This window comes from Aristolochia californica, unplaced genomic scaffold (assembly GCF_029961685.1).
Source record: "Aristolochia californica isolate CCGP_79_NKW_82.1479 unplaced genomic scaffold, dmAriCali1.0.hap1 SCAF_13, whole genome shotgun sequence".
Classification (NCBI taxonomy): Eukaryota; Viridiplantae; Streptophyta; class Magnoliopsida; order Piperales; family Aristolochiaceae; genus Aristolochia; species Aristolochia californica.
In genome coordinates this window covers 9,110,606-9,398,963 of record NW_027181804.1, presented here as the reverse complement: position 1 = coordinate 9,398,963, position 288,358 = coordinate 9,110,606, and the positions used below count along the sequence as shown (strand labels likewise).

Here is a 288,358-nt window from a genome sequence, read left to right as displayed (position 1 = left end):
TGTTTTCTTTAATAAAATACGAATGAATATATAGTTCTATACATGCATGAGCTTATATAACCATGGCTTAGTGCTGGACTGCAGCGGAGAAAGAACAAAAAAATCATTGTAGAATGATGGGTTTTTGTACTTTTTTTTTGTTATTTCTGTAAAAAGGAGAAAAATGGTCTGCTTCTTCAGAGACTGTCAAACAAAATAAAAAATAAAAAATCGGGTTGCAGGAAACTAATTGGCAGCGATTCAGAAACGAGGCAAACTCAGCCTTGACTCGCTTAGTCTCTGGGTTCATAAAATGTCTGATCTGATCTTCTTTCTGTTTCCAGTTTCTTCTGTTAGTAGGTTTTTCTGCTTCTGAATAAAAAGCTGAAGATTAACTTGCTTAACCTTCAGACGTGTGGAAAAGAGAAAGAAGGAAAAAATTAGAGACTAATGGATGGGAGACGAAGACCCTTTGGGAGCGATGGAATTTTCAGTGTCGTGACAATTTTTCCTGTAATGTGGACCTGAAAACGCCAATGCACTTACACCAAGAAGAAACTATAGCTTGTTAGAGAAGCAGCAAACTGACAATACTCAAAAAAGGAAATGAAGATACAGAAGGATTTGAAGTTTGAACATCTAGCTTTTTTTTTTTCTGAACGAATTATTCTGATTAAATAGAAATCTTGTTTCTCTGGAAGAAAAAAATGGGTATTCTGTTAGAAATTTTTTCCGTAAGATGTTTCACCTGCAGATGAGATTTCACATGCGCCAAGGTGAGATCTTTGACATCCATGAGCTCAAGAACTGACTTAGGTGTAGCCCCTGAAATCGTTTAACACAGCAGAAACATAACCCCTCAGTACCATTCAGCTACCATTAAGCTGAAGTTGAGAAGGTAAGAAAATTGATCAGAAAGAAATCAAGCTAGAGAGCATACTTTCATGGCCACCCAGCAGCTCAACAGCATGAACAAAGCGCGCATGGAGGGTCGTAGTCCATCGCATTCGCGGAGCTCGCATGCTTCTCTTCGGAGGGAACCTCGACAAGAACCTTGATCTCATCATTGCCTGAGACGGGAAAGAAGTGGAAGAAGTAGTTGTGGTGGAAGAAGAAGAGGAATCGCATGTCTGCCGTTGCACAAACGGAAAGGACGGAGGGTTGTGATACACGGGGATTCCTCTGATAGGTCTCAGGTAACCCAGCTCGTGATGATGGCCCCCCCCGTACTGCTGCTGCTGGGGATGATACAGCTGATGCCCATGAAAATGAGGACGGTGGCTCAGATTCTGTTGCAGATGATGATGGAGGCTGCCGGGGTTGCCGATGGATTCAGAGAGCCTCGGATTCGCCAATGATAGCTCGAATCTCGCATCGGGTTTCCCTGCTGACGGGATCGCACTATTGGTGTCCAGAGCTCTTCTCCAAAACCCTAAATCCATCTCCTCGTCCGCCTTCCTCCACCCCGACGAGGGTTTACTGTTCGGAGGACTGATTTGAAGAGATAAATCCATTCACCAGACGAACAGTAATAGCAATCTGTAAAAACCCTTCCTTCTTCTTGTGTACTACTCTTTCTCCCTTCCGACTATTTCCTCCTTGCTGCAGTCACTGATGATGATATCTTGGAGCTACCTTTTCCAAACAGGCTGTCCAACTAACAGTTTTAGGCAAGAGGAAACTGAGATTTCAGGTAAGCCATCCGAGTTTTCTCTTTCCTATCTCCAACCAGTTTGGCTGAATTTGAGGGAGTTGGACAGAACAGCAAGAGAGAGGAAGAAGAAGACTTGGGAGATGAGTGGAGGTAATGACAAAGGGCGATGTCTTCCCTCTTTGCTTGTTTGTGTGAAGTATGTGCTCGAAAATGACACTTACAGAGGCTTACAGCAGCAGCAAAAGCAAAAAAAAGAGAAGAAAGAAAAGGCCTCCAGGGCTTCTTGCCTTTTGTGGACGTGGGAAAAAGAAAGGAAAAATCAACTCACACGATTGACGATTTTTTCCTTCACGGGAAAAAGGAAAAAAGGAATTTTTTTTCTCTCTCTCTTTTTCTCTTTATTTCTCCTGGAAATTTGAAAGAAAAAGTTTCTGAGTGTGCTTTTTCCTACTCACCCCGGACTTTAACTTGATTAAGCCGTAAATATCCGTTTTAGGCGTCATTAGAGGAATGAAATCGCGATCAGTAAACCCTAATTTTTCTTTTGTGTTTTTGTCGTCTGGAATGTGAAGAAAATGGACCTTGGAGTGCCCATCTGGGATTGGTGTCCACAGTTCATTTTGTGTCCTGACATTGACAAATGTCCGTCACCTATTTGGGGCCCATTGGTTTTGTGGGCCCGTTTCATGGTTGAGTTGATAAATCATCTTCCACTTAATTCAATATAAAATAAAATATTTTACTTGAATAAAAAGTTGAGTTTATTATATTAAATTAATGCCTCGCAGCACTTAAAATGGAGATGAAACGTGGCGAACAGCGACTGGTGGGAGATTTGATCTTAAGAGCCGGTAAACCTGCTGGAAGCCTCCCAACGTTTTCTCCTACATCTCACGGAACAAAATACCACCGAATCCCACGAATAACCCGCAATATCTCGTATCGCGTTTTTCCCGATATCTCATTTTTTTTTCTTTTACCACGGGGGGCTGGTAAAAGAGTGAAAACGAAGAGGGGGAAATGTGTTTAATGAGGAAAAAAATAATTTGAGTAATAATAAATAAAAATAAAAATAAAGGGTTTGAGCAGTTGTGCTTTCAATGCTGCCTTTTGCGTCCTCCTAGTAATATCAAATTCAATGAATTGAACATATTATGGGGTTAATTCAATATCGGCCAAAATAAATTTTTTTATACTCAATAATTAATTTGGTATGAATACCTTTTTTTAGATTGATATTAAGAATAACAATTCATTTTCACAAATGGGTTTAATATAATAAATTGGTAAGCAATTTTATATTCCGGCCTTGTCGATTGATTCGTGTCAACATTCGACCTACTTCATAATGAACTTGGTATGAAATACCCATTATATATATATATGGGTATTAGTGTGTAATTTAGTAAATAAAATAAAATAAGAATTTGACCATCCCAAAAATAATTAGTGTAAATGAGATAATAATTAAAAAAATTAACTAATTATTTTTGAAATAAAATGGTCAAATTCAGATCATAAGATGAGATATGGTTGTATGGTGAGTGAGACAAAGAGTGACCCACATATGATAAAGCAAATTATTTTTGGCATTATCTTATTAATGGAGAGTGAGAGAGAGTCCAAATGTCCCCCAATTCTTAAGATGAAGATGCTCCTTCTTTACAAATCTTAAGAGCATCAAAAATTGGTCGAAGGGAAGAGGAGGGAGGGGATCCCAACGAAGAAAAGACACTAGAGGGTGCTGCCTGGAAGAATCAAATATTGAATACTCTCATTTTGGCCCTCACAGGATCTCTGACAATCTTGGAATCCATGCCTTGGGTGACTAGTGTGTTCACCAGTTTTTTCTTTATTTTTTGTCCTAAATCTGTTCATGGCACAAGACACAATAGAGATATAACAGCTGACATGTTGTTTTCTATGGAAATATTTATAGCTGTTGAGAGTTTGGGGGATTAACATCATGAATGTCAACTCCTCCTTGGGAGTGGAGGCTGGGGTTTTGGTAAAATGCCTGTTTGGGTGGGGGGCTTAGAAGCATCTCATGCCATGAGCCACAGACCCTCTAAAAAGAATCTGATTTTGCATTCACGGCTGACAAAATCTGGGCAGAATATTAGGGTTTTCTCTTGACTTCGAGTGGGGGATGGGGATGAAGCACATGATTTAGTTAATTATGCGAGGAAGGAATGTGATGAACTGGAAGTTTGATCCAGGAACATTTTCATCAAATCATTAATCATTTTTTTTTTCGGTCTTGGGTCAAGAGGAATCTGGTTTGGGATGTTCAATTCTGCATGTAAATGGAATAAAATAATAAATAATAAAAGACACCACAATTGAATATTGAGACTTCCGCTTAGAAAAATGGCATAAATACTTTGTGTCGGAAGATATGATGTAATTAGAGTGTCATTGATGTAATTACTATATGATTTTTGTCTCTTCTTCACTCATATTAAGGTGAATATAATAATTATAATATTATATTTTTTTTATCTATAAATATAACTTAAGGGGGAGAGTTTAGACCAAGTTCATAAGCCTATTCTTCCTCACGTGATCTCTTCTTTCATTCACTCTTATTTCTTCTTCTTCTTTCTCTTTTTTACCCAAGATAGTAATCCATAAAATCTTGAAAATCAATGTTCAATACATCACCAATATTATTTCATATAGACTTACATAAGTAATAAGGATATATGCACCCGGTAACACTCGTAGTGTGTCCCACGTCAGGTTAATTTGGTCTGAGGTCATGTCAATAAGCAAATAGAAAAAGAAATTTCTAGAACATTTTTGGTTGCATTAAAAATGGAGAGATTGATGAGATATCTGTTGGCAGTCCCCTCAGAGAACATCCAACCAAAGAATTTGGTACCTGATGTGACAAAAAAAAATTTTAATTTCACCAGATTCTAACCCAGCTTTCTCTCATTACTCTGCCAATGGTAATGGAATTTTGTTACCTGGAATGTGCTCATGAATTGTATAAGATACAACCCCTAATGGGTTTTCAAACAGGAATATGACCCCTAATAGATAAAAGGGGAAGGGGTTTCCAAATGGAAAAAAGTGGGCTTGACTCTTATGAATTTATATAGCTTTTTTAGGTGGAGGGAATTTTAAATCCTTGGTGCATGAATAATAAACAAAGTCCAAACTTGCTTTCTTCTCTGCATTACTTAACTGGAGTAACAAGTCTCATTATACCGCTGCTGCTCGCCCATTTCCTGCCAACCAAACGACATTCAGGCCCATGTTCTCAACCCGAGCTAAGAAGAAGTCTCCTTTGATTCACCAAAACCTAGACCAACTCCTCCAACAGCAAGATCCAATACGAGACATACAGATCGCCACATAAGCAGTTAAAAAGGAAAGCAAAAGGAAGGTCCACACTAAAGGAGAAAAGACAGAGAGAGCAATTTGCTTTGCCTTTTATTAAAGAGCTGTCCACGGTACAAGGCCAAGTGTTGTAAAAGAATAAAGAAATTAGTAGGGACGCAGCAGACACTGACCTTTGAGAGGATGCACAGAAAAAATACCCGTTACCTCCTGCCAGTCAAAAAGAATTGCAATAAAACAAACCATTTACATCTGAAACTAACACAACTCCTGTCTAACTGCCTGCATATCGGTCCCCGCCAAAGATGAAAAAAAAAACCTTGGCTGAGAACCAAAGAAATCCAATCAATCAGTAGTAGAGCCCCAATTTGAGGCTTCCACAAAGAATCCAAGTCTTCCCTCTTCTAGTAAACGCACCCTGTTAATTGCTGCCCCCACAGTCAGTTTCTTGTTTTTTTACCTGTTGTTAGAGCTGCTTTCAGAAAAATTTCCCTGTTAGAAGAGAGATGAGTCGGTCACAAGTTCACCACCACCTGCCTGCTCATGATTACTAGTGTGAAACGAAGGACCTATAACTTTCAAGCGCTTTGGCCCAATCTCAATTGAAGGAGCTTCCCTCACTGTTCTTCCCAAATCAACCTGAGAATTATCCTTACTCATGTGTTCTCTTAATTTTAGCTTTGCTTGGTCCTCTTTAGCCGACTTCGTTTCTGTTTGTGTCAATCTGCATTTGGAAAAGATTGGATTGGTTCCTCCAACCATCCTACTTCTAGGAGCTGAACATGTTGACTCCCTAAAGTGAACCATAGAGCATGAATGCACGTCAGGCTTGTCACCGATGGATTCCAATTGTGATACCTGATCATGCTTCTCATCTGGGTGGAGCTTCTTCAACCGTTTAGGTGCCTGTGTCAAACAAAAGGAATAATATAAGCAGCAGGTGGAATATGGATGACAAGACAAATAAAAATAAAAACACACCAGCCTAGAAAAACAACAAAAATAAATCATTAGGAGCATACTAAAATTATACCTTCTGTTCAGGAATCTTAGATTTCATACTGCCGTTCACAGCTCTTTTCTCTGATTTTAGCATGGATCTACGCTTAACACGGAACATTTCAGAATCAGAATCATCACTGTACTGAACTCCAACAGTAGGCAAGACTGAAGTCCCGTCCGTGTTGCCCTGGTTGGTGATAGAAGATATAATTGGAGATGGAGAAGGGTGTGATGTAGATTCATATGAAGCAACAGATACTTCACACATCTTTCCACTGTTAGAGTTTGCCCAAACCTGCATACAACCATTTTCAACATTCAGATCCAGAAAGTAGTATGCAGGAAAAAAAATATATCGGGCTCATATTTACTTCGCAACAAAAATCTTACGTAATCATCCACAGAATTTCCAGACATCTCCAAAAAAGAACACAGTGTCGATGCAGCTGTAGAGAGAGCAGATTCTGGTAAGTCAGATGTGAAAGACGCTCTTCCCATATTCAGGCGGCAATGAGAAGCACTTTCTGGACCTTGAGATTGGGCCGGATTAGCTCCTTCAACTGGGTCAAATCTAATATCACAATAAGGTACATATCCATCTTCAGTGCCAGACAAAAGAGTCTGCTGCAGGAACAGGTCATCACCTTGTTGGACCTGCTGCAAGACCTCCTTCAAAACCCCTTCATTCTCAAATTTCTGGGATGCAGCTTCCATTTCAAGAAGATCCTTCCTAACATTAAGAACATAACCATCACCACATGTGCAACTCGTGGCCTCAATTTCTGATTCACAAAAATGAGCAACAAAACCCATAAGAAACACTTTAATAGAACAAAGTGCAGATGCTCACTGCAATGTGTAATAGATGAACTTATAATAGTGCTCAAATATAGCTGAAAAGGGCTTGACCCATCAGTGACAAGCCAAATTGACAAAACATCTTAAAGTAAAAGACAAATGGCTCTCTTATTATGTTCTCCATTGGAAGTTTCTCTTGACGAAATCTTTTTTTCTCGTTACTAAAAAAAAGTGAAAAATGACTTATTGCTCATACCATGTCGCAAGCATATAGGCTGCATGCAGCTGCTGCAACTAATGTGTGTAACGTAACAATCACGTTTGCAGAGACTGCAGAGAACAGTTCCCTCAGCATTAGGAGCAAGAATTATGCATGGCCTTGATTTCATGAGTCTCCAGCGGGCCCGATGAAGAAAACGCATTAGGGACACAAAAGATATTTTTAGATAGCGTTGTGAAAGCAAATCTGCTGATGAAAAAACCAACTCTTTGCTTTCTGGAAGAGAAGACCTCCTAAATAGAAGCATTGCTTCTCTACAAAGGAGTTCTTCATGAGGGAGAAGGGGACTCCTGTTGAGAAGTGCATAACGTCGGCTGGCCACTGAACCCATTGGAAACCAATCACCAACTGCAAAGTTCACTGCCTCCCCACAATTAAAGCCTAAAGAGTTGAGAACAGAAAGTTGAAGGATTAGCAAGGATAAAACCGGATAGAGAAATCAAACAGAGAAATATTAAAAAAAAAAAAAAAAAAAAAAAAAACTCCCCAACTTCACCTGACAAATAGTATGAGCCTACTATTTGTCATGCAGGTCTATAAGATCCTAGAAACAACAAAACCTTTTGAGGGAAAACAAAACTAATAAAAAAGAGAAAATCTTACCATGACTGAATCCTGCATGGTATGCATGAGGAAACGTGATGATAAACTCCCCAGGCTTTTGTGTAGCTTTGAATACAGGGACACCTTTCTCTAACAATATACTTGGTGGAAACACGGTTGTCTTTCCAAGTAGAACATCAAATGCAGCATCAACTCCATCATTGGATAAAATATCATGAGTATACACGCAATCCTGAACAGCCTTCTCGAATTCAGGAGAAGCATGACCTGGAATGCCATACCAGGTCTTTGATGCTCCACAGTGATGGTAATTAATGCTGTGCATGTAACCAGACTTTTAGGTTTAAATTCTCAACAATAAATTAAATATGACGGAACACCAAAATTAAAATGGTGATCGATTTAGTACCTGTACAGGTAGTGATCTTCCACATGCCAAGCAAACATGCTGAATAGCATTCCAATGTAAAGCATGGGATCAGTTACACCCTGAAATGATCCACAGAGGAAGTTGAGAATCATCTAAGACCAGAAATTCATGCTAAAGATTTGTAAGCAATATAACTACAGGAAAAAATCTCCTACCGGAATTCCAGTTTTCAATAAACGCAGCACAGATTTAGGCAGCTGAGAAAGTGTCTGAAACACAAGATTATCTAATTTGAATCAATAATTTGTCAAACAGTACCCATTTATCAACCACTTAAGCAAGAACATAAATTAAGAGAAAATGACTTAGATACTCCAAAGCTAATTCCTTTTCAGTAAAATGAATCTAAAATTACAACACAAATAATTAATTCTGCAACTATGTGCTGGATAACACAGATGTATGTTGCAAAATAGTCACAGATCCATTAAAAAAAAAAAGAACTGCATGGGATAAAGAACAATTGATGCACATCAGTAACATGTTTAGGCTATGTATGTATGCAGAGGCAGGGGAAAGAAGTAGATAAAAGAAGCAAAAATTGTGCAAAGGGTTTCAGATGGAAACATAGTAGAAAGACAGAAACAATTAAAAAAATTGCAAATCGAGCACCTTAGCATGTTAAAGAGAAATAATAAACAGAAAATAGAAAAGTAGCATGCAAATGCAAAAGGAGATCACACCTTTAAGTTCCATTTGCTTTGACCAAGTTGATCCTTCGGAGAAGATGAAAAGGCACTGCCTTCAATGTCACATGCATACTCAACACTTTCTGTTTTGCCACAGGCTATTTCATGCCAAAATTCCTCTTCCACGTACTTGGCTGGAAGATCTCCAGCACTAGAGTATCTTCGAGCGAACACCTTGTTTGCCATTTTCTCAAAATCCCGGAATGAATAATTCCTGAGAAATCATTACCATATTCATCAATTTAAAAACTTCAAAAATATAAAAAAAAAAAAATTTCTAGGTTTTTGAGCTTTAAATTTTATACCTTCCACTCATAAAAAAGGTAACCATGTCATCTGTATCCCATTCAGCAAGACGGAGAGGCTGCACTCTAGTAGTAAACTTGAAACCAGCTTTCTCTTTCATTAATACAACACCTGCTGGTACAGATGCACTCAAGGGAGAAATAATTTTGCATATACCTGAAAAGTTGATATAAGGCAAATTAAAACAAGATGTTTCTCATTAAGTAAAAAGGAAAGATAACGATACAATTTTTAGTTGTCCCTTCTTTTGTCTTTTTTTTTACATTATGGTGGGAATCCCTAATTTTTTTATAATTCTAATGTTGGACACCAACTACGGTATCATTGAACATAAGATCAAAGAGTTAAATGGATGGCAACATCTAGTCGTTTTCAAAATATGGAACAACCAATTGTATAAAAGTAGTAGTGTGGCCACAAAAACCAAAGTTGATTAAACCATGTAATTCTGTGTGCTACCCTTCATTTCCCTATATAAATTTTGAGCTATCACCATAATGTAACACTAGATATTGATTTAAAAGATTTCAAACCCATTGCTCAGAGCATACTTTTTGGTAATCTTCTCAGGGGATGGACATACTGAGCATCAAGTTCGAAGGAATACTAACTCCCATTCAGATCATATAAATACCCAGACAGTAAATTTTCTAATTAAATGACAAGTTCTGAAGTAATCTGTGTTACTCAGAATATGCAGGATCATTTGGGATCAACAGAGAGTACCAGAACAAATATTTAATGAACAAAGAGAACTACAAAAACAAAGGATTTACCAAATTTAGAAGCTACTGGTGCAATCTGTTGCAAATAAACAAAAGGGTCCTCAAATTCCTCCTTAGTAGGACTGAATACAGGACATTCTGGAATCCTATCTAACCATTCTAAATCAGTTGTCTCAAATTTAGCCACATTGTGCTTTGACAAAGCATCCTTCGAATTAGATGAACCATTATGCCGAGGAATTGCATTAGCATTTCCACGAACTTTCATTCCACATGATGTTGAAGCCTTTAAAGCATCCCCACCACTTCTAGTCATCATAGTAGTGACATCGGTTCCTTCAGGCACAACGCCTAAATTCATCCGCTGGAACCTTTTACGCTTCAGAATCTCTAGACCATTTTTAGCCTTTCTAGACAGACAAACCCTTCCTTCCACCTGTCAGAAGAAAGATCATGTAATAATACAATTTAAGAAAGCTAACCATTCACTAAATTTTCCCCATATCAAAGCCTACACTCTAATACTTTCTAAACAATTGCTGCTTCAACTAATTAGAATGGTCTTAGCAATGAAATGACAAAATAAATGAGTTTTAGCTCAAGCAAGAAGTTAAGGAGGACTAATAACAAGATTAGTCCTAACACCGAGAAAATAGACTGGCAAAAAGAATGCACATGAAATTAATCCAGAGAATTTAGATAATATATAATAAGAGCATCCAGTTATCAGCTTCACTTTATTTAAATCACAGATGTAAACATATCTATATGTAACCAATAGTAAAAATCAGCTATATACTGCAGAAAGTGTTGCTTGCTTCAATCCAGTGGTACACAACCATGATTAGCCTGTACGTTCCCTTATAAATTAAGAGATTAAAATTTTTCACAAGATTTGTCACTGTTAAATTACACTGTGGAACTCAGAACTCCCACAACAAACAGAAAACTGCGCTGAAGCCAATACAAGGACAACCAGAGCCAAATACCGACAATTAAAACTTTTGCATTTCTTTTAAAATGTCCCACTCAGCTTCGTCGCTCGCAAACGAAGAGGCAGTAAAACATATATGGTTAAAAAACGTGCGGTCTTACTCTGAAGGCATAATATTCGCAAATTTTAAAATTTCTAATGAATCAAACCAATCCGCTCGGGAAGCTCTTAACGAAATACAAGAACTAGCATAGCCATTCGAAAAAACAACTGGCACAAGTATTAGTTCATTGAATTCAAATAAGAGTAAGACGAGAAAATATGTCATCGTATTAGTGCAAATTCCCATAATATGCAGCAAAAAAAAAAAAAAAACTCGGGCGTAAGAACTCCATCTACATCGTCATGTCGCAAATTCTCATAATACGCAAAAAAAATCGGGCATAAAAACTCCCTCTACATCTTCATATTGCAAATTCCCACAATATACAAATAAATAAAAAAAACCCGGTCATACCTCTACCACGATAATCCCAATTTCAACCAACGGGACTGTGAAAACAATTACGCCAACAAGGACATTGTAGAAGCATTATGCAATATCGAAATCCAAAACCACTCCTCAAATTTAAAAAAAAAAAAAAAAACAGAGAGATAACGAAAAACAAGTAAACTCACGTCAAACAAAACCAAAAACCTCAATAGAGCAAAAAAAAAAAAATCTAAAAAGGAAACAAAAACGCCGGGCGAGATCACATATACAGAACGACATACCATCTCATACCGGCCGCTTCCCTTCAAGCCCTCCGTCTTCCGTCACAAACGACCACCAAAAACGCCAAAATTCTACAAAAACAGTCACACTAACAACGGATCACCCCCATTGCCGTCCTCAAAATACCGCCTTTTTTCAAAGAGAAATCCACATTATCCCCACGAACCGAGATCTACAGTTTCCACCGCGGGAACCAAAAGCCGTATGCGAATTCGATGCTTAGTTGCAAGAAAAGAGGGAAGAGAGGGTAAGGGAGGAGAATTTCCGGCGAGAAAGGGAGGTTATCCGGCGAGTAAAAAAGCGAAACGGAGGCAGAGGAAGGAATAGTACGAAATCCGGAACGGGGCTTAGAAAACCGGAAAGAGGGAAAGAGACGAGAATTTATACAAAAAGTAACTAAAAAATAGAAATAACGAGGGAAAGGAAAGCGGTAGTTGTAAGGTGGTACAACCAAACGGCGGCCGACGGAAACGCGTCTCTCGGCCCCGTTCCCGTGACCCTTCTTTCCCCTCGCCGAAGTAACTTCCACGAAATTAACGAAACACGACTCTCCCAGTGAACAAAACACCCCCGTCTAACTTCTCAATTACATCTCACTCCCTTCCCTCTTGAACGGCGGATTACAAACCCTGACCCCGAATCTAACCCGCTAATATACCTACCCCACACAATCCACGTTCTAGATTTCCCGGCAAAGTGAAAGATTCGGATGATTTTAATCGATCTATTTTAGGGATGCTTCAGTAATTTAATCATTAAAATATAAAGACATTTTAACTCAAATAGACCGTTACGGCATTCGGTCCATTGAACGAGGGCAGTTCAGTCCATCCAAGGTTACGCGATCGAAAAAGCGCACATGTTAGTTACGCAACTTCCCTCTAAAACCCACCGTCTCATTATTACCAATCAACCACAGGGAATAGGCCAATGACCTAAAAGAAGGGCTCCATTTCAACTCGGCTTAATCGCGATCTTTTCTTTCAGTTTTCAATCTTTCTCCCCTCTACTAGTAAACTTTCCAAATACACTTCTACGGCTTCTTAAAAGCGACAAGTTTCCATTTTCCCGCGAAAAAAATACGGCAGCCAATTAGAGAATCCGCCGAACATTTTCGAGTAGTTGATACGGAACCGAAACGTGATGAAGCGACTCGAAAGTACGTCGCCCAGACTTCAATCCGACGGCAGACACGTGGCAGAGTTGGGTATGCGTTTTTTTTGCTTTTCCCGGTTGCCCCTTTTTTAAAATTTATATATTGTTTATTTTATAATTTTATTTTTATAGTAATAAATAAATTTTAAAAAACGCACCTTAACACGTGGCGACCGGAGTAGATAATACCGTAGTCCGAAGCCAGTTGGGCGGGTGCCAGAACGGACTAGCTGGCGGTTACGCCAGGGATCCAGCCGTATCTGGAGGCAAGCGCTGGTGACGGGCCGGAGAGCCCGAAACCGTCGTGGTTTATTGAAAGCAGTTAAGCGAAGCGCTTTTTGTAGCGCGGAGGTTGGTCTAATCATTAGCGCTTATTGAATTTCCTCTCCGACTCATCGGTCAGCGAAAACGAGTGTTATACAATGGCTCGTGAAGCGCCGACGCGGGTGGCTTCGAGTCGATTTGACTCGGTCTGAAGATAAGGACGGGAATCTTCTTTGTCGTTTTCTATTTTTAACGAAAACTGACAAAAAAAGCCTTTTGGATGTGGGGGAATTACATATGGGGTCCCTCGTCGGGTGAGGTAGTCGTGATGGTGATCACGATTAGGTTTAATTATGCACTCTATGGAATTATTATGGTACTGAACGGCCAGGATTGACATGTTGGCCTGTGATTCATTCATTTTATTTTAATATAAAATTAAGATAAACAAAAAAGAAAATCTGATATTGTCTAGTTGAAAAGTAAAAAGTCACCAGGCTCCAGACTCCAAAGGGAATATTTCCATGTTGGATGATATTAAAAAAAAAAAAAAAAAAAAAAAACTGTTATGAGTTCATGGTTTTGTTGCTTGATGAGAGTGATGACACGTCTCAGCAAAAAAAAACAAAAGAAACCTGCAAGTGGATCAACATTTTAATGGCTGCAGGACGTGTCAGGAACCCACGTGAGCCCCGCTTCAAAATGAATGGTAACGGGAAATAGAGTGAGTAGGCAGAGGGAGGTGACTTGGTGGGGGGCCCGCCCACGGGAATTATATATTAGTGAGAGGAAGAAAATGTATATAAAAAAAAAAATACCAAGAAAAGACAAAACAAAAGAGAATTTGATTATTATTATTTTTAAAAATAATTAGTAACCACTACAATCATTTGGGCTTGATCGGAGTCGTGTCACCTACTATAATCGACAGGTGTTAGGGTATTTAATACGGAGCAACCACTACACCACTAAGGTGAAAGGAATAATAGTACGGATAATAATCTCTAGGTGTAAGAATATTAATTTTTTATATGATTCAATAATATAATATTAAATAATAATAACAACAACGAAAAACAATGATAATAAAAATAATAAAAATAATAATATTCATGAAAGTTGGTATGATGTAGCCGGTAGGAGAGGGCAGGTCTGATTTAGTGTGAGTTGGTTTGATAAAAACAACTGTTGTCGCATCCCTCTCTCGCCGAGGAGACAACAAGCAGCAGAGGCAGGGACGCATTTGAGACTCAAAAAAATGCGAAGATGCTCAGCATCTGTTGCTTTTAACACCTCTAAACATTTTGTCTGGTTACGTATTTTCGTTTTACTGGTACGACCTCTGCGTCTGTAATAGGGACTGGAGATTGAAAGATAAAAAAATGGAGAGCAGAATGCGAGGAAGATAATGTTCCCAGAAAACAGGGAATGAATTCATTTGGTCTGTTTAAGGAAAGGACACCGGCGACAGCGACTGATTCACTGAACCCCACCATGAAATTGACTGAATTCGTAAAGGTGGATGAAAGACCCATTTTTCTACAGAGAATAAGGTTTCTGGGACTGTTTGAAGTTTGAACCTTTTTGTCTTCTCGGCGGCCAGTCGGCGAAAGCCGCGCCAAGATGATGTCAAATGGAGATTGAAGACGGCGACCATGACCGAGTCCAGTCCTTGGGTCTTCGGCTTTGTATAGGTTAGTCTCAGATACTCCAAATGCTTCACGGATTTTGCTGAAAGTAAGGCTTTTTTTGTCAGGAAAGTCTCCACATCATCTTCCCAAATGTGGGCGCCGACCCACCTTTCCATTTCCTTCTTTCATGTTCACTCTTGTTTTCTGCTTTTATTTTAGTTTTTTACACAGCGAAGCAACGCATTTAAAAACTCAGATCTTTCACGCCTGTAAACTTGTTTACACCTTTTCACACTATCAAGAAAACCCCATTTCCAAAAGATATTCGCTACTTTTGGTTCACATCTCCTACTTATTTGGATTCGTTTTTGAGTTTAATTGCTGCCTTGCTTGGACTTTTTAGGTGGATGGTGATGGATGATAGCCTTCTCCTTGAGTTAAATTTGGAATGGACATATTCCTACTGGATGAGATTTCATTGGACACCTTTTAACTTGGTGAAAGTGATGTCACCCGTGTGCTCTTTAGTTCTAATTTTATAAAGAGCACTCAATTGGGTTCACAATTCTATTCTGTTCCGTTCAATCTCATTGACATATGTTGCAGAGCTTTTCATTAAATACCTCCAGAGCAGTAACTGAGCAGGAAGGCATTTGGGTCATTCCCTTTTTCAGTAGCTTCTTTATTTAACGATCTGTTCCAAATAACTCCTTATTCATTACCCATAAAAATTTACATTTCTTCAATCCATGATCGCAAAAAGTAAGTTGTTTGGAAACTCAGATAAATACTGCATTAACTGCAGGACTCTGGTGTATCTGCAACTCCATCGCAGAGGAGTAGAGATGGGCAAGCCGGGTGGACTCTCATGCATATCCGAAGAATCCATTGGCCACTGAATTGCCCTTCACCTGAAATATGGTATGTCTGTCGTGGAGTGCACGTACTCAATGACCGGATGCTATCCTTTGTTTCTTCTGGTTGGTTTTCAGGAAGCTGTTTTGTGTCTTCTGGACGGTGATCAAGAAGCTGTTAGACAGTATGCCTACTTGCTGTTTGTTAAATTGTTTCAGTGAAGTAGTCGGCCAGCACAGCCAAAGAAATTATCTCCTGACCCATTGTAAAGAATGTTCTCAGCGTTTTTTAGAAATCATTTTATGCTAATACCTGCTACTACTTTTTATGAATTGTCTTTCCTTTTACGCAAGTAAAATCATAGTTCCATCTTTCATCACCATTAATGAACCGTAAAGAAAGGAAAAATGGTAAATTTTTTGCTTTCAAGGGAGAAAAGTGGCTCTATGAAAAATAGAAAAGAACCATAAGAATCCATCAAACATGCATTAATGAGTACCCTTTTTGGGAATGCCACGAGCCAACCGAACTTCCACACATATTAGTTGATAAATGAGGACAGCTTGGAACACACATTAGAAAGCTCACAGAGTTTGGTTCACTACACCAAGGGAACTGGGCTAATTTTAATAGTATTTGGTGAGCAGTACTTTTGGTTGGTTCTTAGTAGTCCACCTACTTTCCTCTTTTAAGTCCTTTTTCTATGATCTACCAAAACTGCCCATAATGCCTCCCGCAAGTATTATGTCGAAGAATAAATATGAAAGAGTTTTACATGATTCTCATAATAAAAAGTCTTACAAAGCCAAAATTAGACTCTACTACTTTTCTCTATTATAAATAGGGATTCATGTACTCTAATTATAAAAGGTTATGTGAGTTGACTCAATCAACCCACAAAGTTAATGTGATTATTTTCTGATCTATGATCTCTACCCGTTTAATTTTTTATTTATTTCTAAATCACATACTGAGAGGGTTCTTCGCTGGGCTTTCCGTTACATCCCGAGCTTACTGTTGTTAATATTTCTATTCTGAGTTGATTTGCCAGACGTCTTCGTCTGGTTTGGCATCTTATTATTCCGCAACTATATCTTGAGCATTACTCTGCATCTGGTATTATGAAAAACAGAATCGATGTGCGTATTTTCGGGTTGCTGGAGGATGACGACTCTGTTGTTTTTGCCGAGTTAATTTGACAGATCTTTCTATTTCTAGAATTTGTTGATGATCAAGCCTAACTCGAAGTATTAAACTTGGATTTACTATTGTTAAATTCCATAATAGACTTCGCTATTAATCAGAGTCATATAACTATTACTTGTTGGAAGTTTTTCGACTAAAAAAATAACTACTGATCTTGAATTTAATCTGTCGGAGAAGATGACTCTGATGAGTCCCTTTTTTGTTTTGGCTCGCTGGATTACTTCCTTTGCCGAGAAATGTGTTTTCGCTGAGTTATTTGCTCTTATCGACTTTCGACATCTTACGAAGCGCTCTCTGGTTCTACTGGTTCTTCCGCTGTTATTTCGCTGCTAGCATCTTTTCGATTCTTGTTGTTGCTCGGAGTCAATCTCGATGTCATTCATGCTGTTGCGTAGTTATCCATTCCGAGTTTACGAAGATTGCAGATTGAGCTGGTTCTTCGCTCTGCTCGAACATTGTTGCTGCTATTTTTTTTTTTTGGAAGTCACTAAGTAATCTCTGTCATGGTTGTCGTTTCTGGAAGCTGATCTCCCGCTTCGTTTGGTGTTGGGGAAGAAGACGACTACCGATGCTGTTGTCGGAGAAGACGACATTATTTCGGTGTTTTGAACCTCTTTCGAGGCATCGATGGTAGGAGTTTGATCTTGCTAGTTCTTCGCCGCGCTGTTTAGAAACTAAAACTCCGCGGGGAAGAAGACACGTTGTTGCTGGATTTTTTGTTGTTCTTGTTCCCGCTCTGTCACTGCTAGTTACTTCAAAAATATTTTGGCTCCTCGGATTGATTTTCCAGTCTCTCCTCCATCTTGTGTCGTTTCTTGACGTCGTTACTGTCAAGAGCTCTGTTCCGCGCCGCGGGGAAGAAGAACACTGTAGCAAAATTAAATGTTTTCAAGGTTAGGAAACTAGTTTTAATTGAACGCTAGCCCAACCTAGACCAGATCTTGCCGGGTCAACCCAGCAGACCGGGTTGCTCGTGTAGCTGCTGTCGAGCAACACAGGTATACCAAGCCGCACCAGTTATGTCGAGTTAACTCGGACCAAGTCAACCCGGACTAGGTCAACCCGACTTGGCCCACATATTTTTCTGCCTCGGTTATACGGGTCTGGGTCACAAGGTTTATACCTATTTTTCAAGCGATTCGACTATGTTGGTTTGATATCTTAATCGGTTTGACTTGATTCTGACTAGATTATTATCTTGGATTTTTACTCGGTTCCAACATATTATTTGGTACAATTTCCTTATTTACTGATGGACTCGAATGTGTCCTTATTACCTTTTAGGACTTCTATTATTTACTGGTTATTCGCCGCTATACAACTGCACGTGTGGTGCATGTTATTTGGGTATTGGCCCATTTCTACTACTGCTATTGCGTCTCTTTCGTTGAGACATTATTCTTGAAGAAGAACTCCTCGGTTGGTTGCATTGGGTTCATTATTTGTTGATTGTTGTCGACATTGGCTCGTCTGATGCGGAATTTGAATTTCTTAGAAAAATAAAGCACATAGTGGCTTCAACATCATTTCTTCCTCTTTACCCATTACCCTTTGGCAGTCTTTCTCCTACCATCTTTTATTTGATTCTCACTTACCCCTTTGGGCTAACCCTCTTGTGTGTTGCTTCGGTAGGTTTACCTTATATATATATATATGGGTGTTTTATGTCCATTGAGACTTTTTATATGTACCGACGGGTATTTTATCATCGCCTTGTGAATGACAGACATTACCCACTTTAGTGATTATTATCACTATATTTGTTCAAAATCCTTTGAGTTTGATTTCGACTTATGTTTTATCACCCATTTCTACCCTTTGAGAGTTTGTACTTGGTGTCGTAATTATACTTGGGACACCGTGATGGAGGAGCTTATTACTACATCTATGTTATTTGGTTCAAGCTGAGATCACTGCCATTACCTCCTAGTTTGAGAGGGGAGGGATGTAGTAGAAGTACAAGAAAAAAATATTTTATTCCAGGTATTGTGGTAAGTTTTATGTGAGCAAAATATTCAAGAAAGGGGGAGCACAAAAGACGAAGTTTTTACATCTATAAAGAAATTGTATTTGTCAAGATTTTTTTTCAGCAAAAAAAAATTGAAGACCAAAAATACTTTTTATTGCAAGCTGAAGTTATAAACTCCACCTTGAGGGGGAGTGTTAAAGAGCAAATATGGAAAAGTCTTATATGACTCTCATAATAAGAAGTCTTACAAAGCCAAAATTATTATGGAAGGAAGTCTCACAAAAGAGTTTCAGTTTAAAAGGTATTTTAGTTATGTTAGTCTTCTATTTATGTTGAATTATTTAATTATGTTATGACTTATCTTTATGTATTAGATTTTGGATGTAATTGGAACAAAAATAGTTTAATTGTAATTGGACTCTACTGCTTTCCTCTATTATAAATAGGGGTTCACGTTCTTTGATTATAAAAAGTCAATGAAGTTTTTTTCTTTTCCACAAATTCAACACATTATATAACTAGGAGCTGCCCATAGGCAATGATCCAATTGTTAGTTGTATCACCATTAAAAACAGGTGTAGTAGCTAGGATGACTCTCCATTAGTGAAACATGGGTAAGTTGAGACACTATATCAACCTTCTTAAAATCTGATATGTTTAACATTTCGACCTGTCTTGAGTATCTTCTTTATTTTAAATTGTATAAATATCACTTTTATTCGATTATAAAGGTGTGGTTCAATTTAACATATAATAGTATTAGTGGTAAGCTTCGATGCCAAAACAGAACTTGCTAGTCCATTTGAGGGGTCTCAACAAGTCCTCTTGTTGAATTGACTAAAAGATTTTAGTTGAAGAGCTCGCAAGCTGTTGATGACACTGAACAGTCAATACAGGGTTGATCCCATAACTGGAATTATCTTCCATATTGTGCAAATCTGGGTCCATTTGCTTCATTTCTGTCTGGGTATTTGTGGAATCAAGCGGGGGGAATACTCAAGACAGGTGAGATTCTCTGGGAGGATTGCTCAGCCTGTAAGTAAAGAAGAAAGCAAGGACAGAGACGTAAGCCACTTACATTCCTCCAAACTCCTGGTTGTGAGCCGTAACTGGGAAGAAAAGCATTTTGCATGGGGAAGGAATATATGGGAATTATATTCCAAAAGAAAGAAGACAGGGTGGGCAGGACGGCTGCCGGGGAATGCTGGCTTGTGCGCCACAGCATGAATTGCCGACCAAGTTGAGATTTAAGATTGAATAGAAAGGAAAGACTTATTCCTCAGCAAGCAGCGTGGACCTTGAAGTGTTCTTCACCAATCCAATACCCAGTACGATTTCAGAGATAATTCGTTTGCAAGGAAGATGTCTAATACAGGTAGTTTCTTTTTTTCAGTTGTTGGATTGAATTCTGTTTTTTAATGTCTAAAAAGAATTAGCCGCTGAAAAAAAGAAATGCGATGCACACCATCTGTTTGTCTAAATGCGCCCAAAAGTATGCAGCTGATGCTTTCCTTAGCTTTAACTAGGCAAAAAAGCTTTCTGCAAAGACGATAGCTTTCGATGCACAGACCCCACAGAGGAATTTAATGAAACAATAAGAAGATCATGGGTAGAACTTGGAAGGATCCTCCTTTTTATCTGCAAGCAAAAGGTTTACTAGGGCCATTTGTAAGTTTGAAGAGAGTATCAAACTGGAATTGAAGACTGAGACGTCAAACAGGAATTGAAAACTGAGACGAGACCTCTTTTTGGTTGAACTAGTTTCAGCGGATCCATTTTGTCGTTACCTTAGTGTTTATTTTAGTCAGGCTGAGAGCTCGAATACTATGGGCACGTTTTGTTGAAAGAAAGAGGTATGGTGAGAAAGCCTCTACACCATCTTCCTCGTTTGGAATAAAAAAAAAAAGGTGGCGTCAACCCACTTTTTGTTGTCCTTTTTTCTCATCTGTGTTCACTCTTGTTTCTGCATTTTCAACAATGACAAAGACCTCTTTACTGAATCCAGCGTTGTGAGGATAAAGCTTATTTAAACTTTTCCAGACCTGTAAAGATGTCGTCAATGTTATCAAACACGGTAGAATCGTGTTGAATTGTTGTGTACTGAAACTTGGAGGATTGGTAAAAACTGGATGACCTGGTCGATTTTAGTGTTTCAACGGATAAACTGCAGAAAACCAGCTTGGATTACAGATTGCCCCTCCCTTTTTTACTAAAGCAAACGGGCAATCCATCTATGTTTGCAGTTTATAGGAACATTTTTTAACTTCTGAAAGCAAAAGATTTCCATTACTTCTACCTCTTTATTAATTGATGCAGAAAGCTGATGAGCTGATGACAAGAAAACAACATTTTTTACTGTTTAAAAAGTGGATAAATATTTTCCGAAATAGAGAAAAATTCTTTGAAAGATCAATTTAAAGAAGTTCCTCTTTGCTCTGTTTTTGATTGAAGGAAAAAAAATGAATAAAACAGTAACTGCTTCCTTTTCTTATTCTAATTGCAGCCTAACTTTGACTGCAATGGGAATGTTGATGGGTGATGGGTGATGGGTTTTTGAATTGATAAGACAGAAGCTCCTGTGGATTGGGTTCCATTGGAACACCTTTTAACCAGGTGAAAGTGATAACACCCATGCGCTCTTTGTGTCCCCTTTTTTAATTCACTATTCTATTATGTTCCTTTCTATTCAATTCTTCTATTATGTTCCTTTCTATTCAATTCTTCTATTATGTTCCTTTCTATTCAATTCTATTCAATTCTAACTCGTCCACATCCGGGGGTGGCACGGGGTGGCATGGAGCTAAGCCCAGCCCCAATTTGCCTATGTTCGAGCTGAGTTTGATTTAAATATTTTGAGCCGAATGTAATTTAAATATTTCGAGTCGAGTTTCAAGCCGAGCCTCGTCTCGAGCCTAAAATTGTTATCGAGTTCGAGCCGAGTTTCGTGCCGATCTCGAGTTTCAACATACATTTAAAACTTTTTAAAAAATATATATAAAATAAATTGTATATAAAATTATGCATATATTTTACATAAAATTGGGCATAACCTATATATATAATACATGTATAAGATCAGGCATGACCTCTACTTTAAATTGAGCATAATCTATGTATATAATACCTATATAAAATTTGGCATGACCTCTACTTAAAATTGGGTATAATCTATATACATAATACCTGTATAAACACTGCATAAACACTCCATAAAACATTTCATAAAATTATCTATACATTCCATAAACACTCCATGAAATTGTTTATACACTCCATACACTCCATAAAATAGTTTAAACACTCCATACACTGTATAACATTATGAATAAACTCCATACAATAATCAAACACACCAAAATTAAATGAAATATCACTATCAATTTACAATCACCCAAATAAAAACTATAAATCCTTTAAATAAAATCCTATTATTATTAGAGACTTACTAGAAAATTACAAGAAATATTTTAAATTTTTCTTAGGAAAGTTAAATGGACCTCTTATTGCCTCTTCTAAGAAAATAAATAAAAAATAATAATTAATCTAATATATTACTATACTTATCGATAAATTTTTAATCAAATAAAATATCAAACACAAGATTGCTATGAAAATTGCCTCATGCTAAAAGTATTATATCATCAACTGTCAAATACTTATTCAAATTTTTTTCTCTACGATTTTCTAGCCCATCTTGGCAAGAAAAATCTTACTTAGAAAATTATATGATTTTTTAACAAGAATTTATAATTAGAAAAATATTTAAAAAAAAACATGAGGCACTAATGGTCTCTATATTTCTACTAAAAATGTATTTTCAATATCTATTGAAAAAACCACTAATAGTTTCTAGATACGTATTTCTACTAAAATATCTTTTCAATTTCTTTAAAAGCCATAAGGGGACAAATTTTTTTTTCTTCTTTGTTTATGATATCGCACGTGTGAAATTCACATGTGCGAAAATGACTTGGGGGGGGGATCTCAAGCTCGAGAGATACCGAATCGAACCAAGCCAGCTCGGTTCAAAGCCACCCCTATGCACATCTATTGCTCCTTTTATTTTCCAAATCAAATAACGTTAATGCAGGCAGGGGAAGAGCAAATGTTTTCTTACTGGATAAGAAGGTATTGGACCTATTTGCCATCCATGTGCTCCAGCTTCTTTGTTTCTCTGGTGAGTATCCTATGGCTATATTCAGCACTTCGATTAAACAACTTTAGAATGGCTGAGACTGGTAATCCGAGTGGGTCCTACTCGGGTGCCTTTACACCTGTTGGTAATCCGAGTGGTCCTACTCAGTCAACCAATGCCGGTACCTCTGGTTTACAAACGATACATCCCATAAAAAAAACACTGGGTTGATTCAAATTTTGGCAAGAGTGGCTAAGTTAAAAGGGTTGGATTTACCTTTTCTATTTTTCAGCTGAGTCCAAAAATTAGGCTGATCTAATTCAAACAATTCAACTCGGATTTAAGTGAAAAACCAAGCCTAGTCAACCTTAGGAGCCTCTACCAAGTAACGTTTTGCCCTAAGAACTTCACTACCAAATTGGAATGGACCCTTTATATAGGTAAGAGGAGAAGCCACGAATGGCTAGATATTTACAAATACAGATCTAATGCCTATAGGTTCTTTATAAATTCCTCTATTACTTCTCTAGAGTAAGATGGTTCTATGTTATACTAGTGGCAAATTGATACGTGGGCACGTGGACCGGGGTGGTCCATGCACGTGAGCCTATCCAGATAACAGACTAATGGGTTCATGCGTGCGAGCCTATCCAAATGACAGAGTAATGGGTCAAAACTCAAAATTTGAAGTTGAGAGCCTATCCAGATGGATTTAGGATTTTTAGCATGTGAGATTGTGCCTTATTTGAATTTGAATAAATTTGAGATTTGCCTTGCTTAGGTAGCAATTTCTCATTGGTTAGAGTTTGAATAAGGGATAAGGGGTTTACCCCTCTTGGACCTATAAATAGGATTTTGTAAATCACTTGTAAACATCTTCAAATTAGTGCTCAAAATTTCCCATTTTTGTGAAAGGCTCATTTCTTTTCATTTTGGCTTAGTTTCTTCTTAAAAGAGAGGTTGATTAGCTTAATTTTTACCCGAAGTTAGTTAAGCCATACGTTGAGGGACTAGAAGCTCTTTCTTGCTCAATCTAGTGGCGTGACAGTTGGTATAGAAATGGGCGAAAAAAATTCGAAGGACTCAAAAAAATTGAAAAATTGGATCTAAAGAGCAGAGACGTTCCATCTACGACTTCCTTGGAATCGATGTTGAAGGTTTAACTGAACAAAGGTAAAAAGAAAGTTTATCAAACTGAATCTCGTTTAACTTCTTTTGAATCTAGGCTCAAGAAGGTGGAGTGTCAATGCTCGAGTTGGGAGGGAAAGATTCAAGAAGTGGCAGACGTTTGAGAACATAGCCTTGAAGCGGTTCAAGGGCTAGAGGACGATGTGCATGCCACCATTGTAGTTCTAAAGGTTGACACTCACAACGACCTAGACGGGATGTGAACAGAGTTAGAAGAAATGCGGATGAGAATGACAATTCTCGAGCGAGCCATTTTGAATGGGGAAATGGTTCATACACACATGAAGATCAAGGTTCCAGAGCCATTCTTTAATGTTAAGCATTTCTAACGTGACCAATGAAGATCAATTGTTTTCTTTTCTTACAGGACGTCGTCCTTGGGCTGAACAAGAGTGGAGTCATCGGGAGGTGAAAATGCTTGCAACCGCTTCAGCTATCGCGTAGAAGTTGACAAATTTTGAGAAGAAATCCGATGATAATGATGCCACTTTCACGATAGAGACAAAAATAATGAGAACCAAAAGAAGAAGTCTTATGGAAGACAAACTTTCGAGAAAGATGAAGGGAGCCATAAAAATGGAGAAAAGAAAAAGAACTATACAGAAAAATATAATCCTAAAAATTGAAAGATTATTGGTTTTCTTTGTGAAAGAGATCACTTGGTGAAGGATTGTCCAAGTAAAATGAAGCTACTAAATGCTATTAAAGTGGACGATGGAGTCTGGCAATCAGATGCCGATCAACATGTTGAAGAACGTCAGCTTGGTTCATTGATTTATGCATTGCTAAATGATGGTAAGGTGAAAACTCTTGTTGATTTGGGAGCAACCTGCAATTTCACCTCAGAGAAGGAAACAAGCAAAATTAGGCTTGAGGTAGGAAGTGGCAAAAAGTTGAATAAAGGTGGTCAATTCCAAAGCCATATCCGTGTTTGGGGTGCCCAAGCATGTTTGTGTCACCGTTGGGAAGTGGGTTGGCTTTTTGAATTTTATTTTAGCTCCTTTCGAAGATTTTAATGTAATCTTTGGGGTAGATTTCTGTTGTGGTCCTGGGGTTAAGTACCTATGCCTTCCGCTCCTAACAGGTCGGTCTTTTGGGATGTATTGGCTAGGTGTTTAACATTTGGTATCAGAGCATGCGTTACATCCCGACTTCGAGTCCCCGCGTGCGCAGGTGGACCGCACGCACCTAGCGGGGCGTCGTAAGGGAGTATGGGCTCCTGACCTGGTCCCCGTTGTTGTGTTAAGGCCGTCGTGGTTGTCGGCTCGGGAGGGCGGGGTGTACTGTTATGGTCATGGGGTTAAGTACCTATGCCTTCTGCTCCTAACAGGCCAGTCTTTTGGGATGTATTGGCTAGGTGCTTAACAATTTCCTTTGTAAAACCAATGCCTTTGAAAAACGCGAACAACAATGATTTGAAGCAAGGCCTTTGTAAAAGCAATGAATTTTAGAAAAAAAATAATGATTTGTAGAAAGAAGCAGTTGTTTGAGAACCATTGCTTTTCAAGAAAAAAAAGATTGATTTGAAGCAAGAATTCATGATCCATATTTTTGCTCGGATTGCAATAATTCTCTGAAAAAAACAGTGATTTGCAGGAAAAATCAGTGATTCTCAAGAAAAAACAATGATTTGAGAAACATTGCTTTTCAAGAAAGAACACTAATTTGAAGCAAGAAGTGTTAAAATACTGGAGAAGAAAATGATTCATTAACTCGATTATGACTAAGCACAATGAGTCTCTATTTATAATAGAACAATTGAACTTATATAGAAGACTAACACTACTAAAACACATTTAAATTGAGACACATCTATGAGACTTTCTTCTCATGAGACTTCTCATAGACTCCACCATATTAATTTAGGCTCAATGAGACTTGTTGCTATTAGAGTACTCTTCCATACCTACTCATCAACATTCCCCCTTAAGTTGGAGTTTACAACTTCTACTTGCAAAGAAAAAGATTCTTGGTCTTAAAGAAGAATTTTTTTATTTTGTACTCCCTCTGACTTGGATATCTTGGTCACATAAAATTTTGATTACTACACATGTAGAATTCTTCATTGTAGATTGTATTTCTTCTTTTCAAGTGATAACAACACACACACTTCAATTTCAGAAGGAAGTGCAACCTCTATAGCACTCAACTTCCAAATGAAAGTCTTACACATAAAGAAAATAAATCAGCAGAAGGCACAACCATTGCAACACTCAACTTCTAAATCAAATTCCTACACATATAGGAAGAAGACGTACATCAAATCAAATAGAGTAATGAAAGTGGTAGAGTACTTCATACTTCTCCTTCAATTATCTCCCTCAAGATGAGAGGTTAGGGTAGTGATCCCAGACATTACTTAATTGGATGAAGACTCTCAAAAATAAAAAAAATATGGGTGATAAAAAAGTGTCGAAATCAACCTCATAAGATTTCAACAAAATAGTAATAATAATCACTAAAAGGGGTAATATCTGTCACTTGGAACTTCAACCGTACCTAACAATCCACCCAATAGGTTTGCTGCTAATGGTAAACCCTTGCTCTTTCTGATAACTTCCACCTTTTTCTTTTCCAAGTTAGGATGTTCATCAGCCTTATAACCCAACCAAACATCTTTTCTTTAACTATAGTCGAACAATCATCATTTGATAAAACCTTTTGTACCCATGTTCCTTGAGGCATCTTCACTTTGCATTGTTGAAATAATTTTACTTCCTTTTTAGACAAATCTTAAAGGGGCCAAAAGAGTCTCCCAATCATCAGAGTTCTTTGTCCACACATCATCTAGCACCAGTAGGAACTTTTTTATCTTTTGCCAACTCTTGGAGGTGGCGTTGCATTCGGTCCAAAGCTCTTTAACTCGTATTTAACATTTGTTATAGCTTCAATCATATTTCTGGTCACTCTTACGAAATCAATTTTATGAGACACATGAACCCAGACGTTTAGATCGAATTGGGCAAAATCATTGTACACCAATTTTGTAATGGTTGTTTTATCGATTCCTCCCATACCAACAATCATAGTTGAATTACTTCTAGAGAAGATTCTTTTGATTTCAGTAAAGATTTTATATTCTCCTTATCACCCTCTCGTCCAAAGATGTCATTTGCATTTACAAAAGAAGTAGTTTATCTTCTCTTTCCAATATCTTGTACGTCCACCAACACTATCAAATTAAGGACATTACCATATTCAACAATTTCTTCCCATTTCTCCAACACCTCATTTATATTGGATGCAATTTGATAATTAAAAGAACAATTTCCTACTGCACCGAATACTTTGTCTAGTTTCAGTGAAGAGAATAAGGTTTGTACCTGTTCTCTATCGGATTTATTTCTTCTCTCCTGTTGCATTCGAAGAAGCTTCTTTTGGCTGGATCATTTGTTCAAGTTCCTCAAAATGGCGTTCACTTTAAAACCTGCACCTTCGTCGAAGAAAATGATTGTTTGCTTTGTGCTTATCCATATTGCTTAGGGAGCTAAAAAGCAAGTATCCACCAATGCTTGGACGACGTAGTTTCCCATTCTATAGGTGAACAGTCTCGATCAGAATAGCTTTGACGAGTTCCAAAGCGAGCCATTACTCGATCAAATATCTGTAGATGACGAACTGGATGCCATTCCAGCAAAGATTGACAACGAGCGATCCGTCTTCGAGTCTTACAATTTATAAATGAAAAACTGAGTAAACAGTGAAGGTTAATGGAATATTTGATATTATCTCTTCTTTTATAATTTAAATAATAAAAGGATAAAAAAGTTGAACCGGAGAAAGTGCTTCTCCTTGGATTTGCAAATAGGAAGGGGCATCCTCTTCCTTTCCCACCCCAGTGCCCTTTTATTTTTATTTTATGGCAAATGAATCCCTTGCTCTCCTCGGCATCCCATGATGGTTTACACTTTGAACGCTCTTACCAGGATCGCCACCATCTACACAATTCTGGTTTACTACAATTAATGGATCCTAATTTCTTCCACCTATTGACCTAGTTAATAGTTTGGTACTTCTCTTCGTCTAGATTCTAACACCAAAATTAAAAATGGAAGAGAGGCCAAGATATGGAATTGTGAATTCGAAAGGGCGGAGAAGGTTGTAGGGTTAGCGCTACTGTTATGGTAGAGACCCTCCCGACGGTGTTTTAAATGGACGTAATTCTACACAAATTGAGAGACCATTTTGTTGGGTTAAACAGTGGGAGATGGGATTGGTTCAGCTATGTCAAATATTGTTTTTCGTTATTAATTATGAAAATATTAAATAATAAAAAGTTAATTATTCCTATATTTTTTCGATAATTGATTTTCATATTTGTTGTAAGTTAGCAGGATTACTTTGAGAAGTTGGGATTAGTTTTTTTTTATTATTTTTTCACCAGTCTCAAATGTTAAAAATTTGATAAAATCGAATTCACATTTTCAACCTGGAATTTTTAAAAGAAATTTTATTGAAAAATAATTTTCTCTTATCAGTCTAATTCCATGAAGCTACAGCGTCCAAATTTCTATATAAACCCACCTTGTCTCGGACTCTCACAAATCGCCTTTCCCGCTTCTGTTTCTGTTCTTGTTAAGTCGTGTCCTCGTCAGCCATCGGCGGTCCGGCGGTGTCTTCTTTGCGCCAAGGCACGTGAAGGCAATGTAGAAGAAAAGACGGCAGGGACGGTTTGAGTTTCTCAAGCGCGCGTCGGACCGGTGGAGACAAATACGGTCGCAGTGGGCTTTCTTTGTCGGAGCTCGTTGTCATCCGCAACGACGGTGGTCTGCGGATTGAAACAACAAATATGAGAGTTCTTTCCTTCTAATCTTAACCTTGTTTCTCTGTTTGCCTTCTTCGGCTTCTTTGATTTCTTACCGAATGGTTCCGGGATTGCTTATTCATTAGGAAATTTTAATGGTTTTAATTCTCTTTTCGATACTTTGTGGCGGTAACACCAATTCTTTCTCTTCTCATCCTTCTTTGACGGTATCCTTGAACGCCATTTTATATTGCAGCTGCGATAATCCGTTTTATTTCATCTTTTTTTTGTTAATCTTTGGACATCTTTGTGATTTTATTTTTATTTTTCATTTTCTTTGTCTGTTCGTGTTTATCGGAAAATGGTTCCAGGATTGCACATTCATTTGGATATTTTTATGGTTTTAATTCCCTTTTCGGTTCATTGTGGCAGTAACTTAAAAGAAATCCATAACGACGGAAGCTACAGCGTCCACGGGGCCCTTGCAAATCAGGCTGGTGAGCAACATTTCCAATATAAACCTTGTCTCGGACTCTCACAAGTCTCACATCATCTTCCCTCAAAATCGCCTTTCCCGCTTCTGGTTCTGTTCTTGTCAAGTCGTGTCCTCGTCAGCCATCGGCGGTCCGGCGGTGTCTTCTTTGCGCCAAGGCACGTGAAAGCGACGTAGAGGAAGAGACGTCAGGGATGGTTTGAGTTTCTAAGTCTTCAAGCGCGCGTCGGACCGGTGGAGACAAATACGGTCGCAGTGGGCTCTCTTCGTCGGAGCTCGTTGTCATCCGGAACGACGGTGGTCTGCGGATTGAAACAACAAATATGTTAGTTCTTTCCTTCTAATCTTAGCCTTGTTTCTCTGTTTGCCTTCTTCGGCTTCTTTGATTTCTTACCGAATGGTTCCGGGATTGCTTATTCATTAGGAAATTTTAATGGTTGTAATTCTCTTTTCGATTCTTTGTGGCGGTAACACAAATTCTTTCTCTTCTCATCCTTCTTTGACGGTATCCCTGACCGCCATTTTTTTTTTTTTTATTGCAGCCGAGATAATCCGTTATATTTCATTTTCTTTGTCTGTTTGTGTTTATCAGAAAATGGTTCCAGGATTGCATATTCATTAGGATATTTTTATGGTTTTAATTCTCTTTTCGGTTCATTGTGGCAGTAACAGAAATTCTTTCTCTTCTCATTATTCTTCGACGGTATCCCTGAGTCATACCCTGGCCGTCATATTTCATTTTCTGTTAATCTTTGGACGTCTTTGTGATTTTATTTTTATTTTTCATTTTCTTCGTCTGTTTGTATCAGAAAATTGCGTACCGTGTCTTTAATTTATATATATTGTTTTCTCTTGAATATGCTGCGGTTTTTCTTGGAAACTTTGTCTGCCCGGTAAATGAATGGGAAACAGATTACTCTATTCAGATACCCTTCTATGCGTTCTGTTGTTTATACCTAATATTTCATCTGGATTTTGTTTCCTATCAATGGCGTGGCTCTGTTTTTTTCTCGCCTAGTACAGTTTCTGATTCCAGTTTTTTGTTGTCTAGTTTTTGCAGTTCCACGTCCCCTGTATCTCTTCCATCAGAAGCACTCCATCAACTTCATCCTCCTCGGCCTCCTTACAGTTTCCTTCAGCATGGCGACGATCGACACCATTAGTGCATTCAGAAGATTTAAAGATCCTATCCTCTGTTTCCATCTTATATGATAGAATGACGCATAAAAATCTTATCAAGGGAAATACTAGCTGTTACTGATTGTATATTGCACTCCCCTGCTCTCTGCCATGACATTAACTCGCCTTCTTCTGTTGAATGTTTTGCAAAACCAGAAAGATAATTCTGCAGTGGTTGTAAGTCTCACGGTGCACACATTCTGGGCTGCAAGCAGAGGCAAGGATTCCGGCTTTCTATGGACATTCCTGTTCAGTTCTATTGTCAGCTTTGCACTTCCAAATTGGTTTGTTTCTGGGTGTAAAGATATCATGACAAGGAGAATGGGAGGAGGTGATTCATGGGTCTTATGAATGAGTAAGCAGTAAGGGGTTCTCACCGTGACTGTGAATTAAATGGTGATGACAAGTCAGATTAGAGGTATGTATGGTGTAAATTGTTAAGGAGTGATTTGGGGGCATCTAGAGTGTAAATTGTAATAGAGTATGTATGGTGTAAATTGTTAAGGAGTGTAAATTGTAATAGAGTTTAGGACGGCTGTGCCTTAGTGGGTGCGCTCGCGGGCCGGTCAAACAAATATCAATAAAACTGGTTTTTCCTTTTTGGGGGAGAGGAGATGGGAGTAGAGAAGGCTATTCTTTTTGTTTTTGTGCCTGCTCTAGCCCTTCCCTCCCTTGGGCAGTTTTAAGGCCCGTTGTGTGTGTCTGTTTCTCTCTCTCTTCCTCTCTTGCTCTTTTGCATTGCAACCTCTCATTCTCCATTTTATTACTACAGCAATCACCCCTAATTTGAACACGTTTGAAGCAAGTTCGGTCTTTTTCATAAACCAGTTGTAAGTTTCTAAGTTAATGGAACCTGTTTTGCCAATTGCACGAGTTTTCTTATCTTTATCCAGAATGTGATTAATGCCAACTCTCATTGTTATGGCCATCGCAACTCATCACTTTTGGTATTTACAGGTTTAAATTTCTGTCAGCGATTCCAAGCAATCCAACATGTGCCATCGTACTCCAGCAATCACCCAAACAGTAACCATTCTTTAAATAGGTTGAATGTGTAATTCATAAATGGCAGTAAAAGAAGGGTAATGTAATGTATCATAAATTATGTATATCAAATTATATAACGAGATTGAAATTTGAACAGTGTATAGAAAAGAATAGTTTGTTTATTCGCTTTTTGAACCTATGGTGGATAAGTTTGTTCACTATAGTTTTTTTTTTTTCTTCTTTTTAATGTATTTGTTGGACATCACACATGTCTACTCCAGTAACAATTGTCAGATCTAAGCAAAGCAACATGAAGTTTCAATTTGACAGTGATCTAACGCATGACCTTAACTTCCCATTATATAAAGAAGCAACAAGCAAGCAATGATGCAAACTCATAACTCTATTATTGAACCACTAATAACTTATTTCCCCTCATTAAATCTTTTTTTTTTTTTTCATTTTTTTTTATCAAATTCACAACGTTCCACTTAACAATTATTTAGTCCTAAAAACTAAGAAAAATAAAACATAATTCACTTGTTCTCCCTTTACTCCCTTTCCACAAACCAAGAAATTTCGTGGCCGTCTTACTTTATTAGTACATTCTCATCAGGTTTGGTATTTACAGGTTTACAGCTCTTTCAGCATCCGGTGATTCCAAGCAACCCAGTAATTCTGGCGAAGATCATGCTGGTAACAGGGGTTGTGCATTCAAAAGTGTGTAATTGATAGATGAGATATCTTCTGTAAATAGATGCATAGTCTATCATGAAATGAGATGTACTATGTGATCAGAATTTATAATGAGAAATAAAGGTTGATTTATAAGAATTGAGTGAGTTTTTCCTTTTTCATTTTAACCTTTCTGAGCTCATCCAGGATAAATCATTTCTCTGTTGAAGACGAGAGAAGTTCGTAGTTCTCCAGCATAACCAGAGTACGGAGCAGAGTCTTATTGATATCATCTTGTTTCTCTGCAATTAACTGCAGGGCCGATTGTTCAATATTATTCATATATTTTGTTGCTTATAAATGATCATCAACAAAAACAATCAAAACTATTGATCAGTGGCATTACAGGATGAAACTTTCTCCTAAACATATTACATATTTGATACACTGACATCAAGGGAGCTCTTTTACAAGATAGTAACAGGTGTGACTAACTACTTGCAAGAGAGACTTTGTTCCCTGTCGCCCGAAGGACATCTATTGTACTGTGATTATAAAAAATGATACCAACTATTTGAAAAAATTAAAATGTGCCCAAAACGATCCAAGTCAATTGGAGCAGTAAGAGAATCTTAATCTAATCGTTTCTTCTTCGAGTGATCAAGATTCTCATCTAACATGGCCACATCATCATCATCATCATCAATTTTTTCCATCCGATTTGCTAATGTATGCACAGAAGAAAAAGTTGAAATGACATCCTTATCAACTGCATTGGATAACTCAGATAGTTTTCTCTTACTTCCGACCAGAGAGACTTCTGAGGTTGGAACTAATTCTATCTCATCCAAATCCTTTGTCTTCAACACTCTAGCAGCATCTGATGTGCCCTCTTCTCCATTATTTATGGTTTTGTCATCTTTCTCAGTTGGAGGCTGGCTCAAGCCAACAAAAATCATTTCATCTGGTTCGTTCTCATCGAATTCTTCCCTGAAAGATTTCAAGGCAACAAAAGATACCAAATTTTATTTGTACCTTAAATAATTCATCATTCATAGTATGCTATTTTACAATCTCATAATCAAAACAATGCTTCAAACATACCGATGTATGCTGATTTGTACAAGAGAGATTCTACTAGAACATGAGACTAAAACAACACTACTTTTTTCAGTTGGGGAAGGTAAACTCCATAACATGAAGATTTCTTAAAACAAGTTAATGTTTTACTCAATTACAGAAACAAGTTTAAACGACAAGACCCAAATTGGTACTGTGCAATCATGCTTGATTCAGTTAGCTACAAAGAGTAAGAAATAGACTTGAAAATGGAATAGTGAAAAACCAGAAAATCTTAATTAAAACCTACAAAACCTCTATTTTTTTTTTTAACTCCCTAGCATTTATCAATGAGATTTTTTAACTGGCAGTCCAAAGAAAGAACAAATGTAGTGGACATTGCACAACTAAGAGCAGACGAGGTGGAAAAGAAAACAAAGGTTTCAAGTTGATGTTTGTGCTTTAAATTAGTTTCCCTTGCTTCTTCCACACTTTCTACATTCTCAAGGTTGGTTATGCGAACTTGGTGAAGGTTCTCCAAGACGTTTAACTGCTCTATTCTACGTTCTTTTGTGATAGAGTAAATTTTCAGTTATTCAATACGAGTAAACCTTTCAATACTTGGTAGCAACGAAACCTTTAGGAGCCCTTTGTTCATGTAAAAAATTTGTAGATTGATTAGATTGTTCATCTCTTTTGGTAGTTCTGATAATTTACCACAATCTGAAAGATCTAGTGATTGAAGATTGCACAAACTTCAAATGGAATTTGGTAGCTTTTGTATGTCTGTTTTGCATAGTTTAATCCTACAGAGACTATTTAGGCTGCCAACGCTTATTGGTAACTCAACAAATTCCTTGGAACTTGAAAGGTCTATCTCTTGTAACTTCTCCAATTTACATAAAGAATCTGGAAGCATATGTAATCCGGTTGTGGACAATAAGAGATATCATAGATTAACGAGGCTTCCAAGGCCACCTGGTAACTCAACAAAATAGCAGCAACAATTTAAACTTAGTGTTTGCAAATTATAGAGGTTGCAAATGGAATAGGGTAGGCTTTCTATATCAGAGGATTGGACATCAAAATATCGTAGATGTTTCAAATTTCCAATTGACTTTGGTAGAATTAGAACACGCATGAATTCAAAACTGTGAAGTATTTCAATACCTCATTATTGCGCTCATTTGCTATTGATAGTGTGTGTAAGTTCTTGGCTTTAACCAATTTGTTCAATAGTATTTGGTTCACAACTTTACATGTTAGCGACATATGTCTAGTCTCTTATGTTGACCATTTCGTCCCAATCTCCCCTTGAATCTTGAAAAAAATATTTCCCAAGACCTCAGTAGGGTCAGAAATAAGGTCATGCATCATATAGTAACTGTCCTTATAAGGTTTATCGTCAAGAATTTGAGAAAAAATATTTGGCAACCGAATTATCAAAATAATCATTTGCAATGTCTTCCATCTGGTTACTTTTATTAGCCTCAATAAAGCCCTATGCCATCTATAAACAGATGATTTCCTTCTTTTGAAATGTGTAACTTTTGAAACAGGTGGTAGTATACGTGAAGCAACATTTTAGAACTGGATTTAAACAGAGATAGCAAAGCATCATTGCAGGGAGTAGATGATCCTTGGTTTTTGGTAAGTCCAAAATTTGACTTTCTAATAATCTCTCTCATTTATCAACTTCAACCGTACCTAACAATCCACCCAATAGGTTTGCTGCTAATGGTAAACCCTTGCTCTTTCTGATAACTTCCACCTTTTTCTTTTCCAAGTTAGGATGTTCATCAGCCTTATAACCGCAACCAAACATCTTTTCTTTAACTATAGTCGAACAATCATCATTTGATAAAACCTTTTGTACCCATGTTCCTTGAGGCATCTTCACTTTGCATTGTTGAAATAATTTTACTTCCTTTTTAGACAAATCTTAAAGGGGCCAAAAGAGTCTCCCAATCATCAGAGTTCTTTGTCCACACATCATCTAGCACCAGTAGGAACTTTTTTATCTTTTGCCAACTCTTGGAGGTGGCGTTGCATTCGGTCCAAAGCTCTTTAACTCGTATTTAGCATTTGTTATAGCTTCAATCATATTTCTGGTCACTCTTACGAAATCAATTTTATGAGACACATGAACCCAGACGTTTAGATCGAATTGGGCAAAGTCATTGTACACCAATTTTGTAATGGTTGTTTTATCGATTCCTCCCATACCAACAATCATAGTTGAATTACTTCTAGAGAAGATTCTTTTGATTTCAGTAAAGATTTTATATTCTCCTTATCACCCTCTCGTCCAAAGATGTCATTTGCATTTACAAAAGAAGTAGTTTATCTTCTCTTTCCAATATCTTGTACGTCCACCAACACTATCAAATTAAGGGCATTACCATATTCAGCAATTTCTTCCCATTTCTCCAACACCTCATTTATATTGGATGCAATTTGATAATTAAAAGAACAATTTCCTACTGCACCGAATACTTTGTCTAGTTTCAGTGAAGAGAATAAGGTTTGTACCTGTTCTCTATCGGATTTATTTCTTCTCTCCTGTTGCATTCGAAGAAGCTTCTTTTGGCTGGATCATTTGTTCAAGTTCCTCAAAATGGCGTTCACTTTAAAACCTGCACCTTCGTCGAAGAAAATGATTGTTTGCTTTGTGCTTATCCATATTGCTTAGGGAGCTAAAAAGCAAGTATCCACCAATGCTTGGACGACGTAGTTTCCCATTCTATAGGTGAACAGTCTCGATCAGAATAGCTTTGACGAGTTCCAAAGCGAGCCATTACTCGATCAAATATCTGTAGATGACGAACTGGATGCCATTCCAGCAAAGATTGACAACGAGCGATCCGTCTTCGAGTCTTACAATTTATAAATGAAAAACTGAGTAAACAGTGAAGGTTAATGGAATATTTGATATTATCTCTTCTTTTATAATTTAAATAATAAAAGGATAAAAAAGTTGAACCGGAGAAAGTGCTTCTCCTTGGATTTGCAAATAGGAAGGGGCATCCTCTTCCTTTCCCACCCCAGTGCCCTTTTATTTTTATTTTATGGCAAATGAATCCCTTGCTCTCCTCGGCATCCCATGATGGTTTACACTTTGAACGCTCTTACCAGGATCGCCACCATCTACACAATTCTGGTTTACTACAATTAATGGATCCTAATTTCTTCCACCTATTGACCTAGTTAATAGTTTGGTACTTCTCTTCGTCTAGATTCTAACACCAAAATTAAAAATGGAAGAGAGGCCAAGATATGGAATTGTGAATTCGAAAGGGCGGAGAAGGTTGTAGGGTTAGCGCTACTGTTATGGTAGAGACCCTCCCGACGGTGTTTTAAATGGACGTAATTCTACACAAATTGAGAGACCATTTTGTTGGGTTAAACAGTGGGAGATGGGATTGGTTCAGCTATGTCAAATATTGTTTTTCGTTATTAATTATGAAAATATTAAATAATAAAAAGTTAATTATTCCTATATTTTTTCGATAATTGATTTTCATATTTGTTGTAAGTTAGCAGGATTACTTTGAGAAGTTGGGATTAGTTTTTTTTTATTATTTTTTCACCAGTCTCAAATGTTAAAAATTTGATAAAATCGAATTCACATTTTCAACCTGGAATTTTTAAAAGAAATTTTATTGAAAAATAATTTTCTCTTATCAGTCTAATTCCATGAAGCTACAGCGTCCAAATTTCTATATAAACCCACCTTGTCTCGGACTCTCACAAATCGCCTTTCCCGCTTCTGTTTCTGTTCTTGTTAAGTCGTGTCCTCGTCAGCCATCGGCGGTCCGGCGGTGTCTTCTTTGCGCCAAGGCACGTGAAGGCAATGTAGAAGAAAAGACGGCAGGGACGGTTTGAGTTTCTCAAGCGCGCGTCGGACCGGTGGAGACAAATACGGTCGCAGTGGGCTTTCTTTGTCGGAGCTCGTTGTCATCCGCAACGACGGTGGTCTGCGGATTGAAACAACAAATATGAGAGTTCTTTCCTTCTAATCTTAACCTTGTTTCTCTGTTTGCCTTCTTCGGCTTCTTTGATTTCTTACCGAATGGTTCCGGGATTGCTTATTCATTAGGAAATTTTAATGGTTTTAATTCTCTTTTCGATTCTTTGTGGCGGTAACACCAATTCTTTCTCTTCTCATCCTTCTTTGACGGTATCCTTGAACGCCATTTTATATTGCAGCTGCGATAATCCGTTTTATTTCATCTTTTTTTTGTTAATCTTTGGACATCTTTGTGATTTTATTTTTATTTTTCATTTTCTTTGTCTGTTCGTGTTTATCGGAAAATGGTTCCAGGATTGCACATTCATTTGGATATTTTTATGGTTTTAATTCCCTTTTCGGTTCATTGTGGCAGTAACTTAAAAGAAATCCATAACGACGGAAGCTACAGCGTCCACGGGGCCCTTGCAAATCAGGCTGGTGAGCAACATTTCCAATATAAACCTTGTCTCGGACTCTCACAAGTCTCACATCATCTTCCCTCAAAATCGCCTTTCCCGCTTCTGGTTCTGTTCTTGTCAAGTCGTGTCCTCGTCAGCCATCGGCGGTCCGGCGGTGTCTTCTTTGCGCCAAGGCACGTGAAAGCGACGTAGAAGAAGAGACGTCAGGGATGGTTTGAGTTTCTAAGTCTTCAAGCGCGCGTCGGACCGGTGGAGACAAATACGGTCGCAGTGGGCTCTCTTCGTCGGAGCTCGTTGTCATCCGGAACGACGGTGGTCTGCGGATTGAAACAACAAATATGTTAGTTCTTTCCTTCTAATCTTAGCCTTGTTTCTCTGTTTGCCTTCTTCGGCTTCTTTGATTTCTTACCGAATGGTTCCGGGATTGCTTATTCATTAGGAAATTTTAATGGTTGTAATTCTCTTTTCGATTCTTTGTGGCGGTAACACAAATTCTTTCTCTTCTCATCCTTCTTTGACGGTATCCCTGACCGCCATTTTTTTTTTTTTTATTGCAGCCGAGATAATCCGTTATATTTCATTTTCTTTGTCTGTTTGTGTTTATCAGAAAATGGTTCCAGGATTGCATATTCATTAGGATATTTTTATGGTTTTAATTCTCTTTTCGGTTCATTGTGGCAGTAACAGAAATTCTTTCTCTTCTCATTATTCTTCGACGGTATCCCTGAGTCATACCCTGGCCGTCATATTTCATTTTCTGTTAATCTTTGGACGTCTTTGTGATTTTATTTTTATTTTTCATTTTCTTCGTCTGTTTGTATCAGAAAATTGCGTACCGTGTCTTTAATTTATATATATTGTTTTCTCTTGAATATGCTGCGGTTTTTCTTGGAAACTTTGTCTGCCCGGTAAATGAATGGGAAACAGATTACTCTATTCAGATACCCTTCTATGCGTTCTGTTGTTTATACCTAATATTTCATCTGGATTTTGTTTCCTATCAATGGCGTGGCTCTGTTTTTTTCTCGCCTAGTACAGTTTCTGATTCCAGTTTTTTGTTGTCTAGTTTTTGCAGTTCCACGTCCCCTGTATCTCTTCCATCAGAAGCACTCCATCAACTTCATCCTCCTCGGCCTCCTTACAGTTTCCTTCAGCATGGCGACGATCGACACCATTAGTGCATTCAGAAGATTTAAAGATCCTATCCTCTGTTTCCATCTTATATGATAGAATGACGCATAAAAATCTTATCAAGGGAAATACTAGCTGTTACTGATTGTATATTGCACTCCCCTGCTCTCTGCCATGACATTAACTCGCCTTCTTCTGTTGAATGTTTTGCAAAACCAGAAAGATAATTCTGCAGTGGTTGTAAGTCTCACGGTGCACACATTCTGGGCTGCAAGCAGAGGCAAGGATTCCGGCTTTCTATGGACATTCCTGTTCAGTTCTATTGTCAGCTTTGCACTTCCAAATTGGTTTGTTTCTGGGTGTAAAGATATCATGACAAGGAGAATGGGAGGAGGTGATTCATGGGTCTTATGAATGAGTAAGCAGTAAGGGGTTCTCACCGTGACTGTGAATTAAATGGTGATGACAAGTCAGATTAGAGGTATGTATGGTGTAAATTGTTAAGGAGTGATTTGGGGGCATCTAGAGTGTAAATTGTAATAGAGTATGTATGGTGTAAATTGTTAAGGAGTGTAAATTGTAATAGAGTTTAGGACGGCTGTGCCTTAGTGGGTGCGCTCGCGGGCCGGTCAAACAAATATCAATAAAACTGGTTTTTCCTTTTTGGGGGAGAGGAGATGGGAGTAGAGAAGGCTATTCTTTTTGTTTTTGTGCCTGCTCTAGCCCTTCCCTCCCTTGGGCAGTTTTAAGGCCCGTTGTGTGTGTCTGTTTCTCTCTCTCTTCCTCTCTTGCTCTTTTGCATTGCAACCTCTCATTCTCCATTTTATTACTACAGCAATCACCCCTAATTTGAACACGTTTGAAGCAAGTTCGGTCTTTTTCATAAACCAGTTGTAAGTTTCTAAGTTAATGGAACCTGTTTTGCCAATTGCACGAGTTTTCTTATCTTTATCCAGAATGTGATTAATGCCAACTCTCATTGTTATGGCCATCGCAACTCATCACTTTTGGTATTTACAGGTTTAAATTTCTGTCAGCGATTCCAAGCAATCCAACATGTGCCATCGTACTCCAGCAATCACCCAAACAGTAACCATTCTTTAAATAGGTTGAATGTGTAATTCATAAATGGCAGTAAAAGAAGGGTAATGTAATGTATCATAAATTATGTATATCAAATTATATAACGAGATTGAAATTTGAACAGTGTATAGAAAAGAATAGTTTGTTTATTCGCTTTTTGAACCTATGGTGGATAAGTTTGTTCACTATAGTTTTTTTTTTTTCTTCTTTTTAATGTATTTGTTGGACATCACACATGTCTACTCCAGTAACAATTGTCAGATCTAAGCAAAGCAACATGAAGTTTCAATTTGACAGTGATCTAACGCATGACCTTAACTTCCCATTATATAAAGAAGCAACAAGCAAGCAATGATGCAAACTCATAACTCTATTATTGAACCACTAATAACTTATTTCCCCTCATTAAATCTTTTTTTTTTTTTTCATTTTTTTTTATCAAATTCACAACGTTCCACTTAACAATTATTTAGTCCTAAAAACTAAGAAAAATAAAACATAATTCACTTGTTCTCCCTTTACTCCCTTTCCACAAACCAAGAAATTTCGTGGCCGTCTTACTTTATTAGTACATTCTCATCAGGTTTGGTATTTACAGGTTTACAGCTCTTTCAGCATCCGGTGATTCCAAGCAACCCAGTAATTCTGGCGAAGATCATGCTGGTAACAGGGGTTGTGCATTCAAAAGTGTGTAATTGATAGATGAGATATCTTCTGTAAATAGATGCATAGTCTATCATGAAATGAGATGTACTATGTGATCAGAATTTATAATGAGAAATAAAGGTTGATTTATAAGAATTGAGTGAGTTTTTCCTTTTTCATTTTAACCTTTCTGAGCTCATCCAGGATAAATCATTTCTCTGTTGAAGACGAGAGAAGTTCGTAGTTCTCCAGCATAACCAGAGTACGGAGCAGAGTCTTATTGATATCATCTTGTTTCTCTGCAATTAACTGCAGGGCCGATTGTTCAATATTATTCATATATTTTGTTGCTTATAAATGATCATCAACAAAAACAATCAAAACTATTGATCAGTGGCATTACAGGATGAAACTTTCTCCTAAACATATTACATATTTGATACACTGACATCAAGGGAGCTCTTTTACAAGATAGTAACAGGTGTGACTAACTACTTGCAAGAGAGACTTTGTTCCCTGTCGCCCGAAGGACATCTATTGTACTGTGATTATAAAAAATGATACCAACTATTTGAAAAAATTAAAATGTGCCCAAAACGATCCAAGTCAATTGGAGCAGTAAGAGAATCTTAATCTAATCGTTTCTTCTTCGAGTGATCAAGATTCTCATCTAACATGGCCACATCATCATCATCATCATCAATTTTTTCCATCCGATTTGCTAATGTATGCACAGAAGAAAAAGTTGAAATGACATCCTTATCAACTGCATTGGATAACTCAGATAGTTTTCTCTTACTTCTGACCAGAGAGACTTCTGAGGTTGGAACTAATTCTATCTCATCCAAATCCTTTGTCTTCAACACTCTAGCAGCATCTGATGTGCCCTCTTCTCCATTATTTACGGTTTTGTCATCTTTCTCAGTTGGAGGCTGGCTCAAGCCAACAAAAATCATTTCATCTGGTTCGTTCTCATCGAATTCTTCAGATTTCAAGGCAACAAAAGATACCAAATTTTATTTGTACCTTAAATAATTCATCATTCATAGTATGCTATTTTACAATCTCATAATCAAAACAATGCTTCAAACATACTGATGTATGCTGATTTGTACAAGAGAGATTCTACTAGAACATGAGACTAAAACAACACTACTTTTTTCAGTTGGGGAAGGTAAACTCCATAACATGAAGATTTCTTAAAACAAGTTAATGTTTTACTCAATTACAGAAACAAGTTTAAACGACAAGACCCAAATTGGTACTGTGCAATCATGCTTGATTCAGTTAGCTACAAAGAGTAAGAAATAGACTTGAAAATGGAATAGTGAAAAACCAGAAAATCTTAATTAAAACCTACAAAACCTCTATTTTTTTTTTTAACTCCCTAGCATTTATCAATGAGATTTTTTAACTGGCAGTCCAAAGAAAGAACAAATGTAGTGGACATTGCACAACTAAGAGCAGACGAGGTGGAAAAGAAAACAAAGGTTTCAAGTTGATGTTTGTGCTTTAAATTAGTTTCCCTTGCTTCTTCCACACTTTCTACATTCTCAAGGTTGGTTATGCGAACTTGGTGAAGGTTCTCCAAGACGTTTAACTGCTCTATTCTACGTTCTTTTGTGATAGAGTAAATTTTCAGTTATTCAATACGAGTAAACCTTTCAATACTTGGTAGCAACGAAACCTTTAGGAGCCCTTTGTTCATGTAAAAAATTTGTAGATTGATTAGATTGTTCATCTCTTTTGGTAGTTCTGATAATTTACCACAATCTGAAAGATCTAGTGATTGAAGATTGCACAAACTTCAAATGGAATTTGGTAGCTTTTGTATGTCTGTTTTGCATAGTTTAATCCTACAGAGACTATTTAGGCTGCCAACGCTTATTGGTAACTCAACAAATTCCTTGGAACTTGAAAGGTCTATCTCTTGTAACTTCTCCAATTTACATAAAGAATCTGGAAGCATATGTAATCCGGTTGTGGACAATAAGAGATATCATAGATTAACGAGGCTTCCAAGGCCACCTGGTAACTCAACAAAATAGCAGCAACAATTTAAACTTAGTGTTTGCAAATTATAGAGGTTGCAAATGGAATAGGGTAGGCTTTCTATATCAGAGGATTGGACATCAAAATATCGTAGATGTTTCAAATTTCCAATTGACTTTGGTAGAATTAGAACACGCATGAATTCAAAACTGTGAAGTATTTCAATACCTCATTATTGCGCTCATTTGCTATTGATAGTGTGTGTAAGTTCTTGGCTTTAACCAATTTGTTCAATAGTATTTGGTTCACAACTTTACATGTTAGCGACATATGTCTAGTCTCTTATGTTGACCATTTCGTCCCAATCTCCCCTTGAATCTTGAAAAAAATATTTCCCAAGACCTCAGTAGGGTCAGAAATAAGGTCATGCATCATATAGTAACTGTCCTTATAAGGTTTATCGTCAAGAATTTGAGAAAAAATATTTGGCAACCGAATTATCAAAATAATCATTTGCAATGTCTTCCATCTGGTTACTTTTATTAGCCTCAATAAAGCCCTATGCCATCTATAAACAGATGATTTCCTTCTTTTGAAATGTGTAACTTTTGAAACAGGTGGTAGTATACGTGAAGCAACATTTTAGAACTGGATTTAAACAGAGATAGCAAAGCATCATTGCAGGGAGTAGATGATCCTTGGTTTTTGGTAAGTCCAAAATTTGACTTTCTAATAATCTCTCTCATTTATCAACTTCAACCGTACCTAACAATCCACCCAATAGGTTTGCTGCTAATGGTAAACCCTTGCTCTTTCTGATAACTTCCACCTTTTTCTTTTCCAAGTTAGGATGTTCATCAGCCTTATAACCGCAACCAAACATCTTTTCTTTAACTATAGTCGAACAATCATCATTTGATAAAACCTTTTGTACCCATGTTCCTTGAGGCATCTTCACTTTGCATTGTTGAAATAATTTTACTTCCTTTTTAGACAAATCTTAAAGGGGCCAAAAGAGTCTCCCAATCATCAGAGTTCTTTGTCCACACATCATCTAGCACCAGTAGGAACTTTTTTATCTTTTGCCAACTCTTGGAGGTGGCGTTGCATTCGGTCCAAAGCTCTTTAACTCGTATTTAGCATTTGTTATAGCTTCAATCATATTTCTGGTCACTCTTACGAAATCAATTTTATGAGACACATGAACCCAGACGTTTAGATCGAATTGGGCAAAGTCATTGTACACCAATTTTGTAATGGTTGTTTTATCGATTCCTCCCATACCAACAATCATAGTTGAATTACTTCTAGAGAAGATTCTTTTGATTTCAGTAAAGATTTTATATTCTCCTTATCACCCTCTCGTCCAAAGATGTCATTTGCATTTACAAAAGAAGTAGTTTATCTTCTCTTTCCAATATCTTGTACGTCCACCAACACTATCAAATTAAGGGCATTACCATATTCAGCAATTTCTTCCCATTTCTCCAACACCTCATTTATATTGGATGCAATTTGATAATTAAAAGAACAATTTCCTACTGCACCGAATACTTTGTCTAGTTTCAGTGAAGAGAATAAGGTTTGTACCTGTTCTCTATCGGATTTATTTCTTCTCTCCTGTTGCATTCGAAGAAGCTTCTTTTGGCTGGATCATTTGTTCAAGTTCCTCAAAATGGCGTTCACTTTAAAACCTGCACCTTCGTCGAAGAAAATGATTGTTTGCTTTGTGCTTATCCATATTGCTTAGGGAGCTAAAAAGCAAGTATCCACCAATGCTTGGACGACGTAGTTTCCCATTCTATAGGTGAACAGTCTCGATCAGAATAGCTTTGACGAGTTCCAAAGCGAGCCATTACTCGATCAAATATCTGTAGATGACGAACTGGATGCCATTCCAGCAAAGATTGACAACGAGCGATCCGTCTTCGAGTCTTACAATTTATAAATGAAAAACTGAGTAAACAGTGAAGGTTAATGGAATATTTGATATTATCTCTTCTTTTATAATTTAAATAATAAAAGGATAAAAAAGTTGAACCGGAGAAAGTGCTTCTCCTTGGATTTGCAAATAGGAAGGGGCATCCTCTTCCTTTCCCACCCCAGTGCCCTTTTATTTTTATTTTATGGCAAATGAATCCCTTGCTCTCCTCGGCATCCCATGATGGTTTACACTTTGAACGCTCTTACCAGGATCGCCACCATCTACACAATTCTGGTTTACTACAATTAATGGATCCTAATTTCTTCCACCTATTGACCTAGTTAATAGTTTGGTACTTCTCTTCGTCTAGATTCTAACACCAAAATTAAAAATGGAAGAGAGGCCAAGATATGGAATTGTGAATTCGAAAGGGCGGAGAAGGTTGTAGGGTTAGCGCTACTGTTATGGTAGAGACCCTCCCGACGGTGTTTTAAATGGACGTAATTCTACACAAATTGAGAGACCATTTTGTTGGGTTAAACAGTGGGAGATGGGATTGGTTCAGCTATGTCAAATATTGTTTTTCGTTATTAATTATGAAAATATTAAATAATAAAAAGTTAATTATTCCTATATTTTTTCGATAATTGATTTTCATATTTGTTGTAAGTTAGCAGGATTACTTTGAGAAGTTGGGATTAGTTTTTTTTTATTATTTTTTCACCAGTCTCAAATGTTAAAAATTTGATAAAATCGAATTCACATTTTCAACCTGGAATTTTTAAAAGAAATTTTATTGAAAAATAATTTTCTCTTATCAGTCTAATTCCATGAAGCTACAGCGTCCAAATTTCTATATAAACCCACCTTGTCTCGGACTCTCACAAATCGCCTTTCCCGCTTCTGTTTCTGTTCTTGTTAAGTCGTGTCCTCGTCAGCCATCGGCGGTCCGGCGGTGTCTTCTTTGCGCCAAGGCACGTGAAGGCAATGTAGAAGAAAAGACGGCAGGGACGGTTTGAGTTTCTCAAGCGCGCGTCGGACCGGTGGAGACAAATACGGTCGCAGTGGGCTTTCTTTGTCGGAGCTCGTTGTCATCCGCAACGACGGTGGTCTGCGGATTGAAACAACAAATATGAGAGTTCTTTCCTTCTAATCTTAACCTTGTTTCTCTGTTTGCCTTCTTCGGCTTCTTTGATTTCTTACCGAATGGTTCCGGGATTGCTTATTCATTAGGAAATTTTAATGGTTTTAATTCTCTTTTCGATTCTTTGTGGCGGTAACACCAATTCTTTCTCTTCTCATCCTTCTTTGACGGTATCCTTGAACGCCATTTTATATTGCAGCTGCGATAATCCGTTTTATTTCATCTTTTTTTTGTTAATCTTTGGACATCTTTGTGATTTTATTTTTATTTTTCATTTTCTTTGTCTGTTCGTGTTTATCGGAAAATGGTTCCAGGATTGCACATTCATTTGGATATTTTTATGGTTTTAATTCCCTTTTCGGTTCATTGTGGCAGTAACTTAAAAGAAATCCATAACGACGGAAGCTACAGCGTCCACGGGGCCCTTGCAAATCAGGCTGGTGAGCAACATTTCCAATATAAACCTTGTCTCGGACTCTCACAAGTCTCACATCATCTTCCCTCAAAATCGCCTTTCCCGCTTCTGGTTCTGTTCTTGTCAAGTCGTGTCCTCGTCAGCCATCGGCGGTCCGGCGGTGTCTTCTTTGCGCCAAGGCACGTGAAAGCGACGTAGAGGAAGAGACGTCAGGGATGGTTTGAGTTTCTAAGTCTTCAAGCGCGCGTCGGACCGGTGGAGACAAATACGGTCGCAGTGGGCTCTCTTCGTCGGAGCTCGTTGTCATCCGGAACGACGGTGGTCTGCGGATTGAAACAACAAATATGTTAGTTCTTTCCTTCTAATCTTAGCCTTGTTTCTCTGTTTGCCTTCTTCGGCTTCTTTGATTTCTTACCGAATGGTTCCGGGATTGCTTATTCATTAGGAAATTTTAATGGTTGTAATTCTCTTTTCGATTCTTTGTGGCGGTAACACAAATTCTTTCTCTTCTCATCCTTCTTTGACGGTATCCCTGACCGCCATTTTTTTTTTTTTTATTGCAGCCGAGATAATCCGTTATATTTCATTTTCTTTGTCTGTTTGTGTTTATCAGAAAATGGTTCCAGGATTGCATATTCATTAGGATATTTTTATGGTTTTAATTCTCTTTTCGGTTCATTGTGGCAGTAACAGAAATTCTTTCTCTTCTCATTATTCTTCGACGGTATCCCTGAGTCATACCCTGGCCGTCATATTTCATTTTCTGTTAATCTTTGGACGTCTTTGTGATTTTATTTTTATTTTTCATTTTCTTCGTCTGTTTGTATCAGAAAATTGCGTACCGTGTCTTTAATTTATATATATTGTTTTCTCTTGAATATGCTGCGGTTTTTCTTGGAAACTTTGTCTGCCCGGTAAATGAATGGGAAACAGATTACTCTATTCAGATACCCTTCTATGCGTTCTGTTGTTTATACCTAATATTTCATCTGGATTTTGTTTCCTATCAATGGCGTGGCTCTGTTTTTTTCTCGCCTAGTACAGTTTCTGATTCCAGTTTTTTGTTGTCTAGTTTTTGCAGTTCCACGTCCCCTGTATCTCTTCCATCAGAAGCACTCCATCAACTTCATCCTCCTCGGCCTCCTTACAGTTTCCTTCAGCATGGCGACGATCGACACCATTAGTGCATTCAGAAGATTTAAAGATCCTATCCTCTGTTTCCATCTTATATGATAGAATGACGCATAAAAATCTTATCAAGGGAAATACTAGCTGTTACTGATTGTATATTGCACTCCCCTGCTCTCTGCCATGACATTAACTCGCCTTCTTCTGTTGAATGTTTTGCAAAACCAGAAAGATAATTCTGCAGTGGTTGTAAGTCTCACGGTGCACACATTCTGGGCTGCAAGCAGAGGCAAGGATTCCGGCTTTCTATGGACATTCCTGTTCAGTTCTATTGTCAGCTTTGCACTTCCAAATTGGTTTGTTTCTGGGTGTAAAGATATCATGACAAGGAGAATGGGAGGAGGTGATTCATGGGTCTTATGAATGAGTAAGCAGTAAGGGGTTCTCACCGTGACTGTGAATTAAATGGTGATGACAAGTCAGATTAGAGGTATGTATGGTGTAAATTGTTAAGGAGTGATTTGGGGGCATCTAGAGTGTAAATTGTAATAGAGTATGTATGGTGTAAATTGTTAAGGAGTGTAAATTGTAATAGAGTTTAGGACGGCTGTGCCTTAGTGGGTGCGCTCGCGGGCCGGTCAAACAAATATCAATAAAACTGGTTTTTCCTTTTTGGGGGAGAGGAGATGGGAGTAGAGAAGGCTATTCTTTTTGTTTTTGTGCCTGCTCTAGCCCTTCCCTCCCTTGGGCAGTTTTAAGGCCCGTTGTGTGTGTCTGTTTCTCTCTCTCTTCCTCTCTTGCTCTTTTGCATTGCAACCTCTCATTCTCCATTTTATTACTACAGCAATCACCCCTAATTTGAACACGTTTGAAGCAAGTTCGGTCTTTTTCATAAACCAGTTGTAAGTTTCTAAGTTAATGGAACCTGTTTTGCCAATTGCACGAGTTTTCTTATCTTTATCCAGAATGTGATTAATGCCAACTCTCATTGTTATGGCCATCGCAACTCATCACTTTTGGTATTTACAGGTTTAAATTTCTGTCAGCGATTCCAAGCAATCCAACATGTGCCATCGTACTCCAGCAATCACCCAAACAGTAACCATTCTTTAAATAGGTTGAATGTGTAATTCATAAATGGCAGTAAAAGAAGGGTAATGTAATGTATCATAAATTATGTATATCAAATTATATAACGAGATTGAAATTTGAACAGTGTATAGAAAAGAATAGTTTGTTTATTCGCTTTTTGAACCTATGGTGGATAAGTTTGTTCACTATAGTTTTTTTTTTTTCTTCTTTTTAATGTATTTGTTGGACATCACACATGTCTACTCCAGTAACAATTGTCAGATCTAAGCAAAGCAACATGAAGTTTCAATTTGACAGTGATCTAACGCATGACCTTAACTTCCCATTATATAAAGAAGCAACAAGCAAGCAATGATGCAAACTCATAACTCTATTATTGAACCACTAATAACTTATTTCCCCTCATTAAATCTTTTTTTTTTTTTTCATTTTTTTTTATCAAATTCACAACGTTCCACTTAACAATTATTTAGTCCTAAAAACTAAGAAAAATAAAACATAATTCACTTGTTCTCCCTTTACTCCCTTTCCACAAACCAAGAAATTTCGTGGCCGTCTTACTTTATTAGTACATTCTCATCAGGTTTGGTATTTACAGGTTTACAGCTCTTTCAGCATCCGGTGATTCCAAGCAACCCAGTAATTCTGGCGAAGATCATGCTGGTAACAGGGGTTGTGCATTCAAAAGTGTGTAATTGATAGATGAGATATCTTCTGTAAATAGATGCATAGTCTATCATGAAATGAGATGTACTATGTGATCAGAATTTATAATGAGAAATAAAGGTTGATTTATAAGAATTGAGTGAGTTTTTCCTTTTTCATTTTAACCTTTCTGAGCTCATCCAGGATAAATCATTTCTCTGTTGAAGACGAGAGAAGTTCGTAGTTCTCCAGCATAACCAGAGTACGGAGCAGAGTCTTATTGATATCATCTTGTTTCTCTGCAATTAACTGCAGGGCCGATTGTTCAATATTATTCATATATTTTGTTGCTTATAAATGATCATCAACAAAAACAATCAAAACTATTGATCAGTGGCATTACAGGATGAAACTTTCTCCTAAACATATTACATATTTGATACACTGACATCAAGGGAGCTCTTTTACAAGATAGTAACAGGTGTGACTAACTACTTGCAAGAGAGACTTTGTTCCCTGTCGCCCGAAGGACATCTATTGTACTGTGATTATAAAAAATGATACCAACTATTTGAAAAAATTAAAATGTGCCCAAAACGATCCAAGTCAATTGGAGCAGTAAGAGAATCTTAATCTAATCGTTTCTTCTTCGAGTGATCAAGATTCTCATCTAACATGGCCACATCATCATCATCATCATCAATTTTTTCCATCCGATTTGCTAATGTATGCACAGAAGAAAAAGTTGAAATGACATCCTTATCAACTGCATTGGATAACTCAGATAGTTTTCTCTTACTTCCGACCAGAGAGACTTCTGAGGTTGGAACTAATTCTATCTCATCCAAATCCTTTGTCTTCAACACTCTAGCAGCATCTGATGTGCCCTCTTCTCCATTATTTATGGTTTTGTCATCTTTCTCAGTTGTTGGAGGCTGGCTCAAGCCAACAAAATCATTTCATCTGGTTCGTTCTCATCGAATTCTTCCCTGAAAGATTTCAAGGCAACAAAAGATACCAAATTTTATTTGTACCTTAAATAATTCATCATTCATAGTATGCTATTTACAATCTCATAATCAAAACAATGCTTCAAACATACTGATGTATGCTGATTTGTACAAGAGAGATTCTACTAGAACATGAGACTAAAACAACACTACTTTTTTCAGTTGGGGAAGGTAAACTCCATAACATGAAGATTTCTTAAAACAAGTTAATGTTTTACTCAATTACAGAAACAAGTTTAAACGACAAGACCCAAATGGTACTGTGCAATCATGCTTGATTCAGTTAGCTACAAAGAGTAAGAAATAGACTTGAAAATGGAATAGTGAAAAACCAGAAAATCTTAATTAAAACCTACAAAACCTCTATTTTTTTTTTTAACTCCCTAGCATTTATCAATGAGATTTTTTAACTGGCAGTCCAAAGAAAGAACAAATGTAGTGGACATTGCACAACTAAGAGCAGACGAGGTGGAAAAGAAAACAAAGGTTTCAAGTTGATGTTTGTGCTTTAAATTAGTTTCCCTTGCTTCTTCCACACTTTCTACATTCTCAAGGTTGGTTATGCGAACTTGGTGAAGGTTCTCCAAGACGTTTAACTGCTCTATTCTACGTTCTTTTGTGATAGAGTAAATTTTCAGTTATTCAATACGAGTAAACCTTTCAATACTTGGTAGCAACGAAACCTTTAGGAGCCCTTTGTTCATGTAAAAAATTTGTAGATTGATTAGATTGTTCATCTCTTTTGGTAGTTCTGATAATTTACCACAATCTGAAAGATCTAGTGATTGAAGATTGCACAAACTTCAAATGGAATTTGGTAGCTTTTGTATGTCTGTTTTGCATAGTTTAATCCTACAGAGACTATTTAGGCTGCCAACGCTTATTGGTAACTCAACAAATTCCTTGGAACTTGAAAGGTCTATCTCTTGTAACTTCTCCAATTTACATAAAGAATCTGGAAGCATATGTAATCCGGTTGTGGACAATAAGAGATATCATAGATTAACGAGGCTTCCAAGGCCACCTGGTAACTCAACAAAATAGCAGCAACAATTTAAACTTAGTGTTTGCAAATTATAGAGGTTGCAAATGGAATAGGGTAGGCTTTCTATATCAGAGGATTGGACATCAAAATATCGTAGATGTTTCAAATTTCCAATTGACTTTGGTAGAATTAGAACACGCATGAATTCAAAACTGTGAAGTATTTCAATACCTCATTATTGCGCTCATTTGCTATTGATAGTGTGTGTAAGTTCTTGGCTTTAACCAATTTGTTCAATAGTATTTGGTTCACAACTTTACATGTTAGCGACATATGTCTAGTCTCTTATGTTGACCATTTCGTCCCAATCTCCCCTTGAATCTTGAAAAAAATATTTCCCAAGACCTCAGTAGGGTCAGAAATAAGGTCATGCATCATATAGTAACTGTCCTTATAAGGTTTATCGTCAAGAATTTGAGAAAAAATATTTGGCAACCGAATTATCAAAATAATCATTTGCAATGTCTTCCATCTGGTTACTTTTATTAGCCTCAATAAAGCCCTATGCCATCTATAAACAGATGATTTCCTTCTTTTGAAATGTGTAACTTTTGAAACAGGTGGTAGTATACGTGAAGCAACATTTTAGAACTGGATTTAAACAGAGATAGCAAAGCATCATTGCAGGGAGTAGATGATCCTTGGTTTTTGGTAAGTCCAAAATTTGACTTTCTAATAATCTCTCTCATTTATCAACTTCAACCGTACCTAACAATCCACCCAATAGGTTTGCTGCTAATGGTAAACCCTTGCTCTTTCTGATGACTTCCACCTTTTTCTTTTCCAAGTTAGGATGTTCATCAGCCTTATAACCGCAACCAAACATCTTTTCTTTAACTATAGTCGAACAATCATCATTTGATAAAACCTTTTGTACCCATGTTCCTTGAGGCATCTTCACTTTGCATTGTTGAAATAATTTTACTTCCTTTTTAGACAAATCTTAAAGGGGCCAAAAGAGTCTCCCAATCATCAGAGTTCTTTGTCCACACATCATCTAGCACCAGTAGGAACTTTTTTATCTTTTGCCAACTCTTGGAGGTGGCGTTGCATTCGGTCCAAAGCTCTTTAACTCGTATTTAGCATTTGTTATAGCTTCAATCATATTTCTGGTCACTCTTACGAAATCAATTTTATGAGACACATGAACCCAGACGTTTAGATCGAATTGGGCAAAGTCATTGTACACCAATTTTGTAATGGTTGTTTTATCGATTCCTCCCATACCAACAATCATAGTTGAATTACTTCTAGAGAAGATTCTTTTGATTTCAGTAAAGATTTTATATTCTCCTTATCACCCTCTCGTCCAAAGATGTCATTTGCATTTACAAAAGAAGTAGTTTATCTTCTCTTTCCAATATCTTGTACGTCCACCAACACTATCAAATTAAGGGCATTACCATATTCAGCAATTTCTTCCCATTTCTCCAACACCTCATTTATATTGGATGCAATTTGATAATTAAAAGAACAATTTCCTACTGCACCGAATACTTTGTCTAGTTTCAGTGAAGAGAATAAGGTTTGTACCTGTTCTCTATCGGATTTATTTCTTCTCTCCTGTTGCATTCGAAGAAGCTTCTTTTGGCTGGATCATTTGTTCAAGTTCCTCAAAATGGCGTTCACTTTAAAACCTGCACCTTCGTCGAAGAAAATGATTGTTTGCTTTGTGCTTATCCATATTGCTTAGGGAGCTAAAAAGCAAGTATCCACCAATGCTTGGACGACGTAGTTTCCCATTCTATAGGTGAACAGTCTCGATCAGAATAGCTTTGACGAGTTCCAAAGCGAGCCATTACTCGATCAAATATCTGTAGATGACGAACTGGATGCCATTCCAGCAAAGATTGACAACGAGCGATCCGTCTTCGAGTCTTACAATTTATAAATGAAAAACTGAGTAAACAGTGAAGGTTAATGGAATATTTGATATTATCTCTTCTTTTATAATTTAAATAATAAAAGGATAAAAAAGTTGAACCGGAGAAAGTGCTTCTCCTTGGATTTGCAAATAGGAAGGGGCATCCTCTTCCTTTCCCACCCCAGTGCCCTTTTATTTTTATTTTATGGCAAATGAATCCCTTGCTCTCCTCGGCATCCCATGATGGTTTACACTTTGAACGCTCTTACCAGGATCGCCACCATCTACACAATTCTGGTTTACTACAATTAATGGATCCTAATTTCTTCCACCTATTGACCTAGTTAATAGTTTGGTACTTCTCTTCGTCTAGATTCTAACACCAAAATTAAAAATGGAAGAGAGGCCAAGATATGGAATTGTGAATTCGAAAGGGCGGAGAAGGTTGTAGGGTTAGCGCTACTGTTATGGTAGAGACCCTCCCGACGGTGTTTTAAATGGACGTAATTCTACACAAATTGAGAGACCATTTTGTTGGGTTAAACAGTGGGAGATGGGATTGGTTCAGCTATGTCAAATATTGTTTTTCGTTATTAATTATGAAAATATTAAATAATAAAAAGTTAATTATTCCTATATTTTTTCGATAATTGATTTTCATATTTGTTGTAAGTTAGCAGGATTACTTTGAGAAGTTGGGATTAGTTTTTTTTTATTATTTTTTCACCAGTCTCAAATGTTAAAAATTTGATAAAATCGAATTCACATTTTCAACCTGGAATTTTTAAAAGAAATTTTATTGAAAAATAATTTTCTCTTATCAGTCTAATTCCATGAAGCTACAGCGTCCAAATTTCTATATAAACCCACCTTGTCTCGGACTCTCACAAATCGCCTTTCCCGCTTCTGTTTCTGTTCTTGTTAAGTCGTGTCCTCGTCAGCCATCGGCGGTCCGGCGGTGTCTTCTTTGCGCCAAGGCACGTGAAGGCAATGTAGAAGAAAAGACGGCAGGGACGGTTTGAGTTTCTCAAGCGCGCGTCGGACCGGTGGAGACAAATACGGTCGCAGTGGGCTTTCTTTGTCGGAGCTCGTTGTCATCCGCAACGACGGTGGTCTGCGGATTGAAACAACAAATATGAGAGTTCTTTCCTTCTAATCTTAACCTTGTTTCTCTGTTTGCCTTCTTCGGCTTCTTTGATTTCTTACCGAATGGTTCCGGGATTGCTTATTCATTAGGAAATTTTAATGGTTTTAATTCTCTTTTCGATTCTTTGTGGCGGTAACACCAATTCTTTCTCTTCTCATCCTTCTTTGACGGTATCCTTGAACGCCATTTTATATTGCAGCTGCGATAATCCGTTTTATTTCATCTTTTTTTTGTTAATCTTTGGACATCTTTGTGATTTTATTTTTATTTTTCATTTTCTTTGTCTGTTCGTGTTTATCGGAAAATGGTTCCAGGATTGCACATTCATTTGGATATTTTTATGGTTTTAATTCCCTTTTCGGTTCATTGTGGCAGTAACTTAAAAGAAATCCATAACGACGGAAGCTACAGCGTCCACGGGGCCCTTGCAAGTCAGGCTGGTGAGCAACATTTCCAATATAAACCTTGTCTCGGACTCTCACAAGTCTCACATCATCTTCCCTCAAAATCGCCTTTCCCGCTTCTGGTTCTGTTCTTGTCAAGTCGTGTCCTCGTCAGCCATCGGCGGTCCGGCGGTGTCTTCTTTGCGCCAAGGCACGTGAAAGCGACGTAGAGGAAGAGACGTCAGGGATGGTTTGAGTTTCTAAGTCTTCAAGCGCGCGTCGGACCGGTGGAGACAAATACGGTCGCAGTGGGCTCTCTTCGTCGGAGCTCGTTGTCATCCGGAACGACGGTGGTCTGCGGATTGAAACAACAAATATGTTAGTTCTTTCCTTCTAATCTTAGCCTTGTTTCTCTGTTTGCCTTCTTCGGCTTCTTTGATTTCTTACCGAATGGTTCCGGGATTGCTTATTCATTAGGAAATTTTAATGGTTGTAATTCTCTTTTCGATTCTTTGTGGCGGTAACACAAATTCTTTCTCTTCTCATCCTTCTTTGACGGTATCCCTGACCGCCATTTTTTTTTTTTTTATTGCAGCCGAGATAATCCGTTATATTTCATTTTCTTTGTCTGTTTGTGTTTATCAGAAAATGGTTCCAGGATTGCATATTCATTAGGATATTTTTATGGTTTTAATTCTCTTTTCGGTTCATTGTGGCAGTAACAGAAATTCTTTCTCTTCTCATTATTCTTCGACGGTATCCCTGAGTCATACCCTGGCCGTCATATTTCATTTTCTGTTAATCTTTGGACGTCTTTGTGATTTTATTTTTATTTTTCATTTTCTTCGTCTGTTTGTATCAGAAAATTGCGTACCGTGTCTTTAATTTATATATATTGTTTTCTCTTGAATATGCTGCGGTTTTTCTTGGAAACTTTGTCTGCCCGGTAAATGAATGGGAAACAGATTACTCTATTCAGATACCCTTCTATGCGTTCTGTTGTTTATACCTAATATTTCATCTGGATTTTGTTTCCTATCAATGGCGTGGCTCTGTTTTTTTCTCGCCTAGTACAGTTTCTGATTCCAGTTTTTTGTTGTCTAGTTTTTGCAGTTCCACGTCCCCTGTATCTCTTCCATCAGAAGCACTCCATCAACTTCATCCTCCTCGGCCTCCTTACAGTTTCCTTCAGCATGGCGACGATCGACACCATTAGTGCATTCAGAAGATTTAAAGATCCTATCCTCTGTTTCCATCTTATATGATAGAATGACGCATAAAAATCTTATCAAGGGAAATACTAGCTGTTACTGATTGTATATTGCACTCCCCTGCTCTCTGCCATGACATTAACTCGCCTTCTTCTGTTGAATGTTTTGCAAAACCAGAAAGATAATTCTGCAGTGGTTGTAAGTCTCACGGTGCACACATTCTGGGCTGCAAGCAGAGGCAAGGATTCCGGCTTTCTATGGACATTCCTGTTCAGTTCTATTGTCAGCTTTGCACTTCCAAATTGGTTTGTTTCTGGGTGTAAAGATATCATGACAAGGAGAATGGGAGGAGGTGATTCATGGGTCTTATGAATGAGTAAGCAGTAAGGGGTTCTCACCGTGACTGTGAATTAAATGGTGATGACAAGTCAGATTAGAGGTATGTATGGTGTAAATTGTTAAGGAGTGATTTGGGGGCATCTAGAGTGTAAATTGTAATAGAGTATGTATGGTGTAAATTGTTAAGGAGTGTAAATTGTAATAGAGTTTAGGACGGCTGTGCCTTAGTGGGTGCGCTCGCGGGCCGGTCAAACAAATATCAATAAAACTGGTTTTTCCTTTTTGGGGGAGAGGAGATGGGAGTAGAGAAGGCTATTCTTTTTGTTTTTGTGCCTGCTCTAGCCCTTCCCTCCCTTGGGCAGTTTTAAGGCCCGTTGTGTGTGTCTGTTTCTCTCTCTCTTCCTCTCTTGCTCTTTTGCATTGCAACCTCTCATTCTCCATTTTATTACTACAGCAATCACCCCTAATTTGAACACGTTTGAAGCAAGTTCGGTCTTTTTCATAAACCAGTTGTAAGTTTCTAAGTTAATGGAACCTGTTTTGCCAATTGCACGAGTTTTCTTATCTTTATCCAGAATGTGATTAATGCCAACTCTCATTGTTATGGCCATCGCAACTCATCACTTTTGGTATTTACAGGTTTAAATTTCTGTCAGCGATTCCAAGCAATCCAACATGTGCCATCGTACTCCAGCAATCACCCAAACAGTAACCATTCTTTAAATAGGTTGAATGTGTAATTCATAAATGGCAGTAAAAGAAGGGTAATGTAATGTATCATAAATTATGTATATCAAATTATATAACGAGATTGAAATTTGAACAGTGTATAGAAAAGAATAGTTTGTTTATTCGCTTTTTGAACCTATGGTGGATAAGTTTGTTCACTATAGTTTTTTTTTTTTCTTCTTTTTAATGTATTTGTTGGACATCACACATGTCTACTCCAGTAACAATTGTCAGATCTAAGCAAAGCAACATGAAGTTTCAATTTGACAGTGATCTAACGCATGACCTTAACTTCCCATTATATAAAGAAGCAACAAGCAAGCAATGATGCAAACTCATAACTCTATTATTGAACCACTAATAACTTATTTCCCCTCATTAAATCTTTTTTTTTTTTTTCATTTTTTTTTATCAAATTCACAACGTTCCACTTAACAATTATTTAGTCCTAAAAACTAAGAAAAATAAAACATAATTCACTTGTTCTCCCTTTACTCCCTTTCCACAAACCAAGAAATTTCGTGGCCGTCTTACTTTATTAGTACATTCTCATCAGGTTTGGTATTTACAGGTTTACAGCTCTTTCAGCATCCGGTGATTCCAAGCAACCCAGTAATTCTGGCGAAGATCATGCTGGTAACAGGGGTTGTGCATTCAAAAGTGTGTAATTGATAGATGAGATATCTTCTGTAAATAGATGCATAGTCTATCATGAAATGAGATGTACTATGTGATCAGAATTTATAATGAGAAATAAAGGTTGATTTATAAGAATTGAGTGAGTTTTTCCTTTTTCATTTTAACCTTTCTGAGCTCATCCAGGATAAATCATTTCTCTGTTGAAGACGAGAGAAGTTCGTAGTTCTCCAGCATAACCAGAGTACGGAGCAGAGTCTTATTGATATCATCTTGTTTCTCTGCAATTAACTGCAGGGCCGATTGTTCAATATTATTCATATATTTTGTTGCTTATAAATGATCATCAACAAAAACAATCAAAACTATTGATCAGTGGCATTACAGGATGAAACTTTCTCCTAAACATATTACATATTTGATACACTGACATCAAGGGAGCTCTTTTACAAGATAGTAACAGGTGTGACTAACTACTTGCAAGAGAGACTTTGTTCCCTGTCGCCCGAAGGACATCTATTGTACTGTGATTATAAAAAATGATACCAACTATTTGAAAAAATTAAAATGTGCCCAAAACGATCCAAGTCAATTGGAGCAGTAAGAGAATCTTAATCTAATCGTTTCTTCTTCGAGTGATCAAGATTCTCATCTAACATGGCCACATCATCATCATCATCATCAATTTTTTCCATCCGATTTGCTAATGTATGCACAGAAGAAAAAGTTGAAATGACATCCTTATCAACTGCATTGGATAACTCAGATAGTTTTCTCTTACTTCCGACCAGAGAGACTTCTGAGGTTGGAACTAATTCTATCTCATCCAAATCCTTTGTCTTCAACACTCTAGCAGCATCTGATGTGCCCTCTTCTCCATTATTTATGGTTTTGTCATCTTTCTCAGTTGGAGGCTGGCTCAAGCCAACAAAAATCATTTCATCTGGTTCGTTCTCATCGAATTCTTCCCTGAAAGATTTCAAGGCAACAAAAGATACCAAATTTTATTTGTACCTTAAATAATTCATCATTCATAGTATGCTATTTTACAATCTCATAATCAAAACAATGCTTCAAACATACTGATGTATGCTGATTTGTACAAGAGAGATTCTACTAGAACATGAGACTAAAACAACACTACTTTTTTCAGTTGGGGAAGGTAAACTCCATAACATGAAGATTTCTTAAAACAAGTTAATGTTTTACTCAATTACAGAAACAAGTTTAAACGACAAGACCCAAATTGGTACTGTGCAATCATGCTTGATTCAGTTAGCTACAAAGAGTAAGAAATAGACTTGAAAATGGAATAGTGAAAAACCAGAAAATCTTAATTAAAACCTACAAAACCTCTATTTTTTTTTTTAACTCCCTAGCATTTATCAATGAGATTTTTTAACTGGCAGTCCAAAGAAAGAACAAATGTAGTGGACATTGCACAACTAAGAGCAGACGAGGTGGAAAAGAAAACAAAGGTTTCAAGTTGATGTTTGTGCTTTAAATTAGTTTCCCTTGCTTCTTCCACACTTTCTACATTCTCAAGGTTGGTTATGCGAACTTGGTGAAGGTTCTCCAAGACGTTTAACTGCTCTATTCTACGTTCTTTTGTGATAGAGTAAATTTTCAGTTATTCAATACGAGTAAACCTTTCAATACTTGGTAGCAACGAAACCTTTAGGAGCCCTTTGTTCATGTAAAAAATTTGTAGATTGATTAGATTGTTCATCTCTTTTGGTAGTTCTGATAATTTACCACAATCTGAAAGATCTAGTGATTGAAGATTGCACAAACTTCAAATGGAATTTGGTAGCTTTTGTATGTCTGTTTTGCATAGTTTAATCCTACAGAGACTATTTAGGCTGCCAACGCTTATTGGTAACTCAACAAATTCCTTGGAACTTGAAAGGTCTATCTCTTGTAACTTCTCCAATTTACATAAAGAATCTGGAAGCATATGTAATCCGGTTGTGGACAATAAGAGATATCATAGATTAACGAGGCTTCCAAGGCCACCTGGTAACTCAACAAAATAGCAGCAACAATTTAAACTTAGTGTTTGCAAATTATAGAGGTTGCAAATGGAATAGGGTAGGCTTTCTATATCAGAGGATTGGACATCAAAATATCGTAGATGTTTCAAATTTCCAATTGACTTTGGTAGAATTAGAACACGCATGAATTCAAAACTGTGAAGTATTTCAATACCTCATTATTGCGCTCATTTGCTATTGATAGTGTGTGTAAGTTCTTGGCTTTAACCAATTTGTTCAATAGTATTTGGTTCACAACTTTACATGTTAGCGACATATGTCTAGTCTCTTATGTTGACCATTTCGTCCCAATCTCCCCTTGAATCTTGAAAAAAATATTTCCCAAGACCTCAGTAGGGTCAGAAATAAGGTCATGCATCATATAGTAACTGTCCTTATAAGGTTTATCGTCAAGAATTTGAGAAAAAATATTTGGCAACCGAATTATCAAAATAATCATTTGCAATGTCTTCCATCTGGTTACTTTTATTAGCCTCAATAAAGCCCTATGCCATCTATAAACAGATGATTTCCTTCTTTTGAAATGTGTAACTTTTGAAACAGGTGGTAGTATACGTGAAGCAACATTTTAGAACTGGATTTAAACAGAGATAGCAAAGCATCATTGCAGGGAGTAGATGATCCTTGGTTTTTGGTAAGTCCAAAATTTGACTTTCTAATAATCTCTCTCATTTATCAACTTCAACCGTACCTAACAATCCACCCAATAGGTTTGCTGCTAATGGTAAACCCTTGCTCTTTCTGATGACTTCCACCTTTTTCTTTTCCAAGTTAGGATGTTCATCAGCCTTATAACCGCAACCAAACATCTTTTCTTTAACTATAGTCGAACAATCATCATTTGATAAAACCTTTTGTACCCATGTTCCTTGAGGCATCTTCACTTTGCATTGTTGAAATAATTTTACTTCCTTTTTAGACAAATCTTAAAGGGGCCAAAAGAGTCTCCCAATCATCAGAGTTCTTTGTCCACACATCATCTAGCACCAGTAGGAACTTTTTTATCTTTTGCCAACTCTTGGAGGTGGCGTTGCATTCGGTCCAAAGCTCTTTAACTCGTATTTAGCATTTGTTATAGCTTCAATCATATTTCTGGTCACTCTTACGAAATCAATTTTATGAGACACATGAACCCAGACGTTTAGATCGAATTGGGCAAAGTCATTGTACACCAATTTTGTAATGGTTGTTTTATCGATTCCTCCCATACCAACAATCATAGTTGAATTACTTCTAGAGAAGATTCTTTTGATTTCAGTAAAGATTTTATATTCTCCTTATCACCCTCTCGTCCAAAGATGTCATTTGCATTTACAAAAGAAGTAGTTTATCTTCTCTTTCCAATATCTTGTACGTCCACCAACACTATCAAATTAAGGGCATTACCATATTCAGCAATTTCTTCCCATTTCTCCAACACCTCATTTATATTGGATGCAATTTGATAATTAAAAGAACAATTTCCTACTGCACCGAATACTTTGTCTAGTTTCAGTGAAGAGAATAAGGTTTGTACCTGTTCTCTATCGGATTTATTTCTTCTCTCCTGTTGCATTCGAAGAAGCTTCTTTTGGCTGGATCATTTGTTCAAGTTCCTCAAAATGGCGTTCACTTTAAAACCTGCACCTTCGTCGAAGAAAATGATTGTTTGCTTTGTGCTTATCCATATTGCTTAGGGAGCTAAAAAGCAAGTATCCACCAATGCTTGGACGACGTAGTTTCCCATTCTATAGGTGAACAGTCTCGATCAGAATAGCTTTGACGAGTTCCAAAGCGAGCCATTACTCGATCAAATATCTGTAGATGACGAACTGGATGCCATTCCAGCAAAGATTGACAACGAGCGATCCGTCTTCGAGTCTTACAATTTATAAATGAAAAACTGAGTAAACAGTGAAGGTTAATGGAATATTTGATATTATCTCTTCTTTTATAATTTAAATAATAAAAGGATAAAAAAGTTGAACCGGAGAAAGTGCTTCTCCTTGGATTTGCAAATAGGAAGGGGCATCCTCTTCCTTTCCCACCCCAGTGCCCTTTTATTTTTATTTTATGGCAAATGAATCCCTTGCTCTCCTCGGCATCCCATGATGGTTTACACTTTGAACGCTCTTACCAGGATCGCCACCATCTACACAATTCTGGTTTACTACAATTAATGGATCCTAATTTCTTCCACCTATTGACCTAGTTAATAGTTTGGTACTTCTCTTCGTCTAGATTCTAACACCAAAATTAAAAATGGAAGAGAGGCCAAGATATGGAATTGTGAATTCGAAAGGGCGGAGAAGGTTGTAGGGTTAGCGCTACTGTTATGGTAGAGACCCTCCCGACGGTGTTTTAAATGGACGTAATTCTACACAAATTGAGAGACCATTTTGTTGGGTTAAACAGTGGGAGATGGGATTGGTTCAGCTATGTCAAATATTGTTTTTCGTTATTAATTATGAAAATATTAAATAATAAAAAGTTAATTATTCCTATATTTTTTCGATAATTGATTTTCATATTTGTTGTAAGTTAGCAGGATTACTTTGAGAAGTTGGGATTAGTTTTTTTTTATTATTTTTTCACCAGTCTCAAATGTTAAAAATTTGATAAAATCGAATTCACATTTTCAACCTGGAATTTTTAAAAGAAATTTTATTGAAAAATAATTTTCTCTTATCAGTCTAATTCCATGAAGCTACAGCGTCCAAATTTCTATATAAACCCACCTTGTCTCGGACTCTCACAAATCGCCTTTCCCGCTTCTGTTTCTGTTCTTGTTAAGTCGTGTCCTCGTCAGCCATCGGCGGTCCGGCGGTGTCTTCTTTGCGCCAAGGCACGTGAAGGCAATGTAGAAGAAAAGACGGCAGGGACGGTTTGAGTTTCTCAAGCGCGCGTCGGACCGGTGGAGACAAATACGGTCGCAGTGGGCTTTCTTTGTCGGAGCTCGTTGTCATCCGCAACGACGGTGGTCTGCGGATTGAAACAACAAATATGAGAGTTCTTTCCTTCTAATCTTAACCTTGTTTCTCTGTTTGCCTTCTTCGGCTTCTTTGATTTCTTACCGAATGGTTCCGGGATTGCTTATTCATTAGGAAATTTTAATGGTTTTAATTCTCTTTTCGATTCTTTGTGGCGGTAACACCAATTCTTTCTCTTCTCATCCTTCTTTGACGGTATCCTTGAACGCCATTTTATATTGCAGCTGCGATAATCCGTTTTATTTCATCTTTTTTTTGTTAATCTTTGGACATCTTTGTGATTTTATTTTTATTTTTCATTTTCTTTGTCTGTTCGTGTTTATCGGAAAATGGTTCCAGGATTGCACATTCATTTGGATATTTTTATGGTTTTAATTCCCTTTTCGGTTCATTGTGGCAGTAACTTAAAAGAAATCCATAACGACGGAAGCTACAGCGTCCACGGGGCCCTTGCAAATCAGGCTGGTGAGCAACATTTCCAATATAAACCTTGTCTCGGACTCTCACAAGTCTCACATCATCTTCCCTCAAAATCGCCTTTCCCGCTTCTGGTTCTGTTCTTGTCAAGTCGTGTCCTCGTCAGCCATCGGCGGTCCGGCGGTGTCTTCTTTGCGCCAAGGCACGTGAAAGCGACGTAGAGGAAGAGACGTCAGGGATGGTTTGAGTTTCTAAGTCTTCAAGCGCGCGTCGGACCGGTGGAGACAAATACGGTCGCAGTGGGCTCTCTTCGTCGGAGCTCGTTGTCATCCGGAACGACGGTGGTCTGCGGATTGAAACAACAAATATGTTAGTTCTTTCCTTCTAATCTTAGCCTTGTTTCTCTGTTTGCCTTCTTCGGCTTCTTTGATTTCTTACCGAATGGTTCCGGGATTGCTTATTCATTAGGAAATTTTAATGGTTGTAATTCTCTTTTCGATTCTTTGTGGCGGTAACACAAATTCTTTCTCTTCTCATCCTTCTTTGACGGTATCCCTGACCGCCATTTTTTTTTTTTTTATTGCAGCCGAGATAATCCGTTATATTTCATTTTCTTTGTCTGTTTGTGTTTATCAGAAAATGGTTCCAGGATTGCATATTCATTAGGATATTTTTATGGTTTTAATTCTCTTTTCGGTTCATTGTGGCAGTAACAGAAATTCTTTCTCTTCTCATTATTCTTCGACGGTATCCCTGAGTCATACCCTGGCCGTCATATTTCATTTTCTGTTAATCTTTGGACGTCTTTGTGATTTTATTTTTATTTTTCATTTTCTTCGTCTGTTTGTATCAGAAAATTGCGTACCGTGTCTTTAATTTATATATATTGTTTTCTCTTGAATATGCTGCGGTTTTTCTTGGAAACTTTGTCTGCCCGGTAAATGAATGGGAAACAGATTACTCTATTCAGATACCCTTCTATGCGTTCTGTTGTTTATACCTAATATTTCATCTGGATTTTGTTTCCTATCAATGGCGTGGCTCTGTTTTTTTCTCGCCTAGTACAGTTTCTGATTCCAGTTTTTTGTTGTCTAGTTTTTGCAGTTCCACGTCCCCTGTATCTCTTCCATCAGAAGCACTCCATCAACTTCATCCTCCTCGGCCTCCTTACAGTTTCCTTCAGCATGGCGACGATCGACACCATTAGTGCATTCAGAAGATTTAAAGATCCTATCCTCTGTTTCCATCTTATATGATAGAATGACGCATAAAAATCTTATCAAGGGAAATACTAGCTGTTACTGATTGTATATTGCACTCCCCTGCTCTCTGCCATGACATTAACTCGCCTTCTTCTGTTGAATGTTTTGCAAAACCAGAAAGATAATTCTGCAGTGGTTGTAAGTCTCACGGTGCACACATTCTGGGCTGCAAGCAGAGGCAAGGATTCCGGCTTTCTATGGACATTCCTGTTCAGTTCTATTGTCAGCTTTGCACTTCCAAATTGGTTTGTTTCTGGGTGTAAAGATATCATGACAAGGAGAATGGGAGGAGGTGATTCATGGGTCTTATGAATGAGTAAGCAGTAAGGGGTTCTCACCGTGACTGTGAATTAAATGGTGATGACAAGTCAGATTAGAGGTATGTATGGTGTAAATTGTTAAGGAGTGATTTGGGGGCATCTAGAGTGTAAATTGTAATAGAGTATGTATGGTGTAAATTGTTAAGGAGTGTAAATTGTAATAGAGTTTAGGACGGCTGTGCCTTAGTGGGTGCGCTCGCGGGCCGGTCAAACAAATATCAATAAAACTGGTTTTTCCTTTTTGGGGGAGAGGAGATGGGAGTAGAGAAGGCTATTCTTTTTGTTTTTGTGCCTGCTCTAGCCCTTCCCTCCCTTGGGCAGTTTTAAGGCCCGTTGTGTGTGTCTGTTTCTCTCTCTCTTCCTCTCTTGCTCTTTTGCATTGCAACCTCTCATTCTCCATTTTATTACTACAGCAATCACCCCTAATTTGAACACGTTTGAAGCAAGTTCGGTCTTTTTCATAAACCAGTTGTAAGTTTCTAAGTTAATGGAACCTGTTTTGCCAATTGCACGAGTTTTCTTATCTTTATCCAGAATGTGATTAATGCCAACTCTCATTGTTATGGCCATCGCAACTCATCACTTTTGGTATTTACAGGTTTAAATTTCTGTCAGCGATTCCAAGCAATCCAACATGTGCCATCGTACTCCAGCAATCACCCAAACAGTAACCATTCTTTAAATAGGTTGAATGTGTAATTCATAAATGGCAGTAAAAGAAGGGTAATGTAATGTATCATAAATTATGTATATCAAATTATATAACGAGATTGAAATTTGAACAGTGTATAGAAAAGAATAGTTTGTTTATTCGCTTTTTGAACCTATGGTGGATAAGTTTGTTCACTATAGTTTTTTTTTTTTCTTCTTTTTAATGTATTTGTTGGACATCACACATGTCTACTCCAGTAACAATTGTCAGATCTAAGCAAAGCAACATGAAGTTTCAATTTGACAGTGATCTAACGCATGACCTTAACTTCCCATTATATAAAGAAGCAACAAGCAAGCAATGATGCAAACTCATAACTCTATTATTGAACCACTAATAACTTATTTCCCCTCATTAAATCTTTTTTTTTTTTTTCATTTTTTTTTATCAAATTCACAACGTTCCACTTAACAATTATTTAGTCCTAAAAACTAAGAAAAATAAAACATAATTCACTTGTTCTCCCTTTACTCCCTTTCCACAAACCAAGAAATTTCGTGGCCGTCTTACTTTATTAGTACATTCTCATCAGGTTTGGTATTTACAGGTTTACAGCTCTTTCAGCATCCGGTGATTCCAAGCAACCCAGTAATTCTGGCGAAGATCATGCTGGTAACAGGGGTTGTGCATTCAAAAGTGTGTAATTGATAGATGAGATATCTTCTGTAAATAGATGCATAGTCTATCATGAAATGAGATGTACTATGTGATCAGAATTTATAATGAGAAATAAAGGTTGATTTATAAGAATTGAGTGAGTTTTTCCTTTTTCATTTTAACCTTTCTGAGCTCATCCAGGATAAATCATTTCTCTGTTGAAGACGAGAGAAGTTCGTAGTTCTCCAGCATAACCAGAGTACGGAGCAGAGTCTTATTGATATCATCTTGTTTCTCTGCAATTAACTGCAGGGCCGATTGTTCAATATTATTCATATATTTTGTTGCTTATAAATGATCATCAACAAAAACAATCAAAACTATTGATCAGTGGCATTACAGGATGAAACTTTCTCCTAAACATATTACATATTTGATACACTGACATCAAGGGAGCTCTTTTACAAGATAGTAACAGGTGTGACTAACTACTTGCAAGAGAGACTTTGTTCCCTGTCGCCCGAAGGACATCTATTGTACTGTGATTATAAAAAATGATACCAACTATTTGAAAAAATTAAAATGTGCCCAAAACGATCCAAGTCAATTGGAGCAGTAAGAGAATCTTAATCTAATCGTTTCTTCTTCGAGTGATCAAGATTCTCATCTAACATGGCCACATCATCATCATCATCATCAATTTTTTCCATCCGATTTGCTAATGTATGCACAGAAGAAAAAGTTGAAATGACATCCTTATCAACTGCATTGGATAACTCAGATAGTTTTCTCTTACTTCCGACCAGAGAGACTTCTGAGGTTGGAACTAATTCTATCTCATCCAAATCCTTTGTCTTCAACACTCTAGCAGCATCTGATGTGCCCTCTTCTCCATTATTTATGGTTTTGTCATCTTTCTCAGTTGGAGGCTGGCTCAAGCCAACAAAAATCATTTCATCTGGTTCGTTCTCATCGAATTCTTCCCTGAAAGATTTCAAGGCAACAAAAGATACCAAATTTTATTTGTACCTTAAATAATTCATCATTCATAGTATGCTATTTTACAATCTCATAATCAAAACAATGCTTCAAACATACCGATGTATGCTGATTTGTACAAGAGAGATTCTACTAGAACATGAGACTAAAACAACACTACTTTTTTCAGTTGGGGAAGGTAAACTCCATAACATGAAGATTTCTTAAAACAAGTTAATGTTTTACTCAATTACAGAAACAAGTTTAAACGACAAGACCCAAATTGGTACTGTGCAATCATGCTTGATTCAGTTAGCTACAAAGAGTAAGAAATAGACTTGAAAATGGAATAGTGAAAAACCAGAAAATCTTAATTAAAACCTACAAAACCTCTATTTTTTTTTTTAACTCCCTAGCATTTATCAATGAGATTTTTTAACTGGCAGTCCAAAGAAAGAACAAATGTAGTGGACATTGCACAACTAAGAGCAGACGAGGTGGAAAAGAAAACAAAGGTTTCAAGTTGATGTTTGTGCTTTAAATTAGTTTCCCTTGCTTCTTCCACACTTTCTACATTCTCAAGGTTGGTTATGCGAACTTGGTGAAGGTTCTCCAAGACGTTTAACTGCTCTATTCTACGTTCTTTTGTGATAGAGTAAATTTTCAGTTATTCAATACGAGTAAACCTTTCAATACTTGGTAGCAACGAAACCTTTAGGAGCCCTTTGTTCATGTAAAAAATTTGTAGATTGATTAGATTGTTCATCTCTTTTGGTAGTTCTGATAATTTACCACAATCTGAAAGATCTAGTGATTGAAGATTGCACAAACTTCAAATGGAATTTGGTAGCTTTTGTATGTCTGTTTTGCATAGTTTAATCCTACAGAGACTATTTAGGCTGCCAACGCTTATTGGTAACTCAACAAATTCCTTGGAACTTGAAAGGTCTATCTCTTGTAACTTCTCCAATTTACATAAAGAATCTGGAAGCATATGTAATCCGGTTGTGGACAATAAGAGATATCATAGATTAACGAGGCTTCCAAGGCCACCTGGTAACTCAACAAAATAGCAGCAACAATTTAAACTTAGTGTTTGCAAATTATAGAGGTTGCAAATGGAATAGGGTAGGCTTTCTATATCAGAGGATTGGACATCAAAATATCGTAGATGTTTCAAATTTCCAATTGACTTTGGTAGAATTAGAACACGCATGAATTCAAAACTGTGAAGTATTTCAATACCTCATTATTGCGCTCATTTGCTATTGATAGTGTGTGTAAGTTCTTGGCTTTAACCAATTTGTTCAATAGTATTTGGTTCACAACTTTACATGTTAGCGACATATGTCTAGTCTCTTATGTTGACCATTTCGTCCCAATCTCCCCTTGAATCTTGAAAAAAATATTTCCCAAGACCTCAGTAGGGTCAGAAATAAGGTCATGCATCATATAGTAACTGTCCTTATAAGGTTTATCGTCAAGAATTTGAGAAAAAATATTTGGCAACCGAATTATCAAAATAATCATTTGCAATGTCTTCCATCTGGTTACTTTTATTAGCCTCAATAAAGCCCTATGCCATCTATAAACAGATGATTTCCTTCTTTTGAAATGTGTAACTTTTGAAACAGGTGGTAGTATACGTGAAGCAACATTTTAGAACTGGATTTAAACAGAGATAGCAAAGCATCATTGCAGGGAGTAGATGATCCTTGGTTTTTGGTAAGTCCAAAATTTGACTTTCTAATAATCTCTCTCATTTATCAACTTCAACCGTACCTAACAATCCACCCAATAGGTTTGCTGCTAATGGTAAACCCTTGCTCTTTCTGATAACTTCCACCTTTTTCTTTTCCAAGTTAGGATGTTCATCAGCCTTATAACCGCAACCAAACATCTTTTCTTTAACTATAGTCGAACAATCATCATTTGATAAAACCTTTTGTACCCATGTTCCTTGAGGCATCTTCACTTTGCATTGTTGAAATAATTTTACTTCCTTTTTAGACAAATCTTAAAGGGGCCAAAAGAGTCTCCCAATCATCAGAGTTCTTTGTCCACACATCATCTAGCACCAGTAGGAACTTTTTTATCTTTTGCCAACTCTTGGAGGTGGCGTTGCATTCGGTCCAAAGCTCTTTAACTCGTATTTAGCATTTGTTATAGCTTCAATCATATTTCTGGTCACTCTTACGAAATCAATTTTATGAGACACATGAACCCAGACGTTTAGATCGAATTGGGCAAAGTCATTGTACACCAATTTTGTAATGGTTGTTTTATCGATTCCTCCCATACCAACAATCATAGTTGAATTACTTCTAGAGAAGATTCTTTTGATTTCAGTAAAGATTTTATATTCTCCTTATCACCCTCTCGTCCAAAGATGTCATTTGCATTTACAAAAGAAGTAGTTTATCTTCTCTTTCCAATATCTTGTACGTCCACCAACACTATCAAATTAAGGGCATTACCATATTCAGCAATTTCTTCCCATTTCTCCAACACCTCATTTATATTGGATGCAATTTGATAATTAAAAGAACAATTTCCTACTGCACCGAATACTTTGTCTAGTTTCAGTGAAGAGAATAAGGTTTGTACCTGTTCTCTATCGGATTTATTTCTTCTCTCCTGTTGCATTCGAAGAAGCTTCTTTTGGCTGGATCATTTGTTCAAGTTCCTCAAAATGGCGTTCACTTTAAAACCTGCACCTTCGTCGAAGAAAATGATTGTTTGCTTTGTGCTTATCCATATTGCTTAGGGAGCTAAAAAGCAAGTATCCACCAATGCTTGGACGACGTAGTTTCCCATTCTATAGGTGAACAGTCTCGATCAGAATAGCTTTGACGAGTTCCAAAGCGAGCCATTACTCGATCAAATATCTGTAGATGACGAACTGGATGCCATTCCAGCAAAGATTGACAACGAGCGATCCGTCTTCGAGTCTTACAATTTATAAATGAAAAACTGAGTAAACAGTGAAGGTTAATGGAATATTTGATATTATCTCTTCTTTTATAATTTAAATAATAAAAGGATAAAAAAGTTGAACCGGAGAAAGTGCTTCTCCTTGGATTTGCAAATAGGAAGGGGCATCCTCTTCCTTTCCCACCCCAGTGCCCTTTTATTTTTATTTTATGGCAAATGAATCCCTTGCTCTCCTCGGCATCCCATGATGGTTTACACTTTGAACGCTCTTACCAGGATCGCCACCATCTACACAATTCTGGTTTACTACAATTAATGGATCCTAATTTCTTCCACCTATTGACCTAGTTAATAGTTTGGTACTTCTCTTCGTCTAGATTCTAACACCAAAATTAAAAATGGAAGAGAGGCCAAGATATGGAATTGTGAATTCGAAAGGGCGGAGAAGGTTGTAGGGTTAGCGCTACTGTTATGGTAGAGACCCTCCCGACGGTGTTTTAAATGGACGTAATTCTACACAAATTGAGAGACCATTTTGTTGGGTTAAACAGTGGGAGATGGGATTGGTTCAGCTATGTCAAATATTGTTTTTCGTTATTAATTATGAAAATATTAAATAATAAAAAGTTAATTATTCCTATATTTTTTCGATAATTGATTTTCATATTTGTTGTAAGTTAGCAGGATTACTTTGAGAAGTTGGGATTAGTTTTTTTTTATTATTTTTTCACCAGTCTCAAATGTTAAAAATTTGATAAAATCGAATTCACATTTTCAACCTGGAATTTTTAAAAGAAATTTTATTGAAAAATAATTTTCTCTTATCAGTCTAATTCCATGAAGCTACAGCGTCCAAATTTCTATATAAACCCACCTTGTCTCGGACTCTCACAAATCGCCTTTCCCGCTTCTGTTTCTGTTCTTGTTAAGTCGTGTCCTCGTCAGCCATCGGCGGTCCGGCGGTGTCTTCTTTGCGCCAAGGCACGTGAAGGCAATGTAGAAGAAAAGACGGCAGGGACGGTTTGAGTTTCTCAAGCGCGCGTCGGACCGGTGGAGACAAATACGGTCGCAGTGGGCTTTCTTTGTCGGAGCTCGTTGTCATCCGCAACGACGGTGGTCTGCGGATTGAAACAACAAATATGAGAGTTCTTTCCTTCTAATCTTAACCTTGTTTCTCTGTTTGCCTTCTTCGGCTTCTTTGATTTCTTACCGAATGGTTCCGGGATTGCTTATTCATTAGGAAATTTTAATGGTTTTAATTCTCTTTTCGATACTTTGTGGCGGTAACACCAATTCTTTCTCTTCTCATCCTTCTTTGACGGTATCCTTGAACGCCATTTTATATTGCAGCTGCGATAATCCGTTTTATTTCATCTTTTTTTTGTTAATCTTTGGACATCTTTGTGATTTTATTTTTATTTTTCATTTTCTTTGTCTGTTCGTGTTTATCGGAAAATGGTTCCAGGATTGCACATTCATTTGGATATTTTTATGGTTTTAATTCCCTTTTCGGTTCATTGTGGCAGTAACTTAAAAGAAATCCATAACGACGGAAGCTACAGCGTCCACGGGGCCCTTGCAAATCAGGCTGGTGAGCAACATTTCCAATATAAACCTTGTCTCGGACTCTCACAAGTCTCACATCATCTTCCCTCAAAATCGCCTTTCCCGCTTCTGGTTCTGTTCTTGTCAAGTCGTGTCCTCGTCAGCCATCGGCGGTCCGGCGGTGTCTTCTTTGCGCCAAGGCACGTGAAAGCGACGTAGAGGAAGAGACGTCAGGGATGGTTTGAGTTTCTAAGTCTTCAAGCGCGCGTCGGACCGGTGGAGACAAATACGGTCGCAGTGGGCTCTCTTCGTCGGAGCTCGTTGTCATCCGGAACGACGGTGGTCTGCGGATTGAAACAACAAATATGTTAGTTCTTTCCTTCTAATCTTAGCCTTGTTTCTCTGTTTGCCTTCTTCGGCTTCTTTGATTTCTTACCGAATGGTTCCGGGATTGCTTATTCATTAGGAAATTTTAATGGTTGTAATTCTCTTTTCGATTCTTTGTGGCGGTAACACAAATTCTTTCTCTTCTCATCCTTCTTTGACGGTATCCCTGACCGCCATTTTTTTTTTTTTTATTGCAGCCGAGATAATCCGTTATATTTCATTTTCTTTGTCTGTTTGTGTTTATCAGAAAATGGTTCCAGGATTGCATATTCATTAGGATATTTTTATGGTTTTAATTCTCTTTTCGGTTCATTGTGGCAGTAACAGAAATTCTTTCTCTTCTCATTATTCTTCGACGGTATCCCTGAGTCATACCCTGGCCGTCATATTTCATTTTCTGTTAATCTTTGGACGTCTTTGTGATTTTATTTTTATTTTTCATTTTCTTCGTCTGTTTGTATCAGAAAATTGCGTACCGTGTCTTTAATTTATATATATTGTTTTCTCTTGAATATGCTGCGGTTTTTCTTGGAAACTTTGTCTGCCCGGTAAATGAATGGGAAACAGATTACTCTATTCAGATACCCTTCTATGCGTTCTGTTGTTTATACCTAATATTTCATCTGGATTTTGTTTCCTATCAATGGCGTGGCTCTGTTTTTTTCTCGCCTAGTACAGTTTCTGATTCCAGTTTTTTGTTGTCTAGTTTTTGCAGTTCCACGTCCCCTGTATCTCTTCCATCAGAAGCACTCCATCAACTTCATCCTCCTCGGCCTCCTTACAGTTTCCTTCAGCATGGCGACGATCGACACCATTAGTGCATTCAGAAGATTTAAAGATCCTATCCTCTGTTTCCATCTTATATGATAGAATGACGCATAAAAATCTTATCAAGGGAAATACTAGCTGTTACTGATTGTATATTGCACTCCCCTGCTCTCTGCCATGACATTAACTCGCCTTCTTCTGTTGAATGTTTTGCAAAACCAGAAAGATAATTCTGCAGTGGTTGTAAGTCTCACGGTGCACACATTCTGGGCTGCAAGCAGAGGCAAGGATTCCGGCTTTCTATGGACATTCCTGTTCAGTTCTATTGTCAGCTTTGCACTTCCAAATTGGTTTGTTTCTGGGTGTAAAGATATCATGACAAGGAGAATGGGAGGAGGTGATTCATGGGTCTTATGAATGAGTAAGCAGTAAGGGGTTCTCACCGTGACTGTGAATTAAATGGTGATGACAAGTCAGATTAGAGGTATGTATGGTGTAAATTGTTAAGGAGTGATTTGGGGGCATCTAGAGTGTAAATTGTAATAGAGTATGTATGGTGTAAATTGTTAAGGAGTGTAAATTGTAATAGAGTTTAGGACGGCTGTGCCTTAGTGGGTGCGCTCGCGGGCCGGTCAAACAAATATCAATAAAACTGGTTTTTCCTTTTTGGGGGAGAGGAGATGGGAGTAGAGAAGGCTATTCTTTTTGTTTTTGTGCCTGCTCTAGCCCTTCCCTCCCTTGGGCAGTTTTAAGGCCCGTTGTGTGTGTCTGTTTCTCTCTCTCTTCCTCTCTTGCTCTTTTGCATTGCAACCTCTCATTCTCCATTTTATTACTACAGCAATCACCCCTAATTTGAACACGTTTGAAGCAAGTTCGGTCTTTTTCATAAACCAGTTGTAAGTTTCTAAGTTAATGGAACCTGTTTTGCCAATTGCACGAGTTTTCTTATCTTTATCCAGAATGTGATTAATGCCAACTCTCATTGTTATGGCCATCGCAACTCATCACTTTTGGTATTTACAGGTTTAAATTTCTGTCAGCGATTCCAAGCAATCCAACATGTGCCATCGTACTCCAGCAATCACCCAAACAGTAACCATTCTTTAAATAGGTTGAATGTGTAATTCATAAATGGCAGTAAAAGAAGGGTAATGTAATGTATCATAAATTATGTATATCAAATTATATAACGAGATTGAAATTTGAACAGTGTATAGAAAAGAATAGTTTGTTTATTCGCTTTTTGAACCTATGGTGGATAAGTTTGTTCACTATAGTTTTTTTTTTTTCTTCTTTTTAATGTATTTGTTGGACATCACACATGTCTACTCCAGTAACAATTGTCAGATCTAAGCAAAGCAACATGAAGTTTCAATTTGACAGTGATCTAACGCATGACCTTAACTTCCCATTATATAAAGAAGCAACAAGCAAGCAATGATGCAAACTCATAACTCTATTATTGAACCACTAATAACTTATTTCCCCTCATTAAATCTTTTTTTTTTTTTTCATTTTTTTTTATCAAATTCACAACGTTCCACTTAACAATTATTTAGTCCTAAAAACTAAGAAAAATAAAACATAATTCACTTGTTCTCCCTTTACTCCCTTTCCACAAACCAAGAAATTTCGTGGCCGTCTTACTTTATTAGTACATTCTCATCAGGTTTGGTATTTACAGGTTTACAGCTCTTTCAGCATCCGGTGATTCCAAGCAACCCAGTAATTCTGGCGAAGATCATGCTGGTAACAGGGGTTGTGCATTCAAAAGTGTGTAATTGATAGATGAGATATCTTCTGTAAATAGATGCATAGTCTATCATGAAATGAGATGTACTATGTGATCAGAATTTATAATGAGAAATAAAGGTTGATTTATAAGAATTGAGTGAGTTTTTCCTTTTTCATTTTAACCTTTCTGAGCTCATCCAGGATAAATCATTTCTCTGTTGAAGACGAGAGAAGTTCGTAGTTCTCCAGCATAACCAGAGTACGGAGCAGAGTCTTATTGATATCATCTTGTTTCTCTGCAATTAACTGCAGGGCCGATTGTTCAATATTATTCATATATTTTGTTGCTTATAAATGATCATCAACAAAAACAATCAAAACTATTGATCAGTGGCATTACAGGATGAAACTTTCTCCTAAACATATTACATATTTGATACACTGACATCAAGGGAGCTCTTTTACAAGATAGTAACAGGTGTGACTAACTACTTGCAAGAGAGACTTTGTTCCCTGTCGCCCGAAGGACATCTATTGTACTGTGATTATAAAAAATGATACCAACTATTTGAAAAAATTAAAATGTGCCCAAAACGATCCAAGTCAATTGGAGCAGTAAGAGAATCTTAATCTAATCGTTTCTTCTTCGAGTGATCAAGATTCTCATCTAACATGGCCACATCATCATCATCATCATCAATTTTTTCCATCCGATTTGCTAATGTATGCACAGAAGAAAAAGTTGAAATGACATCCTTATCAACTGCATTGGATAACTCAGATAGTTTTCTCTTACTTCCGACCAGAGAGACTTCTGAGGTTGGAACTAATTCTATCTCATCCAAATCCTTTGTCTTCAACACTCTAGCAGCATCTGATGTGCCCTCTTCTCCATTATTTATGGTTTTGTCATCTTTCTCAGTTGGAGGCTGGCTCAAGCCAACAAAAATCATTTCATCTGGTTCGTTCTCATCGAATTCTTCCCTGAAAGATTTCAAGGCAACAAAAGATACCAAATTTTATTTGTACCTTAAATAATTCATCATTCATAGTATGCTATTTTACAATCTCATAATCAAAACAATGCTTCAAACATACTGATGTATGCTGATTTGTACAAGAGAGATTCTACTAGAACATGAGACTAAAACAACACTACTTTTTTCAGTTGGGGAAGGTAAACTCCATAACATGAAGATTTCTTAAAACAAGTTAATGTTTTACTCAATTACAGAAACAAGTTTAAATGACAAGACCCAAATTGGTACTGTGCAATCATGCTTGATTCAGTTAGCTACAAAGAGTAAGAAATAGACTTGAAAATGGAATAGTGAAAAACCAGAAAATCTTAATTAAAACCTACAAAACCTCTATTTTTTTTTTTAACTCCCTAGCATTTATCAATGAGATTTTTTAACTGGCAGTCCAAAGAAAGAACAAATGTAGTGGACATTGCACAACTAAGAGCAGACGAGGTGGAAAAGAAAACAAAGGTTTCAAGTTGATGTTTGTGCTTTAAATTAGTTTCCCTTGCTTCTTCCACACTTTCTACATTCTCAAGGTTGGTTATGCGAACTTGGTGAAGGTTCTCCAAGACGTTTAACTGCTCTATTCTACGTTCTTTTGTGATAGAGTAAATTTTCAGTTATTCAATACGAGTAAACCTTTCAATACTTGGTAGCAACGAAACCTTTAGGAGCCCTTTGTTCATGTAAAAAATTTGTAGATTGATTAGATTGTTCATCTCTTTTGGTAGTTCTGATAATTTACCACAATCTGAAAGATCTAGTGATTGAAGATTGCACAAACTTCAAATGGAATTTGGTAGCTTTTGTATGTCTGTTTTGCATAGTTTAATCCTACAGAGACTATTTAGGCTGCCAACGCTTATTGGTAACTCAACAAATTCCTTGGAACTTGAAAGGTCTATCTCTTGTAACTTCTCCAATTTACATAAAGAATCTGGAAGCATATGTAATCCGGTTGTGGACAATAAGAGATATCATAGATTAACGAGGCTTCCAAGGCCACCTGGTAACTCAACAAAATAGCAGCAACAATTTAAACTTAGTGTTTGCAAATTATAGAGGTTGCAAATGGAATAGGGTAGGCTTTCTATATCAGAGGATTGGACATCAAAATATCGTAGATGTTTCAAATTTCCAATTGACTTTGGTAGAATTAGAACACGCATGAATTCAAAACTGTGAAGTATTTCAATACCTCATTATTGCGCTCATTTGCTATTGATAGTGTGTGTAAGTTCTTGGCTTTAACCAATTTGTTCAATAGTATTTGGTTCACAACTTTACATGTTAGCGACATATGTCTAGTCTCTTATGTTGACCATTTCGTCCCAATCTCCCCTTGAATCTTGAAAAAAATATTTCCCAAGACCTCAGTAGGGTCAGAAATAAGGTCATGCATCATATAGTAACTGTCCTTATAAGGTTTATCGTCAAGAATTTGAGAAAAAATATTTGGCAACCGAATTATCAAAATAATCATTTGCAATGTCTTCCATCTGGTTACTTTTATTAGCCTCAATAAAGCCCTATGCCATCTATAAATAGATGATTTCCTTCTTTTGAAATGTGTAACTTTTGAAACAGGTGGTAGTATACGTGAAGCAACATTTTAGAACTGGATTTAAACAGAGATAGCAAAGCATCATTGCAGGGAGTAGATGATCCTTGGTTTTTGGTAAGTCCAAAATTTGACTTTCTAATAATCTCTCTCATTTATCAACTTCAACCGTACCTAACAATCCACCCAATAGGTTTGCTGCTAATGGTAAACCCTTGCTCTTTCTGATAACTTCCACCTTTTTCTTTTCCAAGTTAGGATGTTCATCAGCCTTATAACCGCAACCAAACATCTTTTCTTTAACTATAGTCGAACAATCATCATTTGATAAAACCTTTTGTACCCATGTTCCTTGAGGCATCTTCACTTTGCATTGTTGAAATAATTTTACTTCCTTTTTAGACAAATCTTAAAGGGGCCAAAAGAGTCTCCCAATCATCAGAGTTCTTTGTCCACACATCATCTAGCACCAGTAGGAACTTTTTTATCTTTTGCCAACTCTTGGAGGTGGCGTTGCATTCGGTCCAAAGCTCTTTAACTCGTATTTAGCATTTGTTATAGCTTCAATCATATTTCTGGTCACTCTTACGAAATCAATTTTATGAGACACATGAACCCAGACGTTTAGATCGAATTGGGCAAAGTCATTGTACACCAATTTTGTAATGGTTGTTTTATCGATTCCTCCCATACCAACAATCATAGTTGAATTACTTCTAGAGAAGATTCTTTTGATTTCAGTAAAGATTTTATATTCTCCTTATCACCCTCTCGTCCAAAGATGTCATTTGCATTTACAAAAGAAGTAGTTTATCTTCTCTTTCCAATATCTTGTACGTCCACCAACACTATCAAATTAAGGGCATTACCATATTCAGCAATTTCTTCCCATTTCTCCAACACCTCATTTATATTGGATGCAATTTGATAATTAAAAGAACAATTTCCTACTGCACCGAATACTTTGTCTAGTTTCAGTGAAGAGAATAAGGTTTGTACCTGTTCTCTATCGGATTTATTTCTTCTCTCCTGTTGCATTCGAAGAAGCTTCTTTTGGCTGGATCATTTGTTCAAGTTCCTCAAAATGGCGTTCACTTTAAAACCTGCACCTTCGTCGAAGAAAATGATTGTTTGCTTTGTGCTTATCCATATTGCTTAGGGAGCTAAAAAGCAAGTATCCACCAATGCTTGGACGACGTAGTTTCCCATTCTATAGGTGAACAGTCTCGATCAGAATAGCTTTGACGAGTTCCAAAGCGAGCCATTACTCGATCAAATATCTGTAGATGACGAACTGGATGCCATTCCAGCAAAGATTGACAACGAGCGATCCGTCTTCGAGTCTTACAATTTATAAATGAAAAACTGAGTAAACAGTGAAGGTTAATGGAATATTTGATATTATCTCTTCTTTTATAATTTAAATAATAAAAGGATAAAAAAGTTGAACCGGAGAAAGTGCTTCTCCTTGGATTTGCAAATAGGAAGGGGCATCCTCTTCCTTTCCCACCCCAGTGCCCTTTTATTTTTATTTTATGGCAAATGAATCCCTTGCTCTCCTCGGCATCCCATGATGGTTTACACTTTGAACGCTCTTACCAGGATCGCCACCATCTACACAATTCTGGTTTACTACAATTAATGGATCCTAATTTCTTCCACCTATTGACCTAGTTAATAGTTTGGTACTTCTCTTCGTCTAGATTCTAACACCAAAATTAAAAATGGAAGAGAGGCCAAGATATGGAATTGTGAATTCGAAAGGGCGGAGAAGGTTGTAGGGTTAGCGCTACTGTTATGGTAGAGACCCTCCCGACGGTGTTTTAAATGGACGTAATTCTACACAAATTGAGAGACCATTTTGTTGGGTTAAACAGTGGGAGATGGGATTGGTTCAGCTATGTCAAATATTGTTTTTCGTTATTAATTATGAAAATATTAAATAATAAAAAGTTAATTATTCCTATATTTTTTCGATAATTGATTTTCATATTTGTTGTAAGTTAGCAGGATTACTTTGAGAAGTTGGGATTAGTTTTTTTTTATTATTTTTTCACCAGTCTCAAATGTTAAAAATTTGATAAAATCGAATTCACATTTTCAACCTGGAATTTTTAAAAGAAATTTTATTGAAAAATAATTTTCTCTTATCAGTCTAATTCCATGAAGCTACAGCGTCCAAATTTCTATATAAACCCACCTTGTCTCGGACTCTCACAAATCGCCTTTCCCGCTTCTGTTTCTGTTCTTGTTAAGTCGTGTCCTCGTCAGCCATCGGCGGTCCGGCGGTGTCTTCTTTGCGCCAAGGCACGTGAAGGCAATGTAGAAGAAAAGACGGCAGGGACGGTTTGAGTTTCTCAAGCGCGCGTCGGACCGGTGGAGACAAATACGGTCGCAGTGGGCTTTCTTTGTCGGAGCTCGTTGTCATCCGCAACGACGGTGGTCTGCGGATTGAAACAACAAATATGAGAGTTCTTTCCTTCTAATCTTAACCTTGTTTCTCTGTTTGCCTTCTTCGGCTTCTTTGATTTCTTACCGAATGGTTCCGGGATTGCTTATTCATTAGGAAATTTTAATGGTTTTAATTCTCTTTTCGATTCTTTGTGGCGGTAACACCAATTCTTTCTCTTCTCATCCTTCTTTGACGGTATCCTTGAACGCCATTTTATATTGCAGCTGCGATAATCCGTTTTATTTCATCTTTTTTTTGTTAATCTTTGGACATCTTTGTGATTTTATTTTTATTTTTCATTTTCTTTGTCTGTTCGTGTTTATCGGAAAATGGTTCCAGGATTGCACATTCATTTGGATATTTTTATGGTTTTAATTCCCTTTTCGGTTCATTGTGGCAGTAACTTAAAAGAAATCCATAACGACGGAAGCTACAGCGTCCACGGGGCCCTTGCAAATCAGGCTGGTGAGCAACATTTCCAATATAAACCTTGTCTCGGACTCTCACAAGTCTCACATCATCTTCCCTCAAAATCGCCTTTCCCGCTTCTGGTTCTGTTCTTGTCAAGTCGTGTCCTCGTCAGCCATCGGCGGTCCGGCGGTGTCTTCTTTGCGCCAAGGCACGTGAAAGCGACGTAGAGGAAGAGACGTCAGGGATGGTTTGAGTTTCTAAGTCTTCAAGCGCGCGTCGGACCGGTGGAGACAAATACGGTCGCAGTGGGCTCTCTTCGTCGGAGCTCGTTGTCATCCGGAACGACGGTGGTCTGCGGATTGAAACAACAAATATGTTAGTTCTTTCCTTCTAATCTTAGCCTTGTTTCTCTGTTTGCCTTCTTCGGCTTCTTTGATTTCTTACCGAATGGTTCCGGGATTGCTTATTCATTAGGAAATTTTAATGGTTGTAATTCTCTTTTCGATTCTTTGTGGCGGTAACACAAATTCTTTCTCTTCTCATCCTTCTTTGACGGTATCCCTGACCGCCATTTTTTTTTTTTTTATTGCAGCCGAGATAATCCGTTATATTTCATTTTCTTTGTCTGTTTGTGTTTATCAGAAAATGGTTCCAGGATTGCATATTCATTAGGATATTTTTATGGTTTTAATTCTCTTTTCGGTTCATTGTGGCAGTAACAGAAATTCTTTCTCTTCTCATTATTCTTCGACGGTATCCCTGAGTCATACCCTGGCCGTCATATTTCATTTTCTGTTAATCTTTGGACGTCTTTGTGATTTTATTTTTATTTTTCATTTTCTTCGTCTGTTTGTATCAGAAAATTGCGTACCGTGTCTTTAATTTATATATATTGTTTTCTCTTGAATATGCTGCGGTTTTTCTTGGAAACTTTGTCTGCCCGGTAAATGAATGGGAAACAGATTACTCTATTCAGATACCCTTCTATGCGTTCTGTTGTTTATACCTAATATTTCATCTGGATTTTGTTTCCTATCAATGGCGTGGCTCTGTTTTTTTCTCGCCTAGTACAGTTTCTGATTCCAGTTTTTTGTTGTCTAGTTTTTGCAGTTCCACGTCCCCTGTATCTCTTCCATCAGAAGCACTCCATCAACTTCATCCTCCTCGGCCTCCTTACAGTTTCCTTCAGCATGGCGACGATCGACACCATTAGTGCATTCAGAAGATTTAAAGATCCTATCCTCTGTTTCCATCTTATATGATAGAATGACGCATAAAAATCTTATCAAGGGAAATACTAGCTGTTACTGATTGTATATTGCACTCCCCTGCTCTCTGCCATGACATTAACTCGCCTTCTTCTGTTGAATGTTTTGCAAAACCAGAAAGATAATTCTGCAGTGGTTGTAAGTCTCACGGTGCACACATTCTGGGCTGCAAGCAGAGGCAAGGATTCCGGCTTTCTATGGACATTCCTGTTCAGTTCTATTGTCAGCTTTGCACTTCCAAATTGGTTTGTTTCTGGGTGTAAAGATATCATGACAAGGAGAATGGGAGGAGGTGATTCATGGGTCTTATGAATGAGTAAGCAGTAAGGGGTTCTCACCGTGACTGTGAATTAAATGGTGATGACAAGTCAGATTAGAGGTATGTATGGTGTAAATTGTTAAGGAGTGATTTGGGGGCATCTAGAGTGTAAATTGTAATAGAGTATGTATGGTGTAAATTGTTAAGGAGTGTAAATTGTAATAGAGTTTAGGACGGCTGTGCCTTAGTGGGTGCGCTCGCGGGCCGGTCAAACAAATATCAATAAAACTGGTTTTTCCTTTTTGGGGGAGAGGAGATGGGAGTAGAGAAGGCTATTCTTTTTGTTTTTGTGCCTGCTCTAGCCCTTCCCTCCCTTGGGCAGTTTTAAGGCCCGTTGTGTGTGTCTGTTTCTCTCTCTCTTCCTCTCTTGCTCTTTTGCATTGCAACCTCTCATTCTCCATTTTATTACTACAGCAATCACCCCTAATTTGAACACGTTTGAAGCAAGTTCGGTCTTTTTCATAAACCAGTTGTAAGTTTCTAAGTTAATGGAACCTGTTTTGCCAATTGCACGAGTTTTCTTATCTTTATCCAGAATGTGATTAATGCCAACTCTCATTGTTATGGCCATCGCAACTCATCACTTTTGGTATTTACAGGTTTAAATTTCTGTCAGCGATTCCAAGCAATCCAACATGTGCCATCGTACTCCAGCAATCACCCAAACAGTAACCATTCTTTAAATAGGTTGAATGTGTAATTCATAAATGGCAGTAAAAGAAGGGTAATGTAATGTATCATAAATTATGTATATCAAATTATATAACGAGATTGAAATTTGAACAGTGTATAGAAAAGAATAGTTTGTTTATTCGCTTTTTGAACCTATGGTGGATAAGTTTGTTCACTATAGTTTTTTTTTTTTCTTCTTTTTAATGTATTTGTTGGACATCACACATGTCTACTCCAGTAACAATTGTCAGATCTAAGCAAAGCAACATGAAGTTTCAATTTGACAGTGATCTAACGCATGACCTTAACTTCCCATTATATAAAGAAGCAACAAGCAAGCAATGATGCAAACTCATAACTCTATTATTGAACCACTAATAACTTATTTCCCCTCATTAAATCTTTTTTTTTTTTTTCATTTTTTTTTATCAAATTCACAACGTTCCACTTAACAATTATTTAGTCCTAAAAACTAAGAAAAATAAAACATAATTCACTTGTTCTCCCTTTACTCCCTTTCCACAAACCAAGAAATTTCGTGGCCGTCTTACTTTATTAGTACATTCTCATCAGGTTTGGTATTTACAGGTTTACAGCTCTTTCAGCATCCGGTGATTCCAAGCAACCCAGTAATTCTGGCGAAGATCATGCTGGTAACAGGGGTTGTGCATTCAAAAGTGTGTAATTGATAGATGAGATATCTTCTGTAAATAGATGCATAGTCTATCATGAAATGAGATGTACTATGTGATCAGAATTTATAATGAGAAATAAAGGTTGATTTATAAGAATTGAGTGAGTTTTTCCTTTTTCATTTTAACCTTTCTGAGCTCATCCAGGATAAATCATTTCTCTGTTGAAGACGAGAGAAGTTCGTAGTTCTCCAGCATAACCAGAGTACGGAGCAGAGTCTTATTGATATCATCTTGTTTCTCTGCAATTAACTGCAGGGCCGATTGTTCAATATTATTCATATATTTTGTTGCTTATAAATGATCATCAACAAAAACAATCAAAACTATTGATCAGTGGCATTACAGGATGAAACTTTCTCCTAAACATATTACATATTTGATACACTGACATCAAGGGAGCTCTTTTACAAGATAGTAACAGGTGTGACTAACTACTTGCAAGAGAGACTTTGTTCCCTGTCGCCCGAAGGACATCTATTGTACTGTGATTATAAAAAATGATACCAACTATTTGAAAAAATTAAAATGTGCCCAAAACGATCCAAGTCAATTGGAGCAGTAAGAGAATCTTAATCTAATCGTTTCTTCTTCGAGTGATCAAGATTCTCATCTAACATGGCCACATCATCATCATCATCATCAATTTTTTCCATCCGATTTGCTAATGTATGCACAGAAGAAAAAGTTGAAATGACATCCTTATCAACTGCATTGGATAACTCAGATAGTTTTCTCTTACTTCCGACCAGAGAGACTTCTGAGGTTGGAACTAATTCTATCTCATCCAAATCCTTTGTCTTCAACACTCTAGCAGCATCTGATGTGCCCTCTTCTCCATTATTTATGGTTTTGTCATCTTTCTCAGTTGGAGGCTGGCTCAAGCCAACAAAAATCATTTCATCTGGTTCGTTCTCATCGAATTCTTCCCTGAAAGATTTCAAGGCAACAAAAGATACCAAATTTTATTTGTACCTTAAATAATTCATCATTCATAGTATGCTATTTTACAATCTCATAATCAAAACAATGCTTCAAACATACTGATGTATGCTGATTTGTACAAGAGAGATTCTACTAGAACATGAGACTAAAACAACACTACTTTTTTCAGTTGGGGAAGGTAAACTCCATAACATGAAGATTTCTTAAAACAAGTTAATGTTTTACTTATTTAATACTTTTTATTATCGATTTAAAATATTTATTAATTAAAAAAATATTTTAGAGCTTAAAAATCAAATTTATCATTACACATTCTATTACCTTATATTTACTATAATCTGCGAGGATGGATGTAAAAGGAAGTCATATATTAATAAATGATTTTACATCAAAATGTCAAAGAATATAAAACATGTTTTGTGCCTCTTCCTTCTTTCCGACAAAGACTTTGTAGTCGAATAACTATAATTACTGGTCTGGCTTCTAGTTTCTGTATCATGACTTGAATTGGTCCTCTCTCGCTGCTTAGGTCTAACATCTTCATGAATTACTCAACGCCCATCAGAATCCATCTCCAGATCATTATCCACATCCAGTTTTCGCTTGAGCTACTCTGATGACCCAAGGGCTGCTCTTGTCTTTTGTCGGTCTAGGAGGTCAAGTGAGTCATTTTCCAATTGATCAGAAAAATCTTCCACCAAACTCTTACCTGTTGGACAGATTCTACAAACGAATTTGGAGGACCCATTTGAGATTTTGATTGATCATTTCTAGATGAGGAGATCATATCTTGAACCTACTTGAAAGGAAGAAAAACAAACCTTAATGCAGTCAACTAAGTACTTTATATGTTAAAATGAAAAAAAAATACAACGGAAACGATATTGACAAAGAGACAGATATAATTGATCAAACCTGTTCGTTGTAGAGATCAAATGCAGTGATATAAAATACAGTCGCAAAGTGGAAGTGCTATCTGAGTTTGACAAATCAAATAACACCTCAAAACTCCGTACATATAATCCTCGGTCAAAGCTAGAGCCTCCTTAAGAAAGAAAATAAAACTATAGCAAGTTGAGAGACAAAGCAATAGATATCTGGCTTAGCTACAAAGCTTTCATATATTGTAAGAAAAACTACTTTCAACCCAAAACCACGAAAAGAAATGTGATCCATGTAATGTACAAAAAGTACTAGGCAGTAAGAGAGAGACTATGGTGTGTCTTTCTAGAATGTGATTGTCCATATGCAAATACAAAAACATTATATCCATCCAATTCTAATTGTACAAAAGGTTGAACATTGTTGAAAAGCTCCCCTGCAATATAGAAAATCCAGATGTGGAAAACTTACTCTAAGAAAATGATAAATATATGGCAATAGTATGCCTATACTCTGCCAACATTCATAAGGAACAAAAACTTAAATTTTCTTAGAAATCCAACCAGAGCATGATGAAGGCACCACAATCACCTTGTCCAACACGAGGCCCGTAGACTCGATCAAACTCAAAATCTTTCTTTTGAAGAGTAATAGAATCATCACCAGTCTTTACACGAATGGTGAATCCATCAGGAAACTCAACCACTGATGTGCCCTCATCTTCAAACAAGGGCTTTGCACGACAAAAAACCTTAATATTGCCTGAAAAGTTCCATCAAAATTTCAAGCGTGACATCCAACAATCTGCCATATAGGGTCAAAAGATGCATATAAAAAATGAATAAACAAAATAATAAGCGAAACGGTTTTAAGAAAAAGTTTACCCTTGGCCATTAACAAGTCATTAAAAAACCTTTTCTTCTCAATGTTACTAACCATTGCGCCGAAGGATCGACCTATTAGCGAAGGTGCAACTTGCATATTAAAGACAGACCCATTCCAACACTCCCCCGCACGGGGAACACCTGTGTAAAAATGCAAATGCACAATCCCACCTATACGGGGACGGCCAAAGACAAAGTCCCACCTATGCGGGGACGGAACAAATGGGGGGAGCGGGACTCAAACTCGAGACCAACCTGCTCTGATACCATGTTACTAACCATTGCGCCAAAAGATTGACCTATTAGCGAAATCACAACTTGCATATTAAAGACAGACCCATTCCAACACTCAATGATAAGCGGGAAATTTTTTGCCTCAATTTCAAAAGTAGCCTGATCTGAGACACATAAAATTACAAAACAAAAGTTCTTTAAGGAAACATATCCAATCATAGTATAATAAACTCTTCCACATTATATTAAGTATACCATAATCTTTCTTTTATCACTAATAACAGAAAAAATGGGTTGGACGTAAAAGGCATAGGGGACAAAGGTGGGATCAAGGGTTCCACAAGTGTACATGGTTCAACAATCAAAGAATAATAATAATAGCAATTCAACATCATTTAAAAAAAATGTAAAAATAATAATAACAATATTTTAATATTAATTAATAAAAAATTACTTAATAACCCTAAACCTTAAACATAATAATAAAAATAATAGTTAGAAATGTACTATGCACATAACTGATTTCAAAATCCCTAGAAGTGCTGCAAGCATTTAGTTGAAAATAGAAACCAAATAAAGAATATAAGAACAAAAGTTCTGATTATTTCTAATATGAGATGAAGCAAAATCACTATATAACCATGCATTGCCCAACTTCCTGGCCCTATCTGCAAGAACAACATAATAACACAACATAGACGAAATATATAACTGGAATCCAGTTAGCTTTACCAAATGGGCACTAACCATAACTTCCACTTAGAACGGCTAAAAAATATAAAATTTTAAAATTACTAATTAATACATATAGAATACCAAAAAATAAAAGACAATTATCAATAGTAATACTTAAATTTCACAAGTAATACAAAGGTTCACCTCAGATTGCTACTTCCTGGAGCGTTTATTGGGGCGTTAATTGGCGGACTTCGACATTTTCTAGAGTTATGCCCCGATTGTTTACATCTACCACAGACATAGGTACCACGTTCTCCTTTATCCATTTTTTACGTATATGAACTGAACGTGGACGACCTGGTTGCTTCCTTGCAATAGGTGGAACAACTCGTACACCCGTATTAGGCCAATAAAGTTTATCTTTGGGAGGATAAAATCCAATTGCATATGTTTGTCTATATGCCTCTCTTGTATACCAAGGACCGCACAATTTATTGAAATCATAATTGATTTTTCCACATACTGCAATGGCATGGGTACAATGATTTTTTCCATTTGAAAGTGGGTGCATGTACATGTCATATTCTCCAAATCAACCTGATACTATCTTTCATCATCCACAAGGATTTCATACACATTTTTGAATTTAGGATCCCTTTTCCATAATTCCGAACAAGAGAAAGAAGAAAGAAAAAGAAGAAAAGGAAGAAGAGCTCACGGGTAGAGAGAAGAAAAAATAAAAGAGAAAAGAGAGGTTGCCCCAAGCAAAGAGAGAGAGAGAGAGAGAGAAAGATAGAGTAACTCGAGAATGAGATGTGTAGCTTGATGAATTCTGAATTACAACACCTCTATTTATAGTAGAGGAGGAGGTAGAGTCCTTATACAATTAGCCTTTCAATCCTAATTACATTCCAACTCTAACTCTCTAAGATAAGTCTATTCAAACTTATCTACTAGAAGACTAATATGAGTTGAACTAGAACTCTTTCTTCATTCACGTGAATATAAGGGAGGACGCCAGCTTGTGGCCTTATCCTTGTGGGTCCTTCATGATCTTCCACCTCATCTTGATAAGGTTGACAGCTCGTGAGACATTTGTGGGTCCCACTTGATCTTCAAGTCTTCTAACTCATTTCAGCTTGTGGTTCTTAATTCCTTAATTCGTGCTTGCTTGGGTGAGGACTCTTCTTGATGTCCCACATCCTCATGGTGGGTCCCACCAGCTTGAGCAACATGGTGGGTCCCACATTGTAACATTCCCCCTCAAGCTTGGGGTGAGAAGACATCATAAATGCCCAGCTTGCTGCATATGGTAGACATAATCTTGTGAGTGACCGACTTGGTGAGAATATCTACAACTTGACTTTGTGATGATATATGCTTTAGAGATAAGAAACCAGCTTGGAACTTTTCTCGTATAAAATGGCAATCCACTGCAATATGCTTTGTTCTTTCATGGAAGACTGGATTTGATGTAATGTGTAGTGCTGCTTTATTGTCACAGTATAGATCTATTGGAGCTTCTTTATAGAATCCCAATTCAGTGAGAAGAGATATTATCCATATGAGTTCACTAACAGTGTGTGCCATGGCCCTGTATTATGCTTCTGCACTAGACCATGTAACTACATTTTGCTTCTTGCTTTTCCATGTAACCAAATTCCCTCCAACCATCGTACAAAATTTTGAAGTAGATTTTCTGTCATCCGGGGATCCGACCCAGTCTACATCTGAGAATCCTTCGATGTTGAAGTGACCATGGTTTTTATAGAGAAGCCCCCTTCCTGGAGCTCCTTTTAGATATCGTAGTATTCTTTCAAGTGCTTGCTAATGACTAAGTTGTGGCTTGTGCATGTACTGACTTACCACACTTACTGCATATGAAATATCCAACCTTGTTACACACAGGTAGATAAGTCATCCCACTAGTCTTTGATATTTCCCGATATCTACATCTTCTCTAGTGCCTCCACATAATTTTGTATTTGCATCCATAGGAGTGTCTACTAGTTTGCATCCCATCATTCATATCTCCTTAGTAGATCAAGGGCATACTTCCTTTGGGATAGCACAATCCCATGTCTGGATTGTAATACTTCAATACCCAAAAAATATTTGAGTAGTCCAAGATCCTTCGTCTTGAATTCAGCACGTATTTTCTCCTTTGTTTTATGAATGCCCTCGGAATCACTCCCAGTTAAAATAATATCATCAACATATACAACCAGAATCACCTTACGTCTCGGTGTGTTTTCAATAAATACAGAGTGATCTCCAGAGCATCTGTGAAAGCCAACCCGTATGATGGCTTCAGTAAATTTCTCAAACCATGCCCGAGGGAACTACTTTAGACCATATAGAGATTTTTTTAGGTGGCATACTGACTCCCCCTCAACCACATACCCAGGTGGTTGTTGCATGTAAATTTCTTCTTTAATATCACCATTAAGAAATGCATTTTTCACATCAAGTTGAAAAATCGGCTATGATGAATTTTCCATCAGAGATAATAATATACGTAGCGAGTTCATTTTTGCCACTGGAGAGAAGGTTTTTTCATAACCAATTCCATAGCACTGAGTATAACCTTTGGCAACCAGTCGAGCCTTCAGTCGTGCAATTGACCCATCCAGATTATGTTTGATAGTATAAACCCACTTGCAACCAACGGGTTTTGTACCTGTGGGAAGAGGAACTAGTGACCATGTATGATTGTCATTAAGGGCCTTCACTTCTTCATCCATTGCTGCCTTCCACCCTGGATGTTGTAGAGCCTCCTGATTGGACTGTGGAACAGATATGGAGGAAATAGAAGAAATAAACTGACAACATAAAGGTGAAAGGCGATGATGAGACACAAAATTTGAAATAATATGAGAAGTAGAAGGTCTAGTGAATCATCGAGTTTCTTTCCTTATAGCAATAGGATGAGTATCATATTGAGGGCCAAAAATAACTGGTGATGAAGGACATACCTCTATTGGATCTGTTAACTCGGCAGGTGTGGTGTCGGCCACTTGCTCTAGGGGTTGAATATTCTCTGTATCACAAGGCACAACCGGTCGAGGGGAATCTGGTACCGAGGATAGACCAGGAGGAGTGCTATCAGAATAAAATGAGGAGTCTTAAAAAATTGTTACAACCCTGGACACAAATAAACGTTGAAGAGTAGGACTATCACAAACATAACCCTTTTGTGTGCGAGAGTATCCCAAAAAGATACACTTGATAGATTTAGGATCAAGTTTGCTGTGTCTAGGTAATGAATTATGAACAAAAGATTGACATCCAAAGATTTTCAAAGGTAATGAAAACGGATCCTCATTTGGTAATAATCTAGAGTATGGAGATTTATTACCAAGAATGGTGGATGGTAGACGATTTATAAGAAAGCAAGCCATAAGGACTGCATGAGGTCAATAAAAGTATGAAACTTTCATGGCATATAATAAACTTCGAGCTACCTCAAGAATATGACGATTTTTCCGTTCGGCTACACCGTTTTGTTGAGGAGTGTAGGCGCATGATGTTTGATGGATAATGCCATTTTCTTGAAAAAAAGAGTCAAGGTCTTTGGAAACATATTATTTGGCATTATCAGACCATTGAATTTTTATTTTTTGACCAAATTGTGTGAGTACCATAGCATGAAATGACTTAAAAATGAATGCTATCTCAGAACGCTCCTTAAATATAAACAACCAAGTTGTGTGAGTGAAATAATCAATAAATTTAATAAAATATTTTTCTTGAGAAATATTGGAGACACTCAAGTGCCCCCAAACATCAATATGAATTAACGAAAATAGAGTAACACTTTTGACTTCTGGATGAGGAGAGTATGTACTCCTTTGATGTTTACTCAATTCACAAACCTCACAATGAAATTCTGACCTTACTTTAAGAGAAGGAAACATATGTTGAAGAGACTGTGTGGATGGATGTCCCAACCGATTGTGCCATAACCGTGTCTCATTTCAGTAGTAGATACCATATTTATTTTTGGCACGTCCAAGTAGTAAAGCCCCCCTTGTTCATGGCCTCCACCAATCACCTGCTTCGTTATAAGATCCTGAAAGACACATGAAGTGGGTGAGACGGTAACAGAGCAATTAAAACATTTTGTCAACTAACTAAAAGATAATAGATTCAAAGGGAAAGTAGGAAAAAAAAGAATATCAGGGAGTGGAAGTGATGGGGTGACAGAAGTGGAACCTTTCCCTTGGCTTTGGTTTGAAATCCGTCAACTATGGTAACAAACTTGTGTGAAAGACTCGGAGATAGAGAATGTAATAAATTTTGTTACCTGTAAGATGCTCGGAGGCTCCTTAGTCAATTATCCAAGATGAAGATGAGGCAAATAGCATACCTGAAGTGGTAGTGGCAATAGTAGTTGCGAAGGAACTAGGAGAAAAACCAAGCATTGTCTTCATTTTCTGAAATAGCTCATACTCTTCATCAGTAAAAATTTTCTATGTTGCTGATTTTGTGGGTTCTTCTTCTTTTGTATCACTTATAAAGGCTTGATTAACCCTTGTCAATTCTGACTGTCCATTGGCTTTATAGCATATTTCTTTATAATGGCCATATTGTCCACAGTAACTGCATGCCCTGTAATAGCAATGATCTATAATGTGGCCAATGTTTTTACAATGAGTACATTCTTTCCCATCTGTTCTGCCAGCACTAGTCCTTCCACCTCTTCCTCTGCCTCCTCTATAACCTCTACCTCGGCCTCGGCCGCGGTTAGATGATGATCCTCTGTGATCGAAATACATAGTGGATGATAAGTTAATAGTGGAGGAAGAAGTGTCTGGAATACGAAGTAGTGTTGTACATACATCATCAAACTTGGGGACAATAGAAGCACTCAAAAGTTAACTCTTGGCAATCTCAAGATGGGGTTTAACATTTGCAAGACAAATAGCAGTAATTAAGGCTTCCTTCTGTTTGTCTTGGATAGAAATATCTGTGGTTGAAAGCTGAACTAACTTCCACTCTTGAAGAAAGCCTCTAAAGCGGGCCAAGTACTCATGGATATTTTCTCCTTGTTTAGTATTCAACATTCTCTGGAGAATATCATATGGTCCATGTAGAGTATCCGGGCATGAGTACAGTTTAGCACATGTGTCCCAAATTTTTTTACCAGTGTCAAGATGAATAACATTGTCGGAGACATATTCTTCCATGCTATTGATTAGCCAACTAATCACCAAAGTATCATTTTTTAACCATTTGTTATAAATTATATCATCTTTATCAATAGGAGGTCCACGGGTGGTGAGGTGACCAAGTAGGTATTTTGTTATAAGGAACCTCCGAACCAATGTGGACCAACTCATAAAAATTGATACCCCATGTAAAGGTATGGTGGTGATTTTCAGTATATTACCTTTGATATTCATATTCTCTTCAGCCATGATAGGCTTCTCTTCAAAAATTCTAATAATAACACCAAGTAGTACTTCTTCAATCAACTCGATGTATGGGGAATTTTGGCATTGATGCTAAATTATTATTCTGATTTTTTTCTCTAATACCACTCATAAGAGACTCAATAAAAATCTTCTATATCAGGGAATTCTTATCCCACAAAAAAAATTCTAACAATCTGATAATGGACTAGTCTCGGTAAACAGAAGTTCCAAACCAACAAAACTGTTTTGATAGCTCCTTCTAGATAGAGAGGCACACATCTCCATAATATAATAAGATGAAAACATTCACATACTCATCCTTAAATCATCTTCTAAATTCGAAAACCAGTAACATGAAAAGAAAAAAAAATTGAACACTTATCTCTCGGCTTGTGTTCTTCCTTCATAAAAGAGTCTTCTTTGTGTGGTGTTGATCATCATTTCTTTAGAGCATTCCTTTGACGAGGGATCCTAAATATAACATTCTTATACCATGTTGAATTTAGGATCCCTTTTCCATAATTTTGAACAAGAGAAAGAAGAAAGAAAAAGAAGAAAGAAAAAGAAGAAAAGGGAAGAAGAGCTCTCAGGTAGAGAGAAGAAAAAATAAAAGAGAAAAGAGAAGTTGAGCCAAACAAAGAGAGAGAGAGAGAGAGAGAGTAACTCGAGAATGAGATGTGTAACTTGATGAATTCCGAATTACAACACCTCTATTTATTGTAGAGGAGGAGGTAGAGTCCTTATACAATTAGCCTTTCAATCCTAATTACATTCGAACTCTAACTCTCTAAGATAATTCTATTCAAACTAATCTATTAGAAGACTAATATGAGTTGACCTAGAACTCTTTCTTCATTCACGTGAATATAAGGGAGGAGGCCAGCTCATGGCCTTATCCTTTTGGGTCCCTCATGATCTTCCAACTCATCTTGATAAGGTTGACAGCTCGTGAGATATTTGTGGGTCCCACTTGATCTTCAAGTCTTCTAACTCATTTCAGTTTGTGGTTCTTAATTCCTTAACTCGTGCTTGCTTGGGTGAGGACTCTTTTTGATGTCCCACGTCCTCATGGTGGGTCCCACCAGCTCGAGCACCATGGTGGGTCCCACATTGTAAGACACATTATTCTGATACCGATGTACATGACATGCTCTTGATGTATCCATCTTATTTTTTAGAGAAGCGTCAACAGATTAGTATTGAACGATGTCATCTTTCTCGCAAATTCATGTCTTTTCACAAAAAAATTATTCAATCTATAAAACGTTGATGCTACCAATGAGTGAATTGGAAAACTTCTAGCACCTCTCAAAATACTATTAAAACTCTCAGACATATTGGTGGTCAACACACCAAAGTGAACATTGCCATCTTGCGCCAATGACCAAAACTCAAGAGTCAATTCTCTTTTTGTCAATAATTCTTTCACTCTCTCACTTTGTTGCTCAATCAACTCTATTGTATGTGGGTCTTCCTTGGTCGTGTGGATTTGGGCCCATCTTCCAACACTCCCCCTCAAGCTGGGGGTGAGAGAACATCATGAACTCCCAATTTGCTGCAAATGATGTATATGATCTTCTCATATAAAATGACAGTCCTCCATATCTTCCAACACTCCCCCTCACGCAGGTGCTCTCTTCCATGAGGCCCAGCTGGCATAAGATAAGTGAGAGTAAAATCACTCCAAGCCATATGATATCATTCCATACTCTAGTCATAACCCATGCAGGATGTAGGGCACACTCCTATCATTCGCAGGTAGTGGCACTCATATCTTTTTGTAGGTAGTGGGTCTATACGCAATGCTCAGTAGTGTAATAAAACTCCTCCATCATCGTGTTCCTCCATAGGATAACGACTCTCAAGTGGTAGGATATGTAGTAATAAAATGGGGGGGGGGGGGGGGGGGGGGGGGGGGGTAACAGATATGTAGTAATAAGCTCCTCCATCACGATATCCCAACTCGGGCACCGACTCTCAAACGTGATAAGTGGGCAATGCCTGTCATTCACTAGACGATGATAAAAACCCACGGGTAAATATAAAAAAAGTCTCAATGGACTTAAAACACCCTTATGTATATGTATGGACTTAAACTCCCAACTAAAGCAAGACGCAAAAGGTTGGCCCAAAAATGCATGTGAGAGTCAACTAAAGGATGGTAGGACTAAGGTCGTCAAATAACCAATAGGTAATGGGTAAACAGGAAGGTAGGATACTGAGGCCACCACTTCTTCAATAATAATGTCTCATCCAAAGAGACACAATAGTTGCAACTGAAATGGGCCTGGGCTCATATAACACGAACCAAAATAATGAAAAACTTTATAAAAGTACCCATGAAATAATTCGATGCAAGTATCTGCACCAAATAATTTTTTGACCAATGAATATGTTGTGAATACCTCAAAATAATAATCCAGCCTGAGAAATAGAATAGAGCCGAATCGAGTCAGGTATCACCAATAATTACCACAATTATTATTGCGAGTTAGGATTCTTGGTCTTCAATTTTCTTTTCTGCAAGAATTTCTTCTTAGATGCAAAAGCGTCATCTTTGTGCTCCCCCTTCTCTTGAATATTTTTTTCACATTAAAATTACCAACATATAAAGTACCTCTTTCTTGTACTTCTTCTTCTTCTTCTACTTCTCCCCCTCAAGCTGGGAGGTAATGGCAGTGATCCCAGCTTGAACCAAATAACATAGATGTAGTAATAAAAATAAAAATAATATGTTAATGGAAATCAAAGGAAGATAGGATGATGGGGCCACAATGGTCTTTATTCAAAGCTTCATCAGGATAACCAATGTTGACAAGAGATAGCAATCGATGAGTCCTTTCGTAATAATATCTCAGGCAAAGAGACACAATAGTAGCAACGGAAACGGACCAATGCCAAAATAACATGTACCAAATTTGCAGTAGTATAGCAGTAGATAACCGGTAAATAATGAAATTACTTAAGAGTAATAAGGACACAAGAAATAATTCGGGCTTAAATTTGGATTTTTCAAAGCAATAGAATACCAATGCAAATATATCCTTAAATATAGATCAGATTGATATGAAACTTTCTCCTTCTTAAAATAGACTTAAGTACCTTCCATCCAAGTATAAATTCACTTCATAAAATATACTTCTATTGAGATATATAATCTGATAGATTTTGGTCTCTATAATCTGGCCAAACGAAGTACTCATTCTCCTTTTGCCAACATGACCATTGACTCTTCCAAGATCAATATCTCCATATAAAAAACTTAGATCGAGAATTGGTTGAATAGGTAAGAAAATAGACTTACATATATTTCTTGTAATATATAATTCTCCATATAAAGTCTTGTTCTTTATAGCATAAAATAGCTCGGAAGTTGAAGCTTTCTCCTACTGCTCGAACCACTTTTGCAATTTGACCTTTGCTGCTTAAAATATCGATTTATTTTTTTGAGATAAATCCAATTGGAAAAATCATTTTTCCTTGGAAAGTAGACTTGAAATATTTTTTTCAATATATAATTTTTAATATGAAAAGCCTAGTATAGAGGTGAAAATATAAAGCAAATAACGGGTATAGGGACTGAAAAAAGATAAATACGAACCTAAACTGCTAGAGATAATAAAAAAAAATCACATTACCTCTGTGGATTGACCAAGTCAACTCATAGAACCTGCTTTGATACCATGTTGAATTTATGGAAAAGATAAATACTTCATTGACCTTTTTTTGTAATCAGAGAACATGAACCTCTATTTATAATGGAGGAGGATAGTAGAGTCCAATTACAATTAAACTACCTTTGTCCCAATTACACCCAAACTCTAACACTTAAAGATAAGTCCTAGAATAATTAAATAACCCAATATAAATAGAAGACTAACATGACTAAAATACCTTTAAACTAAAACTCTTCTATGAGACCTCCTTCCATAATAATTGTGGCTATTTAAGACTTCTTATTGTGTAAGACTTCTCATGCCACCTCACGTGATCATGGTGGGTTCATATATTATGATTTTGGGCCCATCTTTCAACACAGTTAGATATGTGGGCCTTCCTTGGTCGTGTGGGCTTGGGCCCATCTTCCAACAAGCATTTTAAATATTTTTCCTTCAAGAAACACAGAAATCAATGTCTTTGTGCAAGAACTAGCAAATGCATCTCAAGACCTCAAGCTCAATTAATGTGTCAAGTCATCTTGAAGAAGTACCCACAAGTGAAGAAATAAAGATTTGAAGATTAGCATCAAGTTATATAGAAAAGTCTCAAGAACTCAAATTTAAGAGGGTAACACCAAAACTTCAAATTTGAGTACAAATGAGTTTTTAGATCTGTATGACATATCTCATTCAAAACATGTTTCTCTGACGCATATCAATGTTTTAAACTTGCTAGAAACCCTTAGGATCATTTTTATCATGCTTAGAAGCCTAATTTATAAAATCAACTATTGCCTGATCGATCATTATTTGGTAATAATTGGGGTTGATTGATCGATCAACTTAAGTTCTCTAAAAGGCCTTACAATGCATTGATCGATCAACTAATTGATCAATTAGCCTAAGGACTGAAAAATATATAGCCGTTAAACGCGATTGATCAATCATTGAGTTGTTAGTTTTTTTGCAAGCGGCTACATAACAATTAGTTTGGCTTGGGGAAGTTATAAATACCCCATCAAACTTGTCTTAAAGCATTCATTGAGCGTTTATTTGAAAACTTACTACATTCAAATCAATCTTCACTGAAAATTTACTCCAACCCCACTTTTGAGAGAAGAGAAATAAAAAATTGCAAATTCCATCATCTCTCAAAGATTTTCTCCTTGCATCACATTAGTTCAAGCTCAACGATCATTCTCAATTGTGGTTCAAAAGTTTGATGCTTAGGTATCTCAAAGGAGAAGGTTGTATTTCCATCAAATTCAAGGGTGTAAGCTTTTCTTTCTTTGTATTTTCACTTTCACACTTGATAGGTTGATCTAGGACCTTAATTCTCGATGGATGGGCTTGCTAGAGCTAGAATCTACACAATTAATCCCATGGGAATTTTTATAAGCCGTGTATTTAAACATACATGTGGTTTAAAATAGAGTTGGAATCTCTTTTATGTAAATTCAATTAATAGAGCTAATTAGTTGAATTTCCCAAGCAAGGGTTCTTGGGTAGTGAATGCCAATAAGCGAACTTCGATAACAAAACATCCTTGTGTTAAATTGTGGTGTGTGCATATTTTTGCTTTACATTTGATTTGATTTTAATTTCACACACTATGTTTAATTTGAAATATCTCAATTCACCCCCCTCTTGAGAAGCCACCAGGGCAACAGTTGGTATCAAGGCAGACCTATAGACCTTTGAAATAAAAAATCCTACTTGACTTTATTATCTTGATTTCATGTCATCTCAAGATAAATTTTTCCTTCACGAGGACAATCAGCCAATCATCCATCATTATTCATTGGAATCAACTATGGATATTGGAAGGTAAGAGTGGAGTTCTTCCTCGAATCCATGGATTGGGATATTTGGCATGTAACCAACAATAGGTCATTTGAGATACAAAAATTAGAAGATGGTCCCTTGATTACAAAAGAATTCAATGAGTTCACTAGGGAAGATAAAGAGCAACGCAAGACAAAATCTAAGGCAATTAACATCTTATAATATGCCATAGACCAAAGGAGTTCAATAGAGTCTTAACATGTAAAACAACCAAAGAAATTTGGGATAAACTAGAAGTGACCCATGGAGGAACCACTCAAGTCAAGGTCTCTAGAATCAGTATTTTGAATGCCCAATACGATGAAATTAAAATGAAACTAGGTAAATTAATTGCTGAAATAAACTCTAGGTTCACTCATATCATCAATGAGTCAAACATCATAGGAGAGGAGATCTCATTGTATAGACAAAATTACAAGTTTCTCAAAGCTCTTCTAAAGTTATGGGACATGAGGAAGACTACCATTTGTGATGTAAACTTTAGAACAATGAACTTGGAAAAGCTATTTGAAATTCTCCACACATATGAGATGGAACCCAAAGAAAAAGAGGAAGACTCTTGCTCTACAGGCCAAATCTAGTGTGAATGATGATACTAGTGAAGATAGCTCCAATGAACTGGACTTCATCAATAGGCATCTTCAAAAGATGTATAGGAAGAAGAATTTTTTTACAAGAGGCTAATATAAGAACCAAAATAAAAAATCTTTTAATAGGACTGATCTTTGTTATGAGTGTAGAAAAACATGGCATAGAAAAAACAAATGCCCAAGTTTAGAACGTAAAATCTCATTCACAAGAAAACATCCCAAGAACAAAAAGAAGGAAGTTTTGATCTTAGCTTGGGATGAAATGGAAGAAGAGTCCAGCCACTCTGAGGAAGAAGCGAGTGATGTGGGTCTTATGGCAATTGAGGATGAAGACTCCACTACTTCAGAAGCGGTAAGTGACTTTGACTATAAAAATGAATTAGAACTTTTATTAGAAAAATATATTGATAGTCTAAACAAATATAAAGAAAAATGCAATGTTCAAAGACATGAGATAGCTAAGCTCAAGAGTGAGTTTGTTTCCTTGTAAGAAGCTAATGAAAGTCATGTGGCTAATGCTTCAAAGCAAAGAGGTGTTATTGACAAACTCTCTTGTGATAGATTGGCATTTGAAAGGAAGAGTATTGAATTAGAACAACAACTCAAAACCCTATCACAAAATAACACACCTAGAAGGAAAATTGGGAAGAACAAGAAAAGGCAAAACCAAAAGTTCACTCTCATTCTTCACATTTGATGCTACTATTGCAATGAGTTGGCCCATTATACGACATTTTCCAAATCAAGAATTCCAATGGCATCAAATAGAGTTGGGTAACCAAAACAACCAATAAGGTTGTGTTAACCCACAAATCCCTGGGAAAACAAGCTTGGATGCCCAAATCAATTAGTGGATTGTTAAACGAGCATGAGTGCATTCTATGTAATTAAGTGTAGTATAGAGTTTAATTATGTTAAAGTTTGAGTTATTTTTATCATCACACATATTAGGGCTTCAATCCACTTATCTATACATAACAAATTAAGGGAGAGAGCCAAGGACGTGCTCTTTTTTCACCCCTTGAGAAACCCTAAATCTGGCCTAAGTCATGCCCACTCTTTTCTCTCTTGTCCTTCTTCTCTCCTCTTCTCTTCTTCTCCTAAACCCTAGACCTTCTAATGATTGAATCCTAGACTCATACATGGTATTAGAGCATGAATTTCTAGGGTTTTTAAAGCAAAACTGCTCAAAGGTGTTAAAGTATACAAAGGAGACAAAATTTCAGCAATCAGAGGAAGTAAAAGTGCTATTTTTTCCAAAATTCAGCAAAGCTCTACATCAATTAAGTGTGTTATATTCCTTGTTCTTTGTCTAAACTTATTCATTGTCATGAATCGAGTTTCCTGGTCTCCTAGAGTCCTAGTTTTTTACCCAGATTTCTCTTCTAATTAGAGATTTTATGTCAGACTTAATCACTTCATGATGTGCTCATTCAAGTTATGCAATATGCTACTTCGATGTTATTTTCAAGTTTTGCGTTTTTGTTGCTTGCTTGTATATTTTCCGCATCGTCAACTCCGAAAAATTATGGTCACACCAAAAAAACTATACCTTGTCAAATTTACTCACTTCTACCATTATAGTCTCCCTAGCTTTTCAAAAAAAAACAAAAGACACATTCTAGATTCGTTTGGAAGTATGAGTGTTGCATAGTCACCTCCTTTCGATTAAAGTTTTTTTCCTAGTAATTTTTTAGTCTATCATCTTGTGTTTTCATCACTTCAAAGCAATATCTAGACCCACTACCTATAGGAGTGTGCCCATCATCTAACTTGAATCAAGTCTTTTATTCTTCACCCAAGAGCTGATTTATGTTTAAGTTACCCTTAAAAAGTGAGTAGTCTCTTTGTTGTGCCCTAAAGTTGAGTTATTTTTCCGCCTTTAAGATCAAGCAGAGTGTGTTTTAGACTATGACCATTTTGATTGGTGTATGGATCTTTGTCGTATGGCTAGGAGTGATTTTCTTCTCCCATATTGTATTTTGTCCAAGCAAGGTCTCTATGTCCTTTTTATCCCCAGATTGAGGAGGAAAAAAAGAAGAAAAAGGTATTTTGTTCCACATGTTGTGGTAATTTTTATCTGATAAAAATATTAAAGAAAGATGAGAACAAAAGATGAAGATTTTATATCTATGAAAAAAATGGTCAATGAAGAGTGAAGACAAAGATTAATGAATAATAATCCTTTTATTAAAAGTTGAATTATAAACTACAATTTGAGGGGGATAGTTAGGAGTAGGTTTGGAAGAGTCTTACATGACTCTCATAGTAAGAGTCTCATAGAGCTAGAATAGTAAGGAGTCTCACAGGAGGAGGCCTCACAAAAGAGTCTCAGTTAAAGGTATTTTAGTTATATTAGTATTTTATTTATGTTCAATCGTTCAATTATTCTTGGACTTATCTTTTAGTGTTTAAATTTAGGTGTAACTAGGACAAAGGTAGTTTAATTGTAATTGGATTCTACTACTTTCCTCTATTATAAATAGAGACTCATTGTATTAAAATTACAACAAGTTAGTGAAGTATTGCTCTTTTTCAAAAATTCAACAACATCCAAATAGGATTGTAGATTGGCAAGGCATATGGCTGACACAAAGTCTTCTCTTTGTTCTGCTCATGTGGCAATATTTGTTGAGCATGGTTGAGCAACAATCTATTCTTGAAGCAAGCCTCAAAATCTAGCAAAGTATTCATGAAGATTGCCCTCATGCTTTGTTTTACGCATCTCCTAAAATATGTCATAAACCTTTTAATGGCAGTCAAGAGTAGAATATAGTTGAAAAGAAGTATCCCAAACATCCTTGGTTGTGTTTAGATTAATAAAGTTATGTACAACAACTTTTGCCATACTATTGATCAACCAACGTATTATTTAGGTATCTTCTTTTATCTAGTTGTGATAAGAGGCCCATCTTCATGCATAGGCAGCTGCTTTAAATGGCCAGCAACATCCCTAGTGACTAAGAATCATTTAACCAATTGTGACCATGACACATAGTTGCTTAAATATTTGAAAGGAATTGTAATGATTCTCAAGGGATCATGTTTGCTAAAATTAGTATATGACGAAGAGGAGGAGTTACTTGAGAACTTAGACATTCTCAGACCAGATTCAATACTTAAATTTAAGATTACACACAATGCTAATGACTCAAATAATAACTCTTAGAGAACTGATAAAAAAAACATGCACAAACAATGGCTGAAACTATGAGGACAAATAATACAACTTAAGGCTATGACGAGGAATAGATCACACCACTCTAACTCAATTTTTTTAAACCAAATATTCCGAGAGTAAGACATATATGTTTCTCGAATAGAGAGGATTATCAAGTATGAAAGTACTCCAAATCAATGCTTCAAACAATATCTAAACATAAGAGCATAACATGCATAATCTCCAACACATGCAAGTGTAGAACCAAGGAGTTGAAGCAGCCCACAAACATGAATTAAAAAACCATCAATTTCAGAAATTAAAACACAATTTATGCAAGAAAATAAGAAATTAGTCCATGATAACACTTCAGTCTAGAGTTTAGATTGACAAATACACATGAGATAAGAATTTTCCAAGCATAGCCTTCAAAACCTAACTTAGGGTTTTAATGAGATGAAGGGCCAACATAATTCTCATCAAGGGGAGATTTCTCGAAGGGGCTTCAAGGGCTTTTCAAAATCATAAGTATGAATTTTTTCATGAATTTTATGGCCAAATACAACAGCAACATTCTACTTCATGAAAAACTAAAAAAGAGACATGCTTGATCCATGAAGAGCTATATTTTTTCAAGGGAGACAATAGGGATTTCAAAATGAATCTTAGATAAAATAAAGATGAATTTAGATGGACTAAAACATGAATTGAAGGATATAACACACTTATCAAGGATATAATGCACATTCTTGGAATTTAAAAAATAACACCTTTCGTCCTTCAAAAAACAGCACTTTACCTCCTTTACTTGTTGGAAATTTGTCTCCTTTGTATAGCAATCACTTTTGAGCAGATTTGATTGACAACCCTAGGAACTTTGCTTTGATACCATGTTAGATTCTAGGGTTGCATGCTTAGAAGATTTAGGTTTTGAGAGAAGAGAGTTAAAGAAGAAGAAGAGAAGAGAGAAAGATAGCAAGAGAGAAGGGAGTACTCATGTGAGACAAAGAGAGGTGAGAAAAGAGAGAATTAGGGCACATCCCTTTGATTCTTCCCTCTTACTTATTATTTATAGAAGTGAGGGTTGGTAACCCTAATACATGAGTAAAAATAATAATATCAACTTATATACAACTACATCTCAAGCCACTCACTTACTCAATTGCGTATTACTATTTCCTTAACAAGATACTTTGCCGCAACTTCGTTATCCCTTCTAACACCTCAGATATGAAGTTAGCCTAAATCTTTGTTGCATGTCTACAGTAGAGGTAGTAACAAGAAATTATCTTTGCTACTGTCTTGCCACCAACTTGGGAGCCGTTGTTGAATATGAGGCCATATTTCCTCGTCAAGTACCAAGTTGAAACTATTCATAAAATTAAAGCTAGTCAACCAAGGGAAGTTGTTGTTGTTCCAAACTTAAATCAAGTTTATGCAAGGAGATCGAACCCAATGACTTAAAATCAAGCTAGTCAACCAAGGGAACCTCACATCACTTGAAACTTTTGTACGTCAATGAGTTCTAGCATCACACCAAACTTCTTGCTTGTTCTTTAGAGACTTTTTGACATGTTACTAATAGCTATCTTCCATATCATTTTTTACTTGGAGGTGGTTTCCTAATCAATCTCTTGGGGCTAACTTGTGTGACTATAGCAGCGTTTTAGGATGGTTTAGTGATTAGAACAAACCAAATTTTACAAAGTATAAATTTGTTTTCTTTGTCAAGGTATCCTTTTGGCTTGGCATCACTTTAACATGGAAATTTTTCCATTGTTTTTGTTATAAAACAAGGTTTGAGGCGAATGGATCTTCTTCAACATCAATGATGATGCACCCTTAGGTTGCCAGTTCCAAGATCTTGTCCTTCAAGACAATATTTTCAGTAGAATAACATATTATTCTATAAAATTTGCAATAATTGGGGTCCCTTGTCTTCACAACTTTTTCTAGTCATTTAGGATATTGGAGCTTGATCATTTGTTTATCAAACAGTTCATCTAACAATTCGAGTATGTCGACATCTAGAAAATGATTGGTCTTTGCTTGTTATTCTTTCAACATAGGCTTCTAAATGTCCTTCCCTTCTTGTCTCTTGTGGTATCATCTTTCTTTGCCTAACCTATAATTTTGATAGGCAGAACAACATTAGAAGTTCTTTTTTTATTTTTTCACATCTTTTCTTTGCTTTACCTGTAATTTTGGTCGGTAGGACAACACTAGTAGTGTGAGTTTCTTTCAATGATCCTTTTATCGAAACAACCTTGAAGTTATTTTTTATCTCATTTACCTTTTTACTTGGATCATTCATATAGGCTTTTCCCTGACCCTTCTACTCAATGAGAATCTCCATATTATGTGCTTTTGTGTCAATCTTAGTTTTAGTGGGTAAGTTTGTCCTTTGTTTGCAATTCAAGCTTAGATTCCTCCATCTATTGATGTAGTTAATCACCTTTTCTCCATTTTTTTATGATTCATGCTGGTAAGTTCACTCAAGCTAACTACATGACAAGTATTGTAGAAACGACTCATGAATTCAGGTTCCAACTACTTTCAACTACCAATCGACTCAGAGGGGAATTCAATAAACCGTTTGAACGTATTTCCCTTCAAGGAGCACTCAAAGTATTTCACTAAGAGGTCATTGCTTGTGTTGGCATTGCTACAAGTCTCACAAATTGGGGAATGATATGTTGCTTCATATTGCCATCACGACTGAACTGTTGAAACTTTAGTGGAGGATACCCAAGTGACATTCTTTGTGCTTGGAGCATCAACTATAGGGTTTAGCATAAGCTTGAGATTCTTACTCCAAAAAGCTAGTTTGAACTACATTAGTGATAATCTCCTTGAGAGTTTTCATAGTGAGCATGTCCCCTTCTTCAAATTGGAACATTTTGGATGTTGTTTGAAGATTTGGGCTGGGATTGGTGGAAGTGCTAGGGGATGTTTGATGTTTTTCGGTAGCATGAGATACTTCCCCTATATTGGTTATAGGATCTCCGATTTGTTCATGAGTTGGGTAATTTAGGCATCTCTGACAAAAATTTGTTCATCTTGCTCCTTCATTGCTAATTGGAGTAAAAAAACGATTCTTCAAGCATCTTGCCATTACTTTAATAAAAGGTGACATGAATTTTGGTGAAAATAAAAGGCTTGAGGCAGAAGTAGGTAAATGGACTTAGCAAGACCTTTTAAAACAATTGATCATTGCCAATACAAAAGCAAATATAAGGAGTTGGGATTGTACTCTTGGCAAGGTAGTGTTTTGGCTATGTTGGTTGTGACATAAACGTGATTGTGTAGCATTGTGTCTTATGAGTCTTTTTTTAGGCCACTTCAAAACTTTTTCTTCATGTCTCCCAAAAATGGGTTGATTGGCAAAAAGACTTCTTGTCATAAGGTAAGTGACGGTGCCAACAAAAATCGAGGCGAAAAAATGAATAGATGTCATCTTCTTCACAGAAGTCACTTGCTTCTTTATGCTAAGGTATGTAACAATTAGATTGAAGGGCCTCATTTTGGCAAGTAGAAGTTGAGCCAATGGCTTTAACTTCCTTTCCATTTATCATTTCCAAAGGATTTAATTGGTTGAGAATGTAAAAATTGAAGAAAGAGATAAGAGGTAAAGAAGGTCCCATTGTGTAATGAAAAACTCGACCGTCTATCATAGTAGAGCTCCCTTGTTCACGGCCTCCACCAATCACTTGCTTCATTATAAGATCCCGAAACACACAAGAAGTGGGTGAGAAAGTGATAAAGCAATTAAAATATTTGGTGAGCTGACTAACAGGTAAAATATTCAAGGGAAAAGTAGGAACAAAAAGGATATTTGTGAGCTGAAGTGAAGGTGTAATAGAAGTAGATCATTTCCCTAGATTTTTAGTTTGAGAACCATCAGCTATGGTAACAAATTTATGATAAAGACACAGAGAAACTGATTGTAATTGAGTTTTTTTACCTGTGAGATGGTCAAAGGCTCCTGAGTCAATTATCTAGGATGAAGAAGAGGCAGATAACATACCTACAGTGGTGGTGGCAGTGGTAGTTGAGGAGGAACTTGGAGAAGAACCCATCATTGTTTTCATTTTATGGAACAAGTCATACTCATCATCGGTAAGTGTTTCCTTTTCTATTGATGTAGTTGACCGGTCCTCCTTTGTATCACTTACCACGGCTTGATTAGCCTTCGTCCAGTCTGGTTTGCCATTAGCTTAGCCTTCGTCCAGTCTGGTTTGCCATTAGCTTTATAACATGTTTCTATAGAGTGGACATATCTTCCACAATAGGTGCACTCCACCCTGTAATATCACGTATCTATAGTGTGGCCATATCTCCCACACTGAGTGTATTCCTTGCCATTTGTTCTGACATAACCATTCCTTCCACCTCCTCCCCTACAATTTCTGCCACGGCCTCGGCCGTGGTCGGATGATGTTCCCCTATGTTCGGAGTACATAGCGGATGATATATCAGTAGTAGAGGAAGAAGTGTCTGAAATACGGAGTAATGTGGCACATACATCATCAAAGGTGGGAACAGCAAAGGCGCTAAGAAGTTGACTGTTAGCAACTTCGAGATATCGTTTAATATTTGCAAGGCAAATGGCAGTGACTAATGTTTCTTTCTGCTTATCTTGGACAAAGACATTCGTGGTGGTAGGTTAAGCTAATTTCCACAATTGAAGAAGGCTTCCAAAGCGGGACAAATATTCATGGATATTTTCTCCTTGTTTAGAGTTCAACATTCTTTGGAGAATATCATATGGCCTATGTAAGTTGTTGTGGCTAGAATAAAGCTTTGAACATGTCTACCAAATTTGTTTAGCGGTATCAAGATAAATAACATTATTGGAGACATGTTCTTCCATGTTGTTGATTAGCCAACTAATCACAAAAGTATCATTTTTTAGCCACTTGTTATAAAAAATATCATCTTCATCAACAAGTGGTCCATGGTTGGTGAGGTGACCAAGTAGGTCCTTTGTTATAAGAAACCTTCTAACTGATATAGACCAGCTCATGAAATTTAATACCCCTCGCAAGGGTATAGTAGTAATTCTGAGTATATTACTTTTGTTACTCATGTTTTCTTCAACCATAATAGGCAAATCAATTTAAACAATTCTCCAACAAATAATAAAAAAAAGTATAATTCTTCAATCAACTCGGCTAATGGAGAGGCTTAGCATAGAAGGTAAGTAATCATATTTCTGAAATTTAATGAATAAATAACCATTCATGATATGCTCAATATCAATCTTCTTTATCAAGGAATCATGTTCCCACAGACTTATAACTTTTTATGTATCAATCTCAGTATAAACTGATCTCAGTCAAAAAAAATTCCAAACCGATAAAACTGCCTTGGTAACTTCTTCTAATCCGATATGCATATATCTTCACAAACTCATAAGATGAAGACAACCATAAAATCATCTCTAAATCATCTTCTAAACTCGGAAACCAGTAGCATGAATTAATAATAAGCATAATAAAGAAACTTATCTCAAGAGCATCAATCTTCCTTCACAAAGAGTCTTCTTTGAGTGGCTTTGATCATGTCTTCTTTGAGTGGCTTTGATCATGTCTTCTTAGAGCATTCATTTTTACGCAGGGATCCTAAATTTGATGCTTTGATACCATATTGAATTCAGGATCCCTTTACTAAGATCTTGAGCAAGGTGAGAGAGGGAGAAAAAGAAAAAAGAAAGCTCTCGGGTAGAGAGAAGTGGATAACTACGTCACTTTGATGATTTAATTCCGTGCACAAGCTCCTCTATTTATAGTAAAGAAAAGTGGTAGAGTCCATATACAATTAAACTTCATTCTCCTAATTACATTCCAACTCTAACTCTTAAAGATAAGCCTATCATAGTAAGATAACTCAACATAATTGGAAGTCTAACATAACTCAAACTCTAACTCTTCTATAAGGACGTGACCATAGGCTGAAGATGTCAGCTCATGTTTTATCTTTGCAGGTCCCACTTGATCTTCCAGTTCATGTGATAAGGATCCAGCTCATGGTATCTTTGTGGGTTTCACTTGATCTTCAAATCTTCCAACTCATTCCAGCTCGTGCTTCTTATCTTCCAACTCATGCTAGCTTGTGTGATGATTCCTCTTGGCTCCTCACGTCCTCATGGTGGATCCCATATTGTAACAGAGCATATAAAAGTCATCAGTCCGTGAGTAGGGGTGACCTTAGCATAATCAATAAAAAAGAAAAAAAATCAGGTGATACAAGGCTCTATCTCTCGTTAGGCCTCGGATTAGATCTCTACTAACAAGTTTGGAATGCTTTTGTAGATAAAGTAACGAATTAATGTAGAATACCTTATTTGGTTTCCACTTTTACATTTTGGTGAGTGGATTTTTTATCTTCTATTTATGTGCAATGGATTTGAAGTGTGGTAGAGTGACTTCAAGAATGATTTGTTTGTTATAACTCTTAAGACAAAACTTCAACCATTCTCTCCCTCAATCTCTCTTTGCCAAATTCGCATCTCATAAGACCATGACGCATAGAAAAGCCAACACTTTTTCTCATATAATCACAACATATAGAAAAGTCAAATCTTCTTCTCATATGATCATGACATGTGTCAAGGTCAAGCCTTCTTCTCATGAGATCGCGACATGTGGTGAAGCCAAGTCTTCTTTACATGAAGTTACAGCATATGGTGAGACTAAGTCTTGTTGACACGGAATCATGATATACGTCGAAACCAAGTTTTCTTCTTATGAGATCATGACATGTGGCAAAACCAAATTCCTCTCTTGGTTATGCAACATGTCAAAATGATACTCTTGTTAGCACCATGTGTCATTTCTTAAGTATGATCTATGTGCCACCTTACAAACCACCAATCTTTAATCGAAAGTGCTTTAACAAATGATCTATGTGTTTGATTTAATATCAATAATAGTACCAACATCTTTTAACTTTAGGTTGATCTTTAGTTGTCTATGTTGGCTAGTGTTAATCCTTTTGTTGACTTCTACAATTGTTGACGGTCAACATCATTGAGTTGACCTACAATAAATTGTAGGTCAACTTCAAATTAATTTGATTCGGATTCAAGCAATTGCTCAAAATCTTTGACTTTGACCAATTGTTGTTGTTGGTGAAGTTATATGTTTAACTTTAACCATTAGTAGACTTCATGATTTTAACCGTTGTTTAGTGCTTATAATTTGGATTATTGATCGTGACTCTAAATTTGATGCCAAATTTTTATGCCTACACTTATCAGGGAATTCCATCTTTGGCCAAGCTGAGAGAGAACCTATCGGGCTTTCATCTCCCCCAAATTGGAACTCATGAAGAATAAGAACAAAAACTTCTACCATATCGAGCTGCATCAACTGCGCATCTAAGCCATCACCAACCACTGCTTCCGCCATCACTCTCTCGCCTGCACATTCCGTCTACGCCCCAACCAGGACGGACGATAAAACCGGAGGAGCAGCCATGTAAAAGGAAATCAGATCAACCCCATCGACCCAGAAGCGGTTACCAGCAATTAATAACAGAATAGTTCTTCACTACGGAACAATTGCAGAATAGAGAGCCCATTAATAAGCAGAAGAAAGTCAATACCCGAACCACCACCCTTGCTGCCTGGCGAAGCCACCTTCATTGCGCTTGTTGGCCTTGCCAGGAAGCAAGGAGTGTACCTGGTGCGCTCTTGACTTCCTCCACACTCCCCCTTACATTTCCTTCTTCTTCTACTACTATTTTCATGATAATACATAAAAGGAAAAAGATGCCTAACCTACAACAGATTCAACTATTTCCTACAGGACTAATCGCGGCACTTCTTTCTGCTGCTGCTGCTTGTAGGCTGTGGATTTCCCACAACATTCATTCCTGTCATTGCTAGCTGGAATGATAAAAACACCCTTGAAGCAAGACTAATTTCTTTCTCGTTCTCTCATTGTGATGACAATTCTTTTTGTCTTGCTTCATTGGTGTTTTAGTCACTTGGGGCTGATTAATGTCGGATGTTGGTTGTTGGGTTGAAAATTGGAGAAGACATGAGGTAATAGTGGATGCAGGAATGGAAGTTTGAAGGGGTAATCCAGCCATTGCCGCTACTTTGCTGTTCAGTGACCGAGCTCTCTGGCCAGCTCGGAAGCACCGCTACCGTTGCTGCTGCCGCTTAGAGCTGCAGTGATTTGGCGAACTGTGTTGCATACGTGGTTGTTCATGGCGTTGACACTGGACAGATTGAGTTTTGCAGATGGAACTGCACTCGCCAGGACCTGGAGGCCAACAGTCAAAAGACATCCAGAGGAGGATCCATTTCCCTCTTCTGAGGTTGTGTTACAGTCGTTGTTTTGCCCTGCGGGGAGGATCACAAAGCCATGAGGAAGCAGCGGAATGTAGGAAGGATCCTCGCCGCTCATCGCAACCTGGACTGCATCAACATCAACAGTTGCATAAACTACTAGACTGCCGGAAAGGTCAGTGCAGCTCTCCTGTAGCATCAGCTCTACATTCTGGGAAGAGTTGCTTGCAGCCTGCGCGCCATAGATTTCACAAATTAAAGCTGTTAAATGATGTACACAACAGGAAGCACAAATGTAAGACTGTAAACATTCTGAATCTTAAAACTCAGCATCGCGTCGCTGAGATCAAATGAAATTGGAAAGAATGAAGGTTTTAATGAACATTTACATTTACGCGAAGAAGCGAGATACTGTTCCCTGGATGAGATCCATTTGCAACATGAGCCACCTCGTGTAGTGAATTCCCATTTGATAGAACGTCCAGCTGCAGACCAAAACCATGAATTAGAATATAAGCTAATGACAGTGGATAAAACTAAACAGATTGAACAAACCAGATCAATTACCTGAGATCTCCTCCGCTCATCCCTCAATAGATCAAACACTTGATTCGGATGATACGGCAGCCAAGTTGTGGAGACTGCGGTAAGAATAACCCCATGGGGTTGGCCGGGTTCTACATTTTTCCTGGTAGTGATTCTCAAGGTCTCATTAGCTGAATCAGAGAGAGCTGTCCATGACTGCCCATCCGACGAGCTGATGTTGACACAAAAAGTCCTGATCATCCTCTGGGCTAGTTTCATCATATTCCTTCTTGCTTCTGGAGAGGGGATAACTGGAAGTTCAACAGTAAAAAATTGAGGTTACGCTGCTGCGAATGCATATCTGGAAGCGTCAACGCGTTAAAAATAAACTGTAAGTACCTCCAAGGTCGGATATGTTTCTGGCCATAAGGCTAGCAAGCCTTTCACACTGGCGTTGCAGGACTGCCAGCCATCGTTGAGCCCCAAATGCCACTCCATTGCTAAGAAAGTGATCAAACACCTGATGAGCAGGTTTATCCTCTACCTCTGCGTGATCCAGCCATGTCACCTGTACACGATCAAAGCCACTGGAATCAGATTAAATTTATATAGCAAAGACCAGAAACCATCGCCATTGTAACAATTGACCTTACCCTTGAATACCCATTGGGCATATCTTGTATCATGCAGCCAGATGGCCGCCTTCGATATCTAGGGAAAGAACTTTGAAGTCCCTCATGGAAGCTATCAACAGGAAAATCAACGATGGCCCAGGTGCCCTCTTCAACATTTTGCTGGCAGTACCGGAGGAAGTAAGCCTCGCGGGTGGGCACCAATGGTGAAAGAACCTGCAACTCTGCATGCATCTGCTCGCGAGTAGAAATTAGTTACAATTCAAAAATAATATAACATACTAAACATCCTCAATCAAATGACATCAAGGTGAGATTGTTACCAGTTGCAGGGAACCATTTCCATGCCCAGAGACACCATGAGTTATGATCTGAATGGTTTTTGCTCTTGAGATAATTGAAGGGAACATCTCCATCCACTTGTTCTGTCAAAACAGCAGATTTTTAGATTGTCAGCGATTTCAGAAAGAAAAAAATCTTTAGATTTGATCAAAATACTTACAGCATCCAAGAAGGCGTCAACCAAGGTAATACTGTTCATTATAACAACTGCACTGTCCCGACTGGCTTCAGTCTTGAAATCCATTTGCTGCTTCAGATTCATGGGCCAATGAAACATCCTCTTGTATTCTTCAACATCAAGCATCTCCTTATTCCCACTCCCACGTCTGACCCAAAGAGCCTCATTCGCCCTACACATCCTCACTAGCTCATCCACAGCCGCCATTGCCAGGTCCAGCGCCAGAGGCTTCTCATGCTCTAAAAGCCCTCCAGAAAAATGAGGATTATCAGACATAGAGGATGTCCGGATAATATCCGTGCAAGTAGGCAGCGGCTCGTGGAAGTTCCTGTTGTAGATATTCATGTCAAGATCCAAAGAGGGTAGAATCATCGGAGGCGCCGGACTGATTACAGACAGCGACCGACTGGTGTAACGCGCTGACATGCAGGAGAGACGATCGAGCTGCACACACATAATTTATACATGACATAAGTTTTACCCAGAAACTACTTTTCTTCCATGGCGAAGCTTCCACAAGGAGCTTCCATGGAAGCCATGTGCATGCACGTAGTGAAGCTAGAACAAACCCAGGCACTTGCACCATTAGCACATTAGCACCATTGTTCTACAAGTACAAAACAAGCAAAAATAGAGATAACGGAAGGAGGTCCAGCTCCTACAAAGGGGTTACTCTTTAGAAATAAATACAGGCGCAGAAAAAGGAGGTTCTATACTGTCCGTCATTTCCAAAAGCTTCTATCAGAGAGGTAAATGTCAACAGCTGGAATCAGCTGTCGCCCCCAAGCCTCTCTTAATTGTCATCGTCTTCGATCCAACTCCCACATGTGGGTAAGCTAGTACACGTGCGAGCTTTGACTGCTCGAAATTGGCTGAAAAGGGTTTTCCCTCTCTACGTAGACAAAGACGCGTAAAGCAATTAAAGCGACCCGCTACCTCTTCTTTCAGGCGAGCGTTCTCGAGGCGGAGGTGCTGCTCGTCGAACGACATCTCGCCAAGCATCGTCGGACCACCGCAGCTGGGGCAGATTAAGTTCCGTATCGCCGTCTGCAGCCGGAAGTTCTCCGTCTTCAAGCTGTCGTTCTCCGCCCTCAGCATCACATTGTCCGCCCGGTCTTGTTGCGCCTTCGGTTACCAAAACCCAGAAAAAAAAAATCAGTTCAAGAGCCAGCTAAGCTCTGAAAATCAATCGATAAGAGGAAGGTTCGGACGGGAAAGACTGCAATCGTCTGCATGGAGTGAAGGACCGTAGGGCAGGCAAATGGTACTAAAATACGCGTGTGCGTAGGATACGCATTTACTGAATGACGTTTTGGGTACTTGCACAAAACGTCAGGCAGAGCAGGAAATCATGGTCCTAAAAAATAGCGCCTGTGCTGCATGAAGGGGAGATATTATGATCGCCAACAAACTCACGCGCATTTTAGCCCAGTGCCCCCCATCTTCAACGTCGGAGAAAAGAGGGGAAGTGGTGCACCACCTTCATCTGGGTCCGGCGATTCTGAAACCAGAACTTCACTTGCCGGGGCTTCAGACCGAGTTCTTGACTCAGTTTAAGCCGCTGCTTGTCGTCTGGATGCGGACATCCTTTAAACAACCTGAACACAAAAATCTCTGCCAGATTAACAACGAGGAATCGATTGAGTTTAACAGAGGGAAACGACATGGAATAACAGCAGAAAGAAAGAGAAGAAGAAAGCTTACGCTTCCATTTCTTGAATCTGCCGCGCTGTGTGCCTGTGATACCGCTTCTTCTTGGTCTGCTGCTCGTTTTCCTGCTCGTCTGCCGACACGCCTTCAGTCTGCCCGCCGCTGCCGGACCGGCTCTCGATTTCCTCTTCTTTCCCTTTGTGTAATCCGACATCTTCTTTGTTCGAAGACAGATAAGTACTGTTACTCAACCGTGACATAGTGATGATTTTTCAAAGTGAAAAGGTTAGATGTAATGAACTCACCGGAGTGATGAAATTGCATGTTGGCCATGAAATTAAGGTTTGAGGGACTTCTGATTGGTGAAGAAAAGAGATGATCGGAGGAGACTATGTTTCCTACTCCCATAGACGACAAAACTTGGCAATCTCCATACATTCTTGCTGCCGCCGGAGAAATTACCATAAGGAGGAGAAGATAAAACAGAACGAGCTTGTACTCTTCTGCTATACTTCACTCGTCCACCAAGCCCAACCTGCCCAAATTTTCCAAAAACTAAAAATAAAGGGAAAAACGAAAAAGAATCAGCAGAAGTCAGTGAATGCAACTCTTACAAGCTGCAGATGGTAACACAAGCGAAACTGAAAAAAGGAAAAAAAAAAACGAAAAAGAATATGCGAATGTTAACTCTCATTAGCCGCAGACAAAAAACGAAACAGAAGTACCCACAGGAGAAGAGCAGAAACTTCGAATTAAGCATGCAATGAAATTTGCTAAAACCTCGCCGTGAATCCAAAACCCAGATCGAAATTGCAACAAGGTAAAACAAAAATCGAAGTGCAAAGAAAAAAAAAAGCACTTCCCTTACCCAGTAAACTGAAAAACCGACGAGAGGAAGGGAGGAGGAAGAAGAGTGAGAGCAGAACTGAGAGAAACTACCCAGGTAAAAGAATCGGGGGAGGGGATTAAATAGGAGCGGCAAGGGAAGAAGAGGTAAGCGAAGGGTGAAAGAGGAATATTGAAAAACCTCAACAGTGGGGTGGATTCGTTTCAGAGATCCGACCGACCTTTGTTATCTCCCCCTCTGTGATTTCTCTGAGTGTAACATCTCCCATCTCCACATCTCTCGCCTCGCCTTTACTCGTACCGGACGGGGGTAAATGAGGACTTTTAACTCCCTACGAGTTAATTCCGTAGTCCGTCGCGAACAGCCACGTGTTCTTCTCTAACTCCCTGGGTGAAGAGAAGTCAACTCGTCCTCTGCTCCCTCGACACCGAGAGGGGCACTAGCATTTCTGATTTTCACTATTACGCAAGAGGGGCATTAGATATTTAGGTGGTCCGCGATGTTACGTGCTAGCTAGCTGGACTATAACCGGTTAGCGATCGTCAGTTTACTGGTTTTACGCTGACTTGACGCCGAGCCCAGCGTCGTCTCTTCTGAAGAAACAGATATTTGTCATTAGAGCAAACTTCAGGGGTGTATTTGTCATTTAACGATACCAGATAAAAGAGCTCGCTTTGATGTCGCAGATATCGCCTCGTACGGTTCAGATCTAACTCTGTGCTGGGCACGGCGATTGATTTCAATCCAGGACCCTCCGATGACGACAAAATTAAAGGAATGTTATATTTTTGTTTTTATTAGCCATATCTCTCTCATAAAAAAATCCAATATTTATTAATTGATCGGGCAATACATATAACTCCTAAAGTGGTAATTTCAATTCTGACCCAAACCATGACTCACTAAATCTAAATCAACCCAGTGAATCAGGATACTAAGTGGTAATTTCCATCAGAGACCAGAGTTTTTATGATGAATTATGATGATCAAGCACTTAGGTTTCAGGATAAAACATTTTTGTGTCATTGCATTGATTTCATTTAAGAGAAAGTGCTACGTGATCATGAAAACACATGAAATGAAATGAATGCAGTCAAGTTGCTGTGTGTTGTATCAATTAGTGTTTAACCCATAGATGAAAAAAATATAAAACTAATAAATGAACTAAGTTTAATGCAAAAAAAGAAAGGAAAACATCTTCACATATTTAAAAAATGATCAGTTGTGTTCCTATGGGTACACAGAAGTCAGAAGAGATTAGGATAGTAATCACTGAGATTTACATTTTTCTAGCAATACTAATGATTGGACACAGGACTAACCCCTGGTTTGAGGTAAAACCAAATAATCAATCAATTCAGTACACAGAGGTAGCAACCTCTGGTCGGACAAACCTGATTTTCAGAACATTAGACCTTACAAGCCATTAATAGATAAGGAACAAGCATTTCCAGTCAATTCTCTTTCACTTTAGCGTTCCTGGATTTTGGGAACATGAACGCAGACAGGATCAACAGAAAGGTTGACGAGTGCCTTCTTTTTAAAAGATGAATCGTTTCATTCGCAACAAATTTTACCCAGCGGGACAGCTATCTGGCAAAGAGAAAACAGAGATGGTCTCTCAGCATCTTTGAACGCGTCATCTACCAATTCAAATCCTGGCCACTTACCTCATTAACATTTCCTGTTTAAATCAGCTTGGACCAGAAACTGCAAGGCTGAGGTTCGACCATTTCAGTACCTCTCCCTGTAGCTGATACCTGTTTGGAGGTCAATAATCTCAGGGGTCTGTGCTGTGCACTGTCAACCGCTGTGAATTATGGGGAGGATCATGAATTTGCATGAGACTGGCATCCCTGGATAACCAGAAACTCAATAAAGGCTTCAGGTTAATGGGTCAAGATTCAAACTCCGATATGACACAAGAATGGAGGCTTTCGAAGGCCTCGAGTTACTTCCGTCATCTACTCCCTCAGACTGCACTATCTCAAACCATAGAAAGCTGGCATATTTGGCATTGCAAGAGTTACTCACGTGCAGTGGGGAATTTAAACAAACATCTTGTCCGTGGACCACTCCGTGAGCTGGCTCAAAGTGTTCATCTTCCACAACAAATGGGACATCAAAGTGTTTGACTAAGATCGACCAAACAGTCTTAAACCCCGGGACCTCGGCTTTGATACCCCTTACTCATGTCGCAGAGTTCCCGCTGAGAGAGTAGGAGAAAACTGGCCAGATGCCCAAGTCCAGGAAGTTCATGAGAAGTGAAAATTTGATTAAAACGCGTTATTCGAAGTACAGGGATAAATGCCACACGCGGGTTGAATAACTGTAACCATGAATCATTCGTGGGGATTGACATTTGACAATTGCTAGCAACGGAAACTACTCCCTTCTGCATCACCCATCCACGACAGTTGAAAATTATCTCTCGTTTAAGGCTCTCTGTAAGGTAGGCCCTGCTGATATCTGGGTCTGCAACCTCTGGGTAGGGCCGGAAGACTGAATTGAGTTTTCTCTTTCTGGGCGACCTAAAGCAGCAACCCCCCTCATCTACCCCTTTATACCACGTTGCAGATGGATCGTAAAGTCGAAACGAATGCAGTTGCATCAAAAGGGACCTGAGTTCAAAATGAATAAATGTGGGGAGACTGAGAAAGTGAAGTGGCTCCGCATGGGGGATGCATTCTCTGCTCGTCATCTACAGTCATGCTCAAGCTGTTGGATGAGATAGGATGGAAATATTAACAGAGCTTAGGGCTTAGGCGTCATTAGTGCACATGAAAAGTTCAAGTGAGACATTTGTTTTATTAAGTGAAGAAAATGGGATAGAAATATAGGAAAATACTTCACTTCACTTAGATTTCTATTTTAATTTAACTATACCAAGATATGTTTTTATTTAGAAAACTTTCATCTTGTAAAAATCTAATTTTTATATTTTATTTTTAAATATTAAAAATTAAAGTTATTTCTTTTATTGAAATCACATCTTAGTTTTTAATTATTTATTTAATTTTATTAATATAAATAATTTATTTTTTATTTAATACATTAACTAAAATTTTATATTTATATTAAGAATATATTTAAGACAATTGTATATTTAGGTCGGACCAATTTATAAAAAAACTAATTTTTGGTATTTAATAATTTTAAATTAATCAAAAGTTTCATTCTTTAGTTCTATTCAGTAAATAAATTATCTATAAAATTAATTTTTAATTATGTTAAAATATATTGTTATATATCTAATTCAAATACTACTTTATAAATTTAAATGATTTCTTAATTAACTTAAATAATAGTTACTTTATCATAAACATATTTTACACTTTTCATAAGGTTACACTAACACACAAAAAAGTACATTTTATTGCACTTTCTATAAGGCACACTCACACAAAAAAATGAGTACATTCTCCAAGGAACACAAATAAATTATATGGGGCCTACCACTATATAAATGTACCTATAAATGGGTCTCACATAATTTTTCAAGCTCATAGTAAGTAGACTACATGTGTACTATGAGCTCATATTTTAACAATTCATACATGTGTATATAAGAAAGATAAAATATAATGTCATTATTGTGAAGATATTATTATTAGTATTATTATGTTTTATTCATAGTAGATGATATTTTATTGACTACCGAGGAATATTTGATGAGACAATGCGTCACATGTGAGGATGCATCAATGTCAAATTGAATTATTAGTGACTATTGAATAGTTGATTTTAAATTTTCATTTTGATCAAAAGTAGTCGAACTTAATGTTATGTTCAGTTCTCACATAGTTGTAACATCACAATGTGACATCATCATAAAAAAATTGTATTTTAATATAGTTTACATTTAATAACACTTAATTCATTCTAACTAGGTATGGATGGCACTATGACAAATCTTCCAAAATAAAAATCAAAATTTGATCATGTTTGTGCACGCAATAGATACTAAACTCTAGAGCTGACCTAAATATGAACCAACCTGAGATCTTAATCAAGGCTCAAGTTAACTAAACCAACCCGAGATATCAATCAATTATGTATTAAGTAAGGAAAATTTATGTTAGCCAAGATCAAATAGGCAACACATATCTTTCTTAATCAATAAGGAGTAATGTTCCAAAGAAACTTTGTGAGTTCAATTTTGAATATCAACTTATCATCTTCAACTAATCACGTTCGCATGGCTTCTTAAAATCATATGCTCATGAAACCAGATAAATGAGCTTAGCTTTGATACCATATTGGATATAGGATCCCATAATCATGAAACAAAAAAAAAAATGATATTAACTTTCAAAGGTTTCTACATCCTCCTATTTTAGCAAGTCGAGGATGAGGAGCATTAATCATGTATAACAACTATATATTTTAGGTTTTCTAAGCTTATTTATCGATTAGGGCATTAATTAACGAATTTTTAACTTTTTAGAGAACTCATTAATAGATCAACCCAATTCAATTGATTGATCATGCTTTAAAGAATTGGCTTTACAAAATTCTGAATTATCAATCATGCAATAGGAGATGATCAATCATGCTTTATAGCATCTTCTTGGTAGCAATTTGTATGATCAATCATGCTAAGTCCATGATCCATCAGGATTTGTAAGTTATAAAAGATTGTATTCTAGATGATCAATCATGTCACGGGTAATAATCAATCATACTATATGGCAGTAAACTATTTTGATATATAAGCATGATATAGGCAGTTATAAGGGATTTACCATTTTAAAATATTTATATACATTTGAAAAACATGATTTGGAAATTGTTTCATGCCGTAAAGCTCCATAACATAAATATACTTAAGAATCAAAGTTTGGTAGGCAGTTATTCTTCTCATCAACAATCTTCAATTGTAGTTTTGCTTCGAGTCTTGACTTGGCAACTTGATTGATCATATTTTTTCTTGAGTTTTTGCCATAAACCTCATAATGTTCGTGATAGAAAGCTTATGTCTAAAATACATTTATTGCATTGTTAGTAGCACACTTTCAAGCTACCCATTTGGTCTAACAACCCTTCTCCAAGTGAAATCCAAACTTCCAAATCTTTAAGCATGTGAGACAAATTACTTGGAGCTTGATGGAACAATGTATGTCAATATATATGAGAGAAGATGAGGGATTTGAGAAATTGTAGCATTTTTCTCTCAAAAAGTGTAAAATAGAATTTTGGAGTATAAAATATTTTTCTAGAGGTTTGATGTGTCAATATAAGCTCAATGGTCAATCTCTAACTCATTTAAGACCTTATTTATAAGGTTTTTAGCCAAACTTGTCATTTTTTGCCTATTACCAAAAAGCTAACAAACATTATGATCAATCAATTATTGTGAAACCACTATATCTTGTTATTCCTTAGGCTTTTTGATTGATCATAACATCGAACAATAGGTTATCATGCCTTTAAGATAAAAATGATTAATCGATCAATCCTACTCAATTGCTCGATCATGCTTTATAGCTTTGGCAGTGCAAAGTTAGTATGATTATAAATGGGCATGATTGATCACTTTTTATGTCCCTTTTTGGCATACTTCTATTCAATCAATCATGTTTTATAGTTCATTATTCCCTAGACTTAGTATGATAAATCAATCTAGTCTAGGTGATTGATCATGCTTTATAGCTCATTCAGGCAAGATATTGTATGATCGATCAAGCCAGTCAAGTTGATTGATCATGTTTTATATTGCTTCCCAAACTATACTTTGAATGATCAATCTTGATAGATAGTATAATCAATCATGCCAATTGCAAGTACCATGAAATGACTTTTAAGTATGATAAAGTTATCCTAAGGTGTTCTAGTAAGTTTTAAACATTAATACGAATTTTGAAATAATTTATGCCCTAAAGATCCATAACATAGATGTGCTTAAACTATTGAAATTTGGTTGGTTATCTACTTACATGGCTAGAGTTATCGAGTTTTTCTATTTGATTTTGACTCTAATCTTCAAGTCTTTTGTCTCTTTTTTGTAAGTTTTTCTTGTCAATAACAATCTTTAATATATTCTTAGTTCGGGTCTAACTTGATAACTTGATTGATCATCCTTTGGTCTTGAGTTTTTGCCATATACCTCATAAAACTTGTGTTGAAAGCATGTGTCTAAAATACATTGATAACACTGTTAGTAGCACATTTTCAAGTTATTTATTTTGTTATCATCAAAACAATGGAGATCAACATGATTGTATAATTTCTCTAACAACAACAAATCCACTTTGACAATAAGATGGTATTGTAAGAGAAAATAGTTTTGAGATAGGTTACGTGATTTTTTTTTTACTCTCCTTATCTAGTTGTTTATATTATCTTATGTTATGAATGCAAGGAACTTGCGAAAACAATAAAGAGATGAACGTTTTCCAATGTATAAATAAATAATTGTTCATTAAATATGAAAAAGTATAATAGGGATTTTAGAGTGCATTGGATTAGAACGTAAACTCTCAAATAGTCTTTATATAGTTTAAAGTACATTGGTCTACCCTACTGTTCACTAAGCTTTGTGAAACAAGAATCATCTTTGGATTACTTTGTTCATTGATTAATAATAATAAAAAATATTAGATTAATAGTGACAAGCACTAAATACATCTCTACATATTGAGAATATCTTCTCATTAGTGAGACCACAAATAATATTAAGTTGAATTAACTTAATATTAACTAAGAGAGAGTGATTTTCATCATTTTGTGATAGAAAATTTATTAACTAAGAGAGAGTGATTTTCTCTCTTATTTTCTTTTCTCTCAAAGATTCTTTGCTTCCAAACAACAGAAAATACTTTTTTCTCCTATTTTTTTTCTTTTCTTTTTTGTGGGTTCCAAATAGGCTCTAATTCACTACCCTTTTTATCTCTTTAAATGGGAAGGAGTTAATAAAATAAAAAAACTAACCGACAAGACAATGATTTCACTTCCATTCCTTATTGGAGCTTATCTTATGCTTTCAACAAGAGGGAAGGAAGATCTCCTCCCTCCCTTTATTTCTTTCAATAAAAATTCATGGGTAAAAGAAAAAAAGAAGGAATGATTCTCTCTCTCTCTCTCTATCTATCTATAAGAGAGAGAGAGAGAGTGTATATGTGTGTGTTTGTAGGTGTTTATGTTATTATGTTTCCTTATCGAAAGGAAGAAGAAGTCGTATTTGTTTTCATTGGGAACCAGGGAATAGATTGGTCCCTATTTTTTGTGGTTTTTACAATATAGGGAGTCTTTTTAAATAAAATTAAAAAAATAGATATGAAATACAATGTCATTTTTTAATATGGTAACAAAAACAATGAACTATCTTTGTTTAAAATTAGAAGAAAACAATAGCATTTTAAAATTTATTAAAATTTTATTTCAAATAAAAGGAACCCACTTCTCTTTAGTGACTCTATTCTTCTCCCTAGGGAAGGGGGAGCTTGCCTCCCTTCTTCTCCTTTATTTATCACATGTCAATGGGAGAAAGAGAGAGACTCTCCTCTCCTATCACCAATGGGAGGGGTGATTGGTCCCTTTTGAAGCAAAAAAACCCTAGGACGCGTAGCTATTCTCCCCAATTGTGTGCCCTATTTAGCTAATTATGCATAACATTATATCAAAGTAGAGGTATTTTGAGCTATTTTTAGTAATTTATATTTATTTAAAAATATATTTTTGGTCGAATCTCCTTGTACAAGGTTATACAACCGAGTTGGTTAGAGGATCGGGCTAATTGGGGGTTAGGATTATTGGACCCCAAATCGGAAGTTAGAATTGTTGGACGCCAAGTCGGGTACCGATTCCAATTTCAAACACCATGATTCTTACACTATTAAGACTTTATATTATGTTTCTTTTCTCTTACTAATAACTTTATGTCCTGAAAACCATTATGAGATTTAACTTATTATATATTACATATTCTATATCATAATAACAATATTTTTATCTATTTTTGGTTATTTATTTATATTTTTGAATTATATTTCTGATTCCCAAAAGCTTGTTCTATGCTATCTTATTATACTTCACTTCCAATAATAATTTACTCAAAGATTAATATTTAGTTATAACTTTAATATTAGTCTAAATCAAAATAAATAATGATCAAATGAATTTAATAAATCTATCTATATGATATTTTTCATGATGAGAATTTAAAAAAAAAAGATAAAGTATGATCCATTTCCACATAATGATATATCCTAAGGATTCCTTTAAAACAAATTGCCATGAGTAGTGGCAATGACACACATAAATGTCTCCATTGGTGAAAGATTTTGTAGTTTTACACTTGTTGTTTTGGTAATGAATTACTTATTCCAAAAGAAAGAAACAAAAAAAATTTCTTTTTGGTTATCTAAAAATTGATATAAAGTTATGAAGGTTTCAAACTATTTTATATAGATAATGTCATTTTATATTTTTGAATTTATACTATTTTAAGCTATGATCAAGCATTTCATTTTATAAATTTTAATTATTTTTTTGTTTAGTCCAATTACTTGTATTACTATTTTTTGTTTTATTTATCCATTTATCAATTAGGTATTAATAAAAATACTTAAAATTTTAAAAATAAAAATAAAAATATAATGAAATACTTCTTATTTATTTTTGTTCCTTTTAATAAATGATACAGGGTAAATTGGTACTTACCAAAGTTCACAAAAGGGTAAAAAAAAATATTTTGTACCAAAAGCAGTAAAAGGGGTAAATAGGTAAAATTGATATTTGTATATGTGAGAATTCAATTTCGTAGTTGGCATGTCCATACTTACTATCTGGTACTTCAAAAAGTGGACAAAAAAGAAAATGAAGGAAAAAGAAAGAGAAAGAGAAAATAAAATAAAAGAGGTTTATTTTCTCTTGTTTAGATGCTCATTAAAATTGAGAGAGAAATATAGTTTCTCTTAATTGGATACACATGAAAAATGAAAAAAAAATAGTAATATTTTAAATTTTTTATGATTAAATTTTTTTTCTCAATTTTCTATTTATTTTATTTTCTCCTTAAATTCCATCATTTTTGTGAGAGAAAACTTTATTAACTTCTCTTTTATTTTTTTTCTTCTCAATGATTCTCTGGTCCCTAGTAAAAATTAACTATCTCCCATTTTTTCTTTTTCTTTTTCTTTTTTCGGTTCCAAACAAGCCTTTAGTGCGAAGTGGGTAAATCATTTGAACTAGAAATGGAAGTCTTACTAATGTTTCATAAAAAAACCTACATATCTCATAAAAAATCGACAAACTTGACAAGTCACCTTTGCGCATGGTAAAATCAAATTGTTTTTTATATTCTTTTTATATTTTACTATATATGTGATAAATTAAATAAGTCACTCACCAAAAGTGTTGTGTGGCCTTTATATTCTATTAAATTATTAAATTTTTAATTGAGGTTAGAAATTAGGAATATTTTTTGAACCATTAAAATTTTGATAAGATTGTAGACTTATTTCTTAGAAATGTGTTAGTTTTATTATTTGATGCAACAAGAAGGATCTATAGACTCCCTCTCTCTCTCTCTCCGGTTCTCAGAGATGCCGCGAGGCTCGCGTTCCAGCCACGAGCACCCCGCTCTTATTGAAATTATCGATGTTGTTTTATGATTTTTTTTTTTTTCTGATATCCAAGGAAGAAGAGCAGTCGATTTTCAGTAACAGTCTCTGACGATCTAAGAGTGATACTCCAAGAAGCGTTTCTTCTCCACTTCTGTGTTCAACAAATGGCTACCTTACATCTCTCTCCACTACCTTCTCTCCTCCTCCGAAGCCCTAAAACCCTCCGTCTACTTTCAGCTCCAAGTTCCTTGCTCTCCTTCGCTTCCATTACCTCAAATTTCAAAACTCGATTGCCTACTCTCAAAATAAAAAACGCTGTCTCCGACGATGCTCCCTCGAAAGATCCAACTATCGGCGGCAACGTTTCCGGAAATGAGTCTGAAGACACAGTCGACGAGAATTCTGCGGCTTTTATCCGAATCACAGACGAATGGGGGGAAGAAACGGAGATTGGCGAAGAAATCGAAAATTCCAGTCCGAAGCTTGCGGCGGCGGATCCACCCAAGGATGAAGACGAATGGGGAGAAGAGAAGGGAAGTGGGGATTATTTGTCGGGGAACGGGAATGCTGGAATGCACCAACAGGCGGAAGGGTCGGGCGATAAGAATGGGGACTTGAAGCGCTGTCTCGTGGATTCGTTTTACGGGACGGAGTTGGGTTTGCGGGCGTCAAATGAAACGCGGGCTGAGATTGTGGAACTCATTAATCAGTTGGAGGCTGTCAATCCCACACCTGCGCCCACTCAGGCTGCTGGGCTTCTTGGTGGAACTTGGATTCTTGTGTAAGTATCTTTTTTGTGTGGAGAGCTTCCTTTTCAAGTGATCAAATCTGTGTTTTTTTGCTTGTGCCGTTATGTTGGTTCGCATAATTAATTCTCAGAATGCAAAAGACGCTATCTTTCTGAACATTCAACTTGTTTAAGTGTACTGGTCGTTTGTCTGATCACCTTAACAAACTCAATGGCTTTATGTAGTGAACCTCAACCAAATGATTGTAGTATTTCATGTTATCTGGAAAACTGACATGTTGGGAATTATTGGAATCTATATTTGATAGCAGGAAAGTTTCGTGTTGGATTCTGTTGTACGGCCAGAAACTACTAGTGCTGGGTCCTAACGTATTCCAATTCTTCTCTGTTGAGTTTGCTTAAACTTCTTCCTTGTAAACTTTGCTCCCTTTTTCATTTTAAGTGACAGATGTTGTTGTCTTCACTTATGAAATATGCATCTAACGCCTGGAGACATCTGGATAAATAAATTTTGGAAGAGAAAAATAGAAATATATGATGTGAGGCTTTTTTAGAGAATCGAGGATACTGCAGAAACAAAGAACTAAGACTAATAATTTTGGATAAGGCAAATTATTTCATCATTGATTTCTCCCTGTTTTTTTTCTACTCCAGTGCTTCTGAGATTCACTAGCACCTTGGAGGCTTCATGGAGACTGCTAAAATTAGTTCGAACAGTGGCCTCCAAGTGAGTCTGCCATTAGAATCTAATAACACCGGACATGAGGCAAAAAAAATTCCTGTGAGTGAAAGTGTTATTCGATTTCCCTCAATCTGTATGTCAAGAGTCGGACATCCATGATCCATAACCATTATATTTTGTGTGCAACCTCTGTTTTTAGGAATTGAATCATTTAAAATTCAAGTCCTATCAAGGTCTTCTCTGCATTTGACTGTGATTAGCATTTTCGATTATCATTAATGTGGAGGAGATAGCTGTGTTATATAATTCTCTTTGGAAGGTACTTTGGAGCAGAGATTCCCTTTGACTTTGACTTTAGGGAATATCTGCCATGACTGGAAACAAACAGGCGTTTTTGGTGTAATGGAGGTACTGAAATCACTTTCTAGTGGCTATAGCACATGTAACTCTGCAGTTGCTAGAGATTCCTATTGATTTTATAACATACTCTGATTCTCTAATGCTGTGAAGATCTTAAAACCTACATGTAGATCCTGTTATGTACATTTGCAAACCTGTTACTCATTCCAAATTTTATAAAGCTGGTTATCTTGTGCCTCTTCACCTTTCAGATCAGGTGATACTTGAAGTTGAGTGCTAGCAAGTTAGTCATGCCTTTTCCATTGTTACATTTTTAGGAAGAAATCTTTAAAGACAATGGTGAAATATTTCATTGGGAATAAATGCTTTTAGTTGCCCAACATAACTTCTGCCATTGCTTCAAATATTAAGTTGAGCACCTGAAGTAGTTGCTCTGGTGGAGAGTAGGTGTCACCCACTGACAGATTACCTGCAAAACAAGGTTATATCCTGTCCGTACTGATCTTCTGAATGAAAAGTAGCTCAATGAAGGAGGTTAAGTTAAGTTAGTTTAAAGAATGGTCTTCCCACATCACCACAGCAGCTCAACCATATCAACTTCAAGTTTTTGGTTCTGATTTCCAGAATTTTTGTCTTGAGAAGAAGTTCCGATATGGTTAAGAGTCCAGCTCATGTAGAGGAGGTCTTGTCTTGGGAAGATTGCATTCTTTACAGTTAGAATTTTATCAACTGATAGTTATCCCAAAAAATGTGTCAAGTGATTCAGTTATTCAGACCTCCATGGGTCAAATTTTGTCTTTCATTCCCAGTAGCTTTCTTAATGGAGAAGTGGTTTTAAACAACCTAGAAGTGGTGTTAAACAACCTGCCTTGCCTTTCCTTCCTTTTAACAAATAGAAAGTAATGAGATATCGATGGGATTATCAATACGCCCATAAATCTTCTGTCCTCAGGGAGCCCGCTTCAACTTTTCCATGTCAAGTTGAAGGAAAATTTAGAAGTTGGGGGGGGGGGGGGGGGGGGAGGATTTTCCAGTTAATTTGATTTCTTCGATAGTTCGGATTTGAGGCAACAAAAGGGTTCCTTGATGAAATGAACATGTTTACCGTCCACAACAATAGTAATACCATTAGTCATTCAGTTATTTACAAATGATGGTAATTCTTGTCAATGTTTACAGCTAGATAATTTCTTCTCATTTTCTAACTCTATATTTAAATTATCTAAAGAGCTAACATTGTTGTTGTAGTTTGTTCTAAGCTATCATCTTGAAATATATCAGGTACACTGCATTCTCTGAGCTGTTGCCGCTGTTATCTGCTGGGACATTGCCATTGGTAAAACTTCAAAAGATCACTCAGGAGATTGACACATCAAGCTCCACCATAAAGAACTCTACTACTTTTACCAGCCCTTTTGCCACTATCTCCTTCAGCGCATCTGCTTCCTTTGAAGTTCGAAGCCCTTCAAGAGTACAGGTAGTTCTCATTCTCATGAAAGCAGGTTTCCTTGATCACTTAGCCATATGGACTTACTGTCGTATTTTCATTAAATAGTTGAGGTTATTATTTGCACCAAATAACTTGGTCAAATGGACACAGGTCCAATTCAAGGAAGGAATTTTTCAGCCTCCAGAGATATCATCAAGTCTTGAACTACCAGAAAGTGTTGATATTTTTGGTCAGAAAATTGAGTTATCGGTTGTGAAGAGTTTGCTCGACCCTTTTCAGGGAGTTGTCGCAAACATCTCCCGTTCAATTTCCGGGCAGCCACCTCTTAGGGTTCCAATTCCCGGTGAAAGGAACCAGTCATGGCTCATTACTACTTACCTAGACGAAGATCTTCGGATCTCTAGGGGAGATGGGGGGTTGTTTGTGCTTGTCAAGGAAGGGAGCCTTCTAGCAGATCAACAGAACTTTTGAATATTGAAAATCCTCAACTCACTGTATCTTTATATCTTTATCATAAAACTGTTTGAACCACCTTCATTCTTACATGTATAGAGTCTTTGGAAGTGCATATTACTAGGACCCTGGTATCTTATATCCTTTCTGAACCAGAGCCAGGGAGCTGTAATTGGTCTTTCCGACTGAGAGCACGTTAAAATTCAATACTGAGTTCTGAAAAGAGTAATAGAAACACCCAACTAAGAAAGCAACAGTCAGCCTTGTAATCGCTCCTTTATTTCCTGTTTTCTCAATCCAACTCCTAAAGCAGAACCCTAAAGCCTAATAAGAACATATCATGGCTCGATAATAATTTATGTTTAAACAATTGTTAAGAACCAGTTTTATACTAGACTTGTTGTAAACTCAATTTGAATCAGCTTCAATCGGTTAAAAACAGCTTGACTCAAGTTAAGACTCAGACATGAGCAAGTCTAATTCGGTGTTTACACTTCTTTTTGTCTAAAGATGACTTCGACGGCAGAGATGGAACGAAAATGTGTAAATGTACAGGAATGAGTAAAGACAAATAGTCTTCAGTGCCAGATAGTCCCACATAGAGCGATGCAAGGAAGTCTCAACCTCTTACTTATTTATATTAAGCAAAATCAACGAGAAGTTTTTCACGGAGTTGCGTGGTGAACACAGAGCGAACTATTCTTTCGCCTTTTACTAAAGAATACCGTGTGTTCGCCACAAATAAGCAGCATACGCTTATTTTTGGAGAGGGTTTTTTCCTGACGGGAGATGCCCTTTAACATTTCTAGTACAAGGTTTGAACTATTTCGAGAGAAGAGAAACACAGATTCGAGAGGCAAATCAAGAGAGTTGAGTCTTGACTCAATTCGATGATTATCGTGAACTGATATTTTCTGACCCTCCCTCTCAGAGTTGCAGATCTAGCCACGAGAAATCTTCATTTGGAGAGAGGACAGGAGGTAATTAGTATTTATGTATTTGCCTGTGATTAGTTGATTCATTACAAATTTTAGCTATTTGTCACTCATCTCCCCTTAGCAGTCGTTTCAAATTTAAATTTGCTGCTGATCTGCATTTAGGTATTCCTTGTTTTTTTCCCCATGAAACAAAGACCCACTAGGGGCTTTCAGAGTATTAGCATTGTGTCGTTACTTTTTTGAAGGCGTGGCATGGTTGGTGAGTAGCTCGAGCTCAACTCGGTTCTAGCTCGTTCGGTTTGAGTTATCTTGATCTCGAATTGAATTCAATATCAGACTTGGGCTCGTTTAAGTAAACGAGCTGAGCTCGAGCGAACCATGGTTCGGTTCAGAAGTTCGCGAGTTGGCTCGTTACTTTACGAGGCTTTGGAGTTCTGAGTTTGGCATTCGGCAACCTTCAGGTTTCAGGGAATTAGTGAACCGAGGATTCGGGACTCGGGAAAATCAAAAGAAAATTGGGTGTTGGCGATGAGAAGTTCCTTCTGCCATGATTCTTCGATCTTCGTCGCTCAATCAATTTATGTAACCAAGCGTTGTCGACGGAAGTGACATAATAGAGTTAAGCTAATATGCCCCCTCTGCCCTTTCTTTCTCTCGGCTTTTGTTCTATGATTGATTGCCAGCCTGTTTTTTAGTTTTAATGGTGGTTTTAGAGTTCTCTTTGTACATTAATTTGGTGTAAATACTGCTAATAACATATTTTTAAAATTACATAATATGTCATATGTAATTGATTAACGTTGAGAGGAAATGAACTTTTGGGCATGTTTATGAGTTTATTTTCCTCCTGTTTCTGTAAGATTGACCCTGGAACGAGAAACATTTCTCGCAGTGGAGTGTGTTTCATCTGCATGGCCATGAAAATATGAAATCATACTTATAAATTGCATATTAGAACCAAGTAAAATATAAATGGCCTCAATAAAAGGGTGCACATCTTTGTTTTCGAAGATGAGTTGGTGTGACGGTGTCTATCAGGAAGGGAGAAGATGCAAGAAAACAGAAAGAAAAAAAATGAGATCTCTATTCTTCCTCGCTCCCTTGTACACCGCCTCTCCGCATTGGAAGTGTTTTTGTTTTATTTATCAATTTTTTTAATCAAACGAGTCTATATGATTAGTAATACTCTATATGATTGTTATTATTTTTAATAAATTTATTGTTTATATAGTCATTTCTTAATTAGGCTTTTAGATATTAACTAGTTGTCAATGAGTATTTTCTATAAGTAAAACCATGTCATTCCTAAAATTACTTGTTAATATGCAACTTAAACCGCATCTTTGGAATGGTAAACCGTTTTTGTGCCTTTAACGCGGTGCTTTGAGTTGATTTGAGAGCCACTTAGAACTTACTTAGTAGTGCATTAAATCCGAGTTCAAAATGTTTGGCATTATTTTATGTAAATTAATGTTATGTAAGGAGAATGGGTATGTATATCTACCGTATTAAAAGCTCTCACCCGAGGAAGAATTTCTCTCTTTTCTGAGCTTTAACCAAGACTCAAACCAAACCTCGAGGAGAGAGTCGTGAAAAAGCTTCTCTGAGAGGCATGGTTCAAAAGCCCTCTTTTCTTTCTTGGTCGGACCAACCTCTTAAGAATGCCCTAGTCCTATGAATCCCATTATGAACCCCTTACATAATAGAAATTGTTTCTATCTCCTCTCTCATCTATGTCTACATTTATTTGTTAAATTTATCTTTGTTGTTTGGATGACTTTTTTAGTTTTTAATTTGTAATTTTTTTAGTAGAGGTAAGAATGTCAGTACCTCCTACTCAATTGACATCAGTAATTAATACTAGTTTTAATATTGTCATAGATAATTACTCAACTTCACTAGAGTCCTTAGACCTACTAGTGTAACAAAAGTGAGCCTAGATGAAGGTGATTCTACCCAAAATGAGGAAAAAGGTGACTATATCCAGAGTTCAAAAAGACAAAAAAAATCTCATGTGTAGTTGAATTCAAAGAAGTTTCTCTTATAGATAGTACAGAAAAGGCTAAATGTGTTCATTGTAAAACCAATTTGAGTATTATTAGTAGTAGAGTGACCACACATATGAGTCGACATTTGAAACGTTGTCTTAGTATAAAAGTAGCAATGAGAAAAAAAAAGCATAAACTTTCAACAAGCGGGCGGGGTCTAATGTTGACCAGAGTCCATCTGGCCTTCCTTTTAAGGATTTTGGAGGCAAATATGATCAAGCAATAATGACAATACTTATTGTTCATTGGATTCTTATGCATGAGGATCCATTCATGATGGTAGAAGAGGAGGGGTTTAATTTTTTAATGAAAATGACAAATGTGAATTATGAAAAAATATCCGTAAGACCATTAATAAGGAGTGTATGTATACGAGGCAGAGAAAAAAAAGTTAAATTTTTTTATTAAAAGAGATTAACAAGATTAGTTTTACCATGGATCTTTACAAGTCCCAAAATCAAAATATTGAATATATGGTTATTATTGGACATTTTATTGATAGTAATTGAAAGCTATAAAAACGAGTTTTTAGTTTTTTGCATGTTCATCCTCATCCTGGTGTTGACATAGCATATGCTATTTACAAGTGTTTGAAAATTTGAGAAAAAATAAAATATTTCATATCTCATTTAATAATGCTGCATATAATGATGTTTGCCTGAGAATTTTGAAAGATGAATTTTCAAAAAATAAGAAATTGATTTGTGGTAGGAAGTTATCTCATGTGCGTTGTTGTGCTCATATTTTGAACTTATTAATCCAAGATGCTGTTCAAATTAAGGATATCATTGAGAATGTGCATAAGAGTGTCAAATTCATAAATCTACATGAGGCTAGACTTTGAATTTTTCTAAAATTGTGCAGCAACTACAACTAGGTAAAAAAAGGTTGGTTATTGATTGTCCAACTCGTTTGAACTCCACTTATGACATATTGTCTTTTGCATTAAAATTCAAAAATGCATACCCTAGATTTCAAGATAGATAACTAACTTATGATTGTTTACTAAGTCTTGACGAATGGAAAAATGTTGAAAAATGTAGTCACTAATATAATTTATCAGAGTGACTACGATACTTTTATTTTGTACCTTATTGAAGTATAGAGGGTAAAAGAAGTTTTGAATTTTTATTCTATAAATAAAATATTTTCATTAGGACAATGGTTAGTAGAATGAAAGAGAAATTTGAGAAGTACGGGGTAAATGCAATTTGTTAATAGTTGTTGCTTCTGTTTTGGATCCAATGGTCAAATTAAGATTGATAGAAATGTGTTTTTTGTCGATATATTCTAAGGAGGAAACTACAATGAATATAAATTTAGTTTGATGGACCTTATGTGAGATTTATGATGAATATGTATCCATATATAATGTGGAGATTAGTAATGAAGGGATTGCTTCAAGTATTAGCTCTACGAATGTTTCCACATGTCAAAGTCAGATTCTTCATCAAGTCCAAGTTGGTCAAAGTTAATGATTTATGTGAAACAAGTGGAAATAGTGAATTCACTAAAGTCAGAATTGGAAAATTATCTTAAAGAAAGTGTGTGTATTTGTGAGGCAACTTCACAATAAGATTTTGATGTTTTAGAATGGTAGAAATTGAATAATTTAAAATTTTAGGTATTATCTAAGATGACAATAAACATCCTTATAATTCCCATATCTACAGTAGCTCCAGAGTCTACCTGTAGTGTTGGTGGTAGAGTAATAAACCCATATCGTTCTTTCTTGGCACTAAATATAGTTCGAGCTTTGATTGGGTTAGGGCTCTTCACTGTGTAAAGAAAAATCAAAAGGTGAACTACTTTTAAATAATTATTTATTATGATGTTTTTGAGTAAATATTTTAGTTTTATTTAATAATAACAACCTAAGAAGAAGACTGGAGATAATACTACCAATTACTTGATTTTTCATCTTTTTTCTCTTCTTGATAATTTTAATATTTTTCACTACATTAAGTAGTAGTGGAAGAATATTTTTTTTATCAGACAAACAATAATAAGTTTTATTATTTTATTTTTGTCATAGGTGGAGATTTTGCTCATTTGAACGATCTAGTATATTGTTTTATAGCACGAAAAGCAAGATCTAGAGTTTATAAATTTATATTATATTTGTATTTTTTATTTGGGTAATTGTAAATTAATATTAATATTTTATTTAAATTTTTGTGTTTGATTATTGAATAAAACTTATGCATAAGATTATGTAGTGTTTATGAACAATTTTATGCAAAGTGTATTAAAAAATATTGTGTTGCAAAATTATTAATAGAAAACAAAGTTCTTAAAAGGTCTTTGTTTAAAACAATATTAGCTCAAATAAAAATTATTGAGTTACTCGTATATAATATTTTATAAATTAAAAAATAATAGATGAGGAGATATTTTATTCTATGTGTTTATTTAAATATATATATATATATATATACGTATATATAAATTTAGATAAAAAGATAAAATTTACAACTCTGTTCTCGGCTCTGGAGTATTGCCTCGGCTAGGAGCTTTTTAGGGGTCCTCACGTGCTGGAAATCTGCTCCTCGGTACCTCAACGAAACAGCGCACTGACGGTTGGATCACGGGACGACTCCGGTTTAGTTTAAAACCTCCACAGTTCCACTGACCCGTCCAAACCGGTCTTGCTGCCTTTTCCCCTCCCGCCTCCCGCGCAAACTTCATGGCGCTTTCACCTTCTCCCCCGTGTCCCATCCGCAGCCTCCCGGCGCAAGTTAGCCCCCGCTTCGATCAGTTGAGAATTTGACGAAGTCTCCTCTACCATCCAACACCGTTGCAGTCCTCCTCCGCCTATACGAACAAGGAAGACGTGATTTCCACTCCATCCGCCTCTCCTGCCGATCATTCCGTCGTCTTCCGTAATATTTTATTTCTTTCTTTTTTTTAAAGATTTTTATCGAAATAACGCGCGAGCGTTACTGCTTCGATCCCGGCTGCTGACATATGCTCGTCATCGACAACAGGAAAAGCAAAGAAACTAAAAAAGAACAAATCCGTGTCTACGCGTGTTCCCCCGATTCTCCAGCCAGAGCCTCATTCTTCGTCTTCTTCCGATCAAGCAGCAGGCAACTCGGCAGATCCGAGAAAGCTGGGTCTCCAGATCCGCCAATACGGTGGGAGCAACATCGGGATCTGAACCAGAAGTCAGAGAGAGAGATCGAGAGAATTAAGGCAGCGCAGCGATCGTCTGAGACAAAACAGCGTCTAATTGGATTTTGTATTGGTTTGGATAGGAAAAGAGAGAGGGTGATCTATTGACTGATTGGTTACAAGAGAAGAATATTGGTCTGTCTGACTCGCGGTTGGTGATTCATCGTTTGTTTTTCATGAAGAAGAAAGCATGATTTAGATCGCGACCGTGAGACGATCGTATTGTCTTAGTTCAATTTTCTTTCTTCTTTCTTTTTTTATTAAAGCGCGGCGAAGATTTGTTTGATTTGAAGACGATCGATCTGAGAAGACTGGAGGATCGGGTGAGATATCGGCGGGAAGTGTTTCTGTCGGAGGAAGGGAAAATGAGCGGCAAAGGTAAAGCTGAACCGGTAAAACTGGACGACGAGCAGATCGCAGAATTACGGGAGATCTTCCGGTCGTTCGACCGAAACAACGATGGAAGCCTCACGCAGCTGGAGCTCGGGTCCCTCCTTCGGTCGCTTGGTCTCAAACCGAGCCCGACGCAGCTCGACGCGTTGATACAGAAGGTCGACACTAACAGCAACGGCCTGATCGAGTTTTCGGAGTTCGTCAGTCTTGTGGCCCCTGATCTCCTCCCCGTCAAATCTCCATACACGGAAGAGCAGCTCCGGCAGCTTTTCCGGCTGTTTGACCGCGACGGAAACGGGTACATCACAGCCGCGGAGTTGGCGCATTCCATGGCTAAACTTGGCCACGCCTTGACGGTGGAGGAACTCACAGGGATGATCAAAGAGGCCGATACAGACGGTGACGGCCGGATCAGCTTCTCGGAATTCGCGCAAGCGCTCACCTCGGCCGCTTTCGACAATTCTTGGTCCTAAAATTGCTTACTTTTCTGGTGCACTCTTAGCTCTTTAGCTCTTCTCAATATTTTTTCGTTTTGGTTTCTTCGGCTGTGCGGGCGTTGAGATTGTTTTGAATGGAGAAAAATCTTGGCCAAACATGACCGTGACTGCACCTGGTATGCTGGAGCTTGTTGGATTTTAGGTTTCTGTATATACTTGTAGAGAAGCAACTTCCCCTTTGAAGGCAGAAACAAGAGAAGTAGACGTTTCAGTTTCATTTTAGATAGAGCAAAGATCTTCATCTAGCTCCTTGTCCTTGCTTTTACTCTGACGAATTTTGCTCTAAATAAGTAGCAGAATTGAGAAACCAAATGTTGGATTTTTATCTGATTTCGAAACAAATTCTGAATCTGAAACATAGGAGAATTCATCGTTTTTTTCTGCGTTATGCCTGCAATTTGTACATGACAAGAAATGGAAGAAACAGAAAAAGGGAAGGGTGACAAAAGAAAGAAAAAACATTTACACTTTGCCCTGAGATGATCAACAATTTTGGAAAGGACGGTGAACTTGAACTCGATGAAAGGAAGTAATAATGCTTCAGCAAGCCAGAGCAGAGTAGCAGAAGAGCGAAATTTTGTTCTTAAGATCCAATAGAAGAAGTTCCACTCTTAATCAATCGACAACTTTACAACTAAAAAACCCAAGACGCCATCACTTGAAAATTGTTAGATCATATCTTGATGTTCCACTCTTAATTCTAGTTTTTAACTAGTAGCGCAATAAGAAGAAAACAAAAGGAAAGTAAAAAACCAAGAAAAAATGAAAAATAAAGAATAAAAATGAAAGAGAGCTAGAATTACCTGTGAACGAATTGACGAGCCCTAGGGTATTTGGTACTGATGAGACGATGTTGGATTTTGAGAGCGAGTTTGTACATCCACTTCAACCCCAAAAAATAAGCGGTCCCGACAGCACCATAAACATGGATTAGATATGTAAGAATTAGGATAAGGATAATATCAATTAAAATTTTCACTTAAATAAATAAATAATTGGTCAGTTTTAGGATTTCATGGATAACAACTGTTGAATTTATGGAAAAAGAGAAAAACATCACTAGATGTAATTTAAGTACATGAGCTTCTATTTATAATAGAGGATACAAGTAGAATCCAATTACAATTAAACTACTTTGTCCCAATTTATGGAAAAGAGAAAAACATCACTAGGTGTTTGATTTAGCATTTTGGGGACCACAACCCTGATATTCTATTTATATTGTTTAATTAGGGTTCTCATAATTCTCTAATTAAGACAATATGAGTATCTACTCAGTTGGCCCATATTCATTCTTTATCTGTTTATGGGCTTACTAAAATTAGACCACTTAATTTTTAACCCATATTAAATATAATTGAATAAAATATGTTGTCCAACTTAGAAAACGTGAGTTTCCTAACAATCTCCTACTTGGGTTACATATCATTCCTGAAACAATTATATCACAAATTCTTTAGGCGCACATCTGTATACTATGGAACCACCACGACTATCATCACAGTACAGTCGTGACTAAACCACGATGATCACTATACTAATACATTCAATGACATAGCTCAAATATGGATGAGTAGCATGTAAATTACATGCAATATGATCTCGGACATGCCTATTTCCAACTGGTCCTTCTTTAGTCTTTAGTGAGATCTTTCCAAAGTCCTTAATGTAATGCGAACATTGCTCATAAAAAAAAACACAAGCAAGTTCAAAAATAGAATAATAAGTAATCAATTTTATTACGTAAAAAATCGAATAACTCAATGTCTAAACCAAACATATAGTACAGAAATGACTCCCACTAAATCAAGGTATCCTCAGAAATAACGCCCATATGAACAATGTGCTCATAAAAGACCTTAGGTGTTAAGCCCTTGGTTAATAGATCTACTAGCATAGAGTTTGTCCCTATATGTTCTATAGAAATCCGCTTATCCTGAACTCTCTCCTTAACAACTAGAAACTTGATGTCGATAAACTTCGACTTCGTTGAACTCCTGTTGTTGTTGGAATGAAGTATTGTCGAGTTATTGTCACAATAAATCTTTAATGGCCTATCAATGCCATCTACCATTCGCAGCCCAGTGACAAAGTTTCGCAACCATATTTCGTGGTTGGACGCCTCAAAACAAACAATGAGCTCTGCAACCATAGTTGAAGAAGCTATGAGAGTCTGCTTAGCAGACTTCCATGAGATATCTCCTTCCCCCAACATAAAGATGTAGCCTGATGTGAAGTGTCTGCTATATTGGCATCCAGCAAAGTCGGAGTCAGAGAACCCAATGATCTCTCTAAATTGTCTGATATCCGATAAGTGAGCATGTAGTCTTTTGTTCTCCTCAAATAACGCATCAAGCGTTTGGCTGCCTTCCAATGTTGTATACCCGGATTGCTCAAATATCTGCCCAGAACTCCTATTATAAATGCAATGTCGGGACGAGTACAAACTTGAGCATACATTAAACTCCCTACTACTGATGCATAGAGAATTTTTTGCATCTATTTTCTTTCAAGATCATTATTAGGGCACTATTTGAGACTAAACTTGTCTCCTTTAGCGACGGGTGTGTCTCCTGGTTTACTATCTTTCATGTCGAATCTGCTCAAAACCTTATCGATATAGCTCTTTTGTGACAACCTAAGGATACCTTGAGAACGATCTCTAAGTATCTGTATACCTAATACAAAAGAGGCATCACCAAAATTTTTCATCTCGAATTTCTTCGTCAGAAATTTCTTGGTTTCGTGCAGTAAGCCTATATCGCTATTAGCGAGCAGAATATCATTCGACATATAATATCAGGAAGATGTATTTACTCCTACGAAACTTATGATATACACAGTCATCAACAACATTCGCCTCAAAATCGTACGAGGTTATGACTTGATGGAACTTGTGATACCATTGACGAGAAGCCTGTTTGAGACCATGGATGGATTTCTTCAATTTACAGACCATAGACTTTGAACCACGGATACAAAGTTTTCACATCTATTTGATGTAGCTCTAGATCTAAATGAGCCACTAGTGCCATTATTATTTTAAAAGAGTCTTTCGAAGATACTGGAGAGAAAGTCTCTTTATAATCTATGCCTTCCCTTTAAGTAAAGTCTTTAGCGACTAGATGAGCCTTATATCTCTCGACATTGCCCTTTGAATCCCTCTTGGATTTAAATATCCGTTTACAACCAATGGACTTCGCACCTATAGGCAACTCGATGAGATCCCAAACGTCATTGTCATTCATAGACTTCATCTTATCCTTCATGGCATCAATCCACTTTTGAGAGTTAGAGCTGCCTAAGGCTTGACAGAAGTTAATGGCATCATCTTCTGTCAATCCGACGCCATCCTCATGTTCTTGGAGAAATATGATATAATCATCTGGAATCGCATTTCTCCTCTCCCTAATGGATCTCCTTAATGACACTTCTTGAGATTGTTGAGTTTGTACTAAAGGTGGTGCAAGAGGAAGAATCTCTTTGTTGTCTTGATTTGGAACAATGTCAGGAATAGGAGCCTGAACATTGTCCTTTAGTGCTTGAACTGTGTCTTGAACAGCAATAGGTATGGAGACCTGATCACTGTCAATAACAGATTCTTCTTCAAAGACAACATTATTTAGGTTTTCTTCCCCTCCAAACTCAACATCCTTAAGGAATCTAGCATTTCCCGTTTCAAAGAAGGATCTTAATGTGGGATTGTAAAACTTATAGACCCGAGAGCGTTTAGCGTAACCAACGAAATAATAGTTAACCGTCCTTGAGAGTCCAATTTTCTTTCATGTAGCCTATAAGGTCGTGCCTCAGTTGGACAACCCCAAATGTGCAAGTGCCTAATGTTAGGCTTTTTATCTGTCCAAAACTCATAGGGGGTTTTGGCAACTGCTTTGCTCGGTACCCTATTAAGGATGTATACTGTGGTCTTTAAAACTTCTCCCCAAAGTGACTCTTGCAAAGAGGAATGATTGATCATAATTCTTACCATATCCTTAAGAGTTCGGTTTCATTGCTCTGCAACACCATTCATGCTGGGTTTGCCCAACACGGTGTATTACTGAATAATTCCACACTCTTTGAGGAAAATTGCGAAGGGTCCTAGACGTTGTTCTCCTGATCCATCATACCTTCCGTAGCATTCACCACCATGGTCGAATTTGACAGTTATTATTCTTATCCTGAGAAGATCCTTCTGTAGCATCCTTACCTCTCTTCTTCTTGTTGTTTTGAGAGATCGAGGCCAAATGTGCACTTTCAGTCTTATCTTTCTGCTGCTCTCTTCCTCTTGCACACAGTGAGATATAAGCTCATTTATGGACCATTTGTCCTTCTGAGTGTTATAACTCACTTTGAATTGTCTAAAGTGTGCAGGAAGAGATATCAAAACCAAGTGTACGAGCAAGTCCTCAAATACCTCCAACTTTAAGTGACTTGGATCTTGACGCAAGATGAGACATCTCCATGATGTACTCCTTTATGTTCCATTTGCCTTTATACTTCATTGAAACGAGTTTAGCCAAAAGACTACTCGCCTTCGGAACTTCTTGGCGCTCTTGCTCTTAGTCATAGAGCCCTGAAATGCCTCCGGAATGGAGTGTTTCATGATCATCAAGCACATCCAGTTGGAGTGCTCCCAATTCTCAATTTTCACCTCACTGAGGTTTTCCGGAGTAGAAGTGGGTTGTTCCACCCGAAGTGCAAGATCCAAATCCATACAACCGAGGATAATTTCCACGGTAGCTTTCCATGCCTTAAAGTTCGTCACGCTCAGCATTGGAATGTTGCTTATTTGAGCAATAACATTCGTAGCATTGGCAAAAAAAATTGTATATAAAACAAAATAAACAAGCATACTCACTTTAACTAGCGTGTCATATAAAGAAAAACAAGACATGTACAAACAAACCAAATTGGGGACCCATTTCAAGATACCTAGTACAACATTAATTTTTAGGCTTTGGACAGATAACTGTAAGTGGTACTCTCAATGCAATGATCAAATACTGACAATAAGTTTTGTCAAACAATAGCCTTTCTTTAGACCAACTATTGTTCACATGAAAAATCTTTATAATTGTCACACATTTATCATCATAGGCACGTTGTTGATTTGGCCAAACTATGTCTTCCTTTGGGCCGAGCACAATTTGCATAAATAACTCCGCATAAACATCTATGTATTTTTAGTCAAATTAATCTCCACTATAGAGGTTACTTTGGCAACATGTAGCTTCAATAAATTTGATTAAAATACTAGACCAATTGCATAAAAATAATAAAAAATTTCACAATTAAAAAATCAACTTAAATATGCACATTAAACAACTATATGTGCATGCATAAATATTCACATGAATAAAATTTGCATAAAAACGGATTCTATAATTTCTGAAATTTAATATATATAATATTTTTATCCAATAATAACACACGGATGTGAGTTGGTATACTGGTTATATGCGTTAAACGCAAACACTTGCGGCGGGTTCAATTTTTAGTACCAAGTCAGCTCAGTTCTCTCTCGGGGTGAGCCAGCTCAGCCCATCTGAGTCGACTTGAACCGCCTGATTCGATCCTTGATATCCGTGTCACGCCAACCCGTCCAACTCATTTCAACCCCCCGATGAATCATCCCAATCAGTCTGAGTTGACTCAGCCGAGTCGACTCGTAATTTAAATCAAATGTAACCTAAGTTCCAATTTTTTCTTTCTTTCTTCCCTGAGCGTGCGCTGGAGGTCGACTTCAATCTCCAGCCATGTGCAGAGGAGGGCTTCGGTTTTCACCGGTGGCCCTCTGTCGAACGTCAGACTCCCGTCTGACGTCATCCGTCGGCATTCGTCGATGACGCTAGCCGACGCACAACACTGAGCCAAGTTCCGTGGAGAGTGACGCACATAACGGCGGGGCTGTACATAACCATCTTTTTTCTCCATGAAGCTCTTCCATTCCAATCCCAATAATCTAACAGTAAACCTGGCTCTGAATCCACTTGTTATAAAATCGTAATCTTAAATCATAATCCAAAATTTTCATCACGCTAGAATATTAGGATTCGGGATACATACCTGGATCCATTCTGAATTTTTGTTTTTCTGATGTGGAATTACTATGACGAACAGATGAATGGTTTTATGATCTTCTTCAACTAAATCAGCTTTATTCCACTATGGGACCGTCGTCACTCTTCCGGATGGGGAGAAGAGAAATCGTGTTTGATTTAGCATTTTGGGGACCACAACCCTGATATTCTATTTATATGGTTTAATTAGGTTTCTCATAATTCCCTAATTAAGACAATATGGGTATCTACTCAATTAGCCCGTATTCATTCTTTAGCATTCTATGGGCTTACCAAAATTAAACTAGTTAATTTTAGCCCATATTAAATATAATTGAATAAAATATGTTGCCCAACTTAGGAAATGTGAGTTTCCTAACAGTAAGATGTCTTCATTTCTTGTATCTTTTCTCTCTTCTTAGGGAAAGGGCATAAATGTAATATTTGATAATTTCAATATTATAAATAGATGTTAAAGGGGAGGATTAAGATCATCAGTCAATCCTCCTTCCCTCTTTCTCAAACTCTCTCAAGTCGTCCCTCTCTCTTGCTCTCTTTTTCTCTTCTTCTCTTCTACCTTGTCTTCTTCCTTCTCTTTGGTTCCTTCTCTCCTTTGACTGATTAATTCATGTTATTTGTCATGGGGTCCTAAATCCAACATGGTATCAGAGTTATGGGCTTAGGATCAGTTGAATTTATAAATAAAGAGAAATATTTCATTGACTTATTATAATCAAGAGTACATGAACCTCTATTTATAGAGGAAGGTAGTAGAGTCTAATTACAATAAAACTACCTTTGTCCCAATTACATCCAAACTCTAATACTTAAAAATAAGTCCTAGCATAATTAAATAACTCAATATCAATAGAAGACAACATAACTCAAACTAAAACTCTTCTATGAGGACGTGACCATAAGATAAAGCTATCTTTGTGGGTCCCACTTGATCTTCTAACCAACTCGTGGTTATCTTTGTGAGTCCTTCTTGATCTTCCAACTACCTTGTGGTTATCTTTGTGAGTCCCACTTGATCTTCCAACTTATGTGATAAGGATGCCTGCTTATGGTAATCATGGTGGGTCCTACTTCTTATGGGCTTGGGCCCATCTTACAATACTCTTAGATATGTGGGTCTTCCTTGGTTGTGTGACCTATCTTACAATACTCTTAGATATGTTGGTCTTCTTTGGTCGTGTGGCCCATCTTACAATACTCTTAGATATGTGGGTCATCCTTGGTCGTGTGACCCATCTTATAATACTCTTAGATATATGGATCTTCCTTGGTCGTGCGACCCCTCTTACAATACTCTTATATATGTGGGCCTTCCTTGGTCGTGTGGCCCATCTTACAATAGGATCCCGAACTTAAGTTGCTGATTATTCAAGTTTATTCATCAAGCTTCTCGGTGGAGTCTTGTTGTTGAACAAGGATCGAAGTTGAGCCTCTCGTGCTCATGAAAAAGATAAGTTTTCTTTATTTCTTTCTTTGAGGTGATTATGGTTTTATGTCTCAAAAAGGACTGTAATTGAGGATTATTTTTTCGAGACCAAATGAAAATTAAGTGCTAATTCTAGTAGCATATGACTACTTGTTTCAGTTTCTTCATGTATATGCAAACTTCGATAAAAGAAGTAGTTTTATGTTTAATGTTTAATGTTGTTATAAAGCCTTGGGAAATCAGCTTATGGATCAAGATTTTGTTTATACTTGTTGTAACCGTGGTATTTTATGATCATAACCATGCCTTCATGCATTCAAATTCCTCGAGGATTGAAGTTTATTTCTGGTTTATTAGTTCTTTCTCTTTGAACTCATGTTGATTTCTTGATTTGCCGCAAAGGAAATAATTGATTTTGAGAAAAGGAAGTTGCTTTATTTTGTCACGTTGAAGGCTCCCTAATTTAATTTATACTTTGGGATTTATAATCTGGATTATCATTATCAAAATCAAGATTATCATGTTTGAGATCATTGAAGATTGTTGCATGTTGCTATTTGTTTGATTTGCTCTCTATAGAGCTCGTTGAAGATTTGTTCTAGAGGAGAATTTTCCTTTGGAAAGAAGTTGCTAGATTTAGCAACAATTTAGACTTCCATATTGAGTTATTCTATATATTTTCTTACCATAGATATTCAAGGTGAAAAAGGAAGTCGAAGGTTGTGATCTTAATGCTAGTTGGTGCAAGTATTCTAGAAGGCAAGTTTCTTTCTTTAGAGGATATTCTGATTTGTCCAAGATCCCTTGAGATTTGATTTTCTTATAAGATTCTTTCTTGATTAAGAAAGATATGAAATCTATCCTATGTGATATGGGCCAGCATGTGGAGTAAGTATCTCCTTGATTAAGTGCATGATTAATGTTGGTTACTAGTTAGGCTCGAGATGGTTTATTTTGCCTCGGGTTGGTTTGACTTCCTTCTCTCCCCTTTGGTTGATATTGTGCATATAAGTGTTGATTACTTATTAGTTGATGACCGAGGATTATATAGCGGGTAAAAGTGACTTACTTAATATCACAATTATACACTTAATGGGGTTATTAAACTACTTGAGCTGGTCTCAATCAGTTAAGAGGTTCCTTATTACTCAAGACCTCTTCGGACACTTAACCAAACCAACTCCACCCTTTGATGAGTAATATAGCTCCTACAATAAATGGCTCAAAGATGACACTCTTGTTATCAGTTGGCTTATCAATAGTATGAAGGAGCATGTGGCAAATGATGTTGTCTATTTTGAAACAGCAAAGTAAATATGGGACACATATGCCAAATTATACTCCAGTACCTGGAACTTGCAAAAGTTGTATGATGACTTCTAGATTATGTTCAATACGAAACAAGGGGAGAATTTGCAAGAATATTTAGTCCAGTTTAGAGGGCTTATTCAAGAGTGGAAAAATGCTTAGCCCTATTCAACTAATATTTTAGTTTAAGGTAAGCAGTGGGAAGCTTTAGAAGTTGTTAATTGTCTAGCTAATATTAAGCCATAATTAGAGGTGGCTAAATCCCAACTTCTTAGCTCTACAACACTTCCATCCTTTGATGATATAAGTGTTACATTACTTCGGATTTTGGATCCCTCTTCCTTTCCTCAGGATGTGTTATCTTCAGTTATGTACCTGTAACGGTGGTACAAGTTCAGCCAACAGAGGGCATGGTAGAAATTCTAGAGGAGGTAGAGGAAGAGGTGGTACAACTGGGTCAAGCACCTCGAGGACTGACAACAATGTGCACACTCATTGTGGAGGATTGAATCATCTGGTTGATTCCTAGTGGAAACTTCATGGCAAACCAGATTGAGCTAATGCCAATCAAGCCTCTGTTAATAATAGTGGAAAAAATGAAGAGAAAACCGTGTCACAGAAAGGAAAGAAGACAATCTCAGATGATGACTTTGAACTATTGCAAAGATTGAAAACCTTAATGGTACCTACATTCACATCTTCCTCCACTACTATTGCAGCTACTACTATCTCAAGTATGATTTTTACTACTTCCTCTTCTTCTTCTTGGATAATCAAGTTTGGGGCTTCCAAGCATCTTACAGGTAATAAAAGTCTTTTAAATTTTTTGTCTCCATGTTTATCAGATAAATTTGTTACCATACCAGATGGATCTCTAGCCAAAGTCCTTGGAATGGGATCCTCCTCTGCTACTCCCACACTTTTGTTTAATGATGTCTTGTTTGTCCCTCATTTTTGGTTAAATTTATTGTCTATAAGTTAGTTGACCAAGAAATTTAATTGTTCTATTACTTTTTTCCCTTCTTGTATTTTTTAGGATCTGGCGACGAAGTAGGTGATTGGTGGAGGCAATGAAAAAAGGTTCTCTATTATTTAGATTTGCCTCAAGTGACTGCAGCTTCTACTTCTCAGATAGAGGCACAAAAAATTAGGGCATCCGTCAGTGTCATCACTTCAGCACTTGTTTCCTTCTTTAAAATCTTTTTCATGTTCGAACTGTGAGGTGTGTCAATTGAGCAAACACCATAGATATACTTACTCTCCTTGAGCTAACCTTAAAGGTGTTGCTCCTTTTACCTTGGTTCATTCTGATGTATGAGGACCTTTGATTATTTCAAATATTTCTCAAGCTAAGTACTTCATTACGTTTGTCGATGACTTTACTAGAATTACATGACTATTTTTATTCAAGGATAGGTATGGAATCCTTTCTATTTTTAAATCATTTTATGCCATAGTGTCAACTCAATTCAGTCATAAGTTAAAAGTACCTCACTTCGATAATACCAAAGAATATATGTCAAGAGAGTTTTAGACCTTTTTTAAGGATGAAGGCATCATCCATCAAACTTCATGTACTTACACCCCTCAACATAATGGTGTAGCTGAAAAGGAAGAATCAACATCTTCTTGAGGTGGTGTGTGGGCTTCTTTATTCCATGAATGTGCCCTACTATTATTGGCCACATGCAATTCTCACAACCTGTTTTCTCATTAATAGATTACCATCCTCTATACTTAATAATAAGTCTCTATATTCCTTATTATTTTTGGATGAGGATCCATTTTTCCTTCCCTTGAAGGTATTTGGTTGCACTTGTTTCGTTCATGCCACATCTCCTCAAAAAAGTAAGTTAGATTTGAGGACTATTAAGTGTATCTTTTTGGGTTACATTCACACCCAAAAAGGATACACTTACTATAAAGATATAGAACTTGTGTGGGTGATAGAGAGACCAGGGCAATTGCCAATCATAACATCATCAAAGTCAGTATAGGGTGTATGAAGAGATAAGTTACTCAAGTCTTTTGTGACATGGTATGATGCTCCACTGTCAAGTAACCAAGCCGGATTTTTGGAGGTAATGTTAGCAGCATGATGATCTCGTGGTTGCTATGGTGTTGCCAAAGTATGAGAAGGTGGAAATCTTGTGTTAGTGAGCTGGATTGGTCCGAGTTGAAATGATGGACATCACTTAGCCGAGTGCCCTTGGATGCTACAAATCTAACAAATCCCAGGCTATGGACGAGGTCGAGGACAACTAGTGTAAGTTGGAGCACCTGAGTTGGTAGACATGGTTGTTAGGCCACGGGTGCCAACTTGCATGACCAGATATAGTGATTGATCTGGCTGAGTCAACGTGCATAAAATAGGCAATGAGGTGGAACTGAGAAGTAGTGAGAAGGTAGATCTCTCTCTCTCTCTCTCTCTCTCTCTCTCTCTCTCTCTCTCTCTCTCTCTCTCTCTCTCTCTCTCGCACATGTGAAAGTCACATGTGTGGCTCACTTAAGCTCTTTATCTTCAACCTCAAGCATGCGTCGTCTTTGAGCTCGCACTGATAGAGTCGGGAGCAAAGGTGTAGCTGGGCGGCTATTGCAGAACGTCAGAAGTCCTTTCTGGTGGCTTAGTTGGGGTTGTCGGAGGTGCACTGTTTCTCGACTGGTACACTGAAGAACATCGTGTTGCATAGAGGGTGTTGCAGAGAGGGTTTTTGTGGGACGTCAATGACAAATCAAGGATCTGATGGAAACTAACGATCCAACGAAACTCACGGGACTGACATAACAGTCCAAACCCCAATAGGAGAGAGCGTTGAGCTCTAAGACGAAGCGGACGAACGACGAATAAAAATGTTTCTGTTAGGGATTTTCCGCCTTTCATTAGGTATTTAAGCTTTAGGTTTTCCTGTTACAAAATGGCCCATGGGCCCAATACAATACCACCCATCCCATTAAACCTAATCAAATAACCTTATGTACATAACCCAAATTATACAACAATTATGAATATAAATTACATTTAATATATATTTTAACATATCGTAACATCCCCCCTCAAATTGATGATGGTGAGTCAATCAGCAATAATTTGTCAACCAAAAAATTATGTCGGGATTGAGACAATGCTTTGGTGAAGACATCGGCTACTTGAAGATCCGAAGAAATGTACGGAAGAGATATTACCCGGCGCTCCAAAGTGTCGTGGATGGAGAGACAGTCAACCTCAATATGCTTGGTACACTCATGAAAAACCGGATTGGCTGCAATCTATATAACACTTGTATTATTTGCATGAAGTGGTGTAGATGAGGGTTGAGGAAACTGGAGCTCAGCAAGAAGACCCCGGAGCCGAATAACTTCAGAACACGCAGTAGACATAGCACGATACTCGGTCTCGGTAGATGACTTGGACACCTAGTCTTGTTTCTTACATTTCCAAGAAATCAATGCATCGCCTAAAAACATACACTAGCCAGTAGTAGAGCGACGGGTATCAGGGCACCCTGCCCAATCAGCATCACTGTAGGCAACTAGATGTAGCGCGGAGCCAGTAGGAAAGAATAAGTCACGAGCAGGGGAGCCGCGCAGATAGAAGATGATGTGTTGAACTGCCGCATGATGAAGGTGTCGAGGAGATGTCATAAACTGGCTGACCTTATGAACAACATAGAAAATGTCTGGGCGAGTAGTAGTCAAGTATATGGGACTCCCGACCAGTCATCGATAGATAGTTGGATCATCAAGGAGAGTCCCTTCAGCTTTCCGATATTTGACATTGACCTCCATAGGGGTAGCCACCGAAGATGTGTCCTCCAACCCAGTGAGTGTGATAAGATCTTGAATATACCTATGTTGGTTTAAGAAAATACCTTTGGGTGTGTGATGTACCTCCAACCCTAAGAAGTATGTGAGGCGTCCAAGATCCTTCATATGAAAAGTGGCATGCAACACCTTTTGAAGCTTGGTAATCAGTCCAGAGTCAGTGCTAGTAATGATGATGTCATCCACATAAACCAAGAGAATGACGATGCCCGCAACAGACTTATGATAAAAGAGAGATGAATCATACTGACTCTGGGTAAACCGGTGGAGGATAAATGTGCTGCGAAATTTCTCAAACCAAGCCCGTGGGGCTTGTTTAAGCTCATACAAAGGACGTCGTAGCTTGCAGACATGATCAGGAGAGGATGTAGACATACCCGAGGGAAGCTTCATATAGACGTCTTCCTGCAAATCACCGTGGAGAAAGGCATTCTTCACATCCATCTGATGCAATGGCCAAGATTTAGAGGGTGCAATGGCTAAGATAGTACGGATTGTGATCATCTTGGCAACTAGGGCAAAAGTTTCTTCATAATCAATCCCATATTTCTTCCTGTTCCCCAGGGCCACAAGGCAGGATACCGATCCAATGATCCATCTGAACGCAGCTTGACAGAGAAGACCTACTTTCTTCCAAGAGGCCGAATAGTAGGAGGGCAAGCCACAATGTCCCAGGTGTGATTCTCCTCTAGCGCTTGTAGTTCAGTTTGCATTGCCTTTTGCCAACACGCATGTGCCATAGCCTGTTTATAGCCAGAAAGAATAGAAATAGAAGACAAAGTAGCTACCAAAGATACAGGGGAGGGAAAACCATACCGGTCAGAAGGGTGAGAACTATGTGTGGATCTGCAAAGATTGAGGGGAACAGGAGCAGAGGAAGGATCAAGAGCAAGTGCTAGGTCAGGATGAGGAGAGGGCAGCGAGGCAGTGGGTTGAGGTTCATCAAAGCTCGACAAACTAGACAAAGAGGTAGACGGTAGTGTAACTTGAGATGGAAAGAAATATTAGTTTTCAAAGAAGACCACATTCCGAGAAACAGGGACTCGACATGCCTGAGGATCATAGAAAACATGGCCATTTTGAGAACCGACATACCCAAGAATGCACACATAACGGATTGAGCTGTAAGTTTATGTCGTTCATGATCAGGTAAATGCACGAAACAAAAACAATCGAACGTCCAAAGATCTGTGTAGGACGGAGAATAACCGAATAATTTAACAAAGGGAGAGACATGATGCAAGACAGGCGAGGGCAGGCGATTGATTAAATGGACGGAGGTAGAGAGAGCTTCACACCAAAACCTAGGAGGAACGGATGATTTAATGAGAAGGGTGCAGACCATATCAAGAAGGTGACAATTTTCGCGCTCAGCAACACCATTTTGTTGGGGTGTCGAGGGACAAGAACGTTGAGAGATAATGGCTTTGCTTTGAAGAAATTCCTGGAATTCTATCGACATGTACTGCCCTCCAAAGTCAGAGCGGAGTACTTTAAGGTGAGCGGAGAACTGTGTTTCAATGAGTGCAAGAAACCTCTTAAAAATGACAAAAACTTCAGACTTAGCCCGTAAGAAGTAGACCCAGGTAAATCAACTAAAGTCATCGATAAAGGTGACAAAGTAGTTAATTTGTGCATGCGAGACAACAAGAGCAATTCCCCAAACATCACTATGAATAAGGTCAAATCAGTGGGAGGCATGCGAGGCATGATGCGGAAATGATAGAGTTTTACTTTTGCCAAGTTTACATGATGAACAGTCAAAATACGTATCACGAGAAGTACAATCTTGATTGCCTAATAAACCCAATTTAAATAATGTACGAAGTACAACCGAGTTTGGGTGGCCTAGATGTCTATGCCACAGCTTAGTGCCAAATCCAACAACATTATAAGCAAAAGAAATTACAGGAGAACGTGGAATAACAATGGATAGAAAGACTTTAAGTGGAAATAGCCTGCCACTTTAGGCCCCTTCGCGATCACCTTCCCCGACACTTGATCCTGCACAACACAACCAAAGTGAGAAAACTAAACGTTACAGTTTTTATCAACCAATTGACCAACAGACAAAAGGTTTGTCGTCAGGTCAGGAGACACAAAGACATTAGCTAAAGATGGAGAGAGATCACCAACAACACTGATAGGCAGAGTGCTGCCATCAGCAGTGTTGATGTGCAGGTTGCCATCATACTTTCTGATATTCGAAAGAGATACCACATTGTTGGTCATGTGGTTAGAGGCACCAGAATCAAAATACCATGGTTGAGTAGAAAAGTTTTGTTTATCTGAGATACCAAAAGTAGAAAAGGCAGAAATGATCATCTGTTGTACCATTTCAGAAGTGAGGGTGGTTGAACTGGCAAGTGATAGTGGAGCAGGAATGAGATGGACTGAAACAGCAGGCGGCAATGCGACAGAACTAGAAGTACCGGTGGATGCATGATAAGCAGTAGGCTTCCTCCTTTCAGGTCGAGTAGGGCAAACGACGATGTGATGCCCCGACTTCTTATAGTAGCTAAAAAACAGAACCGACCTCTTGGGGTTGTCCCGAACAAAGTGACCATAAGCCTTGCAGTGGAAGCACTGGACAAAACTGGTGTCCCAACCCTTATGTCTTCCTTGTGCTACATAAGCTACAGGAGCCGAGAGATCAGCCTGAACGCGAGGTTCCATGCCAGCCTGAGTAGTAAAGCACTACTCCTCCAGGAGAAGTTCACTCAAACAGGCATCCAGGGACGGCACTGGATGACGATTCATCAAATTTGATCAAGCAATCTCAAATTCAGGACGAAGCTTCATCAAGAATTGATCCCGTTTACTGGTTTCATGTACAGCTTGCACAGCAGAGAGAGCAGCAGCAGGGACATCCTCGTAAACAATGTCAGTGTAGTCAACCCATAGATTTTGGAAGCCCGAGAAATATTCTTCAATCGAACGACTACCTTGGGTGAAATTTGCAAGTTCATATTCAACTTGAAATTGACGGGTCGTGCTGGTTTGACGATAAACCTTGTGGAGGTAATTCCACATATCTGCTGCAGTTTTGTAGGGCCTCAGATTTGGGACTAGGTGAGGCTCAAGAGATCCAAGTATCCAAGTCATGACTCTAGCATCCATGATGATCCATTTTGACAATGCGTCAGCATCGCCAGGTGTCGGATCACTCCCATCAATATGACCCCATAAACCTCTTCCCTGAACAAATAATCGGAACTGAAATTTCCAAGTACCGTAGTTCTTGCCCGTGAACCGAATAGGAGTAAAATCTGACTTGTCTACTGACATGATAAGATCAAATCTAACAAAATTCCTGATGCACCCCCGAAGATAAGAAATTCCAAATATACCCCCGCTTTTCAAAAATTTCAAATAGACCCCCTTTCAGAAATCAAAGATTTTTCCCCAAGTTAATAGAAATTCGAATTATACCCCCACACTTTTAGAAATTCGAAAAACACCATCTCACCTTTAGAAATTCCAAATTTGCCCTCCAAACCTTCAGAAATTGCAAAACGACCTTATGCCAAATAATTAATCGAACGCGCGGCTTAAAAAAAAAAACTCGTACCTTCGTTACCCCTTTCGGCGAGTTTCCCGATGAGAACCACCTTCCCGTTGTAGCTTCTCCGGCAACGAAATCGCCGGTGGAGCTTTTCCGACAATGGAACCGCCGGTGGAGCGTTTCAGACAACTTTCCCAAGCTCAGACAATATTTTCCGACAACCCCCGAAAAACACCCCTTTCGTTTCCCCTTTCGGCGAGAACTCTTTGCTGGCGAGAACCCTCTTCCTGGCAATGGAACCCCCGTAGCTTTTTCGGCAACGGAACCGCCTGACAAAATTTTCCACAACCCCCAAAAATCAATGCCGAAAATAGACTCGTCGGACAGCGCAAGTAGTCGGACGAAGATGCTTCGGACGGTTAATCTTTGAACGAATCTAGCTCTGATACCATGACAAATCAAGGATCTGACGGGAACTAACGATTCAACGAAACTCAAGGGACTGATGGAACAGTCCAAACACCAACAGGAGAGCGTTGAGCTCTCTGGTTTCACGGCGAAGACGAAGCAGACAAACGACGAATAAAAATGTTTCCGTTAGGGATTTTCCCCCTTTCATTAGGTATTTAAGCTTTAGGTTTTCCTGTTACAAAATGGCCCATGGGCCCAATACAATACCACCCATCCCATTATGCCTAATCAAATAATACATAACCCAAATTATACAATAATTATGAACATAAATTATATTTAATATACTTTTTAACATATCGGAACAGTCAAAACTCCATTCTAGTGGCACATGGAAGCTCAGTTGGTATGCTGAAGAACAACGTGTTGTAGAGAGGGCGTTACGAGTGGAGAGGCAGAGGTGCTAGGAATTAGACACCTTGTTGTCAGAGTACATGAACCTCTATTTATAATAGAGAAAGGTACTAGAGTCTAATTATAATTAAACTACATTTGTCCCAATTACACCCAAACTTTAACACTTAAAGATAAGTCCTAACATAATTAAATAACCCAATATAAATAGAAGATTAACATGACTAAAACACCTTTAAACTGAAACTCCTCTATGAGACCTGCTTCCATAATAATTGTGGCTTTGTTAGACTTCTTATTATATTAGACTTCTTATTTCACCTCACGTGATCATGGTGAGACCCATCCCATCTTCCAATACTCTTGGATATGTGAACCTTCTTTGGTCTTATGGCCTTGGGCCCATCTTTTAACACACTTGGATATGTGAGACTTCCTTGGCCATGTGGGCTTGGGCCCATCTTCCAACACTCACCCTCAAGCTGGGGGTGAGAGAACATCATAAACTCCCAGCTTGCTACAAATGATGCATATGATTTTCTCATATAAAATGGCAGTCCACCATATCTTTTAACACTCCCTCTCACGTTGTTGCTCTCTTCCATGTGGCCCAACTAGCATAAGAAAAGTGAGAGTAAAATCACTCTAAACCGTATGACATCGCTCCATACTCCAGTCATAACCCATCCTGGATGTAGGGCACACTCCTATCATTCTCAGGTAGTGTCACTCCTATCTTTCGCAGGCAGTGGGTCTATACGTAGTGCTCAGAAGTGTAGTAAAAACTCCTCCATCACAGTGTCCCAACCCAGGTACCGACTTTCACAGGTAGAAATGGGTGATAAATGCCTATCATTCACAAGACGGCGATAAAAGACATGATAAGTGATAAATGTCAGTCATTCACAAGATAGCAATAAAAGACATGATAAGTGGGTAATGCCTGTCATTCACAAGACGACGATAAAAGACCCATGGGTATATATATATCAATGGACTTAAAACACCCAGCCATGATGGACTTAAACTCGCAACCAAAGCAACATGCAAGAGGTTGGCCCAAAGAGGTATGTGAGAGTGAAATAAAGGATGGTAGGAGAAAGGCTGCCAAATAACAAATGGGTAATGGGTAAAAAGGAAGATAAGATGTTGAGGCCACCACTTCTTCAATAATAATGTCTCATCCAAAGAGACACAATAGTAACAACTGAAATGGACCTGAGCCCATATAACATGAACCAAAATAATAAAATCCTTGTAAAAGGACCCATAAAATAATTTGATGCGAGTATCTGCACCAAATAATATGTTGACCAAGGAATATATTGAGAATACCACAAAATAATAATCCTGCTGGAGAAATAGAATCGAATCAAGCTGAGTGAGGTATATTACCAATAATTATTACTGCAAGTCAGGATTCTTGATCTTCAATTTTTTTTATTGCAAAAAATTCTTCTGAGATGCAAAAGCTTCATCTTTTTTGGTTCCCCTTTCTTAAATATTTTGTTCACATAAAACTTACCACAACATATGGAATAAAATACATCTTTCTTGTACTTCTTCTACTTCTCCCCCTCAAGCTGGGAGGTAATGGTAATGTTCCAAGCTTAAACCGAATAACATAGATGTAGTAACAGAAAAAGGGGTAAGTGAGATATTTTCCTGATATAGTTGATCTATAGCAGCAACTAAAAAAATGACACAAAACAATCGACTTAAATTCAGATTTTTCAATGCAACAGGATACCAGTATGACCTTTGATTCTTCCAATGCAAATGTATCCTTAAATATATATCAGATTGACAAAAAAAATTCTCCTTATGAAATTAGACTTAAATAAATTTCATCCAAGTATAATATATCTTCATAAAATATACTTCTATTAAGATATATAATGTGATAGATTTTGGTCTCTGCCAAACTAAGAACTCTTTTCTCTTATTTCAGCATGACCATTGACATTTCTAAGATCAATATCTCCATATAAAAAACTCATATCGGAAATTGGTTGAATAAGTAAAAAATAGATTTGCATATCTTTCTTTTGATATATAACTCTTCATATAAAATCTCATTCTTGATAGAATAAAATAGCTCGGAAGTTGAAGTTTTCTGCTGCTGCTCGAACTTCTTTTGCAATCTGACTTTGCTGCTTCAAGCATTGATTTCTCTTTGTAGATAACTCCGATTGAAAAAAATCATTTTTCCTTGGAAAGTAGTCTCGAATATCTTTCATTAAATATATAATATAAATTATGAAAAACTAAGTATATAGGTAAAAACGTAAATCAAATAACTGGAATGGGGACTGAAAAAAGAGAAATACGAACTTAAATTGCAAGAGATAATAAATTAGAAAAGATCACATTATCTCTATGGGTTGATCGAGTTAACTCACAGAACCTGCTCTGATACCATGTTGAATTTATGGAAAAGAGAAATACTTCATTGTCTTATTGTAATCTGAATACATAAACATCTATTTATAATAGAGGAAGGCGGTTGAACTACATTACAATTAAACTACATTTGTCCCAATTACACCCAAACTCTAACACTTAAAGATAAGTCTTAGCATAATTAAATAGCCCAATATAAATAGAAGATTAACATGACTAAAACACCTTTAAACTGAAATTTCTCTATGAGACCTACTTCCATAATAATTGTGGCTCTGTTAGACTTCTTATTATGTATGACTTTTTATGCCATCTCACGTGATCATGGTGGGTTCTATATCTTATGGGCTTGGGCCCATCTTCCAACACTCTTGGATATGTAGGCCTTCCTTGGTCTTATGGGTTTGGGCCCATCTTCCAACACACTGGGATATGTGTGCCTTCTTTAGTCGTGTGGGCTTGGGTCCATCTTCCAACACTAACGAAAGCAAAAATAATAATCACGGAAAAAAGGAAAAGCAACTACAAAAAAAACAACAAGATATATACAGGTTCGCCTCAAGGTGAGACTATGTCCTGTCTTCCGCCATTGCAGTAATCCACTATAAAGATGAAATAGTTTACAAGTGAAATCGCACACACTTATAGGTGTTTTCTCGAAACTCTCTCTAGCTACAACTCCAGCTCCTTCTCGGTGATGATAAAACTCTAATAGTCACGCCCCTCAATTCTAAAGAGAAAATTAGGGTAACTACAATACAAGAGTAAAATTCTCAAATTTTCTTTAATGATACAATAGTTAATATATCGTGGATCGGACGGAGAGGAGGGCTTCCCACCCCTCCATCCAACCCCCATGGCGACTTTACTATGAAGGTCGATCCGCGTACCGACTCAGCGTGGGCATTGATTAGGCTCCACAACTTAACAAGAGGAAGTGAATTAAAAAATAAATTGGAAGAAGGCAAATCCAGAGGATTAATCGATATGCTTTTATACCATATGATAAGTTGAACTGAACCACGTCTTTGCATTGATTAAGTGTGGTATTTATATACAATTTCCAATGATAAGCTTGTCTCTTACACTGAAGAGATAATTATAACAGAAAGATAAATACAATAGAAAGCTTATCTCCTAAACCGAAGGTAAGATAAGATAATCTCTTTACAATATACCCTTGCTTCTTGAATGGCTTGGCATGGAATTGCATGTAATCCCCAAATTCAACGGTATCAATTTTTTTAGATTTGTGCCAGAGAAGGGACTTGATATGAACCTTCTAGGGCGTAGGGCGTGGTAATGAGGTTTCACAGGTATATTGAGGGAGGCATGAAGCAAAACATTTGGGAAAGGAAAATTGACCAGGCTGGGAGAGATGGAAAAAGATTGAAATCAAAGAAAAAGAAAATAGATGACTCCCAATTGTTAAACCCTAAACCAAATCCTCAATAATAATACTAAAATTCGTCAAAATGGTGAAGTAAAAATATGAGGAAGTAAAAGATAATGGAAGCAAATTTAAAAGGTACTTACCAGTATGCATATAAAAGGTAAATTATTTTTATCATATGTGTGGCACTCCCGTGAGCAGGAAGGCATCTAGGGGGTGGAATTTATTTACCTAAACTTAGATCTGGCGATCATGTTCTACGAAACGGTGAAATGTAGCTTCAGTGCCGGCAAGAGGTTGTGTTCAGTGTCATTGAGACACAACGGCGACGGCCATTGGCACGACACAGATGTGTAGCATCGGGCGACAAGAGAGAAGTCAGACCAAATATGAGGGTGGGAGAGGGCGAGACGAACAAAATCAAAGAGAGTTCATCGTCCAACGAAAAGATGTGTTTCAAGGATTCTTGGAAGCAAAAGGAAGGCATAGAGTGTTAGCGGCGCAATCAAAGAAGCGAAAGCTCTGGTCATCTGTGCGGAGGGGATCAAGAGTTGTAGTTGCAGAGGCAGGAAGCAACAATGGCCGCTACACTCAATGAAGTGCAACAAGGGTCAGAGAGCTTCTGGCTATGGATGAAGTGAGAGAGTGCAACAAAAAACTCGAGGAAATGAACGCTTGATAGGGAGGAAAAGAAGTGACGAGCATCTTTCGACAACAAAAGTGTTAAGAATTAGTCACCCTAATTCAATACTAACGAGAGCAATATCGCAGAAAAAAAAAGAACCAAACACAAACATCCAATATTTATACAGGTTCGCCTCAAGGTAAGACTATGTCATGTCCTTCCACCCTTACAATCATTCACTATGATGAAGAAGAAGTTTACAAGAGAAAATCTCACACACCATTCTTTTTGCATTTTTCTCTAACCTCTTTCACACCAACTCATGATCGTGAATAACCCTAATAACGACGCCCCCAAATGCTAGGAGAAAACTAGGGCAATCGAAGGACAAGTGTGAAATCCCCAAATTACTATTAATGAAACAACAATCAATATATTGTGGATATTTGTGCTGACTATGCGTAAAACGTTAATTAGACTCCACAACTTAACATGAAGGAAAGAAAATGGGAGGAATACGAGCGAGTACAAACTAATGGTGGACGTCAGTATTGTGAGGGGTTTGCATAAACAGCTTAGAGAGGGAGGAAGGCGATGGGCCAATGGCTGCCGATGTCGCAATTGATGGAAGGGAGGTGAATGATGGAAGGGTGATGAGAGAAGCAATCCATCACTACTGGTGTTTTACTGGAAGACGGTAGATGCAAAGGAATTACGGGTGGAGAGGCAAAGGAAGAGAAAAAAAAATTCAAAGGATGGCAGTTGCAGTAGATCGATCTACTCAAATATCATTTGAGATGTTGAATTGAACTACCAGATATACAAGATTGCTAAATGAAAACATAATTAACAAAATGAAAATAACAAGACCCAGCAGGCATGCTCGGTTGTCTTCTCACCCAAACAGTCTGGGCGGGGCGTTCATCTTCCCGACAAGCCGCTCTAGTTAAATATTTAATTTTAATTAAATTAATTCACGTATTTAGTTTTTTTTTTTTAAAAACGAAGAAGGAAATTGTTGTCTTCGAGTAACATTGGATGCCGGCGTTCAGATTCGAGACTTTTGAGGGGCAGAGGGGGTAAATATGAGTGACCGATGAGTACGGCCTCTGCAGGTCCTGACTCGAGCAGTCTAGTTCGGTCATCGGTGTCTTCGCACTTTGACTCTCATTTCCTCGTAATGCTGACAGCCTCAATTCTCACTCGCACTCTGACTGCCCCCATCTACTGGGCCCAATACGCGAGTCTCCACTTTCCAACCGTCCTCGCCGTACTCGCAGTCTCACAGGAAAGTAGGATCGATCTGATTGTTTCCAACTTCAGTACGACAGGTCAGTAATTAGCTTCTTCTGGCCCTTTTGACCAATTTTTCTTCCCTTCCCACCACACACCATTCGCATTTCTTGATTTCGTATCTTCTCTGAGAATTCGTTTCCGTTTGCTTTTTTTTTTTTTTTTTTGTTAAATCTGAGAATTTCAGGTCGAGAACTTTGCCATCTTGAAGCATTTTGAATGAGGAACACGACGGCCGAGGCGGTTCAGCCTTATCCGGGGTCTCCGTCCGCCGGACGGTACTCCTCGTCGTCTCTGTGCGACGCTGCTATCGTAGAAGCAGCCAATAACATTAACACGAAGAGATGCACGAGAGTCAAGAAGCTGGCGACCCAGAAAAGGAAAGCTTATCCCCTCTGCTTCAGTCGTTTCAAGAAAAGGTTACAGAGACGGAGAGCTCAGCTTCAACCCAGAAAAAAATAAAAATAAAAAAGTCGCAATGCAAAGTTTTCTAATGTGTTGTAGCTGAATTCATTGCAGAAGGGTGGCAGCCGCTGCCGTGAACAGAACCCACCTGGGAAATCTCATTCTGCGTCGGGTGCTGCTGCTGGAGGCGCGGAAGAGGTTTCTGGCTCACCGGCTGAAGCATATGGCCGCCACCGTCGACACAGTGAGAAGCGAGCTGCAACCCGTCAAGGAAGAAACTAAACGGTAAGAATCAATATCATCTCATAAACTACTGGTTTTCGAAAAAAAATTAACAATTTAATCGAATGTCGGACAGGGCATTGGATCAGCTGCTTTCGATTAAACGCAAGAATGACAACGGCAACACCTGCAGCATCATTAACGGGTCGTTGGAGGTAGAAATCTTGAAGAATCCCGTCGTTCTTTCTGTGATTACCTGCTCGTTTAGATGAACTGACCTGAGCGGGGGAATTGTTTGTTGGCTGTGAAATATGAATGAAGTAGCTTTACATTCTTGAAAACAGGAAAAACTCAAGAGCTTATTAGAGAGATGCGCCGGGAAAGAAGAAGAAGTGTTGAACACAACTAAAGCTATCCAGGTAAGAAGAAGTCTTTCATTGCTTTTCCACTCTGATTGATCGATCTTCTGGTGGGATTTCTTTTATCAAGAAATTGGTTTTCTGATATAGTAATTGTTGGTGGGTTATAAAGGAAAAGATGCAAGAAATCTGGCCATGATTGGAAAGTAGCTGAGACTCTGAGCAGGATTTGCACTGGTAAAGTTATTAGAGGGATGTACAGACGCAGGAGAAGGAGCATTCTTTTCTTTTCTTTTCTTTTCTTTTCTTTTCTTTTCTTTTAATGTTTCGTTTTTCAGTTGAGACGATTGGAACAATTCTTGCTGTTTATGAGTTCTTCCGAACCTATGTATGAATGAGCCGAGGGCTTCACCCTCTTCTTATGTAATGTGTTAGGATTTACTAGCCTTTAAGGTTAGTCCATTCCATTCACTTCTCCATGTTATTAGAGTGGATCAACCCCAATGCTAATTCATATACTAATCAACCCCAATGCTAATTCATATACTAATCAAATCCAAATGCCTTCTTATGAAAACAAAAATCCATGAGCAATAGTTATAATTTTTCCATTAGAATTTAGTACCCCTTACAAACTACACTCACTCACTTACATGAGATTTATTAAGAACTCCATCTTCCACTACTAAACCCATTTATACATGAATTCGAACAACTTATTTTCTCTACCATCTCAATTGGTTCCTCCTCTACAGATTTCTACACTCGATACGGGTTCACAATCGGAAGATTTTGATGCTCTGCTTGTGATTAACATATGTCACTAATATGCCCTATAAGTTTAATTGCCCCTAATTTTCATTTTTATCATCAAAATTAAATTAAATGATTTAAACATATATATTTTTTATTTATTATTTATTTGTTATTCTATGCATTTGTGTTCGTGTTATTTTAAGTTTTTTATTATATCAATTTTTTATGATAAAATGGAGATAATGGCATTGTTATAAATTCTTGTAATATAATAACTTTTCTAAAGAATAAAAATTTGGGAACAACCAACATTGAGTGAATTTGAGTCCAACCTCCTTATAATGTGGAGGAAAAAAGATAATACATATAAACATGGCTTTAATTGCTTAAAATTTCTTATAATATGGAAAATTAGACTGCTAAGAATACCTGGCTTATACCCCCCCCACAAGCCCTATAATGGCTTGGCCTTATATATTTACATATAGATTCATTTTTCATATATTTCTACTTTAGTATTTTAAATTATGTATTTGCCTTTTTCAAAAGCTCCTTAATTGTTATTATCACATACTTGTGTTACCTACATAGTGGATAAATGCCTCAACATTTGAAATAAAACGATTTTTATGTACCCATTGTCTTTATAATATGATTTTTGTACTACGATTAATTATAGCGGTAATGATATAATTATTTGGGTAAATTAAGGTTTATGTTGAATTTATGAAAAAGAAAAAAACTTCATTGATTTGATGTAATCTGAGCACATAAACCCTTATTTATAATAGAGAAAAGTAGTAGAGTCCAATTACAATTAAGAACCTTCATATCTTATCTTCAACAGTTTATAAATACATAAACCAGTTTATATTATGAGTTTACTAGCGTTGATTCTAGTTTTAAAATTAATTACGAAATATTGATAAACGATTCAAGTGACCAACCCGGGTTTCATTTAGGCTGAGTCGGGTTACGAGTCCAGACACATTTTATCTCTCCCCTTAAAATTTCCTGCCCCGCTTATCCAGCTCGGTGGCTGTGCAAGATCAAACTCTACACGCGCGAATTCCACTTTCATCCGGACCCATCTTCACCAGAGACAAGATCACGACCGTTGATTTGAGACTTCTAGCGAACTCCAACTGTTGACTTTTATCAATCTCCCTAGTCGTTGAGGCTAATCATTAACCTCAAAAACGTACATAGACGCGCGTGTGGCATCTGCGTCCGAGAAAGAAAAGGTCGCTTGTTCACAGGCGCAACAGCGAGGTAATTAACGGAGGCTGTAAATACAAGCCAGGCTGGACGAGGAGAGGAGACTCTATTTTTGCCTTTCCCTTTAAAGAGTCTCTCTCGCTCTCTCTCTCTCTCCCTCGACGTTTCACTCTCTTTCGATTCTTCTCACAAGATGCAGAGACAGTCCCTCGGATCTCCGGCAACGAAGCTCCACGTCCATGGCTTTAAGGAGGAGGACCTGGATAGCGACGATAAGCGTAGAGACGTAGAAGAGAGAGACAGTGATAAGAAGGCGGAGAAGGTTCACCGATCGTCTCATGGGAGGGATTCTATGATACATTTTATTCCTTTCATCGTCTTGGTTTGTTTCCTCATTCTTGTCTTGGTTTCTCACTCTCCGTCGGATGAAGGTAAGGAATCCTAAGACTTTCATCGTCTTTTCCTTTTTCCTTTCGTTCTTCGGTTTCTTTTTTCTTTCTTTAATTCTCATCGTTCTTTTTTACTTTTTGCTCAGAGTTATTTAAACTTGGAGGTTTGAAACGGTTTTCTGCTCCGCAAGGTACAATGCGGGACAAAAAACTCAGAAGCTCGGTTTCGTTTCTTTGAAAACCGTATTTAGCTTCTTCTTTTTCTGATTATTTTGTGTGTTGTGCAGTTGATTCCGATTTCGAGCGACTGTTGGAGATTAAGAAAGGCAATGTTCTAGCTGTTGTAAGCCATCGAAGCTTGCAGGAGGTCGCCGGAAGAGTTCGCAAGTCTCAGCCGCGGTATTTATCAAGAAAACTGGGGAACTTTTAGTCCGCCGGATCGGAATTCCGTCTATTTTACGCACGCGACGGCTTCACGTGCGGCCCCTCCCTCTCTCAGCGGAAACCCTGAATACGACGATCGGCACGTGACAGAAGACAACGAAGCGGCTGTTGGAGTTTCCCGGTGCGGAATAGCGCTTTTGTCATAAATACGAATTCAGGTTTTCCTCATTTCTGCTTATTTCTTTGTTAATTTCGAGAGTGATGGGAGAGCGGTGGTCGGTGTGTGTCCGCACGGACATCTTCTTCCTCTCTCCTCTGCCTGGAGTGTTTGCTTCTATTATGCGCGGGTGGAGCGTATAATCAGTACCCTGCGCTCATGCTCATCGCCAGCTGGATCTGACGGCTACTGTTCCCCGCCTGATTAAGGTGGCAGCTGGCGCGCAATTCCACAGCGCTTTGAGCTCCGATTGCCAAGGACGGATTTGTACGTATCTCCGTTGGTTTCATTGTAAATCTGTGCTTGTAGAAGTTCCCTTTTGTGGTGTGCAGATGCAGTTCAGGATATGTGATCTAGTACTCTTAGGGGGGGATTAACGTTGTCAGTCTATTGAATAAATTAATAAACCAATGCCCATGATCTTGAGCCATATTAAGCTTTCAAGTTTTTAGCGTGGTTCCTTGATGATAATACTCAGTGCCGATTCCATTCGATTCATCTGACTGCTTGCACAATTGCTACCCTTCTGGCACACTCCAGTTTCTGAAATTTGAAAAACGAATTTGACGAGTAATTTCACTCCCAAGTATGCGAGCTGGTTTAGGGTTTTAAGTCGTACTCGAATTCCAGAAGAATTGCTCTACCTAGCTCCATGAGCTAACCAGAGTGTGACAGGTTTATGAGAGATGAAGTTCATGTCCAAGTAAAAAATGCAGTGCAATTTAAGTACGTGGCGATGTTTTAGCTCATCCAATGTCAATATTCTAACAGGCTGCTATTGTCCTAGTAGAAAAAAACAGGCGTTGTTGTCATGCCCGTGGAACGATTGTGACATTTTTTATGGTCCTCCTCCTCACTTTGTGATTCTTTTATGTGAATGTAGTGTCGGCAGGATAATAAAGAATCTTTTGTTGTGGTGGATTATTATTTGCCGCCACATCATGGCGGCTGGAGTCCTGGAACGGTTCTTCTGTTAGATTTACTAGTTTAACCTATGTTTCCCTCTTGTTGGTAAGAAATGAAGTAGTTGGGGGCAGAAAAGCCATCAGCAAAGGGGTCGCCCACTTTTAATCATGCAAAGCTTTTCACTTTTGTGGCTTTCTCTACTATAATGCACAAAGGTTTAGCCGTGGGTTTATAATGGTTCCTCTAACACTACCTCTGATAACATGTAGCAGCATAACTAACATTACATGCCATAACGCCGTAATAAACTTTACTTAAAATTTCAACCTCTTTTATCTTTCTGCCTTTTCCCTATTCTATATACTTCACAACCCTCGGCAACCGTGGAAGCCAGAAACCGGAGACGAAGCCTCCAAAGAAATTTCAGAGGTATCACATGTATGACACGAAAATCATGGCCTACATCACAAAATAGAATAACTTACATTCTATAGCACGAAATGAAACTTGAATCTTACCCTTCTCAAATGAGGGCCTAAAATTTTTAAACACCAACATGTGCAGGAGGCCTGTTCTACATTTTTTTGCTAAAGAATGTGTAAATCCACAAACCTACCTACCTATAGTTATTTACAGACATGATAATAGAGTCAAGGAAACAAGCCCTGGGTAGGTTGAGATTTGGGAGAATGCTCACCTGATTCATCGGTAGCTTTCGGAGAGTCAGAAAGATGAACCTGAGCATACTCAGCCACCATGCCTTTCTTCTGCTGTTCCTCAGCTATGACCACCTTCTCTTGTGTCTTGGACCCTACGTCACCTGCAGCCTTGGCAACCCTATTGAAGGCACCGGTCACCCATGATGCCCCCTGGAAGACATAACGGTTTTTCATGATCGCAGTCCCTGCACTACTCACTTTCTGTTCTGCAGCTGTAAAGGCAGATTTAGTCTTCTCAGAGACTTGGAACTTCTGATCCATTTCCTTGACTTTGTCATTCACAACCGAAGTTCCAATGCTTATCTTCTCAGTGAGACCAATTTTCTTATCCAGTGAGGAAACCTTAGCAGTGGCAGTGGATGTAAGTTGATGCTTCTCATCTAAAGCTTTTGCTTTGTTCACGGCATCTTTCCCCAAGATGAAGCCTTTTGCAAGCATGCTGGTGACGACATCTTCCGCCTTTTGGACAGCTGATTCGGTACCACCAGGTTGATTTTGTCCCCTCAGCTGAGAAAATTGAGTAAGTACGATAATGGGGTGAGGCTTTGGAACTCAGCAAAAGAAAAGCTTAAGAAACAAAGATTATGTAGTGGACATTTACAGCAGCTGGAGCTGGAGCTGTGACTGGTGGCTGGTAATCTGGAGCTGGCGTTACGATTACAGATGAATCAACTATTGTTGCTCCCTGCATCCAAAATAGCGTGACTAAGGTCTGATATAAATAAAAAGGCCAAAAAGGGGAATGACCAAAATAAGGGCAGATAAAAAAGAACATGGAAAACGAACACAATATACACAGACATGCCCCTGGACACACAAAAAAAGAGAGGTTGACAAAAGTAAAGACAAACATCAGCAACCATAACATTAACTGTATCTGAAAAATGTAAGACTTGGAGAAGAAAATAGAAAGAAAAAGGAGGAAGAAGAGCTTTTGAAGAACAGCTGCCTTGGAGTGCGTGCTGGAAAGAGCACGTCTACATCCATTGTTTGAATCAGGGTTTTAAGTGATATTTTTAAAAAAGGACAAAAATACCCCTTGCCACACAAAATTACATACCTCCTAAAATACATGTCTAAATTAAATGAAAATTGAACCATAGACATACTAAGACATTGTCTATCTGACAGACATAAAATACATGCCTTGGAATGTGTGCTGGAAAGAGCACGTCTCCTTTCTTTCAATCAGGTTTTAAGTGATATTTGACTAAAGGACAAAAATGCCCCTCAACACACAAAATTACATATCTCCAAAAATACATGTCTAAATTGAATGAAAATTGAACCATATACATACTAAGACACATTGTCTATCTAACAAACATAATATAAGAGAAAAATGTAACATAATGAATGACTAAAATACCCCTGAACTGGTGTTTTAACAGTATCAATGTATGTACAAAATAAACGAGGAAGCCCATAATTGCAGAAAGTATTTCAAAGATGATGAAAAGTGTGGTCAACTTGTAAAAGATATACTAAAGCAATGATATAAAAACACAGAACTTTTACTCCAGGGCTTCTTCTAATTTTGTTTTTCCCAGGTGCACGCAGATCATCACTAAGAAATTTGTGGATCTCACAATTGCCGCAGCCTAAAAAAGTAGAGTAGAATGGTGGCAAACACATATGCATGCAATTGGCATGTCTAAAGGCAGAATTCGAATGCATTTTACTTCAAGTCTTTCGCATGTATAATAAACTAAATAGTCAAGATTACCTAGAGAATAACTATGCTAATAAAATGTTCAAAATATAATAAAGCCAATAACGGGTTTCAAGAGCCTTTGCTATACTTTTCAAACAAAAACATGACTGGTACAAAATTGTGCAATTATAATCAAATAAGAAATTAAGGGGACAACTTTTCAAAAAAAAAAAAAAGGGGGGGCAACATAGAGAAGAGGGCTGACCGATAGAAGCAATGCAGTGTCTGCTCCCTGTGGATCCTTGAAAGTAACATATGCAATCTGAGATCGTTCATTGTCACTGCCACAGACATGATAGAACTTCTCTTGGTAAAAAATGAAATTTAAAATAAATAAATAAATAGTAGTTACAGATGAGATATTCTGCTTGTATCCAATTGGACTAACCTTTTCATCTCAACATGTTCAATATCACCTGAAAAGGAAAAAAACTCCTTGACGTCCATCTCTGATGCTCCTAAGGAGACATTGCTGACTTTAACTGTTCTAACCTATAAAGACAAAAAAAAAAAAAAGAAAAAAGCAGCAAGAGTCAAGAAGAATACCTACTAAATTGAGAAAATAAAGAACTCTTCTTCCTCTTTGAGACGATAAAGAAAAGTTACATGAAACAAAAAATTAAATAGAACCCGATAAATCACTCGAAAATGTAAGTCAGATGCTATTGACTGAAAATCTTTGATCTAGTCAACGGGTATGGAACATGTTTATGTCTATATTCTACTTCGGGAAACAACAATTTAATACAAATCCAGTCAAGAAGAACTCATGATCACACAAATGCAGATAAATGAGTAGCAAACAAGATGCTGCACTAAATACCAGTAGGCCACGAACATACTAATTAAAAATGTAATAAGATACACCTCCTACAAGCCAGGAAGTCACATTTTATCAGAACTGATACTGCTCAAAGACCCAAGTCCACATGCTAAAAAATCTATCTTGTCATACAGCTAATATTATTGAAGTTCAAGAGTTTGAAAACAACAAACTTAAGTTTTGTGATGAATCCTACAACGAATATGAGTCTACTGCCATTCAAAAAAGGGAAGGCTATCCAAACGGGAAGGCCAGCATCACTGCATACTGACCACATTTTGAAGAGCAAATCATCATATGACAATGTTCAGATTATAACTATAATGAGGGCAGTTGCTGCATGTTGCTCACTTTAGAGACAAAATATTCTCAACTTTAGAGATACATAATTAATTGGGAAACATATATTTGGAAGGTACATGCAAAGACACCAGAAAAAAACAAAAATCAAACCATGTTAATAAAGATTTAGATAGGATTCTAGGATTTGTAATTACAATTAAAAACACAACTATCATGCAGCAAAAGATTCACGATATTGCCGAAAAGAAACTAATCCACGTTGAGTAAAGTATTGCATAATCAGCACAAGAGCAACATTCAGAATAGAGCACACAATCAATAGGAATACTGCATTCAGCAAACCAAAGAATAATGTCATAGGTCCAAAACATCAAGGCACAACACACATTTTAAAGGATGCCAGGGGGATGGGAGTGTGAAGAACAGGAGATATCAGCTTCATTTTGCTGCAGTTCTTTTGAGATCCAGCATGCTCTTAGAGAAGAACTTTGAAGGTGGTTTTGCATTGAAAGGAAAAGAAAAAACCAACAAGTTCTATTATGCAACTAGTGATGACAACATCAGAGGGCTAAAGAACTTCAAGAAAAAAACCAAAACCATAAACAGAGATATGGATTGACAAACTAAGAATAAACACAAGAAATAGATAAATAGAAAATAGACAGAATACTGCAAACTAATAATTAAACCAGGCGAAATTCCTCATTTGAAGCTTCTTTCTATGAGACTCGTATAAGACTCCGCCACATTCATTCTTTCTTTGTGAGACTCCTTTGCATGAGAGCCATGTAAGACTTGCATATTTGCTCTTCAAAGTCCATTTTGTGTCTCTCTTCTGGTAGTTTGCTGTCTTTTTTGTTTTTCTTGCTTTCGTGTTTATAATCTAAGCTTTACGGGAGCTAGTGGTTTAATAAAAACTTTGTCTTAATGAGTTCTTGATACCGAAGCTAGAGTTGTGTCTTCTCCATTTAGTTCCAGTCTATTTTGTTGCCTGCATGTACCTCTCTGGACTTACGATTTTTGTTGATCACTCTCCTGCCCTTTGTTTAATGAGTCACTGTAGTTTGCCTGATCCATCATATGCTTTAAACCTATTCTACTTCATTCTATCTGATCGTCATTCTTAATAATTCCTCCCTTAAATTTTTTTCGACTCTATAACTTTCTCCTACCATCTCTTTTTACTTTGGACCCTCTCTTACCTTTTAAGACCAATCCCTTGTTAGGTTTCTTCAATCAGTTCTTTTTTTGTTTTTGTTATATATGGGCAATTTTTAATCCATTGTGACTTTTCTGCTACTACTACAACTATTGCTACGTCCTTTGATTGATAGGCACTACCCTGCTTAGTGATTATTATCATTATTTTGTGTTAAAAGCCCATTGTGTCGATTTCAACTCCTATTTATCACCCATATTTCTACTAGTTACCCTTTTTTAAGAGTCCATGTCCTCTTTAGTACTCATTCTTGGAACACGTAGAGATGATAGAGGAGGTGATTGTAACAAATATTTTTTGTTCAAGTTGGGACCATTGTCGTTACCTCCCAATTTAAGGGGGAGAATAGAAGGATAACTATGAAGAATGAAGTAGGACACAAAACCTTCCATGAAGGATTACACAATTTGTGATAAAAAATATCCAAGTAAGAGGAGGAATTGAATATTGAAAACCTAGAGAAATTTGCTATTTTTCTAAGAGTTTTGTTTTGCAAGCTGAAGTTACAAACTCCAACTTGAGGGGGAGTGTTAAAGAGAACATATGAAAGAGTCTTACATGACTGTCATGAAAAGCAATCTCACAGAGAAAGAATGAATGTGGAGTCTTATAAAGGTTTGACTTGGTCACTAGACTATTTCTACCTATTAACTTGATCCAAGGCGCCTCACATTTAAATTTGAAAGCCAAACTTAAAACCGTTCGAGTCAATACTCGAACCCATACCTCTAAACCTTACTAAACTATATGCCATGCTTGGTCTTGTGCTACATATTACACCAAATATACATCCACTAAAACTAATATATTATTGATTATGATGAGGTACTAGTGCAACAAGTGATTGACAATTACACATCAACCAAGCTACCTGATTCATGTCTTGTTTTGTTTTTATAGTATTGGTTGATGCTCTATTAGAAGCGCCAATGATCCATAAAGAGTACAATACATTTGACAATTTTGCACAAAAACAAGTGTCAACATCCACACAGAGCTCCATATCATTTCCTTCCACCTCATCCTCCTCATCAACATCATCATATGCATCATTGTCATCATTATCATACGAAGAATAATAGCTTGTCCAAATCATGTTGGATTCATCCGCAAGAATCTTTTTCATCTTTCTAACACATCATATGCTAAGTCCACAATTTAGTTTGCCTTTCTCAAGTCTTCTTCACAACTTCCACCTTGTTATGTTGGATTTCCCTATACTTCTCATTGGTACACTAAATGGTTTACCTTAAACATTTCCAACCTTCTTCTTCTTTTAAAAATAAAATAAAAGGGAATTTCACATCCAAATAATCTCAATCTAATGACAGTGCATCTTTCCAAGATCATTTATGCATATCATATGAAATCGATGTGTTTGCTGAAGTAATTGTTGCCTGTAGGAACAAATACAATAATATGGTTGTTTGCCACCTAAGAAGCATCATGTCCCAGTCCAAACCATTCCTTTTATAAGGAATAGGTTCTCCTCTCTATACATGAATTTGTTACAATTGTGCTCCATATAAGGCATACCAATATATATTACAGTGAAAAATATTGTGATGCATAGATAAAAGTTAAAGAACCGGTTTGTCTTATGTATAGGTGTGATGCTGCATAGGTAAAGAAAATCATGCTACTCTGATGCTTAAAAATTTTCAATCATCATTTAAGTGGGGGGGGGGGGGGGCGCTTAGTGCACTTTGTAAGTGTTGTGGAAAGTAAAAGTGAATGACTTGTTTGTGTTAGTGTGCGCAATGGAAAGTGCAATATAAAGTACTTGTTTGTGTTAATGTGCACTATGTAAAGTACAATGTAAAGTACTTGTTTGTGTTAGTGTGCACAATGGAAAGTGCAGTATAAAGTGCAGAGATATTATTTATTAGTAAAATATTTTGATAGATCTGACTTTTAAAATTTAAATTAATATTAGTTAATTAATAATATATATTAAATATAATAATTAAACAAATGCTTACTTTTATAATATTAAAATTTTAATCAAATTATAATTTTTTAATATCTAAATATGAAATAGTTATATAAAAAGGATATTTTATTATATAAAGTTAGTCTATCAACTCTTATGATAATTGTACTTAATTTTTTATTAATAAACTAAGATAGATTTTAACTTGCAAAAAAATAATAACATAATATTTTATTAATTAATGATATAAAAAGTAAAATAATTACACAAATACTTACTTTTATAATATCAAAATAGTTAATGAAATTATTACTTTAAAAGTGTTTAAATTCTCACTCTTAAAAGTATTCATTATCCAACGTACTACGTAAACAATGTAATAATAAAAATAAAAAATAACACAAATATAACTCAATCTAATATTTAATATAAAAAACCTACAATTGTATATACAAAATACAACCAAAAAATATTTAATTTCATTAAAACATAATAATCAATAATTTTACCACATCTGAATTGCTAATACATCTCGAAAAAAAGATGCTCTTGTAGATTGTATTGCAGACTCCCTCTGAGTACTTCTTTGCATATCCATGTCATACTCAAAATCATCACCACAATCACTATCTTCATCTTCATTTGCGTTGTTATCTTCACAATGTTCTCCACAAGAATTATCACTTGAATCATATTCTTCATCTTCAAATAAATCCATGTAATCCTCCAGGCGTATATAATTATGCAATATATAGCAAACAATCACAATTTTTACCAGGACATCAAAATCAAAAGGAGGAGCATCTTTTAATATCTTGAAACGAACTTTTAAAGCCCCAAATTATTCAGACTCAGAATCCCTAGGTAACATGCTGCCAAGTCCCAAATTGCCAGAAACTACAATAGATGTCAAGTACCAAATTGCCAGAAACTGCAATAGATACCAAATTACCAAATTGCCAGAAACTGCAATAGATACCAAATTACCAAATTGCCTGAAACTGCAATAGATGCCACTGAAGAAAAAAAAGAAAAGAATGAGAGATTATAATTGATCTAGAGGCAGAGCTGAAAGCCCAGAAGTTCAAATTTCCATCATAGCTACAAATGCAATTTTCTGGAGCAGCTTCAGTGGATTGACTTTCTGCCTTACATTGCATTGCACCAACCTTATCTTGACAAAGCTATTTTCTATTGTAAAAGTCCAGCTCCATACCCATCCTTTTTAATTCTTTTTCTTCGAAGCATCACCGATTCCACGTTCCAACTTCTAACTTCAGTTCAAATGCATTAACCCGTTCAACACTAATGAGCTGAATATCTATTGCATTCAGCTGTGTGGATTGCTTCACTAATGAGCTATTTTATCCATTACCTACCAAATCCTTCTGTCATTTATTGAAGATAATTAAACTTGTCGACTGTGGAGTTAACTAATTCAGATATTCAGCATACAATATTTTTAGAATAAATTCTGGAAGTAGTAGTAATCATGGAGTGAAGTCAGTTTCTTCAGGTGAATTAGGCATACAATATATATAGAATAAATTTTGATAATAGTAGCAATCAGATGAAGTAGAATCATGCTTCCCAGATGTGCTTTATATGTTTGGTAAGAGTCTGGCTGTTAGTCACCGCAGGTTAAAATCTGTAGGATCCAGTCAGTCCAGGTTGCTCTTGGTGCACACAGAAGGAAGATGAAATCTCAAATAATATTGTCCAAGGATTCAATCCGTTGGAACTTGGAAGTATTGAAATGCATTTCAGCATTTGTAGTTGAGACTCTACACTCCACACCTAAATCGTAGCAGTTTGTAATTACTGATCTCTGGAATGGGAAGGATATAAGAAGCCAGAGATTAGAAAAGATGAAAAAAGAAAGCACGAATGTACTGCCCTTACTGGGGCTGCTCTCTTTCAACCTTTTGAATTGGCTTTTTGGCAAAAGGGAAAGCAAATTGGAACCGCAGTGTCTCTGGGAACTTTCGTCGAACAGTTGATGGGCATGACATTAATAGACGGATTCGGAAAAGAGGTCGCATGGGTGAGTTACCAGATCACCTATGCTTAGGAAAAGAATATTCAACTCAATAGAAAAGCAACACATCCAGAAGCAAGGTACAGAAATAGCGAACAAAAGCGAAGATTTACAGGAACCAGAAAAAGGGAAACAAATTCCTGAACCAAAAAGCATGGCATTTCGAATAGCAAGCACTGATTTCTACGAAAATGGAAACGAAAAATAAAATGAGAGGCAAAGGAAACTAATTCCGAACCAAGAAGAACGATTTCAGCCTCATATCTTCGATTTCCAGGAAGAAAGGTTTACCTTAATATCTGCCGAATCGAGCAGGAGTAGGAAACAGTACTGCTCGCAGAAGGTCGTTTGTGTCAAGAAGCGCTGGGGATGGCGAGAGAAAGAGAGGAGCAGCGAGAGAAATCGCTGGGGAGAGGTTGCAGAGGAGGGAGTTGCAGGGTTGCAGAGGGGCGTCTCACAAAAATTTCTACATCCTCCATTCAAGTGACAATGTAATTGAACAAGTGAAAGTTAATTCACTCATCAAATGGAGTGAATTCACTTTCAATTGGGTTATGACTAAAATGAGTGAAAGTGAATTACAAATAACTTACATAGTGCACTAATGGGTTTTTTTGCACTTTTACCTAGTGAAAGTGAAATACATCTCACTAAAGGAAGCTGTCTAGTTTAATAAAACACAGTCGTCATAAGCTACTCTAAGCCACAGAGAGGAGTTTCTATCACTAGTGTACAGCTAGATAAATTTCCGGCTATACTACCTTCTTAAGGATCAATATGCAAACTAAATCTGCCTAAAAACATTTCAAACGCCTTTTAGCATACACAGGCTAGATAGAACCAGCAAATTGGAAAAAGAAAGATTTTCTGCGGATGAACACTAACTTGTTTACTGATTTTCAAAAGTTGAAACACACGAGGTTAGTTTCACCACGTTGCTATCAAATGGTATGGTAAAAAAAACGTGGAATAAAAAGCGGATCCTCTATTCATGCTCCTAAATTATTACTAGATTTCCATTTGTACTAGAAACCGTCAATAACATTTGTGGTACCAATTTTTCTAAGCACATCCAAATTTCACAAAATGAACACTTCACCAATTACTAGACCTCAATTCAACGCCAGTCTCTCATAATCCAACTGGACATCAGGTAAAATTCCCACAAAAAAAGGCACACAACCATAAACATCAAACTAATTTAAAAAGAGCAAACATGTATATCCAAGACTTTTTCATTCGAAAAAACAGAACAGAAATCAAATCATATCACACTGAGAGATGCAGAGATCTGAAAGAAGAAAACAGTTACTAACCGACATCTAGAGAGGTCGAACAACCGATCGAAGATCAAATCGAGAAGAGTCACAGTAAACGAAAAGCTCGACGCAGGCAAATAGATGGAAAAACCCTAATAATGGAGAAGTTTGCCTCAAGATGGGACGACGCTCCTTCCACGAAATGGAAAAAAAAAAATTGTTAGGGGAGGGGTTTTCTAGTCAGCGCGAAGATGTGGCGGTGGAGGCGTCTGAAGTACCTTTTTTAATTGTCCGATATCTGATTCCTCTGCCGGTATTCGATAATCAGACGTAATACGGTGGCAGGGGGTGGCACATACCCGAGCTGAGTTGAGCCGAGCCGAGCTGATCCACATGCCTATATTCGAGCCGAGCTTAAATATTGTTATCGAGCTTGAACCCACAAAATTTAACTTAGTTCAAGCTGAGCTCGAGCTTCAACATATATTTAAAAATTTTCAAAAAATATATATAAAATAAATTATATATAAAATTATGCATATATTTTACATAAAATTGGGCATGACTTCTACATAAAATTGGGCATAACCTATATATAATACATGTATAAGATTGGGCATGACCTCTACTTAAAATTGGGCATAATCTATGTATATAATACCTGTATAAAATTCGGCATGACCTCTACTTAAAATTAGGCATAATCTATATACATAATACCTGCATAAACACTCTATAAAATTGTTTATACATTCCATAAACACTCCATGAAATTGTTTATACACTCCATACATTCCATAAATAGTTTAAACACTCTATACACTGCATAATATTATGAATAAACTCCATACAATAATCAAACACAACAAAATTAAATGAAATATGACTATCAATTCACAATCACCCAAATAAAATCTATAAATCCATTATAAATTTACAAATTATAGTTGTTTCTCTTCATGCTAGAAAATAATATACGTCCCTGCATGAGCAAAATCTCCACTTATGACAAAAACAAAAAAATAAAATGTTATTATCAGATTAAAAAATATTTTTCTACTACTAGTTACTTAATATCGTTAAAAATATTAAAATTACTTCATCGTCATATAGCGAACCGAGCCGAATTCGAGCAACTCACGAGCCGGCTTGGTTCGAAGCGACCCCTAACTGTTGTTAACTACTTTTAATTGGGAGTACTTTTAATGGCGGCCGGTAATAGTAATTTTACTAAGATAAAGGAGTTAGTAATAATTGTTACGAAAACCTCTCCTCTCTTGGAAAATGGGCTTGATGTCATAACGTTCAAAGAGGAATTATTAGGTGGTTTTTATTTAAATATAATATTTTAAATACAAACTTAAAAACACAATTTTAATTTATATACAGATAACACAATAGTGGTTTTTTTTTAACAAAATACTAAATTTTAAAATATTATTTATGAAGCCCATCCTCTTTTAAATCTTTATAGAACAAAAGAGTTCCACATTTTCCCTTCTTCCCACACGGGCACTATCTCATTGTGTAAAAACAATGAAGAGCGGCCCATATTCCTTCTTTTGAGTGACCCAATTTAATATTTAATTTTTAAATTTTAATATATATTATTTATTTTTTCTTCATTTCTTTAAAATTTAGTGACTATTTTATCCTTAAATTTAAAGGATTTGAAGGTTGTATTTAAAATTTGTCATGTTTGAAAATAAAACATGTGGCTAACTTCCAAATAATCAAGGTGAGTATTTCAGGGATATATTATGTCCAACCTTTGATGTCTATCTCAAATCTTGAATAGGTTGAAATGGTACATGAATATGATACATATTGTATTGCTAATTTTTTCAATAGTATTTTTAGATTAAAAAAATGGTTGGTATTGTTTAATACATGCATTATCTCAAATGATACATATCAAATATCAAGGTTTCAATATAATATAAATATTTACCATAAAAAATATTGATTTTCAGGACTCCATGGATTTAGCTCATATAGAAAAAAATAAAAACACCCATTGGGAGAAAACAGGAGGAAAAAGAGGTTATGGACTTATGTCCTAACCCTCCTCCTAAGCTCAATTTATAGATTGATAAAAATATAATATTATAATAATACCCCTAGAATATAAACTAATTACATAAATACCATATCTATGAGATGACTTTTTATTTACCATCATATTATCACTGTATGGCCCTATGGGCCTTCTCCTTGGTATGTGGGGCCTTGGGCCCATTTCCACATCTCTTGGATGTGTGGGTCTTTCTTAGTCTTATGAGCTTGAACCCATTTTCTAACACACTTGTATGTGTCGGCCTTCCTTGGTCGTGTGGGCTTGGGCCCATCTTCTAACATTCTCTCTCAAGTTGGGGGTGAAAGAACATCATGAACAACCAACTTGTTGCAAGTGGTGTATAGGATATTCTCGTATAAAATGACAGTAATCTATATCTCCCAACACTCCTCCTCAAGTTGGGGGTGAGAGAATATCATGAATGTCCAACTTGCTGCAAATGGTGAATAAGGTATTCATGTATAAAATGACAATCCTCCATATCTTCCAACACTGCCCTTCAAGCTGGTAGTGTCTTCCAAAAGGCCCAACTGGCATAATATAAGTGAGAGTAAAATCATTCCTAGCCATAAGACATCGATCTATACTCCAGTCAAATAACTCATGTTGGATGTTGGGCACACTTCTATCTTTTGTATGTAGTGGGTTTATAGGCATTGCTCGAAAGTATAATAAAACTCTTCCATCATCGTGTTCCTCCACAGGACACCAACTCTCAAATGGTAAGAATAATAAATGCCAATTAAGGGGGTAACGGGTGATCACCTGGAAGATAATATTTTGGGGCCACCATATGCTTTCTACTTCATCAAAATAACCAATACAGACAACAATCAGCAACTGAGAAGTTCTTATTTAATAATAATGTCTCAACTAAAGAGACACAATAGTAGCAAATAACATGGGCCTAAGCCCAAGAACACGTACATGAAAATCCAAGGACCCATAAAATAATCTGATGTGAGTCCATCAGAAGGTTGTGCACCAAATAATATACTGAAATTGAGTAATAATCCAAGATAATAATTCAGCAAAAGAAAAGGACCGATTCGAGCCAAGTTAGATTGACCTGAACCGAGTTGGCTTGAGGTAACTCGGCAGACTGGTGCGGCTCATTAGCAGCTAGACGGGCAGCCCGGTTCGCTGTGTTGACTCAACAAGGATAATATATGCACCATGGTAGATTAAAACATACCCGTTAATAAAGTAAGTCGCTTGATTAATAAAGTAAGGCACTGGTTCATCGTTCTCCCGAAAGCGACGAGATACTAAGTTCAAGATACCAAGCAACAGAAACAGTAACTTTGTTATGGTCCTGAGTTAAGTATCTATGTCTTCCGCTCCTAACAAGTCGGTCTTTTGGGTAGTATTGGTTAGGGGCTTAACATTTGGTATCAGAGTGGGCTCCCACGTCGAGTGTTCGAGTCCCGGGAAGTGCAAAGGCCAGATTAAAATACTAGTAGGTCCTTGTGATAAGCCCTGGGTCCGGCCAGTGTCGTTGTGCAGGCGCAAAGGCTAGATTAAAATACTGGTAGTCGCGTCTAGGTATTATCACGGTTGGGCTAGTGTCGTTGCGTCGCCGTGGTCGTCTTGCGAAGGTGGGGTGTGATGTTATGGTCATGGGTTAAGTACCTATGTCTTCCGCTCTTAACAGGCCGATCTTTTGGGTAGTATTGGTTAGGGGCTTAACAAACTTCCAGTAGAAAATTTCTCATGCCTGCGATGGATCAACAACTAAGACGATCCATGACAATAGTGAACTCGGATTAAAAACAATAATCGAAGCATAAAAATAAAGCTTGCCTAGTTTTCAGAATCTATAATGGAGCAGGAGATTGATTCGTTGTCCAAAAACGACAACACAATGGTGATGAAGATGAGAAATCAGCTAACAGAAGAGAATCCATTGTCTCCGGAATGGTAGAGGAGTTGCCGGAAAAAAAAAAACTCGCTAGTAACGCTCGTCGGCTTTCGAACAGATTCGTTATCTTTCCGAACAGAGGAAGATCAAATATTTTCGGAAGCAGAAGATCAATCCGATGATGCCAACTAGTTATTTCCCGATAGAACTTTCCAGACTAGTTTCCGAATCTAAATGGAAACAGAGGTTGGAGTCTTCTACCAGCTAGATGATTTCTGATTTCTGAACTAGCTGGTCGATAAGATACCAAAGGTATATTTCTAGAAATAAGGAAACACCAATCGAAGTGCTAGCTATTGATTCCAAAAATAAGATCTCAATCTCGGTTGAGTTTCTTCCGTCAATTTGCGAGATAACAAAGTGCCAATGAAAAAATTCTAGAAATGATGTAGATAAGATCCAGAACAAAAATATTTTATCGGATTTCTGGCTGATGAGTCAACTTTCCAAAAATTCTGGATGACAGAGGTGTGGTTTGATCCTTCGATAGATTGAATAAGTCTTATTGGATCCTTTAGTAAATCAGCCATGGAAGATAGAGCTGATCTCTTAGGCGATGCCAAAGACCAGAAGATAACAAAATTAATATACCAGAGAATCAATATAACTTCAATGATGCCATGTCAGCAGTATACCGGGGGATGAAGATCAATGACCAGCCAATATGACCAGAGACGAGAGTCAGTAGATTAACGAGAGGAACATACCTCATCATTCGGCCAGAGCCTCAGTAGTTTTCAAAAAAATCAACATATTTGAGATCCGAACACGTCTCGTACTACTTTTACAGCAGCAATAAAGCTTTTTCATTCCGAATTCCAAAATGGAAGAACCACAATGGCTGCACGCATATAATTTTCTCAGAAAAACAAAACCTTCCCGAGTTCAGAAAGGTCTTTCTACTTCGTTCTTTCTCAATGCAACAAAAAGCTGAGTTTTGTAATTGCCTTCTTCCCTCCATGGAGAGTACATTTGATTTTCTAGAACCTTCACAAATAGAATAAGAAGCAAGACGATAGAGAGAAGCAAACACCAGAGCAACAAGAACCCACTACAGAGGAGCTGTACAAAATATATGATGAATAGTAGGCAAAAAAAAAAAAAAAAAAAAAACAACACTCTATAATGTTGAACAGTAGGAAAAACGAGCAACAAAATAAAAAAACTAAGTTCCAGCTACTATGAAAAAAAAAAATGAATCTTGAAAAACCATAGCCAGGATCATAAAAATCAATGTTGTTGATTTTCAGTACTCCATGGATTTAGCTAATGGAAAAAAAAAGAGGGAGAAAACAGAAGGACACTTATGTCCTAACCCTCCCTCTAAACTCAATTTATAGATTGATAAAACTATAATATTATAATAATACCCCTAGAACATAAACTAATTACATAAATTCCATCCTTATGAGATGACTCTTTATTTACCATCCTACCATCACTATATGGGCCTTGGGCCCATCTTTCATATTTCTTAGATGTGTGGGTTTTCCTTGGTCTTATGTGTTTGAGCCCATCTTCTAACACATTTGGATGTGTGGGTCTTCCTTGGTTATGTGGGTTTGGGCCCATCTTCCGACAAAAAATAAATAGTCCAAATAAAGTTATGTGTTTTGACTTTCTCTAAAGAAGATTAACGGAAAACAAGTTATTTTCCTAACTTTAGCCTAAATGGGATTATTTTCAATGATATTTTCTCTCATGGTTGTATATAAATAATATAAACAACTATGAACAAACAATGCAATCAAGTAATGTTTTGCTCTAGTATTATGTTTAAGTTTAGTCTATGACTATCCAAACTGAAAATTCTCCAATTATTAATTACCCAAAATTTCTTGACTTTTAACATTTATGTGACTATTTCTTGTAAGAAATTTCATAAATAGGTGATAATGGAAAAATTAGGAAACTAGATCTTAGGAATTGACAAAGAAATTATTGTTTAAACTATAATAGGCATTTATTTGAATAAGTTGTTCAGAATATTGCATCACATATTTGCTTTGAGAAGGTGTTCACATGAGAGTGGTGGTTAATCCCCTTCCACCAAAGGCACAGAGCTGGTGCACAACAGTAGCACTGCAAGTAAAACCTTCAATATAAGCAAAAGAAATAAAACATGAAAATCTTCAAAAAATAAACCAATAGATATGGGGTTTCATTATTCTGGAGTAGAACTTTCCTTTGGTGTAGCAAGTCTCGTAGAATTTGAGTCACATCCGAACAATACTATTGTTTGGATGTCCAAACGACTAATAAAAATATGACACATCAAAATGCTTATTTTATTTACTTTGAATAAACAAAAGGAAACAAAAACAATTAATAGTATTTTGTCCTCCTCTATTTAGCCCTTCATTTGTGCATGTTGTTACTTTTTTCTTGTCTTTTACGTCATGTAAAAAAACATAATTGAAGTCTTCCCCCCAAGAAAACAAAACCGGAGACTTGAGACAACAACCTCTCCTTCATCTCGTTAGCACTATCAAATATTGGAAAGACAATAGTGTCAAAATTTCACCTTTACAAGACCTAGAACTATAAGTTTAATATTTATTTTGTCCCTTCTTTTCTTTGCTCTTTCAAAATTGTTTCTCTAACTTGTATCTTTTCTTTTCCCTTTCTTTGCAAAACCTACACAACTTGTTGTTATTCTTTTAAAGTTTCATTTGCAAGGAAGAAAACATTGTTGTCTTCATGTTGTCATCTTCGTGTTTTCATGTTGTCTTCATGATACTATTTTTCCCTTTTTTTTTAATTTTTCATGGACAATAACTCTTTTGCCTCACAAAATCATTGTTTTTTGAATCACAATTTTTTATTACAAAAGTGGTGCCTTGAAAAGCAATTCTTCTAAAAGTAAAAATGTTTTTCTTTGAGAATCACTATTTTTTCTAACACTGAGAATAACTACTTTTTCTTAACCTCGAGAATGACTAATTTTTCTTGAGACCAAGAATCATGAGTTTTCTTGAAATTAATCACCTCTTTTAACTTAAAATCAATGTTTTCCCTAAATCGTTGCTTTTAATTGCAAACCAATGCATTTTCATCATAAATCAGTATTGTTCATAGCAAACCAATGCACAGTGATTTGTGAATCACTTATTTTCACTGCAAATCAGTGCCTTTCATGATTCATGAATCATTGTTTTTTTGGACATTAAAAATCACTACTTTTCACTAAAAAATTAATGTTTTTTCATCGTTGTTTTCATAGAAATCCAAAGTACATTGATTTAAGAATCATTCTTTTCATTGCAAATCAATGCTTTTCATGATTTGAGAATCACTACTTTTCACTACAAATCGATATTTTTTATGATAAATTATTACTTTTCACAGTAAATCAATGCAAATCATTTTTTTCACTAATTTTTTCTTGGTCTTGCAAGCTCTTGCAAATAGATTATTTGTAGATCTATTGCCATTTAATTTCATAAAGTAGTAAGTATTTAGAACTCCCAAGCTATTATTTTATGATAAAATTATTTTTATTAAAATTGGTCTTTTTATTGAAAAAATAGTAATATATATCAATCCGTTGATTGTCTAACTTTCCTACTTACTGTGTTTCTTTTTTCTACTTTGCTAAGGGAGGATGATCCTGACCTAGGTCTACCTTATCAATGGAAATATTAACAAGTACTATTCATATATAGGTTGTGAGAAATTGTGAAGATTCAACAAAAGGTTATTTGATATGAAAAGAGCTCATCTACTTCCAGTCCCTTCCAATTTACTTATTGAGTTTTTTTTTTTTCGCATGCCTCACTCTTCTACATTAATTTGATTTAAATTTAACACTTTATTGATTCAATTGTACATCTTTTTGTTAACAGAACATTTAAGTTGAACCACAAAGTCCAACACAAGTAATAGAAGAATGGGAACCAAAAATGGATATAAAGTTTCAAACCCTTGATGAAACATATGAATTCTATAATAATTATGGGAGAATGACAAGATCTAGCATTCATAAAGACACAATTCTTAAAACATCCATTACTGTGGTTTGTCTGAGATCCTTTGTTTGTTCAAAAGGATATTGAAAACAAATAAAAGAAAAATAGACATAAAATCTCTATAGGCGACCACAAGAAATTGAGAGTCTTGCTTGAAAGTTAGTCTCGATATAATGGAGAACATCAAGTTGTAAAATTTGAACTCATAATCATGAGCAAACAACACCTAAAAAGTGTCATCTGTTTAGGTCTCAAAGGAAGATAACCAATGTACAAACTTCTCAAATAGATATTGCAAGTTCATTAGGTATTGCACCTAAGGCAGCTTAAGATTTGCAAAGTAGACTATCTAGAGGTAAGGAAATCCTGGTTTTTCTAAATGTTGATCATATGAATTTGTGGACAAAGCACCAACAAGCAATGGAAATGGGTGTAGTTGGAGTTGTCATCCAATATTTTAGACATAAAGCAAACATGAGAATCTAACATGTTTTTACACATTTCAATTAGATAAAGAAGAATAAATAACAAATATTTTTTGGGCGAATGCAAGTTGTATAGTTGATTATGGTCATTCTGGTGATGTTGTTTGCTTTGACACTAAGTATAGAACAAACAAGGGTAGGAGACCATTTGCACCAATTCTAACATGAATCATCATAACAAAACCACAATATTTGGTGGTGCTATATGATGAAACAACATATTCATTCGGTTGGCTGTTTGAAACTTTTCTTGAAGCTATCTCTTAAAAAAAGCCAAAATCATCCTCACATACCAAAGAGAAGTAATGGCGAAAGTAATTGCCATTGTGATGCCAAAGACATCCTCATAGGCTTTTTCTTTTGGCATATATTCCAAAATACCACAAAAATAACTTTTCAGTGCATTTAATCACTTCCCAGGGTTTAAAATTGATTTGAGGAGGATATCTTTGAGTCTGAAGAGGAAGAAGACTTCTTAAATTCTTGGGGTAATATGCTTGAGGTCCATAATGTTCAAGAAAATAATTGGTTGAAATATTTATTCAAGGAGAGATACAAGTAGGCAATGGTTTATGGAAGACACATTTTGTGCAAATATGAAAAACATGCAATGGAGTGAGAGTTTCAATGCATTTTAAAGAAGTACTTGAACTCAAAAATTGTCCTTATTTGGTTCCTTGAACAGTTGAAGGTTGGTACTAGATCGTCCTTGTAAAAAAGACCTTGTAACAGTTGAAGGTTGGTACAAGATCATCCATGAGTTGAAGGTCCTTGTAAAAAAGATTCATCCATCCATTCATGTGAGTAGTAGTATTATTCCCAGCATGCAGTATGACCTGTTGACACTCATTGTTCACAAAATATTGTGGTCAAGGATAGCGAAGAGAGATCTCAATTGGCACAAAAAGCATTACTTTTAGTAGGAAGACGATGCTTTTATGGGAGTTACTGTGTTTCGTAGGAAATCGTAGGAAATCAGTGCATCCATAGAGTGATTTTCATGGAGAACCAATACTTTTCCTTGAGAATGCAGTGATTCAGTGGGGATTCCTGTGCTGAGGGTTTAACTGAAAAGAATGATCTGTGGCTTACAATAGAGTTTGATTTACTTTTTTTTAATCTGAAAAAAACAAATGTCAATATTCATTTTCATATGTGAAAATTGAACAGAAATATCTAAGATAACGAGAAATCCAAAACTTCTGATCAATGCCTCTATACAATTAAGACTATGGGTTGATGTTGCCTCTTGTTCGTATAAGTGGTTTCCATTTATGTAAGAGACTAGATGTATCAGTTTGCGGGTCCTTAAAAGGAGAATGTCGCGACCTCTTCATCTCCGTCATCGTCATCATCATCGTCGTCCACGTATTCTTCTTCTGAGAACAATTTAATATCTTCATCTTCTTCTTCTTCATCATCTTCCTCAACCATCATGCTTTTGCTGGTTGATTCTTTGTTCTTCAACCCTGTAGTCAAGACCACTGTTTCACCTCTGGTTTTCTCAATGTCCTTCTTCAACTTCTCCATTTGTGCCTGCTGCTGCTGCTCCTCTAATCGTTGCTTTTCGTCACGTCTTTTGTCAAGATCAGCTCTGTAAACACAAAGTTGGCTTTGAATGAAGTTGACAAGAGTAATTTTGCATTAAACGGTACAGTGTAGGTCAGCTTAGTACTTGTAGGTATCCATGTACTCAATAGCACTGGCCTCGATGGCATTAAAGAAGGCATCCATTCCATTGCCAGAAACTGCAGATACCCCCACAGAACGAAGATTCTTGTAGAATTCGTCGAGGACAAGAGAAAGACTCCTTGCAAGTGTTGAGGAGTATGAGTTGTCTGACTCTAATGCTGCCTGAAATGCCTCAAAATCTTGCATCCACTGTCACCAAAGTGTCACAGCATAAGATTCATTCCAACAAGAACTGTCCAAATAACAGAGAAATAATAAAAAATTCCTCAAAATAGTGTCCAATAAACATTATTTGACTATTTATCCTGAAACTAGCATCCAAGAAACATTGTCTATTTTATTATGACAATCCGTGCAACTTGATTTGCCAAATAGCAAATGCCAGTTTTATCACCCACTGTTTTTCTTTCAACAATTTCTTTTCTGTTCCCTTTCCAACCAACACAAATATGAAACATTATAGGAGCAGTTTAATAATTACAACCTCTATATATGTTAACTGGCCCCTTTCCCAGGTGCTTCATCATCGTTCTGTTGATTTCCTTTTTCTCCTATAATTGTCAGACTTTATAAGTTAGTTAACAGGATCAGCTTGCTTTTGGTACTCAGAGATCCTCCTCCACACTCTTACAGGGGTAACTACCTTGTGGAAAAAAAACTTTGAACATGTAATAACTCTACTCCTTCAATTTCAGCTGACCGCCCATTTGGCAGATTTGACTTTGGAAACCTCACACTCAGACTACAAAACATGAGAAGACTCGCTCAGGTGAATGCCTAGGTGCAAGACAAGATCAGGAGATAGCCTTAGAAGTTAAGGCAATAATAAACGAATAAATACATCTCTATCATCTTAATCACAGTTTATTCACATTATGCAAAGTCGATCCAATGAATCCCTTCTCCATTAACTCTGGCCTTGACTAATTTTTTATCAGTAAGTTGTTCTTCCATGGTTTTTATTTTGGACAAAAAATTCTTCAAATCTTTTCCATACAATTCCATCACAACATATAAAAACAAATGCTAAAACCAGGTGATATATCTTGCAAGTTCAACATATTCAGTACTACAAATAAAGGATGCAGACATTGTTGATTATCCCATGAGTTAGTCAACTTCAGAAGACTTTCGATCATCTTAAAATTAAAATTTCATGTATCAGTGTTCTATAATGTCTTTTAGCTCACAGGCTCTAGTGCTACATAATTGCAAACATTATATGCTCCAACTTGCTTATCATGACTCTAGACTATGAGGTTCTTTTAGCACCAGTGATACACGAGCGGATATGCAATAGGTGAAATGAACACGACACAGCCAAAAAGGGGTGCACTGGCAACATCAACAAAAAGGACTTTCCAAAGTGGTATGGCAGTCCCAAGTCATCAGAAGGCCCATCTGCAGTACCTTTAGGTGGCTCAAAAATGTAAAACAACCAAGACCCAGGCGCAGCAGCAGGGGCACATGCAGCTAGCAGTTGCTTAGCAGATGCGGGGCGATGTGTTCGGCAGGGTGTATGCAAGCACGTGTGGGACACGGTGAGGCATGTGCCTGCGCTGCAGCCTTGCAGCTGGCAGGCAAGCAGGCAGGCTGGCTGGCTGTTTTGTTTGAAATTTGAAAGTTGAGTTTGAAACCCATCCAAATAGATTAAGATAGGGTTATCTGAGGCAAATAAGGGCAAGTGTGATAATGCTCATTTGAATTTGGATAAATGGGGGATTTACCTTACTTCTGTGGCAAGTTCTCATATGGTATTGTATGATAAAGGGATAAGGAAGATTTATCCTTATTTTGCCTGTAAATAGGCTCTGTAAACATGATGTAACTATCCCATTTTCGTGCAAAGGATTCCTCATTACACTCAGAGCTGTGTTTCTCTTCTTTTTGGCTTTATTTCTTCGTAAACGGGACTATTTTTTGTCCGGAGTACATTAGGCCACATGCTGAGGGACTAAAAGTGATTGCTCAATTAATCAAGCGGTGTGACAACTGGTATTAGAGTGAAAGTGATTCAGCCATTACATCCTAATAACCAACCTTGGAAATTCAACTAAACAAAGGTAAGAATAAAGTTTTAACTTCTTTTGAATCGATGCTTGAGAGGTGGAGTAGCAATGCTCGAGTTAGGAGGACAAGATTCAAGAAGTGGTGGATGTTTGGCAGGATAGCCTTGATGTCAAGGGCTAGAAGAAGGTATTCATAGCACAATTGTGGTGCTAAAAACTGACACATGCAACAATCTAGATGAGATGCGGACGAAGCTAGAAGAGATGTGGACAAGAATGGCGATTCTCGAACAAGCCATTCTGAATGGGGAAGGTCATTCGCCAATGAAGATCAAAGTGTCCGAACCTTAACCCTGCGATGGCATACATAATTCGAAAGTGATCGAAAACTTCTTGCAGCAAGTGGAACAATATTTAAAAGCTTCTAAACTCACAAATGAGAAAGTAAAGGTTACTACCGCATCCATGTTCGTTATTGATAACACTATTTTGTGGTGGAGAAGGAGAATGGGTGATGCCAAAAACGGAGAAACTCAGTATACACTTGGAAAGATTTCAAGTGCAAATTGAAGCGCCATTTCTTTCCAGAAGATGTTTGATTACCTAGCGCAAAAGGAATTGTAGGCATTATGACAAAAAAGGATGATTAGTGAGCATTTGCAGTCCTTTACTTCGTCAATGCTGAGTATTCCTAATATGATCGACGAGGATCGGTTATTCTCATTTTTGTCAGGACTTTGTCCATTGGTTGAGTAAGAGTTGAGGTGTCGAGAGGTGAAGACGCTTGCAACAACTTTAGCCACGGTGGAAAAATTGATCAAGTTTGAGAAAAAATCCGGTAAAAACGCTACCAAGCTCACAAAAGATGATAAAAATGGGCACAAGGAGAACCACAAGAAGAAACCTTCTTGGAACCGAAATTCCAAGAATGACAACCAAAGCTCCAAAAATGGGAAGAAGAAGAAGTTATCGGACAAAGTTAATTCTAATAATTGAAAGATTAATAGATTTATTTACAATGGAGATCACATAGCACGAGACTATCCCAAAAAGAGGCAATTAAATACTGTCAAAAGGGACAAAGCCGTCGAGCAACCGAGTAACAAACCTAGAATGGATTCAATGATGTTACTCAATTCCGTCCAAGCCCATATCAAGAAGTTTATGGCGCCGTCGGTAAGACCTAAACGAGAACTCATTTAGTTAGATGTATTGCTCAATGACAGTAAAATAAAAGCCACGATCGATACGAGAGCTACCCACAATTTCATTTTGAAGGAAGAAGCGAGACAATTAAACCTAAGATGGGAATGGGATGATATTCACATGAAGGTTGTCAATTCAGAATCCAAATTTGTGCTTGGCGTGGCAAGACACACCTGATTTGTCATTGGAAAAGGGATAGGTTTTCTTTGATTTTACCATTGTACAAATGAATGATTTTAATGTAATCTTGGAATGGATTTTCTTTCTACTTGCAAGGCATTTGCAATGCCCTACTTGGGAATAGTAGGGGTTATGGATGAAAATGGGTCTTGTATGATATCCGAGATAGGGGACTATGTTAGGGGAAAACCGTCATGTTTTTAGCCCTCCAACTTAAGATGGGTCTTAGGCGTGGAGAGTCTACTTTTCTTGTTGCTTTGGCAGAAAATAAACAATGGGTTGAGAATCAATCCGTAGCAACCGACATAGAAAAAGTCTTAATGGTTCAGGACTTAATGCAAGAGGACTTCCCAAAGAGCTCCATGAAGGGAGGTTGACCATATGATCAAACTGGAGTCCGGTGCTAAATTACCAGCCAAGGCATCAAAAAAGTTAGAAGAACTTCAAAGGCAATTTGGGGGAGTTGCTTGAACTCGGATCCATCCACTCCTACAAAGCTCCTTTTGGTGCATCCATACTATTTCAAAGGAAGAAAGATGGCAACATGAGGTTGTGCATTGACTATCGAACTTTGAACAAAGTCAAGGAGAAGAACATCTGATTCCCCTCATTACACACTTGTTTGATCAACTCCGAGACACCCATGTCTTCAATAAGCTAGACTTGCGTTTGGGCTCCTATCAGGTACAAATTGTTGAAGGAGATGAAAAAAAGACCTCTTGTGTAACGAGGTACAGTTCATACAAGTTCCTTGTCACACCATTTAACTTGAAAAATGCACTAGCTACATTTTGTGCTTTAATGAGCAAGCTTTTCCAGCCTTTTCTAGATCAATTTGTTGTCGTCTACTTGGACAATATTGTGGTGTATAGGAATAACATGGAGGAGCATTTGCATCACTTGTGGAAAGTGTTTGAAGTGCGATGAAAGAACTCTCTTTTCATCAAAAGAGAAATACTCATTTGTCTTGAAGGAGGTGTCTTTTATGGGGCATTGGTTGGTGGAGGACGAATCTGGATGGACCAAATGAAGGTGCAAGCAATTGTTGAATGGTGCCTTCCCACCAAAGTAACAGGATTATGGAGTTTTCTTGGGCTCATGAACTACAATCGGATGTTCATTAAGGGGTTCTCAGCCTTAGCAGCTCCCCTAACGGATCTCTTCAAGAAAAAGCAATATTAGCACCAGTCAAGCAAATGCTAGGAAACATACAAGTCCCTCAGATGCAAATCACCCAAAAAATCAGTCCTCCAACTTGCTGGTTGCAGCAAACCTTTAGAGGTAGTGACTGATGCCTCTAACTTTGTCATTGGTGGTGTTTTGGAGCAAGACGGACATCTAATTGCTTTCGAGAGTCGAAAGCTCAATGAGACAAAGCAAAGTAATACTATTCAAGACCAAGAAATGACAGCCATTGTGCATTGCCTACGCACTTGGTGCCATTACTTATTGGGGTCGAAGTTTGTAATAAAGACAGACAATGTAGCATCCAGCTACTTTCTCACACAAAAGAAGCTTAGCCCAAAGCAAGCTCCCACTTGTCTTATATGCCAACAAGATAAGGTGGAACAACAGAATCCTAGGGGTTTGCCCGAGCCCCTCCCTAGTCACGAAAGGCTGTGGGAGGCCATCTTTATGAACTTCATTTCAAGACTTAGAAAAGCAGAATGACTTGGTTCCATTATGGTTGTAGTGAATCAATTCTCCAAGTATGGCACGTTCGTGGCTGTGTTGGGAGATTGCACGACGGAAAAGGCAGCAAAAACGCTTATGCCCATTGTAGTTAGGCATTGGGGAGTGCCAAGTACGATCATTAGCGATAGAGACCCATGATTCACGAGTAAGTTTTGGACCGAGCTTTTCAAAATTCTTGGGACTACCCTTAATTTTTCCACAAGTTTCCATCCTCCAACCAATGGGCAAATGGAGTGGATCAATGCCATCCTAAAAAAATATTTGCAACACTTTGGTGAGAGTTAATCAAAAGAACTGGCTAGAGCTACTTGACGTAGCCCAATTCTCATACAATTTGAATAAAAACGAATCTTTTGGCCATAGTCCTTTCTAGTTGGCTACCGGACAATACCATCCCATACCTCATAGTGTGCTTCCGAGCAAGTTTGGGAGGAGCCCAATAGCCTTACAGGTCACCAAAAGATGGAGATAATGCAAAGACCTTGTCATGCTTTCTTGCATAAAGCTACAAGGCAAATGAAGAGATACAATGATTAGGAGGGCCTGCCATTGGAGTTCAAGTTCGGGGACCTTCTGCTCATAAAAATTCGCCTTGAACAATTCCGTTCCTTCATACATCATCAGATTGTGAGCACCCATAGATGTGTTCACCACTTTTCCTCACAAGGTGGATTACATCATTGCTGATTGGGAAGTGCGACGAAGGGGTATGCCACATTACAAGGAGTACTTAGTAAAATGGCGGGGATTGCCGGAGAGTGAAGCCACATGACAAGTGGACGCTGAACTTTGGCAATTTGAGGAGGTTGCGGCCTATCTATGGGGCAATGCAACAAGGAAATCTGCAAAGCAACGCAACGAGGACGTCTGCATTATGGTTGTGGGAGCATGATACGCAGGCGGATGTACCACAGGTGAAAACGGATGTGATACAGCAAAAAAAGGGTGCACTTGTAACATCAGCAAAAAAGACTTTCCAAAGTGGCATAGAAGCCCAAAGTCATTAGAAGGCCAACCTAGGGGCAGTAGCACCTTCAGGTGACTCAGAAAGGTGAAACATCCAAGGCCTAGGAGTAGCAGCAGCGAGGGGGCATGCATAGCCAGCATCTGTAGCGCGAACGTCCACGCGGATGAGCAGTGGGGTGACATGTTCGGTAGGGCATGCGGCGCAGGACATGGCAAGTGCATGCACATGCAGCCAACAGGCCTAAAACTGGCTAGCAGGCAGGCTGACTGGTTGTTTTCATTGAAAGTCAAATTATGTGTTTGAAACTCATCCAAATGGATTAAGATAGGGTTATCTGAGACAAACAAGAGCATGTGTGATAATATTCGTTTGAATTTGAACAAAAGGGGGATTTGCCTTACTTATGTGGCAAATTCTCATAGGGTATTGTATGATAAGGTGATAAGAAAGATTTACCCTTAATTTGCCTATAAATAGGCTTTGTAAACATGATGTAATCATCTCATTTTCGTGCAAAAGATTCCACATTACACTCAGAGTTGTGTTTCTCTTCCTTTTGGCTTTATTTCTTCGTAAATGGGAGGCCAACTAGCCTACTTTTTGTCCAGAGTAAGTTAGACTGCACATTGAGGGATTAGGAATGATTGTTCACTTAATCTAGCGGCGTGACAACCAATCACCTAACTTCACATGCCTAGCTGGCTTATGGAGTAAAGCTTTCATATCCACAAATGGGTCTGAAACTTTTGCTGTAATTATAATTGTCTACAAACAAAAACAAATTCCTAGCACATAAAAACTATCTACATATATTCCATGATTTAGAAGTCACAATGGTTAACTTGAAGCCATTATGCCCGCAAAATTTCTTTAAATCATTAAATAAAAACAAAGAAAAATAATGTAAATCGTATACGTGCCATTACCTCCAAAGCAAACTCATGCTGAGCCACATCTGTCTTGTTAAACACCAAAACCAAAGGCAACCGTGTTTTGTAGAGTATACTACATGCATAAAGCATATTACTCATGAAAGTTACCGGACTTGCAGAGCGGGGTGTGTCAACCACATAAGCAACAACAGTAGGGAAAGTAGAAGCAAATGCTTCGGTTATTATTGCTCCAGACGCAGACCATGTGAATATTTCAATTTGACCAGGAGTATCCACAAGAACATAGTCCAGTTGATCTGCCCACTTTTCAATAAGCGATACAACCTGAAAACAAGAAACATATGAGTTCATTTTTCTAGGTTACATGTGCAACGCATCAGAAGACAGGGAAGACCTAAAAGATACCTGATCAAACTTTGTAGCAAATAGATTTAGTGATGTAAGAATTCCCCCATTTGGACCAAGATTGTATTCCTTCATCACATCCTTGTACTTAATAGTGTCCCTTATATCGATATTTGCACCAAAAGGAAGGTTCATAACTGCAGGGTCAAGATTAAGAACATATCCCCGAATATTTGCAGCTTGTGTGTGGTAAACCAAGCGGTGAAGGAATGTTGTTTTTCCACTTCCTGCAAAACCATCGCAGTCAACTATTGCCATTGATCAAAGACACAGCAAGAGATATAAATATACACAACACGATGTCTGCAAGAGTCATAAGTATACACACAAGATGTCTGCAAGAATCATAAGTATACACACAAGATGTCTGCAAGAGTCATAAGTATACACACAAGATGTGTGCTTTCATGAAAAATAGAAATTCTGCTACAGACCAATTTATCTATTTGAAAACCCAGATCCAACCAGTGGCAATTCATTCTAAGATATACCAGGGTTACACTGGAGTAGTGAAAAATGCAATTATTCTGGCTATTTCTTTAGAAGGCCTCTACAGATAAAGACATAATCCAAACAGCAATTAGATATACTAGGTGATTCAACCAAAACCCTTTATCTTGAGCTTTTATGTAATTTAGAATGGAGAGCATGTCTACAAAGCCATTATTGGAACATCTGAGCAAAATTCAATTTCTAAAATGAAGATTCCCAGATATGTATTTCGATAAAACGCCACTTCATTGATTTGGTAGCAGACAGCCCCTGTGCCTAGGTTTGGTGGCAGAGCTGCCAGCAGCAAGAGAGGCACACAGTAGAGACGGTCTGCTAGTGTCAGAGAGAAAAGAGGAAAAAAAACAGAGAGTAAAGGAGATAGATTTGGAAAGGAACTGTAGTTCCAGAATATTCACCAGCCATGCCCAATACAAGTATAATTACTGGTTTTCTTCTGAAGCAGAAAGATGAGGTTCCCTGTGCACTGGATTCTGAGGAATCTCCTACACTGAGCTTTCCCATTGATCTTGAAAGCCCCTCGTTCTTGTTATCACTTGACTACAAATCAAACAAGTAAATGTGACTAACATGATGATGGACAAGAAAAGAAAACAATGATTACCTAATTTAGCCAGAAGCATGTACCTCACTGTCCAAGGTTTGCTCCGAATCCATCCGTGATACACCAGCACCGCCTTGCATGTTAGAAGTATTGAGGGTTCAAGTCCAGCTCCAAGGTTCAATTCTAAACTACCATTTTAAGCTCTCTGGGTATATGTAATGGTCTGCAATCAAAAGTAAAAGAGAGTCACAGTATAGAACATATTCTATTCAGCTGTGAGGCAGATGGCTCAACCACCATTCACAAGTTACCACCTGAATCTGCTGTCTACTTGAATCCAGAAACCAATTTTTGAACAAAAATAAGTGCTGTGGCGATTTCTTCCAAAGGATTGAAAGCCATGAATGACAACTAGGACAGTCAAACATTTTATTATGTGGACCCTATGAATACTCGCAATAGCACAAAGAACCATTTTATTACATCAACCAAACTGACATTACATGCTTATGGCCATCAGCTCTTGATACAGAAAGCTACTCATATTTAACCTTTATTTTAAATGGAATAAATGAGCTTTGGTTTTAGATGACATATCATGAGAATGAGAATACAGCTGAATGAAGCCACGTTATACCCTTAGGCAATAAGGCCCCTCGCCTACCTAAGCTGTACCAATCACAGGGAGAGATTGAGTACAACGTACCTCATAAAATAAAAGCTGAACGGTTAAAAGCAGAGATTCAGGAGAATGCAAAATCTTAGAAGAATTTAATATGCAAACTGCATTGAAGTGCACAATGTTGACCATGAAGAAGCATCGTTTGCCAAAGAAGTACGGTAGAGAAACACAAAACTGAAAACCAAGATATTCAAGAAGACTTTCATGAAAGCCACCAATAGATGGAGAATAACAAAAAAGGATACTTCAACCAAGCAAAAAAACTGTTGAAAATGAAACAGCATAATTTCACCTAATAAAAGGCAATATATCATCGATCCCATTAGGGAAGCATCTTTACAGTAAGCAGGAAATAGTATATATTTCACCTCCCATTCATTCTTTCTATGATCAGTCCATTTCCCATATCCCAGAAATAACCACACACACATAAAATAGCACTGCCTACAGTTTATTAAATTAGAGAAAGTTAGTAAATTATGATCCACTCTGTCCGCACTCACTCAACACAAAATTTTAACTAAAAATTAGTTAATCCTTTTTACAGACTAGAAGGAATGGAGGAGGCCCTCCCCCTTCCGTTTCCCTGTCTGTTAGGCGAAAACGGGGGCGTAAGGGAGCAAGGGAGGGCCTGCCCTTGTCTCTCCATTTCCAAAGGAAAAGGCATACTACAGCCAATAAAAGAAAACAGTGAGAGCAGGAAAGATGAGAGAGAAGAAGCTTACCTGGAATGAAAAAGGCGAACAATGAGAAAGAAGCTGTAGAAGGAGAGACTTGTTTTCTTCCTTTGCTGTTGGAAGCGTAGTCTCCAGTAGAAAAACTCGCAGACAAGTCGATGATTGCAGCGAAAAATTGGGAAAGCAAAACCTGAGGGTTTAACTAATCACCGAGTTGGGGTAAGGAAGATTTCACAGAGTACAGTAGAGAGTTTCGCACATTCAGGAATTTTTTAGAGAGACGTGACTAATGTAAGGCTGCACTCTAAGTCTAGCCTTTGTAGGTAGCTTTCAATTTTTTATTTTTTAAATGTTGCAATATTTATTTACAAAATATCATTTACTTCATTTTATTCAAAACAATTTAATTAACTTTATGTTATTATAAAAACATGATAATATCAAAAATTGAAGTGGAGATCAATTTTGAATGCATAAAATTAAAAATAAATTGCAAGTAAGATAGATCAAGTTTGATGATTGACTTAAGGCTTTAATCCCAATTCAAATTCTAATTCTAATTTTTTTTTCTTATCCCAAGTAAACAAAAATAGGATCTTGATCGATGGTCTAGATCCTGGGCATTAATTAAGGGTATCAATGGTATTTCTGGTTTGTTGAATTTCTGAAAAAGATAAATACTTTACTAATTTATAGTAATTTGATTACAATGAACCTTTATTTATAATAGAGGACACAAGTATAATCCAATTATAATTAAACTACTCTTATCCTAGTTACACCCAAAGTTAACCATTAAAAAATAAGTCCTATAACAAATGAATAACTGAACATAAATAGAAGATTAACATATTAAAACATTTTTAACTAAGACTCTTTTGTGAGACCTCCTCCTACGAGACTCATGTAAGACTCTATCATATTAATTTTGGCTCTCTGAGACTTTTTACTATGAGAATCATGTAAGACTCTTCTATACCTGCTCTTCAACATTCCCCCTCAAGTTAGAGTTTATAAATTCAGTTTACAATGAAAATGATTTTTGGTCTTCAATTTTCTTTCGGTGAAAAAAATTCTTCATAGGTGCAAAAATTGCATATTTTATTCTCCCCCTTTTCTTGAATATTTTGGTCACATAAAAATTACTACTACACGTGGAACTAAATACCTCTTCCTTGTACTTCTCCCCCTCAAGCTGGGGATAAAAAGGATAGACCCATCTTGGACAAAACATAATGTGGGAGAAGACAATCACTCGTAGTTATACGACAAAGTTCCATACACCAATCAAAATGGTCATAGTCTGACACACACTCCACTCAATTTTAAAGGTAGAAAAATTGCCCAACTTTAGGTTTAACAAAGAGACTAATCATTTTTAAAGGGCAGCTCAAATACAAATTACCTCTTGGGTGAATAATAAAATACTTGACTCAAGCTAGATGTTGGACACATTCCTATACTTTTTAGGTAGTGGGTCTAGGTATTGCTCTGAAGTGATAAAAACACAAGATGATAAATTGAAGAAATACTAGAGGAAAATAACTTGAACCGGGAGGAGGCAACTATGCAACACTCATACCTCCAAAGTGGACTTTTGTTTTTTTAAAACTAGGGGAAACTATGACAGTAGAAGTTGATAAATCTAACCTAGTATAACTTTTTTGGGGTGAACACAATTTTTAGGAGTTAATTACGCAGAAAATACACAATCAAGTAAAAAAACACAAAACTTGAAAACAACATTGAATCAAGATATTGTATACCTTGAATGAGCACATCATGGAGTGATTAAGTCTGATCACAACTCTCTAATACGAAGCTAAATTTGGCTAAAAAACTCCGATTTCATGGGAAAAGGAAATTCAATTCACGTCAATGCAAGAAGAGATAATAGGAAAGAAAATAATTTGACAAAAAAAAGCTTCAATCTTGAATCTTTTATAACCTCTTGATTTGCTTCATTCTTTAGCTCGACCCTTGTTGACTCCATTGCAAATACCTCCTCAAATATATATCAGATTCACATGAAATTTTCTCCTTCTGAAACAAGACTTCGATACCTTTCATCCAAGTATAAAATTTCTTTCATAAAATATACATCTTTTGAGAGAAAGAATCTGATTTATTTCAGACTCTGTAATCTGGCTGAACTAAGTACTCTTTCTTCTGTGGTGAGTATGACCATCGACTCTCCCTCCAGAAAGCTCAGATTGAGAATTGGTTAGAAAATTAAGAAAATAGACTTATGGATATTTATTTTAATATATATATTTTTTATATAAACTCTCGTTATTGATGGTATAAAAAGGCTCAAAAGATGAAGCTTTCTAGTATGGCTCAAACCTCTTTTGTAGTTTGACCTTTGCTATTTCAAAGATCGATTTCTCTTTGTAGAAAACTTCGATTGCCAAAATTATTTTTGAGTTAGAAAGTAGACTCGAAGACATGTTTGTAAATATATAATTTACAATATGAAAATTTTATTATGAAGGTGAGAACATGAAGAAAACAATGGGTACTAGAAAATAACAGAAAGAAAAAAACAAAATACGAATCTAAATTATTTGAGATGATAAATCATAAAAGGATCACATTATCTCTGTGGGTTAGCCGATTCAACTCACAAAACCCAATTTAATACCATGTTGAATTTCTAAAAAAGATAAATACTTCACTAATTTGTTGTAATTTGAGTACAACGAGCCTCTTTTTAATAAAGGAAATAAGTAGAATCCAATTATAATTAAACCATCCTTATCCCATTTATACTCAAAGTTAAACATTACAAGTTAAGTCCTATAACAATTGAATAACTGAACATAAATAGAAGACCAAATAACTAGGACTTATTATACGACGTTACCATCAAAATCAAATTAGATGAGTATACCACCTAAGAAAAGGAGGTGACATATCATCTACACAAGGCCAAGTAGGAGTGTGTCATATAAGTGAAGAAGGTGAAATATCATCAATATGTAGTAGCATAGGAGAGCACCATCTAAGAAAAAGGAGATCATACTATTTCAAGGCACGTGAGGGAACAAGTTTTGTATTCTCATGAAAGGAAGAAAGGGTCTAGCCAAGTGTATCTCTCCCCTTGCATATGAAACTAGTCAAAGGGAGAGGGAGAACATGAAGTAGAGAAAAAATGTGGGTGGTTGAATCACCTCCACGGCCCTATAAATAGGGTATCTCTCTTTCACTTGAAGGGAGTTTTTAGGAGATGGAAAATCATTGGAGAAATTTGTGAGACTCTGAAAGTAAGGAAAAAACTCTATCAATCTCCCTAATACTCCAAGTTCCACAAGCATCAAAAGTTGCACCAAAATTTTATTACAAAGCTTGCAATAAGCAAAACATTTGCAGCAACTTTGTCAAAATTTCTTGAAGTTGTAACACAACTTACAAGAAGTAGACACTTTGTTGTAGCTTTGTTAGACCTCCTTGGACCGTCAAAGGCACACGAGATCAAAGTTCCTATATTTTGTGTCACATGGCGCCAACAACAAGTTAAATCAAATTCCTTCATCTCATGCCACATGGTACATACAATAACTTCAAGGCGCTAGTTGAGCAAGGAGACTCAAATCCAACCATTGGTCATAACATTCATGGAGATTGCACCAAGGTCTAAACTAAAGATAGGACCCTTACACACTTGATATTTCCTAAACTCTCTATTATTGTACTTATGGTCGCACCTCTTTGTGGACTGAATCCCTAGTACATCGATATTTTTTACATACATGGTGAGACCTTTGCTTCTCATCTCTTTGTCAACAAATTTCATAAATTCAAATTAGCACCAATATCATGACATCTCAATTTGCACAAAGAAGAGATGATATCAAGGCCACAAACTCAAATATGAGTTGGTCAAGTATGAAGCGTGCAGATTTGGTTGTTCCTCATCCAAGTCGAAGGAGATTGTCGAACATAAAAATTGTCTTAGAAACATCTAAGCAAAATAAAAAACGCTAATCATTGAGAAAGAATCTATCAACGTTTCAACTAAGCTCTGAAGTGGAAGAAAATAAAAACTTTGTGACCTCCACAAGAACAGGAAAAATTATGCACCATGTTGATCTATGGGAAACTACGTCTGCTATAATTTTAGACATAAAATACTTTGTGTTGAAATATCATGAGAAAGTCTTCCTCGGCCTTCAAGCCCCACTCTAGTATTGGCGATACTCAAACAATACAAGGGATGCTACAACATTTCTTTCCAAAAAGATGTGATAAATCTCCAATCACCTCAAAAAGGAAAATTACCTCAACCGACTTTTCCAAGAGTTAGTGTGCTCGTCATAATGGTACAAGTAAAAACTTTGGAGGTGCAAGTTATGGAACTGTGAGAAGAAATAATGGAAATTGATGAGTAAATTATGACAAAAGATGCTCAAATTACATAAGTCATGTCCAAAATTAAATCATTGATGAGAAATCTTGGAGAATCTTCTCATGCCAAAGATCCTCCTCAAATTTTCTCAACTCCAGATGATTCATCTTCTGCTCCAACAACAAGCACTTATTCTCGTAGAAGAAGGCAACTTGCCAGTAGACCTCTTAAGTCAGCAATTGAAAATAATAGTAGGAGAATTCAAGATCTACGCATGCCACTTGGGACAAGCTACCAAAATTCCAATAGTTTGATCTAAATGACAACCCAAAAAGATACATTACCCACTTTATTGGAACCTACAACTATGCTAGAAAGGAAAATGACTTGATGGTGAAAATTTTTAGTTTTTTGTTGAAAGAAATGACTTTGATTGGTTTGTTGAACTCCATGTAGAGTCCATTAACAATTGGTAACAACTTGTAAATGAGTTCTTAAGTTGATGCTATATAACACTTGTCGTAGCATCACATTGGTGGAAGTCACTAACACCAACCAATGGAAAGACAAAAAAAGTAATCAACTACACCAACTGTTGGTGAAACTTGAGTTTGAATTGGAAAGATAATAGTAGCCTCTTGATAGATAAGTAAATCCAAATTTGCATGCAAAAGGATGAAATGTGATTTGCTCTACTTTCTTTAAAGTAAGAAGCCAAAAGACTTTCAAGAGTTGGCCATAAAAGCTCATAAAATGGAGATATTGGTTACTTCAAAAGGAAAGAACAACACACCAATTTTTGAACTTCAAAAACCAAATAAAGAGTCAAAACCTCATGTTGAGAGTTCGGTTGATGAAGTTCATGTCGTAGTATCATAGCTATACCAAAAGCTAGTTCCTCTCTAGTAAAGCAAGTCTTTGGTGGACAAAGCTTCTAAACGAAAATGTTTTGAAAATTTGAAAGTATTTCTTGAATAAAAGTTGATAAGTCTTCTAACTTTGAAATGGCTAGAAGAAGGTGAAAAATGATCCACAGTGTTGCAAGTACCATCAAATGGTTGGGTATCAACAAAATAAAGATTCACTTTGAAAGACAAGATTGCCGAACTCGTGCAATAATAATCTTTGCTTTGATGGATGAACAAGCAACTTCACAATTTGTCACCGTCAAGCCTCTAAAAAGGCAATGGAGAAGACACACAACTCAAAAATCAAGAATTAGCCTCGTCCCAATGCAAACCAACAACATTCAAAGAACGCTCCTACAACATATTCAAGTCTTTGAACATCTTCATTTAAAATAATTTTTAGGGCGTTTGAGAAAATAGTGGTAGAATTTCTTGACTTTCTTCAGAGTAAAACAAGTGTAAAAGGCAAGACAACCCAAATTTATCGTGAGTTCATATTGAATCAAATCAATTAAAAATATGAAGAATTGTAATTAAAACTCTTCAAGTTTGCTCTAGTACCAATTGTTGGCTCAGGTTGAGTCTCAAGAGAGGGGTGGTGAACTGAGGTTAATTAGAAATTTAAAACCTTTTGGTGAGTGTGATGAAAACAAGTAAACAATTCAAAGAATAAACACACAACTGCAATGGAACACAATTTTTTTTGTTATTGATATTTCCCTAGTGATATTCACCACCCAAGAAACCTTGCATGGTGTTGAATTTATGGAAAAGAGAAATACTTCATTGAATTAATGTAATTTGAGTATATGAACCCCTATTTATAATATAGGCAAGTAGTAGAGTCCAATTACAATTAAACTACCCTTGTCCCAATTAAACTCTAACACTTAAAGATAAGTCATAACATAATTAAATAAATTAACATAAATAGAAGACTAATATAACTAAAACACATTTAAACTGAGACTCTTCTGTGAGACCTCATTCTGTGAGACTCCTATAAAACTCCACCATATAAGTTATGGCTATGTGAGAGTCCTGTAAGAGCCTTCCATATCTTCTCTTCAACACTCCTCTTCAAGCTGGGAGGTAATGACAGTGATCCTAACTTCAACCAAATAACATAAATGTAGTAATAAGCTCCTCCATCATGGTGTCCCAACACTGGGCACCAACTCCCAAAGGTAGAAATTGGTGATAAAACATAAGTCGAAACCAAACTCAAAGGATTTCGAACAAATATAGTGATAATAATCACTAAAGTGGGTAATGCCTGTCATTCACAAGATGGCAATAAAAGACCCACAAGAACCAATAAAAAGTCTCAATGGACTTCAAACCAAAGCAATGCTTTAAAAGGGTTTGGCCAAAAGGGTAAGTGAGAGTCAAATAAAGGGCAGAAGGAGTAAGTCTGCCAAATAACAATAACATGATAATGGGAATCAAAGGAAGATAATGATGGGGCCACAATATTATTTATTCAAATCTTTATCAAGATAACCAATGTTGATAATAATTAGCAACCAAGGAGTCCTTCTTCGATAATAATGTCTTAGTCAAAGACACACAATAGCAACAACGGATGTGGGTCAATGCCCAAATAACACATACCAAATAATGAGAGTCATTAATAAGGACACATGAAATAATCTGGTGCGAGTCCGTCCCCAAATAAGGAAGCTTTAATACTTCTGATATCAATATCTCCAAAACTATAGCTCAAAATCACAAATGGTTTCTTGATCAAGAGACTAGACTCAAATATCTTTAATTTTATATCAAATTTGACATAAAAGAATTCATTCTTGATTTTCTTTATTCTGTATCTAGACCCTTGCTGACTCCAATGTGAATATTTCCTTAAATATATATCAAATTGACATAAAAATTTCTCCTCCTAAAACTACACTTCCATACCTTTCATCAAAGTATAATATCTGTTCATAAAATATGCTTTTTTTTTACAAAAATAATCTGATAGATATCAAAATCTATAATCTGGCTGAACTATGTACTCTTTCTTCTTTGGCCAATGACTGTTGACTCTTATGAAAAGCTCAGTATAGAGGTGAAAATGCAAAGTAAACAACGGGTATAGGGACCAAAAAGAGAGAAAAATGATAAATACAAACCTAAACTGCTAGAGATAATAGATTAGAAAAGGATCACATTATCTCGGTGGGTTGATCAAGTCAACTCACAAAACTTGCTCTGATACCATGTTGAATTTATGGAAAGAGAAATATTTAATTGACTTAATGTAATTTGAGTACATGAACCCCTGTTTATAATAGAGGAAAGTAGTAGAGTCCAATTACAATTAAACTACCTTTGTCTCAATTACACCCAAACTCTAACACTTAAAGATAAGTCCTAGCATAATTAAATAACTCAACATAAATAGAAGACTAACATAACTAAAACACCTTTAAATTGAGACTCTTCTGTGAGACTCTTGTAAAACTCCACTATATGAGTTCTAGTTATGTGAGACTTCTTACTGTGAGAGTCCTATAAGAGTCTTCCATATCTTCTCTTCAACACATGGAAAAATTCTATTAATCAAGTCCATACTAGAAAAGTACAAAAAGATTCTAGCTCTCTAAAGCCAAGTTTACTATTTCCTATATTTCCCCAAGTGATCCGATAAAACTAGATTTTGGCTCTACTCCACATTCCATTTCTAGATCCACAGCTCTACAATGCCTTCCATATCTTCTCTTCTTTCCTCTATTAGACCCTTATAATTATGTAGAAAAAACCCTAGAAATCAACATGGTATTAGAGAAAATGATCTAGGGCCTTGTTCGAAGGCTACTCAAAATTATTCCTTTCGTGGAGTTATTTGAGTTGATGAAGGAAAAATAATGGCTGATCAAGCACAGTTGGTGTCTTCCTCCTAAAGATAAATTCTTCTTCCTTATAGACTCTGATTTAATTATTTTTTTATGAAAGATGATCAACAACTTCTTTTTTTTTAATCACCTCTTCAAAGGTCTCGTTTTGCTCCATCTCATGCAAGAAGCACGACTTTGTTTAGATGGGAAACTTTTCTTTGTTGCTTCTTTAATCTCAACCACTTTTCTCAATTAAGAAAATTTCTTTTTGGCCCTAAATGGTCCCTAAAAAATGTGGTGATTCCTTATTTCCTTATGAGAACTTGTCCTTTTTTATGGTTAGAATTATTTATTGAGTTAAGGTATTTTCTTTTGAGTTCCTTGAACTCTTTAAAGGAAATTTCCTAAATTAAAATCCAGATTTCATGAGCTACTAATTGGGGCTGAAGCCTCTCTCTTTTGGAAAAAATAGAAGGAAACTTATCATACTCTTAATTTCCTTTATTACATTCCTATGCTAATTTAGCAACTGAAACATTCCTGTTTTAGAACTTTCCAAATTTGATCTCTTAGAATTTTTTCTTTATTTTTTTTAAGAGGTCATTGATTGAATCATCAAAAGCCAAATTATGGCTAGAAATAGTCACTTCTTTGGATCTAAAAAAAAACTGACTTTCTTAAAATAATTACCATACCTCTTAAAGGGGTTTCAAACTATCCTTTTTGGGCTTAGTCAGTCAAATGGTTTCTTATTACAAAAGATCTTGATGATCTCCTTATCCAATCTCCTCCCCCACTGTTAGATTCTAGGGTTGCATGTTTGGAGAACTTAGGGTTTGTAAAGAAAAGGTGGAAGAAGAAGAGAAGAGAGAAAAAGAGAGGAAAGAAGAGAGATTGAGCAAGAGAAAGTAAGAGAGATTTGGAGAGAAACCAGAGTTGAGGTCACGTTGTGTAGGCCCTCCCCCTCACCACTTAATTTATAGATTTGAGGGCATAAAAACCTAAAACACAAGTGAAGAAAAGGACTTAAAATGTTTTACATAATTACATCTCCACGCCACTCATTCTCTATATTACATAAAATGTCATTTTCTTTTTTAACACTCCTCCTCAAGTTGGTGAGACATCATAGATTCCCACCTTACAACATTTTTGTAAGAAAGATTTTGCAGAAATGGCCTTTGTAAAGATATATGGTAATTGATTTTTGGATGGAGTGCATTGCATAGATATCACACCAACTTGTGACTTTTCACGAACAAAATACCAATCTCTCTCAATATGCTTTGTTCTTACATGAAACATTGAGTTGGTTACAATATGAATGATTGTTTGATTATTACAATGAAGTTTCATCAGCTTAGTTACTTGAAATCCCATCTCGATCATAAAGGATTTGAGCCATAATATTTCACTTACTGCATTTGCCATTGATCTGTACTCTGCTTCTACACTTGAACTTGCCACCATATTTTGTTTCTTGCTTCTCCATGTGACTAGATTGCCTCCAAAAATTGTACAATAATTGGAGGTAGATTTTCAATCATCTAGTGAACCTACCTAGTCTGCATCTACAAAACCCTATATGTCTCTATGTCCATTTCTCTTGAATAATAACCCTTGACCAGAATTTTTCTTTAACTATCGGAGAATCCTCTCCAATGCTTCCTAATGAGATTGTTGAGGTTAATGCATAAATTTAGTGATGACACTAATGGGATAAGATATATCAGGTCTAACTAACCATTGGAACCGTCCAATATCAACAACACTGCCACCTTCAACACAAAGTTTAATATTTGGGTTCATAGGTGTATCGATCGACTTACACCCGAGCATTCCAATTTCTTGTAAAAAATCAGGTATAAACTTCCTTTGGGATAATTACGTCGTATTATGATTGTAAAACTTCTATGCCTAAGAAGTGTTTAAGCAACCCCAAGTCTTTGGTTTGTAATTTTCTTTTCAAGTCTTCTTTGACTTGTTGAATGCCATTATAGTCACTACCAGTGATAACATTATCATCAACATACCATGAGAATCTTCCCTCAAGTGGTATTTTTGAGAATTACCGAGTGGTTGTTGTCACATCTCTTAAACTCGAGTTGAGTGACAACCATAGTAAAGTTATCAAACCAGGCTCACAGAGATTGTTTAAGCCCATAGATGGCCTTTTTTAATTGATATACTTCATCCCTCTCAAACCACACACCCAGGTGGTTGAACCATATAAACCTCCTCTGATAGGTCACCATTTAAGAAAGCATTCTTGACATCCAATTGATATAGTTCACATTTAAAAGTAACTGCAATAGAAATAAGAACTCGAACAGAATTCAATTTAACAACTGATGAGAATGTCTCATCATAATCAATGCCATATGATTGAGTATAGCCTTAAGCCTCCAACCGTGCTTTATTTTTTGCAATAGTCCCATTTGGATTATATTTTGAGTGTAAAAACTCACTTGTAACTGACTATCTCCTTATTGGTAAAAAGGGGAACCAATTCCCAGGCGGAATTTTGATACATAGCTTGAATCTCTTCATCCATGGCAGTTTTTCATCTTGGATCTTGTAATTCTTTTTCATAATTACTTAGGACTTGAGAAGATGATATAGAAGACAAAAAAGAAACACAATTGGAGAACAAACAATGAGTAGAAATAAAATTGGAGATGAGATATGAAGTAGATGGTGGTCGAGTAGTGGTACACGGTTCTTTACGAAGGGCAATTGGATGAGTATCATACGATGGGCCAAACACAATAGGAGAAGATGGAGGAAAAGTTACCTCAGGGGCATATGGAGACTGCACATGTGAGTGGTTAGCAGAAGGTGAGAGAGGAATCTCATGTGGTTTCTCTTCACGTGGAATGTGATGGTCAAGAGGCACACTTGGTTTGGCCATACTTGCAGAGGCTAAAAAACTAGGGGGAGAGCTAGCCGAGAAGTACGATTGGTCCTCAAGGAATGTAACATCAACTAAAATGAAGGTCTTCTTAAGAACATGAGAGTAATATACATATCTTTTTTGAGTTTTCAAGTGTTGGCCCAGGTGGCTTCTCAAGAGGGGGGTGAATTGAGATTATAAATTAAATTTTTATCTAAGTTAAACGTTCATACAAGTTGTGATCAATTTAAATGTATAAATATCATTGTGCATATAAAGGTGATATAGATAAACACATTCCACACACATGCACACAACCAAGGGATAATTTTTTTTGTTATTGATGTTCCCCTATTGGTAGTCTTCGCCCAAGAACCGTTGCTTGGGAAATTTCCACCATATGCTCTAATAGCATAAAACTAAAAGAGTTTTTGACACTCTTAAGCCAAGTGTAATCCCAAACACAAGATTTCTAATCTCCCCAGCTCTGAAACCGAATGAAGGGAAAGAAGTAAACTTTTAAAATTTGTTAATGAAGGATAACCAAACCTTTTATACCATTTGGAAGTCTCTTCTATTGTTGTTGTTGCTACTATTGTCAATGTAGTAGCGTCCATATAGTAGAAGCCCCCTCTCTCATGACTACCACCAATCACCTGTTTCATCTCAATGTTCTGAAACACACAATGAGATGGAAAATTAGCAACAAAGCAGTTTAATCTTTTGGTCAATTGACTCACTGACATAAGACTCAATGGAAATTAAGGAACAAACAAGACATTAGAAATTAAAAAACAGTGGTGAAATGGTGGATATACCGGTACTCTGAACCCTAGTTTGTGATCCATTTGCAATGGAGATAAAATCATCTAAAGTGCATGGTGTTAAAAATGACAATTTTTTAATTTTACTTATGAGGTGCTCAGAGGCTCAAGAATCAACTATGGTAGCAAGGAACAAGTACTAGTAGTAGCAATTGTGGTAGTTGTGTTGCTTTGGGGAGCAACCATCATACTTTTAAACTTCTGAAACAATTCATGATCCTCTTCTAATAGATTCAATCTTCCTTTGGATGACTGTGAGGGTGTTTCTCAGTTGGTAGATGTAGTAGAGTTTGATGTTTGATTAACTTTAAGTAAGGTAGTTTTCCATGTAGGTTCCCACAATTTTCAACTAGATATTTGTTGAGGCCACAAATGGTACACTTCCTTTGTAGACCACCAGTGTTAGAGGTAGGAGCATTCTCACATCTACCTCTTCCTCTACCAGGTGTGTTTCCACCTCTTCTTTTACGTCTACCAAAACCTTTGTTCCCTCTCCCTTGGGAGAACATTGCTGAGTTTTCCACTTGTTCTAGTTAACTATTGAACTCCTTAACTAGAATCCATAGCATAGTTGCAAATACATCATCAAAAGAAGGTTTTGCAGTATAGCTAAGTACATGTGACTTTGCAATATCCAAGTAGGGTGGTAGATTAGATATAGCTGAGACCAGGTCTTCCCTCTGCTTTTCCTGTGTGGCAACATCAAGTTGTATATGGTTGTGTAACCTTTCACTCTTGTAGTAGCCCTCAAAATCAGGCAAAGTACTCGTGAAGATTGTCTTTACACTTTGAGTTGTACATCTCCTGAAAAATGTCATAAATCTTTTGTAGACTTTCAAGGGTAGAATATAATTTAAAACATGTGTCTCAGATTGCTTTGGTTGTCTCTAGGTGCACCCCATGTTCCTCCATACTATTAATTAACTAGTTAATAACTAGTGTTTCTTCCCTCAACCACTTATGGTAAGAGGGTTGATCCACATGCATAGGCGGTTGAGTAATATACTCAACAAGGTCTCTAGTAATCAGAAAATCTTTCACACATTGGGACCAAGACAAGTAATTACTCGATCCTTTAAGTAGAATTGTAGTAATCCACAAGGGATCACCTTTGTTGAAATCAACATATGTAGAGGAAGAAAAAGTATTTAAAAATTCAGATATTATGACTTAGAAAAGAACTTTCTCTTTTTTTTTTCCAGAAAACCAACACCTTTAGGTTAACTTAGGAGAAAAGAGGAAAGAATTTATAAAATATAATAAATATTTGAATCTATGGAGCGTAAAACTATGTGTTAGAAGATATGATATATTTAGGGTGTCATCCATGTAATTAATTTATGTTTTCTGTCTCTTCTTCACTCTTACTAGGGTGAAGGGCATAATTATAATATTGCACTTTTATCAATTATAAATAGATCTTAAGAGGGAGGATTTAGAATAAATCCATAACCTCATTCTTCCTCCTCTTTTCTACCCAATGTGTGTTCTTCTTCTTTCTCCTTGATGTAATCCATGGAGTCCTAAAAATCAACATGGTTTCAGAGCATTGATTTTCAGGACTCATAGCTATGGTATTTTAGAATTCCAAATATTTTTTTTTTGGTGGTTGATCAACTTGTTGATGGTATCTCATTGTTATGGACTCGATAGCTGAATGAGTCATCCAAACGCGACGCAGTGGAATGGGTGACTCAGAGAAGATCACTCAAGTAACTTAGGACTTATGTTTTAAATTAATGCAGCTCATAGAGCATGTAAGCCACAATGGCAATTCTGTAAAAATCATAATTGGTCCTCAGTGTGTTTAGCTTAAGAGGACGGAAGAAATGAAAAGCAACAAGTCAAAATTGATACAAACAGGGCCAGGGTTCTCCTCTTACAAACCTAGGTTATGGACTCCCTTCAAGAGACAGGTTATCTCCATTCCCTTGATTCTCCATACACTCTCTACTCTCATCTTCTGTCGTTATTCACTCAGAAATTTAGAAATCATAGGTAGACCAAGAAGACCACGGTGCCCTGGTGCTGAACCTGAACAGGACGAAGATCTCTCCTTCTGTTGATTTACTCAGTCCATGGTCAGAGACCATAACACATTGGTATCAGAGCAGGTAAATATGGGGGAGACTTCAAGACAAGAAGAGTGGTTGGCAAGGTTCATGGAAGAGGTTCACGCCAGGCAAGAAGAAATAGAGGGTCGCTTGGCAACCCTAATGGACAGTAGAATCTCTTAGACGGTCTCTCAACAAATCAAAGAGATCACAAACCGAGTTTGTTACAGACTCTTAGGAAGGACACCCACTCCGAGAGAGGGGGACAGAGCACCTCCGAATGGGGGACACAGAGCACAATGGCCACAGGGGACATTTCAGTCCGAATGGGGAATGCCCAGACCACACTGGCCCGATCAATGAGACCATTCCAAGGTACACTAAAATGAATTTTCCAGTCTTTAATGGGTCAGAGGACCCTTTAATTTGGTTGTATCGATGCAAAAAAAAACAATTCCCATCAACGAACTACTGCAGTAGACAGAGTCGGCTTGGCCGCCTTCCACAAGCTCGATGAAGCGCGACTGTGGGGCCACCAACTGGAAATGGAACATCTGGGTATCGATTGGGAGGACTTTAAAGAATTGTGCACCATTCGGTTTGGCCCACTGACCCATAGCAACCCTCTGGGTGATTTAGTTCTCTTACGACAGACATGAAGTGTAGCCAAATACATAAAATTATTTCAAGAGAGGTTAGCCCAAGCTAGCAAAATAGTAAGAGTGGATCAGCATGTCAGCTTATTCACAACCGGGTTAAATGAGGCCCTGAGGTTGGAAGTAGAACTCCTTGCCCCCTATGATTTGACACGAGCTATGAATTTAGCCCGCGCTTTGGAGGCCAAACATAAGTTTCAAACCAGAAAGCCAATGTGGCCAAGTGGGAAACCCAACTCGAGAGGGTCCTCCAAAGCCTCCCAATAGCGTAGCAGTGCTTATACACCTCCTACTTTCACACAAAAACCCCCTCCAACAAACCCAACATTCATTAGAAAATTAACCAGAGCTGAAATGGAAGCCCGAAAAGAAAAGGGGTTATGCTTTAATTGTGATGAACCATATACATTCGGGCACCACTGCAAGAAACTCTTTTGGTTAGAAATGGAAGATGAAGAACAAGAAGAACAACCGATTGAACACATTGATACTGAGGAACCTGTTGTATCTTTACACGCCATCACAAGCATTCAAACCACCACAACAATGCAGGTATGTGCTTTGGTTGGCACCCAGCCACTAGTAGGTCTAGTGGACTCCGGCAGCACGCACAATTTTATCAGCTTCACAGCAGCAAAGTATTTGCAACTTCCGATTCAATCTCAACCGACCGCTTCCGTATTCGTTGCCAATGGGGAAAAAGTTCCGAGCTATGGGGTCAGCAAGTCTGTCCTATTTTCCATTGTTGGACACACATTCTCAACATATTTTTTATATCATCCCACTAGCTGGATTTGATTTGGTTTTTGGAATTAAGTGGCTCCAGACATTAGGGTCGATACTGTGGGATTTCACAACACTTACAATGAGCTTTGAATTTCACAACCAACGACTTACACTACAAGGCCGTCATACAGAGGGTTCAGCACAACTTCATAACATTCAGCACCAGCTGCACATAGCAACCATATTGTACTTATTGCTGGACGAGTTTACAGATCTCTTTCACATACCCAGTAGTCTTCTGCCATTGCACCACTGTGACCACAAAATTCGTTTGAAGGCTGGCTCCGAGGTGGTAGTGGTGAGACCCTATAGATACCCCCACCTTCAAAAAGATGACATTGAAAGGCAATGCACCTTGATGTTGGAACAAGGCCTCATAAGACTGAGTACCTCTCCCTTCTCGTCTCCAATCCTTTTGGTGAAGAAGCATGATCACACATGGAGGTTTTGCGTTGATTACCGGGAATTAAATACAAAGACCATTAAGGATAACTTTCCAATTCTGGTGGTGGATGAGTTATTAGATGAACTCCATGGGGCAAAAAATTTCACCAAGCTAGACTTGCGGTCCGGCTATCATCAAGTCAGAATGTGTCCTTCGGACATCGAGAAAACAACCTTCCGCACTCACTATGGTCATTTTGAGTTCATTGTCCTGCCCTTCGGTCTATCCAACACTCCATCAATATTTCAGGCATTAATGAATGAGGTATTTTCCCCCCATCTCAGAATATTTATTCTCCTTTTCTTTGAAGATATCTTGATTTTCAGCAAGTGTTGGCTTCAACATCTCAAAGACTTGCGTCTAGTCTTCAGCCTCCTTCAGACTCATCATTTATATTTGAAGCGCTCCAAGTGCTCATTTGGTCATACACAGGTGGCCTATTTGGGTCATGTTATTACAACAACCGGAGTTAATATGGATCCAACAAAGATTGAGGCGATACTGCAGTGGCCACCACCCCGAAACATTGCTACATTAAGAGGTTTTTTGGGCATGGCAGGGTATTACCGAAAGTTTATCCACAATTATGCACACCTCGCAGCACCCTTATCTAACCTACTGCGCCATAATGCCTTCCTCTGAACTGATGCAGCCGAGACCTCATTCCAAATGCTCAAGCAAGCTCTAGCCTCGGCACCGGTACTTTAGCTACCAAATTTTGAAGACGTGTTTGTGATTGAATGTGATGCATCGGGCAGCGGTATTGGGGCAGTTCTTCAACAATCCCAGCATCCCATTGCATACTTCAGTTGTCAGCTAGCCCTCCACCATCATAAATTACCAGCATATGACAGAGAATTAATTGGGTTAGCGAAGGCCGTCCAACACTGGAGACCATACTTGTGGGGCCTCTTTTTTCTCATCCGCACTGACCACTCCAGTCTGAAGTTCTTGTTGGACCAACGCATTTCAACCCCACCACAATAGCACTAGATAAGTAAGCTCTTGGATTCGATTTTACAGTCGAACACAAACCTGGTCCCTTGAACAGAGTTGTTGATGCTCTCTCCCGTCGCTCAGACAAAGCACTGCAACTTGCTGCCATCAGTCAGCCCACACTTCTTTTATTGGAGTCCATCCGTCATGAGCACCAGACTACACCAGAATTATAGCAGATTTCTCAACAAATTACAGCAGGCTAGATGGCGTCTCATTGGTCCATCCATGATAATCTCATACTTCACAAATGGCGCATCTACCTAGTGCATTCTTCTCCCTTGGTGTTGAGTATCTTATCAGCTTATCATGACAACACACATGAGGGACTCCAAAAAACTTTACAGAGGATCCGAGGAGATTTTCATTGGGCTGGTTTGAAATCCACCGTAGCAGAGTATGTTGTTGCTTGTCCGGTGTGCCAGCACAACAAGGTTAGCCATTTATCTCCAGCTGGGGTACTCCAACCCCTCGACCTTCCCACTTAGGTCTGGTCTAACCTCTCTATAGATTTTATTGTCGGCCTTCCGAAAGCAGCGGGGAAATCCATTCTTTTTGTTGTGGTTGACCGCCTTTCCAAGTATGCCCACTTTATCCCCATGGCCCATCCGTATACAGCAGCCACGGTAGCCCAAGCTTTTTTTGAAAATATTGTGTGTCTCCATGGCATCCCTAAGTCCATAGTCAGTGATCGGGATGTGATCTTTACCAGTAACTTTTGGAAGGACCCATTAAGATTATGCGACATGAAAATCAAATATTCTTCAACATATCACCCTCAAACCGATGGTCAGATTGAGGTAGTGAACAAAACCATTGAGATGTACTTAAGGTGCCTTGTGGGGGACAACCCCAAGAAATGGGTTCAATGCATTAGTTGGGCAGACTATTGCTACAACACCTCATTTCATACGACCTTATAGGAAAGACCTTTCAAAATTCTCTATGGCAGGGACCCGCCCCGTTTGCTCTCATATACGAAAGGGTCCACCTGAGTGGACGTAGTTGATCACGCCATGGAAAGTCGAGACCAGTTGTTAGCAAATGCTCTCCAATGCCTCCAGAAAGCTTAGGCCCGCATGAAGCTCCAATATGACCAGCACCACCGGGATGTGCAGTACCTTCCAGACGACTTTGTCTGGCTCCATCTCCAGCCATACCGCCAACACTCCATTGCCGGTACGCTCCACAAGCTTTCACCCAAGTATTTTGGGCCCTTTCGAATTCTTCAACGAGTGGGACACGTCGCCTATCAGCTCCAACTACCACCAGAGTCCCAACTTCATGATATTTTTCATGTTTCTCTACTCAAGCCTCTCAGGGGACCAGCACCTCAGTCCATCCCTGCATTGCCACCGATAGCGGACGGAAAGGTCTCTCTCACTCCCATCAAAGTTCTAAAGACTCAGCAGCTTGCAGACAACACCGAAATTCTTGTTCAGTGGTCACATACAGATACTACCGACACCACTTCGAAAAACTACAGGTGTTCCAGCACATCTATCCCTCATTCGAGCTTGAGGACGAGCTCTTTGCCCAAGGGGGGAGTGATGTTATGGACTCGATAGCCGAACGAGTCATCCAAAGGCGAAGCGGTGGAATGGGTGACTCAGAGAAGATCACTCAGGTAACTTAGGACTTATGTTTTAAATTAATGCAGCTCATAGCGCATGTAAGCCACAATGGCAATTATGTAAAAACCGTAATTTGTCCACAGTGAGTTTAGCTTAAGAGGACGAAAGAAATGAAAAACAACAAGTCGAAATTGATACAAACAGGGTCAGGGTTCTCCTCCGACGAACCTAGGTTACGGACCCCCTTCAAGAGTCGGGTTATCTCTATTCCCTTGATTCTCCATTCACTCTCTACTCTCATCTTCTCTCGTTATTCACTCAGAAATTTAGAAATCATAGGTAGACCAGGGAGACCACGTCGCCTTGGTGTTGAACCTGAGCAGGTCGAAGATCTCTCCTTCCATCGGTTTACTCGGTCCATGGTCAAAGACCATAACACTCATTGTTTTTTTTTTCTGACGTTGCAAATAATCTAATTGACGGAGGAGGGTCGACGTTGCCAGCATTGTTGGTTTTTCTGTTGGGAAGATTGCCTCTTGGGCTGGTAATTTTATTCTTTCTGAGTTACTCTACTGGATCCGAACCAGCGACATGACATGAGAGATGTTCTGCTAGCGACCTGAGAATCATATTGATACTGTTAACTCAGGTTAATTCGGGCTGAGTCAACTCAGTACTCATTGCTCTTCTTCGTGGTCCTTGTCTTCGTGGCAATCACCTTCACAAGTGAGTCATTCATCATTGATGCTCTGGCTCCGATTCCTACTGACCGTTGGTAATCTCTGTCTGTCCATCATAAGTATCTTGCTCTGGTGATCTCAGTTCATCGGTTCATTGCGTATTGCTGCCATTTTTGTCATCTACCGGTGGTCAGAAGTTGTACTGTTGTAATGCTAATATCAAATTAATTTGAGGACCATTGGAGGAAATTCCATCACGGTGGTGAGAGAGGAGGTGATTCAGTGATCCATGAGTTTCTGCATTCCCTTGAAAAACATCAAGGAGCGAAGAGTTTCATCATCACCATCTATTAGCGGCCTTTGAGTGCTAGCCATGGGAGTATGTCTCTGATCACTAGCTTTGAGTCATCTTCCAACATTGTTGAAAATCCCGTTCATTGCTTTGTTGTTTGACTGCTGAAATCCTTTCATTGCTGTCCGATTTTATTGTTGGCTTTCTATCATGAGCCTTTGGACGTTAACAACGGAAGTTTCTGCAAATCCGGTTCTATTGTTGCCATCTTCACTCGGGAGTTATTCTTGGAAGAGTTACTCTGGCATCGTCATTTAGCATCCTGATTGCAAGCTTGGATTATCCTCAATCCAACTCGTCAATATCGTCCAATCTATTTCTGGCTATCTTCGAAAGATTCTCGCTATTGTTTTTGGGAAATCGTGGGAAGAAATAATCATCATTCTTCGCTAGCTCATCTCCTTCGCTGGTTCTCTCCGGTAATCTCTCTGATATCTCCTGCTCCGTTGTCTCCGCTGTAAGCCAGCATGTTATATGCTGACAGAAGTCTAGTTTGGAAAATCATTGAAGATCGAGTTGTTGTTGTTTTCTTCTCCTTTACTAGGTGGTCGTCTCTTCATTGGCCTTTCCTTCGCTGGCTCGTCTCCTTAGCTATAGCCTTTCTCTTGCTCTTTTCTTCACTGGCATTGGATCAGATTGATCTTCCTGGAGTTTCGCTGCTGCATCACTGAGTAGTTATTAATAGTAGAAAGTATATTGCATTGATGAATAAGTATGATTCTTACTTGATTAACTCGAACCAGCGCATCACCTACCCAGACCAGGCTAACTCGGACCCAACTCAATCTTGACTCAGCTCAACTCGGACTCAAGTCAGCCAGACTCGGTCCACTTGCTCCCCGGCTCTGATACAGGTCCGGGTCCCGAGTTCTATACTGATTCATCCAACAAAACAACTATATAGGTCTAACCATGACATGGTGTAACTTGGGCTCACTTATTGTTAGTAGCTGCGAGTTGATGGATAAAATTGCTGGAAGAACAAGGAGTTGATGGATGAGACGCACACTTACAATTAGGGGTGGCTTCGAACCGAACCGGCTTGCGAGCAGCTCGAGTTCGGCTCGGTTCGATTCAGTATCTCTCAAACTCGAGATCTGAAATTGGTTCGTTTGAGTTAACAAGCCGAACTCGACCTAATCAAGGTTCGGCTCGAAAGCTTGCGAGCCGGCTCGTTAACGGGCGAGTCAAGGGATCGGGATCGGGAGCAAGAGCCAGGGGGGACGTCGTGCCCCTCCCGTCCGCAGCTCTGGCCTCCTATGTTGCCGTCGATAGCTCCTCGTCGGCCGCTACATCCCCTCTGATTTCTTCCTCTTCCTCCGATTTCTTCGCCTCCTTTGTTTCCATCACCGCCACTTCCATCGTCGCCGACGACAGGTGCTCGCTGGCGCTGCGCCTTCGCTCCCCGTCTTCTCGACGGAAAACCAGAAGAATAGTTAGAGTTTCCTAAGTTGGGAGAAATAATTTCACACGTTCGAGATCATAAAACCGATTTTCACGCGTGTGAAAGTCACACGTGCGAGATCATAAACAAGGAAAAAAAACTCTTTGTCCCTTGCTCATGGCTCTTGAAGAAATTGAAAAGATATTTTAAGTAGAAATATAAGGACCATTAGTGCCTCATATTTTTTGAAAATATTTTTCTGATTATAAATTCTTGTTAAAAATCATATAATTTTCTAAGTAAGATTTTCTTGCCAAGATGGGCTAGAAAACCGTACAGAAATTTTTTTAATAAATATTTGATAGTTGATAATATAATACTTTTAGCATGAGGCAATTTTCATAGCAATTTTGTGTTTGACATTTTCTATGATTAAAAATTTATCGATAAGTATAGTAATATATTAGATTAATTATTAATTTTTATTTTTTTCCTTAGAAGAGGCTATAAGTGGTCCATTTAACTTTCCTAAGAAAAATTTAAAATATTTCTTGTAATTTCCTAGTAAGTCTCTAATAGTTATAGGATTTTATTTAAATGATTTATAGTTTTTATTTTGGTGATTGTAAATTGATAGTGATATTTTATTTAATTTTGTTATGTTTGATTATTGTATGGAGTTTATTCATAATATTATGCAGTGTATGAAGTGTTTAGACTATTTTATGGACTGTATAAACAATTTCATGGAGTGTTTATAGAATGTATAGACAATTTTATGGAGTGTTTATGTATATAGATTATGCCCAATTTTAAGTAGAGGTCATGCCGAATTTTATATAGGTATTATATATATAAATTATGCTCAATTTTAAGTAGAGGTCATGCCCAGTCTTATACATGTATTATATATATAGGTTATACCCAATTTTATGTAGAAGTCATACCAATTTTATGTAAAATATATGCATAGTTATATATATATATTTTGAATTTTTTTAAATATATATTAAAACTCAAATTCGGTTCGAGCTCGATAACAATTTTAGGCTCAAGACGAGGTTCGGATCAAAATACTTAAATAAAACTCGGTTCGAACATAAACATGTTCCGACTCGGCTCCATGCCACCCCTACTTATAATTCGACTAAGAAAAATCCACTTGACTTTTGGGACGAAGATTAAATTGAAACTACATTTATTCACCGACACACCAACTGTAAATAGTACAACAGGCACCGGGCAAAGTACAGTCTAAGCCATTTCCACGACTATGTTACTGATAAACCACACAAAGCGCACTGGGCCCTTTAAGACCAAACAATTATTGACAGGAAGGAGGCCTTTGACTGCCGCGGCCCGACCTTCGTCAATGATTTTGGCGGCCCCATCCTTGTCCGGGAGGAGGGCTCGGTGAACAACCGGGTTTCCACTGTCCTGGCCTGGAATCGCAGTCGTCTCCGCGAGAACCACCGGGTTTCCATTGCCCAGTTCCTGGCAGAACTGGTCCATCTGGCCCGTCGGGTTTCCACTGCCCTGGTCCATCTGGCCCACCCGGCTTCCACTGACCTGGTCCATCCGGCTTCCACAGACCTGGTCCATCCGGTCCATCGGGTTTCCACTGCCCTGGTCCATCTAGCCCACCCGGCTTCCACTGACCTGGTCCATCTGGCCCACCCGGCTTCCACTGACCTGGTCCACCTTGTCCACCGGGTTTCCATTGCCCTGAACCTGGCAGAACCGGTCCATCTGGCCCACCCGGCTTCCACTGACCTGGTCCATCTGGCCCATCGGGTTTCCACTGCCCTGGTCCATCTGGCCCACCCGGCTTCCACTGACCTGGTCCACCTTGTCCACCGGGTTTCCATTGCCCTGAACCTGGCAGAACCAGTCCATCTGGCCCATTGGGTTTCCACTGCCCTGGTCCACCTGGCCATGGTGCGGGAGAATCGGTAGCGGAGCCACCTACACCGCCCCCACCAGTGCCGCCGCCACCATGCCCTCCTCCTCCCGAGCCCGGAACCCCTAGTTGACCCCAAGGATGAGTGAAGTCAGACCCACCGGTGCCGCCTCCACCACTCGGCGCACCACCACCATCTTGCCCGCCACCGCCCGAGCCAGGAACCCCTTGTTGACCCCATGGATGAGTGAAATCAGACCCACCAGAGCCGCCTCCACCACCGCCACCTTGGCCGCCTCCGTCAGACCCTGGAACTCTTTGCTGACCCCAAGGATGAGTGAAGTCAGACCCGCCGGTGCCGCCTCCACTACCGCCATCTTGCCCGCCTCCGCCCGAGCCAGGAACCCCTTGTTGACCCCAAGGTTGAGTGAAATCAGACCCACCAGAGCCGCCTCCACCACCGCCACCTTGCCCGCCTCCGGCAGACCCTGGCACTCCTAGCTGACCCCAAGGATGAGTGAAGTCCATGTCTACCACTTGATTAATTCCGGTGCTTTGCTTTCAACATGTCTTTGTGCTATATAACTCTCTACCTCTTTATATACTCGTCGTTCTTGATAAATTGACGGTGATAATTCGAAGTGTGAAGAGGAGATCTGAAGCTGGTTAGAAGGCAGCTAAGGGTGTGAAACTCGTGGGTTTATCCATTTGAGATCTTCTCGATTTCAGGACATCTAGAGGTCATTTCAGAAGAACAGCTCCCAAGTAAAAAATCTCTTAGAATTGCGATAGATCAACAAACGCAACTATGAAACGTTGATGAGAGAAGCTGTCGTTTACAGTCTTGATGGTGACAACCTAATAAAATAGCTCCACGCGAGGAGACAAGCTCTCACGACCTTATCTCTTAGATATTTTCTAGTTCCTGACGCGAGGAGAAAAGCTCTCACAACCTTATCTTTTAGATATTTTATTCGTTCGCTCGCTCTCTCTCCTAATATTGTTTGTTAATTCATTGCTCACTAATAATTCTAACCAATCTTCACAACCCTAGAATTTCACAATTAATAATATTATTTTTCCTTATTTTAAAATTTATTTATCAACTAATACTTAATTATACTATTACTTAACTTAATAATCTAATATTATTAATTAGTGATTAATAATTATCACCCTAAATTAAAAAATAATAATTTGTAACTATTTTTTGAAATCTATATTGCTAATATTATTATTAAGTAGCAATAATTGTCATACTTAAGATTTTTATTACATTATTATTACTTAATAATTATTAAGCTAATACTTCTATTAAGTATTAAATAATAATTACATGTTTAATTTCCTTATTAGTTATTCTTATTATTATTAAGTTATATTGCTCAATTATTATTTCTTAATCCTTTATTTATAATGGATTATATTAATCTATAATCTTTTCATAATTAATCACATAATTTTTTAAATATAATAACTTAAGCAATAATCTTTCCCATGAGCCTATTAGCATGAAGCAAATAGCACTAAATGAAACACATAAAACTAATTTTAACTTAGGTATTACATGAAATTATAATATATATTAATCAGAGAGACACCGATCCTCCCAGTAGACGTTTTCATCCTTCTTGAAAGCAACATTTTTCTTTCCAAAATAAATTGCTGCCTCTCCCTCTCCACAACAAATTTGAAGTTAGTGTTTCATATTACTGGCTCTGTCAGCATCAATTTCCATACCTCAAATGTTAATCAACCCAAGTCTTCTTGGTCGATTAGAATCGTTAAGAGATAAATTAAATTAAATTCAAAAGTAATTCAAAATTAAGTTATATAATAATTTAGAAAAATAATGGCAAATTAATCGAGAGATTGATTTATTATGATTTCCTAAAATCAAGATAAAATCTTGATTGACTTTGAGTTTTTAAATTAAAAAAATTTGAATCCTTAATTAAAATGTTATTTATAATTTGATTATAATAAAAATAATTAATATAATTGTAAATATTATTCCTAAATAATATTTATAGGCTCTAATTATAAAATACTTCAATCTAACCTAAAAAATTAATTACTGAACATAAAAATGTTGCAAGTTGAAAGCTCGAGTCTACTTGGCATGGGTCAGGTTTCTCAAAACCCTAATATGATCTCGATCCCTGATCCTGAAATTCAAACCTAAAAAAACTCAAAACATCAAACCCAACCCCAACCCAATACCATCCTCGCAACCCCGCCTGACCATCTTTCATGCGTAAACCCAACTTCTACTTAGCCCATCCTCAACCTGTCCCCGTAAACCTAGCCCATTAATACATTGTCCCCATAAACTTGGCCCATTAACACATTCATATGAACAACATACGTAATAAGAAGAGATCTATTCAATAAAATCTATCTTAAACATATGTAATAAAAAGAAAAGAATAACATCTATAATAAGAACAACATCTACACATTCATAGGAATAACATCTATAATAAGAAAAAATATGTTCAATAAACCCATCAATACATTTATAGGAATAATATCTGTAGAAAGAAGAGATCAATTCAATAAACTCTATTTTAAAGAAGAGATCTGTAATGGAATGCATCAACACATCCATAGGAATAACATCTGTAATAAGAAGATATGTATTTAATAAACCCCATAAACACATTTGATAGGAATAACATTTGTAATAAGTGATAAAGATCAAGATAAGAGTTATTTGAGATCGAGATAAATCCAACACAAACTGTAAATATTTTATCCAGCTACAACATGTAGCTAAGAGTTATATTTTTAATCGTTAAAGTCTCTGTAAATCTCTATAAATACCTTATTCCACATTAATTAAATATATGACAATTACTTCCTTCCTCATCTTCTATATGGTAACAGAGCTTGATCAACAATCCTTTCTCCCTTCCCATCGATGAAACTCGTCAGAGCTCGTCGAAGCCGTCGTCGTTGTATACCTTCATTAATCAAAAGATTCGTCATCACCAAAAATCCCCACTGTAGCTGGACCTCGAGGGACTTCCAAAGCTACCGTAGTCGCTGCTGCCGTTGCCGGCATCGGAAGTAATATTTCTCTCTCCCCCTTTTCTGTCGCTCTAAGTAGCTCTCGGTTACTATAAAACCTTCACCATAGCCACAACCATTTCTGTCACCTCCATTACAACCACTCACCAGCACCGCCTAGACTCCCCCAGCCCCATGCCGTCTTGACAGAACCATGCTAGAGTGACCTAACTTTAGAGGAGAAATTATTTCCCCCTATGCACGTTTCTTATTTGTCTTAACCCTCGGGCGAGCTCACACGCAAATTTTGCACATGCGAAAAAAAATAAACAAAACCTTACTTCTTGAAGCCACAACCGACTTTTTACTTATGGCTCCTCAAGCAACTCAAACCACTATTCCCAATGTCCATAATCCAACCAAACCTCTTATGGTGGTCAACATCCACAATTCTGTCAAACTCACATCCTGCGCCCTCAGTCACAAAGACTATCAATAACCTTGCCACTCCCAATCCCGAATATCATACATGACATCATCAGGACAAGTTGATTTATGGTGCTCTTATTGGCTCTCTCATGCCATCTCTCATTCCGTTTATCACTCAATCAAGGACCACTTATGAAGCTTGGAATACTCTGGCCCGCACTTATGCCCGACCTTTGCATGGTCACTTTAAGGAGATGAAGGAACAACTCAATCATGCCACTAATGGATCTCAATCTATTATCGATTATATGCAATTTATTAAAACACGTGCTGATGAACTGGCAGCCCTAGGAACACCTATGAATGCAAAGGATCTCATTTACAAAATTTTGGATGGACTTGACAATGACTACAAACCACTCATCGATATTATCAATGGTTGTGACACGCCAATTTTGTTTGAAGAACTGCATGAAAAACTCATCAATAAGGAACTTTTGCTATGTGTCCGTCAAGCTTACTCCTCTCCACTTCCAGCTTAAGATAATCTAGCCAATTCCCGCTCCAATTCTGGTAAGTCAGGTAATGATCATCAACGACAACTTGGGGTGTCCTCCTATAGCCCACCGATAACTCCAGCCTCCGGTCTCACCAACACCGTCACACAGAATGGTCGATATCAGCCTCGACTTGCCTTGGTCATTGTTAGTGGTGTCAGTAAAAAGGACACACCATTCCATAATGCCCTGTCTTTCGTCAAATGCAACCACTCTTGCCACCGTTCCAGGCTTCTCGCCAACCTCCTCATTGGCAACCTCGCCCGTGGTCACCATGGCAACCATATACTCATCTTGTAACCACTAACTCTTCTACTAGCTAAAAGGTATTTATCTTCTGATAATTAAATTTTATGAAGAGAAGTTATACTTGGATGAAAAGTATTTAAGTCTAGTTTCCGAAATAGAAAATTTCATGTCAATCTGATCTATATTTAAAGATATATCTGCATTGGAAGAATCAATGATCATGTTGGTATTCTGTTGTATTGAAAAATCAAAATTTATGCCCTTTGTTTTGCATAACTGTTTGAGTTGCTACATTAGGAAAATATCTCATTTCTCCCTGGTTTAAGGGCTTATTACTACATCTATGTTATTTGGGCTTATTGTTGCATCTATGATATTTGGTTTAAGCTGGGATCACTGCTATAACCTCCCAGCTTCAGGGGGAGAAGTAGAAGAAGTACATGAAGGAAGTATTTTATTCCATTTGTTGTGGATAAGTTTATGTGACCAAAATATTCAAGAAATGGGGAGCACAAAAGATGAAGCTTATGAATCTAAGAAAAAATATTTATATCGGATTATGATTATTTCATGGGTCCTTCTACAAGGTTTATTATTTTGGTTCGTGTTATTTGTGTTGGAAGATGGCCGAGTTACATTACAGCTGCTGCTATTATGTCTCTTTGGATGAGACATTATTACTGAAGAAGAGGTGGGCTCATTATCCTTTCTCATACCATAATTTATTTTACTCTAAAAAATATCACGGTTGGGATACCATGAGAGTCGGTGTCCAGATTGGGACACCATTATAAATAAACCCACTAGCACCCTTGTAATGGCTTTCAATACTCCTACCACTTGAGAGTCGTTGTCTTGTGGAGGGACACGGTGGTGGACACTTCAAACCAATGCCGATAGATACACTACCTACAAAAGATGTAGTGTGCCCTACAATCCAGCATTAGGACTGGAGTATGGAGCAATGTCTTACCGGCTAGGAGTGATTTTTACTCTCACTTAATTTATGCCAGTAGGGCCACATGGAAGGACGCAACAGCGTGAGGGGGAGTGTTGGAATATGAAGACATATTTGAAGATGTGCCATCTTATACAAAAAGATTTTATACATCATTTGTAGCAAGCTAGGAGTTTATGTTGTTCTCTCACCCCCAACTTAAGGGGGAGTGTTGGAAGTTAGGCCTAAGCCCACATGACCAAGGAAGATCCACATATCTAAGAGTATTATAAGATGGGCCACACGACTAAGGAAGACCCTCAATATGGGCCCAAGCACATAAGAAGTAGGACCCACCATGATTACCATGATCTGGCATCCTTATCACATAAGTTGGAAGATCAAGAAGGACTCATAAAGGCATCTTTCTCTTATGGTCACGTCCTAGAAGAGTTCTAGTTTGAGTTATGTTTGTCTTTTATCTACATTGAGTTATTTAATTATGCTAGGACTTATCTTTAAGTGTTAAAGTTTGGGTGTAATTGGGACAAAGGTAATTTTATTGTGATTGGACTCTACTATCTTCCTCTATTATAAATAGAGGTTCATGTACTATGATTATAATAAGTAAATGAATTATTTCTCTTTTCCATAAACTCAACATGGTATCAGAGCAGGTTCTTTGAGTTGACTTGGTCAACCATTGAGATAATGGGATCCTTTCTCCTAAACCTTAAGTCTAGGTTCGTAGTTATTTTTTTAGTCCCTGCACCCATAGTATTCTTTGCGCTTTTTACCACTATACTTAGATTTTCATATTGAAATTTTTATATTGACGAAAATATATTTGAGTCTGCTTTCCAAGAAAAACTAGTTTTTTTCCAATCGGAGTTGTCTATAAAGAGATATCGATATTCGAATGAACAAAGTTCAGATTGCAAAAGAGGTTCTAGCAATAGTAAAAAACTTCTACTTCCGAGGTATTTATGCTATCAAGAAAAAAACTTTATATGGAGAAATATATATAAAAAGAAATATATGTAAGTTTATTCTCTTAAATATGCAACCAATTTTCTATCTGATTTATCTACAAAGAGAAATAGATATTTGAAGCAGTGAAGGACTGATTGAAAAAAAGGTTTGTCCAGCAACAGAAAGCTTCAATTTTTTAGGTATTTTATGCTACCAAGAACGAGACTTTATATGGAGGATTATATATCCATAGAAATATTTGTAAGTCTATTTTCTTACCTATTCAACAAATTCTACATCTGAGTTTTTTATAAGGAGATATTCATCTTGGAAGAGTCAATGGTCATACTGGAAAAAAAGGAGAAACAATGTGTTAAGCACCTAGCCAATACTACCCAAAAGACCGGCCTGTTAGGAGCGGAAGACATAGGTACTTAACCCAGGACCATAACACCACACCCCTCCTTCGTGGGCCGATGTCCACGGCGGCCCACTTGTGACGGCCCACTCCACCAAGGTCGCCCCCTCCGCACATGCGGTGGCCTACTCCGTCAAGGTCGCCCCCTCCGGGATTTGAACACGCGATGAGATAGCTAGCTCTGATACCAAATGTTAAGCACCTAGCCAATACTACCCAAAAGACCGGCCTGTTAGGAGTGGAAGACATAGGTACTTAACCCCGGACCATAATACAATGCTTAGTTTGGCCAGATGATAGAGACCGAAATATATCAGATTATTTATCTTCTGGTAATTATATTTTATGAAAATAAGTTATACTTGGTTGAAAGGTATTTAAGTCTAGTTTCCGAAATAGAAAATTTTATGTCAATCTGATCTATATTTAAAGATATATCTGCATTGTAAAAATCAATGGTCATGCTGGTATTCTGTTGTATTGAAAAATTTGAATTTATGCCCTTTGTTTTGCGTCACTGTTTGAGTGATCAGGAAAATATCTCACTTCTCCCTGGTTTAAGGGCTTATTACTACATCTATGTTATTTGAGCTTATTGCTGCATCTATGATATTTGGTTTAAACTGGGATCACTGTCATGACCTCCCAGCTTGAGGGGGAGAAATAGAAGAAGTACAATAAAGAGGTATTTTATTCCATATGTTGTGGGTAAGTTTATGTGACCAAAATATTCAAAAAAGGGGGAGCACAAAAAATGAAGCTTATGCATCTAAGAAAAAATATTTATATCGGATTATGATTATTTCATGAGTCCTTCTACAAGGTTTATTATTTTGGTTCGTGTTCTATGTGTTGGAAGATGGTCAAGTTACGTTACAACTGCTGCTATTATGTCTCTTTGGAGGAGATATTATTACTGAAGAAGAGCTGGCCTCAATACTTTTTCTCCTACCATAATTTATTTGACTCTAAAAAATATCACGGTTGGGACACCATGAGAGTCGGTGCCCAGATTGGGACACCATGGTAAATTTAACTCTAAAAAATATCACGGTTGGGATACCATGAGAGTCGGTGTTCGGATTGGGACACCATTATAAATAAACCCACTAGCCCCTTTGTAATGGCTTTTATTACTCCTACCACTTGAGAGTCGTTGTCTTGTGGAGAACACAGTGGTGGACACTTCAGAGCAATGCCGATAGACACACTACCTACAGAAGACGGAGTGTGCCCTACTATCCAGCATTAGGACTGGAGTATGGAGCAATGTCTTACCGGCTAGGAGTGATTTTTACTCTCACTTAATTTATGCCAGTAGGGCCTCATGGAAGGACGCAACAGCGTGAGGGGGAGTGTTGGAATATGAAGGCATATTTGAAGATGTGCCATCTTATACAAAAAAATTTTATACATCATTTGCAGCAAGCTAGGAGTTCATGTTGTTCTCTCACCCCCATCTTGAGGGGGAGTATTGGAAGATAGGCCCAAGCCCACACAACCAAGGAAGACCCACATATATAAGAGTATTATACGATGGGTTACACGACCAAGGAAGACCCACAAGATGGGCCCAAACACATAAGAAGTAGGACCCACCATGATTACCATGAGCTGGCATCCTTATCACATAAGTTGGTAGATCAAGAAGGACTCACAAAGACATCTTTATCTTATGGTCACTTCCTAGAAGAGTTCTAGTTTGAGTTATGTTTATCTTTTATCTACATTGAGTTATTTAATTATGCTAGGACTTATCTTTAAGAGTTAGAGTTTGGGTGTAATTGGGACAAAGGTAGTTTTATTGTAATTGGACTCTACTATCTTCCTTTATTATAAATAAAGGTTCATGTTCTATCATTATGATAAGTCAATGAAGTATTTCTCTTTTCCATAAATTCAACATTGAATTAGTTGCACTTCCTAAATTAGAGTTTCCAAAGATAAGAGATTTTTGGGATCAAAGAGGCCTCCAAAAATAGGATAGTGTTTAAGTCAGACCAAAACTCTCTGATTAGAAGAAAATTTACACTTAAAAACTCGGATTTTAGGATAAAAGGAAACTCAATTCATGTCAATGCCTGTAGAGATAATAGGAGAGAAAAATAGGGAAACAAGGAGAGATTTTCGACAGAATTGACCTTTGGTTCTTCAAATATCAATATCTCAAAACAAATAGCTCAGAATCACAAAAGATTTGATGCTCAAGAAACTTGACTCGAAGAGCTTTAATTTGATACCTTAAAAAAATTGTTCTTGAATCTTTTAGGTCATCTTGATTCTATTTTTTCTGTAACTTGACCCTTGCCGACTCCAATTCTAATATCTCCTTCAATATAGATCATATTGACATGAAGTATTCTCCTTATAAAACTAGACTTCAATAAGTTTCATCTAACTATAACATCTTTGAATGAAATATACTTAATTTTGAGACAAATAATATGATAGATTTCTAACTTTGTAATCTGCCTAAACTGAGTACTCTTTATTCTTTGACCAGCATGACCATTGACTCTTTCCAGAAGCGGAGGAAGTTGGCTTTTCCACAAGAGGTTGGTTGTGGAGGATAGTTTAATTGTGATAATGTGGATTAGGGTATGAAAAGGGAGAAGATGAGAAATGATTCAGAGGCCATTGAGATTTGACTAGATTTTTTTTTTGAATATTTGTGAACCGGACTAGGTACAGGATTGAACCACGAGCCGATGCGAACCCGGGTTCGCTTGCTTTGGTTGGACAAAGGCAGCTCAAGGAGAAATGACCTCGGGATGGAAGGAAAATTTAAAAAAATATTTGGGAACGTCGATGGTCACTTGGGAGAGGAAGCGGTGCCGCGGGGATCGCGAGGAGTCAGCGGCAGAGAAAGGTGGAACGTTGGGGGCCGTCGTGTTGCGACGAAATATGAGGGATGTCGACTATGCCCGTGCCGAGGCTGAGAGTCGATGTGCAAAGGAAACAGAGGAGGCTAGCTTGGTGGCGAGAGTGGTGACGAGGCTGTCAGTGCTACGTCGGCGGTGATGAGCGGCAGAACGGAAGAGGGGTTCCCGTTGAGAGGAAAAAATAAAAAATTGAAATCAGTAGACTAGATTGTTGAGTTGCTTTGATACCATGTAAGCTTTTAATGAGAAAAATTTATTCACCACTATTATAACTAAGAATACATTGAGTATTTATACATAAAATTGAAAATAGAAAATGGCTATTTCTGGCTCGGTGATCCGACGGTTCCGGATCGGTGATCCATCATTTCTGGTTGATAGAAGCCTGGTCTGCAAGCTTCTGTTGCACTGCCGTTCACACTTCTTTGCATGTAGTATGACTGATGTGTTTGCATGGGAATATCTACTTGAGTAGTGGTTTTCATATAATCTTCTTCTCCACTTGGAAAGCACTACCCAAAATATTAGATGAAATTTTTGGGTTTGAACCAAAAACAACATTAACAATGGTGAGCACCCCAGGATTGTGGCTGCTCAAAGCTGCAAAGGTGACAAGGTTGGTGTTCCCTACTTTGAACTAGGAGTGGACGAGCCTGATAGGGAAGACGAGCACATCACCCTTTTGAAGCACCTTGCTAACGAGGCGATTCTATGGGTTGGAGGTGACAAAATCGACGAAGAGTGAACCTTCTAGGACAGTCAAAATCTTGGTTGCTTGTTCTTGGTGAGGGTTCTGTCTGTATGGCAAATAGTCGATTCTCACCAAGGAAATGCCTAGAGTTTTGAAACAAAGGTATCTAGTTCACATTCACTGTTGTCATTTGGAACCAACAACATTCGATGGTGATCTGACTCTGTCTATCGTTCTAAAGAAGAAATTCATTTATTTTTATTAAAAAACAAACGATTTAGTTACCTGTTAAAACTTATTGTAAGTAATTGTAAACAACACAACCATAGAGAGTAGACACGTCTATCAGGAACTAATACTAGTGCTTTTAAGGTTTGCAATACAAATATCCTAAAGAGTAACTGAAGCAAGCAAAGAGTTGATAAGGATGAAGAAGTTCTGAGAAGAACTAGGTCAGAAACAAGAGAAGTATACTCTCTAATGTGACAATCAGAGCACTATCCATCTCAGTTAGAACTCAACATTTCATTCAATATCCAAGCATATTGAAGTGAGGTATCATTGGATTTGTAATGCATTCGATATGAAGTTGTTACATATTGAAAAAATCCATACTGATGAGAATGGGTCAGATATGATGACAAAACCACTACCTATGTAAGAACTTGAAGTATCTAGAGCAAAATCAGGTATGGTGAGTCCCCCCACATAGTCGGGAAGGGGGAGATTTGTTGTGTGGGTTCCCTCCTATATGGAGGATAGCCCATGTGGGTCCATTAAGCCCACATGGACCTCTTTAGGCCCTACTTATTTAGGTTTACTAAAAACTAATTGATGCGGTCATTTTTTAGGTAAGAGAGTGTGTGGGAGAAGAAGAAGACAGAGGCTATCAAAAATAGTGTAGGCCATACAATTTTCGTCAAACGTTTTGATCAGTGTCGTCTGTGGTCCGATCAAGCTAAACTTTTGTAGACACGTTCATACCTCAAGGTTCTACAATCTGAATGGTGGAGATCAGATTTAGAGTAATATTTATGGTGTTTGTAGCCATGAAAAATACCACATCTTCTTAGGTTAAGTTTCTTCTATCACTTTGTTTGGTTGCCAAGAAAGTGTTTTTCTTGAGATTATTGTTGACTTTATGCCTCTAGTGTTATCTGGAGAGAATATTTGTGTACAAATCATTGTTGATAGTGAAATTTTTAACTGGACTAGGTCCTATGGTTTTTCCCTTTGCTTTGAAGGGTTTTCCACGTAAAAAAATTCTTTGCTCTTTGTGTATGTGTGGTTTTTTTATTATTAAATTACTTCCCAAAAGATTCACACAAAGTGGGAGAGTATTATTTCCGTTGTTTGATAATTGATTTTGTTATTCCAATTTACTGTTAACATTTCTCCCAACAAAGTGGTATCAGAGCAGGGTTATAGTCGTTCAATACTTTGCGTTGAAAAATGGAAGCTAGTTTGAGTAGAATAGTTACTTTTAATGGTTATAATTATCATACTTGGAAAGGAAAAATGGAAAACCTTTTATTTGTGATGCAATTTCATCTACCGGTGTTTGCTACTGAGAAGACTGAAAATAAATCAATTGAAAAATGGACCTTGCAACATAGACAAGTTTGTGGGTACATCAGAGAATGGGTAGATGATACTGTTTTGAACCATATTAGTGGGAGACACATGCACGTACACTTTGGAATAAACTTGGACAGTTATATGCTCAAAAGACTGGAAACAATAAAATGTATATGATCAAGCATTAAATGTCTTTGAGATACCAAGATGGAACTCCGTTGACAGATTACTTGAACACATTTCAAGGAATGGAGTGGGTATCGAGTTCATCGATGAGGTATAGGGTTTGTGTTTGTTTGGTACATTGCCAGACTCTTAGGAGACTTTCAGAATGTCATTATCTAACTCAACCCTAGATGGTGTAATCAATATGGATCTAGCTAAAAGCAGTATCTTGAATGAAGAGATCAGAAGAAAATCACAGGGTGCCTCTTCGGACTCGAAGGTCTTGTTTACATAAAAGAGGGGGAGGAGTAAAAGCAGAGGTCTGAAAAATAGAGATAAATGCAGAAGCAAGTCAAACAAGTTTGCTAATGTTGAGTGGTATCATTGTGGCATGAAAAGGCATATCAAGAAATATTGTAGAAAATTGAAGAGAGAATACAAGGAGAAAGGGAATGTGAAGAAGGATGTTGATGAAAAGAAGGATGATCAAGTAACCACCACTACTACTGGAGACTTCTTCATTGTTTGTGATGAAAATGATGTTGTAAACATTATTTCTCATGAAACTAGCTAGGTGATTGATAATGGAGCCTAAATTTATGATACATCTAGAAATGATTTCTTCACAAACTATGTACGAGATGATTCTGGCACACTAAAGAATGGCAATGGTGGTTTGGCTAAAATTACTAGCATTGGAGATGTGTACTTGGAAACTAATAATAGCACGGTGCTTGTTCGTAGAGATGAGAAGCATATTCCAGATTTCCATTTGAACTTGATTTCTACAAGTAAAACATGATGATGAAGGGTATTGCAACACCTTTTGTAATGGGCAATGGAAGCTTACAAAGGGTATTATGGTTATAGCTCGAGGCAAGAAGGTTTCAAATTTGTACATACTACAAGCAAGGTTCTCTAGTAGCATTATTAATGTTATAGAAAATGAGCTCACAGTACAATTGTGGCATAAAAGACTTGCCCACATGAGTGAGAAATGCTTGGCAATATTGGCTAAAAATAACTTTTTGTCTGGAATGAAGAGTGCATTTTTGAAAAAGTGTACTCATTGTTTGGCAAGGAAGCTAAATAGAGTCTCCTTCAAAAGTTCTCCTCCTTCAAGAAAGTCAGGTATACTTGATCTAGTTCATTCAAATGTTTGTGGTCATATAAAGGTAAGAACACTTGGAGGTTCTTTGTATTTTGTGACCTTCATAGATGATCATTCAAGGAAGTCTTGGGTTTATTCCTTGAAAAGAAAGGATCAAATACTGGAAACAAGCTGAAGTGCTTTCGAACTGACAACAGGGGAGAGTATCCCGACCCATTTGATGATTATTGCAGACAACAAAGTATTCGGCATCATAAGACACTTCGGAAGACTCATCAATTGAATGGCTTAGCTGAAAAGATGAATAAAATACTGATTGAGAGAGTCAGATGTTTATTCCTTGAAAAGAAAGGATACTGGAAATGTTTAAATAGTTTTAGGCCTCAGTTGAGAGGCAGACTTGAAACAAGTTGAAGTGCTTCCGAACTGATAACGGGGGAGTGTATCCCAGCCCATTTGATGATTATTGTAGAAAGCAAAATATTCAGCATCATAAGACACCTCTGAAGACTCATCAGTTGAATGACTTATCTGAATGGATGAATAAAACACTGATTGAGAGAGTGAGATGTTTACTTTCACAGGCATAATTGCCAGGATCTTTTTGGGGTAAGGCTTTGAATTTAGTTGTACATGTTCTTAATATGACACCATGTGTTCCACTTCAGTTTGATGTACCAGATAGAGTTTGGACTTGTAAGGATGTTACCTTTGATCACTTACGTGTTTTTGGTTGTAAAGCATTTGTGCATATTCCAAAGGATGAGAGGGTTAAGCTCGATGTGAAGACTCGACAGTGTATCTTTCTAAGTTATGGCTTGGATGAATTTGGGTATAGATTATATGATCCAGTTGATAAGAAACTAGTGAGAAGCCGTAACGTAGTATTTATTGAAGATCAAACCATACAAGATATTGAGAAGACAGATAAAGTAGTGATACAGTGCAATGATGGTTCAATTGACTTGGAGTCGGTGGCTTTGACCTATTTTCCAGTGTAGGTTGAACATCATACTTAAGATGACCAACATGGTCCAAGTGATGCAGATGCACCCTTACAGAATGAGACCCTTGATCAATTGCCAGAATTAGAGATGCTACCAAATTTCCACTCAAGAGGTCTATCAGAGACCGACATCCTTCCACAGTATTCTACAGACGAGTATGTGTTAATGATTGACGGGGGAGAGCCCGAGTGTTCTGAAAAATCAATAGAAGACGAACATAAGGCAAAATGGGTTGATGTCATGCAAGATGAGATACGGTCATTGCATGACAATAAACTTTTGAACTGGTAGAGTTTCCCAAAGGCAAAAGAACTTTGAAGAACAAGTGGGTTTATAGATTGAAGCAAGACGAACTCACTTCCCGACCATGATACAAAGCTAGATTGGTTGTTAAGGGATTTAGTAAACAAAAGGTATCGAATTTGATGAGATTTTCTCTCCAGTTGTGAAGATGTCCTCCATCCGTGTGGTTCTATGTTTAGCAGCTAGCCTAGATTTAGAAATTGAACAACTGGATGTGAAAATTGCCTTCCTACATGGTGGTTTAGAGGAAGAGATTTATATGGAGCAACCAGAGGGTATTTCAGGGTGAAAGGAAAAGAAGATTGTGTGTCATCTAAAGAAAAGTTTATATGGTCTAAAATAGGCGCCCAAAAACTGTACAAGAAATTTGAGTCAGTTATGGAAGAGCAAGGCTACAATAAGACTACCTCTGACCAATGTGCATTTGTACAAAATTTTTGTGATGATGGCTTCATAATATTACTGTTTTATGTTGATGACATGTTGATTGTTGGAAGAAATTCTTCAAGAATTGAAAATCTGAAGAAACAGTTAAAAAAGTCCTTCGCTATTAAGCACTTGGGGCCAGCAAGGCAAATTCTTGTATCCGAATTTGACGAGATAGAAAAGAGAAGAAGTTACGTGTGTCATAGGAGTGATATATTGAAAAAAATTACTCAGCAAATTCAATATCAATAAAGCTAAGATAGTTAGCTCTCCTCTTGCTACTCATTTTAAGTTGAGCACGAAGCAAAGTTTTAAAAATATAGAGAAGGAAGATATAACAAGAGTCCCATATGCCTCAGAAGTGGGTAGTCTAATATACGCAATGGTATGTACGAGGCCAGATATAGCTCATGCAGTTGGAGTAGTTAGTCGCTTCCTCTCAAATCCAGCAAAAGAGCATTGGAATGTAGTTAAGTGGATTTTGAGATACCTCAGAGGTACTTCCAAGGTATGCTTGTGCTTTGGAAATTGTAAACCTATACTTGAAGGGTTTAAAGATGCAGATATGGCTGGAGACATTGATTCCAGAAAGTCCACTTCAGTGTCCTTGATTACTTTTTCTAGGGGAGGTATGTCCTGGCAATCTAAACTACAAAAATGTGTTGTTTTGTCTACCACAGAAGTTGAGTATATTGCCATAACTGAAGCAAGCAAATAGTTGATATGGATGAAGAAGTTCTTAGAAGAACTAGGTCAGAATGAGGAGAAGGATACTCTTATTGTGACAATCAAAGTGTTATCCATCTCAATAAGAACTCAACCTTTCATTCAAGATCCAAACATATTGATGTGAGGTACCACTGGATTCGTAATGCGTTGGATATAAAGTTATTACAGATTAAAAAAATCCATACTGATGAGAATGGGTCAGATATGATGACAAAACCACTACCTATGCAAAAACTTGAAGTTTGTAGAGCAAAAGCAGGTACGGTGAGTCCCTCCACATGGTCGGGAAGGGAGAGGTTTGTTGTGTGGGTTCCCTCCTATATGGAGGATGGCCCATGAGGGTCCATTAAGCCCACATGGAGAGAAGGTTTAGGCCGGTTTTCTAAAACCTAAGTGTTGCGGTCAGTTTTTAGGTAAGAGAGCGTGTGAGAAAAGGAGAAGAAAAAGTGGTTATCAAAACAGAGCAGGTCGTATAGTTTCTGTCAAACATTTCGATCGGCGTCGTCTGAGGTCCGATCGAGCTGAAATTTTGTAAACACGTTCATGACTCAAGGTTCTACAATTAGAATGACGGGGATCGGATTTAGAGTATTCTTTCTAGTGTTTGTTACCATGAACAGTACCACATCTTTTTAGGTGAACTCTCTTTTATCTCATTGTTTGGTTGCCAGGAAAGTGCTTTTCATGGGATTATTGTTGATTGTTTGCCTCTATTGTTATCTAAAAAGAATATTTGTATACATGTCATTGTTGATAGTAGAAGTTTTAACTGGATTAGGTCCCGCGGTTTTTCCCTTTGCTTTGAAGGGTTTTTCACGTAAAAAAATTCTTGGCTCTTTGTGTGTGTGTGGTTTTTTTTATTATTAAATTACTTCAAAATAGATTCACACAAAGAGGGAGAGTATTATTTCCGCTATTTGATAATTGATTTTGTTATTCCAATTCACTGTTAACACTTCTCCCAAAAAGTGGTATCAGAGCGGGGTTATAGTCGTTCAATACTTTGTGCTGAATAATGGAAGCTAATTTTAGTAGAATGGTTACTTTGAATGATTCTAATTATCATACCTGGAAGGGAAAAATGGAAGAAATTTTATTTGTGATGCAATTTCATCTACCGATGTTTGCTACTAAGAAGCCTGAAAATATATCTGATAAAAAATGGACCTAGCAACATAGACAAGTTTGTGGGTACATCAGACAATGGGTAGATGATAATTTTTTTAAACCATTTTAGTGGGTAGACACATACACGTACACTCTGGAATAAACTTGAACGGTTATATGATCAAAAGACTGGAAACAGTAAAATGTATCTGATCAAGCATTTGATGTCTTGGAGATATTAAGATGGAACTCTGTTGACAGATTACTAGAACACATTCCAAGGAATAATTAATTTGTTGACTAGAATGGGTATCAAGTTCAACAATGAGGTATAGGGTTTGTGTATGTTTGGTACATTGTCGGACTCTTAGGAGACATTCAGAATGTCATTATCTAACTCAGTCCCGAATGGTGTAATCAATATGGATCTATCTAAAAGCAATGTTTTGAATGAAGAGATGAGAAGAAAATCATAGGGTTCCTCTTCGCAGTCAGAGGTCTTGTTTACAGAAATGAGGGGGAGGAGTAAAAGCAGACGTCCAAAGAAAGAAGATAAAGGCAGAAGCAAGTCAAACAAGTTGCTAATGTTGAGTGCTATCATTGTGGCACGAAAGGGCATATCAAGAAATATTGTAGAAAATTGAAGAGAGATTACAAGGAGCAAGGGCATGAGAGGAAGGATGTTGATGAAAAGAAGGATGATCAAGTTGCCACCACCACTATTGGAGACTTCATTGTTTGTGATGAAAATGATGTTGTAAACATTGTTTCTCATGAAACTAGCTGGGTGATTGATAGTAGTGCCTCAATTCATGGTACATCTAGAAAGGATTTCTTCACAAACTATGTACCCGATGATTCTGGCATAGTAAAGATGGGCCATGGTGGCTTGTCTAAAATTACTGGCATTGGAGACGTGTGCTTGGAAACTAATTACGGCACGATACTTATTCTTAGAGATGAGAAGCACATTCCTGATATCCGGTTGAACTTGATTTCTATAAGTAAACTTGATGATGAAGAGTATTGCAACACCTTTTTTAATGGGCAATGGAAGCTTACAAGGGGTTTATTGGTTATAGCTTGAGGCAAGAAGGTTTCAAATTTGTACATGCTACAAGCAAGGCTCTCCAGTACCATTATTAATGTTATGGAGAGTGATCTCACAGTACAATTGTGGCATAAAAACTTGCCCACATGAGTGAGAAAGGCTTGGCAATATTGGCTAAAGAGAACTTTCTGTGTGGAATGAAGAGTGCATCTTTGAAAAAGTGTACTCACTGTTTGGCAGGGAAGCAAAATAAAATCTCCTTCAAAAGTTCTCCTCCTTCAAGAAAGTTGAGTATACTTGATCTAGTTCATTCAAATGTTTGTGGTCCTATGAAGAAGAACACTTGGCCTTTTTTTTGTATTTTGTGACCTTCATAGATGATCATTCAAGGAAGTCTTGGGTTTATACCTTGGAAAGAAAAGGTCAAGTATTGGAAATGTTTAAACAATTTAAGGCTTTAGTTGAGAGGCAGACTGGAAAGAAATTGAAGTGCATCTGAACTGATAATGGGGGAGAGTATCCTATCCCATTTGATGATTATTGTAGACAGCAAGGTATTCGGCATCAAAAGGCACTTCCAAAGACTCCTCAGTTGAATGACTTAGCTGAAAGAATGAATAGAACGCTAATTGAGAGAGTGAGATGTTTGATTTCACAAGAACAATTGCCTAAATCTTTTTGGGGTGATTTCTTAATATGACACTATGTGTTCCACTTTTGTTTGATGTACTAGTTAGAGTTTTGACTGGTAAGGATGTTACCTATGATCACTTACATGTCTTTGGTTGTAAAACATTTGTGCATATTCGATGGGGATTTGACTCTGTCAAGCTCAGTAAAGAAGAAATCGTTGTGATGGCGAGCTTGGGGCCCTTGAGACAAATCCATTTACTCGAATTGAAAAACAAACAATTTAGTTACCTATTAAAACTTATTGCAAGTAATTGTAAAGAGTACAACCATATAGAGTAGACAAGTGACAAAAACTAATACCGGTGTTGTTAAGGTCTGCAATACAAATATCCTGAAGAGGACTTGGATCGGATTCAAATGTGAGTGAAGAAGCCAAGAAGAGGAGGAATGACAAGGATTTTTCTGGCCATTTTCAGTGTCTCTTTGCAGAGAAGAAGATGAAGAGAAAGTTGTGATTGATGGAAGAAGAGAGAGATGACCTTTTATAGAGAGATACCTAATACATATTAAATTTGATCAGGTTTTGGTTGAGAAGTTCATATAATTGCATGGATTTTGCTTGGTCAGTTGTTTAGTGTAAACCAGTCTCATACTCATTTTTAGTTTGGTCTATCTAAGCAAGTAAAAGACGCAGTCTACTTGCATAAATAACTAATGCTCTGGTTCTAGTCTTATTTATTTATGGGAATTTCCCTAAAATACCCATTTAAAATAAATTATTTTCAAAAACACTGACGTCATCAAAATATTTCAAAAATTACCCAACTTTGACTGGTCAAATGCCTATGTGTGCAGTCAAAAGCGACACGTAAGCTTTGACCATTTATGTGTCACCACGTCATAAGTACAGTAAACATAGATCGACACATCGTCTACCACGTCATTATTTTACCATGTCATCTGCCACATAAGCTGCCACATCATTAACTAAAAAATTTATTAATTTAAAAAAAATCAAAAAATCTGATACATTTTTTATTACCTAATATCTACAATATTTGACATTTATCTTTGGGAAAAGTAATAAATTTTATCTTCGAGAGTTCGAATCCCGGAGGGGGCAACCTAGCGGAAGGGGCAACCTGGCGGAGGGGGTGACCTCGCAGAGGGGGTGACCTAGTGGTGTTGCTAGAGTGGGTCGTCGCTAGAGTAGGTCATCGGTAGAGTGGGTCATTGGTAGAGTGGGTCGTCACTAGAGTGGGCTGCCATGGTCGTCGGCTCGTGAAGGTGGGATGTGATGTTATGGTCCTGGGTTAAATACTTGACTTTCTGCTACCTACCTGGCCGGTCTTTTGGGTAGTATTGGCTAGGTGCTTAACATAGGTATAGTTTATTTCCAAATTACTTTTATTAATGGATGGATGTGTTTTCTTATTTTTAACTCTTCCATATGTATGTGCAAGAAAAAGGTATCTCTTTACATGTAGGGTGATTTAGTTTAAAGAATACTTGATTAATGCTAACTTAATTATATGTTTTCTCATTCACTTCCGTAGATACAACTGAGCCCAAATTATAGGAAAGGATATATTCAGCATGGCAGCTCATACTTTCGATTAAGATATTTGAGAATAAGCTTGGAGAGAAATCTAAGTCACTTGAAATCTAAAATGCCTAACTTTTTGCATAGCTCTTTGATTATCACTTGAAATCTAAGTCAAATACAAGTTAAGAGAAATTCCTTCTCTAATGAAATAATTTTAGATCTTACCATGGACGAAAATACATGACTATTTCAGTCCCCCAGATTGTTCTTAGAGTGAACACTTAACTTCTGTTCGGAACCCCTAGAAAAGAAAAGAAAAGAAAAAAAGAGAAAAGAAAGAGAAAAAAAGGTTCCTTTTCTCATGATTGGATGCCCTTGGAAAATAAGAGAGAAAAAAAAAAGAGAAACGTGGTTTCTCTTGTTTGGAAGCACAAGGAAAATGGAAAATTTTTTTATAATTATATAATAATTTAAAATATATACAAGCTCAAGAACTAAAATATCTATAATTATTCAAATATTCTCGATAAAATTTTATTTATCAATTAAGATAAATATTATCTGTAAAATTTTATTTATAATTTTATTATAATAGTAATTATTATTTTTATTCTAAAATATTTTTCTAAATAATATTTAGTGGCTCCAATTAAAAAAATACCTCAATCAAACCTAAAAAGTAATTACTGAACATATAAATGTTGCAAGTTGAATGCTTGAGCCTACTCTCAAGCTCGAGTCTACTTGGCACAGGTCTTGTTTCTCATAACTTGAATATGACCTCTATCCCTGATTCCGAAATTCAAACCTGAAAAAATTCAAAAGGTCAAACCCGACCCCAACCCAATCACCATCCCTGCAATGCTGTCTGACCATCCCCCGTGCTCTTGTAAACAAAACTTAAACTTAACCCATCCTCGGCCCGTTCCTGCAAACCTTGCCCATTAACACATTAATATGAATAACATATATAATATGAAAAGAGTTATTCAATAAAATTTATCTTAAAGATATGTAATAAGAAGAAAAGAATAACATCTATTATAAAAATAGTATCAACACATTCATAGGAAGAACATCGTTAATAAAAAAAAAAAATCTGACCAATTACCCATCAAAACATTTATTGGAATAACATTTGTAGAAAGAAGAAAACTATTCAATAAACTTTATCTCAAAGAAGAGATATGCAATTGAATGCATCAACATATTCGTAGGAATTACATCTTTAATAAGAAGATATTTATCCAATTAACCCATACACATTTATAGGAATAACATCTGTAATAAGAAAATATCTACTCAATAAAATCTATATTATACATCAATTGTTTAATCAAGTCACTTCATCATAAAGTAAGTTAATTTCTAAAGTACTCAAAATTGCATGGACAACGTTTCTCAAAATTGCTTCAAGTAGTCAATTTCTAAAATAAGACAATTAATTATCCATTTTCATCATCAACCACATTGCTCGATCTTCAAGAGGGCACCCTATAAAAGCAACTACTCTAGTAGAACTCTCAACAAGAACTTAGTATATCATTTTGTGTTTATCGAGAATACCTTGAAGGAAGAGGAATTACTAGCAGTTTATGTGGATGATGTCGTCTTAACTGGCAGTGATGAAGACAACTTGAAAGAAGTCAAAGAGAAGATATGGCAAAAATTTATAATGAAGGATCTTGGACTTCTAAAATATTTTTTAGGTATTGAGGTATTCCAGTCAATGCATGTGATTGAATTATCTCAGAGAAAGTATGTCTTGGATCTGCTAGAGGATACAAGGAAGATGGAGTATTGACCTGCAAACATTCCTATGGATGCCAATGGAATACTATGTGCAAGCTTTGGAGAAGATGCTGATGCAGGTAAAAATCAGAGGTTTGTGGGAAAGAATATTTACCTCATAGTGACTAGACCAAATATATCATACGCAGTAAGTATGATAAGTCAGTATATGCACAAACCACAACTTAATCATTGGCAAGCCTTGCAGAGGATACTGAGATATTTAAAAGGAGCTTCGAGGAAAGAGTTTCTCTATAAGAATCATGACCACTTCAACATAGAAGGTTTCTTAGATGCAGATTGGGTTGGATCATCTAATCATAGGAAATCCACTTTAGGCTATTGTACCTTAGTTGGAGGCAATCTGGTTACATGGTGATGCAAAAACCAAAATGTTGTTGCAAGGTCCATTGCTGAAGCAGAGTACAGAGCTATGCCCCACACAGTCAGTGAACTTCAATGGATCATATCCCTCATTACTAAATTAGGATTCTATAAAAGAACTTCTATGGAATTATATTGCTGTAACCAATCGTGCTTTCATATCATTTCAAATCCTATTTTCAATAAAAGGAAAAAACTTATTAAGGTGGAATACCACTTTATACGGGAGAAATTTTAGGCTGGTATCTTATGTCTCAAACATGTTTCATGACAAAGGCAGGTAGCATACTTACGAAACTAGTCACATTTAAGATTTTAATCATTCTATGTGGGAAACCGGGTATCTACAATATTTTTTCTCCCCCAACTTGAGGGGGAGTGTTGGAAGACAACTTGAAGTGACATTAAGGTAAATACCTTCCCCGTTTCAAGGAGGTGGCAAAGGATGTAAAATAACGGTCTTCTCATAAGGATGACCCAAGGGTGTAATTAAAGAGGATGAAGTATGTTTACTTATCTCTTTCTTTTGTTGAATTTCTGTAAAAGAGAAATACTTCACTAACTTGTTGTAACCTGAGTACATCAGACCCAATTTATAATAAAGGAAAGTAGTAGAATTCAATTACGATTAAAATACCCTTGTCATAATTACACCCGAAGTCTAACACATAAAGATAAAGTCCTAGAATAATTAAACAACTGAAAAATAAATAGAAGACTAACATAACTAAAACACCGTTTAACTGAAACTCTTCTATGAGACCTCCTTCCATAATAATTTTGGGCATTTAAAAGTTCTTATTTTGAGCGTCATCTAAGACTTCCATATATTCTCTTCAACAATCCCCCTCAAACTGGAGTTTACAACTTCAGCTTGCAACGAAAATGATTTTTGGTCTTCAATTTTCTTTTGCTGAAAAACATACTACACATATGAAATTCTTCATAGATTCAAAAACATCATTTTTTGTGCTCCCCCTTTTTTGAATATTATTGCCACATAAAAATTATCACAATATGTACTTCTTCTTCTACTTCTCCTCCTCAAGCTGGAAGATATCGGTGTAATCCCAACTTGACACAAAAACATAATTGTATCTATTATCTCCTCAATGAAAGTGTCCCGAGGATAAGAACTCAATTAGACACACTCTCAAAAAATTATATGGGTGATGTATGTATCAAAAAATAAGATGGACGATGTTTGTATAAAAAAACCAACCTCATAGGATTTCAAACAAAGGTAGTGATAATAGTCCTTAAAAAAGATAATGTTTGTCATTCAAAAGACAAGGATAAAAACCCACTGAAGGGTACTCATAAAAAAAGTCTCAATGGACTTAAAACATCAATATGTATATAAAAAGAGAAACCAACCGGAACAACGCATAAGAGGTTGACCCAAAGGGGTATGCGAGAGTAAAAAAAGGATGGTAGGAGAAAAGTAACCGATAAAAAAAGGGTATTTGGGGAATGTAATGAAGGAAAAATAACCACCTTGATACTTAGAAAGAGACTGTAATGATTGAAAAATAATTTAAAAAATTTGACCAAGTATAACCTCAAGATAATTTGATGAGGGTGAGCAAAATATTTCAAAGTTGATGATGGAGAAGATAAACTACCAAGTAACATAAACATAAAACTTGAAAACAACATAGACTATGGAAACTCTGATAATTGTATAACATAACTTACAAGTTTTGGTTTGTAAATTGATCAGTCCATATGACAAAAGTTTCTAATCAAATACTCAACAAATTCCTATTTGGAATACTTTCTAGATTCTTCAAAGTCATAATAGAAACTTTCCAATGATAGACTTTCTTGAATTAGTTGCACTTCCTAAATTAAACTTTCCAAAGAAAAGAGATTTTTGGGATCAAAGAGGCTTCCAAAAAGAAGATAGTGTTTAAATCATACCAAACCTCTCTGATCAGAAGATAATTTTGGCTTAAAAACTCGGATTTTAGGAGAAAAGGAAACTCAATTCATGTCAATGCCTGGAGAGATAATAGGAGAGAAAAATAGGGGGAAAATGAGTGATTTTCGGCAGAATTGACCTTTGGTTCTTCAAATATCAATATCTCAAAACGAATAGCTCAGAATCACAAAAGGATTGTTGCAAAAAAAAATTGACTCGAAGAGCTTTAATATGATACCTCAAAAAAAATTTGTTCTTGAATCTTTTACGTCTTCTAGATTCTATTTTTTATGTAGCTTGACCCTTGCTGACTCCAATGCTAATATCTCCTTAAATATAGATCATAATGACATGAAATGTTCTCCTTACTAAACTAGCATTAAATAAATTTCATTTTACTATAACATCTCCGAATGAAATATATTTATTTTGAGATAAATAATATGATAGATTTCTAACTTTGTAATTTAGTCAAACTGTGTACTCTTTCTTCTTTGACCAACATGACCATTGATTCTTCCAAGATCTCCGTCTAGAAAACTCATATTGAAAATTGGTTGAATAGGTAAGAAAATAAACTTACAAATATTCTTTTGATAAATACGTTTATCTTGTAAACTCTTGTTCTTGATGGCATAAAATGGCTAAAAAATTGAAGTTTTCTATTGCTGCTCGAACCTCTCTTGCAGTCTGATCTTTGTTGCTTCAATTATCAATTTCTCTTTGTATAAAACTCCGATTGGCCAAATTATTTTTGCATTGAAAATTAGAATCGAAGATATTTTCGTAAATATATAATTTTTAATATGAAAATTTCAATATGAAGGTGAAAGCACCCAGAAAATAACGTTTACAAGGACTAAAAAGAGAAAAAAAATATGAAATACAAACTTAGACTACTAAAGATGATACATCATAAAAGGATCTCATGATCTTTGTGGGTTTACCAAGTCAACTCACAAAACCTAGTTTGATACCATGTTGAATTTAAGTAAAAGAGAAATACTTAACTAACTTGTTTTAATTTGAATACATGAACCCCTATTTATAATAGAGGAAAGTAGTAGACTCCTATTACAATTAAACAACCCTTGTCCCAATTACACCCAAAGTCTAACACTTAAAGATAAGTCCTAGCATAATTAAATAACTGAAAATAAATAGAGGACTAACATAACTAAAACACCTTCTAACTGAAACTCTTCTGAGAGACCTCCTTTCATAATAATTTTGGCTCCGCTATATTTATTATTGTGAGAGTGATGTAAGACTCTTCTATAGCTGCTCTTCAACATCTTTTTGAGAGCTTGCAGCCCTAAGGACATTGTAGTCATTGTAAACTTCTTTCTTCAACTATAAATACAGGTACAAGGCATGGGGTAGATCATTAAGTCTCCCCTCTTCTCTCTCAAATTTGTCCTTAGACTTTTCTCCCAAACTCTCTCTCCCTCTGTCTCTGTCTCTGTCTCTGTCTCCTTTCTCTCTCTCTCTCTCTCCATCTCTTTAGCTGCCCTCACTCCTCTCACTTCTCTTCCTTCTTCTTCTCTCTTCTTCTCCTCTTCCTCTTTGTCTCCTCTCTCATCATCTTGATCGAGGTCCATATCATAGGATCCTAAATCCAACACACTTGTAATGCGTAGGCCGACGAAATGGCATATGGCATCTTAAGCCATTGTTGTGTTATGAAAATTCTCACGAAGTTGATTTTTCAACTGCAATTCTTAGAACGTCGAATTGATAATAGAGGGGAAGACATTATCATTGAGAAATTGAAAAATGTGTAGAGAGGAGATGAGTTATGTTTCCTCATGTGTTCATCAGGCTAAGGAAAGAATTTCAATACTGAAGTTATATCTTTGACCCTTGATTATATGATCTATGACTTTGAATGAGGATTTCTAGGAGTATGGTTATTCAAGAATCTTTTTTCCTTTATACCATAAACTTGTTTGTAGCAAGATTGATAGCTCAAGTTTGCTCTTCAATAGGCTTGTTGTGGGTCTCTGGAGTGAGTTAATCTACCTTGCTCTGTGAATTTTTTTGCACAAGAGGGAGATGTCCTTGGGTACTGTGCATGTAGTATGGCTGACGTGTTTGCATGGGAATATCCAATTGAGTAGTGGTCTTCACACAATCTTCTTCTCCACTTGGAAAGATCTACCCCAAATATTCGCTGAAATTTTTGGGTTTGAACCAAAAACAACATTAACAATGGTGAGCACCCCAGGATTCTGGCTGCTCAATGCTGTAAAGGTGACAAGGTTAGTGTTCCCTACGACAGGGTAGACGAATGGAAGACGAGCAAATCACCCATCTGAAGCACCTTGCTAACGAGGCGATTCTATGGGTTGGAGGTAACAAAACCGACGAAGAGTGAACCTTCCAGGACAGTCAAAATCTCGGTTGCTCTTGGGTGCGTTTGGAGAGGGTTCTGTCCGTATGGCAGATAGTGGATTCTCACCATGGAAATGCCCAGAGTTTTGAGACTAAGGAATCTAATTCACATTCACTGCTGTCAATTGGAAGCAGCAACAATCGATGGGGATCTGACTCTGTCGAGGGCTGTAAAGAAGAAATCATTGCGATGGCGAGCTTGGGGCCCTTGCAGACAAATACATTTACTCGAATTGAAAAACAAATGATTTAGTTACCTGTTAAAACTTATTTCAAGTAATTGTAAAGAGTACAACCATATAGAGTAGACAAGTGACAGGAACTAATACCGGTGCTCTTATGGTCTGCAATACAAATATCCTGAAGAGGACTTGGATTGGATTCAGATGTGAGAGAAGAAGCCAAGCAGAGGAGAAATAACAAGGATTTTTCTGGCCATTTTCCGTCTCTCTCTACAGAGAAGAAGATGAAGAGAAAGTTGTGATTGATGGAAGAAGAGAGAGATGACCTTTTATAGAGAGATGCCTAATACATATTAAATTTGATCAGGTTTCGATCGAGAAGTTCGTATAATTGCATGGATTTTGCTTGGTCAGTTGTTTAGTGTAAACCAGTCTCATACTCATTTTTTAGTTTGGTCTTGTTAGACTTGAAGTCTAATAATAATAAAATAAACATCATAGAAATAAATATTAAATCCTCCATAATTTTTCTTATCATGAGAGCCATACATATATCATAGACTTAAAATAATAAGAATAAAGAGAGCGTACCTTTCATCTTGAAGAATATAAATAGAACTTGAAGTGCACAAGATAATCTTTGATAATTCGTTTACAAGTGATAAGCTTGCTCCCGTTCAGCCAGACTGGGTGTGCATATAGCCTTAGCCTCCCTTGTAAGACCATGGAGGAATTTATAGATTTTCAAAGGGTATGATACTAATGACTATTCATAAGGACACGTCCTCTTAGAAGAGATACATCCTCTCAGGAGAGATACATCCCCTCAAGAGAGACACATCTCCTTATTCCCAAGGGATGTGTCCACTAAGTCAATGCACCCATTTAATCTACCTCTACAGGGGGATGTGCTGGCCATTATTCCCTGTACTGAACATCCAATGACAAAGCATCTAGAAGTGGGCCCCACGCCATATGAATCATGGTAATTTTATTTTATAAACAATATATTTGAAACCATAATTCCAACAAACTCCCACTTGATTTCAAATCCATTTCAAATTCCGATTTTCAAAAAAAATTAAAAATCAATCTTGACACATAAAATCATACCATGACCATATGCATTACCTTAAACACTTTAATATACATGTGTAGTTAACCCGGGCCTACACAATATATATCTTAGATATCCAAGGCTGGGGAATAAACCAAATTCATACTTGTCAAATTTGCAAATTCAGCGGTCTCCATTCATAGCATACTCGGACCTGAACTCAAGGTAAAGCTCTATACCAGTTCGAGTATTAGCCACTAGGTAATTGTGCCTAATCAGTACCATAGGCCTGAATAATTTAGACATCCAACCCAACCTTCCTATTGAGACCCTTCTGTATATACATACAAGTATATACCTAATAGAAAAGTTGGACATCAAGGCATCTCACTGTCCATAGCATACTCAATACTTGAGGAGCTCAGGGTAAAGCTCTATACCAGCATGAGTATTAGCCGTAAAGAAAACTGTGCCTATGTAGTCCCATTGGCCTGGACAATTTAGAGACTCAACCGTCATTCCCTATTGAGACCCTCACATATACACGTACAAGTGCATACCTAATAGGGAAGCTGAATCTCAAGGCATACACTGTTTAAATTACATTGTCATGACATACATAGTATTACAAATCATTGAGACCATAATGCATACAAAACAATGTTCTCCCACTTGGTCTCACCAATTATAAACAAATCAAACCCATGTTCCCCACATGGAAAGTGAAACTGGTCACGGGAAGACACTTGGTTGGTGGATCAGCTAAGTTATCCTGAGAAGATATCTTATAAAGAACAACTTCCTCCTTCCTTAGCATGTCTCGTATGTAGTGGTATTTTCCTTTGATATGTTTAGCCTTGGAGTGACACTTCGGATATTTCGTGATAGCAATAGCAGATTTATTATCACAAAAGAGAGGAATAGGTCGCTCCGCACAGTCTACCACTAGAAGACTTCGTAAGAATTTGCGAAGATAGACATCCTCCCTTGTAGCTAAGTTCATAGCCACATATTCTGTCTCCATGGTTGATTGTGTGACACAGTCTTGCTTCTTGCTTTTCCAAGAAATGGCACCTCCTCCAAACATAAAGATAAAACCAGAAGTAGACTTTCGGGTATCAACACATCCTTGATAATCTGAGTCGAAATAACCAACCAATTCCAACTTGTCGGCTTGGTAAGTCAAAGCATATGACTTTGTTCTTTTTAGATAGCGCATTACCCATTTTACCCCTTCCCAATGAGTGAAACCTGGATTAACCTAAAACCGGCTAAGAATCCCAACAACATAAGCAAGATCAGGTCTTGTACATATAAGAGCATACATAAAACTCCCCACAGTAGAAGCGTATGGATACTTAGATTCGTCCAACTTATCTTTGAGGTGAGAAGGGCCATCCACATGGCTTATCTTTTTAGTGCTATCATAAGGTACTTTACCTTGTATACAGTTGAAACCGATCCAGAAGAGTGTCGATATACTTCTCTTGAGACAAACTCAATTTTCGCAAAGATCTATCCCGTACAATTTTAATGCCAAGAATATAAGAAGCTTCCCCAAGGTCTTTCATATCAAATGTTTGAAACAACCATGTCTTTATACCTTGGAGTAATTGAATATCATTCTCGGGCAATGCGATCTCCCACTGTTTTTATATAAACACAGTGATCTTTTGGATTCTAAGTAAAACCATACGCTGTAATTGCTTTATTGGACTTGATATTTCATAATCTTGAGGCTTGTTTCAAACCGTAAATAGACTTGTCCAACTTACACACTTTTGCTTCAGTTCCAGATTTAACAAATCCACGTGGTTGTTCCATATAAATCTTCTCATCCAAATTTCTATTTAGAAAAGCGGTTTTAACATCCATTTGGAACAACTCATAGTCATAATATTCTACTAATGCCATGAGAGCTCGAATAGATTGTATTCTTGCAATAGGAGAGAATGTTTCATCATAATCAATCCCGTATTTTTGAGTAAAACCCTTGGCAACAAGACGAGCTTTGAATCTTTCAACTTTACCTTCAACATTTCTTCCTTGTAAAAATCCAATTGCACCTAATGGGCTTAACCGATGTAGGAGGATCAACAAGTTTCCAAACTTCATTTTTATACATAGAGTCCATCTCTTCTTCCATTGCCGAATTCCACTTGTCGGAATCCACATCAAGGAGTGCTTCCTCGTAAGTGTCAGGATCAATAACATCTTCATTCAACCTTGTTCTTTCATAAGTTTCTCCAGCATAGGTATAAAAATCTGAAGATGATAAGAGTTGACTAGGTTTTCTTTCTCTAGTCCCTCTTCGAATATCCATTTGGGTGGAATTCTCTATATTAGAAGGAGATTCAGAAGAAGACATTTCAACACATTCTTCCAAGTGAGACTTCATACCTAAATCTTCATCACAATCAAATCTATCCTCAATAAATTTTACATGTCTACTTTCAATAATCACCTTCTCCTTGGGATCATATAACCTATATCCTTTCGAATGTTCAGAGTACCCAATGAATAAATATCTTCGAGTCTTAGCCTTCAATTTGTCTTTAGGATCAAGTTTTAAAACATGAGCAACACAACCCCATACTTTAAAATGGTAAGACTAGGAGTTTTGCCTAACCATACCTCATAAGTTGTTTTCTCAACTGACTTTGAAGGCACTCTATTTGAGATATAGGTAGCTGTCAATAATGCTTCGCCCCAAAAGGATATTGGCAAATTTGCAAGTGCCATCATAGATCTTACCATCTCTAGTAAGGTTCGATTTCTCCTTTCAGCAATACCATTCTCTTCATGTGTATAAGGCATACTAAACATAAGGATAATCCCGTTTGACTTGCAAAATTCAGAGAATAACTCCGAACAATACTCTCCACCTCTGTCGGTGTGCAATGTTTTGATCTTCTTTCCTGTGGCATTTTCTACCTCCAATTTGAAGGTTTTGAAATAATCTAAGGCCTCATTTTTTCTATGCACTAAATATACTCTTCTATATCTTGAGAAATCATCTATAAATGTGATAAAATACGAATGACCATTACGAGTATTCACATTCATAGGTCCACATATATCAGAATGAATAATATCCAAAACATGAGAACTTCTGGAGCCTTTGGATGGAAATGGTACCTTTGTCATTTTCCCATATATACAACACTCACAAATAGGAAAATCATTATGTGAAATTTTTTTCAATAATCCTTGTGTCACAAGTCTAGTAATTCTATCCTTGTTTATATGCCCTAGTCGTAAATGCCACAAATACAATTCATTTTCTTTAATATCCGAAGAAGTAGAAACATTGAACACCATATTTTCATTAAGTTGTAATTGATATAGACCATAATTTCGAAAACCTCTCAAAGTAACTTTATCATCTTGTAACATAAGAAACTTTCCATTTCCAAAGTAAAATGTAAATCCAAGTTTCTCAAGACAAGATACAGATAATAGACTTCTTCTCATAGAAGGAGCATAAAGACAATCTTCTAAATCAAAAAACTTATTATCAACAAGCTTTAGCCGGTAAGTTACCACACCTTCCACAATGGCCTTTTCATCATTTCCCATGTAAATAAAGCTTGTTTTGTCCTCAATTTTTCTTAGCTCCTTGAAGCCCTGCAACTCATTCGATACATGAACAGTTGCACCATAATCAGCCCACCAACTAAAAGGCTTGATATAAATAGTACAAGTTTCAAGAGATAAGGACTCACTGGTGTTCTCCTGTTGCCCTTCTTGCATGGTTTTCAAAGCCCTACAATACTTCTTTATATGTCCTGGCTTATTACAGAAGAAGTAAACACGTTGATTTGCATGTACTTCAACCCTTTGTTGATTGACCTTTTTGTCCTTGAAGTTTTGAAATCAAAAGTTCTTTCCCTTCTTCTTAAAATTCTTTTTCTTCAGCTTCAAAACTACGTTAGCACTAGGTGAAGGTTTATCTAACGCAATACTTGGATTGAGTCTTTCGGACTGGTGGTCGATCATATTAACCAAATCAAATATAGTCCACTTTGTCTTGGACAAAGAATAAATCTTGAATATATTTGAGAGATTTGGGTAAAGAGTTGATAATGGTGACCACTTTAGTTTCTTCATCCATTGGTCTACCATGATATTGTAACTCATCTGCCATGGCAAGCATGTCATTTACATGTTTTCTCACATCAACATTTTCTTCCCATTTGGCACGAGTGAACGTTTGCCATAAGTTATTGATGTGAGTAGACGACTTTTTACCATATTTAGCCTCAATCTGGTCGAGAATCTCTTTTGTAGTGGGGACATGAAATTAAGTCATCAAGAGAGTCTCACTTAGAGCCCCAAGAATATGTGACCTAGAAATCTCATTAGCATTATCCCATTCCTTGAATTTTCTAAGGTCCTTCTTATACTATTTCAAATTATCGGGGTAGTTTATTCGGGAAGGTCTTTGAGGAGGAGTATCCACTTTGATAATCTTATCAAACCTATAGCCTCGTAGCATTAAGTCAACCTGTTGTGACCAGTTCACATAATTAGTCCCATCAAGTACATTTTTCTTTAGGGACTCAGCAAAATTATGTCCACTACTGGATATTCCTGTCATCTAGAAAATATTTCAATGTTTGGAAGAACATACATAATTATATAATCATTTCAGCCATCTAGTACTCCCATTTACCCTTTGGGGATTCATAAGAGTTACTAGGCAAATCATTCCACCCATGATAAATAACCAACAATATCACAAACCAACAAACAAACAAATAAATTAATTCATACTTACCCTTTGGGGATTCATATGAATTAATTTACAACATATTAATCTAATTATACAATTCGCATTACCCTTTGGGAATTTTACTAATCGAATAATAAAATTAGTATAACTTATAAAACAAATTATACTCAAAATAAACACACATAAAATTAATTTAATCTATACAAAATGCATTACCCTTTGGGGATTTTGCAAATTATATAATTAAGTTAATTTTCACATACAAATACATAAATATATAACAAGGCATGCAATAACACAAATTATAAATACTTCAAATAGCCAAATAAATTCCAAATAACATGGAAATTCTATTCAAAATACAATTCTGGGTAAAATAAACCCTTAAAACACATTCTGGCTCATTATATTAGCAAAATCCAGTTTGGTTCATGGTTCTGGGTCATTAACGACCCGGACCGCACAAGCCTGCACCAGCAAGCCCGCACAGCAGCCCGCGCACAGTATCCCACGCAGCAGGCCCGCGCACAGTAGCCCGCACACAGCAGGCCCGCCTCCGGCGCCAGAACCCAATAAGCCTAAACTAGGCTTATTTTCATTCACAAATAAATAGCAAAAAAAACTAAAAAAATATATGGAAAAATATAGAAAATTAGAATCTACCTCTATGATACCAACAGAGGCATTACTCACTTGTATTTGTTAGACTTGATGTCTAATAATAATAAAATAAACATCATAAAAATAAATATTAAATCCTCCATAATTTTTCTTATCATGAGAGCCATATATATATCATAGAATTAAAATAAAAAGAATAAAGAGAGCGTACCTTTCATCTTGAAAAATATAAATAGAACTTGAAGTGCACAAGATAATCTTTGATAATTTGTTTACAAGTGATAAGCTTGCTCCCGTTCAGCCAGACTGGGTGTGCATATAGCCTTAACCTCATTTGTAAGACCATGGAGGAATTTATAGATTTTCAAAGGGTATGACACTAATGATTATTTATAAGGACACATCCTCTTAGAAGAGATACATCCTCTCAGGAGAGATACATCCCCTCAAGAGAGACACATCTCCTTATTCTCAAGGGATGTGTCCACTAAGTCAATGCACCCATTTAATCTACCTCTACAGGGGGATGTGCTGGCCATTATTCCCTGTACTGAACATCCAATGACAAAGCATCTAGAAGTGAGCCCCACACCATATGAATAATGGTAATTTTATTTTATAAACAATATACTTGAAACCATAATTCCAACAGGTCTATCTAAGAAAGTAAAAGAATCAATCTGCTTGCATAAATAACTAATGACCTGGTTCTAGTCTTATTTATTTATTTTGGAATGAGGAAATCCAGAACTTTTCGAGTACGTTGACAAGTTAACTCAGTATATGGAAAACGCGCACATATATATATATATATATATATATATATATATATATATATATTTAGGTCTTTTTAGTTTCGGTACTCCATGAAGTCTTCGTAATTACAGGCTTTACAGACTAAATTGTAAACCTTGCCGACCTGCGCTGATCCGGTGAAAGACCTCCCTTGTGCAATTCAAAAGCAAGGAAAGAGGAGAACTAATACCCCCATCGCTCTTCGTGGAAGAAAGCTCCACGGGACTGTTCCCCCTTACGTACAAAACACAGGCAAGGGAGAGCTCGGCTCTGCCCTGTCCCCTGCATGCAAATCATCAGAACCTATCTGTAATTTTAAAATTGAATACCATGTGAACATCATTTTTCAGCCACGACCGGAGGCGTTTTGCAGGCAGAAACTGCATTCAAGGCCCAGCATTCAATTTGAAGAACTTGTAAAGATGGACAATGGCCGAATCAGACATTCCCTGAGTTTCAGAATAATGAACAATGACCACCATTAGAAACATCTCGGAATAATGAGCAACGAGCACTCTCTGAAACTTCCTTTATTACAATATGGGCAGAAAAGAACAATGGATGGAACATCTTTATTAGGTGACTGCTACATGAATGCTAAATTTTCTTCTATACGAGTACAAAGGATCCACTTCCGATTTTATTACTCAAGCTAGCAATGGTTTGTCTTCCCATTTAGAATTTGACCTGTATGAGATCAACGATTTTCTTGTCCACCTGGAAAGCTCTAGCGAGGATATCAGCCGGAATCTTCGGTTTTGACCCAAACACGGCATTGACAATGGTGATCACTCCTGGATTCTGGCTGCTCAAAGCTGCAATGGCGACTGCGTTAGTGTTCCCCACATTGAACTGGAAGTGGACAAGCCCGACTGGGAAGACGAACACGTCACCCTTCTGAAGCACCTTGCTTATGAGGCGATTCTCAGGGTTAGAAGTGACGAAACCGACCAGCAGCGAGCCCTCCAGTACGGTCAAAATCTCAGTAGCTCGTGGGTGCGTGTGGGGTGGGTTCTGTCCATATGGCGCATAGTCGATCCTCACCATGGAGATGCCCAGAGTGTTGAGACCAGGAACCTGGTTCACACTCACTGCTGTCACAGTGGAACCAACAGCGTTCGATGGGGTTCTCACTTTGTCGAGCCCAGTAAAGAAGAAATCGTTCGCCATGGCGAGCTTGGGGTCCTTGCAGACAAACCCATTTACTCGAACTGCAAAAGAAACAATTCGATTAGCACTTAGCATTGTTCACCCTCCACTGGGTGCTAAAATGGAACCATGTTCAGAGATCGAAACGTAATATAGAAATACCTGTGCTGTTAAGGTCTGCAATACAGAAGTCCTGCAATGGACTTGGATCGGATGCAAATATGAGAGGAGAAGCTAAGGCTAGGAGGACAAGAAGAAGGCTGGAGCTGCCCATTTTCTCTCTCTCCCTCTCTCTCTCTCTCTAATCAAGCAGAAGAAGAACAAGAGTAGGCTTTGGTGGAGAGAAGAACAGGGACCGTGCCCTTTTATAGAAGAACAGAAAGGTCTCCAGGTTCAAAACTCATCAAATTTGATTGAAACAGTCAGATTTGAACATATTTTACTCAGTCTGGTGCAGGAGCTTAATTGATCCATTCTCATGCCAATATCTGCCACATTAAATACTGATTTGATCTTTAATATTAGTCCCGTCCTGCAAGTAAAGGACGCCCATAGACGCGGTTAGCTTACATAAGCACTCGAATCTTCTTAATTTTGACAATGTCAGAGAATATTAAAATTCTCATTCTCGTAATATGAAAATTAATATTTCATTTTCTTCCCTTAATGTTTGTTTGTATTAGTGGATATTCCTTTTTGTACTTATTAGAAATATCGGATATTATGTTTTTGCTGATAGGAAATCATAGAAAAATGTGTAAATGAAAAGTTTTTTTGACTAAAATTTAATTTCTTGCATTTATATCAATTTTCAAAGATGAAATAATTTTCACCCAAGTTCATCTTATCCCAAAAAACGTCCAAGGGGATAGATCCTAAAATGAGATACATATAATTCTAGATAAAAATAATTATATGAAACTTGATCTAAGAAGGCACAAACACAAACAAAATGGTCAAAGAAACATCTTCAAGCCTGGAAGTTTTTCAATGAACATAATTCGTTAAAGAGAACGTATCTTTTTATTATCTAGTCCATTGGGGTACAATTTTTTGAGGAAGTGAATATGGAGACAGTCGTCCTGACCAAAAACACTTTTTAAACGTTTGAGAGAAAATTTTATAAACTCTAACTCTATAACTTGCCGTGTATAGTTGCATATAGCTATTTTCGTTTCCACTTTCTTGTTTCTTGACAACATTATTAATAAGGATATTAAAGAAATAATATTTGTAAAAGAGCATTTAGTAAAGAGCTTTTGTTGTGCTTACATATTATCAAATATTTATACCTATCAATATATATATATATATATTAAAGGAACGGGAGGTTGAGCTTCTTTAGTGAAACCCTCATTCCAAATTGGCAAGCTGATTGAGGTTGGATAACCACTTTGGTTGTCTAACCAGCTTCTCACTGAAATATGCTATATCTAACAAAATATACTCCTACACATATTCCGATGGTGATAATGGCGGCTTCGGGCGGCCCTCGAGGTCCGGCTACGGTAGCGATTTTCATTGATGGCGAGCTTTCTGATTAATCGAGGTTCAGATTAACGTTTACGATGGGCAAAAAGGACGCAGTGGCAACAATGGCGGCTTCGGAAAACTCTTACGATTTTCAACGACGGGAAGGGAGAGAAGATTGTGTATCGAGAGCTCTAATACCATAGAGAAGAATCTAAAGAAGGAAGTAATTTGTCGTGTTTTTCATTGATGAGGATTAAGGAATTTATTGAGACCGTAAGGTATCTTTGCAATAGAGACCGTAACGATTACTAATATTACAACTCTTCAACTACGTGCCGTAAATGGATACAAGATTTACAGTTTGAATTGGAGTCTGTCTCGAACTCGATCAACCTGTATCCTTCTTTATCAGTCTTGTTGTTTTCTTTATAGAGGTCTTGATTTTTTATCTCCCTAAGCTCGCAAGTAATTGTGTACAAACCTACGAGATAGATAATCACTGTTATTTATTCAAGTAATATCCATAAATGAATGTTTCAGGCTAAGACACTTTAGGAAACCCCTAAGTCTGAAATTAGAGGGCGCGTAAGTTGCCTTTTAAATGGTATTTTCATACTTAAACTATTCTCGACTCCCCGTGTAATGCTTGATTTAATTCATGATATAGGGATTATATTTTGAGTTTTAGTGCGTGGTTTAGGTGGGAGAACTTGTGCTTCACATGTCCTACTATGTTTCTTGCTGATTTGGCCTGATCAGGCGTTCCAATGTGTAGTTGTCCACTAGGAGGTGGCAAGTTTACTTGATTACTCATTTTCATATTCACCTATATATTAATTATAAACAAAATAATTTTTTCACACATACTAGAATTCACCTTGTTTCTTAAATGACATGAATGTTAGGTTTTTATGGTCCTCGGTTAAGTACTTGGCTTTTCGCTACCTACAAGGCCGGTCTTTTAGGTAGTATTTCCTAGGTTATTAACATTTAGTATCAGAGCAGGCACCCATGTAGCGAGTTCGAATCCCGGAGGGGGCGACCTAGTGGAAGGGGCGACCTCGCAGAGGGCATGACCTATTGGTGTTGCTAGAGTCGGCCGTCGCTAGAGTAAGAAGGGGATAGATCCTAAAATGAGATACATATAATTCTAGATGAAAAAAAAGTATATGAAACATGAGCTAAGAAGGCACAAACACAAACAAAATGGTCAAAGAAACATCTTCAAGCCTGGAAGTTTTTCAATGAACAAAATTCGTTAAAGAGAACGTATCTTTTTATTATCTAGTCCATTGGGGTTTCAATTTTTTGAGGAAGTGAATATGGAGACAGTCGTCCTGACCAAAAACACTTTTTAATCGTTTGAGAGAAAATTTTATAAACTCTAACTCTATAACTTGCCATGTATAGTTGCATATAGCTATTTTCGTTTTCGCTTTCTTATTTCTTAACAACATTATTAATAAGGATATTAAAGAAAGAATATTTGTAAAAGAGCATTTAGTAAAGAGCTTTTGTTGTGCTACATGTCATCAAATATTTATACCTATCAATATATATATTAAAGGAACGGGAGGTTAAGCTTCTTTAGTGAGGTTAAGCTTCTTTAGTGAAACCCTCACACACACACACACACAATAGTATGAATGAATGTCTTGGAGAATTAAAGCTAGTGGTGTTAACTTGTAATTAACTTAATCTTTTAGCCTTTTTTGTATTACATATTCCGACAGTGACAATGGCAGGTTCAGAAGGCCCTTGGGGTCTGGCTAAGGTATCGCTTTCCACTGACGGCGAGCTTTTGGATTAATCGAGGTTCAAATCAATGTTTGTTATGTGTATAAAGGACGTAGTGGCAACGACGACGTCTTTAGAGAGCTCTTACGATTTTCAGCGATTGGAAGGGAGAGAAGATTGTTGATCGAGAGCTCTAATATCATATAGAAGAATCGGAAGAAGAAAGTAATTTATCGTGTTTTTCATTGATGACGACTAAGGTATTTAAAGAGACCATAAGGTATTTTTAAAATAGAGAGAAGGAAGATATGGCAAGAGTCTCATATGCCTCAACAGTGGGTAGTCTAATGAATGCAATGGTATGTACGAGGCCAGATATAGCTCATGCAGTTGGAGTAGTTAGTCGCTTTTTCTCAAATCTAACAAAAGAGCATTGGAATGTAGTTCACTAGATTTTGAGATACCTCAGAGGTACTTCCAAGGCATGTTTGTGCTTTGGAAATGGTAAACCTATACTTGAAGGGTTTACATGCAGATATGGTTGGTGCTATTGATTCCAGAAAGTCCACTCGGGGTCCTTGATTACTTATTTAGGGGGAGGTGTGCCCTGGCAATCCAAACTATAAAATGTGTTATTTTGTCTACCACAGAAGTTGTGTATATTGCCATAATTGAAGCAAACAAATAGTTGATATGGATGAAGAACTTCTGAGAAGAACTATGTCAAAAACAAGAGAAGTATACTCTCTATTGTGACAGTTAAAGCACTATCCATCTCAGTAAAAACTCAACTTTTCATTCAAGATCCAAACATATTGATGTGAGGTATCACTGGATTCGTAATGCATTGGATAAGAATTTGTTTCATATTGAAAAATCCATACTGATGAAAATGGGTAAGATATGATGACGAAACTACTGCCTATGCAAAAACATGAAATATCCAGAGCAAAAACAGGTATGGTGAGTCCCCCCACATAGTCGGGAAGGAGGAGATTTGTTATATGGGTTCCCTCCTATATAGAAGATGGCCCATGTGGGTCCATTAAGCCCACATGGAGCTCTTTAGGCCCAACTTATTAAGGTTTACTACAACCTAAGTGCTTCGGTTATTTGTTAGGTAAGAGAGCATGTGGGAGAAGGAGAAGATAAAGTGGCTGTCAAAATAGAGCAGGTCGTACAGTTTCCGTCAAACATTCTGATTGGCGTCGTCTGTGGTTCGATTGAGCTAAAATTTTGCAGACACGTTCATGACTCAGAGTTCTACAATCAGAATAGTGGAGATCGGATTTAGAGCATTCTTTCTAGTGTTTGTATCCATGAACAGTACCACATCTTCTTAGGTGAAGTCTCTTCTATCACATTGTTTGGTTGCCAAGAAAGTATTTTTCTTGAGATTATTGTTGATTGTTTGCCTCTAGTGTTATCTAAAGAGAACATTTGTGTAAACATCATCATTGATAGTAGAAGTTTTAATTGGACTAGGTCATGTTATTTTTCCCATAACTTGAAGGGTTTTCCAAGTAAAAAAATTATTGGCTTTTGGTGTGTGTGGGTTTTTTTATTATTAAATTAGTTCAAAATAGATTCACACAAAGACGAAGAGTATTATTTCCACTATTTGATAATTGATTTAGTTATTCCAATTCATTGTTAATATTTCTCCCAAAAATTGGTATCAAATCGGGGTTATAGTTGTTCAATACTTTGTGTTGAATAATGGAAGCTAATTTTAGTAGAATGGTTACTTTGAATAGCTCTAATTATCATACTTGGAAAGGAAAAATGGAAGAAATTTTATTTGTGATGTAACTTCATCAACAGGTGTTTGCTACTAAGAAGCCTGAAAATAAATCCGATGAAAAATGGACCTTGCAACATATACAAGTTTGTGGGTACATCAAAAAATGGGTAAATGATAATGTTTCGAACCATATTAGTGGGGAGACACATGCACGTACACTCTAGAATAAACTTAAATAGTTATATGCTCGAAAGACTGGAAACAATAAAATGTATTTGATCAAGCATTTGATGTCTTTGAGATACCAAGATGGAAATCCGTTGATAGATCACTTGAACACATTCCAAGGAATAATTAATCTGTTGCCTGAAATGGGTATCAAGTTCGACGTTGAGGTATAGGGTTTGTTTTTACTTGGTACATTGTCAGACTCTTAGGAGACATTCAAAATGTTATTATCTAACTCAGCCCCAGATGGCGTAATCAATATGGATCTAGCTAAAAGCAATGTTTTGAATGAAGAAATGAGAAGAAAATCAGAAGGTTCCTCTTCGCAGTCAGAGGTCTTGTTTACAGAAAAGAGGGGGAGGAGTAAAAGCAGTGGTCTGAAGAACAGAGATAAAGGCAAAAGCAAGTCAAACAAGTTTGTTAATGTTAAGTGCTATCATAGTGGCATGAAAGGGCATATCAAGAGATATTGTATAAAATTGAAGAGAGAATACAAGGACCAAGGGAATGAGAAGAAGATGTTGATGAAAAGAAAGATGATCAAGTTGTCGCCACCACTACTAGAGACTTCTTCATTGTTTGTGATAAAAATGATGTTGTAAACATTGTTTCTCATGAAACTAGCTGGGTGATTGAAAGTAGTGCCTCAATTCATGGTACATCCAGAAAGGATTTCTTCACAAACTATGTACCTGATGATTCTAGCACAGTAAAGATGGGCAATGGTGGCTTGGCTAAATTTATTGGCATTGGAGATGTGTGCTTGGAAACTGATAACGACACAATACTTGTTCTTAGAGATGTGAAGCACGTTCCTTATATCCATTTGAACTTGATTTCTACAAGTAAACTTGATGATGAAGGGTATTTGCAACGTCTTTTGTAATGGGCAATGGAAGCTTACAAGGGGTGTTATGGTTATAGCTCGAGGCAAGAAGATTTCAAATTAGTACATACTACAATCAAGGTTCTCTAGTAGCATTATTAATGTTAAGGAGAATGAGCTCATAGTACAATTGTGGCATAAAAGACTTGCCCACATGAGTGAGAAAGGCTTGGCAATATTGGCTAAAGAGAATTTTTTGTCTGGAATGAAGAGTGCATCTTTGAAAAAGTGTACTCACTGTTTGGCAGGGAAGCAAAATAGATTCTCCTTCAAGAAAGACAGGTATACTTGATCTAGTTCATTCAGATGTCTGTGGTCCTATAAAGACAAGAACACTTGGCGGTTCTTTGTATTTTGTGACCTTCATAGATGATCATTCAAGGAATCTTGGGTTTAAACCTTGAAAAGAAAGAATCAAGGATAAGAAATTTTTAAACAGTTTCAGACGTTTGTTGAGAGGCAGATTGGAAAGAAGTTGAAGTGCATCCAAACTGATAACGGGGGAGAGTATCCAGGCCCATTTGATGATTATTGTTGACAGCAAGGTATTCGGCATCATGAGACACCTCTGAAGACTCCTCAGTTGAATGGCTTAGCTGAAAGGATAAATAGAACACTGATTGAGAGAGTGAGATGTTTACTTTCACAGGCACAATTTCCAGGATCTTTTTGGGGTGAGGCTTTGAATATAGTTGTACATGTTCTTAATCCAACACCATGTGTTCGACTTCAGTTTGATGTACCAGATAGAGTTTGGACTGGTCAGGATGTTACCTATGATCACTTACGTGTCTTTGGTTGTAAAGCATTTGTGCATATTCTAAAGGATGAGAGGTCTAAGCTCGATGTGAAGACCCAACAGTGTATCTTTCTAGGTTATGGCCTGGGTGAATTTTGGTACAGATTATATGATCCAGTTGATAAGAAACTAGTGAGAAGCCGCGACGTACTGTTTATTGAAGATCAAACCATACAAGATATTGAGAAGACAAATAATGTAGTGATATGGTGCAATGATGGTTGGATTGACTTGGAGGCGATGGCATTGATCGATTTGCCAACTTAGGTTGAACATGATACTCAAGATGACCAACAGAGTCCAAGTGATGCAGATGCTCCCTTACAGAATGAGACCCTTGAACAGTTGCCAAAATCAGAGATACTACCAAATTTCCACTCATAAGGCCTATCAGAAACCGACATCCTTCCACTCGGTATTCTACAAACAAGTATGTGTTAATGACTGACGGGGATGAACCCGAGTGTTATGCAAAAGCCATTGAAGATAAACATAAGGCAGAATGGGTTGATGCCATGCAAGATGAGATGCAGTCATTGGAAGACAATCACACTCTTGAACTGGTAGAGTTTCCCAAAGGCAAAAGAGCTTTGAAGAACAAGTGGGTTTATAGATTGAAGCAAGATGAACACACTTCCCGACCATGATACAAAGCTAGATTGGTTGTTAAGGGATTTAGTCAACGAAAAGGTATCGACTTTGATGAGATCTTCTCTTCAGTTGTGAAGATGTCCTCTATCCGTGTGGTTCTTGGTTTAGCAGCTAGCCTCGACTTAGAAATTGAACAGATGGATGTGAAAACTGCCTTCCTACATGGTGGTTTAGAGGAAGAGATTTATATAAAGCAACCAGAGGGTTTCAGGGTGAAAAGAAAAGAAGATTGTGTGTGTCAGCTAAAGAAAAGTTCATATGGTCAAAACCAGGCGCCCAGACAATGTACAAGAAATTTGAGTCAGTTATGGAAGAGCAAGGCTACAAAAAGACTACCTCTAACCATTGTGTATTTGTGTAAAAAATTTGTGATGATGGCTTCATAATATTACTGCTTTATGTTAATGACATGTTGATTGTTGGCAGGAACTCTTCAATAATTGAAAATCTGAAGAAGCAGTTAAGACAGTCTTTCTCTATGAAGGACTTGGGGCGAGCAAGGCAAATTCTTGGTATCCGAATTTACCGAGATAGAAAAGAGAAGAAGTTGTGTGTGTCTCAGGAGCGATATATTGAAAAAGTACTCAGGAAATTCAATATCAATAAAGCTAAGACAATTAGCTCTCCTCTTGCTATTCATTTTAAGTTGAGCACAAAGCAAAGTCCTTCTAAAAATAGAGAGAAGGAAGATATGGCAAGAGTCTCATATGCCTCAGCAGTGGTAGTCTAATATACACAATGGTATGCACGAGGCCAGATATAGCTCATGCAATTGGAATAGTCAGTCACTTCCTCTCAAATCTAGTAAAAGAGCAATAGAATGCAGTTCAATGGATTTTGAGATACCTCAAAGGTACTTCCAAGGTATGTTTGTGCTTTGAAAATGGTAAAACTATACTTGAAGGGTTTACAAATGTAGATATGGCTAGTGACATTGATTCCAGAAAGTCCACTTCAGGGGGAGCTGTCCAGGCAATCCAAACTACAAAAATGTGTTGTTTTGCCTACCATGGAAGCTGAGTATATTGCCATAATTGAAGCAAGCAAAGAGTTGATATGGATGAAGAAGTTCTTAGAAGAACTAGGTCAGAAACAAGAGAAGTATACTCCTATTGTGACAGTCAGAGTGTCATCCATCTCAGTAAGAACTCAACCTTTCATTCATATCGATGTGAGATATCACTGGATTCATAATGCATTGGATATGAAGTTGTTACAGATTGAAAAAAATCCATACTGATGATAATGGGTCAGATATGATGACGAAACCACTATCTATGCACATCATTGTTGATAGTGGAAGTTTTAACTGGACTAGGTCATGTGGTTTTTCCCTTTGCTTTGAAGGGTTTTCCACGTAAATTTTTTTTGGCTCTTTGTGTGTATGTGGGTTTTTTTTTATTAAATTACTTCCCAACAAATTCACACAAAGTGGGAGAGTATTATTTCCGTTGTTTGATAATTGATTTGGTTATTCCATTTCACTGTTAACATTTCTCCCAACACTTTCGATCTTCTCCTTTCACTCTTATATCCAAGAGTTCCCTTAGGGTCCGTTTGGAACCCCTAGAAAAGAAAATAAAAGAAAATAAGAATTTGACTATTATTGTTCTAAAAAATAGTTAGTGAAAATGAGATAATGATCAAATCTCCTTTTTACTAACTATTTTTGGGAATAATAATGATCAAATTCTTCTTTTCTTTTCTTTTCCTTGGGTTCCAAACAAACCCTTAATGATTAATGAGTGGAATCCTTGAACTTGAACTTGATAGAATGATAATGAATGATGAAGAATCAACATGAGAATAAAATTAGAAGACCATATGCACTTGGTACACAAAATGTTGAATGATAGGTCAATTGAAATTGTGGGAAAGGATTAAGATATGCAAGAAAGGGAAAATTGGATATTTGATAAGAGAAAATATGGTAAGACTAGGTGTTCACAAATAAACTGAAAACCCCAGAACTAGAGTGCAAGAGGGGATGATGAATTAGCTTTGGCTGGTGGAAGACTATAGATCCGAGAAGAGATACATGGAAAACAGTATTGAGATGTTGGTGGAAATGGGCAAAGGCAGAATTTGAGAAAGAGAACAAACAATGAATTCTCTTAGGGAGGCGCAAATAGGGAAAGGAAAAGTGAATCAAATTGCATAGATATAATAGGGACAAAAAAATAAATTGAGAAGAGAATATTCAATTGAAGATTTTAAAATTCAAGGTCAAACTCGCTCTCTATTTCTTACTTTTAGCCTCTATAATGCATGTGGTAGTTAGTCTTTGTTTGTTTATTGTTTCATATTTTCCTTCTCCTCATATAGTGTTGTTTGGTCTCAAGATCTCCATTAAGATAATTTTGATGATAACAAGCACTCGAGTTACTAATTATGTGTGTTAAGTATGTTGTACCTAAAAAAAAACTCTCAAATAAAACTATCATACAAACATGCACTCGAGTTAATTTTGATGGTCCATACAAATAAACATTCAAGATCCCCATTAAGATAGATATTTTTTATGAAAACAAGCACTCAGTTACTAATGATGTGCGTTAAGTATATTGTTTACAGAAAAAAAAACTAGAATTTACTACATCAAGCCATGTTCTGAACCTCCCGGTAACTTCTGAAAACTATTGGTACAGCTCCGAGTTGGATAATCTCGGCGTGGGGACTGCAACCAGAGGGGTAGCCTTTTTCAACACAATCCCAAATTTCTCCGATAGATCAAGCTTCTCTCCTGGCGGCAGAGTCCAGTCGAAGGAATGAACCAACGAAGCCAACGCATACATCACCATTCTCTCTGCCATGGCTATCCCTGCGCAGATCCTCCGGCCCGACCCGAAAGGAAAGTAGTGGAAATCGTTGCCGCTGTAATCCCATTTGGCCTTTGGTTGTGTAAACCTCTCAGGGTCGAATTTCGAGGGGTTCGGCCAGATCGAGGGGTCACGGTGTATGGCCCATACGTTCAAGAAGACACGCGCGCCTTCGGGGATGGTATAGCCACCGATCGTGCAGGACTGGCTGGGGCAGTGGGGAACGAGGAGAGGTAGCGCCGGGTGTAGGCGGAGGACTTCCTTTACAACGGCGTCGAGGTAGTGTAGCTTGGAGATGTGGGACTCTTCGACGATGTTGTCTCTCCCCACCACCCTTTCCAGTTCATCTTGGACCTTCTTCATCACTTCCAGCTTGTCCATCATGTGAGCTATTGCCCACTCTATCGTGTTGGATGCAGTGTCCGTCCCGCCCACGACCATGTCCTGTCAGAAATTACACAGAAAGATATTCAGACCACGGACAGCATAAGCAAGAACGATGATATGCACAAGGCTTAAAAGACTGCTGCATCCGTTTCGATTCTTCAATTCTAGCTTTATTGGGCAGTAGTACGTTTATTATGCCGGCTTGTTCAACAATTCGATCTTAAGAAGATGAGAGCCGTAGACAGTGATCAATAATATGAGGTCGTGTACCATGAGCAACGCCCTGAGATGGTCCATAGTGAAGGGTGTCTTAGAGTCTTCTTCCTCCTTGATCAAGTTCAACATGAACTGCAGAAAATCTATACGCTCTTTCTCTCCTTCCACTTCTTCAACTTCCCCTTTATCCATTTTCAATTTTTGATAAATAATGGTGTCAAAGAGCCGATCAAACTTGAGAAACAGGGCCTTCATCCGTCTCTGGACCCTCTGCACATCAAACCTCGCAAGACCAGGAAATAAATCCGATACATCAGGCTTTCCCAACAACTCAGTAATTTCTCCAACAACCTGCCGGAACTTTGACCCGATACTGCTCCTCTCCTCCGCCTTCAGGGTACCGCCCCACAACATGCCCGTGATCACGTTCATAATCATGAAAAACGCTCGCTCCCCGACAGTGACTCGGCTCCCCGCCTTAGAGTAGACATCCGCCACCGTTCCCCGCATCTCCCGCCGGCGGAGACCGTACACGGCATCGAGGCTCGCGTTTCCGAGCATCTCCCGGACACAGACCTTACGGAGCATCCGCCATTCAGGGCCGTAGGGAGTCCAGACGATGTCACGGCCGCCGTAGCCGAGGACCAACACCGACGCGGGTACGTCGCGGTTGGCGAAGACGATGTCATGGTCGCGGAGAATCTCCTTAGCCAGAGAAGGAGAGGTCACCACGACGGCGAGTTTGGTACCGAGCCTGATGGATAGAATGGGGCCATAGATTCGGGCGAGTTGGGCGAAGCCGGAGTGAAGCTCCGGGTCGAGGAAGGGGAGGTTGCCGAGTAAGGGCAGGCCGCGGGGGCCTGGAGGCAACGGCGGGCGTCGATGCTTCCATCGGCGGAGAAGGTTTAGGTAATAGACGATTGACACCGTTGCGAGGGTAGCTGTGAGGAGGGATTCAAGCGACACAAGGTCGGATATTCTGGGGAATTTCTCCATTGGCAATTGACCATGGAAAATTCGGGGAGGAGACTTGTTACCATTTTATTCTAACACTCATTTCAAAGTTGACGGATGAAGAAGACAAATAGACGGCTTGCTAAGATGCTTCGAGCATCAATTATAAACAGAGCATTCTGTCTTGTCATTAAAATTCTATTTGACACAATCAACGCATGGAATGGGCAAAAAGACAAAGAAGAAAAGGCTGCAATTGGAGGGTGGGCCTTCCCTTTCCTCCCTCATCCTATTAGTATTTCTGACAGACGAATGGTGAATATAGAGTAGAGTAGATCCTTCCTGTGATGCCTTCAATGGTACCGTAGGATCCGTGGCGCAATGGTAGCGCGTCTGACTCCAGATCAGAAGGTTGCGTGTTCGATTCACGTCGGGTTCAATACCCAAAATTGCGGATGTATTTTTTTGGCGAAAAGTCTTTTAATTGGGTATCGCGGAGGACCTCCTTGGCGGCGACCGAGGGGGAAGCGGCCAAATGGGGATATAGGTTTTGGCCAATTCGGCGAAGCCGGAATGGAGCTCTGGGTCGAGGAAAGGGAGGTAGCCCAGCAACGGAACGCCGCGGTGACCCGGAGGTAAACCCGAAGATCCGTTCTTCCACCTCCCCAGGAGCTTGAGGTAAAGGCAATGAATACCGCTGCAAAAGAAAATGTGACGAGAGACGCTGGAGAGCAGAGCTCTGGCCATAGCTTCACAATTTCTTTGATGGGTGGACAGAGAGTTCTCTCAGAGAAATCCCCGAGGAAGAATCTGGCCTCGGAGAGAAGGAAATTCTTTCGGGAAATGAAAACTCATTTCTTTAGAGGAATTTGCAGCTCTCCTCTCCTCTCCTCGATTGCCAAGAACATTCTTATAATGTCTTTCTTGTTTTTTCTTCAAGCACGCCACCGTGAAATATTATTCAGTACCAGAGGGAGAGAATGAGGATTAATCAACTTCCTGAGTATTACATCACGAAGAGATAGACACAAAATATAACTATATTTCGGGTCATAGTGGTTATGAATTTCGAGTATGAAAATTCTGTAAGTTTTGAAGCACATTATTCTTTATCATTTGTACTAAAAAATTCTCTTCAGCTATGAATTGTTTCACAAAAATGTGTTTTTGTAGTTTCAGATGTAAAATACTCTTATGTGGTTTAAACATATGTAATTAGAGCATTGTAATTTCAGATATATTTTGAGCATTGTAAATTACAGTTTCAGATTGTAAATTTGAACATAAAAAAAAAAAAAAAAATATGATTACACTGCTCGCCATTGTTCTCTTAAACTGATATTTCTCTATGCTGGTAGATGAGGTAGTCATCAAAAGCAAGATATCACCATCTATAGAATCTTCCATCTTGGACTGACTTGCACTGAAAAAATACATTTTTATACCATAGTAAGCAAAGTTATGCAGAGTACATTTTTTTTCAATGAACACACTCAGAATAATAACACTTTGAATAACAACTAGCCATTTCTCAGACATTTCTCTTAATCATCAACTTCTATATGACCTTCAAAAATCTCACTTTGAAATGATATGGGAGTGATAGTCTCAAAATGGACATACTTGTTATCATCTTTCACCCAATATGCCTTGTTGCATTAAATCAGTTCATTTAGATGTGGCCATCGGTCCAAATTCTCACGAAACTGTAAAAACAAAAATCAACGAGATAGATAAATTCTCACTAGTCTTAGAAGTCATCTATGTCAAAATCCTTGTAAATAACTGCTCTTTGGAGGTTGAACAATGGAAACACAAGAAATAATAAGTAAAGAAAAAAATATATGGCTAAAAGCTCAAAACAATATCAACAAATGGTTAACCAAGAAAAGTAAAGAGTTTAGTACACAATAAGAGTGATATAACTCTATTCGGATTTGAACCCAGAAATCCAGTTGCCTTGTGCCATACGATTAGAACAAAGTCTTCTCAATAAAATGAAAACAATGCAACTAGTATACAGCTCAATGTAGCTAGTTAGATATACACCTAACACTTCAAGGCCGACATAGTCATCCCTAAACCCTGCAATATCATCTGACACACCTGTTATCACCTGACTGACCTCTCATGCTTTGCTTTCTAAAAGTACTTGTTAGTGACCTGTTTTTTAATTTTCTGTCAATATTTTTTTTCCACAGCACAAATATCAAAGTTCGGTACTTTCCTGATTAATCTCACTGTCAAGTTCAAATATCACATTACAAGGTCAATACATAATACAATTCAGCATGAACAATTTCTGCATCCAAATTTAGTCACATGATAGAAACATAATCTAACATTGAGGAATAACACTCAGCATCAATATCCCTTTCCTGATTTGCTTACCCAGCAAATTAACCAATAAAAATCCACTAAACCAATCAGTAAAAAAAAAACTAACAGGAGAAAGTAAAAGTTACACTACTTTGAACATCACCTAAAAGCCAAGTTGAGTTGTATATATAGTTTTATGAAACAAAAGGAAAACTTGTTGTTGGGCTTTTTGTGAAAAAAGCAAATAATAATATGGCTGCACGTAGAAGAAGAAATAGTCAAATAAAATAGATCAATCTGGGGCTTACTATTCCACCCCCAACTCCAAGTCCTTGTCTACTCATCATGAATGTTGTGCCTCTCCACTTGGAAACATAATGAACCTGCAAATCATATAAGAAATTTGGTCTTTGTGATAGGAAGAAAACTTTAAGCTTTCCATCCTACATATTTCGTTCATCAAAGTGAATATAGTTTACACATTTGTATCAAGAAAGAAGAGTAGAGGTCTAGATGTATGCAAATGGACATGGAGTCCTAAGTCTAATTAGTGTTACCATCTGCAAGATAGCTATAACATTTGGAAGAAAACGTTAAAAATCATTTGCTAGAACATATTTCAAAGCATAGAAGCTTTGAGAGTCCAAAATCTGCAACCTTTGTCATTAAGTTTTCATCCAAAAGAATGTTTGAAGACTTGACATCTTTGTGAATTATGGGAGGGTTTGCAAGCTTATGAAGATAAAAGAGTCCTCTTGCTGAGCATAAGGCAATTTGGAGCCTTCTCTTCCAGTGAAGGTAAATCCCACTTTTACCTACAAGTGATTGATTTTGAAAGTAATTTTCATAAATAGTTTGGAATATTATAATAAAAGAGATGTTTGATTGGGGAAGGGGGACTAACCAGTTAAACTCTCTCCTAATTTTCCATTTGGGACATACTCATAGACCAACATTTGTTCTCCTTGTTCAAAACAACTACCCATGAGGCCAACAAGATTCTTGTGATGTACCCTGGTGAGGAGCTTGATCTCTTTTAAATTCGAGCCCTCCTTGCATGGTTCCTTGTTGCACTCTTTTTATTGCTACCATTTGTGGCCTTGGCAACATTCCTCTGTAGACTTGGTGAAGCAAGGAATAAACAACTTAAAGCGCATAAAATCTACTGAATATTGTCTGAAGGATCTTTATTGTCTGAATATTATCCAATCTCAATGTTTTCTGAGAAATTTCTGGTGACTTTTTTTGAGTTCATCATAAGAAAACCATCTAGCTCCTTTTAGTTGTGGTGCACCACCACTATCTTTTCCTGTCAGTGCCCATGATGTTGGAAAGATGGATAGACCATTAGTAGAATGACCTACATAAATTGATTGAAGCTGAAGAATTCCAATTGGACTAAAGATAATCATCCATGTTGAAAAATAGGTTCTGAAGAGAGACTGGGTCTAGGCTGAGGTCAAGTTTTGTCCATAGGGGCCTTTCTAGTGCATGGAATAATGTACTATTTGATAAGTCACAGAAGAATGGTTCTCTAAAATACAGAATTCTTTCATATGGATAGGCACAGTTGCAGCTCTGTGGGCTGAGCTTCTGACCTACATGACATGATTTGCTTCCAGAACTAGCCAGACTGGTGGAGTGAGGTTCATCTGATTGCTGCTGGAGTTGACAGTAATTGAGGCTGGGAGTCTGAGTGCATACTGGATTGCCATAAAGTCTGATGTAATGAAATTAGCACATCAATGGAGATTCAACATAAACAACATAATGCTGGGAAATAATATTGAGAAAACATTTGAAAAATGAAGCCTATTCTTCCTTATACATGAAGGATTACTAAAAATGAATTCCATCTAATTTTGAGCATTGCTTGATAGAGTGATCAACATACATTTACAATGGTATCACCTATATCATGCAAAACATAAAACTCATGGTAATAATGTGTGGTAAGGCATGAATATATACTTCAAGAATCTATCAATTTTCTTATGGCAAAACATATAGCTGAAATTTAAATTCAAAGAATAAGAAAACTGATTGTAGTTTACTAACTTCAACCTTCACTCTTAGGTATCTTTGCACCTCTAAGGTGCAAGAGAAAAGTAACAGCAAGGTAAAAACAACTCTTATTCTTTAAATTATTGATCGAATATTAAATTATGGATAGTAATTCTAAATATTACTATTTTTCTACCAAAATTTCTTTTAAGATCAAATTCTAAATATGAATCATAAAAGCAAAAACATGGGGCCCACTAATGTAACAAATTTTTATTGAAATTATAGTATACGCATAAAAGGGTCCTCCTTGTGGGCCCTTTTTCTATAATAGAAGGGAGAGAAATGAAGGTAGGGCAATGTATGGTTTTAAGTTATTAATTTCAATGCTTTTATCTTGCTTCTATAATTCATTAGGTTTATGATTTAGTTCCATGAGGCATCAGCTATGGCCGATGCATAATCACATAAGAAATTTCAAGTTGATCTCATCTGAAATAAGGATAATCTGTTTCTTTGCATGGTTGTTAAATCACATGTGTGGCACCTTCTTTCAAATTACTTTCTTCATACTCTACCTAATGGCTAGAGAAGATAATGGTACAAGAGATCCTACCTAACCAGCCTTGTAAAGCTGTTGGAATAGAGTGATAAGCCATTCTAGACCCTCTGTCCTTCAGGCATTTTTCGGCTGCATCATATTATAGATTAGATGATCGATAGCCTCCACTAGATACATCCAATGGTCCCAGCCTATTATGGTAGGTAATTGCACCTAGCAGGGTGCTGCAATTTCTATTGGCAGCAACACATGGTAAAATTCTTACCTCCTACCCCATTGTATTCAAGGAAGAGAACCTAATACATAACCTTTTGTAGGAAACCCATTTCTTAATGAATTAAATTTGAATTTTCACTAATGGTTTGGGTTTGTATCCATTGACACCCTCATTGCAGTCAAACTTGGGAACCCACTCAAACTCCCAGCAGTTTGAGCTATCGCATTAAAATTTCAAACTTAAGGCAACCATAATTTACAAACTAGCAACATAAAGCAATAAAACACTACAGGGGCAATTGAAATTTCAGAACTTGATCTCTTTCCAAGCATTTATGTTTGCTATACAAAACTTCTTCTTGAATCCGGAAAGCTTTGGGAGTTTTTCTAAAAGAGTTAGGTGCTTTAAGGCTTTCATTCAATATGATTGTCAACAACATGATTTAAAATCTACAGTTTCAAGCCACCTATGGCAAACCACTATTGCTTCAAGCATGCTCCAACAAACCAACTTGACACCCTAATTTAAACATGACAACTAAGGCTTCACCTATGAACCTTAAAAAGCATTGGAGAAACGAAGCAACCTTGTTGAATTCCCAAAGAATATTTCTTACTCAAATCTTCTTTCTAATTAGTCTTTTCTAATTCCAAGAATCCTTCTTGTAGGCTATTTTCTATAATAGAAGGGAGATGAGTGAGGGTGGGGCAATGTTGGGTTTTAAGTTATTAATTTCAATGCCTTTTTATCTTGCTTCTATATTTCATTAGGTTTATGATTTAGTTCCTTGAGGCATCAGCAATGGCTGATGCATAATCACATAAGAAATTTTAAGGTTGATCTTATCTGAAATAAGGATAATCTGTTTCTTTGCATGGCTCAAACAAGTAGTCTCAAACAAGTAATCTGATTTAGTCATTTGTTGTGGCAAGATAACCATCAAAATATCATGGGCAAACTATCAGCATATTCTTAGTCCTCTTTAAATATTTAGCTAACCTTTGTCCTGGTGTGCTTGTCTTACTTGGTATCAGTAAATTTTCCTAATTTCTTGGTCTGCAAATATAATTACGATAGGCTACATAAGCTCTGCCATTGCACCTCCAGTCCTTCAATGCAGAATTTGAATCAGAAAGGCCTTTCAAGAAACATATCACTAGAAAAATTGGACTCTACTAAATGAAGGCACTACAGAGAGAGAGAGAGAGAGAGAGAGAGAGAGAGAGAACATTAGGAAGGGAAATCTTAACAATTATCATTAGTCATTTATACTGCATTAGGGTAGTCCTATGCCTTGAAGTACAGTGCAAAGAAAGATTTAAGACTCAATCTCAACATAAAATCTTAGACAAAATAAAATTTAAAAAATGAGTTAAAAAGAGCTTTCAAAACAGAGGACCTATTGCTATGCTGCCTAGCTATTTGGTAAATATCAACATTATTCTGATCAAGTCTTGTTTTTGTTAGTCATTTAACTCACTTGTCAATAGAAATAAACCAGCTCTATCAAAAGTAATATTTACTATTTATCAAAAGGAATCAACTAATAACAATTTACAATGCATAAATAAAAAATACATAATAATTGGTACTGAACATTGAAAAAGTAGAGAACATCTCACCCAACTCTAATCCAACCTATGTCATCTCAAATAGAACTATCCCTAGTTTCACAGCTACAAGACTCACATGAGGGTAGTAGCATAAAAGCCTATTTTGAGGCTTCGTAAATATAGCTGGCCACGGACACCCATTACTTTGTATTTTTCAATGCTCATGCCAATTTTGGGATCCTCATGTTCTCTAACAGAGAACCCTAAAGCAACAATTATTCTAACTAGACAAACCAAAATAAAAAATAAAAAAGTCGACTAAGCAGACAAAGCAAAATCAAAATTTAAGCTAGATACCCTTCTTGTTCTCTAATAGAACATTTCAAAAAATGAATAAATTGATAAGGTGCAAGTTTGATTGAGCCTGGTTCGTACCTTGCAATGGAATGGCAACCAGATGGCGACGGTGTCACCGGAAACGACAATGGAGACTCTGGGAGAAGCTTTAGTGGAAGAGGAAAAATAGAATGAAAGAACGAAGAAAGGATTAGGCGCCATTGGGAATGAGTGCTGATGGCGAGGAAGAGGAAGAGGACAACAGCAAGGGTCGGCGTAAGGGGAGACTAGCGGAAGAGAATGAGTCGAGGCGAGGCGAGGCGAGGGGCTTAGGCGACGGCACCGGCACCGGCAATGAGGAGACGATAATAATTTACCATGAAGTGTTGTTTGTCACAGAGGATTAATGAATGTAAGATGTAGTTATTGGCAATATAGTTATTCAAAACAGAAGTCCAACCAATCACGTTAATGGAACAAGAACAATTTTCTGGGACTCTTTCTGCTTCGTTGAACTCCAACTGTTGTATCTTCTCTGTTTCCTGCCCCTCGCCCAGAAGTCCTTCCGTCAAAATATCCAGAAACCTAGCTACCCAACTGCTCACAGTTAAGTTGATAATGTTTTTTTCCATCTTCTCATTATGCATCATCACTATCATATCCTACATTTCGATTTCCTGCATCCATTTCAGTTCATTCTTGTTCGGATCCTCTTCATTCTGCAAAGAGATCATTAGTCTGTTGGGTTAGCAGAACACCGGCTATCTTCAAAACAAGAGCTTGCCTTGCAGCGTCACCAAAGAGGTTGTTTAGGAAAAGTGAAAAGTGAAAAATCAAACACTGGAACTCTCTTGTACCAAGATTTGATTGAGTGAACCAACCCCAGAGTTGCAGATATCATACAAAAGGGGTGCAAATTTCTACATGCTCAAATTTTCAATGATTATTATTCGTAAGTTGAAGGGCTACTACCTCTGCTTTCAAACGGCAGATTGTCTAACCATGAATCATCCAATTGATGGAAGGGAGATTCAGATTCAGTGGGCCATTCAGAACTAACATCTATTTCATCATAAATAATGGGTTTACATTTGTCATCCCTGTTTTGGGTGATAGCCTGTAATCGAAGATTGCAATGCACAAAAACCAAATCGCTGAACTTTTCATGCTCCATCCTGTTGCGTTTCTTGGCATGTATGTTCTCGAAGGTGCTCCAGTTCCACTTGCACCAGTGAGAACTACAAGGTTGGCTTAGTACACGAATTGCTGCCCTTTGCAATGTGGGGACTTCATAACCGTACCCAGCCCACCAGTCACCTGCAGATAATCAATGGAAAATGCCTATTAGGTCTGCTACTGCTCAGAACAAAACAGATAGAGCTCACCATTTCAAAAAATTAAAATGCAAAAACCCAAAAGCAAATATGAAGAGCACATAAGGGCAGCATACTTGGAGAGTTCAATATCCTGCCCATCATAGCAAATTCACTCCCTAATGCACCCTGGGCATTGACATACACTGGATGTTCTTTAGTCAGTTCAATTTTATCTTTTTCTCCAGTAAACATTTTCATCATGGTTTCCTGAAACCTGTTTCTGATCTTCACATCACCTTTAAAAATAGGACTATAGTAAACAGATGGGTTCAGAAAAGCAGCAGTAGCATGTAGTGGAGAGTGAAGTTGCATATTCCACCTCCTATCAATAATTTCCCAAACTGGCAAGTATTTTTCTTCAATTCCTTTGTACAACAACTTGATTGCAACTTTTGCTCTCTCAATACCCTCATATATATAGCCCATAGCTGGCATATCCCCATCTACAATCCTCAGAACTTTCACAAGTGGCTCTGAGAGACTAACAGCTTCATGTGCCAACTTCCAGAATCTATCCGTGTACAGCAAAGACTTAATGACTTGGGCATCAGGTCTTCTACTATATATTGATGATAAGTATTCAGTGTGGGAGAACATATGCTTCAAATTGTCCTCTTGGATCACAATAGCCCTCAAAGAGAGAAAATTTGTCACACATCTATTAATTCTTGGTCGAATCAACTCCCTCCCACCAGTAAATTTTCTCATTAGATTTAGTATCCATGCATGACTGTATATGTACCGTGTGATGGTCCTTGCCTCCTCAATGACAGTACTGACCCACTCCTGCTTACTAATATCCTCCAACATTTTATCAATGCAATATGAAGCACATGGGGAGCAAAATAATGAAGGGTACTTGGACATGAGAAGTCTACCAGCATAAACATAACTAGCTGCACTATCTGTAATAACTTGAACTACATTTTCCACTCCCACCTCCAAAACAATTGACTCAATCAACTCAAATAAGTAATGGGCATCATCAGCACGGGATGACACATCAACTGATTTAAGAAATAGTGTAGCTTTAGGACATGTGACAGAAAAAACTAGAAGTGACCTGGACCGACCATCTGACCAGCTGTCCAATAAGATTGTGCAACCAGTTTCTTTCCAATCTTCTCTAAATTTCTTGTAGGTGTCACAGATATCCCCTTTCACTTTCTCCAACAGGCTAGATCTCAGTTGTTCATAACATGGAGGTTTGTAGCCTACCCCACACTCAGCAACAGCATCAACCATTGCCTGATAATAGATTGATTTAGAAGCACTAAAGGGAATTGAGTTGTGAAAGAAGAATAGAGCAATCTTTTTGTCAGCATCATCCTGCTTTTGTTTCTGGCCATCATCCACAGGTGGCTGAGCACTTGGTGAAGGACGTGGAAATAATAGAGAAGGACAAGTGCTGCCATGCTGTCCGCTAGATACAGGATTGGCATGAAAACCACCACTTGCAGAAGAACTGTTTTGGGGGCCATTTTGTGCCCTTTCAATCACCTTTGGTTTCTTAGAACTCTTTAGCTTTTTGGGGGTGCTTAAGATGCTCTGGATCAAGTCCCTTACATCATTAGGTACCTCGGTACATGGGACTATGTCTTTGTTCTTGATTTGAGCAAGATGAAATTTCATTCTGTAGACACCACCACTAAATTCCCTATGGCAATAATTACATCTAACTTTCTGCCTTGTTGCATCAACCAAGACACAGTGTTCCCAACAAGTATCTCTTCCTCTCACCATTTTCCTATAAACAATAAATGATGTTAGAATGATGAAAAGTATGGGACAGACCACAAAACCACTGAATAATAAGATAAAGCAAACACTTCAAAATTGGAGATTTGGGCTGTGTCTCTATGGCCTCTTGAGAGGACTTTTAGTGGGAGGTCTCATGGTTAGAACCTTACTATGCCTATGGCTCCGGTATTAAACCCATTGTAATAGAATGACCAGAAAACAAACACTTTAAAATATGAAGAGTATAAGGGAGTCTTTTTTACCAACAGATAGTCCAATACCAAAATAGAACCTCAAAGCACAAAGCACTTTTATAATCTAATCACTCTTAATCCTAGAAGTAGACCAAAAAACGAGGGGGAAAGCAATACTGTGCACAAGTTAAAATGTAAAGGAAAAGTATATTTAACTCCAACTAGAAGAAGTATCTTCAAAGTACAGTTTAACAATGAAAACATTTTTTATCTTGTCAATATTAGAGGCTTTTCTCAATGTAAAACTGAAAGCAAGCACTGTTGCTACATCGCCAATACCAAAATAGGTTCTTATGCCCTTCCAAAGATTCCACAAATGCTTATGACATTGTCAACAGTTGCAAAGCAAGAGACATTACAAAGTCATACAACAATGTGTTTCTTTCTAAGCGCAAACAATAGTTATAACAATTTCTTATAATCTAATCACTCTGAATCCTAGACCAAAAAAAGACGGGGAAAGCAATACTGTGCACAAGTTAAAATAAATAGGAAAAGTATCTTTAATTCCAACTAGAAGAAGTATCATCAAAGTACATTTGAACAATGAAGACTTTTTTTTTATCTTGTCAAGATTAGAGGCTTTTATCAATGTAAAACTGAAGGCAAGCACTGTTGCTATATCGCCAATGCAAAAATAGGTTCTTCTGCCCTTCCTAAGATTCAACAAATGCTTATGACATTGTCGACAGTTGCAAAGCAAGAGACATTACAAAGTCATACAACAATGTGGTTCTTTCTAAGTACAAACAATAGCTATAACAATTTCTTGAAGATGATTCCATGTAATAAATGTAAACCTAACCTCAGAAGTTGTGTTCAGGAGGCCACAGAAAGACTTCATATTAAGACTGAAAGAAACAAAACTAACATTGGCTGCAGCTAAAAGTGCCTACTTCTTTTCCCTCAAGCCCAAAACCTATTTGTGAAGGAACATTATGCTCCCCAATATCATAAGTATGGATAACAAGGAAATGCACCATTTGAAATTTAATCAATACAATCAGACAATTAAGTCATAAACTTTGCCTCACCAGGCAATCAGAGACCCCTACAGAGTGTCTACGGTATTAAAATTTTAATTAAAAGAATATTATCAACTATGAAATCTTGACAAACTTTATGTTTCTAGCATCTAAGAACAATGTATCGACTCAAATGCCACAAGGCATTCCTTGAGAGGTTATCTGAGTTTTGTGTACTGAAGTGCCCTTCACACAAGTTACAAATATCGAGCAAAGAAAGCCAGAACTAATGCATTTTGACGGAAGAAAACTTTGATGATGCATATAACTTTCAGAGATTTGACTTCATCATGCACCTTGGAGGGTGAATTAATTAGAATCATTGTGTGTCAAGCTTAAGTTATTTGGCGACAAATAGGGAAATCCAATGGCAGAAGAATGACAACAAAAGGAACAACTTCATCCAGTGAAGCAAAAAACAACAGTTGCTCAAGCATTATATGAGTTGCCATTAGGATGCCCTGTCCTGAGAATTGCAAACTACGAACTGCTAGCAAAAGAAGTCAGGAGACATGCTGGAATTAATATAAGAGGGTGTGCATCAATTTAGTTTTGTTCTTTTTTTTTTTCTTCTTCTTCTTTTTTTGATTGGTAAGTGCAAGTCTTTTAACAGCAGAAATTTCCACATCTCCGTCCTCCAATAGTCCCACAGTGATGCAACTGGACAACCACGTTGATGTCCTTTTAATTGTTCAAAAGACGTCCACCTTTATCTTCTTCACTAGCTTATATTTACGATGCTCTGAGAATTTCTCTAACAAAATTACAATTTCTACTACTTAATATGAAGAAGATGACTTCTGTTTCGAGATGACAGAACATGTGATTCTGGTCTAGGTCGCTTGCCTATTCGCCTAGAACCCAGAAGACGGTGACATTCCTTGATTCAATCACAAGTAGAAAAATCCCAAGATGAGTTTAAATTCCTAGAGCACATGGGATGCTTGTATCCTTTCGAAGAAGCCCACAAATGGGGCCGATATTTTTTCATCGTTCACACAATGGGAACTTTTCAGCTGAATTAGAGGTTGAACAGAGCGAATATCAAACTATCCGATTATAAAGTTGCAAATTTTAGGAGACGAGTCCTTCAGCAAAACCGGTGTTTAACACTAGCAGAGAGAAATTTGAGGGGGAAAGATAAGGAAAGGGCGAAAAGAGAAACTTTCCTGAGCGGTTAACAAGGTACCTGGATCGTAGGGATCTTATATCTCTGGCTTTTGATGCAGAGAGGTTGGAGCCTCTCCGACAAATCCGCGACGGGCAAGAGGAGGACGGCGAAGCCACGAGGAAATGAAACTCCGCGCGACTCTGGCGTGGCTCACCAGTAGCCCCGACGAGGTGCCGTGGAATTCGTCACGTGCAACTGTTTGCTCACGGTTGGGTCCCGCCATGATTCGCTGAAAAATTCCTTTAATTTTTCGTGAAAATGTTTTTTTTTTTTTAAGAAATATACGCAAAATGAATTAAACTTTTAAAGTGTATTTTCTTATACGCGTGTTATCCAATTCCTCGTGTAAACGGCCAACAGGGAATCGTGTTTTCAATAGAAGGCTTTTATTTGTATAATTTTTACTTATAAACAGTTGTAGGAGACAATATGGAATAAGCTTCAAAGCTTTGCCAACAAAAATTATTTTCAAGGGTAAATTTTTTACTTATATCAATGAAAATTAAAATTTTGTGGGTTACAATTGAATAAAAAATTTAACTACTGACCAAAATATATTTTCAATTGAGAAAATGGTTTTTAAATTTTTTCTTTTTTTCGTAAGACCGGAGAATCTGTTACTCATGATCATGTTGAGCTTGTAGAGATTGTATTTAACTAAACCTCATCTCTCCCCACACCACCAACAAGGGTCTAGGCCAACTCCTCAAGCTTTGATGCTCGAGAAGAAGATACTTGAATGAAAGATGCCCAAGTTGTCGTGGGGAGAGGGGACAACTGTGACCCAACCTTTGATATAGCTAGATCCGGTGCCAAGAATAGTTTGTATTGTCACCTTTAGATCCACGAATGTACTAGCTACACTCATTTTTTTCACCATCTTCTACATCTAATTTTGTTGAAATTACACAACGATCAATATTCATCCTCATAGTAAAAATATAATTATAAAAAATTTAAGTCAAAACTATGATTTCTCTTATGTATGCAACCTATTCAACACCCCATCGATGTGCATACCCAATATGAGTTTTCCTAAAGAAATCAATTTCATTAGCGCCCTCACCCTGTTACCATATTTTGGAATTCATATAAGTTAGAAGTTTTATTAATGTTATTTGTTTAGATATTTACATGTATATATGTTAATAAGCAAGGATTAATGGGTTGGGTTGGATAGTAATTAAGACCTTGGGCTGTCTTGTACTTAACCTAACCCTATGTTTAAATAGCAGAGAAAGGAAGGGAAGAAGGGCTCCCGATTTTTCAGCTTCTCTTGTGTTTTGGAGTGGTCGTAAGTCTCAAAGCTTGGAGCTCTCGGTTGTGGCTGTTCCAAGAGCCTATTGGGTAGATTTTCTTGGTCGTTGATGCTTCCTCCAACAACTAGGTTTCTCTTGGTAGATTCATAGCTTAGAGCTCTTTATTTTGGTTGCTCACGGTAGCTCCTCTTGGTGGAAATCCTTGGTCGTTGTTGCTCTCTTTAGCAACTCAGTTTGGCTGTTCCAGCAGCCACTTTTGGGCAAGAAAATATTGACATGGTATCAGAGCTATTATTATTATTATTATTATTATTATTATTATTATTCGTGGTGCTGCTATTATTTTTCTTGGCGTGCTTGAGTTGCTGGGTGACGCTGAGTTTGGACTCAGAGTTGGCATTCTGAGTTTGGACACTTAGTTAGCGTTTTTAGCATAGGGGTTTCAGCATTTGTTCTTGAAAAATAATTTTCAGCAAAGGGGGTTTCAGTTTCTTTTCAAAAAGTGTGATGACTCATAGGGATTTAATCCTGTTTCAGCAATATTTAGAAAGTGAGTTTCATCATTTTTTGGTGACTCAAGGCTTGCATTTTAGCAAGGTTTGCCCTCTGACTGATGTCTCTCTGTGTGGCTTGCTGTATTTCATCATGTCATCTGATAAGTTAGATTTTTACCGATTCATTTCAAGGGTAAGAACTACACTACATGGTCATTTCAATTCCGTTTATTTGTTATGGGAAAAGAGTTATGGGGTCATATAGATGGAAGTGATCCAGCACCTCAAGAGGCCGCAACTTTGTCAAAGTGGACAACCATGGATGCTAGGGTAATGACCTGGATATTTGGGTCCGTTGAGCCACACTTTGTTCTTAATTTGCGGCCCTACAGAAATGCAGTTGATATGTGGAATTACCTCCACAAGATCTAAAACCAAAACAACATGGCTCGGTGGTTTCAATTGGAGTATGAAATGACTAATTTCACTCAGGGAAGCTTCTCCATTGAAGAATACAATTCTGGGTTTCAAAAACTTTGGGCCGACTATGTCGAGATTGTTTATGAGAATGTTCTAGTTCATGCTCTCTTTGTTGTTTAAGTCGTTCAAGAGACAAACAAGAAAGATCAATTCTTGATGAATCTCCGTTCCGAGTTTGTAATTGCACGTTCCAATCTGATGAATTGTCATCTCTGGATATCTGTTTGAGTGAGCTTCTAAGGGAGGAACAGTGTATTGCCACTCAGGCCGGCATGGAACATCGGTCTAATATTGATGCCCCTGTTACTATGGCTTATGCAGCATAAGGGAGAAATCAGGGTAGGGACATGAAGTTTGTCGAGTGCTTTAACTGTAAAGAATTTGGTCATTTTTCTCGGGATTGCTCTAAGAAGTTTTGTACGTATTGCAAGCAAACGGGTCATCTCCTCCCTGCTTGTCCTATTCGCCCGACAAGGAAGAAGGGTACTGCTTATTATGCCTTCATAGGTGCTTCTAGTTCTACTACATTGCCTCCTACCATGCCGGTTACTTCAACTATTGTTCCTACAACCCCAACAAATCCGAGTACACTCACTCCTGAAAATGGTACACCAGATGATCATTTCTGCCCTTTCTACTTGGGGGCTCTCAGATAAAAATAAAGTCACTATCCGGCCATGGTATGTTGACTACGGAGCTTCTAACCATATGACCAACACTGCTATTTCTCTTTCCAATGTCAGAAAGTATGATGGAAATATGAAAATTAACACTGTTGATGGCAGCTTTTTGCCTATCAGTGTTGTTGGTGATCTTTCTCCTACATTAACTGATGTTTTTGTATCCGTTGATCTCTCCACAAATTTTATTTCTGTTGGTCACTTGGTTGATAATATTTGTAATGTTATGTTCTCTCGATCTGGTTGTATTGTGCAAGATCAAGCGTCAGAAAAGATGATCGCGAAAGGGCCTAAAGTGGGACGACTCTTTCACCTTCAAGTTTTTCTCTCTACCAGTATTCCTCATGCTCCTTTACTTTCCTTTGCATGTAATGTTGTTAGATATGGAACTAAGATGTGGCATAGACATCTCAGCCACCCAAACTTTGATGTACTTCGTACCGTGTTTAATTATGGTTTATTGAAAAGTACATCATGTTCTTCTCTTGATATTTCATTTGATTGTTCATCATGCAAACTTGGCAAAAGTAAAGTTCTACCTTTTCCTCATCATGCATCTCTTGCTCACACTGTTTTGATATTATTCATAGTGATGTTTGGGAAATTGCACCTGTTGTTTCTCATGCGCATTATAAATACTTTGTTACTTTTATCGATGACTTTTGTCATTTTACTTGGGTCTACTTCCTACGGGCTAGGTCTGAAGTTTTTGTCGTATTTAAACGTTTTCTTACACTTCTTGAGACTTAATTCTCTGCCAGCATCAAGGCATTGCACTCTAATTCTAGCGGCGAATACATGTCTAATGAGTTTTAGGATTTTCTTTGAAGCAAAGGTATCATCTCTTAGCGTTCGTGTCCTTCGACACCGCAACAAAATGGTGTTGCTGAGAGGAAAAATCGTCATCTTCTTGATGTGGTACGAACTCTTTTACTCAATTCATCTGTTCCTCCTCATTTTTTGTGTGAAGCGTTGTCTACTTTGATTCATTTAATCAACCGCTTGCCTTCTCCTAAGTTGCATCCTGTTTCTCCATTTTTTAAGTTATTTGGTCATTCTCCTTCATATGCGGATCTTCAGACATTCGATTGTGTTTATTTTGGGCATCTACCTGCTGACAAAAACTTACAACCCAATCCATTAAGTGTGCTTTTCTTAGTTATGATTTATCTCAAAAAGGCTATGTTTGCTATGATCTCTATGCTCGTTGTATACGTGTTTCCTGGAATGTGGTTTTCTTTGAAAATCAATATTTCTTTCCATCTCATGTTGAGTTGCCATCTGCATCTTTATCTATTCTGCCTAGCTTTTATGAACTCAGTTCCACTTCATTTGTGCCCCTCATGGTCCAGACCTGGCGCCTGCTCCTGATCCTCCTCTTGCTCCTGCTTTCACCACTCTTCGTAGGTCTACTCACCCATCTCGCCCCCCTGATAGGTATGGTTTCTCCTCCACTCTCTCTTGTGGCTACTTTATCATCTATTTCCCTTTCCTCTTGCTAAAAACAGGCAATGACACATGAGTATTGGCAAAAGGCAATGCAAACAGAACTTCAAGCTCTTGAGGAGAATCACACTTGGGATGTTGTTATTTGCCCCCCTTACTATTAAGCCTTTTGGGAGTAAATGGGTTTTCTCTGTAAAGCTTCGATCGGATGATTCTTTGGATTAGTACAAAGCTCACCTCGTAGCTCTGGGAAACACTCAAGAATATGGAATTGATTATGAGGATACAATGCTCCAGTTACCAAGATGACCACAGTTCGCACTATTTTAGCTATTGCTGCTTCACAGTCCTGGCATCTGTATCAGATGGATGTGAAGAATGTATTTCTACATGGTGATCTACAAAAAGATATCTACATGAAGTTTCCCTCTGGTATGACTACTTCTCCTCAGGATGTCTGCAAGCTACGCCGTCCTCTGTATGGGCTTAAACAAGCTCCCCGGGCTTGGTTTGACAAGTTTTGCAGTACACTTCTTATCCAAAGATTTACACAAAGTCAGTATGATTCTTCTTTCTTCTTTCACAAGTCAGCATCGGGCATAATCCTTCTCTTGGTCTATATGGATGATATTATCCTTACTGGCACTGACTCTGGCCTGATTACTAGGCTCCATCAGCTGCTGCATGCCACCTTCCATATGAAAGATTTGGGCCAGCTCGCGTACTTCTTAGGACTGGAAGTATATCATCGACCCAAAGGTATTTTCCTAAATCAGCACAAATATACTCAAGATATAATTACCTTGGCTGGTTTGGCAGACACTTCTTCTATTGCTACTCCTATGGAGGTGAATGTGAAATACAGGAAAGATGAAGAGGACCTTCTTGATGATCCTACTCTCTATCGGCGTTTGGTTGGGAGTCTCATCTACTTTACCACGATTCGCCCGGATATCTCCTATGTCGTTCATCAGGTCAGTCAATTTATGTCTTGTCCTCGGCATCTTCATCTTGCTGCAGTCCGACGCATCATCCACTATCTTCAAGGTTCTCCTACTCGTGGGTTATTCTTTGCTATCGGCTCATCTCTTCAACTTGTTGCATATAGTGATGGTGATTGGGTTGGGTGTCCCGATACCTGTCGCTCTACTACAGGTTGGTATATGTTTTTAGGGGATGCCTTAATTTCTTGGAAATGTAAGATACAAGATCGTGTGTCCAAGTCATCTAATGAGGCCGAGTATCGTGCCATGTCTATTGCATGTTCCAAAATTATGTGGCTACGCGGTCTCCTTGAAGAACTTGAGTTTCCTCAAACTAACTCTACACCTCTTCATGTGGATAACACTAATGCTATTCAGATTGCTACCGATCCTATTTTCCATGAACTCACCAGGCACATTGTGGTTGATTTTCATTCTATCCACAATACCTTGGAGCGTCGAGTGATATCTCTTCCTTACATCTCTTCGGATCTCCAAGTAGTTGATGTCTTCACCAAAGCAATGACTCAACACCACTATAATTTTCTGGTTGGCAAATTGTTGTTGGTTGACTTACCAACATCAATTTGAGGGGGGATGTTACCATATTTTAGAATTCATATAAGTTAGAAGTTATATTAATGTTAGTTGTTTAGATATTTACATGTATATAGGTTAATAAGCAAGGATTAATGTGTTGGGTTGGATCGTAATTAAGCCAATGGGTTTTCTTGTACTTAACCTAACCCTATGTTTAAATAGAAGAGAAAGGAAGGGAAGAAGGGCCCCCGATTTTCAGCTTCTCTTGTGTGTTGGTGTGGTCGTCAGTCTCAAAGCTTGGAGCTCTCGATTGTGGCTGTTCCAGGAGCCTATTGGATAGATTTTCTTGGTCGTTACTACTTCCTCCAACAACTAGGTTTCTCTCGGTAGATTCAGAGCTTGGAGCTCTTTATTTTGGCTGCTGATGGCAGCTCCTTTTGGTGGAAACCCTTGGTCATTGTTGCTCTCTTCAGCAACTCAGTTTTGCTATTCCAACAACCACTATTGGGCTAAAAAATATTGGCCACAAGTTTAATATACAAAATTTAATTTAACAATAACAATAAAAAAATAAACAAAGTTTAAATACATGACACTCCATCTCCTCATGGATGCACATAAAGGATTTGTGCCTTGTAGTATGTTGAATAGTTTATTTACTAATGTTTTCAACATTTTATCAAAAAATTCTCTATAATTTTAAATGATATAATATTATTATCACTTTATATAACTGAATTTGTTATACTTAAACATGGAATTGCATATACCTAAAAGTGGTAGTGAAGATTCCATCATACAACCACTCCAAATCCTCCAGAGAAACCATGATAGGGCGCCAACCTTTCTTGAGGATGACCTTCATTTGCCTCGAATCAGGTATGCATAGATAACTGGTATTAATTCCCAAAGTGCAAACCCCCATGTCACATGCATGACTTCATATGCAATCTCATCATCCCATTAATTAACTTCAAATTTTCCCTTCAAAAAATAAACAACATGGAATACCATGATCAAATTTAGCAACAAAAGACAAATGTAAAAATAAAATAATAGTTTGAAAATACTAAATGTTTACCATAATATGAAGGAGACCGTGTGGAAAGTTTGTTGACCCAAATGGCTTCTTAAGAGAGGGGTGAATTGAATTTTGAAATGAAAAATCAAGTACATGGAGTGCTAAAGTAAAATATGAGTCAAGTAATAAAAAGACACATACCACAAGGAGACAATGATTTTTTTTATTTTCACTATTGCCGTAATGATAATCACCACCCAAGAGTTTTTGCTAAAAAAAAAAATCTACAAATAAGCTTTGCTAGTTGAAATTTTATAAAGAGATTTCAGGCTCTCTTTAAGCCTAGTATAATCCCTAATTCCACAATTTGATCTCTACCCAAGAAATTCAATATAAACTGGACTCTAGCTCTATTTGGCACTCCCTTTCTAGATTTCAGGCTCTAGAAGGTCAATTCTTCTAGCTTTAAGGTACTAGAGAACCTCTATTAAAGAAAGTTAAAAATATAAAAGAGTAAAGTTAACCTTACAACTTTCTTTTGGAGAGATATCCCTTCTCCTAGTTAGATCCAACCCTCCAAATCTTTAAGCGTGTGAATTAAATGTATAGGAACTTGATGAAACTTTGAATGAAAAGAATGTGAAGGAAAATGGATTGTTTAGAAAAATTTGGAGTTTTTCTAATTAAAATGGTAAAATCAGGATTTTAAGTTCAATAATATTCTTCTAGAGGTTAGACATGCCAATGTAAGCTCAAACCATAGTCTTCTACAACTTTGGAAGCCTATTTATAAGTTCCCCAACCAAACTATCTTTTTTTTTCTCATGTACAAAAAGCTACAAAAGGTATTGATCGATCACTAAAAATGTATGATCGATTCAACTATGTATAAAGACTATATTGTTTGTGTTTCCAAGGTCTATTCATCGATTAGGGCATCAATTAGTAAGTTTTCAACCTTTAAGAAAACTCATTGATATGATCAACCCATTTATATTGATCAATCATGCTTTATAGAACTGGCTATGTAGAGTTCTATATCATCAATCATGCAAAGGAGATGATTGATTAACATCTTCCTAGCAGCATTCTATATGATCAATCATACTTGAGCCAATGATAGATTACGTTTTATAAGTTATGCTAGACTACATTTTGGATAATCAATCAAGTCCATGTAAGTTGATCGATCATGTCATATGCCAATGTACTATGTTGACATTTAAAAATAATAAAAGCTATACTAAGGGAATTACCAATTGTAAAATATTTATATGCATTGATTAAAACATGATTTTAAAATGTTTCATGCTCTAAAACTCCATAACATAATTGTCCTAAAGAATCTTGAGTTTGGTTAGCTATCTTCTTAGATAGCTTTAGAGTTCTTGAGGTTTTTTATTTCACTTTGACTCTAGATTTTCAAGTCTTCAATCTTCTTCTTTGTGTAAGTTCCTATTCACAATAACAATCTTCAAAGTGTATTTTTTTTGCTTTTGACCTGGCAACTTGACTGATCATTATTTTGTCTTGAGTTTTTACCATAGACCTCATAATATTTGTATTATAAGGCATGTATCTGAAATACACTAATAACACCATTTGTAGCATACTTTTGAGCTACTCACTTTGTTATCATAAAAAAATGGAGACCAACATGATTTTACCATGGGCCTAACAAAGTTATTGATTGTGCTTGTTTTGAACTTTTTTACCCGAGAAGGTGGATGGTTATGCAACACATGACCCACATAATGGGTGACAGCTCCATCATAATCCCTTGTCGCCCTTCTCTGGCGCTCCCGAGTCATAACAGGGAGCTTGCCCTCGTGCGACCTAATGGCTTCATGAACTCTATTACCCTCAGTTGGGTTGGGTCCTCACTTTTGCAAGGGTGAGGAAGATCCACCTATATGGATATAAAATCTATACTCTACAATAAAAATAAAGAAAATACAATAGTTTAAAAGATTGCTAAATTTTTGTAAATATAATTATTTTAAAATCTATAAATAAAACTTTAATACCCTCAGTCTCTAGAATGTACTCCTCTACAAAGTTCTAAATCATATTGTATCTTTCAATCACATTGGCAGTCGATGAGAAACTCTTCTTCTTCTTCTTTTGTTTCTTCTTCAACCCTCCAAATTGGCTCAAACATATACTAGAAAGAAACAATCAACCTAACCAATGTCCCAACATCATCGTCCCCTTGGACACTATGAATATTTTCAATAGGTAACTCTTATTAATAAGCTTCTATTTCCTCAATAGTGATTATTTATTGGTTTGAAACATTAAATACATGTCTTGTAACCACCTTTTGTACTACCTACCATGAAACATCATATTTAGGAGAATCTATATGAAAAAAATTATTCCGCTTTAAATACTAGTGTGAAGGACCATCATTACACCATGTGCAAAAAGTGTTGACACTCATGAATTTGTTTTGATACCCTATCTTTTAACGTTTTTCAACAAACTACTTGCACTTTAGCACATAAACAAAATTGTTTTTTCTAAGAAACACAACCTGATTATATTTGTCACTGCCCCATAATAATCAAGGTGATTATTTTCATAGCATCGGTTAAAGAAATGCTTTGAACTACTTCGTGTGGATTCAAATGTCAGTTTCAATATAACTGAGTAGTAGTTACTTGATATGTGCCAATGCCGATACTATATATATCACTATATATAGTTAGCACAACTCACTAAAGTTTTGATTTGTAATAGAGAAGGAAACATCAAGACAGCTAGTACACTTTAATGAACACAAAAATTGTTAATGCGCTCTACTAACTTTAAATTTGAACCAGTCAATAGACTCTTTCTATATGCTATTGGTCTAGATTGGTTGTACCCCCACTTTAAAGAAAAAAATTTGTGTTCACTATTTAATATAAAATATTAACTTATTAAAACATAGATTCCCTAATTAAACTTACAAGACGATTTTGATATATATTTACAAGAGTTATTTTTCAATATCATCAAAATTATTCAATAAAACCCACATCAATTTCTTATACAAGACTAGGTCAATAATTAATTCATCCCTTCCACTTATCTCACAAGTAGTGTGTGAAAAAAAAAATTATGCTTGGGGTAATTAACATATTCCTTGCAATAGATTAGTCTGGTTGAATCTTGTTTCATCTCCATCTAGATACATGGAGCAAAAAGTCAAGGTTTTTTGTCAATATGTGCCCCAATGATTGAACCTTTAGGATGAGTTTTATTTCATGCCGAAAACTTATTTAACAATCCTACAACACCAAAACAACTTATTACCTATTATGTTAAGAGGGAAAAGGTAGAAAGTAGTTAACTTTTGTTATGATCCTAGGTTAAGAACTTGGCTTTCCACTACCAAACTGATTGGTCTTTTGGGTAGTATTGGCTAGGTACTTAACATTTGGTATCAGAGCGGGTACTACGTTACGAGTTCGAATCCTAGCGTGGGCGATCTCGTCGTCCTAGACACGGTTACCACATACCAGTGGGCCAACATTGTTAGAGTTAGCCAGTCGAGGTCGTCAGCTCGTAACGGTGGGAGTATTGTGGTGATCGTGGATTAAGTATTTGGCTTTTCGCTACCAAACAGATCGGTCTTTTGAGTAGTATTGGCTAGGTACTTAACAACTTTCACCTATCAATTGGGTACATCCATCAATATTGTACATGACCACAAAGAAATATCTCATGGGATAAATGAATTGTCAAATGGACCATCACATAAACAAATATAATAGTGAGAAAATATTTTCTAGCTTATATAAGATTTACATGATGCAACTTTGCAACTTATTCTATACACTAACCTTCAATTTTTTTAGCACAACTCTTTGCAAAATAATCCCAACTCAATAATTGGAATTGAAACGTTATTGGACAAATTACCACGTAAAACCACATAGAATAATCGTCCCATCATTACATGGAAATCATGATTTTATAAATTCGATAATCATATATGTGAGTTAGTGGCATTGCTTCATTGTGAAATATTTCAGAATATCCATCCAAAAACTTATATTACAAAACTAAGAACAAAAATATTTTTCTCTAGCCAGAGACATCAAGTACGGTACAGGTACACATGTAAAATGAGTTGTTGTCTCTTCTTGTGTAGTTTCATTCTTATCTTCACTCTTTCAAGTTAGATCTAGCTTTTACGAAGTCCTATTATCACAAGTAGTTTACTCAATGAGCATAACATCATTGTGACTCAAGTTCAACTTTAACCAATGCGGTAGCTTAAAAAATATGTTCATCTTTTTTCTAGTTCAATTCACCAAGAGATTGTTTCATCTTCCTGTTAGGGCTCATGCTTCTCTTTACCATCAAACTTTCTATTCTCTTGCCATGTATGGTATATGAGTCGAAAGTGATAACGACCCATAGGATTCTTTTTCTTCGTGTTTAGTTTCATAAAATATGTTTGGCGTATACATATTGGACATACAAATTTTCCTTTAGTACTTTAACCTAAAAGAGATTTGCAAGCAAAAAAATCATTAATGGTCCAAAGCAGAGCAACGTTCATCTTAAGACTTCTCTCGTAAATGCATCAAAGGTTTCCACACCTTCCTCTCATAGCTCTTGGAACTCATCTACCAATAGGTGCATGTAAATATTAATATTGTTGCCCAAGGGAGCGAACTAAAAATTAGTAAGTTCATAAAATAATGATCTTTCATACACTTCCATGGAGGTTAATTTTATGACATCAATATGACTGGTCATATGTTGTGAGAAGTACTCATTTTGCCAAATGGTTTGAAACCCTCACTAATTAGGACTAAATGTACATTTTTTTAAGTCCCTAGACAGCCACATTACCCTATCAAAGTTACACGAGAGTTTTGAATCCACTGGATGTCTCAATGTTTTGGTTTCATTCACATGCATCTTAGCATACCATCTCATGTCTTTGGTTATTTTAGTTGATGTAAATAACCATTGAAGTTTTGGATTGAGTGAAAAATAATGCAAGTCTTTGTGATGCACTCATTTCCATTTCTTGCCTGATTGTATGTACTTCAATTCACCACATTGTAGGCATGTCTTCCTTTTCATTTTTCTTCCAAAACAAGACAATTGTATTTAAATTCACGTATTTTCTCATAATAAAATCCTAATTTGCACAAAATATTTTTAGTCTCGTAATAGTTGTGAAGCAGTGAATAGCTTGAAGGAAGTATTTATTTCATAAGTGAGAATATATTATTCATTGCTTTGTTTCTTATATTTCACATTATCTTGATATGGAGCAAATCAATAAGAAATTTCAGCTTACAAATGAGGATACAACTCTCTATTTTCATCAATGAATAAATGTGTAAACTTGTCATCGCCACTGGTTCCTTGTCCTGAATATTCGGTATGACTACTAGGCATTGGTTGACTATCATTAATTTAAAATGTCTTTTTTTTTTTTTTTGCACGTCATGATTGAAATGATGGATTCCATGATGCATATTTCCCTCATCCTCCCTTGATGATAGGGTGGGGCTCTAGAAGATCATCTTTCAGGGGTAACCTCATAGATGTAAAACTCTTCCTCAAGAAACATCCATCTAATATAACTTGGTAACATCGTATAAATATACATGTGGTCTTCTACTCAGGTCACAACTTGGAAAACCTTATTGGTGTACTTTTTGTAAGGGAAAATATCTTTTTATTTGAACTAACCATGACTTGTGGTGTCTAAATAAATGCATGTACCCCTTTATTATATTTTTCACCAAACAACCTATCGTGCAATTTCATTCAACTCTTGTCCATTTTTTTTTAACACCAATATATTATGAAAACATATTAGTCATCAATAAAAAATTCTTTATACCCGACAAGACCCTATGATTGTGGAATAAGGTTAGAAAAAGGAGGGTAATATCCAATTCCTAATTTCAAATGGGAAACCACCCAAACTATAACTCCCAGATCCCATCCAACTTTGTTGGTCACTTGAACTCATGACTCTACTTCACCCATTTAGGATATGGTATTCTTTAACATTGTATGGTTATAATTTCAGATATTTGCCAACATTTTGACAACATTTCTTTATATCCCTCTTGTTATTCTAGTATAGTTTGTTGACATGCAGACACTATATTTTATAACCAATGTACACTTGATAAGAACTCCACTTGTGGAAGGTTAAGAGACAAGGTTAAGAGGACATTGGCATAAGAGATAAGGGAAGAAAGAGAAGTAAATTAGAGGAGGAGTGGGAGATAAAGTGAGAGAAAAGAGAAGAGAGGATATTGGAAAGAGAGGCAAGAAAGATTTTGGAAAAGATATGACTAATTTTCCTTCAACCAAACCCCCTAATTATAGCATTATTTAGGAAACACATTAATCAATTATGATTACATAACTCAAGGATAAATTCTAGAAAATCGAAAGGATTATATCAATCACAGAGAGATTCTAGGAATTAAAAGATTACATCAATTAAAGATAAATCTAATCTAGTAGGATCTTATCTTATGAAGGATAGAAAGCACTTTTTCCCTTTTGCCCTCATGCCCCACAACCCTTGCTTCTTGGAGGTTGCACTTTCTAATTGTGGTGGTTTCTTCTTCTATTTTTTCTTTTTCTTCTCTTCCTCTATTCTATTTTTTTTTCTTCTCTTATTTTTTTGGGAGTAATTTCATGTTTCTATCATTCCACCCTTCTTGAGTATCAACCTTGTCTACAAGGTTGAAAATCGAGGAATCATATAACGAATTGATCCTCACATGTCCAAAGTGGCATCTCCTAGATTTTCTGTAAATAAAAAATAAAAAAAAATTATTACTTTTAACCTTAAGGTGGCATCCTTTCGAATTTCTAAAAATAAATGCCCCCTCAAATTATAATTTGTACCCTCCCCTATCTAGGTGCATGTTGTTTTTACATAAATTTTCTGTTTTATCATTACACCCCTCTTGGAAGATCAACCTTTCCCTCAATGTTGAAGTATGGAAAAGGCATTATAAGAATTTGTCTTCAATCTCCCAAATTATGTATTTCTTGTTAAGCTCGTTTTGCTTTTGGTGTTGTATTATGTTGAGTTTGTGCTTGTTGATCTTAGGACTCACATATCAAAGCAACAAAGCTTCTTTTAGAGCAACAACATTTTGGTATTGGACAATGGTGGGTTGTTGTGCTGAATTGGAGGGTGAGTGATACATAGATGGTACATTGGGGTGAGTTTTGATTGTTGGTAGGACTGAAAATGTTCTTGTTAGGGCAAGCTGGGTTTGGTTTTAGAAAGTGATTGGAGTTGGGTTTGAATTGGGAAATAGAGATGTAATGTATGGTGTAGTTTATGGAAAGAATAGGGTTGGGATTGCCATGGGGGAGGGTAACTGGATGAGTAATTTGGTGGAGAAGATTTGCTAGGGGAAGGGACATAGCGGTTGAGATTGATGGAGAATATGAGAGAGTTCGGTGAGTTGTATGTGGGTGATCCGTATGGATTAGGGTAAGGAGGAGAAAAGTAAGGGTTATTTTCTTGAGATATAGTGCGAGGTTTGTTTAGAGGAGCACCAAATTGAGAGTGAAAGTGGAAGTAAGTAATTTGGTGTGTGGAGAAAGTTTGGGCTATTGTGACATTAAGGTCGATAATGGTAAGGTATATGGGTGGTGTTTGGAATTGATTAAATTGGTGTGGTGAATTTATAGATGGATAGGGTGGGATTCCATGGTTGAGTGTAAAAGTATGGATGTGGTAGGTAGGGGGTGTGGTGGCTGGAATGGATGAATAGAGAGAAGGTTGGAGTTTTGGGTGGTAATTTTGGCTTGGTGGAGAGGTGACTTAAGGAGGGTGAGTGGAGAAACATTATGAAGAAAAATTCTGGTGGAGCTTATCAAAAATAGGTTTTGTTGAGGTTTCGTGACCCATTACTTGTTGAGGAGGGAAGTATGTCTTGCCATGAAGGATTTAATAATGCTTATGAGGTGTTTTATTTTTTACTAAACTTTTGAGTAGTAACAACTTCATGTTGGGATTGTTGTTCCATGCATCTTGTGTTCACTATATTTATTCTTATTTTTTTGTAGAGGTAATTTTTGAGAAGGGAGAGTTTTAGAGGGGTTGATATATGATTTAATAAGGTCTAGGGACATAGGTTTTGCTAAAAACAAATTGGGAGAGAAGCTAGGGAGGTTGGGAGAGAAAAATGCTAGGGGGGTGGTGGTAGTTTGTTTGTTTGTTTCTCCTAAGATATAAGGATATGGATTTTTTTTGAATGGGTATAGGATGACGTTAAATACTTGGAATATGGTAAATAAATAATTTTTAAGGTTTTTAGATAATGGAGGAAGGAAAAGGGGAGGCTATGTCAAATGGGTTCAAGGAGGAAAGAAGAAAGTTTCAATAGGACTGCCCTTTATGGTTTCTGATGGTGATATCTCATAGACCATAGCTTAGAATACCAAAAGATTTATTGCTTTAGAAATTATACTCAAAGATATTTAATGAGGTATATAATTTGATATGTAAAGATCTCACCTTGAATCTATCTAGTTTTTTTACTTGTTTTATTCTGTAATAGGACCCTGGTCTCTTCATATGGGGATATCTCTCTATAGAGAGATCAGATTAACTTGAAACATATCACTTCTAAAGCTGGACTAAAATATCTTTCATTAAAAGATAATATTACTAGATAGAATATGCTTCTTTTGAAGGATATAATTTGAGAAAACATCAGATTAGTAGTTTGGCCAAACTGATCTTATATTCGTTTAACAATTGGGGTAGAGAATGTCCCAAGAAGAACTGTTTTGATAGCAATTGATAAAAACCCCACTTGTGGAAGGTCATTACCATTTTCTTAAAATTGAAAAGAAGCTTTTAGAGAGAGAGAAAGAGAGAGAGAGAGAGAGAGAGAGAGAGA

General features: G+C 37.3%; 21 protein-coding genes, 2 long non-coding RNA genes and 2 other non-coding genes across 29 annotated transcripts in view; 8 read left to right on the top strand and 17 right to left on the bottom strand.

Moving 5' to 3' along the window:
* LOC137948012 (probable transcription factor KAN2) overlaps window positions 1-1,853 on the bottom strand; it is a 4,746-nt gene extending 2,893 nt beyond the window's left edge. The window contains exons 1-2 of the mRNA XM_068793911.1: window positions 920-1,853; window positions 728-804 (exon numbers count right to left, since the gene is read on the bottom strand). Coding sequence (XP_068650012.1) covers window positions 728-804; window positions 920-1,493 — 651 coding nt within the window. The 5' untranslated portion in view covers window positions 1,494-1,853. The remainder of the gene's footprint in view (window positions 1-727; window positions 805-919) is intronic.
* A 3,200-nt stretch (window positions 1,854-5,053) lies between these two features.
* LOC137948118 (lysine-specific demethylase JMJ13-like) lies at window positions 5,054-11,809 on the bottom strand. 2 transcript variants are annotated; one of them, XM_068794071.1, is made up of 12 exons: window positions 11,484-11,809; window positions 9,827-10,211; window positions 9,050-9,206; window positions 8,739-8,958; window positions 8,211-8,264; window positions 8,035-8,114; window positions 7,665-7,942; window positions 7,038-7,442; window positions 6,514-6,765; window positions 6,374-6,429; window positions 6,015-6,278; window positions 5,054-5,887 (listed from the first exon to the last, which is right to left on the bottom strand). In XM_068794071.1, the coding sequence occupies exons 1-12, from the start codon at window positions 11,484-11,486 to the stop codon at window positions 5,477-5,479; spliced, it is 2,565 nt and encodes an 854-aa protein (XP_068650172.1). In that variant the 5' UTR covers window positions 11,487-11,809; the 3' UTR covers window positions 5,054-5,476. The 2 variants fall into 2 exon arrangements, with proteins under 2 accessions (XP_068650172.1, XP_068650171.1); XM_068794070.1 differs by having other exon boundaries at window positions 6,374-6,765.
* Window positions 11,810-32,597: 20,788 nt separating this feature from the next.
* On the bottom strand, window positions 32,598-34,199 carry LOC137947630 (uncharacterized). The gene is made up of 2 exons (XM_068793427.1): window positions 34,195-34,199; window positions 32,598-32,955 (listed from the first exon to the last, which is right to left on the bottom strand). The coding sequence occupies exons 1-2, from the start codon at window positions 34,197-34,199 to the stop codon at window positions 32,598-32,600; spliced, it is 363 nt and encodes a 120-aa protein (XP_068649528.1).
* Window positions 34,200-40,943: 6,744 nt separating this feature from the next.
* On the bottom strand, window positions 40,944-41,270 carry LOC137947629 (uncharacterized). Its single transcript, XM_068793426.1, has one exon. The coding sequence runs from the start codon at window positions 41,268-41,270 to the stop codon at window positions 40,944-40,946; it is 327 nt and encodes a 108-aa protein (XP_068649527.1).
* A 16,359-nt stretch (window positions 41,271-57,629) lies between these two features.
* LOC137947628 (uncharacterized) lies at window positions 57,630-59,231 on the bottom strand. Its single transcript, XM_068793425.1, has 2 exons — window positions 59,227-59,231; window positions 57,630-57,987 (listed from the first exon to the last, which is right to left on the bottom strand). Exons 1-2 carry the CDS (start codon window positions 59,229-59,231, stop codon window positions 57,630-57,632), a joined length of 363 nt encoding a protein of 120 aa, XP_068649526.1.
* A 6,744-nt stretch (window positions 59,232-65,975) lies between these two features.
* On the bottom strand, window positions 65,976-67,577 carry LOC137947627 (uncharacterized). Its single transcript, XM_068793424.1, has 2 exons — window positions 67,573-67,577; window positions 65,976-66,333 (listed from the first exon to the last, which is right to left on the bottom strand). The coding sequence occupies exons 1-2, from the start codon at window positions 67,575-67,577 to the stop codon at window positions 65,976-65,978; spliced, it is 363 nt and encodes a 120-aa protein (XP_068649525.1).
* A 6,744-nt stretch (window positions 67,578-74,321) lies between these two features.
* On the bottom strand, window positions 74,322-75,923 carry LOC137947626 (uncharacterized). The gene is made up of 2 exons (XM_068793423.1): window positions 75,919-75,923; window positions 74,322-74,679 (listed from the first exon to the last, which is right to left on the bottom strand). Exons 1-2 carry the CDS (start codon window positions 75,921-75,923, stop codon window positions 74,322-74,324), a joined length of 363 nt encoding a protein of 120 aa, XP_068649524.1.
* Window positions 75,924-82,667: 6,744 nt separating this feature from the next.
* Window positions 82,668-84,861, bottom strand: LOC137947625 (kinesin-like protein klpA). The gene is made up of 6 exons (XM_068793422.1): window positions 84,807-84,861; window positions 84,514-84,684; window positions 84,297-84,358; window positions 83,750-83,836; window positions 83,362-83,378; window positions 82,668-83,025 (listed from the first exon to the last, which is right to left on the bottom strand). The coding sequence occupies exons 1-6, from the start codon at window positions 84,859-84,861 to the stop codon at window positions 82,668-82,670; spliced, it is 750 nt and encodes a 249-aa protein (XP_068649523.1).
* Window positions 84,862-107,878: 23,017 nt separating this feature from the next.
* Window positions 107,879-112,935, bottom strand: LOC137948259 (homeobox-leucine zipper protein ROC3-like). Its single transcript, XM_068794275.1, has 12 exons — window positions 112,884-112,935; window positions 112,321-112,570; window positions 112,070-112,229; window positions 111,846-111,963; window positions 111,302-111,490; window positions 110,348-110,809; window positions 110,169-110,270; window positions 109,867-110,079; window positions 109,613-109,781; window positions 109,256-109,524; window positions 109,078-109,173; window positions 107,879-108,920 (listed from the first exon to the last, which is right to left on the bottom strand). Exons 2-12 carry the CDS (start codon window positions 112,478-112,480, stop codon window positions 108,504-108,506), a joined length of 2,355 nt encoding a protein of 784 aa, XP_068650376.1. The 5' UTR covers window positions 112,481-112,570; window positions 112,884-112,935; the 3' UTR covers window positions 107,879-108,503.
* A 9,465-nt stretch (window positions 112,936-122,400) lies between these two features.
* On the top strand, window positions 122,401-126,308 carry LOC137948276 (plastoglobulin-1, chloroplastic). The gene is made up of 3 exons (XM_068794302.1): window positions 122,401-123,209; window positions 125,500-125,695; window positions 125,819-126,308. Exons 1-3 carry the CDS (start codon window positions 122,593-122,595, stop codon window positions 126,137-126,139), a joined length of 1,134 nt encoding a protein of 377 aa, XP_068650403.1. The 5' UTR covers window positions 122,401-122,592; the 3' UTR covers window positions 126,140-126,308.
* A 484-nt stretch (window positions 126,309-126,792) lies between these two features.
* LOC137949139 (U5 spliceosomal RNA) lies at window positions 126,793-126,912 on the top strand. The gene has a single exon (XR_011111711.1). It is a non-coding gene; the product is annotated as a U5 spliceosomal RNA (small nuclear RNA).
* A 4,892-nt stretch (window positions 126,913-131,804) lies between these two features.
* Window positions 131,805-133,369, top strand: LOC137948835 (probable calcium-binding protein CML18). The gene is made up of 2 exons (XM_068795014.1): window positions 131,805-131,989; window positions 132,095-133,369. The coding sequence occupies exon 2, from the start codon at window positions 132,647-132,649 to the stop codon at window positions 133,145-133,147; it is 501 nt and encodes a 166-aa protein (XP_068651115.1). The 5' UTR covers window positions 131,805-131,989; window positions 132,095-132,646; the 3' UTR covers window positions 133,148-133,369.
* A 22,578-nt stretch (window positions 133,370-155,947) lies between these two features.
* On the top strand, window positions 155,948-157,305 carry LOC137949021 (uncharacterized). Of its 2 annotated transcripts, none has more exons than XM_068795278.1 (5): window positions 155,948-156,267; window positions 156,368-156,538; window positions 156,612-156,690; window positions 156,820-156,894; window positions 157,007-157,305. In XM_068795278.1, exons 1-5 carry the CDS (start codon window positions 156,068-156,070, stop codon window positions 157,031-157,033), a joined length of 552 nt encoding a protein of 183 aa, XP_068651379.1. In that variant the 5' UTR covers window positions 155,948-156,067; the 3' UTR covers window positions 157,034-157,305. The 2 variants fall into 2 exon arrangements, with proteins under 2 accessions (XP_068651379.1, XP_068651380.1); XM_068795279.1 differs by having other exon boundaries at window positions 156,985-157,305.
* On the bottom strand, window positions 156,225-156,899 carry LOC137949023 (uncharacterized). The gene is made up of 2 exons (XR_011111674.1): window positions 156,754-156,899; window positions 156,225-156,509 (listed from the first exon to the last, which is right to left on the bottom strand). It is a non-coding gene; the product is annotated as an uncharacterized lncRNA (long non-coding RNA).
* Window positions 157,306-158,934: 1,629 nt separating the features above from the next.
* LOC137948842 (uncharacterized) lies at window positions 158,935-160,228 on the top strand. The gene is made up of 3 exons (XM_068795020.1): window positions 158,935-159,239; window positions 159,344-159,388; window positions 159,485-160,228. Exons 1-3 carry the CDS (start codon window positions 159,002-159,004, stop codon window positions 159,625-159,627), a joined length of 426 nt encoding a protein of 141 aa, XP_068651121.1. The 5' UTR covers window positions 158,935-159,001; the 3' UTR covers window positions 159,628-160,228.
* Window positions 160,229-161,157: 929 nt separating this feature from the next.
* LOC137947937 (binding partner of ACD11 1-like) lies at window positions 161,158-171,007 on the bottom strand. The gene is made up of 5 exons (XM_068793800.1): window positions 170,770-171,007; window positions 163,526-163,629; window positions 163,343-163,418; window positions 162,025-162,108; window positions 161,158-161,930 (listed from the first exon to the last, which is right to left on the bottom strand). The coding sequence occupies exons 1-5, from the start codon at window positions 170,773-170,775 to the stop codon at window positions 161,355-161,357; spliced, it is 846 nt and encodes a 281-aa protein (XP_068649901.1). The 5' UTR covers window positions 170,776-171,007; the 3' UTR covers window positions 161,158-161,354.
* Window positions 171,008-180,259: 9,252 nt separating this feature from the next.
* LOC137948531 (GPN-loop GTPase QQT2-like) lies at window positions 180,260-190,835 on the bottom strand. The gene is made up of 7 exons (XM_068794613.1): window positions 190,672-190,835; window positions 189,348-189,487; window positions 189,119-189,260; window positions 188,211-188,437; window positions 187,839-188,129; window positions 180,839-181,044; window positions 180,260-180,757 (listed from the first exon to the last, which is right to left on the bottom strand). The coding sequence occupies exons 2-7, from the start codon at window positions 189,402-189,404 to the stop codon at window positions 180,472-180,474; spliced, it is 1,209 nt and encodes a 402-aa protein (XP_068650714.1). The 5' UTR covers window positions 189,405-189,487; window positions 190,672-190,835; the 3' UTR covers window positions 180,260-180,471.
* A 17,617-nt stretch (window positions 190,836-208,452) lies between these two features.
* On the top strand, window positions 208,453-209,726 carry LOC137947624 (uncharacterized). The gene is made up of 2 exons (XM_068793421.1): window positions 208,453-208,859; window positions 209,597-209,726. Exons 1-2 carry the CDS (start codon window positions 208,453-208,455, stop codon window positions 209,724-209,726), a joined length of 537 nt encoding a protein of 178 aa, XP_068649522.1.
* A 3,006-nt stretch (window positions 209,727-212,732) lies between these two features.
* Window positions 212,733-213,791, bottom strand: LOC137947623 (glycine-rich protein DOT1-like). Its single transcript, XM_068793420.1, has one exon. It carries the CDS (start codon window positions 213,789-213,791, stop codon window positions 212,733-212,735), a length of 1,059 nt encoding a protein of 352 aa, XP_068649521.1.
* A 33,833-nt stretch (window positions 213,792-247,624) lies between these two features.
* LOC137947910 (germin-like protein 8-2) lies at window positions 247,625-248,372 on the bottom strand. Of its 2 annotated transcripts, none has more exons than XM_068793750.1 (2): window positions 248,246-248,372; window positions 247,625-248,154 (listed from the first exon to the last, which is right to left on the bottom strand). In XM_068793750.1, the coding sequence occupies exons 1-2, from the start codon at window positions 248,370-248,372 to the stop codon at window positions 247,625-247,627; spliced, it is 657 nt and encodes a 218-aa protein (XP_068649851.1). The 2 variants fall into 2 exon arrangements, with proteins under 2 accessions (XP_068649851.1, XP_068649852.1); XM_068793751.1 differs by having other exon boundaries at window positions 247,625-248,160; window positions 248,261-248,372.
* Window positions 248,373-258,077: 9,705 nt separating this feature from the next.
* Window positions 258,078-260,078, bottom strand: LOC137948394 (cytochrome P450 71AU50-like). Its single transcript, XM_068794475.1, has 2 exons — window positions 259,093-260,078; window positions 258,078-258,879 (listed from the first exon to the last, which is right to left on the bottom strand). Exons 1-2 carry the CDS (start codon window positions 260,032-260,034, stop codon window positions 258,253-258,255), a joined length of 1,569 nt encoding a protein of 522 aa, XP_068650576.1. The 5' UTR covers window positions 260,035-260,078; the 3' UTR covers window positions 258,078-258,252.
* A 281-nt stretch (window positions 260,079-260,359) lies between these two features.
* Window positions 260,360-260,431, top strand: TRNAW-CCA (transfer RNA tryptophan (anticodon CCA)). The gene has a single exon. It is a non-coding gene; the product is annotated as a tRNA-Trp (tRNA).
* A 1,200-nt stretch (window positions 260,432-261,631) lies between these two features.
* Window positions 261,632-267,438, bottom strand: LOC137947573 (uncharacterized). Of its 2 annotated transcripts, none has more exons than XR_011111552.1 (3): window positions 267,083-267,438; window positions 262,620-262,694; window positions 261,632-261,698 (listed from the first exon to the last, which is right to left on the bottom strand). It is a non-coding gene; the product is annotated as an uncharacterized lncRNA (long non-coding RNA). The 2 variants fall into 2 exon arrangements; XR_011111551.1 differs by lacking the exon at window positions 267,083-267,438 and adding an exon at window positions 263,216-263,418.
* A 411-nt stretch (window positions 267,439-267,849) lies between these two features.
* Window positions 267,850-272,650, bottom strand: LOC137948916 (uncharacterized). Its single transcript, XM_068795133.1, has 3 exons — window positions 272,568-272,650; window positions 268,434-270,106; window positions 267,850-268,300 (listed from the first exon to the last, which is right to left on the bottom strand). The coding sequence occupies exons 2-3, from the start codon at window positions 270,100-270,102 to the stop codon at window positions 267,930-267,932; spliced, it is 2,040 nt and encodes a 679-aa protein (XP_068651234.1). The 5' UTR covers window positions 270,103-270,106; window positions 272,568-272,650; the 3' UTR covers window positions 267,850-267,929.
* A 4,563-nt stretch (window positions 272,651-277,213) lies between these two features.
* On the top strand, window positions 277,214-278,482 carry LOC137947622 (uncharacterized mitochondrial protein AtMg00810-like). The gene has a single exon (XM_068793419.1). The coding sequence runs from the start codon at window positions 277,214-277,216 to the stop codon at window positions 278,480-278,482; it is 1,269 nt and encodes a 422-aa protein (XP_068649520.1).
* Window positions 278,483-288,358: the final 9,876 nt, after the last annotated feature.

What these genes read in the sequence shown, in the direction of transcription:
- LOC137948118 (XM_068794070.1), bottom strand. An exon ending in ACCAGTAGCTTCTAAATTTG is followed by an intron (nt 9,207 to 9,826) that starts GTAAATCCTTTG and finishes TCAACTTTTCAG; the next exon opens with GTATATGCAAAATTATTTCT. An exon ending in ACCTTTTTTATGAGTGGAAG is followed by an intron (nt 8,959 to 9,049) that starts GTATAAAATTTA and finishes ATGATTTCTCAG; the next exon opens with GAATTATTCATTCCGGGATT.
- LOC137947629 (XM_068793426.1), bottom strand. Translation starts at nt 41,270, where the DNA reads ATGATTTTTGTTGGCTTGAGCCAGCCTCCAACTGAGAAAGATGACAAA.
- LOC137947625 (XM_068793422.1), bottom strand. Translation starts at nt 84,861, where the DNA reads ATGGTTAGTAACATTGAGAAGAAAAGGTTTTTTAATGACTTGTTAATG. An exon ending in TGACTTGTTAATGGCCAAGG is followed by an intron (nt 84,685 to 84,806) that starts GTAAACTTTTTC and finishes GGAACTTTTCAG; the next exon opens with GCAATATTAAGGTTTTTTGT. An exon ending in CGGGCCTCGTGTTGGACAAG is followed by an intron (nt 84,359 to 84,513) that starts GTGATTGTGGTG and finishes TCTATATTGCAG; the next exon opens with GGGAGCTTTTCAACAATGTT.
- LOC137948259 (XM_068794275.1), bottom strand. Translation starts at nt 112,480, where the DNA reads ATGGTAATTTCTCCGGCGGCAGCAAGAATGTATGGAGATTGCCAAGTT. An exon ending in ACGCTCGCCTGAAAGAAGAG is followed by an intron (nt 110,810 to 111,301) that starts GTAGCGGGTCGC and finishes ATGTGTGTGCAG; the next exon opens with CTCGATCGTCTCTCCTGCAT. An exon ending in TCTCGCTTCTTCGCGTAAAT is followed by an intron (nt 108,921 to 109,077) that starts GTAAATGTTCAT and finishes TATGGCGCGCAG; the next exon opens with GCTGCAAGCAACTCTTCCCA.
- LOC137948276 (XM_068794302.1), top strand. Translation starts at nt 122,593, where the DNA reads ATGGCTACCTTACATCTCTCTCCACTACCTTCTCTCCTCCTCCGAAGC. An exon ending in GGTGGAACTTGGATTCTTGT is followed by an intron (nt 123,210 to 125,499) that starts GTAAGTATCTTT and finishes GAAATATATCAG; the next exon opens with GTACACTGCATTCTCTGAGC. An exon ending in GAAGCCCTTCAAGAGTACAG is followed by an intron (nt 125,696 to 125,818) that starts GTAGTTCTCATT and finishes AAATGGACACAG; the next exon opens with GTCCAATTCAAGGAAGGAAT.
- LOC137948835 (XM_068795014.1), top strand. Translation starts at nt 132,647, where the DNA reads ATGAGCGGCAAAGGTAAAGCTGAACCGGTAAAACTGGACGACGAGCAG.
- LOC137949021 (XM_068795278.1), top strand. Translation starts at nt 156,068, where the DNA reads ATGAGGAACACGACGGCCGAGGCGGTTCAGCCTTATCCGGGGTCTCCG. An exon ending in TTCAGTCGTTTCAAGAAAAG is followed by an intron (nt 156,268 to 156,367) that starts GTTACAGAGACG and finishes AATTCATTGCAG; the next exon opens with AAGGGTGGCAGCCGCTGCCG. An exon ending in GTCAAGGAAGAAACTAAACG is followed by an intron (nt 156,539 to 156,611) that starts GTAAGAATCAAT and finishes AATGTCGGACAG; the next exon opens with GGCATTGGATCAGCTGCTTT.
- LOC137948842 (XM_068795020.1), top strand. Translation starts at nt 159,002, where the DNA reads ATGCAGAGACAGTCCCTCGGATCTCCGGCAACGAAGCTCCACGTCCAT. An exon ending in TCACTCTCCGTCGGATGAAG is followed by an intron (nt 159,240 to 159,343) that starts GTAAGGAATCCT and finishes CTTTTTGCTCAG; the next exon opens with AGTTATTTAAACTTGGAGGT. An exon ending in ACGGTTTTCTGCTCCGCAAG is followed by an intron (nt 159,389 to 159,484) that starts GTACAATGCGGG and finishes TGTGTTGTGCAG; the next exon opens with TTGATTCCGATTTCGAGCGA.
- LOC137947937 (XM_068793800.1), bottom strand. An exon ending in GAACATGTTGAGATGAAAAG is followed by an intron (nt 163,419 to 163,525) that starts GTTAGTCCAATT and finishes TGTCTGTGGCAG; the next exon opens with TGACAATGAACGATCTCAGA. An exon ending in CAGCTCCAGCTCCAGCTGCT is followed by an intron (nt 161,931 to 162,024) that starts GTAAATGTCCAC and finishes CAATTTTCTCAG; the next exon opens with CTGAGGGGACAAAATCAACC.
- LOC137948531 (XM_068794613.1), bottom strand. Translation starts at nt 189,404, where the DNA reads ATGCAAGGCGGTGCTGGTGTATCACGGATGGATTCGGAGCAAACCTTG. An exon ending in TTGCTACAAAGTTTGATCAG is followed by an intron (nt 188,130 to 188,210) that starts GTATCTTTTAGG and finishes TCTTGTTTTCAG; the next exon opens with GTTGTATCGCTTATTGAAAA. An exon ending in AGCATGAGTTTGCTTTGGAG is followed by an intron (nt 181,045 to 187,838) that starts GTAATGGCACGT and finishes CTTTGGTGACAG; the next exon opens with TGGATGCAAGATTTTGAGGC.
- LOC137947624 (XM_068793421.1), top strand. Translation starts at nt 208,453, where the DNA reads ATGAAGCTCCAATATGACCAGCACCACCGGGATGTGCAGTACCTTCCA. An exon ending in ACCACTTCGAAAAACTACAG is followed by an intron (nt 208,860 to 209,596) that starts GTGTTCCAGCAC and finishes CTGTTAACTCAG; the next exon opens with GTTAATTCGGGCTGAGTCAA.
- LOC137947623 (XM_068793420.1), bottom strand. Translation starts at nt 213,791, where the DNA reads ATGGACTTCACTCATCCTTGGGGTCAGCTAGGAGTGCCAGGGTCTGCC.
- LOC137947910 (XM_068793750.1), bottom strand. Translation starts at nt 248,372, where the DNA reads ATGGGCAGCTCCAGCCTTCTTCTTGTCCTCCTAGCCTTAGCTTCTCCT. An exon ending in CACAGGTATTTCTATATTAC is followed by an intron (nt 248,155 to 248,245) that starts GTTTCGATCTCT and finishes TTGCAGTTCGAG; the next exon opens with TAAATGGGTTTGTCTGCAAG.
- LOC137948394 (XM_068794475.1), bottom strand. Translation starts at nt 260,034, where the DNA reads ATGGAGAAATTCCCCAGAATATCCGACCTTGTGTCGCTTGAATCCCTC. An exon ending in ATCTCAGGGCGTTGCTCATG is followed by an intron (nt 258,880 to 259,092) that starts GTACACGACCTC and finishes AATTTCTGACAG; the next exon opens with GACATGGTCGTGGGCGGGAC.
- LOC137948916 (XM_068795133.1), bottom strand. Translation starts at nt 270,102, where the DNA reads ATGGTGAGAGGAAGAGATACTTGTTGGGAACACTGTGTCTTGGTTGAT. An exon ending in CAGGATATTGAACTCTCCAA is followed by an intron (nt 268,301 to 268,433) that starts GTATGCTGCCCT and finishes GATTATCTGCAG; the next exon opens with GTGACTGGTGGGCTGGGTAC.
- LOC137947622 (XM_068793419.1), top strand. Translation starts at nt 277,214, where the DNA reads ATGACCACAGTTCGCACTATTTTAGCTATTGCTGCTTCACAGTCCTGG.